General features: G+C 42.1%; 45 protein-coding genes, 1 non-coding gene and 2 pseudogenes across 70 annotated transcripts in view; 26 read left to right on the forward strand and 22 right to left on the reverse strand.

Annotated features, from left to right (window-relative positions):
• LOC135330872 (NPC intracellular cholesterol transporter 1-like) overlaps positions 1–2,076 on the forward strand; it is a 12,372-nt gene extending 10,296 nt beyond the window's left edge. Inside the window, exons 14-16 of the mRNA XM_064525817.1 lie at positions 424–581; positions 1,095–1,371; positions 1,650–2,076. Of these exons, the coding sequence (XP_064381887.1) occupies positions 424–581; positions 1,095–1,371; positions 1,650–1,972 (758 nt within the window). The 3' untranslated portion in view covers positions 1,973–2,076. The remainder of the gene's footprint in view (positions 1–423; positions 582–1,094; positions 1,372–1,649) is intronic.
• A 4,559-nt stretch (positions 2,077–6,635) lies between these two features.
• On the reverse strand, positions 6,636–18,100 carry LOC135330889 (uncharacterized). Of its 4 annotated transcripts, none has more exons than XM_064525842.1 (11): positions 17,943–18,099; positions 16,470–17,779; positions 15,676–15,707; positions 12,879–12,941; positions 12,669–12,832; positions 12,374–12,450; positions 11,031–11,227; positions 7,637–7,744; positions 7,508–7,582; positions 7,255–7,431; positions 6,636–7,048 (listed from the first exon to the last, which is right to left on the reverse strand). In XM_064525842.1, exons 2-11 carry the CDS (start codon positions 17,747–17,749, stop codon positions 6,762–6,764), a joined length of 2,460 nt encoding a protein of 819 aa, XP_064381912.1. In that variant the 5' UTR covers positions 17,750–17,779; positions 17,943–18,099; the 3' UTR covers positions 6,636–6,761. The 4 variants fall into 4 exon arrangements, 3 of the variants coding, with proteins under 3 accessions (XP_064381912.1, XP_064381913.1, XP_064381914.1); XR_010392887.1 differs by lacking the exon at positions 6,636–7,048 and adding an exon at positions 10,434–10,549 and having other exon boundaries at positions 7,357–7,431; positions 17,943–18,100; XM_064525843.1 differs by lacking the exon at positions 7,637–7,744.
• Positions 18,101–18,102: 2 nt separating this feature from the next.
• LOC135330876 (ATP-binding cassette sub-family C member 4-like) lies at positions 18,103–25,981 on the reverse strand. Of its 2 annotated transcripts, none has more exons than XM_064525823.1 (28): positions 25,808–25,981; positions 25,629–25,739; positions 25,020–25,125; positions 24,854–24,962; positions 24,545–24,657; positions 24,406–24,495; positions 24,087–24,250; positions 23,461–23,586; positions 22,954–23,203; positions 22,794–22,830; positions 22,614–22,729; positions 22,507–22,557; positions 22,256–22,447; positions 21,973–22,154; positions 21,827–21,923; positions 21,270–21,366; positions 21,084–21,178; positions 20,889–21,035; positions 20,789–20,826; positions 20,485–20,726; positions 20,352–20,431; positions 19,982–20,132; positions 19,668–19,789; positions 19,507–19,615; positions 19,333–19,433; positions 18,597–19,216; positions 18,443–18,548; positions 18,103–18,388 (listed from the first exon to the last, which is right to left on the reverse strand). In XM_064525823.1, the coding sequence occupies exons 1-28, from the start codon at positions 25,894–25,896 to the stop codon at positions 18,212–18,214; spliced, it is 3,918 nt and encodes a 1,305-aa protein (XP_064381893.1). In that variant the 5' UTR covers positions 25,897–25,981; the 3' UTR covers positions 18,103–18,211. The 2 variants fall into 2 exon arrangements, with proteins under 2 accessions (XP_064381893.1, XP_064381892.1); XM_064525822.1 differs by having other exon boundaries at positions 25,796–25,981.
• Positions 25,982–26,163: 182 nt separating this feature from the next.
• Positions 26,164–38,760, forward strand: LOC135330871 (ATP-binding cassette sub-family C member 4-like). The gene is made up of 27 exons (XM_064525815.1): positions 26,164–26,447; positions 26,560–26,670; positions 27,040–27,157; positions 27,236–27,398; positions 27,578–27,690; positions 27,738–27,827; positions 27,886–28,049; positions 28,098–28,223; positions 28,365–28,617; positions 29,017–29,086; positions 29,142–29,332; positions 29,423–29,467; positions 29,556–29,747; positions 29,881–30,062; positions 30,125–30,221; positions 30,326–30,437; positions 30,671–30,861; positions 30,928–31,059; positions 31,207–31,244; positions 31,762–32,024; positions 32,109–32,339; positions 32,487–32,608; positions 32,736–32,844; positions 33,018–33,118; positions 33,173–33,795; positions 33,859–33,964; positions 38,471–38,760. The coding sequence occupies exons 1-27, from the start codon at positions 26,269–26,271 to the stop codon at positions 38,633–38,635; spliced, it is 4,287 nt and encodes a 1,428-aa protein (XP_064381885.1). The 5' UTR covers positions 26,164–26,268; the 3' UTR covers positions 38,636–38,760.
• Positions 38,761–39,281: 521 nt separating this feature from the next.
• On the forward strand, positions 39,282–51,243 carry LOC135330869 (ATP-binding cassette sub-family C member 4-like). 2 transcript variants are annotated; one of them, XM_064525812.1, is made up of 27 exons: positions 39,282–39,614; positions 39,725–39,835; positions 41,014–41,131; positions 41,251–41,413; positions 41,645–41,757; positions 41,809–41,898; positions 41,954–42,117; positions 42,166–42,291; positions 42,469–42,721; positions 42,904–42,973; positions 43,028–43,218; positions 43,323–43,367; positions 43,448–43,639; positions 44,900–45,081; positions 45,146–45,242; positions 45,327–45,447; positions 45,584–45,765; positions 45,886–46,017; positions 46,520–46,557; positions 47,752–48,014; positions 48,114–48,344; positions 48,478–48,599; positions 48,695–48,803; positions 48,968–49,068; positions 49,129–49,748; positions 49,812–49,917; positions 50,893–51,243. In XM_064525812.1, the coding sequence occupies exons 1-27, from the start codon at positions 39,430–39,432 to the stop codon at positions 51,067–51,069; spliced, it is 4,302 nt and encodes a 1,433-aa protein (XP_064381882.1). In that variant the 5' UTR covers positions 39,282–39,429; the 3' UTR covers positions 51,070–51,243. The 2 variants fall into 2 exon arrangements, with proteins under 2 accessions (XP_064381882.1, XP_064381883.1); XM_064525813.1 differs by lacking the exons at positions 49,812–49,917; positions 50,893–51,243 and having other exon boundaries at positions 49,115–49,255.
• Positions 51,244–51,321: 78 nt separating this feature from the next.
• LOC135330867 (ATP-binding cassette sub-family C member 4-like) lies at positions 51,322–79,880 on the forward strand (annotated as a pseudogene).
• Positions 56,516–65,118, forward strand: LOC135330888 (ATP-binding cassette sub-family C member 4-like). Its single transcript, XM_064525841.1, has 14 exons — positions 56,516–56,696; positions 56,759–56,855; positions 56,911–57,031; positions 57,878–58,059; positions 59,201–59,332; positions 59,482–59,519; positions 59,632–59,894; positions 60,341–60,571; positions 60,760–60,881; positions 61,017–61,125; positions 61,234–61,334; positions 61,396–62,015; positions 62,061–62,166; positions 64,858–65,118. Exons 1-14 carry the CDS (start codon positions 56,530–56,532, stop codon positions 65,044–65,046), a joined length of 2,478 nt encoding a protein of 825 aa, XP_064381911.1. The 5' UTR covers positions 56,516–56,529; the 3' UTR covers positions 65,047–65,118.
• LOC135330936 (ATP-binding cassette sub-family C member 4-like) lies at positions 64,957–68,843 on the forward strand. 2 transcript variants are annotated; one of them, XM_064525923.1, is made up of 10 exons: positions 64,957–65,088; positions 65,562–65,790; positions 65,901–66,011; positions 67,225–67,342; positions 67,462–67,624; positions 67,874–67,986; positions 68,036–68,125; positions 68,182–68,347; positions 68,396–68,521; positions 68,703–68,843. In XM_064525923.1, the coding sequence occupies exons 2-9, from the start codon at positions 65,603–65,605 to the stop codon at positions 68,437–68,439; spliced, it is 993 nt and encodes a 330-aa protein (XP_064381993.1). In that variant the 5' UTR covers positions 64,957–65,088; positions 65,562–65,602; the 3' UTR covers positions 68,440–68,521; positions 68,703–68,843. The 2 variants fall into 2 exon arrangements, with proteins under 2 accessions (XP_064381993.1, XP_064381992.1); XM_064525922.1 differs by lacking the exon at positions 64,957–65,088 and having other exon boundaries at positions 65,460–65,790.
• A 163-nt stretch (positions 79,881–80,043) lies between the features above and the next one.
• Positions 80,044–92,663, forward strand: LOC135330868 (ATP-binding cassette sub-family C member 4-like). Its single transcript, XM_064525811.1, has 27 exons — positions 80,044–80,304; positions 80,386–80,496; positions 80,645–80,762; positions 80,964–81,126; positions 81,275–81,387; positions 81,459–81,548; positions 81,608–81,771; positions 81,821–81,946; positions 82,127–82,379; positions 82,554–82,623; positions 82,678–82,868; positions 82,945–82,989; positions 83,655–83,846; positions 83,982–84,163; positions 84,225–84,321; positions 84,378–84,498; positions 85,353–85,534; positions 86,736–86,867; positions 87,017–87,054; positions 87,152–87,414; positions 87,572–87,802; positions 88,008–88,129; positions 88,260–88,368; positions 88,477–88,577; positions 88,639–89,258; positions 89,313–89,418; positions 92,401–92,663. The coding sequence occupies exons 1-27, from the start codon at positions 80,126–80,128 to the stop codon at positions 92,587–92,589; spliced, it is 4,308 nt and encodes a 1,435-aa protein (XP_064381881.1). The 5' UTR covers positions 80,044–80,125; the 3' UTR covers positions 92,590–92,663.
• Positions 92,664–93,025: 362 nt separating this feature from the next.
• On the forward strand, positions 93,026–103,532 carry LOC135330870 (ATP-binding cassette sub-family C member 4-like). Its single transcript, XM_064525814.1, has 27 exons — positions 93,026–93,328; positions 93,448–93,558; positions 93,660–93,777; positions 93,894–94,056; positions 94,867–94,979; positions 95,024–95,113; positions 95,172–95,335; positions 95,385–95,510; positions 95,624–95,876; positions 96,039–96,108; positions 96,150–96,340; positions 96,432–96,476; positions 96,529–96,720; positions 97,142–97,323; positions 97,386–97,482; positions 97,561–97,672; positions 98,374–98,555; positions 98,657–98,788; positions 99,666–99,703; positions 99,810–100,072; positions 100,208–100,438; positions 100,790–100,911; positions 101,677–101,785; positions 101,887–101,987; positions 102,047–102,666; positions 102,715–102,820; positions 103,252–103,532. Exons 1-27 carry the CDS (start codon positions 93,150–93,152, stop codon positions 103,438–103,440), a joined length of 4,299 nt encoding a protein of 1,432 aa, XP_064381884.1. The 5' UTR covers positions 93,026–93,149; the 3' UTR covers positions 103,441–103,532.
• A 1,930-nt stretch (positions 103,533–105,462) lies between these two features.
• On the reverse strand, positions 105,463–110,236 carry LOC135330927 (uncharacterized). The gene has a single exon (XM_064525908.1). It carries the CDS (start codon positions 106,766–106,768, stop codon positions 105,611–105,613), a length of 1,158 nt encoding a protein of 385 aa, XP_064381978.1. The 5' UTR covers positions 106,769–110,236; the 3' UTR covers positions 105,463–105,610.
• Positions 110,237–110,381: 145 nt separating this feature from the next.
• On the reverse strand, positions 110,382–113,400 carry LOC135330931 (ribonuclease P protein subunit p30-like). Of its 3 annotated transcripts, none has more exons than XM_064525915.1 (12): positions 113,167–113,399; positions 113,052–113,107; positions 112,926–112,985; positions 112,757–112,828; positions 112,642–112,707; positions 112,490–112,579; positions 112,391–112,442; positions 112,268–112,332; positions 112,180–112,209; positions 112,051–112,088; positions 110,983–111,062; positions 110,382–110,854 (listed from the first exon to the last, which is right to left on the reverse strand). In XM_064525915.1, the coding sequence occupies exons 1-12, from the start codon at positions 113,264–113,266 to the stop codon at positions 110,493–110,495; spliced, it is 1,071 nt and encodes a 356-aa protein (XP_064381985.1). In that variant the 5' UTR covers positions 113,267–113,399; the 3' UTR covers positions 110,382–110,492. The 3 variants fall into 3 exon arrangements, with proteins under 3 accessions (XP_064381985.1, XP_064381986.1, XP_064381987.1); XM_064525916.1 differs by having other exon boundaries at positions 113,052–113,123; positions 113,167–113,376; XM_064525917.1 differs by lacking the exons at positions 110,382–110,854; positions 110,983–111,062 and adding an exon at positions 111,069–111,528 and having other exon boundaries at positions 113,167–113,400.
• A 77-nt stretch (positions 113,401–113,477) lies between these two features.
• Positions 113,478–119,711, reverse strand: LOC135330882 (SH3 and PX domain-containing protein 2A-like). The gene is made up of 11 exons (XM_064525833.1): positions 119,538–119,711; positions 118,936–119,016; positions 118,556–118,631; positions 118,150–118,226; positions 117,998–118,089; positions 117,599–117,765; positions 116,979–117,092; positions 116,528–116,645; positions 115,833–116,305; positions 115,734–115,768; positions 113,478–115,586 (listed from the first exon to the last, which is right to left on the reverse strand). The coding sequence occupies exons 1-11, from the start codon at positions 119,607–119,609 to the stop codon at positions 113,565–113,567; spliced, it is 3,327 nt and encodes a 1,108-aa protein (XP_064381903.1). The 5' UTR covers positions 119,610–119,711; the 3' UTR covers positions 113,478–113,564.
• Positions 119,712–119,759: 48 nt separating this feature from the next.
• On the forward strand, positions 119,760–124,614 carry LOC135330896 (myotubularin-related protein 6-like). The gene is made up of 15 exons (XM_064525852.1): positions 119,760–119,869; positions 119,993–120,109; positions 120,250–120,412; positions 120,671–120,831; positions 121,003–121,131; positions 121,365–121,499; positions 121,586–121,718; positions 121,965–122,074; positions 122,291–122,416; positions 122,630–122,679; positions 122,754–122,954; positions 123,098–123,220; positions 123,458–123,584; positions 123,736–124,209; positions 124,377–124,614. The coding sequence occupies exons 1-15, from the start codon at positions 119,831–119,833 to the stop codon at positions 124,527–124,529; spliced, it is 2,241 nt and encodes a 746-aa protein (XP_064381922.1). The 5' UTR covers positions 119,760–119,830; the 3' UTR covers positions 124,530–124,614.
• Positions 124,615–124,785: 171 nt separating this feature from the next.
• Positions 124,786–135,831, forward strand: LOC135330921 (aspartate aminotransferase, cytoplasmic-like). The gene is made up of 9 exons (XM_064525899.1): positions 124,786–125,109; positions 125,307–125,488; positions 125,674–125,782; positions 126,090–126,202; positions 126,330–126,434; positions 126,934–127,084; positions 127,376–127,541; positions 134,528–134,670; positions 135,479–135,831. Exons 1-9 carry the CDS (start codon positions 124,923–124,925, stop codon positions 135,625–135,627), a joined length of 1,305 nt encoding a protein of 434 aa, XP_064381969.1. The 5' UTR covers positions 124,786–124,922; the 3' UTR covers positions 135,628–135,831.
• On the reverse strand, positions 128,506–129,820 carry LOC135330970 (sulfotransferase 1B1-like; annotated as a pseudogene).
• On the reverse strand, positions 130,683–132,334 carry LOC135330938 (sulfotransferase 1A1-like). The gene is made up of 2 exons (XM_064525926.1): positions 131,959–132,334; positions 130,683–131,319 (listed from the first exon to the last, which is right to left on the reverse strand). The coding sequence occupies exons 1-2, from the start codon at positions 132,332–132,334 to the stop codon at positions 130,724–130,726; spliced, it is 972 nt and encodes a 323-aa protein (XP_064381996.1). The 3' UTR covers positions 130,683–130,723.
• On the reverse strand, positions 132,338–133,464 carry LOC135330948 (sulfotransferase 1C2A-like). The gene is made up of 2 exons (XM_064525943.1): positions 133,059–133,464; positions 132,338–133,006 (listed from the first exon to the last, which is right to left on the reverse strand). Exons 1-2 carry the CDS (start codon positions 133,321–133,323, stop codon positions 132,408–132,410), a joined length of 864 nt encoding a protein of 287 aa, XP_064382013.1. The 5' UTR covers positions 133,324–133,464; the 3' UTR covers positions 132,338–132,407.
• Positions 135,832–136,116: 285 nt separating the features above from the next.
• LOC135330893 (kinesin-like protein KIF3B) lies at positions 136,117–140,609 on the reverse strand. Its single transcript, XM_064525849.1, has 19 exons — positions 140,391–140,609; positions 140,178–140,257; positions 140,019–140,123; positions 139,895–139,965; positions 139,391–139,653; positions 139,174–139,253; positions 139,052–139,121; positions 138,903–138,995; positions 138,772–138,843; positions 138,454–138,602; positions 138,064–138,239; positions 137,834–137,958; positions 137,677–137,769; positions 137,518–137,619; positions 137,285–137,404; positions 137,099–137,217; positions 136,934–137,047; positions 136,594–136,836; positions 136,117–136,432 (listed from the first exon to the last, which is right to left on the reverse strand). The coding sequence occupies exons 1-19, from the start codon at positions 140,391–140,393 to the stop codon at positions 136,228–136,230; spliced, it is 2,283 nt and encodes a 760-aa protein (XP_064381919.1). The 5' UTR covers positions 140,394–140,609; the 3' UTR covers positions 136,117–136,227.
• On the forward strand, positions 140,571–150,257 carry LOC135330879 (transcription termination factor 2-like). Its single transcript, XM_064525829.1, has 18 exons — positions 140,571–140,700; positions 140,755–140,863; positions 140,944–141,015; positions 143,398–144,685; positions 144,820–145,028; positions 145,304–145,443; positions 145,845–146,097; positions 146,395–146,470; positions 146,627–146,777; positions 146,908–147,036; positions 147,407–147,581; positions 148,076–148,240; positions 148,472–148,619; positions 148,798–148,907; positions 149,085–149,174; positions 149,232–149,295; positions 149,411–149,652; positions 150,070–150,257. The coding sequence occupies exons 1-18, from the start codon at positions 140,676–140,678 to the stop codon at positions 150,140–150,142; spliced, it is 3,519 nt and encodes a 1,172-aa protein (XP_064381899.1). The 5' UTR covers positions 140,571–140,675; the 3' UTR covers positions 150,143–150,257.
• A 51-nt stretch (positions 150,258–150,308) lies between these two features.
• Positions 150,309–159,857, forward strand: LOC135330875 (attractin-like protein 1). Its single transcript, XM_064525821.1, has 18 exons — positions 150,309–150,645; positions 151,051–151,137; positions 151,896–152,009; positions 152,379–152,558; positions 152,788–152,969; positions 153,138–153,529; positions 153,695–153,854; positions 153,980–154,135; positions 154,257–154,452; positions 154,632–155,047; positions 155,179–155,415; positions 155,618–155,992; positions 157,638–157,775; positions 157,915–158,052; positions 158,177–158,344; positions 158,580–158,913; positions 159,095–159,173; positions 159,249–159,857. Exons 1-18 carry the CDS (start codon positions 150,428–150,430, stop codon positions 159,642–159,644), a joined length of 3,966 nt encoding a protein of 1,321 aa, XP_064381891.1. The 5' UTR covers positions 150,309–150,427; the 3' UTR covers positions 159,645–159,857.
• An 836-nt stretch (positions 159,858–160,693) lies between these two features.
• Positions 160,694–164,724, forward strand: LOC135330895 (uncharacterized). The gene is made up of 22 exons (XM_064525851.1): positions 160,694–160,816; positions 160,881–161,160; positions 161,218–161,292; positions 161,384–161,467; positions 161,526–161,591; positions 161,650–161,791; positions 161,851–161,954; positions 162,018–162,164; positions 162,295–162,436; positions 162,503–162,564; positions 162,610–162,713; positions 162,776–162,865; positions 162,926–163,025; positions 163,100–163,170; positions 163,219–163,294; positions 163,356–163,418; positions 163,481–163,593; positions 163,799–163,933; positions 163,996–164,056; positions 164,248–164,337; positions 164,389–164,479; positions 164,543–164,724. Exons 1-22 carry the CDS (start codon positions 160,767–160,769, stop codon positions 164,650–164,652), a joined length of 2,256 nt encoding a protein of 751 aa, XP_064381921.1. The 5' UTR covers positions 160,694–160,766; the 3' UTR covers positions 164,653–164,724.
• LOC135330899 (uncharacterized) lies at positions 164,675–169,517 on the reverse strand. The gene is made up of 6 exons (XM_064525855.1): positions 169,360–169,517; positions 166,680–168,046; positions 166,515–166,545; positions 165,946–166,245; positions 165,423–165,475; positions 164,675–165,354 (listed from the first exon to the last, which is right to left on the reverse strand). Exons 2-6 carry the CDS (start codon positions 168,000–168,002, stop codon positions 164,935–164,937), a joined length of 2,127 nt encoding a protein of 708 aa, XP_064381925.1. The 5' UTR covers positions 168,003–168,046; positions 169,360–169,517; the 3' UTR covers positions 164,675–164,934.
• Positions 169,518–170,597: 1,080 nt separating this feature from the next.
• On the reverse strand, positions 170,598–172,337 carry LOC135330943 (uncharacterized). 6 transcript variants are annotated; one of them, XM_064525936.1, is made up of 7 exons: positions 172,154–172,337; positions 171,900–171,986; positions 171,727–171,798; positions 171,583–171,666; positions 171,449–171,526; positions 171,289–171,338; positions 170,598–171,240 (listed from the first exon to the last, which is right to left on the reverse strand). In XM_064525936.1, the coding sequence occupies exons 1-7, from the start codon at positions 172,185–172,187 to the stop codon at positions 170,764–170,766; spliced, it is 882 nt and encodes a 293-aa protein (XP_064382006.1). In that variant the 5' UTR covers positions 172,188–172,337; the 3' UTR covers positions 170,598–170,763. The 6 variants fall into 6 exon arrangements, with proteins under 6 accessions (XP_064382006.1, XP_064382005.1, XP_064382007.1 ...); XM_064525935.1 differs by having other exon boundaries at positions 171,449–171,538; XM_064525937.1 differs by having other exon boundaries at positions 171,449–171,538; positions 171,896–171,986; positions 172,154–172,318.
• Positions 172,338–172,352: 15 nt separating this feature from the next.
• On the forward strand, positions 172,353–179,739 carry LOC135330892 (nucleolar complex protein 3 homolog). 2 transcript variants are annotated; one of them, XM_064525846.1, is made up of 22 exons: positions 172,353–172,658; positions 173,349–173,578; positions 173,635–173,712; positions 173,771–173,889; positions 173,946–174,064; positions 175,848–175,890; positions 175,944–176,037; positions 176,091–176,200; positions 176,267–176,386; positions 176,526–176,597; positions 176,659–176,715; positions 176,775–176,900; positions 176,959–177,039; positions 177,086–177,186; positions 177,235–177,307; positions 177,397–177,460; positions 178,014–178,085; positions 178,193–178,371; positions 178,546–178,677; positions 179,070–179,167; positions 179,226–179,337; positions 179,551–179,739. In XM_064525846.1, exons 1-22 carry the CDS (start codon positions 172,492–172,494, stop codon positions 179,656–179,658), a joined length of 2,355 nt encoding a protein of 784 aa, XP_064381916.1. In that variant the 5' UTR covers positions 172,353–172,491; the 3' UTR covers positions 179,659–179,739. The 2 variants fall into 2 exon arrangements, with proteins under 2 accessions (XP_064381916.1, XP_064381917.1); XM_064525847.1 differs by having other exon boundaries at positions 172,522–172,662.
• LOC135330933 (endoglucanase-like) lies at positions 174,128–175,586 on the forward strand. Its single transcript, XM_064525918.1, has 2 exons — positions 174,128–174,505; positions 174,558–175,586. The coding sequence occupies exons 1-2, from the start codon at positions 174,374–174,376 to the stop codon at positions 175,476–175,478; spliced, it is 1,053 nt and encodes a 350-aa protein (XP_064381988.1). The 5' UTR covers positions 174,128–174,373; the 3' UTR covers positions 175,479–175,586.
• LOC135330961 (uncharacterized) lies at positions 179,646–180,606 on the reverse strand. The gene is made up of 2 exons (XM_064525958.1): positions 180,505–180,606; positions 179,646–180,278 (listed from the first exon to the last, which is right to left on the reverse strand). Exons 1-2 carry the CDS (start codon positions 180,515–180,517, stop codon positions 179,782–179,784), a joined length of 510 nt encoding a protein of 169 aa, XP_064382028.1. The 5' UTR covers positions 180,518–180,606; the 3' UTR covers positions 179,646–179,781.
• Positions 180,556–182,610, forward strand: LOC135330934 (DENN domain-containing protein 10-like). Its single transcript, XM_064525919.1, has 9 exons — positions 180,556–180,720; positions 180,812–181,005; positions 181,148–181,180; positions 181,231–181,432; positions 181,551–181,662; positions 181,815–181,984; positions 182,049–182,087; positions 182,142–182,236; positions 182,355–182,610. The coding sequence occupies exons 1-9, from the start codon at positions 180,684–180,686 to the stop codon at positions 182,514–182,516; spliced, it is 1,044 nt and encodes a 347-aa protein (XP_064381989.1). The 5' UTR covers positions 180,556–180,683; the 3' UTR covers positions 182,517–182,610.
• On the reverse strand, positions 182,603–184,054 carry LOC135330960 (spermatogenesis-associated protein 24-like). The gene is made up of 4 exons (XM_064525957.1): positions 183,836–184,054; positions 183,075–183,205; positions 182,958–183,028; positions 182,603–182,906 (listed from the first exon to the last, which is right to left on the reverse strand). The coding sequence occupies exons 1-4, from the start codon at positions 184,016–184,018 to the stop codon at positions 182,683–182,685; spliced, it is 609 nt and encodes a 202-aa protein (XP_064382027.1). The 5' UTR covers positions 184,019–184,054; the 3' UTR covers positions 182,603–182,682.
• Positions 184,055–184,688: 634 nt separating this feature from the next.
• Positions 184,689–187,127, reverse strand: LOC135330918 (rho GTPase-activating protein 19-like). Its single transcript, XM_064525896.1, has 8 exons — positions 186,782–187,127; positions 186,315–186,712; positions 186,035–186,225; positions 185,889–185,969; positions 185,579–185,839; positions 185,371–185,463; positions 185,222–185,311; positions 184,689–184,969 (listed from the first exon to the last, which is right to left on the reverse strand). Exons 1-8 carry the CDS (start codon positions 187,063–187,065, stop codon positions 184,844–184,846), a joined length of 1,524 nt encoding a protein of 507 aa, XP_064381966.1. The 5' UTR covers positions 187,066–187,127; the 3' UTR covers positions 184,689–184,843.
• An 80-nt stretch (positions 187,128–187,207) lies between these two features.
• On the reverse strand, positions 187,208–200,735 carry LOC135330862 (cilia- and flagella-associated protein 46-like). Its single transcript, XM_064525804.1, has 51 exons — positions 200,601–200,735; positions 200,377–200,508; positions 200,251–200,315; positions 200,026–200,190; positions 199,726–199,849; positions 199,577–199,671; positions 199,110–199,518; positions 198,937–199,049; positions 198,760–198,856; positions 198,577–198,708; positions 198,252–198,526; positions 198,077–198,192; positions 197,777–198,015; positions 197,357–197,670; positions 197,017–197,254; positions 196,825–196,959; positions 196,539–196,751; positions 196,423–196,487; positions 196,224–196,355; positions 195,961–196,138; positions 195,672–195,755; positions 195,458–195,601; positions 193,399–193,506; positions 193,058–193,342; positions 192,793–192,861; positions 192,528–192,593; positions 192,286–192,437; positions 191,909–192,227; positions 191,798–191,851; positions 191,630–191,737; positions 191,383–191,576; positions 191,167–191,331; positions 191,052–191,112; positions 190,869–190,949; positions 190,671–190,811; positions 190,545–190,615; positions 190,415–190,493; positions 190,079–190,288; positions 189,930–190,019; positions 189,786–189,875; positions 189,583–189,738; positions 189,427–189,524; positions 189,294–189,376; positions 189,029–189,242; positions 188,802–188,977; positions 188,247–188,342; positions 188,068–188,197; positions 187,897–188,009; positions 187,757–187,838; positions 187,573–187,709; positions 187,208–187,523 (listed from the first exon to the last, which is right to left on the reverse strand). Exons 1-51 carry the CDS (start codon positions 200,724–200,726, stop codon positions 187,264–187,266), a joined length of 7,479 nt encoding a protein of 2,492 aa, XP_064381874.1. The 5' UTR covers positions 200,727–200,735; the 3' UTR covers positions 187,208–187,263.
• On the forward strand, positions 188,403–188,474 carry Trnap-cgg (transfer RNA proline (anticodon CGG)). Its single transcript has one exon. It is a non-coding gene; the product is annotated as a tRNA-Pro (tRNA).
• Positions 193,647–195,297, forward strand: LOC135330920 (uncharacterized). The gene is made up of 3 exons (XM_064525898.1): positions 193,647–194,068; positions 194,128–194,533; positions 194,664–195,297. Exons 1-3 carry the CDS (start codon positions 193,670–193,672, stop codon positions 195,194–195,196), a joined length of 1,338 nt encoding a protein of 445 aa, XP_064381968.1. The 5' UTR covers positions 193,647–193,669; the 3' UTR covers positions 195,197–195,297.
• A 32-nt stretch (positions 200,736–200,767) lies between the features above and the next one.
• LOC135330887 (nucleolar protein 14-like) lies at positions 200,768–204,588 on the reverse strand. Its single transcript, XM_064525840.1, has 20 exons — positions 204,406–204,588; positions 204,209–204,343; positions 204,026–204,158; positions 203,878–203,954; positions 203,744–203,809; positions 203,590–203,682; positions 203,386–203,538; positions 202,877–203,333; positions 202,783–202,825; positions 202,645–202,732; positions 202,499–202,587; positions 202,166–202,391; positions 202,007–202,069; positions 201,867–201,951; positions 201,719–201,800; positions 201,492–201,653; positions 201,286–201,441; positions 201,152–201,236; positions 201,028–201,098; positions 200,768–200,958 (listed from the first exon to the last, which is right to left on the reverse strand). Exons 1-20 carry the CDS (start codon positions 204,586–204,588, stop codon positions 200,862–200,864), a joined length of 2,544 nt encoding a protein of 847 aa, XP_064381910.1. The 3' UTR covers positions 200,768–200,861.
• A 118-nt stretch (positions 204,589–204,706) lies between these two features.
• On the forward strand, positions 204,707–214,030 carry LOC135330873 (Fanconi anemia group I protein-like). 2 transcript variants are annotated; one of them, XM_064525818.1, is made up of 33 exons: positions 204,707–204,846; positions 204,940–205,015; positions 205,498–205,622; positions 205,677–205,821; positions 205,872–206,040; positions 206,140–206,301; positions 206,537–206,654; positions 206,805–206,897; positions 206,957–207,035; positions 207,094–207,151; positions 207,268–207,451; positions 207,586–207,807; positions 208,061–208,192; positions 208,389–208,565; positions 208,630–208,800; positions 209,030–209,266; positions 209,367–209,404; positions 209,513–209,692; positions 209,766–209,865; positions 209,916–210,001; positions 210,765–210,819; positions 210,878–211,042; positions 211,118–211,234; positions 211,345–211,396; positions 211,446–211,522; positions 211,571–211,621; positions 211,677–211,745; positions 212,004–212,106; positions 212,377–212,519; positions 212,861–212,959; positions 213,017–213,076; positions 213,325–213,510; positions 213,668–214,030. In XM_064525818.1, the coding sequence occupies exons 1-33, from the start codon at positions 204,760–204,762 to the stop codon at positions 213,827–213,829; spliced, it is 3,978 nt and encodes a 1,325-aa protein (XP_064381888.1). In that variant the 5' UTR covers positions 204,707–204,759; the 3' UTR covers positions 213,830–214,030. The 2 variants fall into 2 exon arrangements, with proteins under 2 accessions (XP_064381888.1, XP_064381889.1); XM_064525819.1 differs by having other exon boundaries at positions 206,975–207,035.
• Positions 214,031–214,520: 490 nt separating this feature from the next.
• On the forward strand, positions 214,521–222,893 carry LOC135330903 (uncharacterized). 6 transcript variants are annotated; one of them, XM_064525870.1, is made up of 8 exons: positions 214,521–214,587; positions 215,309–215,388; positions 215,447–217,084; positions 217,139–217,300; positions 217,346–217,534; positions 217,594–217,726; positions 217,784–221,067; positions 221,169–222,893. In XM_064525870.1, the coding sequence occupies exons 7-8, from the start codon at positions 219,501–219,503 to the stop codon at positions 221,612–221,614; spliced, it is 2,013 nt and encodes a 670-aa protein (XP_064381940.1). In that variant the 5' UTR covers positions 214,521–214,587; positions 215,309–215,388; positions 215,447–217,084; positions 217,139–217,300; positions 217,346–217,534; positions 217,594–217,726; positions 217,784–219,500; the 3' UTR covers positions 221,615–222,893. The 6 variants fall into 6 exon arrangements, with proteins under 6 accessions (XP_064381940.1, XP_064381944.1, XP_064381939.1 ...); XM_064525874.1 differs by lacking the exon at positions 214,521–214,587 and having other exon boundaries at positions 214,594–215,388; positions 221,169–221,453; positions 221,538–222,893; XM_064525869.1 differs by lacking the exon at positions 214,521–214,587 and adding an exon at positions 214,594–215,001.
• LOC135330942 (uncharacterized) lies at positions 221,622–222,893 on the forward strand. Its single transcript, XM_064525930.1, has one exon. It carries the CDS (start codon positions 221,847–221,849, stop codon positions 222,801–222,803), a length of 957 nt encoding a protein of 318 aa, XP_064382000.1. The 5' UTR covers positions 221,622–221,846; the 3' UTR covers positions 222,804–222,893.
• Positions 222,894–222,928: 35 nt separating this feature from the next.
• Positions 222,929–225,580, forward strand: LOC135330928 (protein mono-ADP-ribosyltransferase PARP15-like). The gene is made up of 6 exons (XM_064525910.1): positions 222,929–223,071; positions 223,160–223,286; positions 223,534–223,688; positions 224,013–224,174; positions 224,566–224,895; positions 224,993–225,580. The coding sequence occupies exons 1-6, from the start codon at positions 223,002–223,004 to the stop codon at positions 225,283–225,285; spliced, it is 1,137 nt and encodes a 378-aa protein (XP_064381980.1). The 5' UTR covers positions 222,929–223,001; the 3' UTR covers positions 225,286–225,580.
• Positions 225,581–227,458: 1,878 nt separating this feature from the next.
• Positions 227,459–229,813, forward strand: LOC135330968 (ankycorbin-like). Its single transcript, XM_064525968.1, is given in 7 exon segments — positions 227,459–227,656; positions 227,785–227,938; positions 227,940–227,991; positions 228,085–228,187; positions 228,241–228,540; positions 228,542–229,183; positions 229,186–229,813. Coding segments are annotated over 7 exon segments (1,839 nt in total). The 5' UTR covers positions 227,459–227,551; the 3' UTR covers positions 229,669–229,813.
• A 6-nt stretch (positions 229,814–229,819) lies between these two features.
• Positions 229,820–232,400, reverse strand: LOC135330937 (uncharacterized). 2 transcript variants are annotated; one of them, XM_064525925.1, is made up of 2 exons: positions 231,037–232,400; positions 229,820–230,827 (listed from the first exon to the last, which is right to left on the reverse strand). In XM_064525925.1, exons 1-2 carry the CDS (start codon positions 231,125–231,127, stop codon positions 229,950–229,952), a joined length of 969 nt encoding a protein of 322 aa, XP_064381995.1. In that variant the 5' UTR covers positions 231,128–232,400; the 3' UTR covers positions 229,820–229,949. The 2 variants fall into 2 exon arrangements, with proteins under 2 accessions (XP_064381995.1, XP_064381994.1); XM_064525924.1 differs by having other exon boundaries at positions 230,886–232,400.
• An 8,396-nt stretch (positions 232,401–240,796) lies between these two features.
• LOC135330919 (nucleolar protein 14-like) lies at positions 240,797–242,802 on the reverse strand. Its single transcript, XM_064525897.1, has 8 exons — positions 242,620–242,802; positions 242,423–242,557; positions 242,239–242,371; positions 242,091–242,167; positions 241,957–242,022; positions 241,804–241,896; positions 241,600–241,752; positions 240,797–241,548 (listed from the first exon to the last, which is right to left on the reverse strand). The coding sequence occupies exons 1-8, from the start codon at positions 242,800–242,802 to the stop codon at positions 241,030–241,032; spliced, it is 1,359 nt and encodes a 452-aa protein (XP_064381967.1). The 3' UTR covers positions 240,797–241,029.
• A 118-nt stretch (positions 242,803–242,920) lies between these two features.
• On the forward strand, positions 242,921–251,820 carry LOC135330881 (Fanconi anemia group I protein-like). 3 transcript variants are annotated; one of them, XM_064525832.1, is made up of 30 exons: positions 242,921–243,060; positions 243,145–243,220; positions 243,846–244,007; positions 244,237–244,354; positions 244,505–244,597; positions 244,668–244,746; positions 244,805–244,862; positions 244,979–245,162; positions 245,291–245,512; positions 245,766–245,897; positions 246,094–246,270; positions 246,346–246,516; positions 246,763–246,999; positions 247,100–247,137; positions 247,246–247,425; positions 247,499–247,598; positions 247,649–247,734; positions 248,553–248,607; positions 248,666–248,830; positions 248,906–249,022; positions 249,134–249,185; positions 249,235–249,311; positions 249,360–249,410; positions 249,466–249,534; positions 249,786–249,888; positions 250,159–250,301; positions 250,648–250,746; positions 250,806–250,865; positions 251,108–251,293; positions 251,461–251,820. In XM_064525832.1, the coding sequence occupies exons 3-30, from the start codon at positions 243,850–243,852 to the stop codon at positions 251,620–251,622; spliced, it is 3,372 nt and encodes a 1,123-aa protein (XP_064381902.1). In that variant the 5' UTR covers positions 242,921–243,060; positions 243,145–243,220; positions 243,846–243,849; the 3' UTR covers positions 251,623–251,820. The 3 variants fall into 3 exon arrangements, with proteins under 3 accessions (XP_064381902.1, XP_064381901.1, XP_064381900.1); XM_064525831.1 differs by lacking the exons at positions 242,921–243,060; positions 243,145–243,220 and adding an exon at positions 243,668–243,746 and having other exon boundaries at positions 244,686–244,746; XM_064525830.1 differs by lacking the exons at positions 242,921–243,060; positions 243,145–243,220 and adding an exon at positions 243,669–243,746.
• Positions 251,821–252,139: 319 nt separating this feature from the next.
• LOC135330962 (uncharacterized) lies at positions 252,140–253,493 on the forward strand. Its single transcript, XM_064525959.1, has 4 exons — positions 252,140–252,282; positions 252,374–252,500; positions 252,736–252,890; positions 253,215–253,493. Exons 1-4 carry the CDS (start codon positions 252,213–252,215, stop codon positions 253,370–253,372), a joined length of 510 nt encoding a protein of 169 aa, XP_064382029.1. The 5' UTR covers positions 252,140–252,212; the 3' UTR covers positions 253,373–253,493.
• On the reverse strand, positions 253,415–257,662 carry LOC135330912 (protogenin A-like). Of its 2 annotated transcripts, none has more exons than XM_064525889.1 (11): positions 257,531–257,662; positions 257,010–257,343; positions 256,501–256,800; positions 256,006–256,323; positions 255,671–255,949; positions 255,316–255,612; positions 254,857–255,201; positions 254,628–254,747; positions 254,485–254,526; positions 254,312–254,401; positions 253,415–254,162 (listed from the first exon to the last, which is right to left on the reverse strand). In XM_064525889.1, the coding sequence occupies exons 2-7, from the start codon at positions 257,305–257,307 to the stop codon at positions 255,083–255,085; spliced, it is 1,611 nt and encodes a 536-aa protein (XP_064381959.1). In that variant the 5' UTR covers positions 257,308–257,343; positions 257,531–257,662; the 3' UTR covers positions 253,415–254,162; positions 254,312–254,401; positions 254,485–254,526; positions 254,628–254,747; positions 254,857–255,082. The 2 variants fall into 2 exon arrangements, with proteins under 2 accessions (XP_064381959.1, XP_064381958.1); XM_064525888.1 differs by having other exon boundaries at positions 257,010–257,357; positions 257,531–257,658.
• LOC135332018 (short-chain collagen C4-like) lies at positions 253,564–254,923 on the reverse strand. Its single transcript, XM_064527324.1, has 6 exons — positions 254,917–254,923; positions 254,857–254,862; positions 254,628–254,747; positions 254,312–254,401; positions 253,866–254,162; positions 253,564–253,802 (listed from the first exon to the last, which is right to left on the reverse strand). Exons 1-6 carry the CDS (start codon positions 254,921–254,923, stop codon positions 253,564–253,566), a joined length of 759 nt encoding a protein of 252 aa, XP_064383394.1.
• Positions 257,663–257,799: 137 nt separating the features above from the next.
• On the reverse strand, positions 257,800–258,740 carry LOC135330956 (uncharacterized). The gene is made up of 3 exons (XM_064525953.1): positions 258,587–258,740; positions 258,435–258,531; positions 257,800–258,366 (listed from the first exon to the last, which is right to left on the reverse strand). The coding sequence occupies exons 1-3, from the start codon at positions 258,661–258,663 to the stop codon at positions 257,881–257,883; spliced, it is 660 nt and encodes a 219-aa protein (XP_064382023.1). The 5' UTR covers positions 258,664–258,740; the 3' UTR covers positions 257,800–257,880.
• Positions 258,741–258,816: 76 nt separating this feature from the next.
• Positions 258,817–261,192, forward strand: LOC135330955 (protein D3-like). Its single transcript, XM_064525952.1, has 5 exons — positions 258,817–259,014; positions 259,625–259,719; positions 259,902–260,025; positions 260,172–260,333; positions 260,849–261,192. The coding sequence occupies exons 1-5, from the start codon at positions 258,825–258,827 to the stop codon at positions 261,034–261,036; spliced, it is 759 nt and encodes a 252-aa protein (XP_064382022.1). The 5' UTR covers positions 258,817–258,824; the 3' UTR covers positions 261,037–261,192.
• Positions 261,147–267,460, reverse strand: part of LOC135330897 (WD repeat-containing protein 91-like) — a 7,431-nt gene continuing 1,117 nt past the window's right edge. The window contains exons 4-12 of the mRNA XM_064525853.1: positions 267,368–267,460; positions 267,057–267,252; positions 266,897–266,996; positions 266,702–266,834; positions 266,408–266,599; positions 266,005–266,245; positions 265,828–265,936; positions 265,312–265,616; positions 261,147–261,476 (exon numbers count right to left, since the gene is read on the reverse strand). The exon at positions 267,368–267,460 is cut by the window's right edge and continues 124 nt beyond it. Coding sequence (XP_064381923.1) covers positions 261,300–261,476; positions 265,312–265,616; positions 265,828–265,936; positions 266,005–266,245; positions 266,408–266,599; positions 266,702–266,834; positions 266,897–266,996; positions 267,057–267,252; positions 267,368–267,460 — 1,546 coding nt within the window. The 3' untranslated portion in view covers positions 261,147–261,299. The remainder of the gene's footprint in view (positions 261,477–265,311; positions 265,617–265,827; positions 265,937–266,004; positions 266,246–266,407; positions 266,600–266,701; positions 266,835–266,896; positions 266,997–267,056; positions 267,253–267,367) is intronic.

Here is a 267,460-nt window from a genome sequence, read left to right on the forward strand (position 1 = left end):
TTACGTTCCCTTCTGTTAATTGTTGCCCTCCTGTTATTCAACCTGCTTAAAACATACACTGTATTTGGTGTGGAACTTATAGAGAAATCAAAACAGATTGCTCTGTTTAAATAGTGAGCAATAGCCCATTAATTCCCTGGGGGGGAGTGTAGGCAGGTGTTGTTGTTATTACTCTGTGTGTGTCTGTACGCTAAGGTAACAACACAGCTGCACATGACTTGGATATGAGGCACTTTAAAACTATGTGATATTATAGCTGATCAGATGGATGTAAAATATCTAGTATGACATTCGAGACCTATAGTGTGTAGACTATCCCTTTCTGCCATTGTTGTTTCTTATTGGATTTTTTAATAAGACGAACCCTGATCTTACATCCTGTATACAGTCAGCTCTTTCACGTTTATATTCCTTCCTTCTTAGGTGCTGTGTTTCTGGTGACTTTCCTGACAATGGGTTTCAATCTTTGGGCAGCCATCATCATCATGGTGTCTGTTGGGATGATCCTTATACACATGATTGGCTCTATGGCCGTGGCCGGAATTAGTGCTAACGCCATCTCCCTTGTCAACCTTGTCATGGTGAGAACTTATACTGTCTGTGTGTATGGTGTTACATCACCGTGCATGCATTTAGTAGGAAGTGAGAGCTTCCAGCGGGTGCTTATTTTGTTATTAGAGCTAGTTAGGAATTTCCCACAACTTGTATATGGTTATCAGGAGACCCGGTAACCTGTGAGATGTAACAGCAGCATTCCATGTGTCTAATGCTCCCTAGAGAATGAGTGGAAAGAAAGTGTAGTTTGTAAGTGAGACTGTGTGTGTGTGTGTGTGTGTGTGTGTGTGTGTGTGTGTGTGTGTGTGTGTGTTCTGCCTTGCCTAGCATGCCAGGAACTTAGTTGCATGGTGATGGGTGGAGTGTGGAATGTGTGGGTTGCTTGTGAAGGGACAGTCATGAAAGCAACTGTTACAAAACATCCTGTTAATCAATAGCTCTCAATGGTGCAAACTTTATTGTTGAGTTGAAAGCATACGGTGATTACAACTGTCAAGTGTAGTTTACATACTCTCTTTCCTCCCTATCTCTCCACACAGACGGTCGGTATCTCAGTCGAGTTTTGCTCTCACATGGTTCGCTGGTTCACCTCCTGCCCTCTACCCTCTCGCTATCTGAGGGCCAAATCTGCTCTGTCTCATATGGGCGCCTCCGTTGTAAGTGGAATTACCGTCACCAAGTTCCTGGGTGTCTTTGTGCTCCTTTTTGCCAAGTCACAGCTCTTTGAGATCTACTACTTCAGGATGTACATGTTCATGCTGCTCTGGGGAGCACTGACAGGACTAGTGTTCCTGCCTGTCTTGCTCAGTTTTGTTGGTGAGTCTAGAGTATGTGCTCTGTCTACTTGTACAATGAACTTTGCATGCTTATAATTATGTGTAATTTCACGATTATTAACATGAAGGTGTAGGCCTACACTAAGTACAGTGTATGTAATTTATGGTTTCTTGATTGTTTTGGTAAACTGTATAACCTGTAAGTAATGACTAGTGTGCGTGGGTAAGTATTTCGAGAAATTGATTCTAAATTCCAATACCCTTACTCTTGTGTTACTTGTTACTCACATTACTTGGTTACGTGCTCTCTATTTACAGGTCCTCCCTACTATCCTGTCAAGGACATTCCATCGCCGTATGACCATTTAATTGTGCCAACTCAGCCACCAAAAGACGACAAAGGGCTCTTTCTTCCCAAAGAGAAGCCGAGCCAACCCCCTGTGTCTCCGCCCACCCAGTACACAAGTCAGTACCCCACCCTCCCCACTGTGAATGACGTTGAAGAACGATTGAACAATGGACAGCAGCAGCAGCAGCAGGAGTACCCAGCACCAACTTACCCCGGACAAAATGAGTACCAGAAGAGGGGCCTACCCTACAATAACTCAGCTGATGAGACTACAAAACTGATTAATCACTAGACTGGACATTTGTTTTATAGAAGAGCGTATCTGTGATACATTACATCTACTATATACGTGTGTGTGTTTAAATTATTAATTGATATATAATGTTCATTACTCTGTCACAACTGCAACAATGCAACTGATTTGGGCTGCTTTTGAAAACAATAATATCCTTGTTATTCTCTTGTGTAGATCTATACATAATTCAATGCAGTGTATGAAACGGTAAGATCAACCTTCAGTCATGGCACCCAAAGTGGAAACCATTCATGTGCTGCATGTAATGTCTGTGTAAAAGGGGATGGCCAGGGAGGATGCCAAAGGAAGTGAAGGCATGAAAAAGCAGTCTACCATATTGTACAAGGTCATGGCTGAATACTGCTATATGCATGACCCTGTCTATACTGGGATACAACAGTGCAAAATTGATGTGATGACATCGACATCGTTCTGCACACTGTACAATATATATAGCTACATCGAGTATATATAATACTACGCATACTGTCCTTTGACAAAGGACAGTTATGCGTAGTATACTCGAAATATGCAAATTATACAAATTATACAAAGGCTTTGTATTGGCAATCATAATTTGTTCGCTGGTATTAAATCATCTCACGGATCCGAGTTCACCATGTGACAGCACTCGAACATTTTTATTGGTATGTAATGTGATTAGTTAATGGTGTGCCTTAGATCTACATTCCAAAAATGTATCTTGGACTCAGCCCAAAATGCCAGACGAGAAAAATTAAGTTTAGTAAAAGGGCATTTTAATTTCTTCATCACCAATGTTTTCCAAACAGTATAGTACGTGTACGTTTCGTACAGGGCCTTCTGGCAGGAACTCTGTCCAATGAACTGTGTCTGAGTGCACAGTGATACACCAAGTCACTTCCACCTAACAGGAAGTGCACTTCCAGGTCTCCAGGCTATAAGAGGTGGAGAAAACCTCAATAGCTCAAATTACTCAAAATATTTAATATTGATTTTCATGCAAGTACAAATAGCTTCACAAACAACTATGTCTGCAGATGTCCTCAGAAGACAGCAAAGCTCCATTGAATTGGATTTGACTTCTAGCCTAATGGATGACCTACAGCTAAGACACAGAGCAAAAGCTCTGGCCAGATCCAAGAGTCTACCTGTTCAAGTCTTGCAGACTAAAAGGAGAGCTAGCATTGACAGATTAAACAGAGACTTTAGGCTCAGTTTGCAGATACAGTTAACTGCAACTCTCATGAGCTCACAGTCTGAAGATGAACCCAAAATCGAGAAGAGAAGCAGTTCAATAAAATTCGATCCAGCCATTGATATGCAAGTTGCAGTAACTAATGGAGACGAAGACGAAATGAAACAACTGATTTTAGAGCATGGGATAGATATCATTGATCGAAAAGAGCCTACTGGTTTGCCTCCAGTAATGAGAGCAATATTTGAGGGAGAGCTAAGTTCTCTACAGCTTCTAATTGATTCTGGGGCTAATCTAATGGCACATGACCAGGAAAACTGGAACGTTCTGCACGTAGCAGCTGCCATGGACGATTTCGAGTCTACAGAAGTAATTATAGCATCCTTGTCACACAGAAACCTGTTACTTCTCCTGGAAGAAGAGAATGTAGGTGGACAAAAACCAGTTGACCTTGCTGAAGACGAAGATATGATAAAGTTCCTTGAAGAAACACTGGTGGCTAACTAAGTTGACAGTTTTTGTGATATGTTTTTTGCTTAGCTACTGCTACAATTCTGTTTTTAATTTTTGTTCATTAATTATTTTATATTGTGCAAACAAACTCATATTTCAGCTATTACTCAACTTCTGGTGCACTGAGATACTTGTACGAAATCCATACAAGGGATGAGCCTATAATCAGATATGTGGTGTCCTAGAAAATAACAACTTTAAGCTTAAAAAAACACAGCATGGGAGCCAAATTGCACAAATGATGCACCCCATCGATTCACCCAGTTTGCCAAGTAACATAGAAACAAGCCTTTAGCACGCCTTACGGAGAGTACTAAACAATGTTTGCACACATAAGTTGCTAGGGAACCCATGTAACTTGACCTATGCTATACAACTAGCTAATGCAGTGAACACCAATGCCAGTTTACTTAAGGCCTGTTGCACAATCGCAATTATTATAATCAAATTCCTCTGGCATATAGCTGCACACACACTGCATGTGTTGAATCTATTTATACAATTTTATTGCAGTATATACACAAATACACAGATGAATAACTGTTTTCAAGTCAAGTACACTGTGACTTCCAAAGAGGGAGCAACTGGTCAATAGATGTCTACTGTAGATGTAGTCCTTATAGTATGCACATAATAACAAGATGCTCATAGAGCATTCACCCCGTACGTTGAGCTTCATTGCACACTGCACAGCGGCAAAACGAATACAATAACTTTTTATAATGACCATAAATTATTATCATTACGGGGAATGATCGTGAATCTATAAAGCAACATAACAGTGTTTTTTATCGCCTTCCAAGATTGCCTACAAGTTTCCTATAGCCAACTACTGTCTCATTAGCACTTTAAAGCAGTCCCATGAAAGTGTCTAGTTTGCTCAAACAGCTCATTTTTGTGTCCACACAAACACACACACCAACACACACCAACACACACACTAATCACTCTACTCCTGCTGCGCGCTAAGTAATTAAATAATAGCTTTGAAATAAGTGAGTAAGTGTACAAAGAGATCTTTAGGTCTTTATACAGTCTGTGTGAACATTGTTAATGTGATCATTCAAGTAATATTGCAGTCATAGTAACTCTTAGGAGAACAGAGAACGCAACTATACGAGGATATGGTTCAAAGAATTACAGGAAGAAATGCTCTTTGAAGTGTAATCCCTCAGAATGAGGGATGTTGGGATCCACAAATTAGAATATGATATGGCTAATGCTGCCACTTAGGGGGGCAGTTAGCTTCAGGGTGGCTTCCTGAGCTGGCTACGACTGAAGGATATGGTCAATGAATTACTGTACATTTAGGTATACTAGAACCGACAAGCATAGTTACCTATACTAATTATTACCGCATAATGTATGATTACGCTTTGATGTTGGATGCAACACCTGTCATTCCACTATGCCAGATAACCTAGGTATACTATGCTCCAAAGGTGGGCAGGCTGTAACCTAATAATAATTTATGACGTATAATGGTTACCATAGAGTTGGATCAAAGATATCATGGAATGTCTGACATCACAACCGAACTTCCTGCCTATCAGTCTATAAAAAACCATACAGACACATGTGAAATAATTATACATTCAAAGCTGATAAATTCTCAGATTCTTCAAAATGTCTACAACATCTGACACACGAACCAGGAGACTCAGCCAAGAGAGGCTTAACAAGAGGAGGATTAGCTTGCAAGTCCAATCGACTAATGACGCCTTGCATCTTGCACAGAGAACTAAGAAAGGAGTGCATTTTCCTCTCGGAGTGTTAATGCAGCTAGCAGTAACTAATGGAGACCAATCAGAAATCAAGCAGCTTGTTGAAGACTTCGGATATGAGACTCTGAATGTAAAAGAGCCCAGTGGACTAACTCCAGTCATGCGAGCTATTTTTGAGGGAGAGAGCGATGCTTTAAAGATGCTGATTGATGCCGGTGCTGATATTTCGCTCTGTGACCCAGAAGACTGGAATGTACTACATGTTGCAGCTGCAATGGACGATTATGAAGCAGCTGAGCTGATACTATGCAGCTACAAAGACACAGACAGCCTGGTGAACAGAGAGAATATGTTGGGAGAGAGGCCAATTGATCTTGCAGAGTCTCTTGAGATGGCAAGGCTCCTTCTTCATGCTAACTTGACTGGCGTTCGAAGAGAGTTGGAGTGTAAAGAAGAAGAAATATCGATTTCTATGCCGCAATTGAGAACGATTGTGCAGTAATCCAGCTAGTGAGAGCCTGTATGCTATAAAAAAACACCAGCCATTGGACAGTTTCATTAAAAGCAACACACGATACAGCTCATTATACTACAGTTTGCAGCGACTAAGAATTACGCACGACTAACAGAGTTTCTATGTCAGCATCATTCAGTACAAACAGAGATCAGAGATAAGAATGGCTTACAGGCAGCAGTGTACTACAACAACATTGCTAATTCTACTCAGTCACAATGCAAACACTGAAGCAGCTACAAGCTCACTAAAAAACTCGGTGATCTAACTGAACTGATAGCATCAATACTTAGCTCAAAACTTTTTTCATCTTACTGCTGCTTTAATACAAACCTCCAACAATGTTTACGTATAAATTTGGGTGATGGTAGCACTATCCTCTGTAGAGTATGGTGTCCCTTTATATCGCTTGGGAGGTTCGACACTGCATGTGTATAAACAAAGGGGTTATATACATGTAGCAGCGTATGGCAATTGGGAAACTCGTCACCTACTGCACCCAGGTGTATATCAATGAACATCACAACAATGCATGCAGCTTACTTACAAGTGAGGCTGTCACCACTAACTTGCTTGGTAGATCTACACATGCGCATAATTATACCCAAATTCGAATTAGTCTCATAAATTAGCCGCCCTTTTTTTCCCATGAAACTAATTCGAGGCCAAGATTATTAACCTTACAGTTGCAGCTCTGAATCCTTTTTTATTGTTATGTGGGTTAGCTTAGGATAAAGTAGCGATGCAAAAAGAGCGTAAAATAAATTTGGGTCACATACATATACAAAAATAAAACAAAAACCGAATGACACTATTAGTAATGCATTAAAACATCAGTACATCACGGGGTGCACTCTATTAATCATCTGTTTTGTGATAGGAGGGGTCTTCTTGGTTGGGTGTGAAAGGAGACTGGAGGAGACTTTCATTGGTACCAACTTGAATCATTATGTTAGAAGGGTCAAAGTGCTGAAACGCTGGTTCGGCTGGTTCGGAGGGTTCGCAGACTGTGAGCAAAATGCTTGGGTCTGGGTTGTCTGTGAAAAACTTGAGTACTTTATCATGGGTGAAGTTCTCAACGTTAATGCCGTTGACAGCCACCACCACATCTTCATTTTTGAGTCCTACTTTGTCAGCTAACCCACCTGGCCGGGTGGGGAGAGGAAACATTTTTACAGTCACAAACCTAATACCTAAATATGTGATAGATCTATGCAAGAAATTTTTTCAGTACAAGCCGTACAAGTATAAAAGAACATATCCATGCGCTGGTCATCAATTTTATTAAGCCTGCATGCAAGTATACATGCATGTACGTACAAGTAAAGGCCAATCGTCTCAGTATACTTACCTGGAACAATGTGCCTAATAACAGATGGCCTTTCATTATGAAGATAAAATCCACATTTTCCTATCTCTCCTCTTTCATTCACCTCTCTGACAATCTCAAATGTATGGGCTGTTCGCTTCGAGTACTTTTTAACACTTAGCAACCTTTTTGGTTTTCTCCTATTACTGATCCAGCGGTCTATAAAACACAATAATTATAAAAAACACAATTTACAATAATATATACCAGCCACATAATAGAGTGTGTTAAGTACCTCTTGAGGTTGAGTCATGTTGGTCAGAAAGCCCGTCGGAGTGGAGTATAGCTATCTTCGAAAAGTGATTCATATCTGAAACAAAATGTACAAAACAATTACCATTAATAACATACAGTATAATTATACCATGCGTGCCATCTGTATCACTTCCATAGCCACTTGCAATTGATAGAGTCGGGTTGGACGTACACGTAAGATGTTTAGAATCCAGAGTGGATTTAAATTGTATTGTACCTGCAAGTAATTTAAAACACTGCCAAATTGTAGAAAGACATGAAAATAAGGTTGATGTAAGTATACCAGGTTGTGTATTAGTTAATGTACAGTGCAACAACCAAAGAGAGTAGATTTTTTTTTGATTTTTTTTTTCACATTTTGTGGCATATCTTCTGAAGTAAAAGTGATATGATCTATTTGAATGCAGGTACTGAAAGTTCAACTATTGGCGCTTCCATTGGACCACCACCTGTTACATCATATGACATCATCACTATAAAATGGCTGTCTGAAGATGTGTACCTCCAAAAATATGTTAGGAATAGAAGTAGCTTATTTGTTTGAGTTAAGATCTGAAATTTGTTGTGCATGTACCTGAGTATATTACTCATCTTTTGAGCTTCAACGGAAGTCTGGGCTACTAGTAAGTTCTGAGAAATACTGCATTTTGTTGTTTTTTGGTGGCAAATATGTTAGGAATACAACTTTCGATTTTATGCTAGTTAAGGTCTGATTTTTGAGAAGCATGTACTACAATAGTGTAAAATTCATTTGAACTAACTTACAGGAGCTAAACAAGTCTCTTCTTTGCTAGAGCGGCCCTTCTTGTCAAAAATGGTGATTTTGCTCCGTTTTGCTACTTTTGCTGACGTATGCAATGATATTCATTGATTTGTGACATCACAAATCATCTTATTGTTATTTGCTACATCCAAAGGTCATGCGATGTCTACCTGCAACTACACAGTTGGTGTTGGTCATTCTGTGTCACAGGGGCGTGGCAATTGAGCTTACTACGTAGCCAAATCGCCCCAAAAGTCATAAAAAGCACTGTTTTTGACAAGATGGGCCGCTCTAGCAAAGAAGAGGCTAGCCTAACTCCTGCATGTAAGTTAGTACAGATGAAAAGTACACTATTGTAGTACATGCTGCTCAAAAATCAGACCTTAACTAATATAAAATCGAAAGTTGTATTCCTAACATATTTGCCACCAAAAAACAACAAAATGCAGTATTTCTCAGAACTTTCTAGTAGCCAAGACTTCCGTTGAAGCTCAAAAGATGAGCAATATACTCAGGTACATGCACAACAAATTTCAGATCTTAACTCAAACAAATAAGCTACTTCTATTCCTAACATATTTTCGGAAGTACACATCTTCAGACAGCCATTTTATACTGATGATGTCATGTGATGTAACAGGTGGTGGTCCAATGGAAGCGCCAATAGTTGAACTTTCAGTACCTGCACTCAAATAGATCATATCACTTTTACTTATGCCACAAAATGTAAAAAATGTGTACCAAAAAAAAAAAATCTACTCTATTTGGTTGTTGCACTGTACAGTGCATGTAGAGGGGTTATGACAGTAAACCTCCCGACTACGAGGGCGTAGCCCGAGGGGGAGGTGTGGTTTACTGTCATAAACCCAGGCACTGTGCATTAACTGATATAATAATGTCTCATCTGATTGGCTGACTGGTTGCTATGCATCCAGCTATATAAGATTGCATGCATGACTACCACATAGCAACATGCACTATTCAAACTAGTGTTCAAGCTGGCGCTGTGCTAATGCCTCTCGCCATGGTTTTGCTTTCGCTGAAAAGTATTAGAGTGTTATATTAGTTTCTATAATGAATTTTATATTAAAGTTAGCTTATCTATATAAAGTCACTGAGAAGAAAAGACTTATTTATATGCATCTATTGTTGTATTATGTGGCTTACTAGGATCTCAAGAAAGAAGAAAATTGATTCTTCTAGGATCTGTAGTTCAGTGTATATAATATCTAAGAAGAAAAGACCTGTGTACATGCATATTGTTATCTAATTAGTATATTGTTATATGGTAGTGTTTTGTGGCTTACCAGGCCTTCAAGACAAAGATGATTCTGCCAGGAGGATCTGGATCTGGATCTTGGATATTATTTCTCACACATGGGGATTGAGCGGGTGTGTCCAAAGAGATCAAATGGCTACTGCTAGCTAGCTGTTTTAACAGATATTTTCTGAGTATTGTAGCTAACAAAAAGCTAGCGCTTTAGTGCAAGGCTAACTCATATGTTGAATAGAAAGTTTGTGCGGACAGATGATGCTATGAAAGATTCTGAAGAGACTGCAACAGCCTTCAATGTGAGTCAAACTAGCCATAACTCGAGAAAGAAACTTTAGTTTGCTAATCCACGAATCAAGAACGTGGCTAGAAGCCTATAGAAGCTGTTAGTTTTCGTCGCATTGCAACCGTTGAGCAGTTACTGCTGGAATACACACACACACACAGACACACACACAGACACACACTAGACTCGCCAGCCAGCCCTTGAGAAAGGGACTGGTCAAACTCCGTGTAGAGACTCGTGTAACGTTTGCCACGATATTTGTGGCAACTAACCGCATGCGGTTACCGCAAGATCAATGATAGTGACGTTTCACTAGAAAACTCTACGTATCACATGCAGTATACTGACGTCACGAAAACCGCAGCCACTTAAAATATTTTCTGATATGCTGACTGTGCAACATGAGTCTCAACACGGAGTTTGACCAGTCTACTGTTCGCCTGCAACAGTGACGGCATGCGAGTCTAGACACACACACAGTCAGCTTTACCGTATCCCTCCTGCGGCTACGCCTCGAGGCATAACAAGAAGACAACTAGGAAACTAGAGCTCGTCCATATCAGGGCTCCTGTCCACACTCGTACCTCAGAGCCTTGCGCAGCTTGGACAAAATATGAGCAGCCAGCCCCTCCCTCCAAGCGAACGGTACAGAGCCACTCCCCCTCTCTGTTATTAGTCAGCCCCTCCCTCCACGTACCTACTGCAGCAACCAGCCAGAAAAAATAACACAGCTAGCTCTAGACCAGCTTTCTTCGGCTATGCTAGGCTAGTAGGCAAGCAAAGGTAAGTTTAAAATGGCCACTCCTATATTATTATTAAACTGGCTTCTAATACAGAAACTGAACAGGCCTAGTGCAGTGCACGTGCGTGCAGTACTAGTGAGCAAGGCTCAGCCTGAGCCCTGGCCTTCTCCCAGCTGTCAGAGTGTCTCTAAAGCAGCTCCTTCTGCAAGCACACAGCAGATGAACTAGTCTACAGACTACACCCTCTGACTCATTTATGACATTTTGTTTCTCATGCATGACATTTCATTCATCGAAAACACCATTATTGTATTTTTGCTGCATACGCTTGAGGTGCCAATTTATGAGCCATATTTTCCCTTGTGCCAATTTATGACAGTTAAACCTCACTAGACTACATCGCAAAAATGTAGTAGGTGGGAAATATGGTATACTTACAGTTGTAGTGTTTGACAATCACCCTCTGTCCCGCTAGTAGGGACGCATTCATCCTGAGGTCAAGGGGATCTGGTGAATCCTCAAGGTACACTTCGAACTTCCTGTCCATATCCCCCAGAACTGATACCCAAACTTCTTTGATGCTTTTGGAGCTATCAGCAGGCAGGATCTTGTCTTCTTGGTCAGGGAATATGGCACTGTGTGTGCGCATGTGTATATACGTGTGTTCATGTGGATGAATCAATCTCTACTATATAGCTATGCTAGTCTAGAGAAAGGAGAGTGAGGTTGTGATCAGTGACAAGGCGCACACACTAGCCAGTGGCATATCTTTGGGGGCTTGAGCACTCCCCTGGTCTCCCAGACAACTATATAAAACTAATTTAGCTATCAGCACTGTTCTAGCTAACTGTTAGCTAGAACAGTGCTGTAAACTGAGCAGCTCTAATGCAAACCACATTCGCTTGTGTTACAAGTTATGACCACGCCCAATTGAGTATGCGCAATCAGCATTGGCAATGTTATTATGTAATGCAGTGACATTTCCTTATGTTGTCTAATTAATGCGGGACGTAAATTTTCGGCCGCATGCTCAACAGTACCGTTAAGCCCCCTGCTTCAACTTCTAGAAACGCCCCTACTAGCCACAAGTTAGCCTCGATCGGTCCCCCGCTGATAAAATACAGCCTGGTACCTATTACATGGGTGATAGTGCACATGCGCTTAATTATATACGTATGGCCTGTCCACGCCCATGCAATATCTACATTATATGGCTTATAGTTAAGCTTAGCTAGCTAGCTGTAGCTTATGCCCTCTATTGCGTTGTCGAGAAGGCTTGCACACTAGTTTTAAGCCAGAAGAGGCTCTCATCTACCTCTACAATGGTCGTATGGTCGGGATGTCTGAGCTTGGTTCCTGTACAGGCTATGGTAAGTCTTTGTGATTCCGATAACCCGACCATACAACCATCCTGTAGAGGTAGATGAGTCTGGCTTCACACAGTGTGCAAGCCCGACAACACAATAGAGGGCATAAGCCACAGCTTCACGGGAGACAAAATATATATTAACACGGAAAAAAACTAGTAAACAAACAAGTTTACGATATAATTTTACAAGGTTTACTAACGTAGAATGAATTCCTCGGGGAACTCAGTTTGCGCACTATGATATCACCCATGCAATTACCACGTCGTATTTTAATCGGCCTGGATTCGAGGCTAGCTACAAGTAAGCTCTATGGAGTTACTAGATTGGTCACATTGCCAATCATAATTATGCAAACTTTCCACTAAATTATAGATGGTATATTGGCAGTTATAAGAGTGAATTAAAACTCACATGAAGCTATTCTTTGTTTCGATTGCAATGACGTGCTGTCCAGTCAAAATGTCAGCTGAGAGATCCATGTTGATACGCTACAAACAATGGTAATTTATTACATGTATACATAGTCAATCGTCATAATTATTGTAATAGCTTATAATGCTGCAGGTCTAAGTTTGCTACTATAGTTATACATGTAGCTTTAAATAATAGCACATGCAGTATACACCCACTTGTTCCTCTTCCACATGCAGCCAGTCACAAACTGACCAAGAGAATGACATGTATACGTATCTTCTTACCAGCTTACACAAAAGTTTTGTTTATATCTCAGCTGAATGGTGTCGAAATCATAACCAAACTTCTTCACCCAGGGTTGAACAGCATCCCTCACTGTGCCCTTGTCTGGCACTGCCACAATTGTCGTGACCTTGTCGAGCAGGCTCAACTGAAACATTGTGGCAGATCGGTGTTCTGCAAAATGTGATAAAAAACCACAATCACAATAAATATAATCTACCATCTGTAAGACTACTTCCATAGCCACTTGATATAGTAGAGCGTTGGTCGAAGAAGGAGAGATCTGCAAAATGTGCATAAACGTATAATTATAGCCAAGAATCTAGAGTAGATTGTGATAGCAATGTACCTGCAAGTCAAAATATTTCGTAAAGAGATGATTTAGCAAATCTAACTGTAAATCAAACTTCTAGAAACTGCATATGCCTTAATACATGCTAAAATAATTGCCATCATTATTTTGTCTCATCTGCCAAACATAATGCTTGCCAAATTTCCTTGCGCACGGCAATACAGAATTACAAATAACAGTACCAAATACAATACATGTACATGTATAGGAGCACATATGAGTATAGATGGAGCGTCTAACTCATTTCCGTGTTTGTAATACATGTGCTAAGTACTCTGTACATATAAGGCTGATATCGTACCGTACAGCGGGTATATTTCGAAGGTATAAACTTTCGCAGATTGATCGTTAGAAAGGTTTTTGCAAAATTTTCGGGAATGCAGCCTTTGTTGTAACTTTGAACTTAACTTGTAACTAGGCCCTGATAAATTATGTTTTTTTCACCCATTATTCTATTCTTGAAAAATGTGCCTATATATTATTCTCATAAAATCCGATTATTCTCTCATAGAATCTAATAACAAAGTTAAGACGTATATATAAACACAACACACGTACATGCAACTGATCAAGATATAATTAATGTATCATGATTCTGTATCTCGCTGACTTGAAATATTTTGACACTCAAAATTTAAAAGAAGGGCGGCTGATTTGTGAGACACCTTTAGCCTTTTTACCATGAGAACATCCTTATGCAAAACTTAATGTAATGATCTTTACCAAAATGGACATTGATGCCCTTAGACACCTATTATGCTAAAATTATTCCGAGCATAATTTATCAGAGCCTACTTGTAACTATCCTCGATCCCAGGCCGCACTTTACTTAGGGAAGTGGGCCTGGTATCGACTGCTTGCGCATGTGCTAATATCCCCCCGGTATCTGGGGGCTTTGGATAACATCGTATATTCTCAGTAAAACTATGACATCACAACGAACGGAAGTGGATTGAAGGAAGTAGATAGAAAGTTCCATTGAAGGTTTCTAGCCCATCGGATAGCGTTCTCTGATAGCTACCCTTAGCCTGCTATGTTAACAAAAGACTCACAGCCTGCAACAGTGTGGATGATGATCGTCTGAAAGGAGTGAAAGCTGACAAGAGCCTATATGGACAGGCCACGCGCATTTAACACTAACTTTGGTGAAAGTCTACTATACTACTGCTACTGATTCTATCAGAAGAAAATAGCAGTACAACAAACCTACACAGCTCTGTCTCTAGCTAGCTAGCTATATAGCTCTGTGTATGACTTTAAGATATTTTCTCTGATGAATCCAGTATTATAGGAAATTTTACGGGAAAAAATATCCAATAATTTGGCGCATGCACAAGCAGTCGATAGCAGGCCTTCTTTCCTATGAAGGCCGGTGAAGGAGACTAACTTGTAACTAGAAAGTAATGTGTACATAGGTATTTATAGATGTTAGTGATTACCTCATGTTTTGTGTTACTTATCTCTTAGCTATAGTTCTAGAACATTCTATGTTGTTATGTAATGTGTGCACGTGTTTAGTTCTTGCGTCTTCGAAGAGAATATTAAACAAAAGATCAACAGCCTTTCTGCAGCATGCGATATTAAATTTGTGGGTATTAATGTTTGCGGTACACGTTTGATCAGTGAAACCGCGAACATTTATACCCTTGAAATATACATGCTATACGGTATTTGATCTATGAATAATTATCATTGAATAATGTTAGCAGCACTTAGCGGTTTGACATAAATTATATGGAAATGTTTGTATATATGAACAGGACGATATCATTTCCGCGTAGTAAGACGCCCCATGAATCAGCCGCCCTTCTATGGGAAAGTCCATCTGAGCACTTTAGTCTGAACTTTTTTGGCCAGGTTGGAATTCCGACCTGACCAATCAGATCAATGATCGACAAAATTAAAGGAATGACAAGAAGCGTATGTGTTCTATACATTAGGACGCATTTATAGCTAGTGCTAGTCAGTCTAACTGTGGCTACTATTAGCCAGTCAAAGAGCTATAGTAAGTTGAGTTGACTGACACTAGTGCTGTGCAACCTTTTTCTTGTTCTTTTAGCAACATTCTTGGAGCAACCCAAACAAAAATTCAGCTGTGCTAGTCAAGTGTTTGCGGTTGACCTTTTGCATGCGTTGTTAAATTCTTCTGGTTTAACACTGACGTAATGACAATTAACATTCCATTGTGCAATGACCTCTGAACTAAAGTGCTCAGACAGACTCTCATAGGAAGGGCGGCTGATTCATAGACTACATCTACTCATGTGCTCCTGATAATTAATATGTACATAACAGTGGCGGATCCAGGAAAATGAAAGGGGGTTCCAAACTACGAGCGCACAGCGCGAACTTTTTTGGGGGGTTCGCCACTTCCGGTCACACGTGACTAGGGAAAACCCCATACTCAGCCAGGGGAAGTCCCTTAATAGACTTGCGTAGAGCTAGCTAGCTAGCTAGTTGCCACAAACAGTCAACTAGCTAGCCTAGGCTAACCTGAACACCCCTTTTGCATCAAAACAACAGGTACAATCATTGAATCAAATTACAATGGCTACAAATAGCTAGCTGGTAGTTGTAGTAAAAGCCATAATAGCTAGACTGAAAGGGGGGATCCGTGGCACCCTGGGATCTCCCCCTGGATCCACCACTGCATAAAATGACTGACCTTTATTGGTAGCTTTTAGAGATTCCACTTTCCTGTGAGTAAAGAGTTACAGTATGTAATAAATATAAGGTAAATGTTGGTATAATGAGTCACCTAAGCTTAATTATAAATTTCTCTGGAGACAATCGTTGGAAAAATGTAAAATTTACGCTATAATACAATTAAGATATGGTGATTATGAAAATCAGGTTATCTTTTAAAAATTCCGAATTATGTCACTTAAATTGTAATTTAATTATAACGATGTACTAAATGCAAATTTTGGGGAACGATGGTATTATGGGTCACGAGGTGTAGAGGCTTGTACTACAAGCATGAACTACCGTAGAAAGTAATAATCAAATTAACCACTAATTGACCACAGCAATGCATTCTCAACAGCCGGTAAATGTTGGTATAATGAGTCACCTAAGCTTAATTATAAATTTCTCTGGTTGAAAAAATGTAAAATTTACGCCATGATATGGCGATTATGAAAATCAGAAAAATTTAAAGATTATGGGAAGCATTTTATCAAAGAGACCCATAATACCCCCTGACTCATAATACAGGTATCTACCTTACAGCTACAACACAGCTAGGCACTAGTTAGTCTCATGAATCAGCCGCCCTTCCATGGGAGAGTCCATGGAAGGGTGGTTGTCTGGGGGCCAGACCTTTTCTCAGATGGGGGAGGGGGAAGGCTCTACTTGATTTTTCCCCCGAGCTATTAGACATGATCTGGTCCCGAGACTAGGAAGGGCGGCTGATTCATGAGACTAGGTACTACGTTTTAAAGGGCTGAGCAACATTACTTTATATCAGAAAATGTGATAGAATCCGGGAGTGGTTGATGGCTGTCAATTACTGGTACAATCTCGATGTGAAGATCTGTAAGTGCAGACGTCTGTTTCACAGTAATGGAGTCAATAACTTCAACAACAAACTCGGGCACAAGGAAGACCATTTTTACACACCCCTCTTCGATCGAACAAAGCTGCAATAGTCTCGCATTAATTCCAAGAATAGAAGCAATTTTTCTACGTATGATCTGAACGTCTCCCAGCGTAACAGGGTTTCCTGGAGTGTATTTAAAAGCAAACAGTTTGCAATCATTCCTTTCAGAGGGATACTGAAAAAAGACAGGAGGAACTTCAAACACACTGCGTTTACAGTATTCATTCAAGGTAGCTACATACTTGGCAACTAATTTATTATCGGCAGGTGTTCCGAACTCTTTTGAAACTTCTTCTACAATATCACAATTGAAGAACGATTTGTGAGGACGTATACTTTTAAATATTTCTGTCACTGTTTCAGCCTTTTCGACTCTTTTCTGCTGCTGCGTTTGAGGTGGCACTACGAGATTCCAAACAAAGTTGTCAAGTTTTTCAATGTTCACTTCAGAAGATTCAAGAGAGTTGATTAGTGAATTTTCCAAGCGAGCATAAGACTTTAGAATCTTTTGATAATCCTGAAGAAGGTGCCATTCTAGATCTTTCTTATCTTCAGGATCGATTTTGGAGCAATTTAAAAATGGGAAAAAGGCCTTGCACTCAAGCTTCTCTGTCTCCGCAGCATGTGGACAACTACTTTGCAAGAACGATTCGAAAGAACAATTTTGACAAAAAGGACAAATGAATCCTTTTGAGGTAACGTTCGCATCTATTTTGAGAGAAGATAACTCGTCAGGGAGGGAATGAAAGGAAGCATCAGAATCACTCGAGCACTGTTCCTCAATTTGCCGTGCTTCAAGGCTAAGCTCTTCATAGACGTTCTGAAGTCGCTCCAAATAACAAGATGCCCATGTACCTTCCTTTCTGATGATCTCAACAAAGCCATGGTAAGCAAGGGGATCAGTTTTTACATGATCGGTTATGGTATTTAGAAGAAGTTGTGCTTTGTCGACTTTGGATACACTCGTATCACCAACACTATCTCTAACATACTCGGAGATGTAGCCTTCTGCAAACATTGCTGTTCCAATGCTGTTTGGTGACGATTTGATGCAATCCAAACTTGAGGATGCACATTTGACCATAGTTTTGTATTCAATAGATTGATCGCTGCTTCTAGGAGCTGACATAGAGGCCATGTTTCGGTAAATGTGAGACCCTTACTCTTGCTACAAGAAAATTAAAGAAGTATAGATCTACTCATCATAATTATGCATGATATATAATTATACAGTAGATCTAGTAGAAGTACGTACGTATGCACCACACCAACATGTTACACAGAGAATGAGAACGATTTGGCTCTCTCATATACTTCATGATCATACGTACCTGAGCAGGTAACAGCTAGGCTATATCTAATACCCGTCTGAGTCTGATCAGTAGATCTACGTCAGTGTTCTGTCCGTCTCTCCTGTCACAGTCTGTACAGTTCTAGCCTCTAGAACTGTACAGGCCGCGAAGAGAATCGAGGCCCTACTAGATCTACAACCGCACAACATCTATATAAGCATGCACACGTTCCACAAAAAAATCCCCCTTGGTAAATCTACTGTAACAAAATAGTTTGTACAAACCACAATAATCAAACATGCGTTGTACTAGAGGCTGCTGCAATAAACAATTGGTTCATCAATTTTGTCCTCCATTGCTAACTGGCATAGCTTGATAGATGTCGCTCTGCCTGTAGCTTCCACCATCTCAGAAAACAAAGAGGTTTTGTCTTGAAGTAGGTCACGAGGCCTTCCAAATTCTTTCACTTCCCCACTTTCCAGCACCTAAAAATCAGAGAGTAGTTAATAAATCTCGCACAATAATACGGGAGAAATTACCAGTATTTTGTCCGAATCTATGACTGTGTTTATCCGATGAGCAATAGTGATGACTGTGCATTCAGCAAAATTGGAATGAAGTGTGTCTTGAATAATCTCATCAGTTCTAGAATAAACAAAAACAATAGAAGTTGGAGTTAAATATTTCACTTACTTCAAGTCCACATTAGCAGTAGCCTCGTCCAGTATCAGGATCTTGTTCTTCTTCAGCAGTGCCCTGGCCAAACACACGAGCTGCTTCTGCCCCGCACTGAAGTTGCTACCTCCTTCAGACACCTCGCCAGCCAGCTGTCCCTCCAGCTGCTCAACTGCTCCCTTCAACTGTACCTGCTCCAGCACATCCCACAACTCATTGTCTGAGAACTCGTTGAAAGGGTCTAGGTTGTAGCGCATTGTCCCACTGAATAGTACAGGGTCTTGAGGAATTATGGACATCTTGTTACGAAGGTCATGTAAGCCAATGGACTGTATGTCCACACCATCGATGGTAATGACACCGGACGGCTCGGCCAGTCGATAGAGCACTGAGAGGAGGGAGGATTTTCCTGCTCCTGTCCTTCCCACAATTCCAACCTTCTCTCCTGGTTGGATCGTGAGATCAAGGTCCTTCAACACTAGGGGCAACTCAGGCGAGTACTGGAAAGACACGTTTTTCATTGAAATCTGAGCTCTTTTGGGCCATGCTGAAACAGTGTCCTTAAATGAAGGAGGTGACTCGAAGGATGCTTCGGATTTGAGTTTCGTATACCCCAATATTCGCTCGGCAGAGATCATCTACATTGTGAATGTGTGTGTACAAGAAACACAAAGTTAAGTACCAAATTAAGGAACAAGCAAGTTTAGAGGGGTGCTCCATAAGGCTGCAAATAACTTTTTGCTATTAAACTTACGATGTTCTCTACTTCAGCACTTTGCCTGATGACATATTGCAACACATTGTTTAATACGAGAGAGTACACCAAAGCCAGACCAAGTAATGTTGGATCAAATTCTGAGGAGATCAAATCACTACTGTAACAATTAACACCTCATACATAAACAAACACCCACACAACAGTACTCACCTCTAGACAGACCAACGGCAGAGAAGGCAAACAATGCGAGAAAGGCAGTCGATACAATGTCGGCTCTCAAACCCAGCCATCTGGTGAGCACATGGTATAGGTAGTAGCCCTAAAGTGATACTGTATAGCGTGAGTATGAATGAAATAGTTATACAGTGTACCTGTGTGTGACTGTTTTGGTAGGAATGAAAGCTTCTCATAGCAAGGTCTTCTTTTTTGAAAGTTTTAATAGTGAGAAGTCCTTGCAGAGTGGACGAGATATGCGAATATAGAGGACTTCGTGCTAAAGGAGGAACAATACATCCGATCATATATAGCAGCTGACGACAAAAAAAGATTCTCAGATTAGGTTTCCTTTTAATTAAACTTGTGGTTGCATGTAATGATTCTCATGCAGATTAGGCTTCTAAGTGGCTGCATGTGTACGATAACATGTGTATACATGTGTGCATGTACATTAATTGCTGTGTGTTACCAATAGCTTCCAGTCTCTTCACTTCCCTGGCCGAGCATATGTAGTAGTAACGTAGTAAAAAAAAGAAACCCAACATCAGAGCACAAGGTACTATGAGCCAGGGGATTGCAGCCACAGACGTGACCAATGTCGACAGTGACCGAAACAACCACTGCATAAGAGAGAGATGAGAGCTACTAAAGTAATTGGTATGTCTGTGTGTGTGTGTAAGTGGAGAGAGAAAGGAGGAAAGAGATGGGTCTGATAGTGTACGCATGCATGTGTCAGACACCCTAACAACCCCCAAAAACGATCCAGATATTTGACCTGCTACTGTACAAAAGTGTACACATGTTAATTGATGAGTACATACATGTTCACGTAAACTTACGAGAAGGTATTCACAGAAAATATATGGCAAAAGATCATCAAGATATCCGATATCCTTTGAAAACCGATTCAAAATTCTTCCTACGCACACGATCAATGAACATCAACAAGATTAGTAGTAATTAAGCACTTACCTATCGGGTTAGTGTCAAAAAACAGAACTGGTACTCTCATCACGGAAGCAAACATTCTATTGTGAAGCACACGAGAGGCGTTGACACAAATGGCATAGCACATGACTGCACGAAGCAGGTTGAATCCAATCAGTGAGACAATGAGAGCTCCGTAAACCCCTCTTCTCTGGTCATCGTCGAGGGAACAAGTAGTCCAATTATCATAAACTAGGACACTCCGATTTTCTGATGTGCATTGTGCCCTGCAAAAAAATGACGGCAACGTTAAATATTCAAATTTTAGTTGAGCATCATATACACTTACCAATTTGAGAGCCACCAATCGGACACTACCACACTGCCCTGAAAATTGTATGGATAGTGTGTATCTAACGTAAGAGTACTAGTATTGTGTGAGATTGTACCTCTCCTATTGCAAACAGGAGCATCATGATGAGAATAGCCAGTATGCTTCCGCCTGCTCTGAAGTAGTGGACATATGTCTTTAGTGAGAGAGAACCGTGAGAGGTTTCTTCGGGAGTCAGCAACATGGAGGTGACATCTTCCTGAGCCTGAAGGAATAAAGAGTGAATATTACGTAGCCTTTGATATACTCTAACCTCAGTAGCATGAGTAGACGTTGATTGGAGTGAGGTCATTGAAGTGGAGTTACTCAGAGAGTACAGCTCATTGGGAGGATTGCCTCTACTAGGTCCTGCCAAGAAAATACGTAATTGTATATACATGCATGTGTATAATTATAATGAAACAATGTTTGCATCAATTGTCTTTCAACGAGAGCTTACCTGCTTTGTCATCAGCTGCTAGCAGTCCTAACAGTTCCCTTGTGTCGATTCCTCTTTTGCGTAACTCTTCGTTGCTACTACACACTTCAACCACACCCTATAGTACGCATGTACATTATAGTTATGTACAAGTTGAAACCACCTAATGTATAGCGGGAACTTTTTGCGCGGTGCAAATTTTTCGAGGGCAGAGTAGTTAAAACAGCTAGGGAGAAACTCCCACGCACTGGTATTTTGTACGTTTGCACAGGCAAAGCTTGTTGGTGGGTGTGGTTTCCTGGCATTAAACCGCGAATCTTACAACCACGAACATTTCTTTCTAAAAATTTCTCGTTATACGATATAATAACATATGCAAATCAAACACATCCATCAAGAGGAACATTGAATGTGGAATGGAATACGGATTGACAGATCCACGGAATTCAAGTTATAATAGTTATAGCCAATGTCCAAATTTTAGCCTCATCTGCATGCTTTATTTTTATCATATTCCGCATTCCTCCATTTACAACATGCTTTAACCAGAAAACACTTATTACTGAGAGAAGATGTACCTCATTCAAAACTAGTATCCTGTCACTCTTAACAGCAAACTGGACTTGATGTGTTACCAGCAAGACAACACAGTTCTTCAGCAGCCCTCTAATACACCTAGAAAATAATAATAGCCGGTAATAATCTTCACCGAGACTCATCTTACTCTTTATAGAGGTGCTTAGCAACAGCTGCATCGACAGCACTGAGTGGGTCGTCAAGGAGGTAGATGTCTGCCCGGTGGTAGACTGCTCTGGCCAGACTAACTCTTGCCTTCTGTCCCCCACTCAGAGTCACACCTCTCTCACCAACCAGAGTCAGGTCGCCCTGAGCAAGCTGCTGAATATCCTATGCACAGAAAATTACGAATGGAGGTGAAAACACAATTTTTGGTAAAATGCGTTAGTTGGATGTGGTTGGTATGGCAAAATCTTGCCACATAATTCTACCTTGCTCAGAGCACAAGCCTTGACCACTGTATTGTACCACTCTGCATTATAAGGCTTTCCAAACAAGATGTTCTCACGAAGCGTTTCAGAGAAAAGCCACGGCTCTTGTGCAGCGTAGGAAATCGTTCCTCGAATATTTATACTCCTTTCTTTTGGTATGAGCTCGCCGAGCAAACATTGCAGGAGAGTGGACTGTATAATTATGAACGACAAAATACACAAATGGGTACAAAGTGTCATTGCATGTGTACCTTTCCTGCTCCTACGGGTCCAACAATAGACAGCAGGGACTGGGACTGGGACTGTAAAATCAAAACAGATAATCTGAACACCCTGTGACTGAGAACATAATAGTTACATTGTCAATATCAAAGCTAATGTTTTTCAAGACGTCCTTGGCATCGTTTGAGTCCCAAGCAGCTGTCAAATTTCGGACAGTGATGGAGGGACCAGAAGTCTTCTTTTCTTCCATACCTACTTAGGACAGACCGAGGGTAAGGACTAGCTAGCGGTTTTGCAGCAGCCAAATTGCTCTTACCGCAAATATTTGTAGCTTCTTTAAAGGAGAGAAACCTCTGTATTAAGGAAAATACATATTGAGTTGACAAAGGTCAACACATTTTTTGGACATTTTGCTCTGGATCTTCCATTACAAATATTTCGAGTCACCAACTAAGTTGTACCGTGAAATGTAATACCTTTATTCTTGTCAGTGCGACATGGGCTTCTGAAAAGCCGACGACATTCAGAATGAGATGATGTATGGTGACCAGTCTCAGGACATAGATGAGGGACAGTGTTGTGAACACCTTTTTGGGTGTGAGGTCACCTCCGGTGGCAGTGTACACACAGAACACAACAAATGCCATGAGTGAAGCAGACATCATCATGAAGGCAAGGTTGGAGGCCCTAACTATACCTCCTTTGAGAATAAGTCGAGATTCAAGTCTGTGGCAGAGAAGGGTCGGCATGCAGTTCATTTTCTTATCAATGAACCCTATAACAACTCTGAAAATCAACTATTGAGCAGCTGGAATACATGCATGCACTGACAGGCAGACACACACATGAACACATCCAATTAATAACCATATACCTCTGGCAGCTACACTCCGAGGCATAATAACTGTAATATAAAACCTCTACCTTCAATGGACAAATGCCCCAAAAGTAATATTTATAGTCAGCGAATGTTTCACGCTTGCCTTCTCAAAGTGTCCACAATTCTCTTGAAGGCGTACTCCCAAGCATACATTTTGATCACTCTGATTCCTGTGATAATCTCGTTCATAATTCGCACACGTTTGTCAGTCAGTACAGCAGACTTGAACCTGTAGTACATAATGCGCTAAGAGTCTAGTGAGAAATCAAAACTACAGCTTCAGAATGAAAGTACGTAGTATAGTAGGTGACGGTGATAAAGTAGAACATTGATTATCTAAACACCTTGGTTCCAGAGGCAGGCCGGATATAACTGAATATGCTATAATCGAATAGATAAACCACGCTTTGATCCACCCATTTAATTGATAAACAGCATGCAGTGCTGCATACGCAGAAGATAAGCAGGCCTGTCTCCATGGTACAGCTGCAATGCGCATGTGCATTTAAGAATTTTCTTAAATAGAAAATTGCCAAGCCGGATAATCAAGGTTCCGGATAATAGAGGTTCTATAATTAGTGGATCAACAATTTTACGTAGATGCTTACTGTTGGTATGTACACAATCTAACCACTAATGTTATAGCTCTGAATGTAAAGAATTCGTTAACCAGTGATACACTATTGCATAATAATTATTACTGCATAATTATATACATCATTGCTGTACCTGTATCTTGAGAAGAGTTTGGCCAGCGAAATTTGCATTGGTATTTGGAAGAGAATGAATGCCATGATGACAAATGAGCTCCATCCTAGCTCTAGGTATATCAGGTAGAGGGTGACCGCCAAATGTATTGGAGCCATCCAGATAATGTGTGGATGGAGAAAAGCCTGAGAAATACAAATACAAATGTAGGTATGCAGTGGTACAACGAGTGCTGTATTGCACTTACTATGGAACTTCCAGTTTAATTGCTTGATATTTAAAGTGCACATTTTTCGGGGACAATATTTCTACATATCCAAATTAATATACATGCACTTACATTTTCGAACCGCTGAACATCATTGGTAGTGAGGTTGATGATATGACCGATGGAGAGCCTACCAATAGTGACTTGACTGAGTGAGAACACCTGCAGCAAGAATGTGTGGAATGAAATGATGTCAGAGACGGCGACATACTTTTTGATAGATGGCAGCAGTCATTGTGGTTCTTGCCATCATTCCAATCTTGTAGGCAGCAAGATACTGGTGTGCATGGAGCAACAAAACTGCTAGAGAACACGCTACCAAACCTGAGTGGGTAGGTTACCCCTGATGTGTGTAGCAAAGGGACTGCAACAAATACATGGCATGCACTAGCTAACAAGTGTTCTGTTAACACAAATAAAATTTACACAACTATATATAATGCAGTATATATAGGCACTTCCATTTATTGAAATTAGAGGGTGACCAATTAATAATGTCTCCCTGCTGCAGAAAACGTACCAAATGCAAGTAGGTAGGCATCTCTATCCTCTTCCACAGTAGGATTCGGTACACTGAAGTAATCCGTCAAATACCCAATAATAACAGACTGACCGACAAGCAAAGCTACCTGTAGAAATATATGTGTAGTATGTACGTTATGTTCAGTCGAATTGTGCGTCATTACCTTTGAAACAGCCAGTAGTCCTTGAAACACGATAGGCCAAAAGAGGCATCGCACCAAAGCCAATACCAGACTGTTGCTTCCTTTAGACAATTCCTTCTTCCAATGACTATTAAAAAGGAAGAGACATTGAACTCTAACATAGCTGTGAGTGAGCATACTGAGGTACTGCATCAGTTATAATATTAAAGGAGTGTCTATTATAGCAAATTAATTAATGGAGATCACGTGCAATGATCACATAAGCTGAACATAAAATGTGAGTTATTCAGATACAACTGCAAATTCATGCCCTTGATAGTAGCAGGAGTTCATTAGTATCCTGATAGTAGGCGTTTGGAAATGGCCCAAAACTTCGATTGTTAGGAAGTAGCTAGAGGTACATAAAGTTCTTGTTCACTCTTTTAGTGTACCTACAAAGCTATATTATAGCTAGAACTGCCTAATAAGTATAGTGTACTCAGTCTCGCCTCAAGCATCAAAATTTAATGGAAGTGAACGCGGATGGTTTTCGAGGCGTTTAGTTTTACCAATCCATTCTTCTCTTCTATCTATGATAATAGCATGAGACTGTATACACGTAAAAATCACACCAATCACTAATAGCTATACCTGTTGAAATCTTCTAGCAGTTTCTCGGAATCTGTTTCGGGTGGGTGAGCATACAGGTCATTTTGTGTGAGAGTTCGCTTGAACCCCAGCCACAGCAGCGGATCAACCCAGCTGCAAAAGTGAGTATGCTATTGTACACATCAGGAGAACTCTCTAGCTCAACTGACAAGAAAAACAACCTAGAAAGAAAGTTAGGTTTCCCTCTTGAACCTTGATACTTTCCTCCGTCATTTGTATCATTTGCATCATGGCCAGTGCTTGGATCCATAACTTTCAATCATCTTTCAGGCTCAGACATTGTAAGACATCTCAAAATCTGGTGAGTTTGTGCATACCGTATTACTAGAATATTTTGCGGGTGAAAAACCTTTGCGAATGAGCCAAATCAGCAGAAAATTGCGATCTGTTCTGGGTCCTGTGTGTAATTGACCATCGCAAAGTTCACAAATGTTTGATGCTCGCAAAACATTCTGTTATGCCTCAAATTCTGGAGGCGGGGCTAGTCTTGTAAGTTTGGAGGCGTGGCAGTCTATGGGCTAGCTCCCACTGGAAAAAACATAGTAGAATGCTTCCGCAAGCCAAAAGTTGCTAGCTAGCCTATGTATAGCCTATATGATGTTCGGTACGTAGCTGAGTACTTATGGATAGCCGAGACCAGTCAGGGGTAGGTACTGGCAGTACGGAAGTAGAGCACGAATTGAAGGAGGAGGAGGAGGAGGAGGAAGGAGTAGAGAGCTACAAAGAAGATGTCACTCCAGCCAGAAAGAGACCTAGGGACCGTCGCTCTGGTGCTAATTTCTTATCAAGAGTGCTCTTTGTGTAAGCTACGTACGTCCAGTTTTTACAATGTAACTACTGGAGAGTTTAGTTGCTTCCGAAATAATGGCTATATTATTGTACTCCAAAACTGTGTATTTTTCTCATGGCACAGTTGGCTGGATGTGTTGTTCTGCACTGGAGTTAAACGCGACCTTCAAGAGGACGACCTCAGTTTGTGTCCCGAGGAGCTGGAATCTGAGAGACTGTACAACAAGTTTAACAAGTATGTCTGTGGCAACCATAAATTGTACAATTGTTTGTATAAAATACGAGTGTTCAAGCAACAGCCTAGACTCCCTTTTCCCTTTTCACCCAAGGAAAGGGACTGGCTCGCTATCGTGTTTAGAGTTGTCCCGTTGTTATAGTTACTTATTGCTTGTTGTGGTCAGACATCAAAACATCTGTTGTAAATACGGGTATGGGAATGGAATGTAATTAGAACATACATTATACCACAAACTACCACAATGCGTGAGACTACAATAGATTAATGCAGTAACAATAAGTGCGTAGGCGGTGGCCTTTGTGACGCCTGCATTCTTTTGTTGGCAGCTTTGAGATTTTCTACACTGCTTATGATTTTGATTTCCAGGCATTGGCAGTACGAGCTTGAGCGGCACAAGAGTGGGAAGAAGCCACGTCTGTTCATGGCCTTGTTCAAAACCTCCTGGTGGAGATTTATCATCCAGGGAATACTTGTTACCTTGGAAGTACGTAATGCATCAAAGTTAATAGCGGGACACTTACTTCATGCATTCTTACTGAGTGACATCATAACTATTCTGCAGGTGATATTGCTCAATTGCCAACCCATTGTCCTTGGATATTTGAGTGGATTCTTTTCCCAGCTGTCAACCTTGAATCTGGCTGAGCAGGTCAACAATACAGAGTGCTACAGTAACGTCCCACTGGAGATCGTCAGTACCAGGGACGCCTACCTGTTTGCTGGGGGTAGGCATAGGGATTGTGTACTGTGTACACACATTGTATTTATCGTTTCGATGGTTCAGTGCTTATTGAGAACAATTATAGCACTCTTATCACTGATACATGTAAGATATTGAAAAATTGCTATGGTACATGTGTATGCAGAGCAGCTGATACTGTACTTTAAATGTTTTTTCCATTAGGTCTTGTGATTCTTGCTCTCTTAATTCTTTTGGTGCATGCTCACTCGTTCTTGATTGGCCAGAAGATGGGAATGCTTTGGAGGGTCACAGCCACCACAGCCATTCATAAAAAGGTGAGACAAATGGTTAATTTATTGTGTGTACATATACGTTTTTGCAGCTCCTCTCTCTGAGTCAGGCGACTATCGGTAAATTATCCGCTGGTCATGTGATCAACCTTTCATCCAATGATGTGCACCGATTTGACTTGGTTCGTTAATCTAACAATTTACCTACCTATACCTCATAATTGTAGCTCACACACACAGGCTCTCCTGTTTTTCCACTACCTGTGGATAGCACCGTTTCAAGTGACTGCCTTCTGCTATCTAGTCTACATCGAATTTGGTTGGAGTACTTTTATAGGAGTCTTCTTTATGATATTAATTATTTTCACTCAATTTTTCGCTGCCAAGCTTTATGCCTATTACAGGTAAGCCATAAAAACTAAGACTCTGAATTATGCACATTACTTGTGTAGGTTTAAGGCAGCGAGGATCACAGACAAACGTGTGCGTGTCATGAATGAGGTGGTTGTGGGAATCAGAGTGATCAAGATGTACGCTTGGGAGTACGCCTTCAAGAGAGTGGTCAAGGCTTTGAGGAAGTATGTCTTTCATGTATCCCAGTGTAAGAGTTGGTGCCTATAGCTAAAGTTGAGTGGTATGATGTACCACTACAGGCCAGATCTAAAATGTCTGTGTATTAAAATGAGCACGTGTGAAATTAATCTAACTACTCTTGTCAGGAGTGAGGTGGTGCAGGTGTTCAAAGGAGGAGTCGTTCGTGCCGTTTCCAGTACCTTCATCTTTGGTGGGGCCAGATTGATCATTGTGTATCTTATAGTTCTTCCGTTCACTCTCTCTGGAAACACGCTCACTCCCAAGAGTGTCATAACAACCATCTCTTTAATATACGTCATTCGTCTGGTGTTCATCATCTCTGTAGTGCGCTGTTTCTTCGTGGTGTACGAGGCCTATGTGGCTATCGTGAGAATACAGGTGCGCAAAATCTATCTGTGAATATGGCGTATATTTGACCACCAACATGCATGTATGTGTATGCCAACATGTATTGTATGGATATGTTCACCACCAACATGTAAATACGGGTATGCATTTGACCAGTAACATGTGTATGCAGTTAACCACCAATATGTCATTTGACCTCCAACATAAATAATTATAAATTACATGTATGGGTGTACATTTGACCACCAGATTGTATGCATGCATGGGTATATGCAGTTGACCACCAATATGTATGTATGGGTATGCATTATTTTGACCACCAACATGCAAGTAAGGGTAAATATTTGACCACCAACATGTGTGTATGGGTAAACATTTGACCACCAATCTCTGGTCTCTGGTGGTGTTAACCTGATATTATACCTGTAGAATTTTCTGCTACTAGAAGAGTTGCCACCCGCTGACGAAGAGAGAGAAATGGCCACCTCACATATAAATGGTGGGTGAAGTTTTCCAGTATGTCATGTGACTAAACCCTGTATCTCACATGACAGGTCAGAGATGTGATTCCAGAGTGAAGATACTGTCTGGGGAGAGCTCTGTAGCGTACAGCCCTCACACAACCGTGCACCTGTCGGGCGGTGAGTCCAGGAAGGTGTGTATGGATGTGAGGGGACTGAGTGCCAGTTGGTCCATGGAGAGAGACAAACAAGTCCTCACAGACATATCCTTCCGAGTGGATCAGGTAACTAGTGGGTGGACGTGTCTTATATAGGGGGGCCTGATTATGTTACATGCGTGTATTGTAAATAACATGTGTATTTTTCTCCGACAGGTGACTTCTCTATTGGCCATCGTTGGGCCAGTGGGTGCTGGAAAGGTATGCAGATAATCACTGAACTACATATACAACAACTAAATTTGTTATGAGATTGCTATATTGATCGTTGTTCTCATCCCCCATACAGAGCACGTTGCTGCAGTGCTTGTTAGGGGAGCTCCAGGGAATAGAGGGAATAGCCACAGTGTGTGGAGCACTCTCCTACACCTCACAAGAGCCGTGGATTTTCTCGGGGACTCTGAGAGAGAACATTCTGTTTGGGTCTCCTCATTTCCCTGATCGCTATGACGAGATCATTAGAGCCTGCACATTGGATAAGGTCAGTAGGATATAATTATGTGTGTGTGATGTTTAACCATTGTATATAAGCTCAGTGCTGTAACAAACATATAATTTTACATGTAGTACATTTTACACTAGTAGCCTGTAGAGTAAATTTGCTCTCTCTTCAGGACTTGAAGCTGTTCATGGATGGCGACCTGACTCTGGTTGGTGAGAGAGGTGTGACTCTGAGTGGGGGACAGAAGGCAAGAGTTAGTCTGGCCAGAGCAGTCTATCGTCAGGCAGACATCTACCTCCTCGACGACCCACTCAGTGCTGTTGATACAGTTGTAGCAAAGCACCTCTTTGAGAGGTGAGCTGCTAGCAAGTCAATATACACAGGCTGATGTAAATGCTCCTGCCCTATTCTCACAGGTGTATTCGAGGGCTGTTGAAAGATAAAATTGTTATATTAGTCACTCATCAAGTTCAGTTTGCACTTGAGGCTGACAAACTACTTGGACTCAAAGAGGTTGGATATACTAACTACATGCATGTAGACTATATAATCTTGGAGTGCATAGTTGTTCTGCATGTAAATTAAATCTTTAGGCTATTGCTCTGCATGCGTTTTAGGGTCGAGTTGAGATGTATGGTACTCACGCTGAGCTGGCTGCCAGAGGAGTAGACACCAACGCTTTGCTGGGCCTGCTCCAAGAGGGGGAGGATGGAACTGGCAAAGACAAATGTAAGTGAGAGATTCACTGGTTGTGTAAACATTGGAAGCCAATATGAATAAAAAAATTATTGAGACCCTATAATGTACCTATAAAAATGTGTGTGTTAGTGTGGGAAAGAATACTTACTATTGCTTAGATCGACTAAGATGGGACAAGTTCACGGTTCTTTGAGGTATTGAATTGTTATAATGTGATTACGCTCTCTGCAGTACTGCGATAACATTGTTCCCCACTCCAATAGTACACGCTGTCCCAAACCTACTGGCCATCCCCAGTCCCAGGAGAAGACAAAAACAATCTGATAGTGATTCTCTTAATGAACTCCACAGTATCGATGAATTGGATGAGGCCTCAATATACATGGCCCCTTCTTTGATGTCCCTCCATTCTGTTGTCGACACTGTCAGTAGCAGACATGACGATACATTCCTGGTAAACACGTGCATGCATGCAAATAACCGTCCGTATACTTCAACCTCTCACTCTCCGTACATGCAGGAGCAGCAAGGTCCACCATCTGAAGAGAGGGCACACGGAACTGTCTCCATGAAGACATACTACAGTTACTTCAGAGCTGGAGGAAACTTCTTGTTTTTGTTTGTTGTTTTGGTCATTCTTTTTGCAGCTGAGGTGAGTTTCGATTCTTCTGCTAATAATAATTGTCATACTTGCATGTGCCTAATTATACTACCAGTACACTTGTGTACAAATCAATATTTTACGTGCGCATGTACCTCTCACACAATTATGATATTTGTTGCTTTGTTTACGTTGTAGGGAGGTGTGGTCTTGTCGGACTGGTGGCTAACCAACTGGTGTGTGAGGAACGGTTAATGTACATATTTTTTAGTCCCAGTTTTGAAAGTTATACTGTACATTCATTGTGCTTATCGTTGAGAGTTCTATAAATGTACATGATTATGTATTATGTACATAATTGTAGTTTGAGTTACACTTGCACACTGTGTAGTTTCCATGGTTCCCTGAATCTTATCGATTTGAGCACTGTGTCTATCTTGCGTGTATATATACACTATAGGATATGTACGGTATAGGGCCAAATTTTGAGGTGCATAAATTGACCTTGATCCTCAAAAATTATGGCTGCGAATTTTTAAGGAATTATAATTTACTTCCGGTTATTTGTACCATATTCCGCACTTTTCCTCCTTTAATTATCCCCACTATTTGGCCTCTACAACTACAAGTTTTTGTATTACTGTACTTAATTATAATTATTGTGTCCCATCTCATGTGTTCACTGTACATGTACACATTCTATTTTCTTTTACTCTGCCTTTGAGATGCTCTCATCTGTTCACACACACTCAGGGCAAACTGTGACATTAAGAAAGTCAATAGTTCACCAGATTGCACTCTGGAAACCAATACCAGCCTCTCGGAACTCTGTCAACTCACGAACGACACAAGACTATGGATATTCACTGCCCTCATTGCAATAGCCTTGTTGCTGTACATAATCAGAGCAGTCTTTATTTATACTTTCACCATCAATTCTTCACGAGTCTTACACAACAGGATGTTTGCTTCTGTTCTGAGAGCCCCCGCAAGATTCTTCGACACCAATCCAAGTGGTGAGGGAATTTGCTCTTTAGCAACCATGCATGCATGCAATCTGCATGTGTATTGCCATATTTGCTATTTTTCTTCGTATACAGGGCGAGTATTGAATCGCTTCTCAAAGGACATTGGCTTCCTAGATGATCTCTTACCACAAGTTTTATTTGAATTTATTCAAATATTCATCCGATTCTTGGGCATTCTGATAACGTCAATAGCAGCCAATCCTTGGCTTGCGATTGTGGCTGCAGCTGTCATGGTGGTGTTTGTCTTCTTCCGTTGGTATTACCTGAAGACTGCCCGTGACGTAAAGAGACTGGAAGCCATAGGTACATGATATGATCATAATTAGAGTGACCACTTAGGTAGTTTAGCGATATGCCTTTTTTAATTATACTTTTAGTTCCAACTGAGTACCCGTAAAGTGATTGTTAACCTACCTTATGCACACACACATGCACACAAATTGTACACAGCTCGAAGTCCTATCTACTCTCACGTCTCCACTACTCTGCAAGGACTGCCCATCATCAGGACCTTCCATAAACAGGACATTGCTCAGAGACTCTTATATCATCACCAAGATGTTCACAGTGAAGTGAGGAACACACTTTTTCTTATTATATGTACATACATGTATATATATATTATGTATATAGTTAATTTAGTATGACTGTACATTTTGTGCATTTTGAAGTTTGACTGTGTGTTTCCTTCCTATTTAGGGTTGGTATGCATATCTCGTGACAGCAAGGTGGTTTGGAATGCGGATCGATCTCCTCAGTGCTAGTTTCCTCGCCTTTGTAGTCTTCACCTCAATTCCCCTTGCCTCAGGTACAACAACCATGCATGTGGTCAATGTGCTCATACGAATTTTAGTGCATGTACATGCACTGATTGTTTGTGCATGCACTTGAAATGAGAATGAAAGTATAATAGCCATTATACAACTGTTGCATGAGTTAGAATAATTACACGATGTGACAACCGTTGTTGTACACATGCAGAGTTGAGTTCTGAGCTGGTGGGACTGAGTCTAGTGTATGCTGTGTCACTTGCTGGACAGTTCCAGTACTGTATTCGACAGAGCGCTGAAATGGAAAACATTGTATGTTGAAAGGATTATCTGTGGGACAATGTTTTTACATGCATTCTCATGCAGATGATATCAACAGAACGAATCCTGGGTTACAGTAGATTGGAGTCTGAAGCGTCACTGGAAACACTTCTTCCCAACGACAAACCATCTCCAGAATGGCCGGAGGAAGGAGGACGGATCCAAATGGAGAATGTGTCTTTCCAGTACTCGCCTGAGTTGCCTCTAGTGTTGAAGGACCTTGATCTCACGATTCAGCCGGGAGAGAAGGTTGGAGTTGTGGGGAGGACAGGAGCAGGAAAATCCTCCCTCCTCTCAGTGCTCTATCGACTGGCCGAGCCGTCCGGTGTCATCACCATCGATGGTGTGGACATACAATCCATTGGCTTACATGACCTTCGCAACAAGATGTCCATCATTCCTCAAGACCCTGTACTATTCAGTGGGACAATGCGTTACAACCTAGACCCTTTCAACGAGTTCTCAGACAACGAGTTGTGGGATGTGCTGGAGCAGGTACAGTTGAAGGGAGCAGTTGAGCAGCTGGAGGGACAGCTGGCTGGCGAGGTGTCTGAAGGAGGTAGCAACTTCAGTGTGGGGCAGAAGCAGCTTGTGTGTTTGGCCAGGGCACTGCTGAGGAAAAACAAGATCCTGATACTGGACGAGGCCACTGCTAATGTGGACCCACGGTAAGCGTGCATATATACGTACATGTTTACCTTACACTCAGTATGATATGATATAATGTACAGAACTGATGAGATTATCCAGCAAGCTCTTCGTAAGAAGTTCACTCAGTGCACAGTCATCACAATAGCTCACCGACTGAACACTATTATGGACTCTGACAGAATATTGGTGAGCCTATAATTGAGCAGTATAATTATATATAGAGAGTATATGAAAAATAAATATAATAAAATGACTATAACACTGTATAATAATTATAGTATCAAGGGTATACAGAGAAGAGGGCATGCAACTCACTATGTACCCTACGTACTCATCCGACTTCGTATCAGAGACCGGATTATGCTAAAAATAGAATCCAGTATACGGACGTGAACAAGTGGGCGGTGTTGTTTACGGAGTTATAATTATGGGCGTGTACATCAGATCAGAGCTGCCTTTGTTTAGCTAGCTAGCTAACAGTGCAGTATTATTTTAGAGAAGTGTCATGACCAGTCCTAGTCCATCCAGGTCCAAGACAACCCCTTTGAGCGGGAAGTTAAGTGCTGGGCGTATTGTTAAGAAGTACCAGAGACTAAGGAAGACAGGTTTATTGTACCTAGGTTTCTTCTTCTTGGAGTTGCAACTGTTGGATGGTTTGCCTTTGCCTTTGACACTGCTAGTACGAGCCATACTGCTGCTGAGAACTAGTTTTACTATGCTGCAATCGAGCTAGCTAGCTAGCTAGCTCAGATATAAAAAAGACTTTGATTTACCTTGTGCGGTCAAAGGTTACGCGTGGGCGTTTTTGTGGGCAGTTCTAAAAATAGCTCAATACGAAGTCGGATGATTCTGAGAATAGGGCGAGTTGCATGCCCTCTTCTCTGTATACGCCCTTGATAGTATGCATGTTGTTTTTTATGTCTCGAGGCATAGCCGCACGAGGGATACGGTAAAGCTGTCTGTGTGTCCTCGGTCCCAGGCCGATTTTTCTTTAATAGAACGAAGACAGCCTTGTACCGTACCCTTGCGAAAATAAGCCCATCTTGAATAAACGCCCATCCCCTCTTTTGCTTTGAAGTTCTTGCACAAGGGTATTTTCACTCGATTATAAGCCCACCCAGAATGAAGAGTTTGAGCATGCGCAGTAGCTAAATGACACATGTTGACTATTAATTTTAGTAAAGAAAGGAAGTAGCTAGTACGACTATACTCCTTGCTGGACCAAGATCAGACATATAATGTCTCTGTGTGCATGGATCTGTTTGCCCTTGAAGATGTATATGCAGGGAACAAGTAGTCCTATATGCAGAGAAAAGAAAACACAAAGTCCAAGAAAGTTATCACACAGGCCAATTTTGCAGGTTACCTTGCCTTGGTTTTCTGAAACAAAGTACCTGATAGCTGCTCTGTAGGAGTATAACCTACCATCCTTTGGGAAGTTTCTGCTACATCTGACATCGACACTAGTGACAAGCAACGAATAGAGTCAAGAGTCCACTTCTTCATGTTCATTCTCTTGTCATGCTTTAATCATACTCATGCATTAGTTTATAACATTGTTGTTGTCAATGAAATGTTCATACTATGTATTAAAACATAAAGAAATGTCATAGAGCAAAGTATAAACCTCGATTTGAGGCCGGGTGAGCGTATATTCGAATGAAAACTCGCAGTTCGCGATTAAACGCCCAGTCCCCTAATAAGCCTAGACTTCTTACAGAAAAGGGTGGGCGTATTTTTGCGAGGGTACGGTATTGATTGTATCTGAGCGTGGCAGGAATCGGAAACAAAAGCAGAGATTCTTCTCATTTTGTTTCCTGTCATATTTCCCCGTATAAGTTTAATACCATAATTTAGCTCTGCATGTGTATGCTCTCAAGTACTAAAATCTAGCCATAGATTATCTAGCTAGCTAGCTATGGCAAATTTAAGTTGTTTAGATTAACGTATACATTGTCTTGCTGAAGCAAGAAGGCCTCACTCAATGCAAAACAGGCCCAGGCTCTCAAGCTTTTTGGTTCCTAACCAGATACATGCACAGATATAACCAACACCAGGCCTATTTGCCGGCCTAGCATTATTTAGAGACAACGAGGCTTGGAACGAGGCTACCACAGAAGCAGCCCTTGTAAACTCTGGCCTCATTGCAGATCCACCCCCTTTTTAATTATTCGTTGACAGGAAATGCAATATACTGTATACAGTATAGAACCTCGCTAATCCGGACCCCTTTAGTCTGAAACCTCACAAATCCAGACAAAACGCAAACTGAAAAAGAGGAGGGGCTGTCAGTAGAATAGATATACTGCGCATGCGCACTCTAACTTGCTTTGCTAAATCAGCAATAATTTTATTAATAAGCTTCAATACCTCGCTCAATACAATAGCCACTGCAAAGAAAACGAAGAGAGCATATCAAAACATTGCAATGTGAAATGTCAAATTAAAATTGTTACCGCCCACTCAATAATTGTGACGTTTTCGTGTCATAACTTGTCATATTTGTCATTTCCTCTTCATAATAAAATAATAAAAGTACTGCAGTGTAATTAGCAAACAAGGTAGCATAGATTCAAGTTAGCATCTGTACCTTTCTTCTGCAGACCAGATTATACTTTAATCTTGGTTCCTAACTCAAAATACAATGAAAAAGAGAATACACTAAGTCTGTAATCAGTTATCAGTGTCACTGTTCGGACTTTCATCCAGTCCATCAAGTCTACCAGCTATTCTCTCCATTCATAATTACTCTACTCATCATCATATCCAATATGTGTATGTTAACTATCTCTTGATGGATCGTCAGTGTCAGTAAATCCCACCAGGAGAGAGTTTTTCAGGGGCTTTCTTCAGTTCCTGGGCACTGTCTTTGCTTTGCCTTGCTTGTCTTGGAAACTTGACATCAGCTCTATGTTACAGTAGTATACCTTGGCTGTTACTTGGGCTGATCTGTCATCCTCAGTAGGTATACAGTAGTCTAGCTGGCACAATAAACTTTAGCTAGCTCTACTTACATGCACTTATGCAAAATTAACGCTGCTTAACACTAACAGGAAACTAGGCAACCCACATTCATATGTATCCTTAGGAATTACTTGTGCTGCCTAGCACCGAACTAAAGGTAAATACCCTTCCCACAAAAATTTATGATGTAAAGTATGGGACAGTCCCTTTCCAGTCACTGCAATTCAATGTTAAAACTGTCATCACTGTTATATTTCAAACCTGAAAAACACTGTATGCAGCTCATGTAGAAACTGCATGTGAGGTATCATTGGAAAGAGTAATAGCTAGATTATACAATAGAGAGCAAACTAAAATTATTTCTAGGTAAAATTCCTTCTTTTTTAGTGTTTGAAGTACAAATTGTGTGTTTTTGTCTCACTTTTTACTGCATTTGTATACTTGTAGATTAAATGTTTGATGACAACTTTTACATATTTTTTACATTCCTTTGACAAAATGTTTTGATATGGCTCACAAGACTCACTGTATTGGAAGAGAAAGTTGAGATATATAAAAGACTATTCTAGCTAGTAGCTTCCCTTCTGGCCACAGTAATATCACAATACATGTACACAAGTGTCTTTGTTATAATGATATTCATAATCACTTATTTACTGAATCACTCCGTATCCTAGGTGATTTCCAGTGAATATAAGCCATATTTTACTTCCCCCAGGGAAGTATGGAATATGGCTCATATTTTTACTTCCTACAAGCACTATTCAACTTTTGAATCATCTTGACAATTTGTACACAGTAATATAGCAATACAGCACGCAAAAAGGTTTGTAGACTATGTTTTGTGCTATTGTCATATTGACCTGAGCTAGCTAGCAGTCTAAGCTACTTATTACATGTTCATGAGCCTGAAACACTGCAGTTCAATCCTTGCTCTGTGTTTCTAGTCAAGCTGTGGCTCAGAGGTAGAGCAGTGCAATGCAAATTGAAAACGGCAGCTGCTGAATATTGGTGGTGGGCGGGTCTGGTCAAAGTTTATAGCTTCCAGTAGAACCTAGCTGTTTGGAGAAGTAGCTAGCTCTCATACTGGACAGCTGTAACTGTTCTAACTGCATATTCTGAGGCACAAGTGGCTGTGAGAGCAAGTTTGACTGTCTCCATTGATGTTCAAATGACTGTTTTGCTGTTTTTGCAGTAAATAAATCAGTTGTTGACTGGTTGCCTAGTAATTATGGTTTATAACCAACCTCAGCCTCGGGCTACGCCCTCGGCATTGGTTGGTTATAAGCCATAATTACTAGTTAACCAGTCAATAACTATAACTTAATGCATGGCATCCATTAATCTGAACATTTTGTGTATTCAGATGGGGTCTGGTCCGGCTCTATTCGGGTTAGCGAGGTTCTACTGTACTTATTTATAATACAATTTGTATGCTTCTATAAATCCTGAAGATCATTCATCATGCAAGCCATCAGTATATACTTCAAAAATTGCAATCAACAATAATAACAACAACATTATAATTATACAAAGCAATAATTATATATGAGCGAAAGCAAAACATGGCGAGAGTCATTTGAACAGCGCAGCTGTCCAGACACTAAACATGACTGTATATATAGGGTCATATATAGGGTCATATATAGGGTGCACATGCGTGCATGCATGTATGACTCCGTTGTGCACACTTGTGTCGTTATTATCGTAATATCCCCATGCATGCAGGTGATGAGCAATGGAAGATTGGAGGAGTTTGATCAGCCCCTCTCTCTCTTGGAGAAATCAGATTCTCTCCTCTCAAAGATGGTGGCTAAAACTGGCCGTGTGGCGTCCAGGAAGCTGAGACTAATGGCTGAAGATGCTGCCAAGAGACAACACTCTATTATTTAGTTTGCCTCTTTGCGACTATTACTGTTTGATAGGCAGTATAATCATTTATTTATTCAATATCAGTGATGATGCTCGATTTTTATCATGCACGGTTAACCGATTATATAGTGAAGGGAAGGACAATTATTGATACAAGTATGATCTGATTATAAGTACTCCTTTATATAGCCTATATAGGGCTGCAGGAATAAATAGTAATAACCTGCCATGCATGTAGACTCGCTGGCCAGTCCTATCATCACTTTGAATTCTTGAGGATCCAAGAAGTGATGATGGGACTGGCCAGCGAGTCTACCGGCCTGCATGCACTTCCATGCAATGGAGGCAGGGCTATCTATATCTACTGTAGGCCCTGATAAGTTATGATTTTTTTCACCCATTATTAACTCTTAAAAAATGTGCCTATTATTCTCATAAAATAATAATCCCTCATAAAAATGTGACTATTCCCAAAAAATGTGACATACTAAAATTAAGACGTATAGACATAAACACAGCACACAACTGACACACAACATAATTAATGCGTAATTAATAATTATAATAATTACATATATCACATGGTTCTCAGTTGCTGACTTAAAACTGATGCACTTATGTACAGCCATTATTTTTTTGCTATGATGTAAATTGTAATGATCTTTACCAAAAATGAACATTGATTACTAGACTAGGGGCCACAAAATTATTCCGAGCCAGGGCCTAATCTACTGTGGGGTCATAGATCTATCATTTTGTCTATACTGAATCGAGTAGAGTAGCTTGCTAGCCGAGTACGAGACTCAGACGTGGATATGGATAGCCAGTCAGGGGTACGGGTAGGTGCCACTGACAAGAAGAGTCAGGAAGCAGAGCACAAGTTGGAGGAGGAGGAGGAGAGAGTAGAGCTAGAGAGCTACAAAGAAGATGTCACTCCAGCCAGAAAGAGACCTAGGGATCGTCGCTCTGGTGCTAATTTCTTATCGAGAGTGCTCTTTGTGTAAGGTTTTTACAATGTAGCTACTGTCAAGTTTTAGAATAATGGCCTATAGATCTATTAAAACTGAATCTCCATTCTCATTACATTGCTGTGTATTACTTCTCATTCAGTTGGCTGGATGCGTTGTTCTGCACTGGAGTTAAACGTGACCTACAAGAGGACGACCTCAGTTTGTGTCCTGAGGAGGTAGAATCTGAGAGACTGTACAAAAAGTTTAATAAGTACGTCTGTGGCAACCGTAGAAATTATCCCTACGTTTCCCTCTGTGTAAACGGGATCATTGTTAGTATAATCGCTTCCTGTTTTGATATTGCAGAGTGTGTATGTACGTACTTATCGTACCCTCGCGAAAATAAGCCCATGCATCTTGAATAAACACCCATCCCCTCTTTTGCTTCAAAGTTCTTGCACGAGGGTATTTTCACTCGATTATAAGTTCACCCAGAATGAAGAGTTTGAGCATGCGCAGTAGCTAAATGCCACATGTTAACTATTAATTTTAGTGAAGAAAGGAGGTTTTAGGTAGTATAGCTAGTAAGACTATACACTCCTTGCTGGACCATAAAACTTATCTGTATGGATCTGTTTGCCCTTGAAGATGTATATGCAGGGAACAGGGAACAACTATAGTCCTATATGCAGAGAAAGGGAAACACAAAGTCAAATCTGAGAAGAAAGTTATCACCTAGGCCAATTTTGCAGGTTACCTTGCCTTGGTTTTCTGAAACAAAGTACCTGATAGCTGCTCTGTAGGAGTATGACCTACCATCTTTTCAGGAAGTTTCTGCTACATCTGACGTCGACAAGCAACGAATAGAGTCAGAGTCCACTTCTTCATGTTCATTCTCTGCTTTAATCATACTCATGCATTAGTTTATAACATTGTTGTTGTCAATGAAATGTTCATAGAGCAAAGTGTAAACCTCGATTTGAGGCCGCGGGTGGGCGTATATTCGAATGAAAACTCACCGTTTGCGATTAAACGCCCAGTCCCCTAATAAGCCTAAACTTCTTGCAGAAAAGGGTGGCTGTATTTTCGCGAAGGTACGGTACATAAATAAAGGAAAGGGGGATTAGCAACAAAATCGACCTCGAATAACCATCCGTGTTGCCCCAGTTTTACTCGAGGCTGTCTACTCCAATGTATATAGCATCGGTTCCAAAATACGGCCTAGTATCTATTGCAAATGTGTGATAATGCGCATGTGCTCATAGGCATGGCCCATCCACGCCCGCGTGTACCATCTACATTGTATGGCCAATGTTGGGGGGCAACACGCATTGTTTCATAATTAAGCTACACACCTTGCACAAAAGTCTACCTTTTAACTTCCATTGCCAATCCCTCTCTTCTTTATCTACGTACTACATTGCTTTACATTATGATCTTGTTTTCTAGGCATTGGCAGTTCGAGCTTGAGCGGCACAATAGTGGGAAAAAGCCGCGTCTATTCATGGCCTTGATCAAAACCTCCTGGTGGAGATTCATCCTCCAGGGAATACTAATTACATTTGAAGTACGTATAACCCATTAAAATTAATTGTGGTCTCAATAGTGGGCTTTCTTTGGGTGACCATACAAATTTTATAGCGGGACAAAGCATTCTTACTGAGTGACATCATAATTTGTCTGCAGGTGATATTGCTCAATTGCCAACCCATTGTCCTTGGATATTTGAGTGGATTCTTTGCCCAGCTGGGAACCTTGAATCTGGCTGAGCAGGTCAACAATACAGAGTGCTACATTAACGTCCCACTGGAGATCGTCAGTACCAGGGACGCCTACCTGTTTGCTGGGGGTAGGCATAGGGATTGTGTACTGTGTACACACATTGTATTTAATGTTTCGATGGTTCAGTTCTTATTGAGAACATACAAGTAGATGTGAATTATTATGTAAGACTAACTGTGCACTAATCTATACACACTCTATAAGAGATTGCACATAGGAATATTGCTACAGTATATAATTATGCAGATCAATTGCTGTTACTGCATGTAATCTAAGAAATGGATATTTTTTCCATCAGGTCTTGTGTTCCTCGGTCTCTTAAGCCTTTTGGTGCATGCTCACGCATTCTTGATTGGCCAGAAAATGGGAATGCTTTGGAGGGTCACAGCCACCACAGCCATTCATAAAAAGGTGAGACAAAATTGATCATGTACTTTTATTATATTATGTACTTTTTTGCAGCTCCTCTCTCTCAGTCAAGTGACTATCGGTAAAATATCCGCTGGTCATGTGATTAACCTTTCATCCAATGATGTGCACCGATTTGACATGGTTCGTTAATGTAAGAATTACCTACCTACCTAATAATTGTGGCTCACAAACATAGGCTCTCCTGTTTTTCCACTACGTGTGGATAGCACCATTTCAAGTGACTGCCTTCTGCTATCTAATCTACGTCGAATTTGGCTGGAGTGCTTTTATAGGAGTCTTCTTCATGATATTAACCATTTTCACTCAATTTTTCGCTGCCAAGCTTTATGCCTATTACAGGTAAGCCATAAAAACTATGACTCTGAATTATGCACATTACTTGTGTAGGTTTAAGGCAGCGAGGATCACAGACAAACGTGTGCGTGTCATGAATGAGGTGGTTGTGGGAATCAGAGTGATAAAGATGTACGCTTGGGAGTACGCCTTCAAGAGAGTGGTCAAGGCTTTGAGGAAGTATGTCTTATATTAATTACCTAAATCAAAAATTTAGCCAAACCACGTTCACATATCCCAGTGTATATTGGTATGTACCACAGGCCAGATCTAAGATGTACGTCTTATGTATAAGTTATAATAATATTATGACTAGTACATGTACATGTAAAAGTAATTCTAATCTATTCTTGTCAGGAGTGAGGTGCTGCAGGTGTTCAAAGGAGGAGTGGTTCGTGCCGTTTCTGGTACCTTCATTTATGGTGGGGCCAGGTTGATTATTGTGTACCTTATAGTTCTTCCGTTCATTCTCTCTGGAAACACGCTCACTCCCAAGAGTGTCATAACAACTCTCTCTTTAATCAATGTCATTCGGCTTGTGTTCATCATCTTTGTGGTGCGCTGTTTCTTCGTGGTGTACGAGGCCTATGTGGCTATCGTGAGAATACAGGTGCGCACAAAACATGCATGTACGTATGGGTACACTTTTGACCACCGACCTTCCAAGCTAGCAGGTATTTTTGACCTATAGTAGCCCTGTTCTAATGAATAATAATGTGACTGATAAGATCTATAGTAGCCCTGTTCTAAGTATAATAATGTGACTGATAAGATCGTTATGCAATTGTACAGGATTTTCTGCTACTAGAAGAGTTGCCACCTGCTGACGAAGAGGGAGAAATGGCCACCTCACGTATGAATAGTGTGTGAAATTTTCCAGTATGTCATGTGACTAACCCTGTATCTCGCATGACAGGTCAGAGACGTGATTCCAGAGTGAAAATACTGTCTGGGGAGAGCTCTGTAGCGTACAGCCCTCACACGACCGTGCACCTGTTGGGCGGTGAGTCCAGGAAGGTGTGTGTGGATGTGAGTGGACTGAGTGCCAGTTGGTCCATGGAGAGAGACAAACAAGTCCTCACAGACATCTCCTTCCAAGTAGATCAGGTAACTAGTGGGTGGATGCGTGTCTTATAGGGGTATGTGCCATAGAGGTACACGTGTGTACGTATAATTATTGTGAACAATCTCCTCATGTGTGTTTTTCCCAGGTTAACTCTCTATTGGCCATCGTTGGACCAGTGGGTGCTGGAAAGGTACACAGATAATAAAACTAGAACAGCTAAAGTTGTGATGAGATTAATGACAGTCTATTGATTGTTGTTATCCCATATAGAGCACGTTGCTGCAGTGCTTGTTAGGGGAGCTCCAGGGAATAGAGGGAATAGCCACAGTGTGTGGAGCACTCTCCTACACCTCACAAGAGCCGTGGATTTTCTCGGGGACTCTGAGAGAGAACATTCTGTTTGGGTCTCCTCACTTCCCTGATCGCTATGACGAAGTCATTAGAGCCTGCACATTGGATAAGGTCAGTAGGATATCCGTGTGTGTGTGTGATGTTTAACCATTAATTGTAAGCTCAGTGCTGTAACAAACATGTATAATTATGCCTCGGTGCGCATGCACAAGCGAGGTATACGGTAGTGTGTGTGTGTGTGTGTGTGTGTGTGTGTGTGTGTGTGTGTGTGTGTGTGTGTGTGTGGACTGCTACAGCTGCTTAAGGATCAATGAAGTGCAAGTAAAAGTTTCTATAGGCTTCTAGTCATTTTTTGGGATTTTAATTCGTGAATTTGCAAAACATGCTTGATTCTCGAGTTATGCCGAGTTTTGTTTACTTGATTGCAGCCTTTTCAGAAGAGTGCGTAGAAAAACTTGTCCATGATATGGAGTATTGCTACTCTACTTAGTAGTTAGCTCTGCACTAGAACGCTAGCTATTGGTAGCTGCAAGAGTGAGGAGAGAGCTCGCTGCAAGGCTCTGCTGGAGTTTCTCTGTGATTCTGGATTCTGCCGCAGCAAAATTTATGCAAAAATGTTCATGTGTGTATAAAAGCTATTGCTATAATAATAGCTAGTAGCTTTATAGCCTCGATTCCAGGCCGAGTTGTTTCTAGCTAGGCCGACAATTAGGCCTGGTGTTGATTGTATCTGGGCATGTATCTGGGCGTGGTTAGGAACAAAAAACAAGAAGCAGAGAGAATTGCAAGAACAACACACCTGTCGACAAGGGCCGGCAGTGTTGGTCCTACCTACTAGTTTATAGTCCATCATAATGGGCAGTGAGTGAAAGAGAGATTTGCTATACCATGTTGAATACCATGGCAAAGACGTTTCTTCTTTCTGACAAGAGCTGGGCCTGTTCTGCAATGAGTGTGGGGCCTTCTTGTGAAGCAGACAATGTATACGTTAATCTGAACAACTTAAACTTGCAGTAGCTAGCTAGCTAGATAATCTATGGCTAGATTTTAGTTACTTCAGAGCATACACGGAGCTAAATTACGGTAATAAACTTATACGGGGAAATATGACAGGAAACAAAGTGTGAAGAATCTCTGCTTTGGTTTCCGGTTCCTGCCACGCCCAGATACAATCAATACCAGGCCGTATTTTTCAACTTCGTTCTATTAACAAAAAATCGGCCTGGGACCGAGGCTAGTAGCTTTATAGCTCTGACACCTCCACCGAGGCACCAGCACCCGCGGTGCTTTCATTATACATGTAGTACATTTGTGACGTTTTCCACTAGTAGCGTGTATAGAGTAAAGTTGTACATTACTTTCTCTCTTCAGGACTTGAAGCTGTTCATGGATGGCGACCTGACTCTGGTTGGTGAGAGAGGTGTGACTCTGAGTGGGGGACAGAAGGCAAGAGTTAGTCTGGCCAGAGCAGTCTATCGTCAGGCAGACATCTACCTCCTCGATGACCCACTCAGTGCTGTTGATACAGTCGTAGCAAAGCACCTCTTTGAGAGGTGAGCTGCTAGCAAGTCAATATAGGCACAGGCTGATGTAAATGTTCCTGCCCTATTCCCACAGGTGTATTCGAGGGCTGTTGAAAGATAAAATCGTTATTCTAGTCACTCATCAAGTGCAGTTTGCACTGGAGGCTGACAAACTACTTGGACTCAAAGAGGTTGGATATATGCAGTTAATAGATCTAATTTGGTGTGTTTGTACAGTTACAGGTTCTCTATCTCTAGGCTTTTCCGTTGTGTAGGGACGAATTGAGATGTATGGTACTCACGCTGAGCTGGCTGCCAGAGGAGTGGACACCAATGCTTTGCTGGGCCTGCTCCAAGAGGGGGAGGCGGGCAGGAATGGAACTGGTAAAGACAAATGTAAGTGGAAGCCAACAAATAGAAAGTTCCCTAATGTACCTGAAGAATAGGTGTTTGTGTGTTAGTATTGGCTAATAACTTATGTCATGATATACTATCTGCGACATGGTGATAACATTATTTTCCACCCCAATAGTACACTCTGTCCCCAACCCGCTGGACAACCCCACTCCCAGGAGAAGACGAAAACAACTTGACAGCGAATCCCTCAATGAACTCCACGATATCGATGAGGCCTCTATATACATGGCCCCTTCTTTGCTGTCTCTCCATTCTGTTGTCGACACTGTCACTAGCGGACAAGATGATATAATCCTGGTAACTATATAGTAACCGTGCATGTTTCAACGTCTCACTCACTACTTAAGGCTGTACACTTGGGGTAGCATTTTGACTATATGAATGTGAACATTTCCTTTCACTCTCGGTTACATGTAGGAGCAGCAAGGTCCACCGTCTGAAGAGAGGGCACACGGAACTGTCTCCATGAAGACTTACTACAAGTACTTTAGAGCTGGAGGAAACTTCTTGTTTTTGTCCGTAATTCTTGTCATTATATTTGCCGCTGAGGTGAGTTTAAGACTTTACAAAACATGCAGTATATTGTCATATATACCTTATTGTTACTATTATAAACGGGTACTTATTTTAGCGAATTTTAGCGAATTTGTAATTAACGCTAAATTAAGTACACGCTAATAATAAAACGCAATTTTAAAAATTATGAATCTCATTAAAAAAATATATAAAAATGTTTTTTTTTTTCTTCTTTTTAATGTACTTTTAAGAGTATGCTAAGCAAGCTAGCCCTTTTTTTTATCTGTATCTGACTCCAAACATTCCATTCAACCTTAAAACTCATACTTGTACATCTTTTGAGATATTATTGAATTTGCTACAAAGCCGCCAAAATTAGTACCCTAAAACAGAGAAAAATCTGAAAACGCTAAATTTACTACCCGTCTATAATAGTAACATTAAGGTATATATATACTTGTTCATATACATTATACTTACAGATAAATGTTGTGCCATCTCTCACATAATGTTTGTTGCTTTGTTTACATTGTAGGGAGGCGTGGTTTTGTCTGATTGGTGGCTAACCAGCTGGTGAGCGATGAACAGTTTCTGTGCATCCCAGTCTAAAGAATAGATTACCATAAATTTGTGTGTATATAATTATAGCTGTACTTAAATCCAGATTGGAATATGTTTAAGAATTGGTGCTATTGTGAAGGTTTTCAGCTAAGGTCTGGGATTTTACCGGTCACAACATAATAGATACGTGTACTTTGTTCGATGTTGCAAGCATATACACATCCTCCCAGTGCTCAAATTTTTAGTGCATTTTTAGTGCTTTTTTGGCTGCTATAGGTGAGTATCGCAAAAAAATGTAACGGCGAAGGTCCACACAGTACATAAATTGTCTAACTTTTGATTACTTACTTCCAGAGATAATTGATTTTACATACATTTTTTATGCCTTGGTGCGCATGTGCAAGCAAGGTATACGGTAGTGTGTGTGTGTGTGCACGTGTGTGTGCATGGACTGCAGCTGCTCAAGGATCAATGAAGTGCAAGTAAGAGTTTCTATAGGCTTCTATAGTCATGTTTTAATTCGTGGATTTTCAAAATAATGCTTCGTTCTCGAGTTTACCTAGTTTTGCTGTTATTGCAGCCTTTTCAGAAGAGTGCATGCGTAGCAAAACTTGTCCATGGAGTGTTGCTACTCTATATATTTAGTAGTTAGCTCTGCACTAGAACGCTAGCTATTGGTAGCTGCAAGAGTGAGAAGAGAGCTGCATGATGCAGCAGCTATTAATTTTAGCTTTTAGACTCATCTTTTTAGCGTAGATCATTTCTCACTCTTGAGTTTTTCTCCCGGGATTACAGATATGAAATTTATATGCAACAAAATTACCGTAAGAACATTATGATATCTGTGATAGTGTGTAATTACTAATAGCTAGTACATGTAGTAGCTTTTAGCTTTGACACATCCACTGAGGCATCAGTATGCACCTGCGGTGCTTTCATTGTACAATCACCCCCGTTTTCACCTAAACGATTGCCCACACTGTAACAATTTTTGAGGAAATATTTTAGATATGCTGTAGCTTATAATTATATTCATTCACCTACATACTGATAGCAGCACCATTTCCGATTAAGGTATAGTTAAGTACAACTACTAACACATTTGAGGTAATCTACTCTTAGACAGTATATATGCACTGTACGTTTCTAACTTTCGTTTTCCTTTACCTTTGAGATGCTCTCATCTGTTTGCATGCTCACACTCAGGGCAAACTGTGACATTCAGAAAGTCAATAGTTCACGAGATTGCACTCTGGAAACCAATACCAGCCTCTCGGAACTCTGTCAACTCTCGAACAACACAAGACTTTGGATATTCACTGCCCTCATCGCAATAGCCTTGTTGCTGTTCATGATCAGAGCTGTGTTGGTCTATGCTCTCACTATCAATTCCTCACGAGTCTTACACAACAGGATGTTTGCTTCTGTTCTGAGAGCCCCTGCAAGATTCTTCGACACCAATCCAAGTGGTGAGGGAATTTGCCGACAGAGCATTCCTCTTTAGCAACCACGCATGCAATCTGTATACTTTATAATGACATTGGCAGTACCTATTTTTCTTTGTGTAGGACGAGTATTGAATCGCTTCTCAAAGGACATTGGCTTCCTAGACGATCTCCTACCAATAGTTTTCTTTGAATTTATCGAAAGATTGATCAGATTTCTGGCCATTCTGATAATATCTATAGCAGCCAATCCTTGGCTTGCGATTGTGGCTGCAGCTGTCATGGTGGTGTTTGTCTTCTTCCGTTGGTATTACCTGAAGACTGCCCGAGACGTAAAAAGACTGGAAGCCATAGGTACACAATAATTATGATGTAGTGTTCTACCTCTTAATTGGTAGTTACCAGTATGTGCCTTAATGCATGCTGGCTAAGTTTCAAGTACCTTAACCTACGTGTAACCTTATGCACACACATACACTGTACACAGCTCGCAGTCCTATCTACTCTCACATCTCCACTACTCTGCAAGGGCTGCCCATCATCAGAACCTTCCAGAAACAGGACATTGCTCAGAGACACTTGTGTCATCACCAGGATGTCCACAGTGAAGTGAGGGGTGCAAATTTTTCCCTTATCTACATGTATACGTGTAGTTCCTATTGCTTAAAATTACATTTTGTTATGGCTCTCCTATAATTATATAGGGTTGGTATGCCTATCTCGTGACAGCAAGGTGGTTTGCAATGCGGATCGATCTCCTCAGTGCTGGTTTCCTCGCCTTTGTCGTCTTCACCTCAATTCCCCTTGCCTCAGGTACAACAACCGAACACATGCATGTCACACGGAATTTAGTGCATTTACTGATTCTTTGTGGTCTAGTGTACTTTAAATTATAAGTGTGACAAGCCAGTGAACAAAATTAATAGCCATAATGTCAACTGTTGAGTTAGAATAATTTCACGACGTGACAACTGTAGAGTTGAGTGCTGAGCTGGTGGGACTGAGTCTAGTGTATGCTGTGTCACTTTCTGGACAGTTACAGTACTGTATTCGACAGAGCGCTGAAATGGAGAATATTGTATGTTTAAGCATAATTATATGTATCTGCCAGAATGTGTTTTTAGTTTTTCTCGTGCAGATGATATCAACAGAACGAATTCTGGGGTACAGTAGATTGGAGTCTGAAGCCTCACTGGAAACAATTCTTCCCAACCACAAACCATCTCCAGAATGGCCTGAGGAAGGGCGAATCAAAATGGAGAATGTGTCTTTCCAGTACTCGCCTGAGTTGCCCCTAGTATTGAAGGACCTTAATCTCACGATCCAGCCAGGAGAGAAGGTTGGAGTTGTGGGGAGGACAGGAGCAGGAAAATCTTCCCTCCTCTCAGTGCTCTATCGACTGGCCGAGCCCTCCGGTGTCATCACCATCGATGGTGTGGACGTACAGTCCATTGGATTACATGACCTTCGCAATAAGATGTCCATCATTCCTCAAGACCCTGTACTATTCAGTGGGACAATGCGTTACAACCTAGACCCTTTCAATGAGTTCTCGGACAATGAGTTGTGGAATGTGCTGGAGCAGGTACAGTTGAAGGGAGCAGTTGAGCAACTGGAGGGGCAGCTGGCTGGCGAGGTGTCTGAAGGAGGTAGCAACTTCAGTGTGGGGCAGAAGCAGCTCGTGTGTTTGGCCAGGGCACTACTGAGGAAGAACAAGATCCTGATACTGGACGAGGCCACTGCTAATGTGGACCCACGGTAAGCGTGCATATATACGTACATGTTTACCTTACACTCAGTATGATATGATATAATGTACAGAACTGATGAGATTATCCAGCAAGCTCTTCGTAAGAAGTTCACTCAGTGCACAGTCATCACAATAGCTCATCGACTGAACACTATTATGGACTCGGACAGAATATTAGTGAGTCTAACCAGTAGAAGTACATGTGAATGTTGCTAAATTGATGTAAAATTTGATGTAAAAAGTTTGTCTGCATGTGCATGTTGTTTTAGTGCATGTATTTTAGACAATGCTTACTTGGCATACATGCACAATCCAATCATGACTATCTTTCTTCAGTGCAAGCCACCCTAATAGAAGTATCAGGTCCAAAAGTAATTGTAAATTCTGATTTTATTGCTGGCGCTTATAGGTAATTAGAAAATAAATAATAAGGTGGCCTGAAATTGAGACTATAATATAATTGTCTATTATAGCCTCGCGAAAGGCTACTACTATTTTATACGTTCTGTCGCTATATGCATGCACCACGCATGCACTCCAATATAAGCATAGTTTGTTCAACTTGTGCGCTTGGAAAATCGATTTTTGACGCGCTGTAATTAGAAGAAATACGGTAAAGAGACTCTGTTGCGCTTGTATTAGATAGCATGCATGCATGGTTCTAAGAGTGCACTGTGGAATTAAAAGCATGAGTAACAAGCAATGGATGGTGTAAGGCCTCTAAATTGCACAAGGCAAAGCCGAGTGCTATATTTACCGTATAGCGGTATATTTCGAGGGTGTAAAATAATGTTCGCGGTTTTTTTGCTAATTAATTTAATATCAGAGTTTTAAAAAGTTTGTGGGGGAAAATTTTACGCGCACTGCAAAATGTTTGGTTAATCACATGCATTGTGATGATGTCATGTAGTACTAATGTGATGCTGAGTATTTTATACGTATCTAGCTATAATTGTAGTGGTAAAACTTATAATTGCAGCCATTTTTTCAGCTCCACAATCAGCTATTAACGCTCTGACAGACTTAGTTTGAACAATCTGCGAAAACTTAATGCCTCGAAAATACCCCTCTATATATACGGTATACATAATTATTATAGTATGTACATCATACGATAATACACTAATAGTGCATCATACGATTATTATCCAGGTGATGAGCAATGGAAGATTGGAGGAGTTTGATCAGCCCCTCTCTCTCCTGGAAAACTCAGATTCTCTCCTCTCAAAGATGGTGGCTAAAACTGGCCCTGTGGCATCCAGGAAGCTGAGACTAATGGCTGAAGATGCTACCAGAAGGCAAAACTCTGTGTTTAGTTTGCCTTTGTGAGCCTGCTTTATATACTATTGGGTTGTTTCAACTTAACTATTGATTTTTGTGTTCATGTTTATTCAGGGTGTGAAACTATATAATAATTGATACGAGCATGCATGTTAGTATACACACTTAACTCCTATAAATCTATAAATCTATACTGTATATTTGTTTTTTCACTTTCACAAATTGCATGGTGTTGAAATCAGGGTGGTCACGTGATTGATGTTTTGGTGCAAATGTGGCTAAACCCGGTACTCCTGCAGGACTGTGTGTATCCTTGACCTTGACCTCGCGAGCAGATGCGAGACTATACATTCATGCATGCACCCTATGATCTGATGCAGAGGAGGGAGGGAGGACACAATAATTGCACCCTTTAATTTTTGTTTATATATAGGCCCAAAACGCAATTCTGGAGGTGGGGCTGGTCTAGTGGTTTATTGAACCCAATTTGGAGGCGGGGTTGTGGTAAAATTCAGCTAGCTTGCTAGGTATATTTAGCTGAGAGTTTTATGGATAGCCCAGACCAGTCAGGGGTAGGTACTTCTGATGACAAGAGCAAGGAAGCAGAGCACGAGTTGGAGGAGGAGGAGGAAAGAGTAGAGGGCTACAAAGAAGATGTCACTCCAGCCAGAAAGAGACCTCGCGACCGTCGCTCTGGTGCTAATTTTTTATCAAGAGTGCTCCTTGTGTAAGCTACGTACAGCTTTTTAATACGATATAACCTTCGCTGCTTCTGAAATTACCCTGTGTACTTCTTCCCATGGCAGTTGGCTGGATGCGTTGTTCTGCACTGGAGTTAAACGTGACCTTCAAGAGGATGACCTCAGTTTGTGTCCTGAGGAACTGGAATCTGAGAGACTGTACAAAAAGTTTATCAAGTATGTCTTTGGCAACCATATTAAAATTCCCTCTGTGTGTAGTGTATTGTTACTCACTCACCTTGTTCTAATTGCTTTCCTGTGCTGATCTTAATTCATATTGCTGAGTGTATGTAGCATCATTTACATTGTTTTCCAGGCATTGGCAGTACGAGCTTGAGCGTCAAAAGAGTGGAAAAAAGCCGCGTTTATTCGTGGCCTTGATCAAAACCTCCTGGTGGAGATTCATCCTCCAGGGAATACTTATTACTTTGGAAGTACGTAATGCACCAAAATTAATTGTAGTCTCAATAGTGAGTTTTGGGTGGCCATACTAAGGGTGCATAAAAAAGAGAGGGCATGCAACTCACACATTTTAATTCTGACATTTTACTGTTGCGTGCCCTCTCTTCTTTTATTGGGGCGAGCGAAGCGAGTCCCTACCTAGTCTTCAACGTTGCAATTTTGTCTGTATGTATGTATCCATACGTCATGGACCAGCACAATGATTTGCTTTTGGGACTCATGATCCTTGCCGACTTCCACCGTTGCAAATTTGTCTGTATGTATCCATACGTCATGGACCGGCACAATGATTTGCTTCTTTCATCGCCTAATAAGTTTCATATCGATGTTATGAATACAGACATCCATCTTGATGAAGTGTCGAACAAGGAACGGTATGATCGTGTCACAGTGAATGCCAAAGTATTGATGGTTTCACCTAAGGCCCAGATATCAGATGGGCTCTGGAAACAAGATGTTCATATCGCAGATTCCACGACATCAACTAAGCTTGAGAACAAGATTGATTCGCTTGTAAAAGGTGAAACATACAAATTTGAAAACATTATTGTCAATGAGTTCCAGCACGAAAAATATCTTCAAGTACCTTGCAACGGGTCAACAGTGACAAAAATTGAGGAACTGCCAAATGTTGTGCCCCATGATGATGTCCCAGACACTTTCCCAACTGTACCATCAGCTGAAATTGTAGGTGTTTTATCACTCGACTCGTATATCTCATGTCTCAACTGCAAAAGTAAGATCACGATCTCAACTGACACTACAGGAAAATGCAACAAATGCTCATTGATTCAAAGTCTTCGTCACTCCACAAAGCAATTGAGAGCTAAAGTTATCATAAGCACACCAGGTGGAAACTATCTTACATTGGACGTATTTGGCCAAAATGTAGCAGCAATTGCTGAAATAGATGAAGCCGAAGTCACTGCTGACAACCTAATCTCTGCACAGCCCTTCTCATGTTCTTATAATGGTACTGTCATGAACTCAGTTACGCGACCTTGATAACTACCAGTGCGAATGTAAAATGCTTCTACTACGTATACTAAATTAATAACCTTGAATTTAAATACAATATATTTCTTTTAATTCGTAAAACAAGCATGTTTTCTTACGCTCGCCCCACAATGTTCAACATTCTCCTAGTATGCCCTTGAATAGCAAGACAGTATCAGAGTACGGACTGAGTGACATCATTATTCTGCAGGTGATATTGCTCAATTGCCAACCCATTGTCCTTGGATACTTGAGTGGATTCTTTGCCCAGCTGGGAACCTTGGATCTGGCTGAGCAGGTCAACAATACAGAGTGCTACAGTAACGTCCCACTGGAGATCGTCAGTACCAGGGACGCCTACCTATTTGCTGGGGGTAGGTATAGGGATTGTGCATGTACTGTGTTCAATGCTAATTATAGTAGAAGTCTCTTGCACTAATCCATCCCTTATAATAGTAGATTGCACATAGGCCTATGGTATATACAGATCAATACTGGTAGTCTAAGTAGTTTTTTCCATCAGATCTTGTGGTTCTCGCTCTCATAATCCTTTTGGTACATGCTCACTCGTTCTTGATTGGCCAGAAGATGGGAATGCTTTGGAGGGTCACAGCCACCACAGCCATTCATAAAAAGGTGAGACAAACGAAAATTTATATTTATTGTACACACTCAGATTGATACTCAAATTGATATTTATTGTGCAGCTCCTCTCTCTAAGTCAGGCGACTATCGGTAAATTATCCGCTGGTCATGTGATCAACCTTTCATCCAATGATGTGCACCGATTTGACATGGTTCGTTAATCTAACAATTTACCTACATGTACCTCATAATTGTGGCTCACAAACACAGGCTCTCATGTTTTTCCACTACCTGTGGATAGCACCGTTTCAAGTGACTGCCTTTTGCTATCTAGTCTACATCGAATTTGGTTGGAGTGGTTTTGTAGGAATTTTCTGTATGATTCTCGTCATTTTCATCCAATTTTTTACTGCCAGACTTTTTGCTTATTACAGGTACAGTCAAGCCGCAAATACTAAGATTCTGAATTATGCAAATGTGTAGGTTTAAGGCAGCGAGGATCACAGACAAACGTGTGCGTGTCATGAATGAGGTTGTTGTGGGAATCCGAGTGATCAAGATGTACGCTTGGGAGTACGCCTTCAAGAGAGTGGTCAAGGCTTTGAGGAGGTAAGTCTTACCCATGCAAATCACGCCCAACCACCTTCACGTATCCCAGTGTAAGGGTTTATATTGTTCTGGGGCCTAGCTGAAAATCACATTGTTGAGATGACCATATCTAAGTAGAATGGGCTAGATCTAAAAATAAATGTAGGTGTTGTAATGAACACGTGTGAAAATAGTTCTTTTTCAGGAGTGAGGTGCTGCAGGTGTTCAAAGGAGGAGTGGTTCGTGCCGTTTCCAGTACCTTCATCTTTGGTGGGGCCAAGTTGATCATTGTGTATCTTATAGTTCTTCCGTTCATTCTCTCTGGAAACACGCTCACTCCCAAGAGTGTCATAACAACTCTCTCTCTAATCAATGTCATTCGTTTGGTGTTCGTCATCTTTGTGGTGCGGTGTTTCTTCGTGGTGTATGAGGCCTATGTGGCTATCGTGAGAATACAGGTGTGCACAAAACATGTACGTACATATATGGTTGACCTTTATAACCACCAATTTTCCAAGCTTTACAGGTGTTTTTTAATCTAAAAGTCCTCTCTTAAAAACTTACTTGCTTGACACTGTACAGTACATGTACATGTACATAGTTATGGAATTGTACACTTCCAACAGGATTTTCTGCTACTAGAAGAGTTGCCACCTGCTGACGAAGAGAGAGAAATGGCCACCTCACATATGAATGGTGGGTGAAACTTTCCAGTATGTCATGTGACTAACCCTGTATCTCACATGACAGGTCAGAGACATGATTCCAGAGTGAAGATACTGTCTGGAGAGAGCTCTGTAGCGTACAGCCCTCACACGACCGTGCACCTGTTGGGCGGTGAGTCTAGGAAGGTGTGTGTGGATGTGAGTGGACTGAGTGCCAGTTGGTCCATGGAGAGAGACAAACAAGTCCTCACAGACATCTCCTTCCAAGTGGATCAGGTAACTAGTGGGTAGTAATACTGTATATGAGGTACACGTGTGTACATAATTATGTGAACAATCTCGTTATGTTTGTTTTTCCGACAGGTGAACTCTCTATTGGCCATCGTTGGACCAGTGGGTGCTGGAAAGGTACGCAGATAATCACTGTCAAATATGTGCATGTTACAAGCTGCGCTGTGCTAATGCGTCTTGGCATGTTTTGTTTCGCTCAAAAGTATTAGTGTTTTATAGAAGAGGTGGTTTTGTATAATGTTACGAGCAATTGTTGACAATGAATTCATCAAAGAGGAGCTTGATGGAAACGGAAGTCTGCATGATGGCTTGATGAATGATCTGCAAGGATAGATCTACAATGTTAATATGTATTTTGCATTTCCTTTCAATGAAAAAAGCGGGTGGATCTGCAAAGAGGTCAGAATTTACAATGGCTGCTGCTTCTAGCAGTGTACCACTTTGCAGCTATTTTCTGACTCTTAATTGTAGCTTACAAACAAAGCACTTCAGTGCCAGGCTCTCACTAATAGATACATGCATGTTCTACGACTTCACTGTAAGTAATCAAATTACCCATAACTCGAGAATTAGTTTGCAAATCCACGAGTCAAAATCTAAGAGAACGTGGCTATAGAAGCCTATAGAAGCTGTTAGTTTTCGTCGCATTGGAGTGACACACACACACACACACACACACACACACACACACACACACACACAGTCAGCTTTTAATTTACCATATTTCTCGTGCGGCTCACGCCTCGAGGAATAAAGCTAAATTTGTGATTACTGTATTAATTGTTGTTTTTCTCCATGCTCTTGCCTCCCCCCTCCCCATATAGAGCACGTTGCTGCAGTGCTTGTTAGGGGAGCTCCAGGGAATAGAGGGAACAGCCACAGTGTGTGGAGCACTCTCCTACACCTCACAAGAGCCATGGATTTTCTCGGGGACTCTGAGAGAGAACATTCTGTTTGGGTCTCCTCACTTCCCTGATCGCTATGACGAGGTCATTAGAGCCTGTACGTTGGATAAGGTCAGTAGGATATCCGTGCATGTGTGTGTGATATTTCAGCCATTCTATAAGCTCAGTGCTTTTAGCATACATTATTATATAGGATTTGTGACTTTTTACTAGTAACCGGTAGAGTATACAGCTACAAAATCGTTAATCTTTATCTCTTCAGGACTTGAACTGTTCATGGATGGCGACCTGACTCTGGTTGGTGAGAGAGGTGTGACTCTGAGTGGGGGACAGAAGGCAAGAGTGAGTCTGGCCAGAGCAGTCTATCGTCAGGCAGACATCTACCTCCTCGACGACCCACTCAGTGCTGTTGATTCAGTCGTAGCAAAGCACCTCTTTGAAAGGTGAGCTGCTAGCAAGTCGATAGACACAGGCTGATGTAAATGCTCCTGCCCTATTCCCACAGGTGTATTCGAGGGCTGTTGAAAGATAAAATCGTTATATTAGTCACTCATCAAGTGCAGTTTGCACTGGAGGCTGACAAACTACTTGGACTTAAAGAGGTTGAATACATTTAATATAAAGCTAGGCTCTTCACTGATTAATTGCTCTTGTTAGGGTCGAGTTGAGATGTATGGTACTCACGCTGAGCTGGCTGCCAGAGGAGTGGACACCAATGCTTTGCTGGGCCTGCTCCAAGAGGGGGAGGAGGGCAGGGATGGAACGGGCAAAGACAAATGTAAGTGAGAGATTCATTGGTTTTTGTAGACAATTGGAAGCTCAAAAGCGTCAGTGACACCCTAATATGTACATGTTAGGTGTTTGTGTGTTTCAAAAATGAATCTTGCAATCTCCCGCTGTATTAATTAATTCCTCTAGGCATGTTTGCTCAAAAATGGAGGTCACTTCGCATTATGTATAATTATTAAATGCTTGCATTTTTAATTATCGACAGTGAACAAATTTAGTTCCATATACGTACATTATAAATAGCAACGAGTAATAGTGTTGTGGAAGAGGAGCTTTATGAAACAGCTAATGGAGATCTTCAATCTTCAAGTAGATCAATGATGATAGTGTTGTTGTATTTCCTGTCAATGAAATTAGAAAAGGGGTAGAAATGCTAAGAGGTCAGAGTGTTCCAAATGACTGGCTCCTTTTGGCAGTGTACAGCTCTTTTCTACTCTTGTATAGCTAAGAAACAGCTAACGCTTTAGTGCAAAGCTAATTCATTAAGTTTTGTGCGAACAGATGATGCTACAAAAGATTCTGAAAAAACTGGAACAGCCTTCACTATTAAAGTAAAATTAGAAGTTTCAAATCCAAGAGAACGTGGCTAGAAGCCTATAGAAGCTCTTAGTTTTCGTCGCATTGCAACCGTTGAGCTGGAATACACACACACACACGGATACACACACAGTCAACTTTACCGTATTCCTCGTGCGACTATGCCTCGAGGCATAAATAAGTACTATCAAACAATTGTTTAGGAATAAGTCCACTAAAAAGTACTAAAGACCTAGCTGTGTCATAATAATTATTCTCTGCAGCATGATGATAACATGATTGTTTTCTATCCCTATAGTACACTCTGTCCCCAACCCGCTGGACAACCCCACTCCCAGGAGAAGACGAAAACAAACTGACAGCGAATCCCTTAATGAATTCCACGATATTGATGAGGCCTCTATATACATGGCCCCTTCTTTGTTGTCCCTCCATTCTGTTGTCGACACTGTTACTAGCGGACAAGACGATATAATCCTGGTAAACAGTAACCGTGCATGATTAAACCTTGCCTCGATCCTATAGGCTCTTGGAAAAAAGGGCCTGGTAATCACTGTTTGTGCGTGGGTGGATTCAACAGTTAATAAAACTCTTTGTAATCATGCCTCAAGGCGTAGCCGCACTGTGTGTGTATTCTAGCTGGAACTGCTTAACGGTTGCAATGCGACAAAAACTAACAGCTTCTATAGGCTGCCACGATTTTGATTCGTGGATTTGCGCTTCTTTCTTGAGTTATGGCTAGTTTGACTCACAGTGACAGAATCTTTCATAGCATCATCTATTAGCACAAACTTTCTATTCAACTTATTTTATTGCGCTAACGCGCTAGCTGTTGGTTAGTTACAAGAATCAGAAAAGAGCTAGCTGCAAAGCTACATGCATGTACACGTACACTGCCAGAAGCACACCTTTTTCTGTTCTTTGTCAAAATAAGAAGATGAATTGGAGGAACAAAGAAAGAATGAAGGAAGCGAAAAGAAAAAGGAGACCCTGCCGTGCTAACTCACGTGACCCCCCCACTGATGTAGACAAATTAATTCTTTAATACTTTTTGAGCGAAGTAAAACATGGCGAGAGGCATTAGCACAGCGCAGCTTACAGCATTCATTTATCAATTAGTCTTCATGCATCCATGGAGAAGCATCTGGAAGTAGCCAGAGCTGGTCGATATCGATGTGTGTGTGTGGATAAATATGTTATAACATTATTATGGCCGAGACTATATATAGTGACTATAAAATTATAATGGCTTCTACTTCTTTTCTCTTCTGTTCTTGCTCACACTCTCTCCTGTGTTGAAAAGTCAGGTCTTGTCTTCTTTTGTACAGTGCATGGTGGGTGTTTTTCTGTGCACACAACACACGCACACACTTATTATCTGAGTTCAGTATGATTTGTGCAATGACATCATTATATATGCGATCATGTTAAACGTGAAATAAAATTACTTACTCTACCCCCAAGAATGCATATACACACCTGCAAACAGTGTATATATACCAGTCCTGGAATCGAGGCTATAATTATGTTCAACCTTGCACTCACTAAGGCTGTACACTTGTGATCACTTTTTAATTAGGAATAATTTATGAACATTTCCTCTCACTCTCCGTACATGCAGGAGCAGCAAGGTCCACCATCTGAGGAGAGGGCACACGGAACTGTCTCCATGAAGACCTACTACAAGTACTTCAGAGCTGGAGGAAACTTCTTGTTTTTGTTTGCCATTCTTGTCGTTCTATTTGCAGCTGAGGTAAGTTTTGAGTATGCAGGAATTAATCAATACATGTATGCTTTGCGCATATACATTGATCGCTGTATATGCTATCACTTGTACAGATCACTGTTGTGCAAATATACCTCTACAGAAGTATGATGTTTGTTGCTTTGTTTACGTTATAGGGAGGTGTGGTTTTGTCTGATTGGTGGCTAACCGACTGGTGAGTGGTGAACAGTTGCATATTTTAGTCCCTACTTGTACACGTAATACATTTGCTATATAACTTCCATTTTCTGCCTTTGAGATGCTCTCATCTGTTTGCACATACTCAGGGCGAACTGTGACATTCAGAAAGTCAATAGTTCACAAGATTGCACTCTGGAAACCAATACCAGCCTCTCGGAACTCTGTCAACTCTCGAACAACACAAGACTTTGGATATTCACTGCCCTCATTGCAATAGCCTTGTTGCTGTTCATAATCAGAGCTGTGTTGATCTATGGTCTCACTATCAATTCCTCACGAGTCTTACACAACAGGATGTTTGCTTCTGTTCTGAGAGCCCCTGCAAGATTCTTCGACACTAATCCAAGTGGTGAGGCCAACAGAGCATTCCTCTTTATAGTGCTGCCGCATGATCATTTTACAGTAGAACCTCCATTATCCGGACACCTTGGTTCCAGAAGCAGGCCGGATAAGTGAATATGCCGGATAATTGAATAGATAAACCACGCCGTGATCCACCCACTTTATTGATAAACAGCAGTGCCACATGGTTGTCTGCGCATGCGCATAAGATAAGCAGGTATGTCTCCATGGTAACAGCTGTACCGCGCATGCGCATTTTAGGGAACACCCATTTTCTGAAAAAAACTGCCAAGCCGGATAATCGAGGTTCCGGATAATGGAGGGCCGGATAATCGAGGTTCTACTGTAATCATAAGCAACCATGCATGCAATCTATACATGTACTTGATTCAACTTGAATTGTGTGTGTTTTTTATAATGACATTTTAGCAGTACCTACTTTTCTTTGTGTAGGACGAGTATTGAATCGCTTCTCAAAGGACATTGGCTTCCTAGACGATCTCTTACCACAAGTTTTCTTTGAATTTATCCAACTATTTGTCCGATTTTTGGGCATTCTGATAATCTCTATAGCAGCCAATCCTTGGCTTGCGATTGTGGCTGCAGCTGTCATGGTGGTGTTTGTCTTCTTCCGTTGGTATTACCTGAAAACTGCCCGAGACGTAAAAAGACTGGAAGCCATAGGTAATTATGTGTGCAATTCGCGATAGGCCTCTATTTTACTTTCTGATAAACTATATATACCTTCCCTCGCTAAGCCCCTAACGTTTTTGCGAATAATGTGTCCCTATAAAGAAGTATATGCATGCATGGTCAGTCACATGATTATACATGTAGCTTGCCTGCACACGCACACAACTGTTCATGTACAGGTCGCAGTCCTATCTACTCTCACGTCTCCACTACTCTGCAAGGGCTACCCATCATCAGGACCTTCCAGAAACAGGACATTGCTCAGAGACTCTTATATCATCACCAAGATGTCCACAGTGAAGTGAGGGATGCACTTTTTTCTATGTACATGTACATGTAGTTCCTATCGCTTAAATTTGACTCATTTTATTGCGTAGTTTAGTCTCTATATACTATAATAATACACTTTGTGTTTCCTTCCTATATATATATATAGGGTTGGTATGCATATCTCGTGACAGCAAGGTGGTTTGGAATGCGGATCGATCTCCTCAGTGCTGGTTTCCTCGCCTTTGTTGTCTTCACCTCGATTCCCCTTGCCTCAGGTACAACAACCGAATTTAACGCTGATTGTTTGTGGTCTATATAATAGTGTAGTTTCAGAAGCAAAATAATGTCAACTAAACAATGTGACAATTGTTTTTTTAACACAGGGTTGAGTGCTGAGCTGGTGGGACTGAGTCTAGTGTATGCTGTGTCACTTGCTGGACAGTTCCAGTACTGTATTCGACAGAGCGCTGAAATGGAGAACATTGTATGTTGAAAGGATTATATGTGGGAGCCTGTATTTTACATGTATAGTTTTTGTCATGCAGATGATATCAACAGAACGGATCCTGGGTTACAGTAGATTGGAGTCTGAAGCGTCACTGGAAACACTTCTTCCCAGCGACAAACCATCTCCAGAATGGCCAGAGGAAGGGCGAATCCAAATGAAGAATGTGTCTTTCCAGTACTCGCCTGAGTTGCCCCTAGTGTTGAAGGGCCTTGATCTCACAATCCAGCCAGGAGAGAAGATTGGAGTTGTGGGGAGGACAGGAGCAGGAAAATCCTCCCTCCTCTCAGTGCTCTATCGACTGGCCGAGTCGTCCGGTGTCATCACCGTCGATGGTGTGGACATACAGTCCATTGGCTTACATGACCTTCGTAACAAGATGTCCATCATTCCTCAAGACCCTGTACTATTCAGTGGGACAATGCGTTACAACCTAGACCCTTTCAACGAGTTCTCAGACAATGAGTTGTGGGATGTGCTGGAGCAGGTGCAGTTGAAGGGAGCAGTTGAGCAGCTGGAGGGACAACTGGCTGGCGAGGTGTCTGAAGGAGGTAGCAACTTCAGTGTGGGGCAGAAGCAGCTCGTGTGTTTGGCCAGGGCACTGCTGAGGAAGAACAAGATCCTGATACTGGACGAGGCCACCGCTAATGTGGACCCACGGTAAGCGTGCATATATACGTGCTGTACACTCGGTATTCTGTACAGAACTGATGAGATTATCCAGCTAGCCCTTCGTAAGAAGTTCACTGAGTGCACAGTCATCACAATAGCTCATCGACTGAACACTATCATGGACTCGGACAGAATATTGGTGAGTCTGAGCAGTATCAACGTGTATATACCGTAGTCATTGTAATTATACAACCAACTATGGAATTCAATTTTTTTCTGTTTGCATGGGCTACTACAAAAATTGCTGTGCCCACTGTGTTTGAGCTATGCATGCGCTGTAGATACCAGCACATCCGCATTGAGCTGCTGTTTCACGTTATTGTGCTGCCTCGAGGTACACTTCCTATAGTATTGTCGAAAGAAAAGTAACCGATTGATACTAAATTGCTACAAGATTTTTGTAGAATAATCTTAGCTAGTCTCGCGAGCAGCCGTCAGAAGGGAGGAAGGACGTCTGGTAAAGTGGCTGCTTTCCCATTGGCCCATTTCTGAATGTTGTCGCACCAATCAGATTGCCAGATTTTTTAAATTATGGGTATGGTTTTACGTAACCTATTGAAAGGAAGTGTGCACTATAAAGATAAGCAGCTATATAGATCTATAGAAGCCTAGAAGCTATAGATTACTCTACACAAAAAATTAAGCTGCTGTTATATTAGTGAGACTGTTGCTGCCATAAAGCTGTTATAAAAAGCTCCAGCCCAATCAAGAGCTATCTATAACAAGTTTTGTGATGGTAGATCTAGAGACGTGTTTGTCTGGGAGCAGTTCTTAATTGAGGAAACAATGCATTCTTTCTTCTTCTTGTGGAGTTTTTGTGCGCAGACTATTAAAATACTGTGCTTTTCTACTTAAACATTTATTATACCTCGTTGCGCATGCGCAAGCGAGGTATATATGCAGTAGTGTGTTTATGTGGGAAGGGTTGCATACCTTATCTGACCAGAGAATTGGATATAACCACCTCTCCTATTTATAATTATGATAATTATGAATGACTGCAGGAAATGATTACACTAGAACCTCGCTAATCCTTTAGTCCGAAACCTCGCAAATCCGGACAAAATGGCAAACTGAAAGAGAGGAGGGGCTGTCAGTAGAATAGACTATTGCGCATGCGCAATCTAACTTGCTTTGCTGAATCAGCAATAATTTTATCCTTTGCTCAATACAATGGCCACTGCAAAGAAAACGAAGAGAGAACTCACAAGACTCACTGTAGACTGGATAAAAAGTTTAGATAAAGACTATTCTATAGCTAGCAGCTTCCCTTCTGGCCACAAAATTTATGTACAAAAGTGTCTTCGTTAATGATATTCATGATTAATTAATGACATCTGTTAATCCGGAAATTTCATGTATTCGGATGGGGTCTGGTCCGGCTCTATTCGGATTAGCGAGGTTCTCAGACTACTGTATTAGAATTGGTTACATGCAACCCAGAGTATTGGCAATTTTTGCTGAGTCAGCAACATTCAGAAAACTCAGCATTACAGCCAAGACAACAGGCAACAATTGCAAGATCACTTCTCTGTTAGTTCTCGTCACTGCATTGAGCATCAACGTATAGCTACACATATTTGCTGACTCAACAATAATCGTAGCACGTGATTGTTATGGCCAATTGCTTCCTACATGTTGAGTCAGCAAATATGTGTAGCTACGTGATGCTCAATGCAGTGACTGGCCTTATACCTGAAAACTAACAAGCTAGCTACATGAAGTGATCTTGCAATTGCTACCAGTCGTCTTTTTATAAGCCATAATTATAATACTCTACAAACGCTGAGTTTTCTGACTCAGTAAAATTTCTTATTACATCTATATGTCTACGTACCTTGTGGTTGTAGTAGCTGATAGTGCAAGGGTTGGTCTATATTATGGTTTCTCTATGTGCATGGTTCCTCAGTGCATGGTTAAGCTAAAGCTTGCAAGCACAAAACAATCATTAACCTCTAATTTGGTTTCTTAGAATTAGCTCCGTGTGCGCGCATAGACTGTTTTAGCTTATTTTTTTAGCTTTTGCTTTTTTTCTGCTCAAAGAGTGCAAGTATGAGTTTCTGTTTTTGGAGGTGTCTATATATGGGATTTAGAAGCCAAAAGGCACTGATTTAGTATCCCGAGCGTATAGCGAGGATACTAGTGGATGAGGGCTTCTAAATCACATAGATACCGACAAAACTGTCTGCATGTGAGGTCCTATTGGCAGACACTTTTTTCCCGGAAATGTTTTCTTCACTTACATACCATATATAGCGGGTTATTTTCGAGGCACTAAATTGCCCAAACTAAACATTTCAGGATTTTATTTTCGAGGAAAACCCCTACAGTAGAGAGGTTTCAATACCGGATGTAAATTCGTTTTTCTGGGTCAATCCTTGAAAACCTCGAAAATTTCGTCCCTCGAAAAATAACCAGCTATTACGGTATCCGGCCGTACATTGAAAACCTAGTTTGGGGCAGCCAGTACTGGCCAGTATAATTATATATATACATTTGTATACGGAATAGTGAGTGTGGCTGCATTTTAGGTCGAGTTTTGTGCAGTAAACATCTAGCTAGCAATCTGTGCCAAACCAAATGGCCGGTATATCGAGGTGGCCGTATATATACTTCAGAGAGCTGGAATAGTGAGAGTCTACTGTATTTATTTTGTATTTTCTAAAGCTAGGGAAAGGGTTTATAATTAACCAGACAGTTTACATGCATGCGCATATATATAAACATGAATAGTATATATAGGTGCACATGCATGCATGTGCATGCATGTGCATGTGACTCTGTTGTGCTTGTCGTTATTATCCTATAATATCCCCATGCATGCATGCAGGTGATGAGCAATGGAAGATTGGAGGAGTTTGATCAGCCCCTCTCTCTCCTGGAGAACTCAGATTCTCTCCTCTCAAAGATGGTGTCTAAAACTGGCCCTGTGGCATCCAGGAAGCTGAGACTAATGGCTGAAGATGCTGCCAGGAGACAAAACTCTGTGTTTAGTTTGCCTCTTGAGACTACTGTTTGATCATGCACGGTTGTGTTCTTCATTGTGCTATAATATTTCAAGGTGTGAAGAAATAACTGATATCATATGTGACAGCTTTAGAAATTTGCGTAATTCAGTTGTACCTATATGCATGCAGTCTAGCTTCCACATGTATTATAAGAGCGTGCCATCTTTACTGACATGATGAGACCAGAGGAGTGAAATGCTACATAATACTAATATCTTAGCCTAGGCCGCACTTCTTCTGAGCGAGGATAGAGCCTAAGCTTCAAATGACGACACCCCTACATGCAGTAGATTTCACACTGAATTTAGATCAAGAGAGGAAAAGAAACTAGTAATTGTTGGGAACCACAAAAAAGATTCTATTAACGGATTCACGATCATTAGGTACCCATAATGATTTGCTAATGATTTTGTACACACTATTATACGTCCTTACCTAGAGCTTTCTATTATTATGACCTTTTACTTGTAGATCTGCTACAGATCTACTCTGGATATAATATTATACTAGCATTTGCATTGTACAGGTAGCTACCGTACGTAGCTAGCTGATCAAGTCAGTACCAATATGGATAGTCGAGACCAGTCAGGGGTAAGTGCTACTGAGAAGAAGAGCAAGGAAGCAGAACACAAGTTGGAGGAGGAGGAGGAGGAGAGAGTAGAGCTAGAGAGCTACAAAGAAGATGTCACTCCAGCCAGAAAGAGACCTAGGGATCGTCGCTCTGGTGCTAATTTCTTATCGAGAGTGCTCTTTGTGTAAGGTTTTTACAATGTAGCTACTGTCAAGTTTTAGAATAATGGCCTATAGATCTATTAAAACTGAATCTCCATTCTCATTACATTGCTGTGTATTACTTCTCATTCAGTTGGCTGGATGCGTTGTTCTGCACTGGAGTTAAACATGACCTTCAAGAGGACGACCTCAGTTTGTGTCCTGAGGAGGTGGAATCTGAGAGACTGTACAAAAAGTTTAACAAGTACGTCTGTGGCAACCGTAGAAATTGTCCCCACGTTTCCCTCTGTGTAAATGGGATCATTGTTAGTATAATCGCTTCCTGTTTTGATATTGCAGAGTGTGTATGTACGTACTTATCGTACCCTCGTGAAAATAAGCCCATGCATCTTGAATAAACACCCATCCCCTCTTTTGCTTCAAAGTTCTTGCACAAGGGTATTTTCACTCGATTATAAGCTCACCCAGAATGAAGAGTTTGAGCATGCGCAGTAGCTAAATGCCACATGTTCACTATTAATTTTAGTGAAGAAAGGAGGTTTTAGGTAGTATAGCTAGTAAGACTATACACTCCTTGCTGGACCATAAAACTTATCTGTATGGATCTGTTTGCCCTTGAAGATGTATATGCAGGGAACAAGTAGTCCTATATGCAGAGAAAGGGAAACACAAAATCAATCTGAGAAGAAAGTTATCACCCAGGCCAATTTTGCAGGTTACCTTGCCTTGGTTTTCTGAAACAAAGTACCTGATAGCTGCTCTGTAAGAGTATGACCTACCATCCTTTGGGAAGTTTCTGCTACATCTGACGTCGACAAGCAACGAATAGAGTCAGAGTCCACTTCTTCACGTTCATTCTGTGCTTTAATCATACTCATGCATTAGTTTATAACATTGTTGTTGTCAATGAAATGTTCATACTATGAAAATACAATAAATTAATGAAGAATTGTCATAGAGCAAAGTGTAAACCTCGATTTGAGGCCGCGGGTGGGCGTATATTCAAATGAAAACTCACCGTTCGCGATTAAACGCCCAGTCCCCTAATAAACCTAAACTTCTTGCAGAAAAGGGTGGGCGTATTTTCGCGAGGGTACGGTACATAAATAAAGGAAAGGGGGATTAGCAACAAAATCGACCTCGAATAACCATCCGTGTTGCCCCAGGTTTACTCGAGGCTGTCTACTCCAATGTATATAGCATCGGTTCCAAAATACGGCCTAGTATCTATTGCAAATGTGTGATAATACGCATGTGCTCATAGGCATGGCCCATCCACGCCCGCGTGTACCATCTACATTGTATGGCCAATGTTGGGGGGCAACACGCATTGTTTCATAATTAAGCCACACACCTTGCACAAAAGTCTACGTTTTGACTTACGTTGCCAATCCCTCTCTTCTTTATATATGATATGTACGTACTACATCGCTTTACATTATGATCTTGTTTTCTAGGCATTGGCAGTTTGAGCTTGAGCGGCACAATAGTGGGAAAAAGCCGCGTCTATTCATGGCCTTGATCAAAACCTCCTGGTGGAGATTTATCATTCAAGGAATACTAATTACATTTGAAGTACGTATAACCCATTAAAATTAATTGTGGTCTCAATAGTGGGCTTTCTTTGGGTGGCCATACAAATTTTATAGCGGGACAAAGCATTCTTACTGAGTGACATCATAATTTGTCTGCAGGTGATATTGCTCAATTGCCAACCCATTGTCCTTGGATATTTGAGTGGATTCTTTGCCCAGCTGGGAACCTTGAATCTGGCTGAGCAGGTCAACAATACAGAGTGCTACAGTAACGTCCCACTGGAGATCGTCAGTACCAGGGACGCCTACCTGTTTGCTGGGGGTAGGCATAGGGATTGTGTACTGTGTACACATTGTATTTAATGTTTTGATGGTTCAGTTCTTATTGAGAACATACAAGTAGACGTGAATTATTATGTAAGACTCACTGTGCACTAATCTATACACACTCTATAAGAGATTGCACATAGGAATATTGCTATACAGTATATAATTATGCAGATCAATTGCTGTTACTGCATGTAGTCTAAGAAATGGAAATGTTTATATAATTATTTGTTTTTTCCATCAGGTCTTGTGCTTCTCGCTCTCTTAAGCCTTTTGGTGCATGCTCACGCATTCTTGATTGGCCAGAAGATGGGAATGCTTTGGAGGGTCACAGCCACCACAGCCATTCATAAAAAGGTGAGACAAAATTGATCATGTACTTTTATTATTATGTACTTTTTTGCAGCTCCTCTCTCTCAGTCAAGTGACTATCGGTAAAATATCCGCTGGTCATGTGATTAACCTTTCATCCAATGATGTGCACCGATTTGACATGGTTCGTTAAATGTAAGAATTACCTACCTACCTCATAAGTGTGGCTCACAAACACAGGCTCTCCAGTTTTTCCACTACGTGTGGATAGCACCGTTTCAAGCGACTGCCTTCTGCTATCTAGTCTACGTCAAATTTGGTTGGAGTGCTTTTATAGGAGTCTTCTTCATGATATTAACCATAATTTCATTCAATTTTTTGCTGCCAAACTTTTCGCCTATTATAGGTAAGCCTAAAAAACGGTGACTCTGAATTATGCACATTATTTGTGTAGGTTTAAGGCAGCGAGGATCACAGACAAACGTGTGCATGTCATGAATGAGGTGGTTGTGGGAATCAGAGTGATCAAGATGTACGCTTGGGAGTACGCCTTCAAGAGAGTGGTCAAGGCTTTGAGGAAGTAAGTCTTATATTAATTACCTAAATCAAAAATTTAGCCAAACCACGTTCACATGCATATCCCGGTGTATATTGGTATGTACCACAGGCCAGATCTAAGATGTACGTCTTATGTATAAGTTATAATAATATTATGACTAGTACATGTACGTGTAAAAGTAATTCTAATCTATTCTTGTCAGGAATGAGGTGCTGCAGGTGTTCAAAGGAGGAGTGGTTCGTGCCGTTTCCAGTACCTTCGTTTATGGTGGGGCCAGGTTGATCATTGTGTACCTTATAGTTCTTCCGTTCATTCTCTCTGGAAACACGCTCACTCCTAAGAGTGTCATAACAACTCTCTCTTTAATCAATGTCATTCGGCTTGTGTTCATCGTCTTTGTGGTGCGCTGTTTCTTCGTGGTGTACGAGGCCTATGTGGCTATCGTGAGAATACAGGTGCGCACAAAACATGCATGTACGTATGGGTACACAATTGACCACCGATCTTCCAAGCTAGCAGGTATTTTTGACCTATAGTAGCCCTGTTCTAATGTATAATAATGTGACTGATAACATCGTTATGCAATTGTACAGGATTTTCTGCTACTAGAAGAGTTGCCACCTGCTGACGAAGAGGGAGAAATTGCCACCTCACATATGAATAGTGTGTGAAACTTTCCAGTATGTCATGTGACTAACCCTGTATCTCGCATGACAGGTCAGAGACGTGATTCCAGAGTGAAGATACTGTCTGGGGAGAGCTCTGTGGCGTACAGCCCTCACACGACCGTGCACCTGTTGGGCGGTGAGTCCAGGAAAGTGTGTGTGGATGTGAGTGGACTGAGTGCCAGTTGGTCCATGGAGAGAGACAAACAAGTCCTCACAGACATCTCCTTCCAAGTAGATCAGGTAACTAGTGGGTGGATGCGTGTCTAATAGGGGTATGTGCCATAGAGGTACACGTGTGTACGTATAATTATTGTGAACAATCTCCTCATGTGTGTTTTTCCCAGGTTAACTCTCTATTGGCCATCGTTGGACCAGTGGGTGCTGGAAAGGTGCACAGATAATAAAACTAGAACAGCTAAAGTTGTGATGAGATTAATGACGGTCTATTGATTGTTGTTATCCCATATAGAGCACGTTGCTGCAGTGCTTGTTAGGGGAGCTCCAGGGAATAGAGGGAATAGAGGGAATAGCCACAGTGTGTGGAGCACTCTCCTACACCTCACAAGAGCCATGGATTTTCTCGGGGACTCTGAGAGAGAACATTCTGTTTGGGTCTCCTCACTTCCCTAATCGCTATGGCGAAGTCATTAGAGCCTGCACATTGGATAAGGTCAGTAGGATATCCGTGTGTGTGTGTGATGTTTAATCCTTTAACCGTCGGATTCTTAATTAACAGTGAAGTAAAATGTCTGTAAATTCTCTATCGGGTTTCCAGAGCAATAAAATGCCTAGCAACCATATACCAATAGAATGCCCATACAACAAGGAATAAAATGGTGCAACATGTGTTGCCATAACAACCACGGTTATTACGCTCACCCGTTTTTATCGTTTTAAATGCTCGGCCAGCGGTGAGATAAAATCCAAAAATTTTTTTTTATGGATCAGCCTATCACATGGTATAAAGGCTTGACTAAGCTTGATTTTCACATCATATGAATGTAACAGTGCTAAGATATATCAATTTGAAGTACAATACGTACATGTATTACTATATCGGTGAACGACCTATGAAATTTACAAGCTCACATAAAGACTGTTCAGTACTGCTAATTCTATTTTAGCTATACTATATACTTACACTACTGATATTCTAGCTATACTATACTACTTGCCAGAGTCACACAGTGAGCCCTCTCCTGGTCTTTCACCGTCCTGGTCCATAGCGCTAGCGTCTAGGTCCATGTCATGCATGTCCTCAGTCCCAGACAGTTCATCAGCGTCTGGCATAAAGCTGGTAGCCTTTGGGAGGTATCCTACTATCCCCTCTCCTTCATAGGCACTGTCATCACCAGAGGAGACATCGCCATTGCTGTCCTCAAGCTGTTCAAGCACATCAGCACAAGTAAACAATCTAGCCATAGCTATATAAACTTCGTGCGGTAAGATGCTAATCAAATTTTAACATAGCAACGTGGCTTGGAAAAATTCTAGACTAAATTGCACGTGATTCTACAGCTCTTCCTCTATACAGGGATGTGCGTAGTTCGAGCTACTTCCTAAGTATCGCAGAATTAGAATTTCGCAAAAAAAGTCACTATTGCGGGCCACGATTGTGGCCCGTGACGGTAAGGGTTAATTAACCATTGTAAGCTCAGTGCTGTAACAAACATGTATAGCTCGGTGCGCATGCACAAGCGAGGTATACAGTAGTGTGTTTGTGTGTGTGTTTGTGTGTGTGTGTGTTGGAGGGGTTGAAACAAAAAAAAAAAATTGTGAGGAACTGCCTTATCTGACCAGAGAAGAGGGTACCACCTCTCCTAGTTCCATAATGCACTTGCAAATTAAATTGCTTATGAGACATGAATGGCTGCAGGAATAACTACTATAAGTATAATTATTTTGTGTTCATGCTTCTAATAATTATATAATAATATGTAATTTACTATGCGGTTTACCTTCAGTTCTTGTAATCTAGTCTTTTTACTTGAATTGTGTTTTTTTACTGGTTTTTAATACTCTCAGGGGAGGTCAGGGGGAGGGAGGTTTTGGTTATTATGTAGATGTAGTAATTGATAAAGGATTTTACTTTCTGTGTCTTTCTTTAGAGGCTAAGAAAAATGCTGCCAACGCCTTCGTTTCTTTAAATTATTAAACACACCAATGGTTGGAAGTATAGTGTCATAATTAGCTATCTATACATGTATGTCCATATCCACATTATGTTACTGGGGGTGGCCATGCTGATCTGTTAAATTCGGAATCTGTGCTTAATTTAATTAAAGTATGCATGCACAATTAAGGTAGGTTAACAACAGAAAGGCAAACACCACAAGGCATGCAGAGAACAGACAGAAACAGAAAAGCAAACAGATGCTCGGCCTGGAGAGCCGAGAATGATGGGTTAAAGAGTCTTTAACCAACTCTCCCCATTCATCTGTTGCATTCAGTCACATATTATACACAACTATACAGTGCTATATAACACTCAATAGTTATTGTACATCTATTCACATTGGGGCCATGCTGAATAATTATTGTAAAGCTGTAAATCAAGCTGACATAAATTATAAGACTTATCTTCTAACTTGGACTTGATATTGGTTGCTGTGATATTTCAAGTTGGCTTTTAAAAGAAAACTTCTGAGGGGGGCTTATATAGGTATAAAGTACAACACTGTATTGTCTGGGCCGGTTTTGTGGTACATGTAGTTGATAGTGGGGTTGGGGCAATGTGGGTTCTTCTATGTGGTTAAGCTGAAGCAAGCACAAAACAAACGTGTGTGTGTGGTGTGTGTGTGTGTGTGTGTGTGTGTGTGTGTGTGTGTGTGTGTGTGTGTGTGTGTGTGTGTGTGTGTGTGCATGTGTGTGTGTGTGCGTGCGTGCGTGCGTGCGTGCATGCGTGCGTGCGGACTGATATACAGCTGCTTAAGGATCAATGAAGTGCAAGTAAGAGTTTCTATAGGCTTCTAGTCATTTTTTGAGATTTTAATTCGTGAATTTGCAAAACAATGCTTGATTTCTCGAGTTATGCCGAGTTTTATTGCAGCCTTTTCAGGAGATTGCGTAGAAAAACTTGTCCATGATATGGAGTATTGCTACTCTACTTAGTAGTTAGCTCTGCACTAGAACGCTAGCTATTGGTAGCTGCAAGAGTGAGGAGAGAGCTGCAAGGCTCTGCTGGAGTTTCTCTGTGATTCTGGATTCTGCTGCAGCAAAATTTATGCAAAAATGTTGAGTCATGTGTGTATAAAAGCTATTGCTATAATAATAGCTAGTAGCTTTATAGCCTCGATTCCAGGTCGAGTTGTTTCTAGCTAGGGCGACAACTAGGCCTGGTGTTGATTGTATCTGGGCGTGTATCTGGGCGTGGTTAGAACAACACACCTGTCGACAAGGGCCGGCAGTGTTGGTCCTACCTACTAGTTTATAGTCCATCACAAAGGGCAGTGAGTGAAAGCAAGAGATTTGCTATACCATGTTGAAAGACGTTTCTTCCTTCTGACAAGAGCTGGGCCTGTTCTGCAATGAGAGTGGGGCCTTCTTGTGAAGCAGACAATGTATACGTTAATCTGAACAACTTAAACTTGCAGTAGCTAGCTAGCTAGATAATCTATGGCTAGATTTTAGTTACTTCAGAGCATACATGGAGCTAAATTACGGGGAAATATGACAGGAAACAAAGTGTGAAGAACTTGCTTTCGTTTCCGGTTCCTGCCACGCCCAGATACAATCAATACCAGGCCGTAGTATTCAACTTCGTTCTATTAAAAAAAATTGGCCTGGGACCGAGGCTAGTAGCTTTATAGCTGTGACTCCTCCACGGCCGAGGCACCAGCATCCGCGGTGCTTTCATTATACATGTAGTACATTTGTGACGTTTTCCACTAGTAGCGTGTATAGAGTAAAGTTGTACATTACTTTCTCTCTTCAGGACTTGAAACTGTTCATGGATGGCGACCTGACTCTGGTTGGTGAGAGAGGTGTGACTCTGAGTGGGGGACAGAAGGCAAGAGTTAGTCTGGCCAGAGCAGTCTATCGTCAGGCAGACATCTACCTCCTCGACGACCCACTCAGTGCTGTTGATACAGTCGTAGCAAAGCACCTCTTTGAGAGGTGAGCTGCTAGCAAGTCAATATAGGCACAGGCTGATGTAAATGTTCCTGCCCTATTCCCACAGGTGTATTCGAGGGCTGTTGAAGATAAAATCGTTATTCTAGTCACTCATCAAGTGCAGTTTGCACTGGAGGCTGACAAACTACTTGGACTCAAAGAGGTTGGATATATGCAGTTAATAGTTGGTGTGTTTGTACAGTTACAGGTTCTCTATCTCTAGGCTTTTCCGTTGTGTAGGGACAAATTGAGATGTATGGTACTCACGCTGAGCTGGCTGCCAGAGGAGTGGACACCAATGCTTTACTGGGCTTGCTCCAAGAGGGGGAGGCGGGCAGGAATGGAACTGGTAAAGACAAATGTAAGTGGAAGCCAATGAATAGAAAGTTCCCTAATGTACCTGAAGAATAGGTGTTTGTGTGTTAGTATTGGCTAATAACTTATGTCATGATATACTATCTGCGACATGGTGATAACATTTTTTTTCCACCCCAATAGTACACTCTGTCCCCAACCCGCTGGACAACCCCACTCCCAGGAGAAGACGAAAACAAACTGACAGCAAATCCCTCAATGAACTCCACGATATCGATGAGGCCTCTATATACATGGCCCCTTCTTTGCTGTCTCTCCATTCTGTTGTCGACACTGTCACTAGCGGACAAGACGATATAATCCTGGTAACTATTATAGTAACCGTGCATGTTTCAACGTCTCACTCACTACTTAAGGCTGTACACTTGGGGTAGCATTTTGACTATATGTATGTGAACATTTCCTCTCACTCTCGGTTCATGTAGGAGCAGCAAGGTCCACCGTCTGAAGAGAGGGCACACGGAACTGTCTCCATGAAGACCTACTACAAGTACTTTAGAGCTGGAGGAAACTTTTTGTTTTTGTCCGTAATTCTCGTCTTTATATTTGCCGCTGAGGTGAGTTTAGGACTTTAAAACATACAGTATTGTCATATATACCTTATTGTTACTATTATAAACGGGTACTAATTTTAGTGAATTTTAGCGAATTTGTAATTAATTCTAAATTAAGTACACGCTAATAATAAAACGCCTCCTCGGCGACCTAGCGTTCAATTAGAGACGGATCGCGCAATTTAAAAAATTATGAATCTCATTAAAAAAATATATAAAAATGTTTTTTTTTTCTTCTTTCTAATGTACTTTTGAGAGTATGCTAAGCAAGCTAGCCCTTTTTTATCTGTATCTGACTCCAAACTTTCCATTTAACCTTAAAACTCATACTTGTACATCTTTTGAGATATTATTGTGGTAATGAATTTGCTACAAATCCGCCAAAATTAGTACCCTAAAAACAAAGAAAAATCTGAAAACGCTAAATTTACTACCCGTCTATAATAGTTTGTTCATATACATTATACTTGTACAGATAAATGTTGTGCTCTCACATAATGTTTGTTGCTTTGTTTACATTGTAGGGAGGCGTGGTTTTGTCTGATTGGTGGCTAACCAACTGGTGAGCGATGAACAGTTTCCGATATATTCTATACTGTGCATCCCAGTCTAAAGAATAGATTACCACAAATTTGTGTGTATATAGCTGTACTTAAATCCAGATTGGAATATGTTTAAGAATTGGTGCTATTGTGTAGGTGAAGGTTTTCAGCTAAGGTCTGGGATTTTGCCGGTCATAACATCTATAGCTATATAGATACATGTACTTTGTTCGATGTTGCAAGCATATACACATCCTCCCAGTGCTCAAATTTGTAGTGCATTTTTAGTGCTTTTTTGGTTGCTATAGGTGATTATCTCAAAAAGATGTAACGGCGAAGGTCCACACAGTACATAAATTGTCTAACTTTTGATTACTTACTTACAGAGATAAGTTATAGTTATAACACAGGCACCAGGGATGTATGGAATATATTGCACTGAAGCACGAGGGCGTAAGCCCCGAGGGCTGAGTAATAACTAGTTTATATCCCGAGGGCATAGCAACATTAAAAATTAAAATTTAATTGATTTTACATACATTTTTTTATGCCTTGGTGCGCATGTGCAAGCAAGGTATACGGTAGTGTGTGTGTGTGTGTGTGTGTGTGTGTGTGTGCACGTGTGTGTGCATGGACTGCAGCTGCTCAAGGATCAATGAAGTGCAAGTAAGAGTTTCTATATATAGGCTTCTATAGTCATGTTTTAATTCGTGGATTTTCAAATAATGCTTCATTCTCGAGTTTACCTATATAGTTTTGCTGTTATTGCAGTCTTTCCAGAAGAGTGCATGCGTAGCAAAACTTGTCCATGGAGTGTTGCTACTTTATATATTTAGTAGTTAGCTCTGCACTAGAACGCTATAGCTATTGGTAGCTGCAAGAGTGAGAAGAGAGCTGCATGATGCAGCAGCTATTAATTTTAGCTTTTAGACTCATCTTTTTAGCGTATATAGATCATTTCCCATGCATGATGAAAAACTCAAGAGTGCACTCTTGAGTTTTTCCCCCGGGATTACAGATATGAAATTTATATGCAACAAAATTACCGTAAGAACATTATGATATCTGTGATATATAGTGTGTAATTACTAATAGCTAGTACATGTAGTAGCTTTTAGCTTTGACACATCCACCGAGGCATCAGTATGCACCTGCGGTGCTTTCATTGTACAATCACCCCCGTTTTCACCTAAACGATTGCCCACTGTAACAATTTTGGGGAAATAGTTTAGATGTGCTGTAGCTTATAATTATATTCATTCACCTACATACTGATAGCAGCACCATTTAGTTAAGTACATGACTACTAACACATTTGTGGTAATCTACTCTTAGACAGTATATATGCACTGTACGTTTCCAACTTCCGTTTTCCTTTACCTTGCTCTCATCTGTTTGCATGCTCACACTCAGGGCAAACTGTGACATTCAGAAAGTCAATAGTTCACGAGATTGCACTCCAGAAACCAATACCAGCCTCTCGGAACTCTGTCAACTCTCGAACAACACAAGACTTTGGATATTCACTGCCCTCATTGCAATAGCCTTGTTGCTGTCCATAATCAGAGCTGTGTTGATCTATGCTCTCACTATCAATTCCTCACGAGTCTTACACAACAGGATGTTTGCTTCTGTTCTGAGAGCCCCTGCAAGATTCTTCGACACCAATCCAAGTGGTGAGGGAATTTGCCGACAGAGCATTCCTCTTTAGCAACCACGCATGCAATCTGTATACTTTATAATGACATTGGCAGTACCTATTTTTCTTTGTGTAGGACGAGTATTGAATCGCTTCTCAAAGGACATTGGCTTCCTAGACGATCTCCTACCAATAGTTTTCTTTGAATTTATCGAAAGATTGATCAGATTTCTGGCCATTCTGATAATATCTATAGCAGCCAATCCTTGGCTTGCGATTGTGGCTGCAGCTGTCATGGTGGTGTTTGTTTTCTTCCGTTGGTATTACCTGAAGACTGCCCGAGACGTAAAAAGACTGGAAGCCATAGGTACACAATAATTATGATGTAGTGTTCTACCTCTTAATCGGTAGTTACCAGTATGTGCCTTAATGCATGCTGGCTAAGTTTCACCTATGTGTAACCTTATGCACACACACACGCATACACACACACACACACACACGCATACACTGTACACAGCTCGCAGTCCTATCTACTCTCACATCTCCACTACTCTGCAAGGGCTGCCCATCATCAGAACCTTCCAGAAACAGGACATTGCTCAGAGACACTTATGTCATCACCATGCAGGATGTCCACAGTGAAGTGAGGGGTGCAAATTTTTCCCTTATCTACATGTATACGTGTAGTTCCTATTGCTTAAAATTACATTTTGTTGTACTCTATTATGGCTCTCCTATAATTATATAGGGTTGGTATGCCTATCTCGTGACAGCAAGGTGGTTTGCAATGCGGATCGATCTCATCAGTACTGGTTTCCTCGCCTTTGTCGTCTTCACCTCAATTCCCCTTGCCTCAGGTACAACAACCGAACACATGCATGTCACACGGAATTTAGTGCATGTACTGATTGTTTGTGGTCTAGTGTACTTTAAATTATATGTGACGGGCCAGTGAAAAAATTAATAGCCATAATGTCAACTGTTGAGTTAGAATAATTTCACGACGTGACAACTGTAGAGTTGAGTGCTGAGCTGGTGGGACTGAGTCTAGTGTATGCTGTGTCACTTACTGCACAGTTACAGTACTGTATTCAACAGAGCGCTGAAATGGAGAATATTGTATGTTTAAGCATATATGTATCTGCCAGAACGTGTTTTTAGTTTTTCTCGTGCAGATGATATCAACAGAACGAATCCTGGGGTACAGTAGATTGGAGTCTGAAGCCTCACTGGAAACAATTCTTCCCAACCACAAACCATCTCCAGAATGGCCTAAGGAAGGGCGAATCAAAATGGAGAATGTGTCTTTCCAGTACTCGCCTGAGCTGCCCCTAGTATTGAAGGACCTTAATCTCACGATCCAGCCAGGAGAGAAGGTTGGAGTTGTGGGGAGGACAGGAGCAGGAAAATCTTCCCTCCTCTCAGTGCTCTATCGACTGGCCGAGCCCTCCGGTGTCATCACCATCGATGGTGTGGACGTACAGTCCATTGGATTACATGACCTTCGCAACAAGATGTCCATCATTCCTCAAGACCCTATAGTATTCAGTGGGACAATGCGTTACAACCTAGACCCTTTCAAGGAGTTCTCGGACAATGAGTTGTGGAATGTGCTGGAGCAGGTACAGTTGAAGGGAGCAGTTGAGCAGCTGGAGGGGCAGCTGGCTGGCGAGGTGTCTGAAGGAGGTAGCAACTTCAGTGTGGGGCAGAAGCAGCTCGTGTGTTTGGCCAGGGCACTACTGAGGAAGAACAAGATCCTGATACTGGACGAGGCCACTGCTAATGTGGACCCACGGTAAGCGTGCATATATATATACGTACATGTTTACCTTACACTCAGTATGATATGGTATAATGTACAGAACTGATGAGATTATCCAGCAAGCTCTTCGTAAGAAGTTCACTCAGTGCACAGTCATCACAATAGCTCATCGACTGAACACTATTATGGACTCGGACAGAATATTAGTGAGTCTAACCAGTAGAAGTACATGTGAATGTTGCTAAATTGATGTAAAATTTGATGTAAAAAGTTTGTCTGCATGTGCATGTTGTTTTAGTGCATGTATTTTAGACAAATCTTGCTTGGCATACATACACAATCCATCATGACTATCTTTCTTCAGTGCAAGCCACCCTAATAGAAGTATCAGGTCCAAAAGTAATTGTAAATTCTGATTTTATTGCTGACCGCTTATAAGTAATTAGAAAATAAATAATAAGTTGGCCTGAAATTGACTAATATAATTGTACAATTTATTTATTATAGCCTCGCGAAAGGCTATATACTACAATTTTATACGTTCTGTCGCTATATGCATGCGCCACGCATACACTCCAATATAAGCATTAAACTATAGTTTGTTCAACTGTGCGCTTGGAAAATCGATCTTTGTCGCGCTGTAATTAGAAGAAATACGGTAAAGGGGACTCTGTTGCGCTTGTATTAGTATAATTTAAATAGCATGCATGCATGGTTCTAAGAGTGCACTGTGGGATTAAAAGCATGAGTAACAAGCAATGGATGGTGTAAGGCCTCTAAATTGCACAAGGCAAAGCCGAGTGCTATATTTACCGTATAGCGGTATATTTCGAGGGTGTAAAATAATGTTCGCGGTTTTTGCTAATTAATTAAATATCATGCAGAGTTTTAAAAAGTTTGTGGGGGAAAATTTTATGTGCACCAAAATGTTTGGTTAATCACATGCATTGTGATGATGTCATGTAGTACTAATGTGATGATGCTGAGTATTTTATACGTATCTAGCTATAATTGTAAATGGTAGAACTTATATTGCAGCCATTTTTTCAGCTTCACAATCAGCTATTAACGCTCTGACAGACTTAGTTTGAACAATCTGCGAAAATTTAATGCCTCGAAAATACCCCTCTATATATACGGTATACATAATTATTATAGTATGTACATCATACGATAATACACTAATAGCGCATCATACGATTATCCAGGTGATGAGTAATGGAAGATTGGAGGAGTTTGATCAGCCCCTCTCTCTCCTGGAAAACTCAGATTCTCTCCTCTCAAAGATGGTGGCTAAAACTGGCCCTGTGGCATCCAGGAAGCTGAGACTAATGGCTGAAGATGCTACCAGAAGGCAAAACTCTGTGTTTAGTTTGCCTTTGAGAGCCTGCTATTGGGTTGTTTCAACTTAATTATTGATTTTTGTGTTCATGTTTATTCAGGGTGTGAAACTATATACATGTAGAAAATAATTGATAGGAGCATGCATGTTAGTATACACACTTAACTCCTATAAATCTATAAATCTATACTGTATATTCGTTTTTTTCACAAATTGCATGGTGCATGTTGAAATCAGGGTGGTCACGTGATTGATGTTTTGGTGCAAATGTGGCTAAACCCAGTACTCCTGCAGGACTGTGTGTATGATTATCCAAGACTTGACCTCGACCTCGCGAGCAGATGCGAGACTATACATTCATGCACCCTATGATCTGATGCAGAGGAGGGAGGGAGGACACAATAATTGCACCCTTTAATTTTTGTATATAGGCCCAAAACGCAATTCTGGAGGTGGGGCTAGTCTAGTGGTTTATTGAACCCAATTTGGAGGCGGGGTTGTGGTTAGTCTCGAATACCCGCCTCAACCTAAAAGCTCAAGCTTTTAGGTTGAGGTGGGTATTCGAGACTAGGTTGTGGTAAAATTCAGCTAGCTTGCTAAGCTAAGGTATATTTAGCTCAGAGTTTTATGGATAGCCCAGACCAGTCAGGGGTAGGTACTTCTGATGACAAGAGCAAGGAAGCAGAGCACGAGTTGGAGGAGGAGGAGGAAAGAGTAGAGAGCTACAAAGAAGATGTCACTCCAGCCAGAAAAAGACCTCGCGACCGTCGCTCTGGTGCTAATTTTTTATCGAGAGTGCTCCTTGTGTAAGCTACGTACAGCTTTTTAATACGATATAACACCTTCGCTGCTTCTGAAATTACCCTGTGTACTTCTTCCCATGGCAGTTGGTTGGATGCGTTGTTCTGCACTGGAGTTAAACGTGACCTTCAAGAGGATGACCTCAGTTTGTGTCCTGAGGAACTGGAATCTGAGAGACTGTACAAAAAGTTTATCAAGTACGTCTTTGGCAACCATATTAAAATTCCCTCTGTGTGTAGTGTATTGTTACTCACCCACCTTGTTCTAATTGCTTCCTGTGCTGATCTTAATCCATATTGCTGAGTGTATATGTAGCATCGTTTACATTATGTCATTGTTTTCCAGGCATTGGCAGTACGAGCTTGAGCGTCAAAAGAGTGGAAAAAAGCCGCGTTTATTCGTAGCCTTAATCAAAACCTCCTGGTGGAGATTCATCCTCCAGGGAATACTTGTTGCTTTGGAAGTACGTATAACCCATTGAAATTAATTGTGGTCTCAATAGTGGGCTTTCTTTGGGTGGCCATACACTAAGGGTGCATAAAAAAGAGAGGGCATGCAACTCACACATTTGAATTCTGCTGTTGCTTGCCCTCTTTTCTTTTATATACCCTTGAATAGCAAGACAGTATCAGAGTACGGACTGAGTGACATCATTATTCTGCAGGTGATATTACTCAATTGCCAACCCATTGTCCTTGGATACTTGAGTGGATTTTTTGCCCAGCTGGGAACCTTGAATCTGGCTGAGCAGGTCAACAATACAGAGTGCTACAGTAACGTCCCACTGGAGATCGTCAGTACCAGGGACGCCTACCTGTTTGCTGGGGGTAGGCATAGGGATTGTGCATGTACTGTGTTCAATGCTAATTTTATAGTAGAAGTCTCTTGCACTAATCTATCCCTTATAGTAGATTGCATATAGGCCTATGGTATATACAGATCAATACTGGTAGTCTAAGTAGTTTTTTCCATCAGGTCTTGTGGTTCTCGCTCTCATAATCCTTTTGGTGCATGCTCACTCGTTCTTGATTGGCCAGAAGATGGGAATGCTTTGGAGGGTCACAGCCACCACAGCCATTCATAAAAAGGTGAGACAAACGAAAATTGATATTTATTGTACACACTCAGATTGATACTCAAATTGATATTTATTGTGCAGCTCCTCTCTCTAAGTCAGGCGACTATCGGTAAGTTATCCGCTGGTCATGTGATCAACCTTTCATCCAATGATGTGCACCGATTTGACTTGGTTCGTTAATCTAACAATTTACCTACCTACATGTACCTCATAATGGCTCACACACACAGGCTCTCCTATTTCTCCACTACCTGTGGATAGCACCGTTTCAAGTGACTGCCTTTTGCTATCTAGTCTACATCGAATTTGGTTGGAGTGGTTTTGTAGGAGTTTTCTTTATGATTCTCGTCATTTTCATCCAATTTTTTGCTGCCAGACTTTTTGCTTATTACAGGTACAGTCAAGCCGCAAATACTAAGATTCTGAATTATGCAAATGTGTAGGTTTAAGGCAGCGAGGATCACAGACAAACGTGTGCGTGTCATGAATGAGGTTGTTGTGGGAATCCGAGTGATCAAGATGTACGCTTGGGAGTACGCCTTCAAGAGAGTGGTCAAGGCTTTGAGGAGGTAAGTCTTACCCAAATCACGCCCAACCACCTTCACGTATCCCAGTGTAAGGGTTTATATTGTTCTGGGGCCTAGCTGAAAATCACATTGTTGAGATGACCATATCTAAGTAGAATGGGCTAGATCTAAAAATAAATGTAGGTGTTGTAATGAACACGTGTGAAAATAGTTCTTTTTCAGGAGTGAGGTGCTGCAGGTGTTCAAAGGAGGAGTGGTTCGTGCCGTTTCCAGTACCTTCATCTTTGGTGGGGCCAAGTTGATCATTGTGTATCTTATAGTTCTTCCGTTCATTCTCTCTGGAAACACGCTCACTCCCAAGAGTGTCATAACAACTCTCTCTCTAATCAATGTCATTCGTTTGGTGTTCATCATCTTTGTGGTACGGTGTTTCTTCGTGGTGTACGAGGCCTATGTGGCTATCGTGAGAATACAGGTGTGCACAAAACATGTACGTACATATATGGTTGACCTTTATAACCACCAATTTTCCAAGCTTTACAGGTGTTTTTTAATCTAAAAGTCCTCTCTTAAAAACTTACTTGAAAAAATTGCTTGACACTGTACAGTACATGTACTACATAGTTATGGAATTGTACACTTCCAATAGGATTTTCTGCTACTAGAAGAGTTGCCACCTGCTGATGAAGAGAGAGAAATGGCCACCTCACATATGAATGGTGGGTGAAGTTTTCTAGTATGTCATGTGACTAAACTTGTATCTCACATGACAGGTCAGAGACGTGAGTCCAGAGTGAAGATACTGTCTGGGGAGAGCTCTGTAGCGTACAGCCCTCACACAACCGTGCACCTGTTGGGCGGTGAGTCCAGGAAGGTGTGTGTGGATGTGAGTGGACTGAGTGCCAGTTGGTCCATGGAGAGAGATAAACAAGTCCTCACAGACATCTCCTTCCAAGTGGATCAGGTAACTAGTGGTACTGCATATGAGGTACATGTGTGTACATATGTGAACAATCTCGTTATGTGTGTTTTGCCGACAGGTGAACTCTCTATTGGCCATCGTTGGACCAGTGGGTGCTGGAAAGGTACGCAGATAATCACTGTCAAATAAATGCATGTTACAAGCTGCGCTGTGCTAATGCGTCTTGGCATGTTTTATTTCGCTCAAAAGTATTAGTGTTTTATAGAAGAGGTGGTTTTGTATAATGTTACGAGCAATTGTTGACAATGACGGTCATTAATCAAAGAGGAGCTTGATGGAAACAGAAGTCTGCATGATGGCTTGATGAATGATCTTCAAGGATAGATCTACAATGTTGAAGTTTTAATATGTATTTTAATTTCCTTTTAATGAAAAAAGCGGGTGGATCTGCAAAGAGGTCAGAGTTTACAATGGCTGCTGTTTCTGGCAGTGTACACTGCCAGAAGCAGCAGCCAGGCTCTCACTAATAGATACATGCATGTTCTACGACTTCACTATAAGTAATTAAATTACCCATAACTCGAGAATTAGTTTGCAAATCCACAAGTTAAAATCCAAGAGAACGTGGCTATAGAAGCCTATAGAAGTTGTTAGTCTTCGTCGCATTGGAGTGATACACACACACACACACACACACACACACACAGTCAGCTTTTAATTTACCATATTTCTCATGCGGCTCACGCCTCGAGGAATGAAGCTAAATTTGTGATTACTGTATTAATTGTTGTTTTTCTCCATGCTCTTGCCTCCCCCCTCCCCATATAGAGCACGTTGCTGCAGTGCTTGTTAGGGGAGCTCCAGGGAATAGAGGGAATAGCCACAGTGTGTGGAGCACTCTCCTACACCTCACAAGAGCCATGGATTTTCTCGGGGACTCTGAGAGAGAACATTCTGTTTGGGTCTCCTCACTTCCCTGATCGCTATGACGAGGTCATTAGAGCCTGTACGTTGGATAAGGTCAGTAGGGTATTCGTTTCAGCCATTCTATAAGCTCAGTGCTTTTATTATATAGGATTTGTGACTTTTTACTAGTAACCGGTAGAGTATACATGCAGCTATAAAATCACTTCACGTTAATCTTCCTCTCTTTAGGACTTGAAACTGTTCATGGATGGCGACCTGACTCTGGTTGGTGAGAGAGGTGTGACTCTGAGTGGGGGACAGAAGGCAAGAGTGAGTCTGGCCAGAGCAGTCTATCGTCAGGCAGACATCTACCTCCTCGATGACCCACTCAGTGCTGTTGATACAGTCGTAGCAAAGCACCTCTTTGAAAGGTGAGCTGCTAACAATCAATAGACACAGGCTAATGTAAATGTTCCTGCCCTATTCCCACAGGTGTATTCGAGGGCTGTTGAAAGATAAAATTGTTATATTAGTCACTCATCAAGTGCAGTTTGCACTGGAGGCTGACAAACTACTTGGACTTAAAGAGGTTGATATAAAGCTAGGCTCTTCACATTATAATCTCTGATTAATTGCTCTTGTTAGGGTCGAGTTGAGATGTATGGTACTCACGCTGAGCTGGCTGCCAGAGGAGTGGACACCAACGCTTTGCTGGGCCTGCTCCAAGAGGGGGAGGAGGGCAGGGATGGAACTGGCAAAGACAAATGTAAGTGAGAGATTCATTGGTTTTTGTAGACAATTGGAAGCTCAAAAGCGTCATTGACACCCTAATGTGTACATGTTATGTTTCAAAAATAAATGTTGCAATCTCCCGCTGTATTAATTAATGCCTTTTGGCATGTTTGCTCAAAAATGGAGATCACTTCGCATTATGTATAATTATTAAATGCTTGCATTTTTAATTGTCGACAGTGAACAAATTGAATTCCATATACGTACATTATAAACAGCAACGAGTAATAGTGTTGTGGAAGAGGAGCTTAATGAAACAGCTAATGGAGATCTTCAATCTTCAAGTAGATCAATGATCATAGTGTTGTTGTATTTCCTGTCAATGAAATTAGAAAAGAGGTAGAAATGCTAAGAGGTCAGAGTGTTCCAAATGACTGGCTCCTTCTGGCAGTGTACAGCTCTTTTCTTCTCTTGTATAGCTAAGAAACAGCTAACGCTTTAGTGCAAAGCTAATTCACTAAGTTTCGTGCGAACAGATGATGCTACAAAAGATTCTGAAAAAACTGGAACAGCCTTCACTATTAAAGTAAAATTAGAAGTTTCAAATCCAGGAGAACGTGGCTAGAAGCCTATAGAAGCTGTTAGTTTTCGTCGCATTGCAACCGTTGAGCAGTTACAGCTGGAATACACACACACACACGAATACACACACAGTCAACTTTATCGTATTCCTCGTGCGACTATGCCTCGAGGCATAAATAAGGTATATAATTACTATCAAACAATTGCTTAGGAATAAGTCCACTAAAAAGTACTAAAGACCTAGCTGTGTCATAATAATTATTCTCTGCAGCATGATGATAACATGGTTGTTTTCTACCCCTATAGTACACTCTGTCCCCAACCCGCTGGACAATCCCACTCCCAGGAGAAGACGAAAACAAACTGACAGCGAATCCCTTAATGAACTCCACGATATTGATGAGGCCTCTATATACATGGCCCCTTCTTTGCTGTCCCTCCATTCTGTCGTCGACACTGTTACTAGCGGACAAGACGATATAATCCTGGTAAACAGTAACCGTGCATGATTAAACCTTGCCTCGATCCTATAGGCTCTTGGAAAAGAGGGCGGCCTGGTAATCACTGTTTTCGCGTGGGTGGATTCAACAGTTCTTTGTAATCATGCCTCAAGGCGTAGCCACACTGTGTGTGTATTCTAGCTGGAACTGCTTAACGGTTGCAACTAACAGCTTCTATAGGCTGCCACGATTTTGATTCGTGGATTTGCAAACTAAAGCTTCTTTCTCGAGTTATGGCTAGTTTGACTCACAGTGACAGAATCTTTCATAGCATCGTCTATTAGCACAAACTTTCTATTTAACTTATTTTATTGCGCTAACGCACTAGCTGTTGGTTAGTTACAAGAATCAGAAAAGAGCTAGCTGCAAAGCTGCATGCATGTACACGTACACTGTCAGAAGCATACCTTCTGACCAGATCTACCCCTTTTAATTATTCATTGCAAATTAAAACTTCTACATTGTATGTAGATCTACAGCCTCCTTCGCAAGTGCACCTTTTTCTGTTCTTTGTCAAAATTTAAAGATGATTTGGAGGAACAAAGAAAGAATGAAGGAAGCGAAAAGAAAAAGGATACCCTGCCGTGCTAACTCACGTGACCCCCACTGATGTAGACATATTAATTCTTTAATACTTTTTGAGCGAAGCAAAACATGGCGAGAGGCATTAGCACAGCGCAGCTTACAGCATTCATTTATCAATTAATCTTCATGCATCCACGGAGAAGCATTTAGAAGTAGCCAAAGCCGGTCGATATCCATAGAAAAACACCCACCATGCACTGTACAAAAGAAGACAAGACCTGACTTTTCAACACAGGAAAGAGTGTGAGCAAGAACAGAAGAGAAAAGAAGTAGAAGCCATCATAATTTTATAGTCACTATAGTCTCAGCCATAATAATGTTATAACATATTTATCCACACACACACGCACACACTTATTATCTGTGTTCAGTATGATTTATGCAATGACATCATTATATGTGCGATCATGTTAAACGTGAAATAAAAGTACTTACTCTACCCTCAAGAATGCATATACACACCTGCAAACAGTGTATATATACCAGTCCTGGAATCGAGGCTATAATTATGTTCAACCTTGCACTCACTAAGGCTGTACACTTGTGATCACTTTTTAATTAGGAATAATTTATGAACATTTCCTCTCACTCTCCGTACATGCAGGAGCAGCAAGGTCCACCATCTGAGGAGAGGGCACACGGAACTGTCTCCATGAAGACCTACTACAAGTACTTTAGAGCTGGAGGAAACTGCTTGTTTTTGTTTACCATTCTCGTCGTTCTATTTGCAGCTGAGGTGAGTTTTGAGTATGCAGGAATTAATCAGTACATGTATGCTTTGCGCATATACATTGATCGCTGTATATGCTATCACTTGTACAGATCATTGTTGTGCACATATACCTCTACAGAAGTATGATGTTTGTTGCTTTGTTTACGTTATAGGGAGGTGTGGTTTTGTCTGATTGGTGGCTAACCGACTGGTGAGTGGTGAAGAGTTGCATATTTTAGTCCCTACTTGTACACATAATATTCTATTTTCTGCCTTTGAGATGCTCTCATCTGTTTGCACATACTCAGGGCGAACTGTGACATTCAGAAAGTCAATAGTTCACAAGATTGCACTCTGGAAACCAATACCAGCCTCTCGGAACTCTGTCTACTCACGAACGACACAAGACTATGGATATTCACTGCCCTCATCGCAATAGCCTTGTTGCTGTACATGATCAGAGCTGTGTTGATCTATGGTCTCACTATCAATTCCTCACGAGTCTTACACAACAGGATGTTTGCTTCTGTTCTGAGAGCCCCTGCAAGATTCTTCGACACTAATCCAAGTGGTGAGGCCAACAGAGCATTCCTCTTTATAGTGCTGCCGCATGATCATTATAATCATAAGCAACCATGCATGCATCTATATACATGTACTTGATTCAACTTGAATTGTGTGTGTTTTTTATAATGACATTTTAGCAGTACCTATTTTTCTTTGTGTAGGACGAGTATTGAATCGCTTCTCAAAGGACATTGGTTTTCTAGACGATCTCTTACCACAAGTTTTCTTTGAATTTATTCAACTATTTGTCCGATTTTTGGGCATTCTGATAATCTCTATAGCAGCCAATCCTTGGCTTGCGATTGTGGCTGCAGCTGTCATGGTGGTGTTTGTCTTCTTCCGTTGGTATTACCTGAAGACTGCCCGAGACGTAAAAAGACTGGAAGCCATAGGTAATTATGTTTGTATGTGCACATGTATAGTAAGCAATTCGCGATAGGCCTCTATTTTACTTCCTGATAAACTATACCTTCCCTCGCTAAGCCCCTAATGTTTTTGCGAATAATGTGTCCCTATAAAGAAGCATATGCATGCATGGTCAGTCACATGATTATACATGTAGCTTGCCTGCACACGCACACAACTGTTCATGTACAGGTCGCAGTCCTATCTACTCTCACGTCTCCACTACTCTGCAAGGGCTACCCATCATCAGGACCTTCCAGAAACAGGACATTGCTCAGAGACTCTTATATCATCACCAAGATGTCCACAGTGAAGTGAGGGATGCACTTTTTTCTATGTACATGTAGTTCCTATCGCTTAAATTTGACTCATTTTATTGCGTAGTTTAGTCTCTATAATTATACTATAATAATACATGGCTTTGTGTTTCCTTCCTATATATAGGGTTGGTATGCATATATCGTGACAGCAAGGTGGTTTGGAATGCGGATCGATCTCCTCAGTGCTGGTTTCCTCGCCTTTGTTGTCTTCACCTCGATTCCCCTTGCCTCAGGTACAACAACTGAATTTAACGCTGATTGTTTGTGGTCTATATAATAGTGTAGTTTCAAAAGCAAAATAATGTCAACTAAACAATGTGACAATTGTTTTTTTAACACAGGGTTGAGTGCTGAGCTGGTGGGACTGAGTCTAGTGTATGCTGTGTCACTTGCTGGACAGTTCCAGTACTGTATTCGACAGAGCGCTGAAATGGAGAACATTGTATGTTGAAAGGATTATATGTGGGAGCCTGTATTTTACATGTATAGTTTTTGTCATGCAGATGATATCAACAGAACGGATCCTGGGTTACAGTAGATTGGAGTCTGAAGCGTCACTGGAAACACTTCTTCCCAGCGACAAACCATCTCCAGAATGGCCAGAGGAAGGGCGAATCCAAATGAAGAATGTGTCTTTCCAGTACTCGCCTGAGTTGCCCCTAGTATTGAAGGACCTTGATCTCACGATTCAACCGGGAGAGAAGGTTGGAGTTGTGGGGAGGACAGGAGCAGGAAAATCCTCCCTCCTCTCAGTGCTCTATCGACTGGCCGAGCCGTCCGGTGTTATCACCATCGATGGTGTGGACATACAGTCCATTGGCTTACATGACCTTCGTAACAAGATGTCCATCATTCCTCAAGACCCTGTACTATTCAGTGGGACAATGCGTTACAACCTAGACCCTTTCAACGAGTTCTCAGACAATGAGTTGTGGGATGTGCTGGAGCAGGTGCAGTTGAAGGGAGCAGTTGAGCAGCTGGAGGGACAGCTGGCTGGCGAGGTGTCTGAAGGAGGTAGCAACTTCAGTGTGGGGCAGAAGCAGCTCGTGTGTTTGGCCAGGGCACTACTGAGGAAGAACAAGATCCTGATACTGGACGGGGCCACTGCTAATGTGGACCCACGGTAAGTGTGCATGTATACGTACGTGCATTGCTGTACACTCGGTATTCTGTACAGAACTGATGAGATTATCCAGCTAGCCCTTCGTAAGAAGTTTACTGAGTGCACAGTCATCACAATAGCTCATCGACTGAACACTATCATGGACTCGGACAGAATATTGGTGAGTCTGAGCAGTATCAAAGTGTATATACCGTAGTCATTGTAATTATACAACCAACTATGGAATTCAATTTTTTCTGTTTGCATGGCTACTAAAAAAATTGGTGTGCCCGCTGTGTTTGAGCTATGCATGCGCTGTAGATACCAGCACATCCGCATTGAGCTGCTGTTTCACGTTATTGTGCTGCCTCGAGGTACACTTCCTATAGTATTGTCGAAAGAAAAGTAACCGATTGATACTAAATTGCTACAAGATTTTTGTAGAATAATCTTAGCTAGTCTCGCGAGCAGCCGTCAGAAGGGAGGAAGGACGTCTGGTAAAGTGGCTGCTTTCCCATTGGCCCATTTCTGAATGTTGTCGCACCAATCAGATTGCCAGATTTTAAAATTATGGGTATGGTTTTACGTAACCTATTGAAAGGAAGTGTGCACTATAAAGATAAGCAGCTATATAGATCTATAGAAGCCTAGAAGCTATAGATTACTCTACACAAAAAATTAAGCTGCTGCTATATATTAGTGAGACTGTTGCTGCCATAAAGCTGTTATAAAAAGCTCCAGCCCAATCAAGAGCTATCTATAACAAGTTTTGTGATGGTAGATCTAGAGACGTGTTTGTCTGGGAGCAGTTCTTAATTGATGAAACAATGCATTCTTTCTTCTTCTTGTAGAGTTTTTGTGCATGCAGACTATAAAATACTGTGCTTTTCTATACTTAAACATTTGTTATACCTCGTTGCGCATGCGCAAGCGAGGTATATATGCAGTAGTGTGTTTATGTGGGAAGGGTTGCATACCTTATCTGACCAGAGAATTGGATATAACCACCTCTCCTATTTATAATTATGATAATTATGAATGACTGCAGGAAATGAGTACAGTAGAACCTTGCTAATCCTTTAGTCCGAAACCTCGGAAATCCGGACAAAATGGCAAACTGAAAGAGAGGAGGGGCTGTCAGTAGAATAGACTATTGCGCATGCGCAATCTAACTTGCTTTGCTGAATCAGCAATAATTTTATGCTCAATACTTTGCTCAATACAATGGCCACTGCAAAGAAAACGAAGAGAGAACTCACAAGACTCACTGTATACTGGATAAAAAGTTGAGATAAAGACTATTCTATAGCTAGCAGCTTTCTGGCCACAGTAATATCAAAATACATGTACAAAAGTGTCTTCGTTAATGATATTCATGATCAATTACCGTTAATCCGGAAATTTCATGTATTCGGATGGGGTCTGGTCCGGCTCTATTCGGATTAGCGAGGTTCTCAGGCTACTGTATTGGCAGACTAGAATTGGTTACATGCAACCATAGATAGAGTAGAAGAGGGATTGGAAACGGAAGTGATTCACGTGATGTTTTACAATGAAGTCTACGTAGTGGCTCTGGGACCATCCGTGTATCTCCTCATAACTCCCGCAAAAGCCCGGGAAACTTATTGTGTCTAAAGCATACATCTCAGAGCTACCCCCATTACTGAATCACATGCCCCCTGATAGTAGGTATCAATTGGAAACAAAGAAAATATAATCTCGATTGTCGTGAAGTAGCTAGAGGTACACAGAGCGCTTTTTCATGCTTGTGTTCCTATAGTACCTTTGATATAGCTAATGCTTTGTAACTAAATAGTGTCCTGTGTCCCAAATGGCCTCAAGTATTAGAGAAAGTTGATGTTTAGCAGCAGAACTGCTCGTGGACTTCTTACAGAGAGCAAAACAATTCTCATGAATTATTCATGTTTAGCCCTCGTGTTAAAAAGTAAGCCTCGATTAAAACCGCGGAGATACACGGATGGTATACTTCGAGGGTACTTCCGTTTCCAATCCCTCTTCTACTCTATCTATGATGCAACCCAGAGTATTGGCAATTTTTGCTGAGTCAGCAACATACAGAAAACTCAGCATTACAGCCAAGACAACAGGCAACAATTGCAAGATCACTTCTCTGTTAGTTCTCGTCACTGCATTGAGCATCAACGTATAGCTACACATATTTGCTGGCTCAACAATAATCGTAGCACGTGATTGTTATGGCCAATTGCTTCCTACATGTTGAGTCAGCAAATATGTGTAGCTACGTGATGCTCAATGCAGTGACTGGCCTTATACCTGAAAACTAACAAGCTAGCTACATGAAGTGATCTTGCAATTGCTACCAGTCGTCTTTTTATAAGCCATAATTATAATACTCTACAAACGCTGAGTTTTCTGACTCAGTAAAATTTCTAATTACATCTATATGTCTACGTACCTTGTGGTTGTAGTAGCTGATAGTGCAAGGGTTGGTCTATATTATTGTTTCCCTATGTGCATGGTTCCTCAGTGCATGGTTAAGCTAAAGCTACCGACAAAACTATCTGTGAGGTCCTATTGGCAGACACTTTTTTTCCCGGAAATGTTTTCTTCACTTACATACCATGTAGCGGGTTATTTTCGAGGCACTAAATTGCCCAAACTAAACATTTCAGGATTTTATTTTCGAGGAAAACCCCTACAGTAGAGAGGTTTCAATACCGGATGTAAATTCGTTTTTCTGGGTCAATCCCTCGAAAATTTCGTCCCTCGAAAAATAACCAGCTATTACGGTATCCGGCCGTACATTGAAAACCTAGTTTGGGGCAGCCAGTACTGGCCAGTATATATACATTTGTATACGGAATAGTGAGTGGCTGCATTTTAGGTCGAGTTTTGTGCAGTAAACATCTAGCTAGCAATCTGTGCCAAACCAAATGGCCGGTATATCGAGGTGGCCGTATATATACTTCAGAGAGCTGGAATAGTGAGAGTCTACTGTATTTATTTTGTATTTTATAAAGCTAGGGAAAGGGTTTAACCAGACAGTTTACATGCATGCGCATATATATAAACCGGCATGAATAGTATATATAGGTGCACATGCATGCATGTGCATGCATGTGCATGTGACTCTGTTGTGCTTGTCGTTATTATCCTATAATATCCCCATGCATGCATGCAGGTGATGAGCAATGGAAGATTGGAGGAGTTTGATCAGCCCCTCTCTCTCCTGGAGAACTCAGATTCTCTCCTCTCAAAGATGGTGGCTAAAACTGGCTCTGTGGCATCCAGGAAGCTGAGACTAATGGCTGAAGATGCTGCCAGGAGACAAAACTCTGTGTTTAGTTTGCCTCTTGAGACTACTGTTTGATTCGATAGATCATGCACAGTTGTGTTCTTCATTGTGCTATAATATTTCAAGGTGTGAAGAAATAACTGATATCATATGTGACAGCTTTAGAAATTTGCGTAATTCAATTGTACCTATATACATGCAGTCTAGCTTCCACATGTATTATAAGAGCGTGCCATCTTTACTGATGAGACCAGAGGAGTGAAATGCTACATAATACTAATATTTTAGCCTAGGCCGCACTTCTTCTGAGCGAGGATAGAGCCTAAGCTTCAAATGACCACACCCCTACATGCAGTAGATTTCACACTGAATTTAGATCAAGAGAGGAAAAGAAACTAGTAATTGTTGGGAACCACAAAAAAGATTCGATTCACGATCATTACCCATATTGCCATAATGATTGCTAATGACACTATTATAATTATGTCCTTACCTAGCTTTCTTATGTGACGATTATTATGACCTTTTACTCAATATTATTGTAGATCTGCTACAGATCTACTCTGGATATATACTAGCATTTGCATTGTACAGGTAGCTACCGTACGTAGCTAGCTGATCGAGTCAGTACCAATATGGATAGTCGAGACCAGTCAGGGGTAAGTGCTACTGAGAAGAAGAGCAAGGAAGCAGAACACAAGTTGGAGGAGGAGGAGGAAGGAGTAGAGAGCTACAAAGAAGATACCATTCCAGCTAGAAAGAGACCTAGGGACCGTCGCTCTGGTGCTAATTTCTTATCGAGAGTGCTCTTTGTGTAAGAAATTAAGAGTGGTCTTTGCATATTCAGTAGTAAAGCTAGCTACGTACAGCGTTAATAGTTGAAGATTAGTTGCTTCTGAAATAAATACTCCATATAGAAATTTGTTATGACAGTTGGCTGGATGCATTGTTCTGCACTGGAGTTAAACGTGACCTACAAGAGGATGACCTCAGTTTGTGTCCCGAGGAGGTGGAATCTGAGAGACTGTACAAAAAGTTTAACAAGTACGTCTGTGGCAACCATAAAATTGTCCAATATTAGCTTCCTGTTTTGATCTTAATCATTATTGCTGAGTGTAGTATCACTTCTACGTTATGATTTCCAGGCATTGGCAGTACGAGCTTGAGCGGCACAAGAGTGGAAAAAAGCCGCGTTTATTTGTGGCCTTGATCAAAACCTCCTGGTGGAGATTTATCGTCCAGGGAATACTTGTTACTTTGGAAGTACGTAATGCACGATTTGTAGGATGTCCATACAAAGTCAATAGCGGGACAGTATCAATTTCAGGGTTACTTAAGTCTTACTGGGTAACATCATAATTTTTATAATTTTTCTTCAGGTGATGTTGCTCAATTGCCAACCCATTGTCCTTGGATATTTGAGTGACTTTTTTGCCCAGCTGGGAACCTTGGATCTGGCTGAGCAGGTCAACAATACAGAGTGCTACAGTAACGTCCCACTGGAGATCGTCAGTACCAGGGATGCCTACCTGTTTGCTGGGGGTAGGCATAGGGATTGTGTACACTGCAGTACACATTGTATTTGATGTTTCGATGGTTCAGTGCTTATTGAGAACAAGTATACATGCATATACTGTGATTTGCAGTTCACTTGGAATTTTGGGGCGAATTACATAAAACTTTTGATAGATGGTCTACTTGTTACACTTGCACTCAAGTACCGTATAGCGGGTAATGTTTGTGAGGTAAATTATTCTTTTTTTTTGTGGGCAAGTTGACCTCCACAAAATTTTTACGTAGGCATGGCTTACCGGAACATAGGAATGCAGTGCAGGCAACGAGAAATTTTACTCACGAAAACCACCGTTTCTCGAGTTGAACGAATTTTTTACCCCACAAAAATTACCCGCTATACGGTAGTTTTTTTTGCAATTTACCATTTGCCTGAGCTGAAATGTCATTTTTGCACTAATCCACTAACCTACACACACTTTTTGGAGATTTGCCTCGATTTCAGGCTGCCTTTTCAAATTGGGAAATTGCTACGGTATCCTTATAAAGATCAAAACTGTTACTCTAGTCTAAGTAATATTTATATCACACTTGGCGAGCAATAAGTGTTTTAATGTGTGCACGAGGATGATGCAATAATGCTCGAGGCTATGTAATGCATGAGCGTAGCGTTTTATTGCTGATCACAAAGCTGAAAACCCTGTTTAAGCTAGTTTTCAGATTAGAAAAAAGCTACCTAGCTTCAAGCTGCATTTTTGAGAGGGCTGTAGATCACATGATCAGCAATAAGAAATGTTTATAGTACACCTGATAATAAAAGAATGTATGTTTTTCCATCAGGTCTTGTGATCCTTGCTCTCTTAATCCTTTTGGTGCATGCTCACTCGTTCTTGATTGGCCAGAAGATGGGAATGCTTTGGAGGGTCACAGCCACCACAGCCATTCATAAAAAGGTGAGACAAACGATTGTTAATTTATCGTACATGCTTTTGTGCAGGTCCTCTCTCTGAGTCAGGTGACTATCAGTAATGTATCGGCTGGTCATGTGATCAACCTTTCATCCAATGATGTGCACCGATTCGATTTGGTTTGTTAATCTAACAATTTACCTACCTATACCTAATAATTGTGGCTCACACACACAGGCTCTCATGTTTTTCCACTACGTGTGGATAGCACCGTTTCAAGTGATTGCCTTCTGCTATCTAGTCTACATCGAATTTGGGTGGAGTGCTTTTATAGGAGTCTTCTTCATGATTCTCGTCATTTTCACTCAATTTTTTGCTGCCAAACTTTTTGCTTATTATAGGTAAGCCGCAAAATCGTGATTCTGAATCTCTATACATAATTATGTGTAGGTTTAAGGCAGCGAGGATCACGGACAAACGTGTGCGTGTCATGAATGAGGTGGTTGTGGGAATCAGAGTGATCAAGATGTACGCTTGGGAGTACGCCTTCAAGAGAGTGGTCAAGGCTTTGAGGAAGTAAGTTTCACTCAGATTTAGCTAAACCACGTTCACGTATCCCGTATTTTTCTGTGGGGTGAGTCATATGTACTGTTTGACGAGACACGTGTGAGAATAATTCATTTTTTCAGGAGTGAGGTGCTGCAGGTGTTCAAAGGAGGAGTGGTTTATGCCGTTTCCAGGTCCTTCATCTTTGGTGGGGCCAGGTTGATCATTGTGTACCTTATAGTTCTTCCGTTCACTCTCTCTGGAAATACCCTCACTCCCAAGAGTGTCATAACAATCCTGTCTTTAATCAACGTCATTCGTTTGGTGTTAATCGTCTTTGTTGTGCGCTGTTTCTTCGTCGTCTACGAGGCCTATGTGGCTATCGTGAGAATACAGGTGCGCACGAACAATGTATGAGCTAGGCAGATACGTATGCATGGATATACAGTTCACCACCGATCTTCCAAGCTAAGAGGTTGTGGCCTTTTAATCTGATAGCCTGTTTAAAAAAGTTGCTTGCACATGTATACATTACATACATTCGTTAATTTCCAACAGGATTTTCTGCTACTAGAAGAGTTGCCACCCGCTGACGAAGAGAGAAAAATGGCCACCTCACATATGAATGGTGGGTGAAGCTTTCCAGAATGTCATGTGACTAACCAACAGGTCAGAGACGTGATTCCAGAGTGAAGATACTGTCTGGGGAGAGCTCTGTAGCGTACAGCCCTCACACAACCGTGCACCTGTCGGGCGGTGAGTCCAGGAAGGTGTGTGTGGATGTGAGTGGACTGAGTGCCAGTTGGTCCATGGAGAGAGACAAACAAGTCCTCACAGACATATCCTTCCGAGTGGATCAGGTAACTATGTGTTTTATAGTGGTGCCTGATCATGTTATATGAGGTACACCGTAACACGTATATAGTTGTTATGTGTGTTTTTCTCCCCCAGGTGAACTCTCTATTGGCTGTCGTTGGACCAGTGGGTGCTGGAAAGGTAGGTAGATGATCACTGTCAAATCTCATAACGTTCTATATTGCCCATATAGAGCACGTTGCTGCAGTGCTTGTTAGGGGAGCTCCAGGGAATAGAGGGAACAGCCACAGTGTGTGGAGCACTCTCCTACACCTCACAAGAGCCATGGATTTTCTCGGGGACTCTGAGAGAGAACATTCTGTTTGGGTCTCCTCACTTCCCTGATCGCTATGACGAAGTCATTAGAGCCTGCACATTGGATAAGGTCAGTAGGTGTGTGTGTGTGTGTGTGTGTGTGCGTGTGCGTGTGCGTGTGCGTGATGTTTTGTAGCTTTAACAAACACGTACATGTATAATGACAATGCCCTTTACAACAAAAAGTAGGTGTGGTTATCCCCCTTTTTTATGCATAGCATCCAGAAAGGACTGTCAAATTGCATTGAACTGATCCTGATAGCCTGTAATGCGTGTGCAGCTCAATTACAAAGAACGCTCTATGCCAAAAATGTTCGCCTACGGTGGGGCAGGTCATACCTACCCCCTGGGAGACTCTGACCACCATTATTTTTTCATATCCCCGCTTATACTGCTTATGGGAGAAACACTGTAGTACATTTGTGACGTTTTTGCCTTACTGATTTTGTAAGCTACAAATTAAATCACTTCACATTACTTTCTCTCTTCAGGACTTGAAACTGTTCTTGGATGGCGACCTGACGCTGGTTGGTGAGAGAGGTGTGACTCTGAGTGGGGGACAGAAGGCAAGAGTGAGTCTGGCCAGAGCAGTTTATCGTCAGGCAGACATATACCTCCTCGATGACCCACTCAGTGCTGTCGATACAGTCGTAGCAAAGCACCTCTTTGAGAGGTGAGCTGTTAGCAAGTCAATATACACAGGCTGATGCAATTGCTCCTGCCCTATTCCCACAGGTGTATTCGAGGGCTGTTGAAAGATAAAATCGTTATTCTGGTCACTCATCAAGTGCAGTTTGCACTGGAGGCTGACAAACTACTTGGACTCAAAGAGGTTAAATACAATTAATTTTGGAGTGTCTGTTCTGTAACCATTACGAGTTTGCCTATTAATTCTCTATACATGTTGTAGGGTCGAGTTGAGATGTATGGTACTCACGCTGAGCTGGCTGCCAGAGGAGTGGACACCAACGCTTTGCTGGGCCTGCTCCAAGAGGGAGAGGATGGAACTGGCAAAGACAAATGTAAGTGAAAGATTCACTGGTTGTTTAGACAAACCCCACTGGAAATCCATTGAGACCCTAAGGTTTTACTTTGATTAGGTGTTAGTTTCAATTTAAAAGAGAAGGGTATAATTGGGGCGAGCACGAGTGAGCCCCATAGTAGTGTGGACTACAGAGAGGAGGTGATCAGAAATCCATCTTGGTACGTTCGTATCAACCAGCTTTTTTAACTCCAGCGAATCGTGCTGTGCAGTATGGATATAGGTATGTATAATGATAGAGAGCAGAGGCTGGCAACACGGAGACGAAGAGACAGGACACGGAGAAAGTAACCACATGACAGACACCTGATCATTTCTCAACTTTCGCTCAGGCTCGCCTCATATAGCATTCCCCTATAATTATAGCCTACTGGCAGACCACTTATGGAGCATGATATTTCCAGTATTAAGAACGTATGTCTATTACACAGAAAGACCCGCTAGGTTAGGATGCCATGCCCTCGTGTTGTACAGCCCTCGTGCATAATAACCTATATTTATCACCTCTGAGATCAAAGGAAATGCACTGTGGGAAAGTGACCTTTGTAAACTCCTGTGGTGGTGATGATTTCTGCAGCATGAAGTGGTTTCTATGCAGCAAAATGGTTTTCAAGGCAACAAAATTAATGTTCTATCAAAAATTGCTTAGATTGGCGATAAGATTGTTCTCCACCTCTACAGTACACTCTGTCCCTAACCCGCTGGACAACCCCACTCCCAGGAGAAGACGAAAACAAACTGACAGCGAATCTCTCAATGAACTCCACGATATTGATGAGGCCTCTATATATGCGGCCCCTTCTTTGCTGTCCCTCCATTCTGTTGTCGACACTGTCACTAGCGGACAAGAGGATATAGTTGTGGTAAACAGTAACCGTGCATGCTCTCACTCACTAGGCCAACTTGTGGTAGCAATTTGACTATAGGAATGTGAACATTTCCTCTCACTCTCGGTTACATACAGGAGCAGCAAGGTCCACCGTCTGAAGACAGGGCACACGGAACTGTCTCCATGAAGACATACTACAGATATTTCAAAGCTGGAGGAAATTTTTTGTTTTTGTCCATCATTCTCGTCTTTTTATTAGCAGCTGAGGTGAGTTTTGAATTTACTGTCAGGGTTTCATCTAGGGGAGGGGGGGGGAGCTTGGTCTTTTGCTACATGTAGCTTTGCTAGAGGATGATTAATTGGTCATCATCTAGTCTTACCACAAATCTATCCTTTGCTTTTGTAGTACATATGGTTTCTATAATTATGGTCCACAATTTAATTTCGAACCAGCATACCAAGTTACATGGAGTTGCATCGCTAATAGGCACCAACAGCAAACAATATAGGGGCAGAGGAGGTTGGCCACGCGTCATCAATCATGTGACATTCCTAAGGTCTCTGCTCACGTTACCATAGATACCGAATAACTGTAATAAAAAAGTTATGGACACTCTTGCTTTGCTGACTTGTAACACCGGACTAGCTGTGTCTGTTGTCTGGCTGGACCAAGATTAGCTAGACTATAGGGTAGAGTATAGTTCAGCGGTGCTGTATGCAGCTTGCATTGTACTGGTTGGCAAGAATCTAGTAAACACTGTATGCACTGATAACTCGCCAGAATAGAGGGGATCGGTGGGGATCGGGTTGGTTAATGAAAGTTTTATATCAAAAGAAGCCAGAGAGGCACATAAAGTTTGCCTTTGGTCTCTAATGACCGTGCAACATCAGCTAGAAGTTTACATTGTCAATTTTTGTGCCAGCTCAGCAAAAAAGTGGTGCACGTGATCGTGTCCAACCTCCTCTGATATAGGGGTTGTGGTGACCGGAAGTGTGTGTGGCCTCACATTTTCAAGCTTCTCCCCTAAACTTAAAATCCTAGATGAAACCCTGAAGTCTGTTAGTATTGTCATAATACTTGTTTGTACACATGTATAAATCAATGCGTGCATAATTATAGTCTCTTTCTTTCTTTACTTTGTAGGGAGGTGTAGTCTTGTCTGATTGGTGGCTAACCGGCTGGTGAGTGGTGATGAACGGTTGCATATTTTAGTCCTTATACTTACTTTAACTTCCATTTTCCTTTGCTCTGCCTTTGAGATGCTCTCATCTGTTTGCACACACTCAGGGCAAACTGTGACATTCAGAAAGTCAATAGTTCACCAGATTGCACTCTGGAAACCAATACCAGCCTCTCAGATCTCTGTCAACTCTCGAATGACACAAGACTATGGATATTCACTGCCCTCATTGCAATAACCCTGTTTCTGTACATAATCAGAGCTGTCTTGATCTATGCTCTCACAATCAATGCCTCACGAGTCTTACACAACAGGATGTTTGCTTCTGTTCTGAGAGCCCCTGCAAGATTCTTTGACACCAATCCAAGTGGTGAGGGAATTTCCCAACAGCTCGTTATTTACAAATGTACTTGATACGGGTAGCAACCATGCAATCTATAATGTGTACTTGTTCAACCTGAATTGTGTGCCTGTACTTTATAGACAAACCTTTTTCTTTGTATAGGACGAGTATTGAATCGCTTCTCAAAGGACATTGGCTTCCTAGACGATCTCTTACCACAAGTTTTTTTTGAATTTATCCAACTCTTTGTCCGATTTCTGGCTATTCTGATAACCTCTATAGCAGCCAATCCTTGGCTTGCAATTGTGGCTGCAGCTGTCATGGTGGTGTTTGTCTTTGTCCGTTGGTATTACCTGAAGACTGCCCGAGACGTAAAGAGACTGGAAGCCATAGGTATATATACACGATATGTACAGTATGTGTATATACATGTAGTAAGTATTTAGCTAGCTTAGTGATAGACGCTAAGTAGTGATAGACCGCTACTGATAAACGACCCTCCCTGCTGAGTCCCTAAACCTCTCTTCTGTAGTATGAAACGAATGTTGTGTTGTGAACGTAATTATATTGGAGGATATTTAATTACAACGTTAATGTGTAAGTGTACTTGTCAAACCATAATATACACTGGTGAATATTGTGTCCCTAAGGAAGTAAGCATGGTCATGCAGCCACACCGTTATGAATAGTTAATTAACATGACCTTACTGTACACACACACATACACACACTGCATGTACACAGCTCGCAGTCCTATCTACTCTCACGTCTCCACTACTCTGCAAGGGCTACCCATCATCAGGACCTTCCAGAAACAGGACATTGCTCAGAGACTCTTGTATCATCACCAGGATGTCCACAGTGAAGTGAGGGACGCAATTCTTACTTATACGTGTAGCTTACATGTATTACTTTATCGTATTTACCAAGATTATGCCCACGTCCAAATTTACGTCCACCTTTTTTTTTGGAAAGTTCTTCAAGAATACGCCCACCAGAAAAATATTTTGTCAGTAAGCTGTCAAGAAAAAGGTTTAGCAGTTTCTTGTGTAAGCTGGTTAGCTCTGAAGATAGCTAGATATAATTATTAGCTTCTCCAATTATCGCTCTTATTGCATGATTGCTGATGCAGTCTGTAGAGACAAGGAATAACCGCTTCTCTGATACAGACTCTTAACTTGTATACCGTATAGGGGGTAATTTTCGTGGGGTAAAATATTCGTTATTTTCGTGGGCAAGCTGACCTCCACAAAATTTTAACGTAGGGGCTTACCGGAACGTAGGAATGCAGTGCAGCCACGAGATTAAACGAAATTTTTACTCACGAAAACCACCGTTTTTCGAGTTGAACGGAATTTTTTACCCCACGAAAATTACCCGCTATACGGTACTTTTCTTTACTTAAATATTGGCGTTGGCATGCCTCAGAAAGACTTAGTGTCCTAATAAGTGGGGGCGTAATTTCGAGGCAAATACCTGGGTGGGCATAATTTCGAAACAAAACTACCGTTTTCGAAATTAAGCCCATCCTACCTATAGCTGTTGTGTATAGCACGCTATTAGGGTGGGCGTAATCTTGGTTCACATTTTATGCCTTTTAAATGTTGACGTTGTTGCTACTCTACTTCCAGGGTTGGTATGCATATCTCGTGACAACAAGGTGGTTTGGAATGCGGATCGATCTGCTCAGTGCTAGTTTCCTCGCCTTTGTCGTCTTCACTTCAATTCCCCTTGCCTCAGGTATGCAACAATCAAACCATGTATCATCCACACATGGAATTAGCATGTGGAGTTAGAATAATTACAGATGTACCTGATTTGATGACTATTTTTATACACAGGGTTGAGTCCTGAGCTGGTGGGACTGAGTCTAGTGTATGCTGTGTCACTTGCTGGACAGTTCCAGTACTGTATTCGACAGAGCGCTGAAATGGAGAACATTGTATGTTGAAAGGATTATCTGTGGGAGCGTGTATTTTACATGTAGTTTTTCTCATGCAGATGATATCAACAGAACGGATCCTAGGTTACAGTATATTAGAGTCTGAAGCGTCACTGGAAACACTTCTTCCCAGCGACAAACCTTCTCCAGAATGGCCAGAAGAAGGGCAAATCCAAATGAAGAATGTGTCTTTCCAGTACTCGCCTGAGTTGCCCTTAGTGTTGAAGGACCTTGATCTCACGATTCAGCCGGGAGAGAAGGTTGGAGTTGTGGGAAGGACAGGAGCAGGAAAATCCTCCCTCCTCTCAGTGCTCTATCGACTGGCCGAGCCGTCTGGTGTCATCACCATCGATGGTGTGGACATACAGTCCATTGGATTACATGACCTTCGCAACAAGATGTCCATCATTCCTCAAGACCCTGTACTATTCAGTGGAACAATGCGTTACAACCTAGACCCTTTCAACGAGTTCTCGGACAATGAGTTGTGGGATGTGCTGGAGCAGGTGCAGTTGAAGGGAGCATTTGAGCAGCTGGAGGGACAGCTGGCTGGCGAGGTGTCTGAAGGAGGTAGCAACTTCAGTGTGGGGCAGAAGCAGCTCGTGTGTTTGGCTAGGGCACTGCTGAGGAAGAACAAGATCCTGATACTGGACGAGGCCACTGCTAATGTGGACCCACGGTAAGCGTGCATATATTTCCTTACATGCACTCATTATGATATGCACAGAACTGATGAGATTATCCAGCAAGCCCTTCGTAAGAAGTTCACTGAGTGCACAGTCATCACAATAGCTCATAGGCTGAACACTATCATGGACTCAGACAGAATATTGGTGAGTTTGAGCAGTATCAAGTGTACAATTATCCGTAAAAAGTTTTTTGCCTGTCATTTCCTATACCAGACAATACTTGGCATATTACACATGCAGGGTTTATTTATCTAAATTCCAAAGGGGGGGGGGGCACCATCTTAAATTTAGTACCGTTGATTCAATGTCAAGATTTATTTCTGAAAGCTTAGAAAGATCCTTATAATGATGTGTTTGAATCAAAAATTTTGCCAGGGTCATAATTTGTCATTTTTCGGTATGGTGTAAAACCAGGGGTGTTTGTATAGTTGAACATTTTTCAATGGCCATAACTTTCAGGAAATATCCAAGAGTAAAGTTGATACCAATTTAAATTTCCAAGAGGTGGCAAACCCCCCATGATTTTAAGTAGGTGCAAATGAAGGTGGTGTGACTCTGTTGCATGCTGCATGCAGGTGATGAGCAATGGAAGATTGGAGGAGTTTGATCAGCCCCTCTCTCTCCTGGAGAACTCAGATTCTCTCCTCTCAAAGATGGTGGCTAAAACTGGCCCTGTGGCATCCAGGAAGCTGAGACTAATGGCTAAAGATGCTGCCAAGAGACAAAACTCTGTGTTTAGTTTGCTTCTTGAGACTACTGTTTGATTTTAGTTATCATGCATGAGTTTTCTTATTTATTTTGTTGTCATGATGCTCGATTTTTTTTAATAGGTGTGAAACTATATAATTATAGTGAAGGAACGATAAGAAATAACTGCATGGTATGAGCACCAGTATCTATAAAAAAAAATTATCATGCATATACAGTGTTAATGTTGAGCTATATATATAGCTCTGGTATAATGAAAGCACAGTGCCTCGGTGTATATAATTATATATAGGCAATGAAATGCAGTATAAATGCAGCACTTCAGGCTACATGTATTAAAGGAATACACTGCACATTATTTTACTACATTTGCATGCAGGAAATTATGAAAAGAGTTGGAGGTCAATTATTAACAAGACCCATAAAAACATTTGGAATGTACTAGGATTGGCCAGAGGAAACATCAAAAAGCGTAGAAAGAAGAAAGCAGGCAAGAGCATAACTCCAATCTGTTACAACGTCATTCACATGTATATGTATGCTATTTTGTGGTTTTCCTGCCAATCCTAGCACAGTCCATCCGATGTGGTGAATGGGAAGTACAGTCTGTACATCTCAATTCCTAACAATGGTAGACTGGAAACCACTCCCTTCACTGGGGACTGGCAAGCTGCCGTGTCGAGAGTTGTCCCGTTAGAGAACAAACAACAAAATACGTAATGCGTGGGTGATATTGCTTCAGCCTCGAGAACAGACCGCAAGTGATGTACTTATAGCTCGAGGTCGATAAGATTTTGTGCAGTAATAGTTAGCGCGTGGGCGGTGGCACATGACGTTTGCATTCTTGTGGGAGCGTGACATTCTTCACGCACTGCATGGGACAACACAGCAGCTTGCCAGTCCTCAGAGCGCAGTGAAGGGAGTGGTTTCCAGTCTAGGAAATAACCTTCCAGAACAGACAGCCACAATTGTGAAAACCTATAGCTATAGCTTGTCTCTACAGCCTTTTCAAAGCTTGTATGAGCTAGAGAAGCAGTTAGCAAAGCTCCGAGATTCATTTGCAGCAGGAATTGGCTCTCTCAATTTTATGGCGGGCTTCATTTATGCAAGTACGCCAGGGACGTACTTCTACATGGAAAATGTTAACTTTTTCGCTGGTTGAAACTTATATCATAAAACTTGTATGTGGTTGGCAATCGAAACCTCTCAACGAAGAACACCTCTCTATATATAGCAGCCAAAAGGCTGTTCTCCAATGCATGCCCGTATAATTATGATCTCACTATTACAAATGTACCTCTGCGATTAAGAATGCTATTAATAGTTTGGGATGATATCAGATAATGTTCACAAATTTGCTCACTTCAACAACCCAGCGTATTTATTGGGCTTACACTGATGCATGAAGTACAAACCAGCCATACATACATTATTGTTAGGGTCGACTGACTGCTCGCTTATCCTATAACTTTAGAATAAGTTATTATATGTTAATGCCAAGCAAGATATTGCACAAGAGGGCAGATACGTGTTCTTTTGTATATAGGACCTCTATACTTCTCAACCAAGATTAAGTGTGCCAAGGATGGACTCGAGGTTAACGTGGTACGCCTCGTGCATTACGTAACAGAGAATCCATCCAAGTGCACCAGCATTAAAATACGAAATTTTGGCTAGGTGTGTTCTAGTGCTATCACGTGATCTCTAGCCTCTTGCACAGCCTGACGTTTGTACAGTGTGACCTGCTAAACATTAACCACCTGGCTACATTTCACTTGTACTTTTATAAAGCATGGTCACCTTAGATAAGCTGATTGGCTGAAGATCATGTGACAGCACTAATTAGCTATAGGATTCTGGGAGGCTATTATTTGCCTCAAGCAGCATTGAAGTTACCACAACTATTTTTGTCCTTCTCTCATGCAAAGTAACCCCAAACATTTTTCTGGGGGAGGGAGACCCCCATCAACACCTCCGCTTCGCTATGGCCGTTGGCGCTTGGACGCAATAAATCAATCCCTTATAATAATTATAGAAACCATATTATTTTCACCTGCTTGAACAAATTCCTGAAATAACTCTTGGGTGCAATACAATTATGGGTTGTTTTGGTAGTAATGAAACATGTCAAATACATATAGCATAGGAAATACTTTAATCTGCCCATAATTATACTCATTGTGCCGGCAATAAAGTCTAACAGACAAGTGCATTGTATATAGATTGCTATGATATACTCGTGGCAGACAGTTGCTTTTCCATGTACCGAATCCAAATGTCACGATGATCCTGAATTCCAAGCTTGACTGGATGCACAAAGTGTGCAATAGTTGCCATTTTCTTAATGGCTGCAACACTTCTATCGCTCCTCCATAGATAACCATACACCAATGTGGTTCTAGCAGTTCTACCAGGAGCCACAATATTCACGGCTAAGTTAGTTGCAATTTCGCAAAATAGTTCAGTTGTGTTTATAATGTGATCAAGTACATGTGTCATGTCCGTAACAAGTGCTTGAGGGATGTAAATGATGTCAGAAATAGAATGTGCCCTGAAATGGTCCGGAAAACCAGCTTTATTCACCAGCTGCTCCTTCCATTTGGCTGGTAAACTTTTGATTACAATATTCAGGTTCTTTGCTCCATAGGTCGGAGAATCCCACCAGTACCATTTGCAACCTTTGTGGCCTGGAATCTGTATTGATGAGTAGTTGCATACTGGACTTCCAACACTCCACAGTTTTGTAGTTGGTAGCTCGGCCATTTTTGTTAGGTTGATGAACATGTCGTCAGCAATGTACAGGAAACCTTTAGCCTCTTCAGAGCCACGTTGAATGCACGATCGTATGCACTTGTGCTGATACCAACCACGATGAGAGTCACAACTGATGACGTCCACAAACTCAGGCACATAGTCAGGCCTTGACCAGTTGTCTCCATTAAATATGAGGGTGATGTTTTTGAAGAATGGAAGATAGTATGATAACAGGGTTTCAGTGACCTGTTTGCCTGGGTTAACATTATTAAGATTGAAGTTTATGCAGAGGTAAATCTTGTCTGTCCAGAGAGCTGGTTTGGGGGGCAGATCAGAGATTGAGTAGCCCTTCTTGTTGAGACTTCGTTCCACAAGAGACGAATTGAAACTTCCATTTTGGTGAATTTTGTCTGTCCAGAGAGCTGGTTTGGGGGGCAGATCAGAGATTGAGTAGCCCTTCTTGTTGAGACTTCGTTCCACAAGAGACGAATTCAATCTTCTAAAACGACTTATTGCCGTATGAACGTTCTGTTGTTGTAGTAGATCATAGATACGTATATCTAGTGTGAGTACAAGTAGTTCTAACAGAGATACAGCAAAAGCTAGTAAAACTAAGCCTTTCAGCTTCATTTATGCACTGACTGTATAGAATCTCTATATAGCACGTACATAGATCCTATATAGATCTACTATCTACTTTATACTATGACCTAGTTATGACCTTAAAAAAACGTTATAATATTATCCTAGCCTAGGATAATAATCTAGCAATCAGTCATAATTTATTATTCATGTTCACAAACATGCAACCATTCACTCAATCATAACATTGATTGATAATGATAATAATAATCAACAAAGAAAACTGTTTTTGGTGTAATTGTAATGTGCTATTAGTGACTGGAGAGTGTACAGCAATTAATCGCGTCTTGTATCACACCTAGTCCAGTAATTGCACGTCGTCATTGACAGCGTGCAATTACCTGTCAAGTAATTGCACGCTGTCAATGACAACGTATTGTTTTCGAAAAACGACCGCGGCCGAAAATGTTAAAAGAGAAGTTCATCATACACGATTAGAAATGGTTACTCATCATGCAACTAGTGTTCAAGCTGGCGCTGTGCTAATGCCTCTCGCCATGATTTGCTTTCGCTCAAAAGTATAGAAGAGGAAGTATAGAAGAGGAAAAGTGTATAAAATAATCTGTCTAAAACTGACTTCAATTGTATAATTATGGTATCATTGTTGTGTTTAGTGGCTGCTTATACTAGGACCTCAAGGATCTAGGAAGCAACAAAGAAGAAGATTTTGTTTTCAATTAATTATAAGCGGAAGTGCATAATTTTACTAATTAATTTAATTATTTCATAAAGTTAGCTTATCTATATAAAGTCACTGAGAAGAAAATACTTATTTACATGCATCTATTGTTGTATTATGTGGCTTTTAATACCAGGACCTCAAGAAAGAAGAAAATTGATTCTTCCAGCCCGGATCTGTAGTTCAGTGTATATAATATCTAAGAAGAAAAGACTTGTGTACATGCATATTGTTATCTATATTGTTATATAGTAGTGTTTTGTGGCTTACCAGGCCCTCATGATTCTGCCAGGAGGATCTGGATCTGGATCTTGGATATCACACATGGGGAATGAGCGCGCATGCGCATTACATCCACAGGAATAATTAAATTTCACAAATGCTAGCTACTGCTAGCTAGCTAGCTGTTTTAACAGGTAATTTCTGAGTCTTGTAGCTAACAAAAAGCTAGCGCTTTAGTGCAAGGCTAACTCATATGTTGAATAGAAAGTTTGTGCGGACAGAAGATTCTAAAGAGACTGCAACAGCCTTCAATGTGAGTCAAACTAGCCATAACTCGAGAAAGAAGCTTTAGTTTGCTAATCCACGAATCAAAATCCAAGAGAACGTGGCTAGAAGCCTATAGAAGCTGTTAGTTTTCGTCGCATTGCAACCGTTGAGCAGTTACAGCTGGAACAGACACACAGACACACACACACACACAGACAGACACACACACATTCAGCTTTACCGTATCCCTCGTGGCTACGCCTTGAGGCATAATAAAGGATTAATAGCACTCATACTGAACAAGCACTGGTGAAGTTTTTCTTTCGTCAACTGAGGTGCAAATGCAGGCATTTGTTTAGACTGCTAGAAGGGAGTCAGGTGCCTCTTGATAAGCGCGACTCGGATCTTGGGCATCACTATAAAAGTGTGTAGGCCACTGCGTGTTGTGCAGAGAGTCTTGCCTTGTTGCTGCTAGCTTGCCCCTAATTATGTTCTACAGCTAGTATATAGACCGTACATTTAGAGAAAATGGGCGTGGGCCTAGCTCAGTTTCATCAATTTATGGTTTCACTTGCTAGCTAGAGAGCTGACTCAAATGAAGTGTCAAAGCTGTAAGATGGCAATGGATTGTTTTGGAAAATGTTAATAAAAACTGCAGAGAACTTCACACCGCGATTAGTAACTAATTAAAACGTTGCATGTAATTCTGTATACCACGTGGGCGGCTGGCTAAATCGCTCACGTGATGAAATAGCTCTAGGTGTATTCTATATCTTATATACCACCTTCTGGAGATATCAGATTCTTCAGTACTCAATTTCCTCGGGACACAAAATTAGGTCGTCCTCTTGTATCACGATCACATTTAACTCCAGTGCAGAACAACGCATAGCAACTGCCATGAAAAGAAATACACAGTGCAATAATAAAACACATAATTTGAGGAAGTATTTAGCTAGATTTAATGACAAAACTCCACATAACTGAAGCTATCTGCATGCATTGCAGAGTTAGATGAAACAGAATGCATCAATAATATTTACTACATCAAAATAACTTCAGCCCATATAGCTAGCTCACAGGAAGAGCACTCATGACAAACCAGAGCGACGGGTCCCTAGCTTTCTGGCTGGAGCGACATCGTGACTCCATCCTATATTATTGACACTCGCAGAAAACCACCAAACTATGATAGTATTGAGAACAAAAGGCCCGGAAATTGCATTATAGATCTCATGGCATGAGATCTATAATGCAATTTCCGTATGAGTCATGCGCTTGAAGTGTATATATTTGTTTATTATTTCTATGTGAACAAGACGGGTGCACAGCTCAGTCTAGCTGTCTGGGAGGCCGAGGCTAGGCTACCTTCAATGTGATAATGGAGAAAAGAGTCTAGCCTCGATTCCAGGCCGTGAAGAGAAAGGCGTGGTATACACCTTGTATATATGCGCATGTGCGAAATAATAGCTCTTACCCATATTTTTTTATTATTTTTGTTAAGATTTACTAAATAATAGTTAGACACTAGTTGATAAGATCTACATGCATGGGAAGTACATGGGGGAAGTACATGGGAAAAGTGCCTCAGAGCAGGTATACTATATGGGACTTAGTATACCTGCAAATTTACTTAGTATACCGTATAGCGGGTAAGTTTCGTGGGGTAAAAAATTCGTTCAACTCGAGAAACGGTGGTTTTCGTGAGTAAAAATAATTTAGTCTCGTGGCTGCACGGCATTCCTACGTTCCGATAAGCCACGCCTACGTTAAAATTTCGTGGAGGTCAGCCTGCCCACGAAAATAACGAATATTTTACCCCACGAAAATTACCTGCTATACGGTATCTAGTATTCTGTTGTCAAGTAATTATATTGTAGTCAAGCGGTTTGCGCATGCACACTACTGACACTAGTAGAGTTAGACACTGTTTTGGAGGTGTCTATGGGATTTAGAAGCCCAAAGGCACTGATTTAGTATCCCGAGCGTAGCGAGGGTACTAAAGTGGCTTTGGTAAATTTTACTCACGAAAACCACCGTTTCTCGAGTTGAACGAATTTTTTATCCCACGAAACTTACCCGCTATACGGTATACTAAGTCCCATAGTATACCTGCTCTGAGGCACTTTTCCCATGTATATACTTCCCATGCATGTACATGTAGATCTTATCAACTAGTGTCTAACTTGTGTTTCATGTATAACTCTCTACTCGTTTGTACTTATCCTTCACCCACTCGTTTACTAGCCATAAAGGCTGTTGCTGCAAAAATACAGTGTAGCTCTTTGGCGAGGTAACACTACCATGCTCATTCACAGGTCTCCCACCCTATCACCTGTGCTGGATGGGCATACCTAGATTTACTAACTCTTCTACTCGTTTGTACGAACTTTACCCATATTTTATTATTATTGTTTTTGTTAAGTTACTAACTTGTGTTTCATGTATAACTCTCTACTCATTAAACCATTCAGCAGACTGTGTACATATTTATACATTCAGTGTTCAGATGTTCGTTTGCTTGCTGGCAGCTCAGTTTCAGTATCAAGATAAATTCCATGCCTCTTCCTCTTTTTGCAGCCTGCTTTCATCATCCAAGAGTTCAGATGTTCGTTTGCTTGCTGGCAGCTCAGTTTCAGTATCAATTAGGTAAATTCCATGTCTCTTCCTCTTTTTGCCGGCTTTTTGCAGCCTGCTTTCAGCATCCAAGAGTTCAGATGTTCGTTTGCTTGCTGGCAGCTCGGTTTCAGTATCAATTAGGTAAATTCCATGTCTCTTCCTATTTTTGCCGGCTTTTTGCACATCCAACAGTTGCTTGGTTTCTACGGTCCCTCTGTCGGCTTTAAGATTTTGTATCGGAACACACGTGGAAGACACCACACCTTTGGCTGTCTTCTTTCTCGTAGCTGAATTGTGAACCAAAATTTATTTTGGGTTGTATCACCGTGACATCAGCTAATTATTATAAGCATTATTATAAGCATAAGCACTCCATTCCACAGCCTAGGCTAATGTTTCCATGATTCTATTGTACCTGCATGTAGTAGGGCAGCTCTGCAACTGCTGCTGATGGTTGCCTTACACAGTGGACTGGGAACACCAAACAGATTGCATCTAACAATGCAGTCAAGTATATACAGGTTGTGGAATATTTTATGGTTGTCAGACATTTGAATTCTGGTACAGCATGCATATACAATCTACGCTAATATACTTATTGTCCACTGCATCAGAATTTATGGCAGTATAAATGTCCGAGGACGAGGCCAAGGATGGTTTATGTCAGTGTTATAATTATACCGGCCAATATATAGAATGAAAAATACTTGCTTACCCCAGATAAACTAGCTATATAACAGTTTTGAAAACAAACGACAAGCTTGAGTCAAGCCGGCTGTAGCTACTAGCTAGCCAGTGCTATTATTAAAGCTTCTAGGACTATGCCACGAATGAAGCGACCTTGCCTACCTTGCTTCTAGTTCTACATATATTATACTAACTTGTCCATGTCCAAGCAGTGAGCCCCACCCTTTTCCAGCCTTCCTGGATCCATCTGTCTGCCCTAATTGTCAACAAGTGTCTACATGTATATGTTAAGATCTAGTATAGAATCAGTGCACCCTCAAAGCAAGAGAGTTTATAATTTATATGAGGAATGCGGAGTATACAGTATAGTTAAATCACCCAGTTGCTATGATATATACAAACCAGAGGGGTAACGTACAGCGGGTAATTTTCGTACGAACTCGCCCAATTGTACTTAAATACCGGGTCATTTTTGGGGAGGGGGGGGGGGGGGGCAAAATATTCGTGGTTTAGGGTTGAACAATATTTAGTCAGTTTGTGGATCTTATTTTCGTAGTTGCTGCTTGCACTGCATGCATGAAGGTAAAGGTAGGCAAGGTCGCTTCATTCGTGGGTAAAATGGTCCAGTCAACCACACGAAAACCACAAATATTTTGCCCTCCGGAAATTACTATTCCTACAGCTCAGGATAGTGACGTTGAACGTATTACGGTATAATAATTTCCGCGATGCTCTACAATACGAAGTATAAGAAATTTCCACCATACGAAAATAACTCGCTATAATTTGAAGATACAGATTAGTAACATCAGCTGGAGCCCTCAGGTCAAATGCCTGCATAGAAGAAACGCAGCACATTGCATTGTGCAATGCCAGAGAGCATTCCTTCATACTTGCATAACATTTGTATACATATATATCTCACCTTCTCTGCTTGACTCGATACTATGATCCTCTGCAAGGGAGGGCACAACATAAATGCGGTTTAATTAAAGGTATTTGTATTTTCCCACCTTCCCTTTAGCTATCTTTATCAGCTCCATAGCATTAGCCAGTGTGTTTCTTCTTGCGGTAGAATCTGAGCAATGAAACAGATTTCTAAAATTCAACAAAAACAACACTAGATAAGCATGTACCTCGAATTGCTGGGGAGTAGCATACTTCAAAACAAAGTCCTCGCTCTATTGCCTACACCATAATTGAAAAATACTGATAACACAGCAGAGCAAACTTACCTGTCCAATTTGTGCTCGTTTAAAACTGAATGGAACTCTCTCACTCAAGTCCACTGACACAATATCAACACTGAGAGTACTGCAGGCTATCTGATAATTATTGCAATGAATGTTGTCGTATAAATCTACATGTATATAGTATATTCACTAACTTGAAATGTTTTTTCGTTGGTGGGCCTCACAGCCAGTAAATCATAGCCCTCAACAGAAGGAGAAGACTATAAGTTGAGCACACAATCACTTTACTGCCACCACCTACTCACTCACCAGAGCATGTAGTAAAGAGGCATCATCCACTATCACAGTCAGTCTCCGCAAAATCTTCAGTGGACCTCTTCTCTGTATGCAAACCTTATACTAAATTGTGTGAGCTAATGCATGTAGCTGTATAGAAGCAGGTAAGTGTGTGTGTGGTGTGGTAAGTGCTATAACTCACCTTACACACGGGTATACGGTCTACATCGAGTAAACTCTCTAACAAAATTGGGGGCTTGAGCTGTAGTTTTACAAATATTTGGGGGGGAGAGCTCAGGGGATATTTTAGAACTTAGATAAAATGTACCTGGATTTTTTTAGCAAGTGTAACTTCTTGATTGAGTGCAACTGTTTCATACCCATCTGCACAGTGAATAAGCTTTTATATACCCCCTATTAAACCCTGCAGTCTTTTTTCTCACAGTCTCCAAGCATTTGCAACATATCATTGTTGGCCTTCTTCCCTTCTTGAATGACGACATTTAAGTCACAGAAAGAGTTCTTTACGTACAGATCATCCATTTCTATAGGTCTTCTACTTGCCTCTACCTCTCCTGGATCCTTCACTCAGCTAGCTCAGAGCCTTTCACTGCACTGTGATAAGTCTAGTCCACGTGGTCATTAATTTTATTCCCATATTCTTAGGGAAAACCCCAGGCTGTATACTACTGCACTGAGCACTGCAAAGGGAAACCCCTTTGCTGTATGGTAATTTTTCATGCATCCAGATACATGTAGTAATGGGGCACATCAAGCATAAAATCAAAATCAAGAAACAAACAGTATAGTACACATAATATAGTACACATATGGCATAATTCTAGATCGCCTCCAGGTGTGAAGCTGGAGCCCAACCCTCGGAATCACCATCCCTCACTAACCACCACCCAGTATCCCGTCTCTCCTTTACTTCGTACAGTCGACCCTGTACTAACTCCATGCCATTGTCCTCGTATGCAGGCACTGTGTACGCTGACGTTGCTCGAGCAAAACCATTTGTCGCTGAGCTCTTGTGTACTCTTGTTCTCGGCTTTGGTCTGGGAGTGGTAACTGTATTATTATCAGGAGTACTGTCTGATGGAGCTTGTTCATCGGAAGGTGTCTTGGTAGGAGGTGGACGTGGTCTAGAAGGAATAGTGGGTACGTTACGAGCCTCTGGTTTGTACGGGACAGGCATCTTAGGACGAGATGGTCTAGAAGGTTTAGTATCGACTGCTGGCTTCTGTTTCTCTTCAAGGAAAGACGAGGGGGCCCACCCCTGACTGCCATCAATCTCTACAAACCACCACCCGTCATCGTTTCGTTCAATTACTTCCACCCAGTCCCCTTCACTGAGCGTCAAACAGCTATCCTTTTCTCCAGTATAGTCACCAACAACAACGTATGCCTTGGTCGCCTTCTTCACTGAGGGAGCTACAAAAGGTTTAGGGGGAGGAGGTCGTTTAACACCAGCTGGACCAGATTTTGGAGGACCTGGACGTTTAGGGGGCTCCTTTGGTCTGGAAGGCGGGGCTTTAGGTCGTTGTGGGGGTCCTGGTTTCTTTGGCTTGTCGTTATCTGTTGTTTTTGGTCGCAGACGAATTTTACTCTCGAGTTCAGACAGATGGTGTGGTCCTGTGTCAGTCGACTCTTCACTGCCACCTCTACGGACATTTGGTGGTCGACTAACAGTATTCCCCCCTCTTTGGGGGTGTTTGGCAGTCTCAGATATCCTCCTTAAAGCACCAGGATTCTTTATTGTTTCAGTACCGATCTTTTTCGGTGGACCTCGATGTACGTCATAGCTGATATTTTTTCGAATGTTTGCCGGAGAGGCTGTTGGAGGGGCTGGTTTTGCAGGGCGTGTCCCAATGGATGTAGATCGAGAATTGTCCTCAGGAGCCAATAAAGAGTTCACTGATCTTGAAGTGTGCATTGTACCACTTTTAGAAGCAAGGCCCTTAGAATTCATTGACTGTAGGCTGATAGTCTTGGATACGGAGGTGTGTCGATTGGCAGCTGTCTTGGATACGGAGGTGTGTCGATTGGCAGCTGGTGGAGATTTGTGAAGAAGTGGGTCAGAAATTTGCCCTTTCGATAAACGAGCAGTTCTTGGAGACATTGTTTTACTTACTGGTTTTTTAATTTCCATATTCCTCACTACCGGTAGAGGACTTTTTAATGGCTTGACAGGAACTGGCTTCGGTTTCCAACCATTACTAGTGGTAGCAAGATGTATAGCAGGTGGAGATTTTGTTCGTCTGACAACTGGTTTTGGCTGTGTGTCTCTATCCAATGATTCAGTACTTTGTGATCGCCGTAGTGATCTCATAGTTCTGTTGCTGCTAGTACCAAGAGCAACAGTCTTAACTCGAGTGGCAGAAGTGTTGTCAGTCTTAGACAGAGTCTTTTTCTTTGGAGCTGGCGATAAAGCGGGCCTCGTTGGTTTCTCAAAAGGTTTCAGTGATTCCTTTTTTGGTAGTGGGACAATAGGGGAGTTGCGAACTGGTAAGGGAGGTGCAGGTTCATTTGAAACAGGACTTTGTATTTTGTTGGAAGTCGTTGATTCGAGATACGAAGAGGGCACCCAACCCTCGACACCGTCCATGTCTACAAACCACCATCCAGTTGCATTCTTAGTGATGACACTCACAAGGACACCAGAAGTGAAGGAAAGTCCGTCCTGCATATTAGTTGGTTTAAAGTCTCCAATGGTAAGGTAAATCTGCTCTTTTGGTTGGTCAATACATTCGTACACTGGCTGTGGTAGGTCGTATTGAGAGGAGTCGTCTACAGGGGATGTCGTGGGGGAGGTCGTAGAGGGCTTTGGTTTCAGAACAGGGGGCGGAGGCTTTTTCTTTTTCTAGTGTGTGCATGAAAGAGAATACAGTGAATTTAATTAGCGAAGACAACAATGGTCACACTGTTGTACGTACACAAATAGAGCAAATAGAGGGCTTCCATCATAACATCAATAGTATAGCTACACTGCATAGACTTCATAGCTTACCCCTGGAAAGATTCTTGGAGTAGGAGCATAGATTGCTGCAAGGGGAGACATAGCATAATTATAACGGTGCCAGTACCAACTGGGTATGGTGGTACTCACGTTCTTTATCAATGTGGTGATGTTGCACGGAGTGCCAAGTTGGGGCGAATTTCTGCACTTCAAGTTTTGGGCTGACTGGCTTTGGACTTGTCACAGCTGCCGGCTCTGGGTTCTTTGGGCTGGTCGGGCTGGTCAAGCGTGGAGCATCAAATGGTTTACTTGTAGACTCAAAAGGTTTAGGTTTGGTCGGTAACTTAGGACTTGGGACACGTGATGCTTCTGGTGGTTTCCAACTTGCTGATTCGTCAAGTTTTGGACTTGTTGGCTCGGAATTTTTCCAAGTTGAAGATTTTGGAGTTGGGACACGTGCTGACTCAGCAGGTTTCCAACTTGCTGACTTAGCACCGTTGGAGGAGATGGCATCGTTGATAGTAGACACGACTTGAGCACCTGTTGTAACCTCCGTGTTTATCACAGCTCCGTGGTAACGCTGCAGGAAAGCAGCCGGGGCAAACCCCTCTTGTCCCTGGTACCTATAGTGAGGGATGGTGAAACAATTATTGACGTGCACTTGTATGCTTGAAATAAAGACATTGTTTCTTCATTTAACTATGTCGTATACTTATAGTCTAGGGTACATGTAGCTCCATTGTTCACCTAGTGAAACTGCCACATGCATGAGTACACAGGTATAATAATTGCAGTACAATGTACGCAAATGTGAACAATGGCTACCCTGAGCACTATCGACTCACCTGACCTTCCACCATCCGTCCAGGTTCTTCTCAAAAACCTCCAACAAGACACCTTTCTCAAAGGCAATCTCATCCTCGTTTTGGGGGGAGTAAGCAGACATAGCAATGTGTACCTCCTCTGTGCATGTGTGGGGGGGGGGTGTACGTGAGCTGGGTATGTACGAGCGGAATGGTGTGCTAGGGCTTGTACATGTAATTGTGTAGGGGGTACTGTACAAATTGAAGTAGTGCATGATATGCTTGTGTGTGATCCTACTCCATTTCGATGTAATGTGAGTATAATGATAAAGGAAAGTAGAATGAAGTATCCTCACTGTATAGAGTTACTGTATAATAGCGGCTTAAGCAAAGGTAGGTATGCACTATACATTGCATAATTAAACTACAGGCCAGAATGAAACAGATGACAGAGGTATATACTAGTCAGTTCCCCCCTCACAACACAACACACCTTGCCCTGGCTCCAACAACTGAGAGCCAACCTCATCTCCCCCGTATATCGGCTCCAGGAACGTGGCTGGCACCCATCCCTCGTTGAAGTCATCCACATTCACAAACCACCACCCTGTGTACGTCATGGCTACGTTATAACACAGCAGGATTTAACAGTATAAGGTAGGGCCACAGTTATGTACACACATGTACACTGTACAACATGCATTCATTTATGATGACACAATAACTCATGACACACACAACATACACTAGTACTGTAGCTAATTAAATCATAGTGTCTCATTCCTGCATGCAGGTACTTATCTAGAGGTCATCATCATCTCCAGCTAACCTTTTCATACTCAATTGCATTACACTAATAAGGGATGCATAGCAAAAATGGAGATATTTAAGCCAAGAGTGATGGCAAACAATTTAACAGCCCCACACACTGTAACAGATCAATTACAACCACTTCTACACCCAGCATATGTTAAATACCTGACTACAAACATCCATATATATAGCCTTTCTGTACATCATAGCTACATGCAGGAAACATCAGTCAGAGAATTTCTCTCCACTTATTAATTCCTGACATGTGCAGCTCTAAGAGAGCTAGTTGAGAGTGCCTACCGTTGGCATTCTTGTCTATGACCTCAACCGTCTGCCCAGCCTCTAGTGAGCATTCGTTCTTCTTCCGTTTCTCGTAGTCGGCCATTGCCACAAACCTCTCAAGCACAAGAGGGCCACTGATCTCCTGGATAGGCTCCTCTGCTCCTTTCTTGCTAGAGGAGGACTTCCTGTGTGTGTGTGTGTGTGTGTGTGTGTGTGTGTGTGTGTGTGTGTGTGTGTGTGTGTGTGTGTGTGTGTGTGTGTGTGTGTGTGTGTGCGTGCGTGTGTGTGTGTGTGTTTGCGTGCGTGTGTGCGTGCGTGTGTGCGTGAAGAGAAAGAAACGGGTGCAATAGTTAGAGTACAAAATGTTATGTACATGTAGATTTTGTTAAGTAGATGTACAAAGTAGATGCTACTCACTCATCAGAAGGAGCAAGGTCTTCTGGACGAACATTAAAGAAATCAATGACAAACGGATCATCAGATATCGTGGGAGGCAACCGGATCAGTGACTGTGTTTGAGAGAGAAGCAATTAAACACAATGATTTGCTCTAACTACTTCAGAACTCACCCTGCAATAATCATTCAGTTTTTCTCTTCTTTTCTCTGCAACTGCTCTAGTTTGACTGCGACCCAGTAGCTTCTTGCCTGCATGAGCAGAGACAGAACATTGAACGCAGAGGAGCCTAATTTCCCTAAATGGGATACTTGTAGCGCTGGTTGTTGGTAAACATAGTAACTAGATATGTGAAAATAAAACTAGAAGTACTTACAGATCATGAGTATCTCAGTTGAACATAATTACTATTATATTATACAGTCATCGACTCATGTACATTCAGTACTGTGTGTAGATGCATTATGATACTTTAGACCCAAATAGTGAGGACTTTTGTTTGCAGGGAAACATGCAGATCTACATGTATGCAGTCACTAGGCATGTGAACAAACATTATTATAATAATGGAGACTCTGACCTGGTAAGAAAGGGATCATCCTCATGGCTGGGTCTCTGGACCCGGCCTCTTCGGGGAACCGCTCAAGAAGCTCACACTACAGAGGGGAAGAGTGGGTGTGGATCAATAATAGATCAATGAATATCTGTTTGTTGCACGTACGTAAGTACATACAGATGAAGCATTATTATAAACTTATAATAATGTTACTTCCTTTATTTTTCCTTCATTTTTCCTTCATTTTCAGTGTACATGTACACTGAAAATGAAGGAAGTAACATTTACAATCCTCGCTGTCAAGTAAGAGTTTATAAATATACACAATTCAAGTGATTGAAATTCCTTATTATAAGTATTAATAACATCTCATGCATTGTGAGAGTAAAATAAGGATAACTAACTTGGAACTCAAAGAAGTCGCTATATCGTCTGTATATGGTGGTGGTAGTGCCTTCTGACCAGCTCACCTCCAGAATGTACACCTACACGTGATGTCATATGATATCATATGCATCGTTGAAGGTTGAATCAAAAACAAAACAATTTGGGAATGTATAATAAATTATTTATTGTATATTATTATAGTGTTGGTCTATTTTAAGCTACGTGTATGTTAGTAGGTCCACTTCTGTACTAGTAGGGATCCTCGCTGAGGGTCCACAATTTTAATATCAAACATGTACTGTTTACATGATCAAACGAGAGGAGGCTTGTTGAATAAGTATGCCTAGCACCCACCTACACAATATTGTTGGAGCCCTTGAGTATTATTAGTATACACCGCCCCACCCCCCTCGCTCGTAGAGTGCATGCATGGCTGACCGACATGTACAAGCTGAGCCGGCCCTACAAGTGTACCGACACTGGCTTCATATGTAAATCATTGACAGCACACAGGCACAGGCACAAGCACAAGCATAACCTAGTGAGAGGGCTGGTTCTACGACAATTATGTTGTGTGTGTGCTCAAGCATGTCAAGGTTTACTAGTCTACATAACTCACGTAATACTTGACCGGGGACTTCCTCTTCTCCATATTAACCACCTTCACTTCTAACACTGTGTTCTTGCCCATCACTGCACCTATCGATATATATCTCTAAGCTAGCTAGCTAGCGAGCTCTAGCTCTGTTGATCAACAAGCACATTAATGAGATCTTGGACCACTCCCCCAAATTTGGGTAAAGCTACACCGACCACTCCCCTTTGTAGAATTACTGACAGGGGGGTGGGGACGAGGTGAAGACGTGTGTTGGCTAGTTTCATAGAGCCTGGACTTGAGAAGCAGCTGTGAAAATGGACGGTGGCAGGCTGGATATGATTAAAACTCCTAAGGCATGTCATGTGTATGAAGTACAGTGTGTGTATGATGTGTGCGTATAAATTCAACACATAATACATTTCAGGTTAATTTGAACTAAGCTTGATTCCCGTGACTAGTCACTGTATCCTGTACAGGTGGAGCGTATTCTATTGAAACAGTACAATCACACCAGGGAGTACGTAACAGGTACCCTATGCCTCACTGACAGACACCTCATCTTTATCGAGCCCACAGGAGCTCAAGAAACTTGGGTAAGGGCTATCCCTCACTGTTTCCCTCACTGTTTCCCTCCTTTTTTTTCTCACTGTCCCCCACTCTCTCTTCCTTTTAATATTGCTATAGATATTATTTTACATGTTACTATGGTGTGGTGTTTCCCCCATGGCCTCAGGTGCTCCATCATCACATCAGCTCCATGGAGAAGCTCCCACTAACTACCCGGGGCTACCCCCTCATTATCAATACCAAAACGTTCCAGCACCTGCGGCTGATCATCCCACGAGAGAGTGACTGTGTGGATATCATGGACACCATTAAAGTATTCTCTCAGCCAGGTGATTTAACAGTGCACAGTATGTAGTAAAATTTCTGTAGTCACTATAATTATGTAGTAAAATAGTTAGCTTCATGTCATTGTGCAGCTTTCCACTGAGGTATCAGCCTGTGGTGCTTTATATGTGCTTGAAAGTGCGAATTATAGTGCATCTGTGTACACTACACTGTCCATTGTGCTCGGTATTGGTACCATGTAAAGCATCCCTTTGCAAGTGTTGTGTTGCTCACATCTAGCCCTCTCCCCTGCCCATGCACAGAGCACTACAGTGACCTGTATGCGTACCAATACAAACCCAAGGATGGGGAGATAGTGAAGCAGACCTCCGGCTGGGCCCTCTTTGACTGCCCCAGCGAGTACGCTCGTATGGGTGTGCCCAACCAGTACTGGAGGGCCACCAACCTCAATGACAACTATGAGGTAGTATATGTACATGTGCTCAATCATTTACTTGTTGGTTGCAGCTCACTCATAGTCTTTGTAACAAAAACCGTATCGTTTATATGAGACATTACATGTTATTGTTTGTACCTTAATTAGCCTTACAGTTTATTTTCATGCATAATGTGTAGTTACTATGATTATCTCCAGCTGTGTGAGACGTACAGTTCTAGTTTGTACTTGCCTGCCACGGTGGACAACAGTGTCATCACAGGCAGCGCCAAGTTCCGCAGTAAAGAGAGACTCCCTGTCCTCTCTTACTACTACAAACCCACACAGGTAAAGACCAAATGCTACACGCACAGAATTATTACTAGTTCTCAGGGTTGGCTCTCTTAGTTTATAGGGTACCAATTGTCTGAGTAGGCTAATATCAAATTTAAGCGCCTTTTGAGGCTTAGTCACTAAATTCGTGCCTAAATTTTTAATCACTTTTGCAAAATCCAAAAACCCATTTTTCTGTTATCTTAAAGTATAATTAGATATTGCATGCTAAACCACTACCCTTGTAGTCTGCCCTGTGTCGGTGCAGTCAGCCCCTGGTGGGACTCACCGGTCGCTCGGCAGAGGATGAGCAGCTGTTGCAAGCTATCATCAACGTCAACCCCAACTCTGACATACTCCATGTGGTCGACACAAGACCTAAGGTACAGTTGGTTGTCAATGTGCACTAACGCTACCAAAGTATTAAAAATATGTATACAGCTTGTCCTCATTTCTTAATTCCCCTCAGGTGAATGCCATGGCAAACAAGGCAGCTGGCAAAGGCTACGAGACAACTGACAACTACAGCAATATGCGGTTTGAGTTCTTCAACATTCACAACATCCACATCATGAGGGAGAGCTTACAGAAGATGTTTGAAGGTTTGTTCCCACCTCTGACCACATGGTTGTAGTGTACATTATTTTAGTTCCTACATTTCATTACATAGAAACTGAAAATCCATGACTCATGCTCTTGAATAACTAGCCTTATATTACTGGTACTACTCTACCTGTGTGCTCAATTAAATGCCACCAATGGCAGGAAATTTCCCTTGCGTCTTTTTTTTTATTTTTTATGGCTCAGACCAAATGAGTTGAGAAATGCTTCCTCCTATTCCCCTGCAGCTGTTTGTCCACCCAACCAGACGGTGTCAGGAATGCTGAGTGGGCTGGAAAGCTCTGGCTGGCTCAAGCACATCCATCTCATACTGGAGGTGGCTGTCTTCACTGCTAAGGTGAGTGGGAGACAGACAGCCACTCGATAGTACAATCTGTGTGTGTGTGTGTGTGTGTAGCAAGGAACTCTGATTATATGACTTGTATCCAATGCTATTTTTTAATTGTTAAAAAAGCACTAGATGTGTTGTTAACTATTATAATGCATGTCACATGCCATAATGTAACAGTTTCCATGGATCCCTCTATACTCCTCCCCCATGCACACCCCCCAGGTCATATCTGAGGACAAGGCCAGTGTTCTGATTCACTGCTCTGATGGCTGGGACAGGACAGCTCAGACTTGTGCTCTTACCTGTCTACTGCTCGACCCCTACTACAGAACACTGCATGGCTTCATGGTACCATCACTGTTTGTATATAGGCCTAAAGGGCTTGTAAATATCCATCGCTTCAATAGAATAACCTTGTACCTTTGTACAACACGTGATAATTATGTCAAAAAATACCTTCTAGGATCATTTACCATTCTAGTTCTCTTCTGTGTGGTGTGTGGTGTGTGGTGTTGTGGTAATGGCTCTGTGTTATCTCCTTTCTTACGTACATGTGCGTAGGTTTTGATTGAGAAGGAATGGTTGGCCTTTGGACACAAGATGAGTATAAGGTGCGTAAGTTGGACCATGAGTAAGTGTATATACGTTGTGTGCATGTACTTAGTCCGTATCTTTTCCTGTCTAGGAGTGGTCATTTGGCGGTAGAGACCCGGGAAACATCACCAATCATGACCCAGTTTCTGGACTGTGTATGGCAGGTCATGGTCCAATACCCGACAGCCTTCCAGTTTAACGAGTTCTTCCTGGTTACACTTCACGACCACCTCTACTCTTGTCAGTTTGGGACGTTCTTGGGCAACAACGAGAAGGAGAGGTTGGATATGGGGTGAGTGGGCGTGGGGTGGGAGTGTGTGACCCTGTGTGGGTGGCTATGTGAGGGTGAGAGGAGGCAGTGTATGCTCCAATTTATGCCTGACTATTGTACAAGGTGTGTGTGTGTGTGTCAACTCTGTCCTCTGCACTGTACAGGTTCAAGGAAAACACCTATTCTCTGTGGGGCCATGTGTGGGCTCATCTGGATGACTTTATCAATCCTCTATTCTCTGCCCAGGACCGCGTCATCATTCCCAACACTGACATACCTCAACTCAGGTGCATTGGCATTAATTGTAATACTATAGTGGTTCCATAACAAAAATTGAATACCTCCTACGCACAATGTACATGTACATGTAGCTTTACTTTTTTTTTACATTGCTTTTTAAACCATCATCAGGCAGGATTTCTAGGAATGGGAACACAAAATGAGTACAAAATGAATCCACCATGATAGTGGTGCTTGCAACACCAAATCCCTTACTACTAATGTTTGTGTGTTTCTTAATGTAGTTTCTGGACGGGTCTTTACTGTGGACACACGCTCAAGCACCAGGTGTGTGAGATGGCAGACGAGGTCACTGCCAGTATGCAGCAACAAAACTTCTGCATCTCAGAGCACATCAAGTTCTTGGAAAATGTAGGTTACCCATACTGTATACGTACCTGTATTGATTTTTGCTAGGTCACATTCATGTATGATACAGATGATCTGGCTATAATATAAAATTATACCGTAATACGGAAGTACCGCTACTGCAATATCTATTGTTTGCTTTGCTTGTGTACAGAAAATGTCTGAACTAAAGAAGAGACTCACCTTCTATAAAGAGAAGTTGCAAGCAACTAACCCTGACAGTAGGGACGTCACTGATACTTCTCCTGATGGAATCATTGATGAGCTTAAATCTCAACGCATAGATGATTCTGACCTAGAAACAGACTCAACAGGTGTTACGGACACTAAAAATGAAGATGGGCCTACTGATAATTCTTTAAACTCTACTGATGAAATCCCGCCAACTGAAAATCCAAAAACTGTATCAGAGGGGTCCAATGACACACCTACACAACTAGATGTTTTCCCTGAGGAGAGAGGTTCCCAGAGGGTGGCTGTTGATCCCACAGGTTGTCTCTCACCCACATCTTACTCCACTTTCAAAGGGTTTCTCAACCACACTCCCGACCTGAACCTCCCTTGGCAGTCCATGAGATCTGTGAGTCAGTGTGGATGTGGAATGGCTTTCTCCTACTCTAGAAGAAAGGTGAGTGAGTATGCAGCAAATTCTATCCTATATTAGACTGCATTTATAGCTAGTGGTTAAGTGGTTAAGCGTTGGATTAACTTTAATTGTATTGTTTTAGGATAGCACGTATTATGTGCATAATTATTGTGATGCTATATTGATTATGTTCCTCTTTCTTTTTGTAGTACCATTGTAGCTACTGTGGCGTGGTGGTGTGTGGCAGTTGCAGCAGTTATCAGGCATTGCCCGGGCAGACGTCCTCTAAACCACAACGAGTTTGCAAAGCTTGTTTCAAGCTTATGAGGAGACGATATCAAGAAGAACAGTTAGAGACGTAGAATTATAGTAATTATAGCTGTACATTATTTATCGGGTGGTTTGTGTTGAAAGTTTTGTTGAAAAGTGATGTTTTTCATTTGCAAACTAAGACATCTTTACCGCACTAGAAAACAAGTCTGTTTGTCGTTTGCAAACTAAGGGATCTTTACCGCCTTGCACCATAATAAGTATGTTTGTCGTTTGCAAACTAAGGGATCTTTACCGCCTTGCACCATAATAAGTCTGTTTGTCATTTGCAAACTAATGCATCTTTACCGCCTTGCACTAGATCTAGAAAACAAAATAAACAAACACAATACCCCATGTGCTTTTCACGCTTCTTACTCGTGCACCATTCTGCTAGCTAACTTCTCTACAACTTAAACCTCACAGGTAAAATCAATAATTGAAACATGGAGGGAGCTGTTATTGGAAATGGAGTCCATACAACCGAGGGAAAGGGAGTGAGGGTAGCTACCAATGGGTCAACTGGATCTGTATTTGAGAATGTCAAGTTGTGTCCACCTGATGCTATCTTCAATGTCAAAAATAAATACGTGGCAGACAAGTCACCCAATAAAGTCAACTTGGGTGTTGGTGGTGAGCTCACTAGTCGATCGCATGCACTTGCAGCCGAGTTTGCCTCATGTGCATGACTATCTTTTTTACGGCTTCAGCTTGCAGTATATACTAAAGCATAGATAACTCAGTCTAACTCAAAACGGTGATATGGTAGAGCCTGGTCCTATGTGCCTGCACCTATAATTGAATCCCTACCTCCCACCCCCTTCATGCAGCCTATCGTACGGAGAAGGGAGAGCCGTGGGTGCTACCCGTGGTAAGGACCATTGAGGCCCAGATGAGTGTGGACTCTGTCCTGAACCACGAGTACCTAGCCATTGATGGCCTTAGGGCATTCACTGATGCGTCGTCTAGACTCCTCTTAGGAGACTCCTCCCTGGCCATCACCCAAAACAGGGTGTGTTAGAGTTGGCATGGCTACAAACCGGCCCTTAGCAACAAAATAATAATGAAAGTCACCATACTCCTACGACGTACTTGTATGATACGTATGTACAGTGTATGTGTTCTATGCTAGGATGATTGAATCTGCACGCTTGTTGACCTAATTTCACTATAGCTCTTTTATTGTGTTGTGTACAGGCGTGTGGAGTACAGGCACTGTCTGGGACTGGTGCCATTCGACTGGGTCTAACTTTTCTGTTTCAGAACAACTCCTCAAAAACCATCTACTTATCTAACCCAACCTGGGGTAAGTGTCAGTTATGGCTACCGAATAGATGGCTGTGTTCTGGGACATGCCTGTATGAATAGGTGGCCCAATTTGGAGCTTCGTAGTGTGTGATGAAGCGAATCATGTAGCACTATAATTATGTGCATGTACGTGCAATTTTTTCAATTATATTTTGTGGGGTAGACCGTAATAATGCTGTAATTAATAAGTGAGCCATTTTTCATGTTCTTCCCAAAGTAATATGTACCAACCAGACCTGGATGTACTATGTTTTGAATTGTCCATGTTGTTGGGGTAATTGTTGACTGTTTCCCTCCTGCACCAGGCAACCATAATGGTATAGCGAGTGCTGTAGGCTACACAGATGTGAGACAGTATCGCTACTATAAGAAGGAAACCAAAGGCCTGGACTTTGAGGGCATGATCCAAGACATCAAGGTGATTCAATTTTGTGATTCGTTGAGAGAGTGTCATGTTCTGGCCTCATAATTCCCGAGAGAATGTGCTCAAAACCACATCTTTTGTCCTCTCCACCCACTCATACTCTGCTGCTATTGTTCTGCAGGAAGCCCCTGAGGGAGCTGTGTTCATCCTGCACACATGTGCACACAACCCTACGGGGGTGGATCCCAGCACTAGTCAGTGGAAGGAGATACTCACCGTCATTAAGGTAAGGCAAGGTGTCTGTCATACAGGATTTTTAAGTAGAGGGGGAAATAAAAAAAGTAACTAGAAAATGTTTGCTAAGAAAAAGGTCAACTGTTATTTCAATATCCTGTTAGTATGTAAAATTGCCAGCTATGGACCCCAACTAGTACCTGTATGCAAATTTGGGGGGGGGGTTGGAGCTAGAGGGGGGATATCTCCCTTTCCCCCTATATGACACCCTGGCCGTAAGGTGATGTATATTGGGCACTTTATGACACTTACAATGTATGAGGTGAAGTGCCTACGTTTAGTCAGCCCTCAGTGGGATGCCCAGGCTGTACATGTAGTACCATTGGCTTGAATGTTTCAGGAGCAATACTGTACCGTCACCCCAGTAGTGACCATGACTTAATAATTATCAGTGGCGTATGTTGTGTGTGTGTAACTTGTTGCAACGCATGGCCTGTTGGTATGGTGGACGTACATGTAGTGTGAAGTGTGTGCCTCCTCCCCTTCTACAGGAGAAGAACATCTTTGTGCTGTTTGACACTGCGTACCAAGGCTTTGCCTCAGGTGATCCTGACAAAGATGTGTTTGCCGTTCGTGAGGCTGTTAAGATGGGAATGGAGTTCTTTGCTGCTCAGTCCTTCTCCAAGAACTTTGGACTCTACAGTGAGTGCTAGGTTCATTATATGGATTTCTGCTACGGTGTGTGTTGGTTTAGTTTACCTCCCTGGTCGTACATAAAGCTTAATAGCACCTTAGTGGGAGAGCCTTGTGCACTGGGTTCAGCTCACATGATTAGCAATACAATAAGAGAAAAGAATTACCCTCTACTCCAATATTGAGCTTAGTCTGGTGTACATGTACATTCTTCCAATGATACGTCTAATGGTAGCCACAATATCCATTGTTTACACCCACTGGCAAGGGTATCATAATTAATGCTCCATGATTGTGCAGATGAGCGGACTGGACAGCTGTGCTGTGTGCTCAAGACGCCCGAGGTTACCACGATTGTGAAGAGTCAATTAGTTGTCATCTGTCGTCGGATGTGGTCTAACCCGCCCAACCATGGAGCTCGTATTGTGGCCACAGCTCTCAATAATCCATCACTCAAGCAGGAATGGTAAGTGCAATATTGAGGCGTAGTGGTATTGGTTGTCATTACGATGGGTTTGCTCTGAGAGTTGCCAAGTTTTTTAATGTATGTACTGGCTAGACACAAAATGTAGTGAACTCATACAATTTTTATTCGATCGAAGGTAGCCTCAATTCCAGGCTGCTAAGAAAAAGGCCTGGAATCAATAGTAAAATGTTAGTACAGCTTTGGTTATGTGGGTGTCCGCACGAAAAAGGCCTGGAATCAATAGTAAAATGTTAGTACAGCTTTGGTTATGTGGGTGTCCGCACACTCACTCTGTGCCTAAGCCCCGTGCATAGTTTGTTGATCACATTAAGTGGTCAAATGTACATTACGTGTAGAATAAAAACACTGACAAATATTATACTGATACCAGGCCGCCTTTCCTCTTCTCAGTGGTTGGTCTGGAATCGATGCTATAGTATTTTTACATTTCTGATTGTTACATGTAAGCTGATACCTTGTTCATTCACGTCGTAGAGGGTGGGGTCTATGGGCTCGGTCATTATTATGCCAAGTACTTCTTCAGAAAAGAGCATTCCACAGTTCAGAGTCCTATGAAAAGCCTAAGGCTATCTGCAGTTAGGCAATGTTTAGTCAGTACCGTAGCGGGTAATTTTCTTAGTCCAAATTTCATACGAACTACCGGTAACCCAATTAACGTATTCTAAATATTCGTAGCTCAGAATTGTAATGTAGATTCTATTCAGAATAATTTTGCGGTATTCATTTTCAGATGATACTCTGTAATTACAAAAATATGAATTTTCCACCAACAAAAATAACCCGCTATACAGTATCTATGGGATTTAGCAAAAGGGATTGTTGTAGTATCTTGAGCGCAATGCTAACTATCCATTGTTTACATGTGGGCACAATCCTATCCAATGACACCACAGTAGTGAAATACGTACAAAACTGAGATGTTTGTTTGTGATTCCTTGTCTTAGAATTCTAAGTATCCACTGGGCGGGCACCAAACAGCATGTACATGTACATGCATGCACTGTGTGTGTGTGTGAGCTCTTTTTACTAAAACTGGTACTTATAGTACCACTACATCTTCAACACTCCTAGAAACTACACAGTCATGTTTATAGCTAAGTTGAGCCAAATTCAAACTCTAGCCCAGTTCCTTCCACTGCTTTGCGATAAGCTTTATCCATTGCCTCACTTTGAGCTGGCGTAAAGTGATTCTTCCAATCTCCCACCACTCTTTTGCGTAGAAATTTTTGCTCAATCCACACTTTCATGCTCTCAATAGTAGTAGCTTGAGCTATCTTCTGTAGAGTGTCCTGATCGATGTTATAGCGTAGGAAGTCAGCGATTGTCTTGATGCTGGTTGGCAGATCCTTCTTCATATCCTCGTACTTGAGGAAGAGGACGTTGGGCTCGTCCCTGTGAGCCCACCACTCTGGAACGTGCTCCCACCAAGACGCAAACGATACTTCCCCACGTAGAAAATGGTCCACAAATTCATCCCACGACAGATCAAAATTCATGTCTTCCTTTCTGTTCACATAGTGATGATAGAGCGACACTGCAGCGTCTTTTGGGTTTCGAATGCAGGTGATGTACTTGGCCTGAGTGGTGTTTGGTGGGCCCCCCGGGTACTGTGTGGTAGTAACCGTGGGAGAAAATGACCCTGGGTCCTGGGAAGTCATCAAATTTGTTTCCAGGAAAGCCTGTACATGCACGTATAAATGTTATATGTGCTTGAAAGTATGTCTAGTTTTTGACATGTATGCTGTAAACTTACAAGAGAGTCTGATATAATTATGTAGCTCACTTACATGTACCTTTACACCGCATTCACAGATATTTATACATGTAGCTTAATTATTTACCTGGTATTGCTGCAGCTTGTGGCCAATGAAAGTCCTTGAATAATTGAGGAGAATAGTTTATGTACTTGTCATCTCCATTGTTGATCAAAAGAGTCAAGATCTTTAGTAGCCAGTGGGTGCCCGACTTTGGATAGCAAGCAAGAATTATGTCATCTGGTCTGGTAGGCATGGTTTTGGCCTTCTCGTGCGCTTCTGGTGTCACAAACCTTGGGTAGAGAGTACAATCCAAACGGACCTGGGATGTAATAAACTTTTTCTGGCTTGAAACTTGTTCACTCATGATAGCTACGTGTGTCACTGCACTGCTGTATGGATTCTTCTTAGCTTCCTGTTAAATTAGTAATTGATATAATGCTGATATTCATGGCAGTTGCATATGCTGCACATGCATGTACACAACTATAATACTAGTAGTGCTATACATACCGCCAGGAGTGCATGAATATTCATTCACTCCTGATACCAATACCGCTGATGGTGTGATAAGAAAATTAGAGTATAAATTAGAACATACATGTACATATACATATCACATACGTATCTTCATTGAAGCTATACATATCACATACGTATCTTCATTGAAGCTATACATATCACATACGTATCTTCATTGAAGCTATACAAATATACATATCAATCACATATCAATCAATGACAATGTACATATTGTTTTGTCTCTGTTGAAAGAATGGATGCATGAGCTATGGCCGACTACCTTAATTATTAACGGGCTCGAATTATTTATGGGCGTGGCTCATTGATGAGTCATTCTGGTATCCGAATATTTCAACCATTCCGGATGAGGTGAGGACACTATAGGTATTCGGTTAATCGACTGTTTTAGCGGATTTACAGTAAATACATTACGTTGATATGACATTGTGTTAAAATTAATGATGTACTATAATTATATAATGTATGAGTTTTTAAGGTGGAATGGAAGTTTCGGAGTCAGATACAGATGAAAGAGAGGGCTAGGCTAACTTAAAACACTCTCAAAAACCCACTTGCATTCAAAAACATTACCGTTAGCGGGTTATTTTTTAATGGTGGACATTTTCGTATATTTTGTATTGTAGAGCATCATACGAAAATTAAATTATTCTACCGCAATACGTTCAACGTAAACTATCCTGAGCTGTACGAATATTTAATTGGGCATTTCATACGAAAATTTTCACCAACGAAAATTACCTGCTATAGACTTAGTATTACAAATTTGCTTTCATTAAGGTTAGAATATTTCAGCTCACTTTTTGTCTTAATTATAACTTGTATACAGATCTCTTCATTATTATTATTATTAGTACGTACAAAGTTTCAATTAAACTCAAACTCTAGTCCAGTTCCTTCCACTACTTTGCAATAAACTTTATCCATTGCCTCACTTTGAGCTGGCGTGAAGTGATTCTTCCAATCTCCCACCACTCCTTTGCGTAGAAATTGCTTCTCACTCCAAGCAACACTGTTCACTTTCATGCTCTCAATAGTAGTAGCTTGAGCTATCTTCTGTAGAGTGTCCTGATCGATGTTATAGCCTAGGAAGTCAGAAATTGTCTTGATGCTGATTGGCAGGTCTTTCTTCATATCCTCGTACTTGAGGAAGAGGACGTTGGGCTCGTCCCTGTGAGCCCACCACTTTGGAATGTGCTCCCACCAAGAACCAAACGATACTTCCCCACGTAGAAAGTGATCTAAAAATTCATCCCATGATAGGTCACACTCCACATTGATACCACTTCTCTTGAGAGAGTGATGGTAGAAGGACACTGCCACATCTTTTGGGTTTCGAGCACAGTAGATGTATCTTGCCTGTGTGGTGTTTGGTGGACCTCCAGGTAGTCTGCTGTAGTATTGATGCCCAAAGAACAGTCTCGGACTGGGCAGGTCATGAATCTTGTCTAGCCCTGGATAGCCTGCATGCAATGGAAAGAATGACCATGCATGCGCATTATAAACATACCTTATATTAGCGGGTTATTATCATATGAGGTAATTTTTCGTATTCAGGGCATTAATCGAAATATTAAAAACTGCGAAATTATTCTGCACGATAGGTTCTACGTCACTATTCTGAGCTACAAGAATACGAAATAGTATTTAATGGGAGTTCACACACAAATTTGCACCAACAAAAATTACCCGCTATACGATATGTATATGTGTGATTTGCTAGGGTTACATCTAGTGGGAGGAATTTTCCTCCCAAAGTGCTCAGCTTCTCCCCAAGCATTTTGACATGCGCCCGCTCATGTAGTCTCATGAATCAGCCGCCCTTCTTTTGGGAAGACTGTCTGAGCATTCTTGTTTGCAGGTTTATTTGCCAAGACGAAATTCCTTCTTGACCAATCAGATTGTTATTTAATATGTGGAGGCGTAAGGTCACGAATTTGATTATGGTTTGACCTCAAGAGAGTGCTCAGAACAGCGGCTTAATTAATGAGACTAGTTGCACTTGTATATTTCACCCATACATATTTGTTTTGTGTACAATAGACACACCATCATACACACATGCTTACATGCATGTGTGTACAATGGATATACTTACTTACCTGGCATTCCTGCTGCTTCAAACCATTGATAGTCATTGAACAGTTGTGGAGCTCTCTGTACGTACTGGTCATCCCCATTATTAACGATGAGGAGGACAATCTTCATCAGCCAATGTGTGCCTGACTTTGGGTAGCAGGTCACAAATGTGTCGTCTGGTCTGAGTGGAAAGTTGTTGACCTTCTCTATGTGCTCAGGATCAGCTGATATGAATTTTGGGTTGAGTATTCCATCAATGTTGTGTTGGGAAGTGATGTAGCTTGGTAGGGCTCTTTTTTGGCTCATTCTTATAGACTGCTTATAGATATATACCAACTGTGTAATAACCTTATCATGCTCATAATTATTATAATACTGTATGCATGCATGGCAGCACATGCATTATAGCATCATCACATGATTTTTTTAAGTAATTATGATTACAATCTATGCCAAAAAGTGGTTAATTAGGTTAGTCAAACTCGAACTCTAGTCCAGTTCCTTCGACTGTTTTGCGATAAGCTTTATCCATTTCCTCACTTTGAGCTGGCGTGAAGTGATTCTTCCAATCTCCCACCACTCCTTTGCGTAGAAATTGTTGCTCCTTCCATAAAGAAGTGTTCACTTTCATGCTCTCAATAGTAGTAGCTTGAGCTATCTTCTGTAGAGTGTCCTGATCGATGTTATAGCCTAGGAAGTCAGCGATAGTCTTGATGCTGGTTGGCAGGTCTTTCTTCATATCCTCGTACTTGAGGAAGAGGACGTTGGACTCGTCCCTGTGAGCCCACCACTCTGGAACGTGCTCCCACCAAGAACCAAACGATACTTCCCCACTTAAAAAATGATCCACAAATTCATCCCAAGACAAATCAAACTCTATTCTATCGTCAGTTCCTTGTCTTTTTGTAAGGTGTTGATAAAATGCAACGGCCACATCCTTTGGGTTTCGTGCACAGCAGATGTATTTAGCTGGTGAAGTGTTGGGTTGCCCTCCAGCAGTGTGCCTGTAGTGTGAGTGACTGGCAAAGAGACGTGGATCTGGTAATTCATCCAGGGACACTTTATTAAGACCTGCATGATATAGTAACCTCTTTTACATGTGTATCCAGGCTCATTAGCTTACCTGGCTTTCCTGATTCTTCTATCCACATTATTTCCTCTCTGCCAGGAGTCGAGTTTACATAGTTATCCCCTCCATTGTGCATTATAAGGTTGACAATCTTCATGAGCCAGTGGGTCCCAGACTTAGGATAGCAGACAAGGAACACATCATCTGGCCTCAATTTGAATGTCTTTAACTTCTCCAGGTGGCTCGGTTCAACAAATAGAGGGTATAGGGTCCCGTTGACACGGTTGTGTGAGGAAATGAATGAGCTGCTCTTAGCCATATTTTGTATGTAGATTAGCTCTACATGTGACTGACCATGTGACTAGACTGATAAAAATCTACTGTTACAGTAATGGCATTCATTGCTTTAATTGTATAAACTTTTGACCGAGTGGTTCTGCACTGACTCCAGGAGGATAGTCAAAGCTCTTAATTGCATTCTGATCGTACTCTTTCTTTGTTACCTCTAACCACAATTAAATTTAGCAAGGGTTGAGACGATTGGAATGCAATTAAAGTCCTAGAACTTTTGACCCTAACTATTCTCCTCTGGTTGTGGACATGCATCATAATGATTTACAAAGGAAATGTGCGTGCATGGAGAGATATACGGAAACTTACAGAACAGTAGCTATCCAGCTAAGCCAAACGACTGCAAACGATTTTAGCACTCCATACTAGGTAAATGATGCTGGTCATACTAGAAGCAATGAGCCAGAAACTTAGTTGTTACTTCACTTCCCTTTTTTTTTTTACTCCTGTCTTGATGTAGCAGGTGAAGCAATCATAGTGTAACTGTTAATTTACTACGACTCGTAAACTAACAGAAGATGTAATACGTGAGAGATATTTGCGCAAGAATGCAAGAGTTAGGTAAAATACTGCTCGGCTGGATACAAAAAGTGTATTAATGATTATTGATGGCTACAGATGACGCCTGTCCAGCCTCCTCTGCTCTGGTACTGACTAGCCCCGTAAGCCCCTTTCATACAAAGAAGGGTCTGGCTACAGATGACGCCTGTCCAGCCTCCTCTGCTCTGGTACTGACTAGTCTTGTAAGCCCCTTTTATACAAAGAAGGGTCATACAAAGAAGGGTCTGGCAACAGTGCAGTTGTCCCAGTAGAATACGTACTCACTCTGCTACCCCCACTCTAGAGTGGGCGTGTAGATTAGCTGCTCAGCCTATTAGTATGCTAATTCATGACATCACGTGGGTGTGGTTTTATGATACGAGTAGGTGGATGATGACGTTATACAAATCTACAATCTGATTGGTGGCGCCAGGGGACAACTCCATATGTACACCTTTTTTGTGTGAAGGGGCGTTCGTCTTTATACCTTCCCAAATATTGGCCGTATGTGTGTGTGTATGCTGAACTCTCTGATCACAATGTAACAGGTGTACCACATTTTTTTTTCATGCGTTTGTTTATCAAACTAGGACTGGTGTATTGGTAATAACCTCTTATTTTCCCTCTGTTAGGATTGAGAACCTGACAACCATGACTAGTCGCATCCACTCAATGAGGACAGAGCTCCACTCCGCCCTGAGGGCAAACGGTACCCCTGGCAACTGGGACCACATCATTAAACAGATTGGCATGTTCACTTTCACCGGATTAACAAGTGAGTTATAATGAAAGTTTAGCCTCGATTCCAGGCCGCAAGAAGGAGAACAGCGGCCTGGTATACTTTGCATGCGCATGCGCAAAGTCATTTGTATAATTATTTGTCAGTAATCTGGCAGTTCAAGGAGGCCTTCCAGACAGCTAGAGCTAGTAAGAGTGATGGATTCTTCTTATACATTTGTAGAGCTTGAGTGAATAACTTCCTGAGTGTCGCGTTAACTCATTTTGTTACCCGAGGCCGTGCCGCATGCAGCCAGCAGGTATAGTAGTCGTCTTGTTTGTTTGTCTGTTTGTGACACATGAATCTATACTCACTTGGATTCCATATAGCGCTGCGTTTACAGCATGGATAGCCTTCACACAACAAGTTATAGTGGCAGATTTTGATGTTAAAAGCTTCGTTGTCGAATAAAAGCTAAGAAGCTTGAACTTTACACGTTGGCAGCTATTATACACCCGGCCTTTATTCGAGGTAGGCCTACGTATTTACAGCTAAAGTGATCCCGTACCAGGAACAACGGAAAAGGGTCACTCAAAAAAGTCTGAGTTGCTGTATATATACATTTTGTACTACATGCACTGCATTGTATCACTCCTCTGGTTTCTTTATAATCATGTCACCAGCCGAGGGTTTGCACTTTAGTGCTCCAGTTAAAATATTCGTGCTCAGGGGTTCAACCACGAAAACCACGAATTTTTCTCCCCGAAAATTACCTACGATACAGTGCCACGGGTTTAGACGTTTTCTACCATTGTATTTTGCTAAAGTTTTTTTAATGTGTGACCTGTTTGCTTTCTTCATGCAGATTCCCAAGTTGAGCATCTGACTAACAAGTACCACATCTACTTGCTGAAGAACGGGCGTATTAACATGTGTGGACTAAACCCCAGTAATATTGAGTATGTGGCTAAAGCTCTCAAGGACGCTGTTACTGCCTGCCCCGAGAGTTGCTGATAAACTATATAAACTGAACTTTTGCAACACTTATTAGAATAGAATAGCAGTGGTCAGGTCACTCTTATTTATTGTACCGTCGTTCCACCCTCAAACTATTTATATTGTTGTGTGCATAGGTAGTGCATTGTATTGATGTTGACTATAAGTGCTATGTATGTGTGCGGTGTGTCACTGAAACCACAACCAGATTGAACTGTGAAATTAATGTATGCATGTGTATAGGACATTGCTCCATTCGACCCGGGTCACCCAATGCAGTATACGGGGGTGCGAAAAAAGGAAGAAAAATGCATTATTTGAAAGAAAATTAGTGTACATGTACATGTGTCATGGTTATATTGGTGTGTATATATATAAACGTCTCTCAATTTGTATATATGTGTCAGCTAGGGAATTGCATGGAAATAAATATATTAATACATGTATAGTGGGTAGGAAGCCCTCCATGTGTCTCTCCCCCTCGATCCCCTAGCTATTACGCATATATAGCATAATAATAACAAAAACTCGGCCATATATAATTATTGGCAAGCATGAATAATATATAAGTGATGTGAGGGTTATTGGGAGAGCGTCCTATGAATCAGTACGTTAGTGCTATGCGAACCTAACTGGTCGACTAACTAATCCCCTAGTGGAAGGAAAGTGTTCTGTAGAATTATCTTTTGCCACTTTGGTCTGGTGATCGTTAGGAACAGCTCCTTGACTCTTCTTCTGTCTTAGTCTGGCATGGCCTTCCTTGCTCCTACGCTTACGCTGGCCTCCACTGGACTTATGGGATTGGCCAGGCTGTGAGAATTCCCTGCATGCATAGACACAGAAGCAAAATGTTCATTTTATAAATATACATTGTCAATGTGTTTTGTCACTCTAAGGAACATACAGTATATACGTACTATACACTAACTGTCATTGAGTGACATCACACATAATTTGTAATTTGTAATGTCACATGACACTCACATGGCATCAAAGACCATCTCCTCCTCCTCCTGCATTGCTGCATCAAGTGCTGCCTGCAGACTGGGAGCCACCAGAGGTCCCTCATAGTCTCGTGTGGTTCGATTGGGCATGTCCAGCTCCACCTTGAGAATGTTGTCAGCCATGAATCGAGGGTCCCCGTTCTGGACACCAAACCTGGCGTACAGGGACACGGGTCGCACACCACCCACAGCTGACACTGGGCGTCTCAGCATGTTCTCCTCACTGCATGGGGTATTTATTCAGGGTGATTGACAGTGCTTACACAGTACCATAATGAGGATAGTGGTGTCCCAATTTACATACACATATGAATGCTAACTTGATTGGCTCAAAGGATTTCAGTTTCCACTGGTCTGTATCCTCGTCAAACATAGCTCTCTTCTGTATCTTATCAACTTCATCAGTGGGCACAAAATTCTCTACTATCAACGTCCTGCACATGAAGTCATGTAAACCTAAATTAGCAGCAGTGCATTTTTTTCACCTTAATTTTAGCTGTCTTTGAAGATCCTCCAGTGAAAGTGCCAGCTCTTCCCTCTTCTGAATCTGCTCCTCCTTTTGGTCAGCCATTTCTTCTCGACAAGCCTTCAGCTTTGACTTGAGCTATAATAATTATATACAACAGTCAAATCATAACAGTAACTATAGATGTACAAAAGTACACACACACTTTGTTCAGTTTCTTTGTCTTTGAGTCTACCTCTTCCTGCAGAGAGCTGAAGGTGCCTTTTATCTCCAGAGTGCTCTCCTCCTTGAGCTCTAGCTGCTGACGAATCTCACGTTCTCGACGCTATATACAAGTGTATACGTATACAACATGTCACACTAACACAAATAATATCCTTGTCAAAATAAATGGATGGATTAAACTTGTTGATTTGACCTAGCTACATACGTACGTACTTTTTGTTCAAAAACTTCTTGTCTCTTCAGTTCCACAGCTCTCTTAGCCTCAGCTGATCTGTCCACAACGTCCTTACCAGCTAGTAGCTTGCTCTCCATTGCCTACACAGTAGAATGATACATGAAGCACCACGGGAACCGATCTGATGTAGTACGTACCTTTATCTTCTGTGCTAGCTGGTCTCTCTTCTTTTGCTCTTTCTTGAGCTGGTCCTGTTTGCGTTGGACTTCTGTCACCATCTTTTGCTTCTCCTATGCAAAAAACAAACCGTTTAATTATATAAGCAGACCTTTTAAACGGGATATGGTATTGCACCTCATTAATAAGTTCTTTGTTTTGGAGGATGGCCTGCTTCTCTGCCTCCAACTGAGACTGCTGTGCTTTGAGTGACTCGACTTTCTCCCCTTCTCCCTCCTCGCCACTCTCTTCACCACTCGCAACTGTTAGTAATAAAGGCCATATCGAGTACACGGGGGTAATACATGACTCTATAATTATACATGATTTTGCTTAAAATGCAGCACCACAACCCCAACATCACATACCCTCTCTGCCAGACTCAGTCCTCCTCCGGCCCCTGTGGCCATGCCCCTTGTCTTTCCTCTTCTCTAGGGAGGTCTTCAGACGCATTATCTCCTCCTGGTATTCCCTCAGCAGGGCATCCTTGGGATCCTCGTTGATACGAGGCTTGTTCTTTATGTTCTTGGCACGATTTGCATACCTACAAGAAAAGGGCGAGGTGGTACAGAGGGAAAAAACGGCAAGACAATGAGAGAGTGGGAGATACAGTAGTGGGGGAGAAAGAATAGAGATAGTGGGAATTAATGAGGGAGACAGCGGAGGACAAAGTTAATATACACATTCAGATAGTTTAACATGACATTGTTATGGAGCTAGAAACACATGTGACCCCAAAATAGCCATACATAACCTACCTCAGTGAGATGATAGTTTCCTCATAGTTATAGCTGGCCGGGCCGATATTGGTGACCATGACAGTCTTGGCATTACCTCCTAGTGAGTCCTGGAGCAGTCGGGTCAACTTTGAGTCCCTATATGGTACATGGGTGCTCTTACCATCAACCTGAAGGGAGACAGGTTACATGACTTGTAGTGTAGAATCTGTAACCAGTACGTTTGCATATTAAGCCACGGGCAATGCTGCTTGAAACTAGTGGGTGATTTTTTTTAAAGGCCCCACAACCCAGCATCCAGTTTCCAAGTTGAACAGTTATGCTGTAGGAGGAACTTACTAGTGCTGAGATGACATTCCCCAGAGCAGACAGGGAGAGGTTGATCTTTGTAGCCTCCTTGAATCGATCACCCTGTTAGCAAATGCAGCCATTGGTGGGTGACACAACATAGATAGAAAATGTCCACTCACTGTGGATCCAGTTTTTGACTGTCTCTCACTTCCGGCTAGGTCTACGAGGTTCAGCTTGCCCACTCTGATATGATCCTCTCCATCGGGGCCCCTCTGAAGAAGATGACAGAAAGTGAACGATGCCGAAATATAAACTCGTACTTTCTTACCGCACAGCACTCCACAGTGACGATAAAGATGGCGTGAGATCTCGACGAGTGTTGGTTCATATCCGTACGTCTGTAGTCACCGCGATAAAACAAGCACAGAGTGAGAAAATGGACAGACTCACCCGACTGATCTGTTCTGATTTCCCACACTCATCACCTGCTCAATCTCCTTAACACTCTTGGCTATGAACGAGGACAGATCCTGCACAGAGAAAAAATAATCAGTATACTAGCTAGCTGTATAATAATTATAAATCGGTCCTCTCTAATAATCTGCTGTTTGCCAGTTAGAGAGACAGTATAATTATGTCAATACCTCCTTCCCTCCCCCGTACACACCTTAACATAGACTCCTGTGTCCGGCCTCTCCTTCAGTTCTAGTTTGGTGCCTTGGTTCTTGTTGAGCAGGTCGCGAATGTCCTCCTGGTATATCTCCAGGTAGGACGCTCTAACCAGGTACTGCTCATCATGGGTGCGTCCTATGTGCGTGAAAATATGCTCGAAAGAGTTTGGAATCACCCCCCTCTCCTCCGGGTTCCCACGCACTCCTTCCATTGTGTATGTCTTGCCCGTCCCCGTTTGCCCATATGCAAATATGGTACCTGATTGAAATAATTGAAGTGAGAAGTTTCTGAGCTTGAGAAAATAATGGCTACAATTGTGCAAAAAATATGATACATAACGTATGAAGGATTGCTACACACACACACACACGAACACACACACACGCACACACACACACGCACACACACACGCACACGCACACACGCACACGCACACACACACACGCACACACACACACGCACACACACACACACACACACGTACACACACACGACTCACCATTGTAACCTCCTAAGACAGAGTCAACAGTTGATCTAAACGTTTCATCGTAAAGGTCCATCTGTTTGGAGCTGAAACAGACATTGTGTTAGTCAATGTGAGCTTGGTAATAATTATGTCTTACTTCCAGTCATATACAGCATCAAATGTAAACTCTTTTGGAGCTTGATCTCTGGCCTTCGGATTTCTCACACTCACCATCCCCCTAGACACATCCATATCCACCACTCTGCATGGAGGGGTGTGGTCAATGCATGCCGTATAATGGTAACGGTTGATCTACCTCTCATAGTTTGCAGCTGTTTCGTCCTGGGACATGGGCCGACAACGCACTACCACTTTCACACTCTCCGCCTTCTTGCTCTGTCATGGAGATATGGTAGCAGTGTCATGTTACGATAATTAATGTGTAAGATTTGTCGATAGACTATAAAATACTACTTGCTACTTGATACGAATCGAATGCTAGTCTCTTACATACTACTTGCAACCTCACCATTTTGTACTGCTACAGGATCCGTATGAGGTCCAGCAACAACTTAACTGCAGCTAGACATACTAGATGGAGAGAGATGGAGATGGAGGAGATATCGTACTCTATACTGGCAACACCACGCCTCCCTTTAGAAAAGGGGGCGTGGGTGTATGGGAGGATCCTAATAATTATGTGGGCTTGCGCATGTGGGCTAACCACCACGTGCAGAAATCTTTCAGTTTTTCAAAAACCAATAGTCTTCAACTTAACTCGATTAACTCTCTGGTCTATCTAAGATATTGATCTATGTACTGTGTACTGTGCGATCACGGTGAGTGGCAAAGCTGAGCATGACTCTTGACTCACTTCTCTCTGTACTGTGCAGGGGAACCGTGTTTGCTGAAGACTGGGCTAAAACCAGGGCCGTACCTGAACAAGTCTGTGTACATATGTGCCAGGGCTCAGAATAAATGTCCCTTTGTCGAACACTCGAAGTACGTAAGCTAAGATCTGAATTTTTACTGATGTATATAAGTATAATTATCTATCGCATATTTTGTTCTTAATTCTGCAGACAAAAGTTGAGGGAATGTCCTGTGCACAAAGTTTTGATCTCAGTACAAGTGTTGAGCAAGGATGGGAAGACGTAAGTTTCTTCATCTTGTATACTGTTGGTGGTTGACTCCATTCTCTATTCTCACTAATCTGTAATTATTATGCCTCGAGGCGTAGCCGCACAAGGGATACGGTAAAGCTGACTGTGTGTGTGTGTGTGTCTGTGTGTGTGTATTCCAGCTGTAACTGATCAACGGTTGCAATACAACAAAAACTGACAGCTTCTATAGGCTTCTAGCCACGATCTCTTGGATTTTGATTCGTGGATTAGCAAACTAAAGCTTCTTTCTCAAGTTATGGCTAGTTTGACTCACATTGAAGGCTGTTGCAGTCTCTTCAGAATCTTTTATAGCATCATCTGTTCGCACAAACTTTCTATTCAACATATAAGTTAGCCTTGCACTAAAGCGCTAGCTTTTTGTTAGCTACAAGAGTCAGAAAGAGCTGCTAAAGAAGCTAGCTATTTTAGTAGTCATTCTTAATTTCTTGTAACTTGCTGACACACCCCTTATTCCTGCGCATGCGCTCATTATCACGTGTGAGAGACTAGGCTGACCACAATAGACAAGTTTCACTGCATTTAATTTAGTTACAGTATAAGAACTGTAGAGGGCAATTGCTGACATTTTGGTCATACAAATAATGATACCATAATTATACAGATGCAAGTCAGATTATTTTATACACTTTTTCCTCTTCTATACTTCCTCTTCTTTACTTCCTCTTTTATACTTTTGAGCGAAAGGGCGAGAGGCATTAGCACAGCGCCAGCTTGAACACTAGTTTTATCAAGTTGCCTAGACTGGAAACCACGCCCCTTTCTTTAGGGAAAGAGACTGGCCAGGTGACTATCAACAACTCGTCTTTGTTGCACCCAAAATTTGCGGGAGTGATTCAGGGAAAAGGGTGTGGTCACCAGTGTTGCGGTTTAATAATTATTACACAGCTACTGACTAGCCTCCTTCTCAAGGCCTAAACAATTAGGCCTGCTACTGACTGCTTGCGCATGCGCAAAATTATTGGATAATATTCCCGTAATGTTTCCTATTAAACTGAATTGTTACCCGAATTATATCCTGAATAACATATACAGACAAAGAATACTCTTCATAAAGTCAGACACAGAGCTATATAGCTAGCTAGCTAGAGACAGAGCTGTATTGGTTACAGCAGCAATTTCTTTCTGATAGAGTCGACTTTCACGAAGGTTAGTGTCAGATGGGCGTGGCCTATCCATAATGGCTATTGTCAGCCTTCCCCTCCGTTCAGAGGATTGTTATCCACACTGTTGCAGGCTGTGAGTCCTTTGTTAACATAGTAGGCTAAGGGTGGCTATTAGAATGCTATCACACGGGCTACAATCACACTTCTATCCACTTCTTCAATCCACTTCCGTTCGTTGTGACGTCATTGTTTTACTGAGCAAAATACAATGGTATCCGAATTACCCACTTTCTGGGTAATAGGTGGCGCATGCGCAAACAGTCGATACCAGGCCCTCTCTTAGCGGCCTGGAATCGAGGCTAAGCTACTGACTAGCTCAGCCACCTACGCAAACTTAATTTCAATCACAACTTAACTGCTGCAAAACAAAGATGGTCCAAGTCTGGAGCTAGCTGTCACCTGGATGTACCGAGTTCTTGTCCTGCCTGCCTGTGGCAATGATACCGCTGTAAATGTAATCCTATCAAATATTGCTGGCAATTAATAGGGCAAAGCAAAGGGACTTACCATAACCAGTTGGCAGAGAGACAAATACATCTCTGCCACTAACAAAGTTCATGCACAAAAGATTCTGTCTGTTCTTTTTGTAGTGCCTTGTAGCTGCCAGCCAAGTTAGCTGCTTGCAGAGTAACTTTAGCAATTGCTTCTTTGGAAGTACTAGTAGACAACTTATCCAAGTAGACTTATCCAAATAGCTTCTTGTATATATCTATGGTACTAGATCTAGTACCATAGATATATACAAGAAGCTGGTACCATAGATATATACAGAGGATTTCAAGTTGGTTGGCAGAAGTTAAAAGTTAAAGTGCACTCAACATGACCATACACACTGTATGTTTTTCATACTAATGCAATTAGTGTCATGGTTGACTGCACTTCAACTTTTAACTTCTGCCCACCAACCTGAAATCTCTGTACAAAAAGCTATTTGGCTATTGGCTACTAGTAGTAGCCATATAATTTATACTGTTCAGTTATTGGCAGCCGCAGTGTATTAACTGTACAGCTAAAATTAATACTTGAACTAATATAGCTTAGTGTGCAATAATTGTGGTTTAGATCTCTCCCACGCATTCATGCACACAACATTCCGCTGGGACGAGTCGTTGATAGTCACCTGGCCAGTCTCTTTCCCTAAAGAAAGGGGCGTGGTTTCCAGTCTAATTATTGCCTTCTCTTCTTGCAGCTCCAAATTCTATTGTTCAAATCAGGAGAAGCAAAGATTTTGTGGAAGAAGTCCTATAAGTTCAGACAAAGAGACCCGAGTAACCATGGTGGGCAATCAGTCTACTCAAATGAAAGCTAGAAACTGTGCTACACCCGCTGATCCGCAATGTTCCCCTTGCCTTAATGACACTGATCACAGCTCAAGTGGGTCATTAGGTGGGGGCAGTGTTGCTAGCCAGGAGCTGAGTGCTGATCGACTCTCTTCCGGAGTGCAAGCCAGTTACAAGACAGATTTATTTGATAAAAGACAGCCCAGAAACGATCAAGATTGTGACAACTCAATCAATTCAACAGAAAAATCTGAATCTGGTAGCGAATCTGATTCTAATTCGTCAGACAATTACACCTCACGCTCTAACTCATTTCTGTCCGAGAATCATAGCAGTGGCTTAGTCGCCAATGTTAGTCAATCTACCTCCCTTCATTCTGACAGCCAACAGATCTCTCCTAAAGAAGATTATGAAATTAAAACTCGCGAGGCTGAATTAGATCAAGAGGTTTCAATGAGTGGGCCATTTGCTTGTGCAGAATCAGCTAATCCTGACGAGTCAAGAGATAGTGAAATGGACACTGAGGATCCCGTCAATATGACCCATCCTGATGTCCCTCAATCCCCAAATGCTGATTACAATAGTAAGGATCCCGTCAACCAATATGAATCACCAAACTGTTTCTCTCCAAAAGTTGACCAAGATTCTGTAGAGTCAGTGCAAGCTGTCGATGATGACGATAGTGAGGATCCTGTCAACGTGGCCCTTCAATACGAACCACCAAACTGTTCCTCCCCAAAAGCTGACCATCGTTCTGACGATAGTGAGGATCCCGTTAATACGACCCATCCTGGTGTCTCTCAATATGGACCACCAAACGGTTCCTCTCCAAATGCTGACCAAGATTCTGTCGATGATGATGACAGTGACGACAGTGATATCCTGTGCACAGGATCTGAACTATTAACTAATCATAACAAGTCGAAATCACCAGCTCTAGTTGAATCGAATACAGCCAGTGTTGGGTTCTATTTGGGTGCACCGAGTTTCAGTTCCAAACCATTGAAGGAAGATGTGGACACACTCTACAGACCCAGTACCATGACAACAAATTCGGACGAGAATAAAGAGCCCACTCATTCTGTGAAGACTGGAGCCACTCGTAGTGATCCTGTGGACCTAGTCGGAGATGACACGCAGAAATTCAAAGTCGGCCACCAGACAAAGACTGTAATGCGCCAGTACTTGGAGATTGAGGTATGCACATGACTGTGTTGCAGCTGTGTGTTGTGTACTGCCCACGTGCGTAACATGTACATGGCATGTTAATAGTACACATTTTACGATGTACATGTTTTCCATTCTGTAACTTGTTTCTTTACTACCCCCAGCACATACTACAGACGCAAGCGGCCCACTTCCCAGACGGAGGGGCACAGCTGAGGGCACAGAAAGCAATGCTCAGAAGAAGATTAGACCATTTGAATGCTGCTCCCCCCAAAGTGCTCAGCTTAGAGGAAACTAGCCAGATTCTCAAGCAGAGGAACATTGTGGCTCAGTCAAAGATGCTCACCACTGGAGCCATTGTACATCTGCACTCGTGAGTGGCTTGAAAAAACATTTGGCCCCTGTCCAATTTTTATACACTTCCACTATAAAGCTACACCTGTGCTTATACATTGTGTACGTACATGTTCATTATTTTACAGTTCTGTGCATGTAGTGTTACATGTTCATTGACGATTGACACGGCACATCTAACTTGGCACCTGAAGCTTTTCACTGGCCCACTAAGCTACCACTTGCTCTTTCTTGCTTTCTTGATACATTGTTAATATTATGTTCAGAGGATGTTCCATCCCATGCATTCTCTAGTTCCCTTGAGAACTGTCCCACTGAGGACACCCTGGCTGACGACCCTCCAGGCCTCTCTGTCCCTCTCATGATCCATCAAAGGAGGGCACTTGCCTGGATGGAGTGGCGGGAGAATCAGACACCAGCTGCTGGGATACTTGGTAAGTACATGTACATGTAGTGTTCTCATGTGTAAAGTACATACGTAACATCCTCGTCTTTTGTGTCAGCACTTTGTTGCAAAATCCCACAAAACATTCGAGGAAAGCACCGTAGAGCGGGAAATTTTCGTGGGATGCAACATTTCGCGTTTTTCGAGGGCAGAGTAGTTAACGCAAAAATTAAAACTGGGATAAACTCCCATGCACCGGTATTTCACATGCAAAGCTATTGGTGGGTGTGGTTTCCTGGCATTGAAACCCGAATATTAGAACCCACGAACATTTCTGCTGAGGGCTCTGTAGCCAAATAGCGAAAATTTCCCGCTATACGGTACTACTTAAACTCTAGGTTTGTTTGCTTACAAGTAAGACATTTACTGATTATTTTACTTCCCTCGCAGCTGATGACATGGGTCTTGGCAAGACTCTCTCTATTCTGTCTCTAGTCTGGCTAAAGAAGGGTAGCCGTGACGATATACGAGCCTGGATGAGACAACCACCTCCCAGAGCTGGATTCGTCAAGTCTCCAGCCACACTCGTGATTTGCCCTGCCTCGCTGTTACTGCAGTGGGAGGAGGAAGCTAGGAGCAAAATCAGTGGCCGTGTGTCCATCTATATCTACCATGGCAAGAAGATCACACACGACCCTTACGAGTGAGTGGGTGGTTTCGCTGGATACATGTATCTAATAATTAAGGTTCCATTCTCGAAGAAATGTATAAGCATTGGTGACTTTTCTGAAATGGGCCTGTTTTGAGAAGCAAACTTTTGAGTCCTCATTACTTGAGTTACACATGTAAGGTTAATTTTTTAGCCCTTTGATGAAGCAAACAGTCTTACAGTGTATTTTGTTGCATACTGTGCATGTACGTGTACGTGTAGATGGTATACATTCAATAGTTCATATGCTTATTCATGTGCTTGAAACTGTACTGACTGTTTTTAATACAGCCTGGTGAACTATGATCTTGTGGTGACCACCTACGCCACTGTGGGCGGAGAGGGAACCTCCTGTGCCCCAGATGAGGTGTGTGTGTGTGTGTGTGTGTGTGTGTGGGCGGAGAGGGAACCTCCTGTGCCCCAGAGTGTATAGTACATCCCCTGTATTACTTGACTCTTGCGTCAAGTGATACAGAAGACGATGTCCTATACTTTGTATTTACTTTAACCTCCCCCTCTCCAGCCCGAGTCCAAGGTGCCCAAGCGTAAGAAACGAACTGTGTCGCACACCACGCTGTTTCAGATCCACTGGAGGAGAGTGGTTCTAGACGAGGCCCACAATATCAAGAACCCAAAGTCTGCCACATCAATGGGAGCCTGCAATCTGAGTGCTGGTAAATGTTTGTACAAAATGTCACCTTTTGCTAAATTGCTGGCAGCTGTTAAAATTAATGTTGTGTACCTGCACTGGCTAAAGTTAATTACATACCCATGACATGGACTGAGTTGTACTCCTCACTACAGACTACAGGTGGGCAGTCACGGGCACACCCATTCAAAACTGCCTCAAAGACTTCTACAGTCTCATCAAGTTCATTCATCTGGCACCCTTTGACGACTACAAGATCTGGAAGGACACAGTGGAGAAGAAAAGTAAGCCATAATATCTATGTACGTGTACATGTGTACCCTCACCCCTCACCCGCCTAGTAACCACTTAGTAAGTTTTGTTGTTGTTGTTGGAACTATACTACACTTTATCTGTATCTGTACCTGTACCTGTACCTGTACCCTCTGTGTGTCAGACATACTGTACTGTAGATAACTGTAGGTGTTATAGGTACAACTGTTTAGTCTATATAATGGTTCTCTTCTGTAACATGTTTTAGTCTGTAAACTTGAACTACAGTGTAGCTTATGTTACGCATTGTAGTTAATTGTAGTTGCTCTGCAACAAGTTTTGCCTTGTTTCTTTATCACGTTACCGAGAAATTTTTCATTTCCTGTGTGTGTGCCCCTACAGAGACGGTGGGTATGCAGCGACTCAACACGATGGTGTCTAGTCTGGTTCTTCGTCGGACCAAAGCTGACCTCAACCCAGATCATCTCTGCCTCACCAAGAAGATCGTGATTCAGCACAGTATCAAACTGAGTGAAGATGAGATGGCTATTCATCGCTACATGTTCATTGAGGCCAAGTGAGTAACGCTGTACCTCACACTCACCCTAGCCATATTCGTTAATCTTGGGGCATTCTTTTGTCAGGAGTTTTTTACGAGTACTTGCGTCTAATTCTCTCCAATTACTCATACTCTACAGTCAGGGTACATGTATGTAGTACCAAGAGTAGATCTTATCTCCATTACACTAATTATCTGCATTACGTAAATATTCATTATGTAAATGTAATTATGTACATGTATCCTGATATAGCACATACATCTTTTACTATTTTCAGCAAAGGTATTGTACATATACTTATATGGCCTGTTGCAGTAGTACACAGGGCTGCATTGAGGGGGGGGGGGGGGGGGGGCGAGGGTATTTCGATTCATTAATAGGCAGTTGTACATGTACTGCTATAATTCTGACGACTTCTCGCCCCCCTACATTTTTCATTTGCCCAATTCACCCCCCCCTGATCCAAAATCCTGGATGCAGCCCTGGTACACCAGTTTATTTGACCCCACAGGAAGGTGATGATCACCTGGCTAACGGAGAAGGGAGAGGACGTACGTGAAGAAACTGACTCAGCTGAAGTTGTGGTCCTCAAGCCTCACATAGAACCAATCATTACTCATCTAATGAGAGGGGCCGCGGCTAGGAGGGGCAGCGGTGTCCTGTGGTTGCTACTCAGGTCAGTCAATAGAGCTCCAGTTGTGAGTAGTATAGTAAGAGTCTGTATGGAGCAGACAGTAGTACAATAACAAACAAAAACTTTAAAAATGTTGGTGTTTAGGTCCAGCTGCTAATTACACTGTATATACATGACTGTATGAATTAAAGAACAGATATCAGAGTTAATATTGTTGGTAAGCGCAGTGTAGTGCGTGTGCACTGTTGCTATGCAATAGTACTGGCCTTACAGACTGCGTCAGAGCTGTTGTCACATGAAGCTTCTGGTGAATGGTATGGACGGGTCTGCTCCAGAAGCTAGCAGCAAAGATGATGTTGACCTTGATCTAATGATGGACACCCTCACTCTAGACAACCCACCACCTCCTGAAATAGACCTGGTGAGTAACCACCACCATCACCACCCCCCCCCCCCCCACACACACACACACACACACACACAGCTGTCATGTTATATAAGTTCAGCATCGTTCGAATTTCTAGCGTGCATACATGCATGTAGTTTGGTCATGAATTCCGGTCTTTTGTTTGACAATACAATGTAAATATAATTTGCAGAGTGACCTTCCTGCCATATTCAAGCAAGATGAAATGAGCACCAAGGTTGCTGGTGTAGTCAACGAAATCACCAGGATCATCTCCATTGAAGACGACCCACCACAAAAATGGTGAGTCATGGAGATCGAGTCATGGAGATCGATAGGTACACAATTCTGTGGTTGCTTTGGTGGTAGTTCATACAACCTCTGTTACTGGTATAGACATTGCATTTGGGCTGTTTTATAGTATACCTTCTTTTTTTCCCACTAATGAACTGTACTATACACTTGTATCTTGCTCTACAGTGTGGTTGTGTCCCAGTGGACCAATATGCTGGACATCGTAGAGTACCAGCTGAATATTACTGGGATCTTCTGCACCAGGATCGATGGAAAGTGAGTCCTATCATATTGTCACAGAGATACAATGATGACATATGTGCTTGTTCACAGGGTGGTTCCTGGGGAGAGACTGAACAGAGTAAAGCAGCTGAACTCTACAAGAAAGAACCCATCTGTAAGGCTACCATTTTAATAATGAAGTGGTAATGTGTGTAACAATGGCAACTTTTACATTATCATTATGTACATGTACATTACTGTACTTCGATCCTCTACTCACATTCTCACAGGTGATGCTGCTCTCTTTGCAAGCCGGGGGAGTGGGTCTCAACTTGGTAGGAGCCAACCACCTCTTCCTGTTGGACATGCATTGGAACCCCGCCCTTGAGCAACAGGCAGCTGATCGTTGTCATCGGGTGGGACAGAAACGCGATGTCCATATACACAAGTTTGTGTGTGCCGGCACTGTGGAAGAGAAGATACTTCAACTTCAGGAGAAAAAACTTCTGTTGGCTAGCGATGTGATGAGTGGGTGAGTGATGTCAAGAGTTTATGATAGAAGAGAGTATCGAACGTAGGCATACTGTGTATCAGATGTATGCGGAGAGTAACGTGACTTCCTGTATCTGTCACAAGCTTGGAATTTGCACACTGACCAATCCAAGCGTGGGTGATGTAATCTATCAACCCATCCAAGTGTGGGTGATGTAATCTACTTTCTTGATAGATGACATCACCCACACTTGGATTGGTCAGTGTGCAAATTCCAAGCTTGTGACAGATACAGGAAGTCACGTTACTCTCCGCATACATCTGATGTACAGTATGCCTACGTTCGATACTCTCTCTCTATCATAAACTCTTGGTGATGTGAATGCACATTTTGTGTGTGTTGTTTTATAGCTGGTGTGTGTTTTGTTGTGAATGTCCAATGTTGATTTTTCTGCAGTGCTTCACAGAGAAATCGCTCTACTGCCAGCAAGTTGTCTCTCACGGACCTCAGAAATCTGTTTGAGCTGTAAAACTGAAACTGTAATGACAAGTGCAAAGACAATTGATTTTTATCTGTATGCAATGTATATACAATGTCTGTGTTTGTGTTGTGTTGAATTAATGTTGGATTCACGCCGCCCTTGATCATGCAAGTTTTGTATGTGGTAAAATTAGGTCATGTGGTTAAGACACTTATCCAAATACAGGAACTGTTTGTTTGGTAATGAAAATTAGAAAAGAAAGTAAATTGTGTAGCTAGCTAGCTACTGCACTGCACTGTAGAATATATATATCTCTCCTGTACCGTATACAAGATGTTACATAGAGGCTACGTGTTCAAGTCTCTCTGGCTGGCTCTACTATGTTATCTATCAGTCGCCCTGTGTCAAGATATCTCAGAAACAGACAATAATGTCACAACCACAAGTGCTCCACTTTTCTGTTTTAATGGAGAGTTGGTGGAAGGAGCCTGCGTGTGTCAGCTGGGATGGACAGGCACACTATGTGATGTCTGTAATAATGCCAGAATAAAGTAAGGATAGTAGGTGCAAGCAAAAATTTATACTCTAACTTGCTTTGCCGGGTATAATTATTGTGTATGAATCATGTACACTGACAACTGTACTGCATTGTATGTTGTGTGTAGAACTTTTATTTGTCACGTATTTTGTATATTTAAATAGTTAGTCTAGTTGACTTGTGCTGTGTGCACAGTGTGTAGCCAGCACTTGTTGACGTATAGAGTAAACAAACATGACTCATTTTCCTGATCACATGCATATCCTACCATATTAGTATTGAAGAACCTATTCTGTTCGGTTCTGTATGGGTGCCCAATAATATCCCTAACACACACACACACACACCACACACACACACACACACACACACACACACACACACACACACACACACACACACACACACACACACACAGGCTCACTGAAGACAGTGGCCTCATATTCGATGGCAGTGAGAACTACATTTCATTTACTGAGTGCCTCTTCTATGTTGAGGCAGATAGGTGAATTAAATAATTATACAAACTGTACTGTACTACCTTATGAAATGTAGAGCTCACATGATTGCTATTACGAGGATTTTAGGTTGGTTGAGTGTAACCATAGATAGAGTAGAGAGGGATTGGAAACGGAAGTACCCTCGAAGTACCATCTGTGTATCTCCGCGGTGCTTACTTTTTAACACGAGGGCTAAACATGAATAATTCATGAGAATTGTTTTGCTCTCTGTAAGAAGTCCACGAGCAGTTCTGCTGCTAAACATCAACTTTCTCTAATACTTGAGGCCATTTAGGACATAGGACACTGTTTAGTTACACAGTCTTAGCTATATCAAAGGTACTATAGGAACACAAGCATGAAAAAGCGCTCTGTGTACCTCTAGCTACTTCACGACAATCGAGATTATATTTTCTTTGTGATACCTACTATCAGGGGGCATGTGATTCAGTAATGGGGGTAGCTCTGAGATGTATGCTTTGGACACAATAAGTTTCCCGGGCTTTTGCGGGAGTTAAGAAGAGATACACGGATGGTCCTTGAGCCACTACGTAGACTTCATTGTAAAACATCACGTGAATCACTTCCGTTTCCAATCCCTCTCTACTCTATCTATGGTGTAACCAACCAATTACTATAGTGCGGTAAACATACACAGTGTGATTGAGGGTGATCACACTTAAACTTTTAACTATAGCAACCTGAAATCCTCTGTATCTCTCAGTGTTCAGTGCACTAAGGTGTTATCATTGTGTTACCGCAGCTCTGTGACGTCTATCCACTTGCGAGTGCGCTTGTTCCACACAGAGTGTCAGTGGGACGCACTCAGTGTCTTCAATGGTGACTCCATCTTCCATCCCAAGATAGCTGCCTACACGTAAGCTGCAAATAGATTTACTTCACTAAAGATGTATATGCTATACCAGGAAACATTTACCGTAATGCAGATACATTAATACCGTATTGGGAATAAATTATAGCCATAGGATTTACAGGGCCATCTTTGAAACTGCAGGTCTTATGAGTTCCAGTTTTGCATTGCTTGTAGGATATCAGTATATACTGCACAGGTGCTGTGTGTGCCTAATTGTCCAGGCCTCTAAGTTGCATTCCAAGTACTAGTGTCTGAAATTGAAATTGAAACTGACAAGAGTTTATGAACTCTTGGTAATAAGTATACAAAAATGGAATTAGTACCTGTACAGGTTCAGTTGTTCATTGTTGTTACTGGCATCCTCTCTTACAGTGGTGACATCATCATAGAAGAGCCTACTTCGGTGGCAAATGCTTCTGCTAGCATGGACCCAGTCCCAGTCCAATACCAGGATCCGAGGGAGATCACACTTTCTGGTTCCGGTTCACAGATGCTCCTCTACTTTTATTCCGACGCTGGTGCTGAGCGACCTGGGTTTGAGATAACTTACTGGTGAGCTGGATATACATCTGCCATCTTTAGCTTTTAAGTCACAACAAAATGTGGTCTTATGTGGTCTCTACCTTGCTGGTGTGGCTTCTGCTTTATATATTATAGTCCAAGTGCATCAAGTGCCATGTACTCCTAGCTACATGCATAAATTATACATCATCCAACTTTGCACCGTAGTCTTAGTCTTGCAATATGCTATTATAAACCAACTTTTCTCATTTGTTTATAGGTTAGACTATGGTTGTCCTGACAACTGCTCTGGTCAGGGGGTGTGCGGTAATGGCAACTGCTCTTGTGACCCTGGTTGGACTGGCACATTCTGTCAACTACCAGTCTGTCCCAACAACTGCTCTGGGAATGGACTCTGTGATGACTCCATGAAGGCCTGCAACTGCTCACAAGGGTTCACTGGTGAGTGTTGTACCTACTGCACGTATGTTGAGTGGTGTGGTATGTGCACCAAATCTTTGTTGTTATTCTTTATACATGTAGCTTGTGTGTGTTTCAATGTTTTCAGTCATTATAATCGGTGGTTGTATGACACTCCACTTCATTCCACTAACACTACACTACATGTAGGTGCTGACTGTTCCATTGACACCTCGACCACTCACTGGGAGAGAGTGACGACTGCCCCCCTCCCGGACACCCTCACACTCTCCACGCTTGCACGAGGCTCACACTCGGCTGTCGTGTGGGGGGGCTACATGCTCGTCTATGGGGGGTACCGTTTTCCCACGCAGGACTACTATTACAGAGCCCCAGCCAATGAGACGATGGCTAATGACACTCAAGAGGTCTCGATATTGCAATACCACTTTGCAAATAAATCATGGGAAGAAGTGAAAACGTACCCTAGTATTAGTATGGATGGGGATGCCCCTAGTAATAACAGCACTAACGGCTCGATGAGTGATGACCAACCAGGAGTACCGCAGCCACGATATGGGCACACTGCTGTGGTGTACAATGTAAGTTATACATGTGTATAGCTCATGATTCTTTTATAGGAGGCATGTTATCATTTCTTTGGATTCTGTATTAATCTTCAATCTACGAAGCTTGTACGCGTGGTAGAACTGGTGAAAGTAGAGTAGTATGTCATCCCACTAGCAATGAACCTTGCACCCTCACAGGACACCATGTACGTGTATGGTGGTGCCCTGCTACCATCAGAGGAGATAACCAATGAGCTGTGGGCTCTAGACCTGACCAACCTGACGTGGACCCTCCTCCCACCCCCTCCTGTCCCCAGCCCCACCTACTTCACCACCGAGCCGGATACAACAGTAACAAGTAAGAATGAATACACTGCTGTCAATTTGCTCAATGGCCATATGTACATGTAAATTGGGTTCAAGAGGCCTGATAAATTATCATGTAATACATGTAATAATGATCACTAATTTTCTCATGTCCAGGCACTGTAGTCACTGCGAGTGTGTCTGAAATGGAGCCCCTCCCACTTGCTGTGCGTAGCCACACCTCCCACCTGGTCGGCAACAAGATGGTGACACTGTTCGGCCTCTCCCCTGGAAGGTCCACTTACCTCTCCTATGTGCAAGAGTACAACTTAGGTGAGTGACACTCTCATAGCACACTGTAGTAAGTACAACTTGATGTTATGATTCATACCCAACTTTTCTACAATGCCAGCCTGTAGTTGCTGCAACTGTTATTGTATTCTTCCCCCTTCAGACACGGGGGTGTGGTCTCTCCCTCGTGAACGTGGGATTCGTGTGGGAGGTAGGTTGGGACACTCAAGCGTCTATGACCCCCTATCTGGACTCATCTATGTGCACGGAGGAGCTTTTCAGACCGCTAGAGTAGGACTCTATACACAGGCCCTTGCTCTAGACACTGCCACGTACTCTTGGTCTGTCTTCACCAGCACGTGAGTTTAGTGGCTAGAACTGCTCTACTGCTGATACCTAAAACAATGTTGACAGTAGTATCCTTTTTAGTGCAATGGCACCTATAAAGTTTTAAAAGATGAGCCTATATATAATTATTATATTCTGCTAAGTGTCATGGATTTCCTCCCCACCCATCACCATTAATTTCCTCATGCAGAGCCCCCCAACGCTATCTCCACTCATCTGTGCTCATCGGTCCCCTCCTTGTGACTTTTGGCGGCTGTGAGGCGGACGATGTGAATGCTGACTGCTTCACGAATGCCACACATATCTTCAACACCCTCTGTGGCACATGGGCAGAGCTATCTCTTCCCGGGTTGCCTGGAAACAGTAGTCGCTATGGACACAGCTCTGTCATGGACACTAGCGACGGATCTTTGCTTGTGTACGGTGGATTTCTGGGAACTTTTCATCACGATTTGCTGAGACTGGTGGTTGGTGATTGCAGTCAATTTGTAACGGAGGGTTCTTGTGTGAATGGGAGTGGTCTGTGTGCCTGGAGTGGAGCTGGAGAGTGTGTGAGTGTGGGGACTATCTCAGCTGGAAGTAACTTGACCTACCAGTGTCAAGTTGGTGAGTGGCTGTCTGTACTGATAGGTGTGCGCATAGTTGCCAATTAACACTAAGCTTCTCTATAACGTCATGTAGGATTACATGGAGGTTCAATCAGAGTTTCAGACTCTTGTATATTTCTTCTCGCGTAGACCCTTGTCTGAGTGTGCGTAGTTGCGGTGCCTGCAACAGATTGGGCACCTGTGCTTGGAGCTCTACCAGCAACCACTGTGCAGCCAACCCCTCGCCAACCCCAGTCCCCTCCAGTGTATGTGACAGTGAGGCAGCAGACAGCTGCAGCTACTACATGAACTGTGCTGATTGCACGAATCACGACTGCTCTTGGGGAAGTGCTGGCGGAGAGACTGGCTGTGTCACTCCAAACACAGGTTGGTATGTTATGTGAAGTGAAAGTGAATATATCGTAAGGAGTTTCTTAGCAGCGCTTTGTGCCAGTCAATTTTGCACTTTTTGCACTTTTTATTTTGTCATATAGTCATGTGTATAAGTCCAATAACCACACACACACACACACACACACACACACACACACACACACACACACACACACACACACACACACACACACAGATCTGTCATTCACTGAGATTGCGTGCCTAGCGACAACTTCTTGCTTTTCTCACACCACGTGCGGTGACTGCACCTCCCCTAACTGCCTCTGGTGTCCATCCATTGGCCAGTGTGTTCCTAGCTACCCCCTGACCTATGTGTACGCTCAATGCCTCGGTTGGGTTACTGCTCTAGGCTGCCCCCTCGATTGTGAGGGGCTCAAAAACTGCAGCGAGTGTCAGGACAGCTCGCGATGTGGGTGGTGTAACGACCCCTCGGACACTGGGAGGGGACAGTGTGTTGACGGGGGGTTCACTGGTCCACGAGCAAATGGGTCATGTGACGAAGTAGGCCTGTTTGGACTGCCGGAAACTTGGAACTTTGATCAATGCCCAGGTATGTGCAGCTCTTAGCAACTGATTTTAAACTAGTGTTCAAGCTGGCGCTGTGCTAATGCCTCTCGCCATGTTTTTGCTTTTGCTTAAAAGTATTAGAGTGTTATATTAGTATTAAAGTTAGCTTATCTATATAAAGTCACTGAGAAGAAAAGACTTATTTACATGCATCTATTGTTGTATTATGTGGCTTACCAGGATCTCAAGAAAGAAGAAAATTGATTCTTCCAGGATCTGTAGTTCAGTGTATATAATATCTAAGAAGAAAAGACCTGTGTACATGCATATTGTTATCTATATTGTTATATGGTAGTGTTTTGTGGCTTATATACCAGGCCCTCAAGACAAAGATGATTCTGCCAGGAGGATCTTGGGATATTATTTTCTCACACACGGGGAATGAGCGCGCATGCGCATTACATCCACAGGAATAATTAGGGTGTGTCCAAAGAGATCAATTTCACAAAATGGCTACTGCTAGCTAGCTGTTTTAACAGATATTTTCTGAGTATTGTAGCTAACAAAAAGCTAGCGCTTTAGTGCAAGGCTAACTCATATGTTGAATAGAAAGTTTGTGCGGACAGATGATGCTATGAAAGATTCTGAAGAGACTGCAACAGCCTTCAATGTGAGTCAAACTAGCCATAACTCGAGAAAGAAGCTTTAGTTTGCTAATCCACGAATCAAAATCCAAGAGAACGTGGCTAGAAGCCTATAGAAGCTGTTAGTTTTCATTACATTGCAACCGTTGAGCAGTTATAGCTGGAATACACACACAGACACACACAGTCAGATCCCTCGTGCGGCTACGCCTCGAGGCATAAATATACAACTCCATAGAGTGTTGCTACTTTTACACTTAGTAGTTAGCTCTGCACTAGAATGCTAGCTATTGATAGCTGCAAGAGTGAGAAGAGAGCTGCAAGGCTCTGCTAATTAATGCAGCAGGGTGTCATAAAGTAGAAGGGGGAAATAGGCATGCTTTTGAAAAGTAACCAGAAAATGTTACTAAAAAAAGGTCAACTGTTTTCAATACCCTGTTAGTATGTGGCTATGGACACTCAGTTATACAACTAGTACCTGAATGCAAATTTTAGGGGGGGGGGATTGGAGCCAGAGGGGGTATCCCCCTTTCCCCTACCCTGTATGACACCCTGTGCAGCCATTCATTTAGACTTGGACTTTTGGCATCGATCTTTTTTAACAACAGTCAAGGTCGATCATTACCCACTCTTTGAGTTTCTCAGTGATTCTGGATTTTTCCTGCATGCATGCAGCAAAATTTTAAAACTTTTTTCATGTGTGATAATAATAGCTAGTAGCTTTAGCTTTGACACCCCCACCGAGGCATCAGCACCTGCGATACTTTCATTTCTATAGGCTTCTGGTTGTTTTGTATTCGTGGATTTGCAAAATAATGCTTCGTTCTCGAGTTTTGCTTACTCGGAATGTTATTGTTGCCTTTTCAGAAGAGTGCATAGCAAAACTTGTCATCCATGGAGTGTTGCTACTCTACTTAGTAGTTAACTCTACACTAGAACGCTAGCTATTGGTAGCTGTAAAAGTGGCACAGTTTCAGTTTTCCAATAATTATACTGTAACCATTGCTATACTGTATGTTTCTAGCTAGTTCCCCTTCCCCACAGCTTGCCAGTGCAATGGACACAGTGTGTGTATGAATGAGAGTATCTGTGATGAGTGTCAGAACAACACTATCGGGGACAGCTGCAACACTTGTGAGCCTGGTTACTTTGGTGACGCCAGAAATGGTGGAAACTGCTCTGGTAAGGGAATATAATTATTTAGTATGTAATCACTTCACTGTTAGCGTAGTTGTATAGTTAATAGGTACTACATGTAAGGTAGTGGTGCAACAAGTAGTTTGTGTACACAGTGTAATCTCCACCGCATTATTTCGTGCAGATTGTGACTGCAATGGGTACAACCCTGTGTGTAACGACCGTGATGGCACCTGCACCTGTCTCTCGTTCTTTGTGGACGGTCCCCACTGCGAGATGTGCTCTCCTCAGCACCCCGGGGATCCCAGCAACTTTTGTTACAGTGAGTGTGAATTTACGTGTAAGAAGTAGCATCTACACTGAGGACTCTATGCTCAATACTGCATAGTTCATATAATTATTATAGTTTGTGAGTGGCCATATAATTTTTCCTGGCCCCCTCTCAGATACCCTGACTCCGGGCTTTATCTACACGTTCAGTGTGACTGAGGACAGACAGGTGGAAGGGTTCTATGTGGTTACACCAACTGACGATGTCGACCTTCACTTCCGAATTGAAGTCAGCTCAGATCTGACCGAGCAGCCACTGACATTACAACTGTTCCTGGGAAAGTGTAAGTCGTGGTAACAACTAGGAGGTGTTGTAACTGTGGACTCCATTTAGTGTGTGTTAGTTATTATCCTCGTGATAATGCATCTACAGTATAATTGAAGTCTGTGCATGCGTGCAATGCCCGCCATGCATTTTTTTAAGAGGCAAAAGCAATGTAAAGGGATGGGCAATTAAAATAGCATCACTTTTGTTGTATTATTTATCCCTCCCCCCTGCATGTGTCATCTTCCTTGCAGTGTCGGAGGACTTATGGATACTGGCTAACCTCACTGACCCAATACAACTCAACGATGGACAAATCTACGACAAAACCTTGGGCTCCTTTTCGAGCAACTCAAATGAAACCTTTGCTCAACTGTTTAGCTTCACCAACCCTACGCTACGAAACAGTCTCAACTACACTGAGCTATTGGAGGACAATTCTGAGAACGAGTACACCAGTAGAATGTGGGACTCAGATGTGAGCCTTGTGGTCTTCCTGTCTGGACTGAGCAACCCCACCACCCTGAGAATTACAGTGGACCAACAGGACCTCTACTATCTGCTCTACTTCTTTGCTACCTTTGCCATGTACGTTATCAATTCTAGAGCACTATGTCACTTGGTATGGTGTGATCAATCAATGTGTGTATACTGATGGACTGTTGTATGCATTCATTGGCCCTTATGAACCCTTGGTACATGTGTATGATATTAGCCTCATCTGTTAGTCTCAATACTAGACATTGCTTTTGTGTGTGTTTCTGTGCAGCTGCTTCTCAGTTCTCTTACTGCTCTTCCTTGGTGGCTGGTACATCAAGAGAAAGGTTGAATACAGAGCTTTTGTAAGGGTAAGTTAGTTCTCAATCTGTTTGGCAATGCTAATTGCACCTCTGTTTACTACATGTTTCTTTACTCCTGCACAGGCACAGTATGCTGAGCTACAGAGAAGAGTGGCCCGTCCGTTTGCCCGCATCAAGACAATCATCAGTCCCGTACCACCCCCCACAGCGGATTCTCCTCCTCCTCAACACCCCTCATATGTTGCCGTACAAACATGTCGTAGTGGGAAGGCAGCTGTCCTCTCTCTGTTCATCCGTCTCCCTGGCGACCACAAGACAGGTCGACCGTGCCCTGGCAGGAGTGGTTTGGCCATCGGAAGCACTCTGGTGGGCGTCAACTCAATGTCAAAGAAACCAAAAGACAAGTCAAAGAAGAAGAGAGAAGGAACTGAGGAGGAGCAGAGTCGAGGACGCACAAATAACACTTCTCAAAATAGAATTAGACTGAGAGACATCAGCTCATTGACTACCAGTACATAGCGCATGCAATGTTTGAACAAGCACTCGTATATAACCCAATAATTATTGTTTGTTTTTCAGTGATTGTATATCTTTATAATTATTATTAAGACTCCAAATTTGATAGTTAGTGTAAATTAAACTGCCTTCTTATATCCTGTGCATTGCCGCTTTTTAACACACTAACTTGTGAATTCATTTCAATTCTCTCCTTATGATTTGATTATTAAAGTGTTACAATGTGATGATGGTAGTTAGCACCCAATTTTGCTCTATGAATAATGTGAGAAGGCTGGTTTAGTTGAGTATTAAACCACCATGCATATGCATATTTGCACAGACAGAGTAAACTATAGCTAGAACCATGGACAACTGTACAATAATCCCTCAAGATAATAACTATTATATTAGTCATCACCCTCCACTTTGGCTGGTTTTTGTGATGTTGGCTATAGGAATTATTATTGCCATAGTAGTTATCCTTATACTGTACAGATTCAGGACATACATCTGGAAGCTTGTGAGTGGGTATTGCAGACACCGTGTTTGCAGCAAGCTATATCTTGTTCATTGTTTATTTATTAACGGGCATTTTATGAGCGGCTATACAGAGGGCCTTGAACATTTTTTATGGTCCACCATGCAACTTTATTTGTGCAAACTTTTCTCACAGCGTGCATGCTGCTGCTGCTGTGGATGCTGTGGTGTGTGCTGTGTTGTATGTGGTGGTGCCGGAGTTGGAGCCAAGAGTGAACACTCGTCTACAGTGTCCCTACTTGAATCTGGCTACCCACTGTCAAGTTCCACTCAGGTGCCACCATGCAATGTCAGATTTGTATATAACGCATGAGATTAATGCTTTTTTCTTAGACGTCTTTTATTAACTTGGGGGCGGTTGAGCAAGGCACTGGGTATGACGCGTATGGTCAAGTCATCGTGTATGAAGATCAAGTCACCATGTATGAAGATCAAGTCACCACACACACCCTTTACGTGGAAAATTATGAGGGGGGGGTGAGCTGAAATGCACTTTATCAGTCTGTAGACTTCACTGTTGATCTCTAGGATGACTGCGGTAGTGATACTGAGATCACAGCCAACAGCTCAGTAATAAAATCAACAAGAAGGGATGATGTTGAGTACATGTATCAGAAACCTCTGGCTTTTTCTGACATGTTCTGCCTCTCAAACAAGTATGTCTATTATAAATGTTCATTTACATCATAACTATGTCTGTCCTGTCTTCTTCACGTGCAGAGAGCAAGCTCTATCTCAGTTGTACATTGAAGATAAGAAACTGCTTAGCAACTTGGCGTACAGTTTCCTTAACGAGCTCTCGACAACATTCTCTCTCTTTGTGCAGCACCTCTCACAGCAACTCGTGGCAGCAGAGATCAAAGACAAGTTGTGGAAAGAAGAAGTGGAGTGTCTTGCGAAGGATGCCTTCTCAGACGCTAAGAAACGATGGTTGTCGGTCAGTTTGTCTGCAATGGGGCGAGCCAAGATGAGTATTCCTAACACTTTGCAAGTGGATTTGGTAAGTGATTACACATTATCACCATGCTTTAATGTGGACTTGTTAATTTGTGTGAAGTGTCCGGTAACAGTACAACTGCTGGAGCATATTTGCAAGACACTGGAGGATAGAGAACCAACAAATGAGAAAATGGTAAATTCCAAGTGCTAGTTGTTCACCTAACTGTATAAAAGCCAAAACTCATTTGGTCATGCTGTGTCTTATATTGATACATTTTGTACAGGTTAATGCAATGCTTGTGGAGTTTCAAAACAGCTGGACAGTGTTTGAGCAGTTTCACGCAGCGGTGAACCTAATGCAGATCAAGGTAACAATCCATAATACAGTACACTAAGTTAAACGTGTTCTAATGACTTCGATTTCAGCAACTTGAGAAAGATATGTCGTTGAGAAAGCAGATTTTGGTTGCCATCTATGACGAAAGAGCGGAGGTATTTATTGCAGTAATATTCATAAGGTTATTCCATGCACTCTCAATAATTATTTCAGCTCACTCAGCAACTACAGCAGTATCAGAAGAAACAGCTCACTCAGTTGGATAAGATCAAACATGATCTGCAAGCTGAGCTTCACCTAATGAGAATCGACATTTACAACTTGTGGGAATCAACACTGGACTCTTTCAGAATGGGTATGTAGTACAGGATCTGAATTTTAGATGTATATACGTACTTGCTGATCAAATTTCAGATATAAGAAGAGAAAGCTCTTCGCTAAGTGTGCAACTGCAGAAACAGCTAGATCAAGAAGAGAGGCAAGGGGCACAAGCTTTGGAGAATAGTATCTCTCAAAAGGTATTGTATACTCAGTAATTATGAAGACTATTTGACTATTTACAACTATAACTTTTTGTATAGAGAGATAGTTTGTTGAATGGTCAGCTGAGTTTGCCAGACTTTGTGACGGACTTCTGTGATTTAACAAGGGCATACACAAACGGACAGTGTGCTCGGAGATCATTGGAATTTCAACTAATCGGCTCACAATTCAGCACCTTGGTGGAGGTGAGAGTTTGATGACATATGCATGTATACAATTCACGCTTTGGTGAGTGCATGGAGGCAAGAGTTTGTACACGTGACAATTGTACAGTTCGTATAATTATGCTGGCATATACCATGGACACATGTACAGCATTTTGGGGCTAAAACACTCAACGGTGCACTAGAGACTGAGAAGAGGGTATACAAAGACTACCTTCAGCAAACAAACCGGGAGACCCCACATGTCACCCAGACCATCAAGGGGAACATAGTGAGACTGAAAGGGCTCATAGGTACAGTACAATACCTATATGCTGTGTATCAGACACTTAATCTTTTTTGTGCTGTACATCATACAGCTTCATTAAAACAACTTCGGGGAGAGCAACGTTCTCATCTTCAAACTATTATCGAGCAAAAGGTATAGACTCAGCAGCTACCGGAAGTTAATTCATCTTATGTACAGGTTGCCGAGAAGCACAGGACCGACTCGTTTTGTGGAGCTGACATCACTCATCACCAAGCAACACTGAAGGGAGTGATTGAGTTGCAGACAGACCTCTGTGAAGCGTACGTTATCTGATTATTTGTGCAGTTTAGATTCACATTTTCCTCTGTACTTGGTCACCTAGTGATTGTCAGCAACTGGTCGATCAGTGTCTTGCTCGATTGAAGTTGTTTGAAGCCCAACTAGAGCTAAGCAAAATCAGTCAAGAAAGAAGGTAATCATATACAAACTATCAATTCCAAAAGACTGGGGTAATGTGTTTCTCTCTCGACAGACTACAAGAACTACTAGAGGTGAGGAAGATGGAACTTAGTCATACTCTAAACCAGGAAACTGATGGAGTGCGTCCGGGTAGTGAAGATGTGGTGATTGCAGTAAGTTTTTGGTTTCTGTAGCAAAACTTGTACATGTACATTGTGTGGGCATAATTATATATAATATTACCCAGAATTTGAAGTTCCAAAAGGAAGAGAAGAATCTTCAAACATCTCATGCCTCTGCTCACACTGAACTCAAAAAGTATATTCATGACATTGTATGTATTAATGTGTAATGGTGGTAATGCAGCAAACTGGCTGAAGACACAAAGTCCACACTGCTGTCAGAGCACTTCATATTCCAAACACACATCGAAAAGTTGCGGGTAAGCCTAAACAGTATATGCATGCTTCACATGGAAACTATCATCATTTAATCCCCTACAGAGAGAGCATGAGCGACTGGTCATTCTGACTAATAAGAAAGACCTAGCCATCAATGCTTTAAAGGTACAATCACGTATTCAGAATTTTGCTTGTGTGATTAATCAAATGTTTACTTTTTCATCTAGAGCAAATTGTTGGACCAGTTGCAATTGTCAGGCAACAGTGAGCAAGTTGTCGGAAAGCATATCATCCACCAGCACCAAGTGGAGACTGAGCTGCTCACACGAACCATCAACAAGTGAGCCTGCATGCACTTCGTCCCACCATTATCTAAAGCACTCCCATAAAGATATATATACACAATGTTTACTCCAAGTATACGTATATACTACTCTGCATGTACGACTTATACCGTCGACTGTGCATGGTCATTCCTGACAGCCTATGATTCAACATGCTATATACATGTACTACTATTGTCATTATATATACACTGTATTCAGGACAAAAGACCATCAAAACCAGGTGCTCATTCAGAAGCTCCAAGCTCGCAAGTTGGAAAAGAAACAGGATAAGGAAAGAGAACTCAAACAACAGCAACCTCCTTCCAAAACATATAGACCCGGCAATGCTAAATCGTGAGATGACATTAGCTGTTGTGTATCAGATCTAATCACAATGGTTTTCCCCAACCACATAGATTTGTGTCCACAGTACTTGTGAACTTGCTGTATTCAGTTCGACACAAACGATCTATTGCGGTATAGTACACCCTATTGTACAATGTTCATGACAATTAAACATGGATATGGAATAATAGTATGTAGTAGCTACATGTACTATGCCGGCAACAATATTTTAGGGCTATAATCATTGCACATTCAAGTATTACTGTGTACACTGCTTTAAATACTAAGCTACACAGACTAATGATCACATATACACTATATAGGCCCTGGAGGCTGAGCTGGAGCAAGATGAGGCGAGGTTGAAGTCAAAAATGATAAAGAGGTTTCAAGCAAATGCTAAATCAGAGCTCCAGGTACTATTATTATAAAGCTAATTTTATTTAATCTTTCCGCACTGCATGCAGGTTCACGAGTCAGAGGTGATTATCAAACTGGCATCAGCATTGAATATGACACACAGCGAACTAGAGAAGGAGCTTCAGAAGTCTGTCATAGGTTAGTACACCTTGTGGCTCATTCGTGGAATTTGACTGTGACTCATGTTGTCTTCCCTTACAGAGCAAAGCAACGGAACTGATCACGAAACAAGCTCTTTAGTTACCAATAGTGTACTGGACTTGTTAAGAGGTTACTATGTAGATACAGGCTTTGTAACGTTAGTTAGCTGATTACAAAGCTACTTAACTTCCATAGAACACAAGGACCGGTTGCGAGACCAGTCATATAATAATAAATATATACATCACAAATAATGATAAGATAACGTCACAGGCTTTACATACTGCATGCACTGTACAAGGACTTATTCTAAATAGCTCCTATATATAGTAAGCATAAATTCCATATATTTGTAGTTTTATTGTATCAGGTTGAGCTTAATTGCTCCTGGTTATCGTTTTCTTGCTGACCTTGAGAATGCTGTTCTCGTGGTAATTCCTGTCAATGTAATTCTATAGTGACATTTCTTGTGGCTCTTGTCCTATTTGCCTTTGAAGTAATCGATAATATTCCGTCATAGATACCATTCTTCCAATATTTGGTAGAGAATGGTCAATTGTCTCACTCTCATAGGTTTTAAGCATTTCTTCAAGGCTGTCAAATTCTCTGTCGGTTATCTTGTAGATTTTCCTGTCATCGTGCTTGAAGGTTATCGTAAAGTGCTTTGTCTCATGCTTTACTCTTGTTCCTCTTAGTACTGGTTGATATACAGATAGTATATATTGCTTGTGATTGGTACTGTAGCGAGTAAGATAGCTTCGAGTTTGGAATGCTTTTAGCCTGAATTCAGCTTCTTCTCCAGAGATATCGGAATGGTAACTGTCGTGATGATCCATAATTTGATCGGTTTTTGAAATAGAGAATATTGGAGTCTGCATGATAATAATGACAAAAACATTTTATTATAAGGAATGCCTGCAAACTAGAGAGATCTGCTTACCAGTTGTTTGGGTGATTTGACATATTGCATGGGTTTGAGATACATTTCAAAGTCTGCGCAAAGAGAATAAAACCTATCACAAACAATAATAGAGATTGTTCTTGCATCAGAAATGCATTGATATAGCATGAGACCGATCGAGTGTTGGATAAAATTTACAGGCATAAGCCCGAGGGCACGTGCACAGCCCCAATGGGAAGTTGCCTGTATCATACCAACATGAGGATTCTCATGCAGTGTTTATATCGTGACGACTCCAAATTATGCCTCGAAAGGGACCGTATGATTTTTATTACACGCTTGTATCTTGACAAGTAAAATTCTTAAGGACCATGTTGCTAAATAAAAATCTAGTGCATGGAAACTTTATATAGTCTCGCAAGCCAGACGTACGCCAGTCTGGGTCGAGACTATGGTTGCACACGGCTACATCTCTTATAATATTAGTGACGACCTCCCAGTTATTACCAGGGGCACTCTCATTCAGCAATCCCTGTATACTCTAGATTCTCCATGTACATACCATCAACTGGTTCTATTGCCCTTGGCGGCGATGGTGCCCTTGGCGATAACCTTGGCGGTACCCTTGTCCTTTCCCTTGGCCTCAACAGTGCCCTTGGCCACGACGGTGGTGACGGTGGTGACGGTGGTGCCATTGGCGGCGGTGGTGGCATTGGCGGCGGTGGTGGCCTTCGCGGCGGTGGTGGCCTTCGCGGCGGTGGTGCCCTTCGCCTTGGCCACGGCGGTACCCTTGCCCTTTCCCTTGGTCTCGGAATGCCATTTTGACCATCCACAATTGGTGGGACTTCCTCCTGATGGTTATCTGCACAAAGAAATGTCATGAAAAGTGTGCTTACAGTGCTATTTACCACTACGATCAGCCATGGATAATCATACAACAATACAGGCAGCTACTCGCCTAAATCCAAGGTAGTATCTTCCCTCCCCTTTGAGAAAACTCTGATGTTATAGAAACTATGCATGCATTCTATCTCATGTATCGCAAAATACAAATCCCCTAACCCCACTAATTATAATGCTCGCCGAATAATTATACTGTATAAATCTGCCACCTTAGACTGATCGACTGACCTTTTTTGCCAGCTTTTGGAGATTCCACTTTCTGTGAATGTATGGGATCATAGGTCGGTATCCAACAGAAACATTGGGATCATAGGTCGGTATCCAACAGAAACATGCAGCTACAAAGCAGCTACGTACTAGTACGTTCTAAAGGGCTATATCTAAGCAAATTACCTTATCAGAAACTGTGATAGAATCCGAGCGTGGTGGTTGATGGCGGTCAATTACTGGCACAATTTCAATGTGAAGATCTGTAAGTGCAGACGTCTGTTTCACAGAAATGGAGTCAATAACAAACTCAGGCACAAGGAAGACCATTTTTACACATTTATCTTTGATCAAACAAAGCTGCAAAAGTATTGCATTAATTTCAAAAATAGAAGCAATTTTTCGCCGTATGATCTGAACGTCTCCCAGCGTAACAGGCTTTCCTGGGGTGTATTTAAAAGCAAACAGTTTGCAATCATTCCTTTCAGAGGGATACCGAAAAATGACAGGAGGAACTTCAAACACACTGCGTTTACAGTATTCATTCAAGGCAGCTACATACTCGGCAACTAATTTCTTATCGGCAGGTGTCCCGAACTCTTTTGAAACTTCTTCTACAATATCACAATTGAAGAATGATTTGTGAGGACGTATATTTTTAAATATTTCTGTCACTGTTTCAGCCTTTTCGACTCTTTTCTGCTGCTGTGTTTGAGGTGGCACTACGAGATTCCAAACAAAGTTGTCAAGTTTTTCAATGTTCACTTCAGAAGATTCAAGAGATTTTATTAGTGAATTTTCCAAGCGAGCATAAGAATCCTGAAGAAGGTGCCATTCTACATTTTTCTCAGGATTGATTTTGGAGCGATCTAAAAATGGGAAGGTTTTGAACTCTAGCTTCTCTGTCTCCGCAGCATGTGGACAACCACTTTGCAAGAACGATTCGAAAGAACAATTTTGACAAAAAGGACAAATGACTCCTTTTGAAGTAACATCCGCATCTATTTTGAGAGAAGATAACTCGTCAGGGAGGGAATGAAAGGAATCATCAGAATCACTAGAGCACTGTTCCTCAATTTGCCGTGCTTCAAGGCTAAGCTCTTCATAGATGTTCTGATCATCAGAATCACTAGAGCACTGTTCCTTAATTTGCCGTGCTTCAAGGCTAAGCTTTTTATAGGCGTTCTGAAGTCGCTCCAAATAACAACATGCCCATGTACCTTCATTTCTGATGATCTCAACAAAGCCATTGTAAGCAAGGGGATCAGTTTTTACACGATCGGTTATGGTATTCAGAAGCATTTGTGCTTTGTCAACTTTGGATACACTCGTATCACCAACACTATCTCTAACATACTCAGAGATGTAGCCTTCTGCAAACATTGCTGTTCCAATGCTGTTTGGAGACGATTTGATGCAATTCAAAATTGAGGATGCACATTTGACCATCGTTTTGTATTCAATAGACTGGTCACTTCTTACAAGAGCTGACTCAGAGGTCATGGCCATGTTTCGGTAGATCTGATTTTGATAACGACAGTAATTCCGAATCCCTGCAAAAAAGACATAATAATTTTTTAAAGTAGCTAATCTAGATCTATATACATATATAATTATGTCAATTCAATGTAGTTTTACAGCAGTATGACCAAGAGTATAATTATGATAAAGAAGAGAGTATCGAACGTAGGCATACTGTACATCAGATGTATGCAGAGAGTAACGTCACGCTTGGATTGGTCAGTGTGCAAATTCCAAGCTTGTAACAGATACAGGAAGTCACGTTACTTTCCGCATATGCGCATACATCTGATCAGGAGCCCATAAAGAGAAGGAGCGGCTGACTACGGGGATCACATCTCGTAAGTGGTTATGACCGCATTTCCATATATGCAGGGTCCACTAAGTGGTTGAATCCCTACACGTGTTATACGCAATGCAGGGATGCGGTTTGCAAGCACTTAGTCGCTTCCATACAAGGAAGTGCGGTTTCACCGGCAATTACGAGATGTGATCCCCGAGTGTACGTTGAAGTTAGCCGCTCCTTTTCTTTATGGGCTCCTGATCTGATACACAGTATACCTACGTTTAATACTCTCTCTCTATCATTATTATACTCTTGGTATGACTCATTGAGACACGGCATGGTATAGAGGGAGTGAATGTTGCACAGACATTGATGTGCTGAAGGCAATCCTCTACATACAGGTTACTACATTATAGGGCATTTGTTGCAGGGACATACGAGCAGGGAATATCAGAGTCAAAATGTTGTGTAAATGCGGCCACAGGAATTGTTGTTATCATGTTAATTAATGATGATTATTGCTCCAAGAATGGTAGTATAATGAAAGCACCGCGGGTGCTGATGCCTCGGTGGAGGTGCCAAAGCTTGATTTGTTGCTTGATTTGTTTCTTGATTGTTTGACTTGAGAGCGAAGTATCTATATCGAAGGTAATGCACCTATCAATGTGTTGCCCCACCCCCCCCCCGGGAGGGGTCGGGGTTATATGGGGGATTTGACCATACCTCAGGTCAAATTCCCCCAGGTGGGGGAGGATTCTGTGTTCAAATCCCCCAGTCAACAGGGGGTTTTTGAGCCCCAAGCAGTTGCACTGCATAAAAACAGGCTATAAAAGCAGTCTTTACTACGCAAAGCCAGGTCAAATCCCCCAGTATGGGGCCAAAATGTCAGGTCAAATTGAGTCAAATCCCCCCGTATGTCTCGGGGGGGGGTAGTGGGGCAACACATTGATAGGTGCATAAGCCTTTCCAAAGTCGAGGCAGACAAGTGTCAGAGAGTAAGTTTGTGCGAAAAAACTTCTTGATCTACACAAAATGATTCTATAGATTTATATTTCATACCTTGTGCAGGACAGGTTGTAATCAGAGGCTGTAACAACCCTCTTTAAGCTTTAATAGTCTACAACACCAAATTCACAGTACAGCATGCCAGAAAATACTCAACCTCACCAGTACAGTGCACACACCCAGAGGTACACACCCATCTGCATGCCCACCCAGATTTATAAGCCATAACATCCAATGGGTTTACTGTGTCCATCTAGAGGAAAACAATAGCAGCTGCATGTAGAAGATCTATAGTCTACTGAGTTGCCAGCACCAGAGCAAAATACATGATGCATGCCGGGAGACTCAGAGCGTATACGCATCCACCATGCAGCAGTGCACCAAGTCAGTGAAAACTGAGCTGGCTCACACAAACCATCAACAAGTGAGCCTGTACTTCAACCAAAGTGCATCCCATAATCAAATTCATATGCATATAGGCTAGCATGCAGGCTCTGGCCTTAGCTACCTAAAGGGCCCCTAGTCTCGCGAGCATGCATGCAGCCGTCAAAAGTGGGAAGACAACATTCCAAAACGGGCCCCATGGAAAAGCGACCACTTCTACCATAGATATATAGTGTAGAAAGATTAGAATAATTTATCTTTCTACACTATCTATGCTTCTACTAGACGTCCTTTTCCCCTTCTGACGGCTAGTCTACTCGCGAGACTAAAGATCCCCCCCTCATAAAGAAGAATGCTAAATGTTTACTTCACGATGCACTTCACATTTCTGACAGCCTCTATATATGCACTACATGCATGATCTAAATTGTATTTCAATTAATAAAAAAAATCGATTGATTGTGGTGTGTATAGCAGAGGCAATTTTGTCTTGGCAATGTAAGGACACAACAGTATCAATCTGTAAAACGATATTTGTACCAACTTCACTGAAGCCGTTATACATGTATTCAGTTTGACACAAACAATCTAGTAAATCTATACAGCCATTGTATATACATGTTCATGTACAATAAGATGATTGAACCCTAAACATGGCTAGTTGGCATGGGGTAACAATGGTATGTAGTAGATCTATACGTGTATTATACCGACTGCACATGTAATTCGGTATACTAACATGTTTGTGTACTGGTTACTAAGCTCAACATCTTTGATTTCAATGGATCCGATCACGAAACAAGCTTTCTATAGTTATACCAACAGTACCGTACTGGACTTGTTAAGAGGTTACTATTTAGATATAGGGTTTGTAACATTACAAAGTTAGTTAGCTAATTCAAAAGCTGCGTGCATGGTATAATTATTTAGTTGGACAGAACTACCTGAAATGAAAAACATAACTCCGACAACAAAAAGTATACTGGATACTACCTAACATACATTTTTGAATTAATTTTGTGAAAAACAGCATAGTAAAATGTTTGTACATTTGTATACAACACATTGATGTTCTTATAGAACCACACAATTAGATTTAGATCTAGTACTGTCAGAATTCCTGACTGCCTTTGGGCGTTTACCCACCAGTGGAACAGGATTGTTTCTCTCTTGCTCCCTCCTGTGATACTCATCTTCTGTAACATGTGTACCAATGCTCTTTAGCGATGGATCAATTCTGTTTCTTTCATAGAAATTAAGCATCTCCAGAAGGTTAGCGAATTCTTTACACCCTACACCAATTTGATACATCTTGCTGTTGCCATTCGTGAAAAGTATGGGGAAATGCTTGAACACATCCTCAAGGCCAGTTTGCTTGTGTACAGATAGGACATAGCTCTGATTCTTCTTACTGTGACGAGTGAGATAACCGTGATTTGAACAAAGTTTCAGTCTCTTTTCAGCTTCGTCTCCAGTGATCTCTTCATGGTAACTGGGATGTTCATCCATCATTTCGTTCTCGGATTTACGTACTTCTAGCTGACGAGTGACCTGCATTTCAGCAATAGATATTAAAAGAACTCACTAACAGATGCAAACCTGTTTCCTTTTGTGTCCAATTGAGTCTTTTTTAGCATCCATAAGCGGACCTATAGTTATTATCATAGATTAATTTAGCAACGCTATCAAACTAACATAATTATACCTGGGGATTTTTTAAAATAATTGGTAAAATATTTTTAACCAAGAGTAAAAGTACCTGGTGACTCGTCTTCACTATTGGGCACCTCAGATACTTCGATTTCACCGGACATGGAATCTGGTCCTGTCTCAGCCCCTTCAAAGTGCACTGTGCATGTATATCCTAAAAATGCAATTTTTTTAACGTCTTACTTTTTATTGGTGCAATCTTAGGCTCAAAATCATACTGCGTCATATCCTCAAATTCATTAGATTTAGGAAGAGCTCCATAATCAACTACAACCATGAAGGTTAGTGATACTCTGATAAACCTTGTGCAAATAATAATACCCTTACCTTCAGATGGTTCAACTGATAGATCAACATACTCACGAAATGATTCCCTCTTTTTTAGAGTACTCGAGGGAGCTAATTTAATTATGATGTGATTGTGAGATAATTATAGTTAGTAGTACTAAACACATTCACACAATACTAAAATGAACTAAGAACTGAGTTTGCATACCTACCATGATCCATGATGGCAGTGGCTGAATGCCGAGGCAATTTGCTTTTTCTTTCTCTAGAGCTCCCATCATCTGTTTGGACTCTTCGTTCTAGTGCAAAATATAATTCACAGGCTGTATTAATTTTAATGGGTGCATTACACTCATAGCTATTGTAAACTTCATGCACATACAAGCATCTGTATAGCATGCAGCGCCACGCCATAGGCCAACATATAGATCAACGTATATAGTCTACATGCCAATAATGAACTCACGATGATTTAAAGATAAATCTGGTGATGAATCCATCAGAGTCTAGTCCTGTCTTAGCACAATTTATGTCCAAATAGCAACTGTAGCAGTAGCTTGGTCAGGTCTGCCAACTAGATCTAGCATGCAGTGCAGTAATAAACAGTTGCACGATATATATGCAGCGCTAGCACAAAAGGTACGTAAAAAACCAACGGACACGGGACATCCCCTGGGAAAACCCCTAATCTGTCATCTGATCAGAGACAGAATAATTATGTTGACGATCTTTACTAGAGCCTAACATGTAGCTCTTTTTTTTAGCCATCTAGCTGGCCACGTGGCGTGCTATTTATTATTAAAAATGCCTAAGATCAAGATCAAGAGAAAACGTCCAACAAAAGATGCAGCAAAGCTCCCTCCAGCCGCTCCAGTAGCCGATGAGGATACCTCCAGCAGTGATGACTGCATGGACATGTTGGAGGAGGGATTGCTGGACGAGAGTGTGGATTTCCTTACAGCACTGAACCCGTAGGTACTCCAATCGTAGTTCTCTTCCTTTATATATATATATCTATGGTTAACTACACATAGCATCAGAAGTGAAGCATAGGTAGAGTAAACAATGGAACTTCGAACAACACGGATTTTCGAACGATTTAGCACTACGGTAAGCAAAAACAAACAGCGACATGCAGAATCTGACCCTACACAAGCCGACTTACATGTCTTAGGAACAAGCTGGGTTGAATAGCAACGTCGTAGCTCTTGCCATGATGACGTAATAATCCAGAAAACAAAGTGTGCGATAGTTGGAATTTCGGAAAGAGTAATGTATCCCCGAACCGAGGTACTTGCCGCTGTAATTAGCTAATATCGAGCTTCCCATCAGCTTTAGTATGTCCTATTTAGTATGTAGTGAACATAAGCAAGACTAAAATTACTTCACTGCTACTCAAAACAAACAATAAACTTTCGAACAGTAAGTGCTGAATCTGCACTTTTAACGTCATCATTGCAAGAGCTACGACGTTGCTATTTAACACAGCTTGTTCCTAAGGCATGTAAGTCGGCTTGTGTAGGGTCAGATTCTGCATATCGCTGTTTGTTTTTGCTTACCGTGGTTCTAAATCGTTCGAAAATCCGTGTTGTTCGAAGTTCCATTGTTTACTCTATAGTCTATGCACACAGTTACTCATTTGCGTATTATCTAATGTACAGGAAAATCCTTCTGAGTGTAAGTAAAAAAGACAAAAAGATGAAGGTTGACAGTGAGAGGCCGTCACAACGTAAACGTGCTCGAAATGTCGTCGAATCAGAGGCGGAGTTTGAGACACACCCCCGGGCATCTGATTGGACGGAAGGGGAGAATGATGTTCACTACTTCCTCCCCCTTAAAGCTGAGCATGGTCGCCTCATCCACCAGCCCCCACTGGTAACAGAGCACTCTGGTGAGCCATTGCACTGTTTTTTTTAACTACTGACTGAGGTATGAATTGTTTTGTAGTAAACGAGGAACAGTGTGATCAATCTGAGCCTGAAGTTGATGAGGCTGGCACACAAGAGCTTGTGAATGAGAGACCAGGTAATAAACTCTCTGTTAGATGAAAAAAGGGACTGACAAGTTTTTCGTTCAACCTTAGTTGACTCCACTCCTGTTACTGTGGCAGAGTTGTTTGCTCGTAGACATGAGAAGCTTGCCGAGAAGAGAGTGAAAATTGCTGAGCTGGCATCTGGACTCGTGGAGGACCCTGAAACCAATGTAAGAGTATACAATAACAGCATACAATCAATTTATTCCTCTTTTCATCCCAACAGATTTCCTACTTAAAGAGTCTCCGCGACCTTTGCACTGAGCGAGATCCTGATGTAGCCATCACCGTGCGTAAACTGGCCATTGTTTCCCTCACCACCCTCTTCAAGGACATCGCTCCAAGGTGAGTATCATATCTCAACAATCTCTACAATTTAGTATTACTAGGGACAAATTCAACTGTGTTGGTAGGGGTATTCATTGCACCGTGTGTACGCATGACCTTGATATAACTGTATTCATAACAATAATTTGCACGTGGAGGAGTTGAACAGCATTATGCTCAACTATTGTTAACTCTTGAGCATTATAATTATTATAGCTGCTTATAAGCGAACTTGTTGCTAGTCACATCATATTGGAAGAACAGCTAGTGCTACGAACCAAAAAACTACGCTTTTGGATATCTCAACTCTGACTACGTAGATAAGCTATGGCTATGAGTCGTGCCCTACTTGTGATGATGCTAGTAGCTGGGGTCACCTGCAAAGAATACAACCTCACTGGGCTGCATGTCAAAGATAACCAGTTTGTCAATCAAGCTGGGCAGGAAGTCATTCTGAGGGTAAGTCGTGTTAATTGGACATTGATTTGTTGAAATATTTTGTTTCTCTCAGGGCATGGACCATGCTGGGTCAGAGTATGCTTGCGTGCAAGGATGGGGACTATTTGATGGGCCCTATAATCAGACTCTAATTGATGGCTTCAAAGCTTGGAAAGCCAATGCCGTACGACTGCCTCTTAACGAAGACTGTTGGTTGAGTATCAACGGGATAAAGCCAGAGTATTCAGGATCCAACTATCAGGACGCCATTCACAAAATAGCCAAGTTGTTCACAGATGCCGGCATGGTAGTAATCCTAGACCTCCATTGGACAGCCCCCGGGGGCACAAAAGCTACAGGACAGCAGCCCATGCCCAACATGGACCACTCAGTCGATTTCTGGAAGTCTGTTGCCGCCTCCTTCAAAGACTACGACAAAATTATCTTCGAGCTTTTCAATGAACCGTACCCCGACGGTGGTCAGTGGGACTCGGATAATGGCTGGAAATGCTGGAGAGATGGGGGATCATGCAACGGCCTCAACTTCCAAGCAGCTGGTATGCAAACTCTGGTGAATGCAGTCCGAAGCACAGGTGCTAAGAATGTGATTCTCCTGGGAGGCCTTGCTTGGTCGAACTCGCTCAATCAGTGGCTACAATACAAGCCCACTGATTCAATGAATAACACAGGTGCCAGTTGGCATAGCTACAACTTCAACTACTGCAGCCAACAGTCATGTTGGGACAGTTCAGTGGGCAAAGTGAAAGATAAGTATCCCATAGTTACGACTGAGTTTGGTGAGAACGATTGTGCTGGAGGGTATGTCACCAGCCTCATGCAATGGATGGACTCCAAACAGCTAAGCTATCTCGCATGGACCTTCAACAACTGGGACTGCAAGAGTGGCCCTGCCCTAATCAAAGACTATGTCAATGGGGGAACCCCTACTAATTATGGACAAGCCGTTAAGAGCCATTACGCTTCTGCTGTCTGAACTGTTTGAACCCCAATAGACTTGTGTGTATATAAATGTTTCTATTTCTCATGCATGTCTAAAGAAACGTCTCCTTTTGATAATTGAGTGCATAATATTTATTATGAACTGACAGACAAACTACCGTATAGCGGGTAATTTTCGTGGGGTAAAAATCGTTCAACTCGAGAAACAGTGGTTTTCGTGAGTAAAAATTTCGTTGCCTGCACTGCATTCCTATGTTCCGGTAAGCCACGCCTACGTTAAAATTTCGTGGAGGTCAGCTTGCCCACGAAACTAACGAATATTTTACCCCACGAAAATTACCCGCTATACGGTATCATATTTTTAATGACACATTCGTTTTAAGTGATCCATTTGTCATTGCAGCTACCATATTAGAGAACTGACTGATGCTGAACAAGCTGTCAAGGTTAGTACTAGTATGTGTATGTTAGCAACCAACACTGTCTGTGTTTTTAACAGGTGAAGAAAGAAGTGAGGAAATTGAGAGGCTTTGAAGAAGGGCTGCTCACCAACTATCAAGCCTTTCTTTCTCTCTTAGACGACACTGTGAAATGTATATCAGTGTGCTTTCAACCTGAATTGTGTGTCATCTCTTCTCCCCTCCAGTGGCTCTCAAAGAGGGAGGTGAGTCACAGCAGAAAAAGAGGCGGAGGGAAAGAAACAAACCTCTCGATGAACTTGACGGGGGACTGACCCTCAGTAGAGAGGCAGTCGAGGTTTGTTTTTTACTAGTATGTTTTCTAAGCTCATCCCTCCCCACACACACACACACACACACACAGAGCGTGGGAGAGGTGTCACTGCAGAGTCTCTGTCAGTTGTTGCTCTCCCTCTCTCACTTCAACTTTAGAAACAACCTATTGGTAGCCCTTGTCCCTAGAATGGCCTCCAAGGACAAAAAGGTCAGCTGTACATGTATGTACACTGCCGTCATTGGAAACTATAACCATCCCTGTGTATACTGTAAAGCTTATTTGTGTGGCTACCATACTACGTACATTGTGTAAGGGGTCGTGCTTATTGTATGTTTTGTGTACACAGGTGTCTCAGTTGTGCTGTGAGACAATGGAGAAGTTGCTTAAAAGCGACCAAAATGGAGACATTTCTTTAGAGGTGGGGAAGTGTTGTTAGCACTGCTACTGTATCACAACACTTTGTTTTCCTCCATTTACAGGCGGTGCAGATGATCTCCAAGATGGTGAAGGCCAAGAGTTACAAAACCAAAACAGCTGTGAGCATGCACTCATCGATTTACTCCATCATAACATTATAACACTACTTGTTTTTCAGGTCTTGGACACCCTCCTGTATCTACAGTTGTCGGCAGTGGATGAACCAGTTAGTGCAGGTGGTCCTGCAATGGCCAAAAAGCCCGAAAAAAAGAAGGAGATGAAGCTATCCAAAAAGCAAAGAAAGGTGAGTGACTGTTTTTCAATTAATCGTTCATGTATGTATCATTATTTCCGACCTCCAGCACCTGAAGGAAGAGAAGATGTTGAACAGAGATCTGCAGGAGACCAATGCCATAGAGAGTAGGGACAAGAGAGCCAAGATGGTGAGTGCGGTGAGGTGTATTTGTCATGTCTATATCCTTCTTGCAGCAAACTGAAATTCTGAGGGTGGTGTTCACAATGTACTTCCGTATCCTCAAGCACTCTCGTCACTCCCCCCTACTACGTCCTGTGCTCAGAGGGTTGGCAAAGTGAGCTCTCAATATCTAGATATGCTGTGATGTGTGTTGTCTCCTCAGGTTTGCACATCTGATTAGCGTGGATTTCTTCTCTGACCTCATGAGTGTCCTCCATTCTCTGGCAGAGTCTGGGGTAAGCCAAAGCCTACATTATTACATGTACACGTATACTTGTCACTAAATGCCCATTCTGATGTAACACAAAACCTCTCATCCTTACAGGGTCTATCAAATAGAGAGTGTATGCAGTGTGTGTCCACTGCCTTTGAGATACTGTCTGGCCAAGGTGTGTGTTGCAGCAGAAAATTAGCACACAGATAATATTGTGTGCATGCTTATCGTACATCGTGTAATGATAAAATCATGCGCAAGCGAGGTATACGGTAGTGTGTTTGTGTGTCAGCTAGTCTGTGTGTCTGTTTGTGTAGACTGCTACAGCTGCTCAAGGATCAATGAAGTTCTACTCTACTTAGTAGTTAGCTCTGCACTAGAACGCTAGCTATTGGTAAGCTGCAAGAGTGATAAGAGAACTGCAAGGCTCTGCTGCATTAATTTTAGACTTTAAATTTGACATCAATCGTTTTTAACAACAATCATGGTCGATCATTACCCACTCTTTGAGTTTCCCTGTTATTCTGGATTCTGCCTGCATGCAGCAAAATTAAAATAATGTTCATCATGATAATTTATAATGTATGCATAAAAGCTATTAATAGCTGTACCTTTGAAGGTACCTCCACCGAGGCATCAGCACCTGCGGTGCTTTCATTATAATTATTTTTTGTCTGTTAAGATTTATTATCTAGTACTGTATACACTTTTGTTGTATCCATCATTAGGTTCCTCTTTGAATATTGATCCACGACAGTTCTATGTGCAGCTGTATGGAGCTCTGTTACAGTTAGACACTCGTGAGTCACCCTAAACCCTGTGTTTGTGTGTGTTTGGAATTCCATTAATAGAAACTGAATAGTCTGTTATGATTCTCCCCCAACCATCCTTATCCATTTTATAATAGGCTCCACTAATGAAGATCTTCTTTTGGCCGTGGAATGTATGGACAAGCTGATTCGCAAGAGACGGCAGATCTCACTTCAGAGGGTGTTTGCATTTGTCAAACGGCTCTCCACTATTAGTCTACAGCTGCTACCGGGAGCGTGTCTGGCTGTCATGACAACCATAAGAACATTTATACAGGTAGGTACCATTTGAAACATTTAGTTTACCCGGTGTTTGCTACACATAATTATGTCTATCCATACTTATTTTCAGCTTTGTAGTTGAATGTTTACAGTTCACATCTTAGAAGCCATCACACATGAACGATCCTAGTTACATGTCAAATGATCTCCATGTGTATTGTACATGCAGAGCTATCAGCAGACTGAGAGGCTGTTGGATGTGGAGTCGGTGGGAGGAGGGGGCGTGTTTCGACCGGACATCCCTGATCCTGAGATGTGCCACGCCTCCTCGACGCTACTTTGGGAGCTGACTCTACTCAAGGTATGGCATTCTATGTGAGCTATATAGGCTGTCCATATAATATTATGTTGCTAGTTCATGTGTGATTTTCCTGTTTTAATAGCTAACTCTTTGGTTGCTCATAATTAATTTTGAAATATGCCCAATATCTATCTAAAAGAGGCTATTAAAGGAATAATTTTTCTTAAATTACTACTGACTACCGTATAGTTCGAAATTTTCGAGGCACTTATATTTCGTGGAATGGCCTCTAAAAGCATTTCGCTGCATAATGTTCGTGGAATGACTGCTTACCGGAAGCCACACACCTTTAATCTTTGCAAGTTATAGCATGATTAAAGAACAATTTTCGTGAACTTAATATTGCGCTATTCGGTACATGTACCATTGATTTTTACACTCCGTGTGTGCAGCACCACTACAATGGGGCAGTCCGTAGCTACTCCACCCACCTTCTGGCCGGAGCACCCTCTCAGGGGAAGGGGGCCCTCAATGCAACACAGTCACGCAAGTAAGTCATAGTCTATAGAATGGATTCAGTAATTAGGTGTCTTATTTAATACACGTAGAAGTCCTGCTCAAGCCATGGGCGAGTTTCCTAGTAACCCTTCGATTTCTGCCTCTGGGTCAGAATCGCTAATGATGGGAGCCCCCCCACCACTGCCCCATCCCTGGGACAAGGTTAGTCTGTGTATGCATGTATTGTGGCTGATTACATAGAGAATGTTATCTTTGCTGTGACAACAATTTCCTCCCTTCTAATTTTATGGCATTGTACGGTATAAATATTTTATAGTGTGAGCATTGTCTGTAGACTGTCATGTTATGGTCAAGGCAAGTGATTATGCTAACCACTTGCTATACTCTTTGTAACTATACCCTAAACTCCCTCAGGTGGGTAAGGAACATTACTACACTGACAAAGGACTCTCCCCACACATGCTCGACTGTGAACTGAGGGCCATCAACTATTCTGAACAACAACAGTGTACAACTCGATAGAAGATCCATTCTTTGCTATATTGACCATCATGTAAACAAATATGGTGCGAAATATGTTTGATTGGACTAACACCAACTTAATTTGTTCTAAAATTTAATAATACTGTTCCTATAGCTAGTTGTCTAGTCATCGTCTTGGTCTTCCTTCCCGTGCCCCGGCCACTCAGTGAAGTCGGTCTCCTCCGAATGCTCGTGTGACAACATGTGTACACCTGTCTTGAGCATTGGGTTGCCTTGGTTTGTGAGGAGCACCGTGGCCGTTACAAGGATCTCCTCGCACTTGCTCTCATCACTATCCGAACTTATGGTGATTGTCTCAGCTATATTGCCTTCTTTAATGGTCTTCACATGGCACGTGATTACGTTTGAGAAACTACCATCTGCTTCAGTTTGAGTGGACGAAACATCGGACACACGGACGTAAATGTTTGGTTGAGGGTGGTGGGCAGTGATTTGTGGTCCGAAGGTGTGTGTACGGGGGATTTCGATACGGTAGGTGTGGTGGTTACGAAGCATACCCACATGGGCCTCTAGGACACCATCTTTGTTTGTGGCAACGTGGAGAGGCTCTGGTTCCAGTTGGGTGTTGCTAGCAAATCGTACAATATGGGCCGGGTGCTCTGTAGGTACACATGAATTAGCACATAAAATTAGTGGATTTCCATATTATATTAGAAGTAGGTCTACACAAAGTGCTAGCTAGCTAGCAGAAAAAAGTGACATTGTAGGAGGTCTACACATGGACTACATTTAATCAATACAAAGCGCTAGCTAGCAGCTGGTACAACTTGTCACATCACATAAGTAGCTCAGATACATGTACGTACGTACGTATAGAAGTCTTACCCTTGCTTGCCATCTTGAGTGTTCCTGTTTAATAATCTCTCCAGCCGCCAGTCTAGATCAATTCAAGTGTGGAACTACTTCCGCGACCGGATGTCAGTTCACAGAGCTATGATGAATATCCTTGTGCAGGAGAGGGGAGGGGCTGAAGGCAGAGTCTAGAGATCACAGGACCTAAAGAAATGGCTAATCCGGAGCTTCAAGCAGTGTTCCTAATAGGTACGTGACAGTCAACAAACCTAAGAATAAAGGCAGTATTGTGTGTGACCTATTGCATGTTACATTGCTTATCTTATTACCTACACTACAGAGAAGGATGTGAACAATGAGGTGTTGTGGGTGTGGTCATACCCTGGTGTGGACGGGGGTCTTCGTGACCTACTCATGAGGAAGTGTACACTGGACAAGGAGGAGGGGGTGGGACCCTACTCCTACGGCCATCACTTAGGACATTGGTACTACCTCAAGAACTTCAGTACCAACGAATCGGAGAAACTGCCTAAGGTGAAGTGACTCAAAGCTACATGTCAGTTTTCGAATATGCTACCTCTCTACTGATAGGTATTTCATAGCTGAGAAAAGTCAATGCATTTAATAACTAGTGCTTGTCATAACTATCACATCATGATCAATATTTATTCCATAGGTCACCTCCTTCTGCGCAGGTGTATTAGCCAAGGTGAGTCAAACAACATGATAGTGAGCACTGCTCGTTCAATACCCTGACAGGACTTCAACCCTGAGAAGTATGAGCATCTCTCGGGGATATTTGGACAGGCCTACCTCGACTCTGGTACCCCTGTCTCCATAGTGACTCACTTCCTGAGCGTCTACACTAAAGGCTTGACAACAGATGTACCAGAATCGTGCGAACCATTTGCTGTCAGTAACTATGATATCAGGAAGGCCTATGTGGCATGCTCCCTCAAAGGTAAGCCTCCAGCCGGTCTTATAACTATTGCACCATTGGCTATTTGTATTATCCACCACCAAATGTGTGGCATTGTATGACACTGTTTTAGGTTAGGTTTATATCGTGTTGTGTGCAGATCTGGTGAGGGAGTTTGGAGTGGAGACCATTCTTATTTACAATGCTCTGCTGCTCAAGAAGAAGGTGGCAGTCTATGCCTCCAGCACTGAGTCACTGCTAACTGTGTGCAGGTAAGTGTGTAATTGATAGTGCTATACTTCAAAGTACATGTAGTAAGCCTTCAAAATACAAGCATGCAAAGTTAACCTTTCACAATACCTTTCAAGGAGTTAATGCAATCACTTAGTTGCCCTCCCCCCCCACACATACACACACATTGCAGAACCCTCCCTCTGCTAGTGCTGCACAGGAAAAATTGGGATATAGTGTATCCTCAGTTGGAGCTGGAGGAGGCGGAGCTAGCAGACCTCTTACAGCATGGCACCTATGTGGCTGGCTTTACTGACTCCACTGTTGAGGGCCGCACCGATCTTTATGACCTTTTCGTCAACGGTAAGGATATGTGGGTTGTATGTGACTGAGAGGATGTTTGATGCTATTTTTTCTTTGTATATAGTTCCAGAAGCTTCCATCTCAGTGGCTCCTCAATCCAAAGGTGTATGTTTATAAACTGTATGCCAGGTTGCATTATTTTATTATTTTCCTTTAGACATGTTTGCCATGACCAAGTTGCACAAGGACATAGCCATGAGACTGATGGAGTGTGTGCAGGACGATAGTCTATCAGACCAGGCTGTCATCAAGGTGAGCAAAATTGGCCAATTGTGCCAGTACAATGGTCTTTTGCTATAGGGCCAAGGCCCCTCACCCCAATTCTACAACATTGTGCTAACGTTAGTATTCTTTAATTGTCTTCGTTCAGGAGCTGTCAGTAAAAACACGAGAGCTGATCAACAACCTGACCACGTTGGCACCTAAAGGGGAAAAGCTCTCTCTGGACATCCTTCACGCTAAGAAACTCACTCCCGCCACAGAGAACTTTCTCTTCAACCTAGCCACAGTGGAGGGACTTGCTGCACTCTGATAGCTATAGCTTGAGGCACTTTTAATTGTTATTGTTATTTTTTATATTGTGTGTATTATGCTATATGCTTAATTTTTTTGATTGAATTTGCAAATTCATGTTACATGGGTTACCGGGGTACATACACATACATGTACAAGTCATGCATGGTACAGGTTAACAGGTACTAATGTTTCTGCTTTCTCTTAGTTCTGAGAGTAGTCTTAGTGCTGGTTCTACTAGACCCTACATTGTCCGCCATGTATATCTCCTGTTGTAGTCTTATGTTCAATTCTTGTACTTCCATCTTGTGTGCTAGCTTCAACTGCTCCATCTTCTTATGAAATGTCTTCAACTCTGATCTTTGAGCAGATAATTCTTCGTCTTTTCTCGCACAAAGTGCCTCCAGTGCTGTAGTGGTTAAAAATTAAATCGTTCGTCTGTATAATTAAAAACTAATACCTGAGCACTTGGCAACCAATGATTCAGCCTTTGACGAGTCCGCAATTGCCTGATTTTTCAGCAGACCAAATCTGTACGATTATGTGGGTGATTGTTTCAGTGATAATAGAAGCTTACGCCTGCTCGAAAGTGTCCTTCTCTCTGTCTAGTTGCCTCTGGATCACTCTGACTTCTGTCTCGGCCAGTCCCACCTTTTCTCTCTCTTCAGCCAGCGAGGCCATCGCCTCAGCATGACTCAGTTGCTCCTCCTATTGGATCCGTGTGTGTGTGTGTGTGTGTGTGTGTGTGTGTGTGTGTGTGTGTGTGTGTGTGTGTGTGTGTGTGAGTTGAAGATAGTGTGTGTAGTTCCTGAGAAACTGTGTACCGTAAAACCTCGATTTAAGGCGACACTTTTAAATAATGACATTTTGCGAGAGTAGAGTTTTGATGTACCGTACTTATTCGATTTAAAGCGACACTTTTAAATAATTACGAAGCCAGAGGTCGTTTCTTTTGGAGGTTGAAAAATTATGTTGAAGTCCTGGTGTCGCATATTTAGAGGGTCGCATTTAATTGGAGGTTATTCTACTGTCCTCGATTATAGGCCGCTTAAATTACATTGTTTCCTGCGGCCTGGAATCAAGGCTGTGGTTTGACCTCTATTTAGGACGCGACATAAAAAAATAATTGTGAACGCTGCAGTCGCTATTTTTAGAGGTCAGAAAATTGGAAAAGATCGAGGGTGTCGCATATTTGGAGGGTCGCTTTAAATCGAATAAGTACGGTACACAAAAAATAATATGGTGCTATATGGGCGAAATGTCCAAGTGTCGCATATTTAGAGGGTCGCCTTAAATCGAGGTTTTACGGTAACTCTGTTGCAGTGTTGCATTGCTCACCTGAAGTTGCTTGTGAAGTGCCTCACACTCTACTCTGGAGCTCCTACTCTCTGAAGTCTGTCTGAAGCTACTCTCTTGCTGCTCCTCCACACTGCGGGTCAGTAATATACCCTGCAGGTGAACCAGGTCGTTACATTGATGAAGAAGTAGGCTTGAAGGAGAAGTTGCTTTCAAGCTGTCCATGTTGCTTGGTTGAGGTCCATTGAGCAAGCCACGCCTCCAAAACCACCCACGTGGAGCGTTTAGTGGGCATTATAAAGAGTTGATATTCCAAAAAGTGCAGGATGTTTTCTTCCCTTTATTTGAGAGGAGCTCAAGTAATTCGTCATTATGTTACACCTACAGTATCAAAGAATTGCCTCAGTTACCGACCATTGCTCAGATGTATCCAGAACTGTCAAATTAGCACAACAAGTCGATTGATGACCCCTCAACAACTAGGACTCTCCAATAGACAATGTACAACACTTACTCCAATCCCCTATGGACACAGAAATGTATACAGGACATTACCACAAGGCTCTAGTACCCACATGCAAGTCAGAACGGTCACAAAGTACAGCAAGTTGGGCAAACGAAAGACAGTGAAAGCAGTGGCCAAACGATTCATTCGAACTGGCTCAGGGAAGCTCAAGTATTGGCCTCCTGGGAAAGTGCACAACATGCTAGCCAAGTCAAGGAAGAGGAGACTGCAGTTGAGAAAACCACGATACGCTACCAAAACTCAGTTGAAGACTCTGAACAAAATGATTTCTGGTTGGTAGTTATAAGCAGAATACGTATACTCTTTTGTTGATGTACTTATTCATGTCTACTCGTTAAACGATAGAATTGTATAACTATGTCACATACGTTGTTCATCAGCAAAAATTTATTCATGTAATTAAGTGGTGAATACAAAATGTGTTAACATAATTATATAAGTGGATTCTAATGTTCAAAATTAAGATAGCAAATACAAACTGTATAATAAAGTGCCACAAATGACATGAAACACTAGCTGGGGGTTTAAACATCAGTCACTAATGGGGACATGGTAGATATCACTCTATATTTGTTCATAGTGCTCGTAGCCGCAGTGTTAGTAGAGCTCGAACTCACACACGGCCTTCTGTTGTCCACAAGATCAAACTCCTGCACAAAAGGTAACAAAATAGCTCATATTACGCAAAAGACAGAGCAGACTCTGGCAAGCAAGTAGACACAGGGATGTGCCCACACTGGTACTACAACCTCTTAGGCCTAGTTTTCTATCATGTATTATACATAATTCCGGGCACATCACTGTAGACAGCAGCTAGTATAACACAACAGCACTGCAGCAAACAAGGCGTACTATCAAACTTACAGCTAAGTGTTCGCAAGTGACAGTGTTGACTGACTTACTTGCAGAAGACCTTTCTTGAAGCCTGGTGTCTTCTTAACAGAATGGGATCCCACTGGTTCTGGCAAATTGATCCTTGGGGTAGCATTCTCCTAAAAAACAACATCAACAAAGTGTACAAGTGTACATAGTATTGCAAAATTTTACTTACTTTGTTCTTCTTTGGTTTTTTCGAGGTGGACTTTGACACCTTCTTGTACTTGGAGTACATGGGAGTACCTTGCACCTTACTGGCTGACTCAAACTGTATAAATCAAACAGCTACGTAATTAGAGAGCACAAACGCAACATAAATCCACTCATTTGACAAATACAAAACTACGTAACAAGGGGTTCTAAAATGGTAAACAAACACTAACCCTTTTGAGAAAGTGAGTTTTCTGTGGTCCATCCGGCATATTGCGGACTATCTCATACAGAGCATCCACTTCAGCTGATGCATTGTCCTGGCCAGTCTGATGAAACGCCTCCGAATCTTCCCTCTGACAGGCCGTAGAGTAGATGTCAATGGCCACACTTTGGTCCTCATCTATTGTGTCTAGAGAGTCGACACTTTCCGTGGTACGGGTCCTCTTCCTCTTCAGGTACCTCTCAGCCACCACTTGTACCTCAGTAGGAACCTGAGATCACTCGTATAACATCTACAGTTATACAACATCACAAACAAACCTCGAAAATTTCATCTGGTTTCTCAATCATCAGCTTTAGGAGTGAGGAAAGCTTCTCCAAAGAATCAACCGTTAGCATCTCCTAAAAATGTATATTATTCATATATAATTATGAAAACAGCCAAATAATTATCATGAGTCACTTACATGTCGGGATGCCAAGAAGAGAGTGGGGGCAAAGACCAGGCCAAGATTCTGGGCATTCATCAGATTCTCAGGTTGTTTAGCGACCATGGAGAGTAGGTCGAGAAGGTTCTGTAAAGCTGCTCTATTGGTAGATGGGAGGAGGAGCATTAACAGTTGGAGACAGCAAACCTGGGAGGACTGGGACACCAAAGCTGGAAGGGGTGAGAACATGGGAACAACATAATTATTTGTGGACCTAAAGTAATTTGAGGATATCAATTGACTAGGCATACACCTGTACCTGAGGTCTGAATGTAGGCACCTAAATGTCTCTTCATGAGTATAGGTTCCGAGAGCTCAGACAAGTATTTCTTGAGCACTGAGGCATAGTCATGGGCATTGTACCTCCTACTACTGAAAGCTTCTGAGGGTGGTTTGGCCTCCAGCTCAGTAACCAGTGTCTCCATCCTGTGTTTGTTTCCAGGCTTTCGAAACAGTCCCTCGGACATCACATAATTGTGCAGATGGTCGATGAGTTGAGATAGGGCATATTGATTGGCTTCGAGGAGGGGGCCTCCGAAGGTGAGGGTGATGCTTTCATCTGTGGCTGGTTTGTTCAGAGACGAGTACTTGGTGGCTGGGGGGAGTTGCTTGTGGGAGAGTGCACGTCTCATCATACGAAAACTGGCAGCTATGTTCCTGTAAAGAGACCAATGATAGTCAGCCGGATGGTCCTTTAAAATTAATTACACACACAAAGCTTCGTACCTTGCTACATTCATTCCACTCTCTTTTGTAGCCTCCTGATCGTCCTCATCATAGCCTAATAAGACCTCTAATTGATCATCAGGGAAGTCCAGAATCCTAGACAGAGCGCTACAGCATATCTCTTTCACAGCCTCTCGTCCCACCTCTGACTCTATCTCAAAGCTACTGCTTACAGTTGACAGAGTAGAGGCCATGGAAATAAAGGAGGTATCCACACCTGTTATACCACTTGAGAAAGAGCTCAGCGAAGCCAATGATCCAACAGAAAACCTATTACATGCCATTTTAACAGCTAATAAACTGATAATCTTCGTGGTGTGTAAATTTACACCGTCCCCTTTTTAATTCAAATTTTGGAACTGCGCATGCGCAATACAGATTCACAAAAGTAGTCTCGCACCAGCCCCACTTGAAAACATTACTGTACATTAAATGCAGTAATCAGTACATTGTAGATAACAGAACAGAAGCACAGCTCTGCTTTACAAAGATGGGGATATAAGGTTTACATGGGGTAAACCATAAAGTACATAGTTGTAGGTCGAGCTATAATCAACAGTTTGTGCATCTTCAGTGGTTTCTTGTTCAGAGCACACTTCAGCTCCACCATCTGCACTCTTCAGGCTTGTCTTGTTTTGAGGATCAATCTCATTTTGATCGCTTGTGGTAGACGAACACTCAAAAGAGCTTCTTATGCGAGACCAGTTCAATTCTCCAATTGTAATTCCCTCAGACAACAAACCTGTAAAATATTCATTTTGTGTGTGTACAGTTTGCAGATTCGATAATACCTCTCAGTGTGTTTAGGATGTTGTCCAAATTACTCTGCACAGAACTTGTCCATTGGTTGCTAAGCAAACACCTCACACCCACAAGGCTAAGCAGTATTGCTGTTTCCACTGGACACTCACATTTGAGCTCAAAACAACTGTTATGAACATCAGGTTAAATTGTGTGACGACAACATTACTTTACCTTTTGTGAAAGTCTAATTTTGACTGGTAAACCATACTCTGTGATGTGTGAACACGATCCATAATCACAGCAACGGAACAATCTATCAAATAAACAGATGTACACATTGTTGCAATACTATTAATGTTGTGTGGATATACCTCGCAAAGATAATGGGACAAGATTGGTTGGTGGCAAATGAGCTAGTAAGCTCTCAGGACCAAAGAATATGAGGCCAGATGCTTCTTTGAACAGTGCTGTCCATTTGTTGACACTATTGAAGGAAGAAAAGTAATTTTACATAACTGTAACAGCAAAGAGACTAAACTGACGTCATTAATACTTGTTCTCCAGCATTGTATCCAGACCACTTGGAAGTTAGCTTGGAGAACTGCTGAATCTGATCTACTACCTTACTACACACTTCCGATCCTTCAAATTCTTTCCTTGGATCCAGCACATCTACAAGTTTTCACGTTATAAAAATGCACAGATGCGACATAACACTTACATCTGAAATTTGCAGTGTTAGCAAGGAATGTTGTTGGCTGAGGTTGGTACTTATCCCCTTTCTTTTTGGTGTCCTTGGAACTTTCAGCTTGTGGACCTGTGGAACACATACTAATTTTAGGAGTCTGTACAACTTTATTCACCAGCAGCCTTTACAGGCTTGTTGGTCTAGTGGTATGATTCTCGCTTCGGGTGCGAGAGGTCCCGGGTTCGACTCCCGGATAAGCCCATTTTTTTTCTTTTGTTCACTGAAAAACAGTTATTTTGAGGCACTAAAATTTACTACAGAAGTTACTGATTATAGGATAGAGGTTCAAATGACCACACTCCTACAGTTTCAATACCAGAACTAAATTTAGTGCCTCGAATACTGTATAGCGGGTAATTTTCGTGGGCAAGCTGATCTCCACGAAATTTTAACGTAGGCGTGGCTTACCGGAACGTATGAATGCAGTGCAGGCACGACATTTTAATTACAAAAACCACCGTTTTCGAGTTGAACGAATTTTTTACCCCACAAAAATTACCCGCTATACGGTAACCAGCTTTGATTTACTTGGTTCATTAGCAGTAAACTTTTCCAGTCGGTGACAAAGTACTTGGAGAGAGAAATCTCTTGTTACTGATCGTATATTTTTAGCTTGGAAAATCTCCATAGCTTCAAGTGGTAACCTCAACAGGTGTGTGTCCGCCAATACAACGACACAGATATCTCTGTCAATTTTCTCCCTCCTGTGGATAAGAATACACTTAGTTTCATTTTAACTTCATACCACAACATACCTGAATGCATCAGCCATGAGTCTCATTACTTGTGAAAGGTATGCTTCTGTTGCAGCGACGACATCCTTAAGCAAATCTTCACTATCATTTAGCAGAGAATTTGATATTGTCAACTGCTGGAAACGGTTTGCTTCAAAGGCACTCATCATATCCAGGAGACTGTGCAAATCTTTGGGGCTCACATGGGCACTTGTTATTACAGGATCAAGGCATTCTGTATTGGGCAATGAATAGGCTTGGTTAACAATTAAGTGGCTTGACTTACCTACAATGGGAGGAGGTTGGCCCTTCTTAGAGGCTGGTGGTGGGGGTTGGGGTGGCACTAGATATGACGCATACAAACGACACCTACAACCAAGTGGATTCAATAATTATTATTGATAACTTGTATCACGTACCCATCTGGTGAGTGCTGGAGCACCAGGAATCTGAAATGAGACGGAAAGCGCTTGAGTAGGTCTAGGTGGTTATCAGACACCGTCAACATCTTGTAAGCCTGTATGAACAATCAATCATAGATAACAGAAAAAAAACATATCAATGTGTGTACCCACCTCAAAAGCCTGTAGTTCCTGGATATTGTGCTGAGAAGGTGATTGAGAGGAGGTAAGGTGTTGGTTCTGCTCCAGTAGTGCTCCTAGCTTCGAGCAGGATGGGTCAGCCAGTATTTGTCTCAGTAGTTTCTCCATCTCAATAGACACTGATAAGCTCTAAAGCAGAGTAAGATGACACCATTGGTAATAAACTAAACACTCACTTGGTATAAGGCCAGGTAAAGAGAGGCTGTGATAGTGTCGAAACCACCACAACAGTCCACCAACTCAAGAGCTGCCTTAATACCAAGATCCTAAAAAGAATAAGCTGTAATTATAGTCAGGCTTATAAATGATGCAACCCATACCAGTTGTTTGTTGCTGATGGACATAGACACGGCCTGTACTAGAGTGTGAGAAGCTTGCGTCAGATAAAGCAATGATGCACTTTCATCACACTACATAAGAGAAAATATTTTTTAGCGTTACGAGCAACACTACATACTGAATGACCCACCTCTGCTTTCTCGGCCTCCTTCGATCTCATAACAGAGGAAAGTGCTCCATACTTGGAGCGGCTCAGCCCTAGCTCTGGGGAATCCCCTTCTTCACTGACAGGCTTATCAGAATTTTTCACGACGCAGCACTCTGGTGTCCACTGAAGTGCTGAGTCAGGTCTTGTGTGAGTAGACAACAGGCGAAGGCAACGACCTAAGCCAACCATAACCTATGGAACAGTGGGGATATGAACATACCATCATGAATGATACGTGCAGCTTTCCAAGAGCTACATAATTTGGACAGCCTATTATTAATGAGTAATCAAGTTACGCTTTGTAGATGATGTACAAACCTTGATATTTAGAATATTGTCAGCGTTGACCATGGCATGAGCAGATGTTAGCAGAGCAAGAGCTTTTTCCAATGCCATTCTAACACATAACATGTAATATTGATCAGGCAAGGGCACAGTGGCAGCTTACTGTATTGTGTTCTGCCAATCCTCTTGCATAAGACTAAGAATTGGTTTTTCTTTGACGAAATCTTCAACCAACTGTGAGTAAAGACACCATTATTTCATGTTAGAGCACCACACTAAATCAAATAACCTTCTGCATACTGCTCTTATCCCTCATCTCGGCCTGTGCCTTCCTGCTTTGAGCTGAGTGGTGGGAGAAGGTATCCAACAGAAGGTCAGCCAATAGAGACTGGGCAGTGACCAGCTCCCTCTGAACTGGCAGGCTCATATCCTGTATGTACAGCACCAGAGTCAGTCCGGTTTTGATTTATGAATGTATATATATTACCTTAGAAGGCTGGCAAATGGTTACGGTGTGCTCACATACTGTCTGTAGTGCAGTCACAGCTTTGTCACACAATGAGATTGCCTGTAAACACAACACACTAGAATGCAGGCGTAGTAAGAGATTGTACACCGTGATTAAGTCTCAACCAAAGTGTACACCTAGCAATAAAACACAATAATGTACCTCAAGCATCAACTCCACAAATTGATTTTCACTTTCAGCTAGTCTGGAGTGGGCCAATGACCTGAAGAGAAATATTACATGTTCATATAATGATCATTTAACAAGTTGTACGAACCTAAGGAAGGAAACATGTTGCCTACTGATGCAGGCGGCCTCTCTGATGTGACCCAGGCCCATTAGAGCCTTTGTTGAATCTGTTAAAGCCTGACTAAGTGCCGCAATTGAAGGCACACTTCCGTTAACTTCTTTTACAAGTTCTCCAAGCTCACATAAAACCAGTCTGCATGGGTTTATTATACATGCTTGCATATGTTACTAGGGGTAGACTAACCTGGTGTTAATGGTCACAATGGCATGTTTCAATCTGCTGGAGTTGTTCACTTGTGAGCCCCGAAGTTTGTCCAGTTTAGACGTGGCATGTTCCATGACGGCTTTTAGTTGGTTCCTGTACTCACGGTTGGAATTGATTGCATCTGATAGCAGGAGTATCCCCTCTAACCAGTCGGGAAGATCAGCGGGGTACTTCTATAAAAAGTGACTCCTCAGTAGCAATACATGGTGATAGAGAATAAACTTACTTGTGCCTGTGTTACTAGTTTGATGGCCTTCTGTTGGTCTCTATCAGTAAGGGCTAGTCTGGCTAACAGAATATGGATAATAAAGAGCGTTCGCTGGTCCTCAAAAATCTACATGTAGAAGAGGTGTACAGTTCGAAACTTTAAAAGAAAGAGGAATTTTGTATGTACCTGACTGGACAGTATTGCTTGGTTGAGTAGATCACGAGCCAGCTGGTATGCACCCTGAAGGTATAGACAATACACCAATAGTTAGTTTTATGAAGGGCACTATTGTCCCACCTGTTGTATGAGCAGTCGTGCCATATCCACCCAAACCTCCCTCAGAACCACACTCTCCCCAACACAACGTCCTCGCACACTTATCGAGGGTTTGCTCTGAGAAGCATCTGCACTCTTACCACTCCTTAACCTGCTGGACTTGCTGGGCCTAGGCTTGCTACTGCTGTTGCGCTGCTTCGAGCCCTCCTTCTCAACAGCAGCTTTTTTGGCCTGGTACTGCTCAATCTCCATCTGAGAATTGGCCACGTCTTCAGGGTCGGGTAGCGTGAAGGGAGTAGGTGTCACAGGAAGTCCAAGCTCTGAACAGAGCCAAGATAATCTACAGTGATAGTGTACATGTATGTGTGCGTATGACCAGCACTACTATATGTATGTACCTCATATGGTATAGTTGGCATAGTGGTTTGTTTTGGTCGATGAGAGTCTCTGCGATGACCACCTGTAGTTTCAGCACCGGGAGAGCTAGTGAGTGGAGTCCATTGAAGAACAGAGCTTCCACCAGCTCACTCAGGTAGTGTAGTGTGAGCATCTGTGTGTATGGAGGGGGATTGGAGAAATGATTTGCTAACGAAAGACTTTTTTTACCCTCTTGTTGACTATTGAATTGTTGCACACTTACTGGTTTAGAAACAGTCTCCTTATTCAGGGCACTGTCTCCACTGGAAGCTTTGAACTGCTCCAGTAGCTGTATAAAGACAAGTGGGAGTGAAGTAGTTAGGCCATGATTCAACTCTCAATAAGGGTATGTCTGTTCAAGGCCAATAATGTAATTATGCCCAGTATAAAACATAGGGAATTAAAACACCTGTCAATTAGTGTTGCCTTACAGCACATGTATGTGTACGTGTAAGCATAAAATCACATGCCCAATTAATGGCATGTACCTGAGTTGGTGGAGAGTAAGTAGACCACTCTAGCATTGACGCAGGTAATCCACTGGTCCCTAAAAGTACCTGTGAGACATTAGCAATCAAAACAGGACGTGACTGTAGATTGTTACCCTTATATGCATAACTGGTACATGTAGCTTTATGGAGAAACACAAAACCAGTTTGTACACATTAATTAAGATCAAAGCCAATACTAACTTTATGACCAGATAGATACATTACACATACATGCATACACACACACACACTACAATTATACCTTCCACAATTCCATACAGAATCCTACGGTCACCACACTCAGTTGGTTATGCTCACTGCTCCCTTGTCCATGCAACAAGGCCATCATGACATGCACTCTAATCAAAACCTCCAACTGTCGAACACCTGCCACTACACCAGAGCTCTGCTTATCATCATGTGTACTCAAAAGAATCTCCGTAATTTTCTCCAATTGGTCTATTGGATCTGTGATGGGGAACTCGTGTGTGTAGAGCCATTCACAAAACTCCAGGAGGTACTCAATCTTTTGCCAACTATCACCATCCTAAGGGAAATAGTGTTACTATATGATACAGCTAGAGCTCTCAAAAAACAGAGTACCTGTAGACTGTCGATGGCATTCTGATAGGCTGTGATGGTTTGAGTGGGGTCTGATGAATTAATGGCTGCCTTGTGCCAAAGAGAAGCCACAAACTCACTTGGCTCCTCCTGCATTAAAACAATAAAATTAATTTAATTATAAACAATGAAAGTCTGCATAACAAGTATTGTTTACTACACATCGCCCACACTAAGGGGGGCAATTAGACTCAGCAGGAAATGCTCAAATACTGCCAAATACGAAAACCACACACAATGCAGGCTTAGTTAAATGTACAAAAGGGGTTTCACAGCTAATTCAAAGCAATCTCTAGTTACATTTAAACTAAAAATGGATGAGTTAAAGATACACAGGACTATTGCCTATTTGCTTTTGCTACTAGCTGCTCTATCATCCACTACACTAGGACTAGCAGTTAAGAGACAGTCAGACAGTGAATGTCTTTTCCAGTATGTGCTGCAGCCACCAAGAGACAACTTCAACATATGCAATCCGTTTCAGCCAGCTGAGAACTCTCTAACTCTGGAGTGCAGTATTCTAGTAATGGACAGCAGACCAGGAGAGCTGACAATAGATTGGATCTACACTAGTACTGGAGACCGAACTGAGACTTTGTTATCAAACACCACTGCAACAAGCCTGGGAACTTTAGTTTATTCTACAATTACGGTAGGTTACATAGCTATAATAGTCATTATTTTATACTGTCACAATACAAATGTCTGCAGATTGCTAACACTAGAGCAGGACATTATTACTGCCAACCAAACTCAACACAAGCTGGACTTCTAAAAAGCAGCTCACAGACTACGGTATTCAGCAAACCATTGTACGTCGTTATTGACAATAGCTGTGAGGGACAACAACTAAGCACTGAGCAACCAGAATGCATATTAAACGGCAATTCTTTAAGTGGTACTACAACTACTGAGCTATCAAACAGTGAAACTAGTGCTGAGCCAACGATTGATCCACCAGAAAACCACAATATACTGTATAAATCTCTAGGAGGAGTTGGCCTCCTCCTCATTGTTATAGTGGTCTGCACGGGGCTAATAGTATGCTGTCACCACAAGAGGACAAGCAGAAGCAGAGTACCCAACTCTCAGGGCAAAGGGAGCAGAGTGGTCAGGGGTATGTTAGTCACACATCATGCAGTCCATTAGCTTAGTATACGTACGTTAGGTTACATAAATTGTCATAATAAACTTTCAATCAATAACAGCTACATTGTCAATCAAACACTGTGTCCTCTCATATTCAGAATGGCATGCAGTGAGGACCACACAGACAAGTCCACAGCCTCTAAATGACGTGGTCACACGACAGTATATTCCTCCACCACACACCCTCCCACCAGTACTGGCCTCAATGGAGAGAGATTCAAGATTAACCAGCTCAGGATACGTGGATGCTAATTCAACACTCGCTGAACACAGGATACAGTACCAGAACTACAGCTCAATCATACAAACGAATAGGGATGATCAATCAGAGTGGTCACAACAAGAACAACCTAGAGCACAAAAACTAGCAAAAAGTACACTCCCCGCAAGTTATACACCACATAATATTGATCAGCAGTATGTCAATTATCGGCAACCCCATGGCAACGTACCATTGGAACCTATTTATGAGGATGGGAATAAAAATCCTACACAACAACTAAAGGAAAGGGTCAAAGCTAGTCAAGAGGAAGCCTACAGTGAAGTAGGAAACACAGAACACCTGTACCAAGGGCTCGTCCCAGAGACAATGAACTATACTAGCTTGTATCACATGGTCAACAAAAACTAAAAGTGTTTGTAAGCTGTTTGCATTGTCATTGTATGTACTATTGAGCACATTACCTCTATGTATCAACGGGGAACTTAAATAAAAGATCACCTTCATGAAAATCCTTACATGTGTACAACATTGTTAGTGTTGACCATAAATGGGTGTAGTTGTAGTGAATAGGGGACTGTGATGGGTACATCTAATGATTTGTATTTTCATTCTCAGAATGTACACACGGGTCATTTCTGTTTACCTATGAATATAAAAACACACACACACCTGAAATCTGATGAAATCACTTGTCACGCTCTTGCCCATTCTGCTCTTGAAGACCAGCTTGAAGGGTACCAAGTGTGGGTGGATTGGTTTGGGGGTGCTCCACAATGCCTCTTCCACTAGAGTCAAGCCCTCCTCCCAGCAACACTGCATCCAGTGAAAAATAGGACGATAATGTTGTACAACACACACTAAAAAAAGCCCCTTTGTGGTGTACCTTGTCAATATGAGCCTGGAATACAATGCTGTACATCCGTGTGACTAGTTCATAGTCCTTCCCCTTGCTGGCCAGGGCCTTGTCCTGTGCCAACACACAACATGCAGATTATATCACAGGAAAACAACCCGTCTACAACAATACATGAAGGATTAAGAAGCTGTAAGAGTGTCAAGAAGCAATAAAATTCCTAATTGGCAGAGTGGTGTTGGTAACCAGTGTGCGTTTGAAACAGTTGAAACCATAACGGGATAACCTTTACCGCATGCACTACTAAACATCTCCTCACCTCATTCTTGCTCCCATGTCTCCCGCCCAGTAAGGGTACACAGAGGTCGAGCAGCTCACACAGAGGTTGCTGGAGAAGATGTCTCTCCATGGGGTCAGCCGTCAAAGGTTGACAGGTCAACCAGTAATGCCGACATCCATCAAACACAAGACAATACGATGAGATCGTATGACCAACCCTAAGAAAAAATATCACCTTACAAAACGGAGAGCAATAAGCATACAATTGTCATGTGACAAAACATCTAATCACAGGATAGTCACCTGACAGACTCGTAGAATGCCCCTAGGGCTGTCCTGAGCACCGAGACATTGCCAGCAGCTGAGGTGGAGAGTGCTTGACCTTGTATGCTGTATGCCAGAGACTGCAACTCACAACCCAACCTCTGGTCAGAGCTATATTGAGTAGATGATTAGTGCTATGGTTATGGTGGGTGGTGTGGTATCTGGTTAGAGCACTTACGAGAGCTTTTCTGATGTTATCTCAGGTAGCTTTAGAGTCACTGCTTTGCAGGAACATTGATACGCCTACAGGAGAGAGGGTAGAGTTGTGGTAATGTATAGTGATTAGTTACTGACAATAGAGTGGTCCTTTTGCTTCAGGGCTAGCTCGGCCAGACGAACCCATAACTGCATCTCCACGAGCACCTCTCCCCACTCACACTCCGACACCATTCCCGATACCTCACTGAGAGTGGGACAGTTGGGAAAATCCCATATCCCATTTCCTTGAGAACAGAGCAACTTAACAGCGACCATAGCTCTACAAGGGACTGCAAAGAGGTCCACAGTCTGTGGAAAGTTTTATTACAATGAACATACGTACAGGTAAAATATGATAGTTATTCATAGGGGTTCTTCTCACCTCTTCAATGTCAAAGTTTTTGTTGGTGAATGGCTGATGGAGGAGCTGTCTACAGGCCACCCATCCACTCAGCAGTTCACCTCGAACGCTTAGTGGCACACTGCTGTTCCAAACCCCAAGACAGTACTCACAAACCTAGAAAAGTGTACAGTATAACTACATTCACTGTACTAATGTACATGCAATTCTCACCTCTAGAGCTTCTTTCAACTCAGCTACAGACTCAGGGTCCACTGGCAACTGAGCATCACCACCAGCTTTAGCTTTTCCTTTCCTAGATCCTGCTCTAGATCCTCCTTTACTGTCTGCTCTGGCTCCCTTTTTGCCAGTTCGAGGTGTCTCTTTCCCCGAGGGCGGCTTAGGACGACTCCACTTCTTGACTACACCTCCCACCAGAGCAGAGCACACTCGAATCAACAGCACACTATCACTGCAAGACAAAATACTTATTAAGCCGACATTAAAATATCAATTAAAATCAAAGTCACCAATAGACACTACAGTATATATACACGTATAATAATAAACTTACCTGTTCATTTTGACCAGTTTCATGCTGTCCAAGAGTGGTTTGAATGCTCCCACAACCTCTAACAGACGTCCACTCTTCACCCAGTGATGATGATAGTTCCACAAGTAGACTGCTGCATTGCCCACAATCACCTCCTCTCCAAGTACCACTCCTAACTCCCCTGCCCGCAGGAAACCAGCAACACTGTCACTGCTGAGTTGAGATAGCCAGCTAGTATAGGAGCCCCAGGCCTCGCTAAGGGATTGAGGTAGGTTGAGTGGTGGTGGTTTCTCTCCTAGTTGTAGACCCTCTTGTTGGAGATAGAACACGAGACACTGTACAGAACACAATACACAATCGGGAATATTAGAGGCTTAGTTTTCTGATAATTATATTGAAGGACCATTCCGGTTAGTTTGCTCATTTAAGTTTTCCTGTCACCTCGGCTAGTAGACAGTGGGTGTTGGCGAGGGTCCTCACAAGGTCACACTCTTCCCTCTTCAAAGTTTCTGGTATGCTCACAATATCAATCACACTCTGTCGAGACTTGGCCATGCCTAACACAGAATCGTGTTTGAAACTGGAGCTTCTCCGTGGGGCCATGCTGATACTGCCCCTCTGACTCTGACTAAGCCTGGGGGAGCTCAAACGCTCTGAGATCGTACACTTGGACTTGGTAACTATAGAAAATACGCAATGTACATGTATAATGCGGAGGCACAATGAAATGTATAACTTTACCTGACCCTGCCCATCTCCCATCATCATAAGTGACACAAAATCGAGCGGCTGAGATAGCCACATCCCATACACTTTGCTTGCGAGCTGCCCTCGCCAAGTCACTCCACACACGACACCTGTAGACAAACAGTACTCAATATCATGTCAAGCACCCAATACAAATCATGTAACTTGCCTTTGTCTGTCTTCCTGCTTGTCCATGCTCTTCAAGTGCTCACCCACCAACTCCTTAGCTAAACAGTAATCGGCCAATTTCTTGCCCTTCTCTTCGACAGCCACTAGAGTCCTGCTGCTTAGCTCTGAGGATGCATTGATCTGGTCAATAAGTCTGTTTACAGGGATGTTTGAAGGACTGGACAATGTCTGTAAGAATTGATTAGGGGCCAGCAGTTCTCCCGCCTTCACTAGGAGTGATCTTAGCTCCCCACCCCCTCCTGACAAGGAACTAGCCTGTAGAGGTGACACCAAAATACAGTGCCTGCTGCTATTGCAATACTAACCTGCTCAATGGTCTTGATGGCTCTCTGCAGTGGCTCTTCAGGAGTAGTGTACAGTTGCGCCCTTAATGTCACCTTGTTCTGCACAACACTAATCTGTTCTCTGTACTTTCCAAAACAGTCCAGACCAGAAGCCTACAGTGCACGAGTGATAGTGTCTGGACTGGGTAATTATGCATATCTCACTTTGCCAAGATTCTCAAGAGAGGCCTCAAGTTGTCCTTGGTCAGCGTGTATCTTCCCTAATTCAAAGTGTATACCAACCCTCACCTGATGCAGAAGACTGTAGGAAATAGGAAATTAAGTAAGTACATGGGTACAGTACACACACATTGTACGTATATACGGTAACTGTATTTATACCTGTCTATCTGCTCCAGTGCAGTGGCTGTAGCTGATAGTGGCTTGAGAAGGTGGTGTCTGAGGTTAGGCTGAAGCAGTGGCAGCGAGGTGTTCCACAGTGCCACGCACACATGCTGTAACAAGGGAGGACAAAACAAGTAAAGACAAATTCTACTCAATATATATACACCCACCTGAATGAGGTCCATATCGTTAGACCTAACAGCAGATGTGAGAATCCCCTCAAGTCTCTTTAAAGCATCTACTCTTCCCTCTATAGCTGTCTCGCTGTACCCCTCTCTGACCAACACTTGGCAGCCAAGCATCTGACGACGAATCATCAGCTGAGCACTATTCCCCACAGAGTCCTGGGGTACTGCACTCAGGCAGTCTCCTGCTAATTGGCTGAGACCACACTCCATAGCTAAAGAGCCTAGCTCCAAGAGTAGAGGAGGTCTGGTCTCAAGAGGAGGGGCTGGGATGCACGACTGACTAGCTGTTTTTCTCACACTGGAGGGTTCGTCCCCACTTGTTATAAATGTGAACACATTACGTAGTCTTTGTTCCAACTCTGGCCCAGAGATCTTCTGTGACACCATTGCACTGTAAGAGAAGTTCCATGAGCTACACAGTATGCACATGGAGTTAGTAAAGGACTTACCTTTTGACCTTGTAGAGTTGAATGAGAGCTCCATACTCAGGGAATGATCTGCTGTCCCTGTCAAACATCTTACTGTCACCAAGGTTGTAGCTAACCTGCAAGTGATGAATACATACGTACTAGTATTCGCAGTACAAGGTTATACTCACATAAAGCCTCATTAGTTCCCCTAACTTCTGGGGAGCCTTTTTCCTGGCCAGTTGGACAGCAGAAGAGCACGTCTTAGCAGCTTCATCACTCTGCCCTGCATCGAGCTGACTCAGTACAAGCCCTCTGTAATCACAGGAACACTTACTGTTATGAGCATTCTCAAAGCTACTCAAATGCAACACTCCAAATATTAGAACACTAGCTAGTTATTATACGCAGCATGTAAGATTTTGTGTGGGGATTAAAAATGACACACGCTTTACATGCATAATCACGACAATCCATACACTGATTCTCACATCATCAGCTCTAGTCTCCAAGGTGTGTCCTGGTCCTTGATTTCCTCCAAAGCTTTCAGCATAGTCGCTAGTGGTTTGGTGTATCCTCTCCTCGAGCCAGGGCGCTGGAAGGGACGGCATATCTGCCATAGCAACACAGATGCATTGTAGACCAGGAAGTAGTAGCTGCATGAGGGAAACAAGCGTTACTAGTTTGGTAGACTATTAAAACATTTTAGAACGCACCATTCTGATTTCTTGGCAGTGGCTACAGCTTTCAGGATACAACTCAATGAGTGAGATAATAGATCCTGCACCAACAGAGAAATGCAGTTCTCATATCTACCTCACATACTGTACACACGTACGTACCTCCTGTGAGGAGTCATGTGGTGCAGAGGTGAGGGCCTCACACAGGTGAGCTCTCACAGTGAACTGGTTAACAGGTGGACTCAGACTCAAGTAGAGCTGAACACAATCCAACGCAACCTCTCGACAGCCATTCTGGAAATCATACAAGTTATAAACCTCAGTATACACAATGTATGTACTACAACCTTAACCATGTGTACAGTGTGCTCTATTTGGAGTGTTACCTTTATTGCATGTTCTGCAAACACTATCAACTGTGCTGGGTTGCCTGAGCTCTGGTGCCTCTTTGAGGGGGAGAAGTACTCTTTTAGAGCAGCGTGAGATTGCTTTATTCTCTCTTCCATAGCCATTTTATTATCCACAATACATCTGTTACCATAGTTACATACCCTTCGGCGGTAAGGGGAAATCCCCTTGTATAATAAATATATTAATTTTTATAGCCGCGGTTTGCTTCAAACAATCATTGCACATTATCAAGTGTTTTATCTTCTTGACTTTCTTCTCTCCTCCTTAACTTCATGTTGGCCCATTTGCAAATCATGGAGTATCTTCTTTGTCTTGGCTGCTCGCTCATTATCTCTGCATGGGAACAAAACAACGCAATGAAAATTGCACACACATGTTTTAGTACAGTATATATATACTCACAATTGTAGTCTTTCAGATAATTTTTCCTTAGCCAAGAAAGCAACATCTCTTCTGATCTCTCTAATAGCTCCCTGCAAGGTAATACGATTGGTATACGAACACTATTATTTAAGTGCATGCATACTTTTATTTCTTTCTTGACTTTGTGCTTCAACTTCTGCCGCTCACCGACAGACTTGCTTCTGGCTTTCTTTCTGTTCACCTCATAGCTGTGCAAGCAGGGGGAATAAAGGGGAGTTACTTCTACAAAAAACTTACATTTCATCAAACTTTGGCTCGTAGAATCTGATGGACTTTGGTTTTTGTGTGAGTAGCTGCAACACATTTTTGTCCTTGCTCCCCTTACTACACACCAGCTCCAGTGTCTCAGTCAGCAGTTCCTCAATAGAAGGGGGCCAACTTCTCTTCACGGCACTACGGGGTAAGGTTATGATCACACTAATTGTTTAGACTACTGCACTCACTTTTGGAGGTTGGTGAGCAAGGGAGCAACAAGCTCTGAGAACGAGGGGAGATCAGAGTACAACGCAACGATACTTGAAATTGCTGACAGTGCAGTTTTGAGTACACAACATCCAGCATTTTTGGCTCTTGGTTGACTGGCATCAATAATCAGTGAGAGAAATCTGGATACACATGTACACCATAAAAATGTTTGACCCGAACAAAATTCAGTGTTGTAGACACTTACGTTGGAATACTCTCTCCACCTTCAACAGAGAGGAGGCTGGACATATGAGATACTTTGCCAGTCAGAGGGGGAAGACATATCCCTAAATAGAGACATTCGCTAATGATTGATATACTATACGTACAAGGTGGTTGACTAGCTAGTATACCTGTTCCGTCCACAGCAAAGTATCCCACCACACTGGTTAGGAAGTTGACCAGCTCTGGCATCAAGCGCTTTGACTGACCAATGTACTGTAGGAAAGATTCACACATAATAATTCAAGATGGCCATTAAAACTTTACTCACCTCAATAACTAGCTGACACAAAAGAAGACCTGAAACAAGGTCACTCAGATTCTTTACAGCACACTGCACAGTGAACATATTCCATCTCTTATAATGCACATAATGTATCTTGCGCAACAATGGTAATGTACACTAGAGTATAAGCATTTGATCAATCACCTTTGCTAACAGCTGACCCATTAGGATGAGAGTAGGTGTGGTGATGGGGTGCTCAAAGTCAGATGTGGGGAACACCACGGCGATTAGCTTCAAAAGAAATACTTCAGAGAGAGGGGGGTATCGTTTCCCTCCAGAAATAGTCCAAAGCTGATGACACAGCTGCAGTTTCTTTTGAAATACCTGAGCAGTGTTTAGGGGGCTCAGCTGAGAGAGCTTGAACAGAGGCCTGGTGGAGAGAGAGGCATTTTGTTATGAGTGCAATAATCAATTCAATTGCACAACTCCTGGCGTGAAGTATCTTTACTTCACGCCAGGGCATGAATTAAAACACACCTGGCCATCTTGTCTAAAGCCTCAAGACTATCTCTGGTTGGTTGTTCTCCCAGACTGGTGCAGTAGTCTACAAACGTCGGTAGGAAGTCCTGGAAGAGAAAAACCATAAGAGTACGTTACCATTAATTAGGAGAATTGGTTTATACCTGAAGTTTTTGTTTGTTTCCAGGGTCAATTGAAGGGTGGTTACAAGAGTGAATCCTTTCAACTGCAGTTAGACACTCTTCTGGGGACCTAGCAATAAATGTATGGATAAATTATATTATGTGCATATCAATTCTTACCGATTTGACACTATGGCTTGCAACTCCTCAAGACTTTTTGGCACTGCAAAGAGAGACTGAGTTGTAATGATGTCACGGCCAACTGTGTACTAACCAGAGAATGTATAGGGTAACTCTTTGGAAGCCAGCTTCTTCATTTTCTTAATTTCTGCTTTTGAGGGTCCTTTGATGATAGGTTGATTTGGCTCCTCAATATCTGACTCGTGGTCACTGACATCGGACTCCAGGTCGGAACCATACTCATCACCAGGGTCACCACCCTCACAAACGTCACCATCACCAGTAGCATCGCTAGCATCATCACCCTCGCAATCCTCATCAGAGTCACTCTCTCCACCCACGTCACTAGGATCACGCCTCTCACCCCTCCTACCAACAGCCTCATACACACTCGGACCACCCTCCTCTTGCACAATCTTCCCGTCTTTGTACCGAAGTGTAAACTGGACTTTCTTTTTGACTATCGGTTGGTCTCTGATATAGTCAGCCGACTCTGTTGTCATATCATCACCCGATGGGATCACACCCTTCATCCTACGGACACGATCAGCCTGGAAATATTTTATAATGAGACAATTTCACAAAAATATCAACTTAGCATACCTCTCGTTTTTCCAGCTTTTCTTTCTCCTCTTTTGCTATCTCTTCCTCTGTCTTCATTCTGTCAGTGGGTTGTCCTCTCTTCTCATAAGCTAACTCCCTCACTGTCTTGTCATAGTCATCAGTCTTCAGCTTCTGTCCTTTGCTCCCATCACTCTATACATACATGCAGTTGGTAAGATACCAAACAGACAGATGCGGTCTTACAGCGAATGGCAGAGTAGTCTGCAGGCTTTTCCAATCAGTGTTGATCTTATCCAGAAGTTCCTCTACATCTTGTTTCTCACTCTGCTGCTTGTACTGTTAGAGGGGAGCAGGGGGGGGGGGGGTAAAAGTATATCTTATTTAAAATACAGCTTACCTTCATTGCTTTAGACTTAGCCACCACCTCCTCCATGATCTCTTTCCTGCTCCTCAGTCTGTCCGGCTGCACGTCAGGTGAGTGCATAGAGGAGAGTATTAGACACAATCAACACCACAACAGATAATCATTACTTTAACATCGTCTTCAGTCTCACTGATTTTCTGTTTCTTCCTCAAAAATCCCCCAAAATGAGTGTCACCAATATCTTCTACAATGCAAGAAGACGCAAGAAGAGGTAATAATATAGCTGGACAAATATTGAACATTGTGTTTTTTTACCATCCTCCAGCTCATTTTCGCTAAGCTCGATGTGATCAAACTTCTCCATGCCTCCGATGGACCGGCCATAATGAGTAAGCCCCTCTTCATCATCATCATTGAGAGTAAACAAGCTGGAACGCTCGTGCTTTCTCTGAAAAAAACACACAATCAACAATGATTATATTCTCAGACGGTACCCACCTTCCTTTCGAGAGTGAACCGCTTCATCATTTTTTCCTCGGCTGTCAGGTCATCATTGTACTCTCCAAACCGACGGTCTACAAACTCGTTGGTCTTGTTCCGCTGCTGGTACTCCACTAGCAGAGTCTTCTTGCGCTGAAAGGATACATTAAATAAACTAAGCTAGTGCTTATTTGCCTCAGTCTACAAACCCATACCTTTTTGACAGCCTTGGAGCGTGCCACACCAGGTAGACCCTTGTCAGACTTGCTCTTCTGACCTAGAACATCATGCTTCTTCTTGTTGATCCGAACCTCAAAGGGATTCAACTTCTGCACCACTTTGGTTCCTTTCCTCTTGACCAACACGGTGGCTGAGGGCTTCTTCTTGAGGGAGGGCATATTACAATAGTCTACTGGGTATGAGATCAAGAAAAGTACACTCTACTTGGGCCTCTTGGGGGAGCAAATTCGACCACGTGGGTAGAGGACCAAGGAGGGCGGCTAAGTCATGAGACGACACCTTTCTTATAGAGAGGTCACAAAGAAGGCATTATTTCAAGCAGCAAAATCATGATTAAACGAGGGAGCCCTTCCAATTTATCACCTAGAAAGTTGCAAAGGCCAAAACAAAACCAAAGAGTTTGGACAGAAGATAATGTATGTACTTTTTGTTCCATCGTTTAATATAAATACGCTGTGAATACAGATTAAATACAGATTAATTTAATACGAACCATATTGCACTCGCAGGTGGGTAGCCATCTTGAGAGAGTGTTCACGAGCGGAGATCAGCATCCAGCGAAAGTAGTCAGAGAGGTTCTGGAAGGTTCGTTGCATACCCACCATAATTTATTCCCCCCTTGCTCAATTCTGTGTTATGAAATGGGCCTATTTTCTGAGCTAAATTTGTTGGGCCATAACTTGCGTGAAGAACGTCCAACTTCAAAGCTACCGTATTATAGTAGAACCTCGATTATCTGGCCTGGCAAATGGGCGTGTTCTTTGATGCGCAATTAACAGCTGTTACCATGGACACGGGCACGCTTGTAGACGCCCACGTGCAATCAAGGCGTAGTTTATCCATTCGATTATCTGGTCATTTAGTTGTTCGGCCTGCCTCTGAAAACCAAGGAGAATATTTTGCTGGTGAAAAACCTACCCTTTGATTGATTGTGATTGATTGTGTTCTGGCAAGGATCGTGTATCATTACCAGTACCAGTTTAGGTTTGCGATTTTATTTTTTTGCTAAGTAATCAATGCTAATACATAAATATGGTAAAATATTGATTGATTTCCACCCCCTTCAGAATGTAAGAAGGACGAACAAGAGCCTTGCCGCAAGGAGGTGTTTAAGAAGTGCATTGAGGCATTGAATTCAAACCATCTGCACACTGAAGTTGCCAAGGAGATTGTTGGAAAATTGTTATTTGAGGTATAAATTAGTTATAGTTATCAATAGCAATCCACTGTTATTTATTTGTATCAGGTGAACTCATTAAGTGGCCCCTCTCAAGTAGCCATAGCTGAGATTATCATCAAAGGTCTGAAGGAGGGTCACCATCCCTCACTAGAGCTGTTCCCTAAGCTAATCTCAACAATTACATCTCGGAAAGTCATCCGCTATCCGAAGCGTGAGTTGCGTATGTTATGTATTTCTAGTCGTTCCTCCCCCCCCCCCCAGCTGGAGGAGGGTATGGTGAAATGATGGGGGAGGATCACAAGAGCCATCTCATGAACAGCTTGTTTGGTTGCCGATGGGACCCTTCATGTGTTCTGCATGTGACTGACATGTGCAAGGATATTGCCATGAGTGAAGATGAACTCAAGTTCCTCATACAAAAGATACTACAGTACGCACTCTGACTGTCTGCATACACCTATACAAAAGCGCATAAAAGAAAAGTCTTTTTTAAGCGCTCTTGACCTGCATATGTCACTCACACACACAGGATAATGGAGAGCCTGCCCGTCACTGAGATTCCTCCACTTATCTACCAACTGCTCTCTCTCTCAAAGAAGGGCCACAAGATGCTGATTCTGGACGGGATCAAGTCGTTGTTTGATAATCTCGACACCATACAATCCAAACAGGAGCCAGAGACAGAGGACAGGTGACAACCTCCCACCATATCACATCCCAGTCAGAAATATAGTTGCCCATAATCATGCTCTCAACTGGAGAGTGTCTTGCATGGGATTCAGAAGAATGTTCTGTTTTAGAGACCTGCATGGGTTCATTCTGAAAGTTGTTTTACATGTACAGTAACAGGAGCATGTGATACGATACGTGTCATACGTAATACAGCAGATATTCACAGGAATGCCACTACATTATACCCACCACAGTGTGACTACTAACAACGAGAAGGAGCTGCTCACTACAGAGGGCACTGTGTTTGTCCATGTCACATACGCCATCAAACAAGACACTCAACTCAGAAAAGAATACCTCAAAATGCTCAAGGTATGTGTACATAGATCTTCAACCCCACACCTGGCATACACGAGGCTAGAGGTTCCGCAGGTTTTTATTTCTTTGCATTGCCTCCACCCCCTTCACATTGTGTGCAAAAAATTTGGTGAGCTATTCACTTACCCACCCACCCCTTCCCAGACTGCCCAAGAGCGGCTGTCCTCGGGGGAGGTCTCCCTGTTCAGTGTGACCTTAGCCCTGTCAGCCGTGTCCATCCACAAACTGGAGGAAATGGTGAGGCTGTGAGGTGTGTGAGGTGTGTGAGGTGCGTGTAATGGTACATTGTGTTGCAGGTGTTTGGGTTCTTCAAGGACATTGTGTTGAAGGCGTATAAAGATGAAGAAAGAACTAACTCTTCGAAATGGATAAAAGGTACAACATTGACAATTTAGCAACTTGTGATCTGACACGCAGTGCTCTAATTATGCAGAGGCCACAGAAGATCTGGTGGACATTGAGAGCCTCCTCATGACAACCATTAATCACAGGTAAACTGTTACTTCTTTATCGTGCATATTAAATGGTAATAATAGTATAAAATTATAATAAGTTCTGCAGGTATACACACTTTTGGTTGCCCATTATCCACTATCTTCACTGTTAGCACGTCTGGTTGGACGCGTGCCCTTCACGGGTCAGGCTGGGATCAGGTAGTGCAGGGGCTGGTGGCCGTGGGACTGCATCTGATGGAGACCTTTGGACCCAAGAGCTCCGCCCTCTCTCAGTATGGTACCCCACAGAGGAAGGTGTGTGCCCTTGGCAGCAAAATCCTCGCTGAGACATTCAAAGTGAGCCTAGAATATCGATTACTTACAGAATGTGTGGCATCAACTATGAGTGTATGACTGACAACCTGTAGCAATGGCCAATCACCTTCACACACACACACACGCACGCACGCACACACACACACACACAACAGAAGCACAGTGGTGTCCACTGCGATATTGTAAGCCAGATCGTGAACTGTGTGATGACTAACTCAGCAAGTCATGTCAGCCATTACATTGACCTCCTCTCCCAAATCACGAGGAATGCCTCTCCAATGGACTTTGTGGATTCCCTGCCTAAACTAAAAGAGTCTCTGAGTTACATCGCCATGATCTCCTCACAATCTGCTGGACAGCTGCTCACAGCCATTCTGGTGAGACCAAACCAAAGAGGCGTATGACGTGTGATAATACGTATGGTACCAGGAGTACATGCACTCCTGCATGATGGTACCCGTAGAAGTATAGTGCTAGTGTGCTCTCGTATGCCAACTCTAATGTGTGGATTCCCTGAAGGAGTCTCTAAGCTGACAGAGTTGTTTGTACTTACGTTATTTGTGCTTACCAGCTAGCAAATATTACTGTGTAAATGCCCCGTGTGACTGTCATGTGACACTGACATTACAGCCACTGGTGCAGTTCAGCTCGTCTCTTAGAGACTGTCTCCTACTGGTGCTGAGGAAAGCTTTGTTCTCCATTAATGTGGAGGCTCGGAAGACGGCAGTCGAGGGCTACCTACTACTGCTCAGGAAGTTCACTGTATGTACATTAATTGAAGAGTGGTGTATTTCTTTAATTTGTATGCAGTCGAAAAACATTATACTTGAGGAATTAGTTTGTTTCCCTTTGAAACAATGTTACGTATTGGCCATTAGATTACACGTAGATCTCTGTAGAGTAGCAATATTATAAATGCTCCTTCGTATTGTAATGCTCTATTGCCTCTCCCCTCCAGGTGTTGGACTCTGTGGGTTCGCTCGATGACAGTCAAAACTTCTCGGCCACATCACAGGTGACCGTGGAGGTTCACGGGAATGGTCACAACGGCAACGAGGCCCTATGCCTGGAGATCCTCGGCACTCTACGCAGGGCACTCACCAAACAATACAATGTCAAACTCAGTTTGTATGAGGTGGGACTAGCATTTCACATTCCACTACAAAAAATATTCTCACTGCTGCATTTGTTCCCCCCAGGGTCTCTACTCTGTGTTCTGTGCTAACCGCAAGCTGGCAGGATCTATACTGGACCTCCTTCTCACCCATTTCACACTGTTCTACGAGCATGAGACGGACATAACCCCACCCATCAAACTGAATCCCTGTGTCAAGATGAGTGGTAGTGATGTCACTGCAGCTGAGCCACTGGTGAGCAGGCTAGTACGATCTGGCATGTAAAAACTAGTTGTAATGCCTCGGGGGCATAGCCACAGGGTAAAAGCTTACCGTATGTGTGTGTGTGTGTGTGTGTGTGTGTGTGCTCCAGCTGTAACTGCAGCAACTAACATATATTACTAATAACGGTTGCAATGTGAGTACAACTAACAATTAAGCATGTTTTCTTGGATTAACTGACTCGCTTATGTCTTTGTGACAGGACCACCTGGTGTGCTGTCTGCAACTGTGCGTCTGCCACTACCTGGAGCGTGACGAAGATGACGAGGAGCCCCCTGAAATAATTGGTGAGGTTCAGCGAACTTTGTCCTCTCTGGTGACGCGGATGATTGCCTCTGAGCTGGATGACTTTGAGCTGAACAAATCCTCTGACTTCTCCACCTCCAGTGTGGGGCAGAAGAACCGACTCTTTGCACAACTCGCCATGGGCACCTATGAGGTAGGATTAGTGTGAACTATGAACCTACATAATTATATTATACTTGTCAGTACATGTATAACACTGTATTTATTTTATGTACATGTATGTGTGTTCATAGGCTTTACTTGAGTACACTTTCTCTACAGGACAATTCAGGTACGTAATGAATGACCTATGCATGTGTAACATGATAATTATGTGCACGTACATTTACTGTACAGTATGTTGCTCAGTCACGTTATGAACTCTCTCCTGTCTCTCCAGTCTAGAAAGTTCAGAGCAGGTGCTCAAGCTCTACCAGTGTTACCAGCACTTGGCAGATGCTCTCAGTGATAAGGGCTCGTCGGCAGCAGCTGGCCCCAGTAGTAACAAACGAGGGACATCAGCTGTTCCCTCGAGGCTGTCCCTACACTGTGTGGTTAGACTGCTCAGAGCCATCTTTCAGTGAGTCAGCACTCTGGGGGTACATGTACCGTATGTACAAATGTATGTCTCAATCTCATGATAATCTCTATAGCAACCAAACTCCCAATCACCAACAAGCGCTGACAGTACTGAGAGAGTCACAACCTTTTAGCAAGTACATTCTGGGAGTAGCTGTACAGAAAATACATCAGGTGAGTGAAGTTTGGGGAATCAACTTTACAGCTTAGTTTCTTCCGTACAGATTCATGATACTGGAGTGTGTGATGGATCCTCCTTAGCCAAGCATAAACCAGATCATGTCTTCAAGACTTGCTGCTCCCTGGCCAAGTGTGTTTGTTGTACTGATAGTACATTGTAACTCGTGTTCCCCATGCATGATGTACTGCTGTTAGTACCATGCATGATGTACTGCTGTTAGTACCATGCATGGTGTACTGCTGTTAGTACCATGCATGGTGTACTGCTGTTAGTACCATGCATGGTGTACTGCTGTTAGTACCATGCATGGTGTACTGCTGTTAGTACCATGCATGATGTACTGCTGTTAGTACATGCATGGTGTACTGCTGTTAGTACCATGCATGATGTACTGCTGTTAGTACCATGCATGATGTACTGCTGTTAGTACCATGCATGATGTGCTGCTGTTAGTACCATGCATGATGTGCTGCTGTTAGTACATGCATGATGTGCTGCTGTTAGTACATGCATGATGTGCTGCTGTTAGTACCATGCATGGTGTACTGCTGTTAGTACCATGCATGATGTACTGCTGTTAGTACCATGCATGATGTACTGCTGTTAGTACCATGCATGATGTACTGCTGTTAGTACCATGCATGATGTACTGCTGTTAGTACATGCATGATGTGCTGCTGTTAGTACATGCATGATGTGCTGCTGTTAGTACCATGCATGGTGTACTGCTGTTAGTACCATGCATGATGTACTGCTGTTAGTACCATGCATGATGTACTGCTGTTAGTACCATCATATGCAGCCCCTATATTATACTGTACAGACTCAGTACATTTTGTTTTGAAGCCTCATAATCTTGAAACTATAATAGACATTGTTTCACTCTAAACAGACTGATGTTCAAGCACATTGAAGTAGGTGGAGCAAGGCCTTCTAAGAAGGAAAAGGTACTGTACGCAGTATAGCTACTCGACCATGACTCGTAGAACGTGCCTATACACGCAGGGCAAGTCTGTGGCTCTATACTGTCTCGAGGGATTCTCCCAACTCCTGCACACGGCTATAGTGCGATGGGAGAGAGGGGGCGCGTTCCTGGCAGCTGTCAACCCCAGTCTGAATCAAACCACCGGGGACAACGAGAAGACCCACTATTTCATCAGGCATCTGCAGGTAAAGCTACGTGCATCTACATGACATGACATCAATATTTGATGTACTGGAACAAATTGACTTCATTCCACTCAGAGGGTGGTGGGTGGTGTGCTAGACGGCTCAACGAAGGAGTGGTCGCTGAAGGAGGCTCAGCTGATGGTCGCTAGCATAGAGCTACTGACAGGGACACTGGAGCTGGGATCACAGGAAGTGGGTGGAGCTTTATTGTGTGTGAACATTCCCCTTCCCCACAATTCCCCAAATCTCTCCCTATCTAGTTTGAGAGATACTATATTTTTATTATTATATACACTGCACAGTTGGACCAAGTATTTGAGTGGGCGTATGCACAATGCAGGGACCACAACGTTGGTGAGTCCCACACCCCCCACAGTGCTCTTGATTACCTCCCCCCTCCCAGACGACTCCCCACTGACCAAGGCTTTGATCTCTCTCCTCCTTATTGCCGCAGAGAGACACAAATCCTGCGTCAAAACAGTGAGTTTATTAGTCAGACTATGAATACATTTAATCCTTCACACTTAGATCAGAAAACTGGCTCAAGACGTGCACTACCATCTAGGAGATATTGATGAGGTAATTACTCATGTCACCTCAAAATAATCAAGATAGCTTTTCTTTACTCCCTCAGGATATCGAGTTGGAGGCCACTACTTGTTTCTCAATAGTGAACCCACGTACAGCTGCCTCCAACATCTTGGTGAGCTCACAGTCACATGCACTCATACCTCCTACCCACCTCTATTCCCCTTCCCCGTTTCCCCTTCTTCAATCCTCAATACCCCCCCCTCCACACACGTGCACACACACACACACACACACACACACACACACACACACACACACACACACACACACACACACACACACATTGTATAGCCATATAGAGAAAAATGCTGGCAGGTATACCTGAATACCCCAATACCCTGACCACACTCCCACCCCCACACACATACAGGCTCTGTTGTACAGCCACATGGAGCAAATACTGGCTAGTACGGACTGGCTGGTAGATAGGCTAAAGATGGAGATATCGTCTAGTCCAACAGAGGATGCCTTTGGTAACTAGCAAAATCAATAATTGAGGACTTACAGCACCTACAATTTGAAAATACATGTACACAGTAACTTGGGAGTTTCCGTAACTTGCGTCTAGAGCATTCGATTTTGAAAGCAAACACTTGTAGCTGCCTTCTGTATCTCTTAGATAATTCTACGATATGATATATGTGATATGAGTGTGTTTAGTTCAAAGATCTGTCTGGGCCAAACGTCAATGTTCATTTTTGAAACGGCTATAATACGTTGTGTACGTGACTGTGTGCTTGCAGGGAGGCCATGTAGTCAAGTGCCAACACAGTCTCGGGACACATTCTCGTCATTATGTGACCGTCTTACCCACCTGGTGTTTGGAGGCAGTGACCTGGTCCAGTCCTCAGTGGCAGCTGGACCCTCTTCAGAGGGACTCCTCAAGGTACATGTAGCTCTACTGCCATAACACTGTACATGTATGTGTGTGAGTAAGCACCATTAATGTACATGAGTGAGTCCCTTCTTTGCCTATACACAGAAAATTGAGGTGCACAAATTTGTATACCGTATTACTTGGTGGTGAAAAAAACCTTTGCGAATGAGCCAAATTAGCAGAAAAATTGACCCTTTGAGATTTAGCTATTGCGTTCTGGCAAAGATCGTGTGTGTATTTATTATCAATAGGTTTTGCGATTTTGTTGCAAATTGATCAACCATCGCAACGTTCGCTTATGTGTTTGATGCTTGCAAAACATTCTAGTAATACGGTATCTGTTTCTCCAGATGCTGGTTAAATTTTTCTATACTCTGAGCAACTTGGCTAAGTATGTACTGGACGTTTACCAGTTCACCTCCAATATCCCCGCCTGGTTCAAGAAACTTGTGAGCCACATCATGTGATGTCTGTTGTTGTACGCTGAGTCCCCCCCCTCCCCTCAGGTGAACCTGGTCGGCACTCAACTGTCTCAACAGGTCTATTTGTTCATCACATACATTCAGGTTCGTTCAAACTAAAGCAAAGTGTGCCCTCACTGGTACCAAGAGTTCATGAATGCTGGTACCCAGTTAGTTAGCAAATGTCATCATCATTATAATAATTCAGTAAATCTATACACCATAGTGAGCACATCATTATTTTACTGTTCTCGCTTCTTCTAATTCCTTAAGAGTTGTCATGATAATTATGTCAACCCGTTGATTCCGTTGTGATTATTTAATAGCTCTGCTCTTTATTGTGTTGCCTTCAGAAAATGCAGATGCAAAGTGGTGCCATGGTAGACGCTGGAGGAGGCAAGAAAGGCGGGAAGGGAAAGTCAAAAGTCAATGGTACAGGAAAGGCCTCAATTCGCAAGGAGAGTCGAACGTATTCTAACCTCATCTTCTCTATGGAGCAGTTTGAAAAGCATCTAATTCAACTGGACAAGAAGGCAAAGGTGAACTTCCCAAAATTAGGTTTTAATTCGCCATACAACTCAATGTTGTATGTTCCTTGTACCCATGAACAATGTGGTTTGTCATTTACAAAAAAATTAGACTGATATGTGCAAGAGTTGCTGAGTTGTGCTCACTTATTTCCCCTCCCCACTCCAGGGTAATCTGATGGAACCGTTCAAGTACAGCATGTCACGTGACTTCCGCATCGATTCTCAGGCGGTGGGTAGTATTCTGGAGGAGGATGAAGTGAGCAGTGACGAGGATGAGGAAGAAGAGGAGTGTGGTCCATCCTCTGCTAAACGACCAAAGAAAAACTGATCATTTTCAAGCTCGGACTGCTGGTTTATCAACGTATATATACATCACAACCACATTATCCCCACTCATATTCATATCTTCTTATACAGGCATACATGTAACTTCTTTCTACAATTAATGTTGTGTTTAATTGTTAAAATCCTCTTCTCGTGACCAACAGCTTTTGTTGTGTTTCCATAAGCGTCGCCAACTTTTAACTTTTAATAGCATATAAAAAGTATCACGTTTGAATCCTTTAAATTGTTACGCATTTCAGCACAATGCATCAAAGCATACGCTGAGATTCACCTGGCACAAATGCAGCGTAGCTCGGAATAACCTCTCCATGTCATGTAAATCTTCCACTTTTCATTGTTGTTCTTCTTCAGAGGCCTATGCACGCAGCTTGTCAGGGAGGAGATTGCAGTGGTACATAAGGATCAGAATGCATGGACAAACCCAATATAATAGCCAATGCTGATTTGTGGAGAAAAAATAGCCTCGATTCCAGGCCGCACTCCTTGTTGAGGCCTCGTGTGAAGGATCGCAAAGCAACGCCCATCACCGAATATGTTGAGCATACGCCCACTTGTCCACTCAGACTTGTAGATAAGGCCACTCCAAGTGACACTCTGGTTTCTGGTCCACCGCCCGCATCAATATTTTTCTGGCTAAATTTACCTCATTATTTCTATTGCGCATGCGCATAATTAATTAATCTCCACATGGTCAGCTGTCAATGTTGGATCTGTTCAGAGATCTGTTCAAGTGACTGTACTGTAAGTATCTTCTTTGTTTCATTGAAATATTATCTTAAGGACACTATTAAAGTATAGTTAAATGCCTGTTTGTTCAATAAGCCTATTAAATTAACACATTTCTATATAATTATCACTCTGGTACAATTATCACTCTGGTACAAGTTCAAGCTAGTTGTATGAGACCATAGATAAAAGAGAGAGAGGGATTGGAAACGGATCACGTGATGCTACACAATTTGCTTATGTGACGTAACACCCCCAAATAACAACCGCGTTTCGCCCTCGAAATAGCTTTGTGCTATGTGAAAAATCGTTTAACCAAAGCTAGGAAGTCTCATCAGTGACGTTTACAGTGGTAAAATGTGTTCACCCACGTGGCATACACTGTCATAAAGTTGGTATAGTGCAGCTGTAAAATTTTTGCAAGTATAGGTGAGTAACAGCAGTTTTTTCAGTAAATTTCATGTTTCTGTTCCTATAACTTATAAAGTAGTTTGTAAAATGGGCTGAAAATATATCTGGCACTAATTTACACTTGAATGAACAAGAATATTGTGTTAGCCAATTATAGTAAGAAATGTACTTGCCTGTGTCAGTTACTTTTTGTATAAAAAGTGTGTAATGTTTCCGTACCTATTATTAAAGTGCTCCAATAGTTATTACTATGATATTGGGCAATTTAAAAGCTGTGGATTTGTTGAATGAGAATGACTGTGTTTTGTTATAATCCGTTTCTTAGAAAATCAGAGAAGTAAAATGCCGCGAAAGTTGAGATTCTACCAAGCCAAAAATTGGGAAAGTGAAAAACAGAAAAAGAAAGTATGTTGCAAGTATATAAGTATAAAAACACAATGATAATGTCAATAACTTGCTACAGGAAAGCATATCCGCTGTTCCATCGACATCTAATGAAGAACAAAATGTTGAGGTTAATACTCTGGAAGATTTTCATGATCGCGTAGTGCCTACCCTTGATATGACATGGAGTAATCAAACATCACCTGAAAGGCCAATAACAGCAATCAAACTCTGTAAGATATCATCTGAAGCTTCTACTTCAAGTCAACCTCTGGTTATAACACATACATTGTTAGTAAATGTTGATTTATCTTGGGAATTGTTTGTTCACGGTCACAAAGTTGACGCAGGAAATACCAAAGTACTGTCATCAATTCCATTTACGCTAATAAGTTTTTCGAGTTTCAGACAGCTTTTGGATGTAATTCAATCAAGTACTGTGTGTACTGGTAACCCTGATCCGCATTTTGTGGGTATGATTGTGTCACGCAAAGGAAAATTATTGAGTCCTAATGGAGAAATAAAAGCTCAGTTAGACAGTGGATTCCCTGTTGCAAATGGCAAGCAAACGTACTCAAAAACTGTATGAACAATTAATTGCGAACTGTTAGTGAATGGTGAAAAATGTATTGATTGCTCTAAGTACAGATGTACTTTACGTTCGTTGCATAGCCGATATTCAAGTGCAAATCAGGATGCAAGCATGCATACTAACGATCGGTATTTAAAGACTCCTCAAAGAACAGAGAAGCTAAAAAGTCTACGAAGTCGTTGTAAATTTATGGAGATTGAAGTGAAACGGTTAAAAACTAAAATACAGGAATCATCTGATTCAAAAGGAGTTAGTGTAGATGAGCCTCTACATCAAGAGCTACGTGGTATAATGGTACAAAGAAGTGATTCAATTTTGAAAGCTTATCCTGAAGGTTCTTTTAAAAGGCTCTTCTGGGATCAACAACTGAAAGCAGCAACAGTGATGAACGCTGCACAAATGAGGTGGCATCCCACAATGATAAGGTGGTGTTTAAATCTAAAGTATCTCTCCTCAGCTGCTTATCATTCCTTGCGTTCTTCTGGCTTTATAAGACTACCATCAGAAAGAACACTTAGAGATTATTCTCATGTATTCAAAGTTAAGTGTGGTTTCCAATCCGAAGTTGATAAAATGTTGCTGGAAGAAGCTAGTAAACATGGACTATTGGAGTGGAAAAAGTTCATTGTAATTTTAATAGATGAAATGAAGTTGCGAGAGAGTTTGGTCTATGATAAGCATCATCATAATGTGATTGGTTTCGTTCATTTGAGTGATGTAGAAAATCAACTAAGCGAGAGCAACATTTCCGATAATAGCGTTGCAACACATTTGCTTTGCCTTATGGTAAGAGGTGTTTTTACTGGATTGCATTTTCCGTATGCTCATTTTGCTACAGCTGAAGTAACAGGATCATCGCTATTTTTCATGGTCTGGGAGGCAATAGAACGATTAGAGAGACTTGGTTTTAAAGTAATAGCAGTAACCGGAGATGGCGCTTCAACAAATCGAAAGCTATTTAATATACACTCTGTTAGTAAGGATGATGTTTGTCACCGAGTTAAAAATCCATATACTACTGAAGAACGATACATTCACTTCTTTTCAGACATCCCTCACCTTATTAAAACAACGCGTAATTGTTGGTCACATTCCTTTGGGCATGGATGGACAAGAAAACTGTGGGTGAGTATAAATCATGTGGTTGTTTGCTCTTTCAAATTATGAATCTGTTCACAGATCAATGGCAAACATATTAGCTGGGATCATTTGCGCTCCCTCTACAATGGCAAAGTATCAATGGGAAAGAGGTCAGAGGGACTATTTCTTCTTAAAAAACTTTCGAAAGAACATGTTGATCTAAATTCGTATTCAAGAATGAAAGTGAGCCTTGCAGCCGAGGTAAGGAAATGCCTTGTTATTAAATTAATACATCGTTATGCACAGGTATTAAGTGAATCAGTCGCTGAAGGATTGTGTATGCAAGGGTCTGTGGACACATTTGAAACGCAAAGATTCGTGCGCATGATGGATAAGTTGTTCGACTGTCTTAATGTACGTCACCCAAAAGTATACTTAAAACGGAGAAAACACAACTTGAAGCCATATGAAGATGCTGACGATGCACGCCTAAATGTAAGATTAAAATGGCAACATACCATTTATAACACACTGTACACACACTTCTATTGCAGTGGTTGGAAAAAGATTTCCTAGGATACCTCAAAGAATGGGAGGATAGTGTGGAAACAAGAACTGATGTACCGAAGGCAGAAAAACCAACAATGCTTCTGAGCAGGGCAACTAGGGAAGGATTAAGGATTACTGGTAATTACATATAGCATATACATACATGTATAGGTATGTGCATATCTATTTTTGCAGTGAAATCATTTGTGGCTGTCATTCGATACTTGTTTAGTCTACCATGTGTGTCTGGTCGATACTTACTCAGCGAATGTTTCTCTCAAGATCCATTAGAAAACTATTTTGGACAGTTGCGTAGTAGAGGAGGATTTTGTACTAACCCTACTCTACAATCTTGCTTGCAATCTTCCCAATCAATTCGAGTTCAAGGCAGTCTTTCCATGCTACCAGTAAGGGGAAATTCGTCTAAAAAGAGAAGGCTATTTAATGAAGAGGAAGTAGTTGATGACACTCCCCTTAAGAAGAGACCTAGACATAAGTAGGGTGTGTTGTATGTATTATTGTGTTTCATGTTGTTTTTAACTCTATAATTCCATGACTGTATTAATTACTATCGTAACTTCAATACATACTTGTAATTAGATAAGTAATATCCCTAAAACGAGAGAAACATAATATTGCACCAAAGTATTAATACATGTACACAGCTACAGCTAGTCAGTACTGAGATCTTTTCTGAGACTTTTTGATCTTTTGACATTCTTTTGCTTGGCTAGCTTGTACTGCTCAAGCCAAGAAGACACCATTGAAAAACCTCTCATAGTTATCCACTTTTCAATTATCTCCTCCAGCAATTGTGATTGTTCAATCTCTAAATCAATGTCAATGGATATCATAGACCACCAAAATTGTACATCATCATCGGCTACTACTTCAGCAATCAACTCCTTACTGCTCGTTTGTTGTGTTCGTAAGTGCTGTGGGAGCAATTCTTGTGTTTTTATTTCAATAGCTTTAAACAGCATAAAACTTTTGTCATCTACGTAGAACAGTCCACCTCTGTCAATGTTTGCCATCCATTCCATTGAAAAGTCGTAAAAAGAGCAGTCTTCAATACTTCCATGTCGATGACCCACCATTTTCATTTGAGAGAGACATTCAACAAAGTTAGCAGCAGTACATGAATTAACTTTTTTATACACTTCTAATAGCTTTTTTGTTGTATAGCCGGCTGCATATCTAACAGCATTACATTCGTCACATGAAAGATCTTCTCGTTTACGGGTAAGCTTACTTGAATTATCTTCACAGTGACTTAGACTCCTAGCCAAAACTTTTTCGAACAAAACTCGATTTACTGACTGCTGTTGATGTACACTGACAACTGATATTCCTAGCTGGGCACAACCATGTTTCCATACACCAGGTAGTTCCTGCTGTGATGACGTGAAGAATAATGTTTGAGCTCGCTCTTTTGCTGTGTGTTCTCTGACTCTCCCAAAGTGCTTCAGTGTTTTGTTTATCACAGCTACTAGTTCCAGACAAAATGTTTGAAGTATGGCCTTCTTTTCAGCTGACTGTGACAATTCCACAACTTGTTGTATAGATCTTTTACTTTCTACTTTAACATCAATTTCTTCTTCCGTCTTTAACACACATCCAATAGCATTCAACACAATTTCCAACTCGTCTTCTATTTTCTTGTTCGATGGCTTCTTCATAGATGGTTTGTTTGAAGGTGTCTTTGTCCTAGCCTGAGCCTCAGCCATAATCAAACGTAAGCCTCGATTAAACCGCAGCGAAACGCGGATAGTATTCGAGGAGTTTTGTCGTTTCCAATCCCTCTATCTCGTTTATCTATGATGAGACATACCCCCACCCCTGCCCCCTGTATTCTCATTCTGTTAGTATACTATTTACAGATCAGTATTGAAATATAATTTTCTCTACAGAGATGTCTGCCATGATAAATTGTTGTGTGTACAATCGGTCGGTAAACAAAACTTTACTTCCTTGGAGAATTATTTCAATCGATGAACCAGGTATAAGCGTTGAACAATACTTTGAACAAAGAGTTTTTAAAGAAATTGCAGATTCACCCCAGGAGCTTCAAATAGATTCAGCATTTCTTGGAAAAGGAAAAGATTCTTTGGATAGAATCGAACTATCACTGGTACTGGAAAGAGCTGCTGCTGTTTTTGGTCCCTTCCTGAAGTATCATGTCAGTGTACTAGAACGATCTCTGCCTGCTACTCATACAACAGATGCTTTCGCTATGATGATGCGTAGTTCCCAGTTGCTCTCTCAGCCTGGGCTACCTTCTAGTGTCCCAGAGCGCACCAACAAAGATAAGCTTTATAATGATGTTTTGAAGCTCTTTAATGATGAGGATGTTGCTTTTCCTGGCTCTGAAATCCAGTCGGGTGGACACAGATTTATGGTTGCTATTGTTGATTGCCTGTGGTATTTAGATGGTCACCATTCTGCCTTGGAGAAGCAATCTTGTACAATTCCTAGCCTATTTACTCGTTTCAATGGCTACAATACTCCTGAAGTTTCGAAACACAGAAAGAGAAGTATCTCAAGTCTTTCTGGCATCACCCTTGAGACCCTGGCATCCACGTTGTTTCACAACTTGCAAAAATCCTTTTGGTCATCTGAGCGATTGAAGTCTCTGCATATGAACACTGAATCGTTAGCCAGAAGCATTGCATCTTATTCTGACTACCTCTCCTCACAACGAAAGAAGACAAGCACGTTGCACAAATCGCCATTGCCTGTACGACATATTTCAGATTCTATGTCTGTGAAGTTTGTTAAAGCATCAACTGGACTATTTCCCTGTGATAAAAGATTAGAATGGTTGTGTTTGTGTTTGCAAGAGAAATTGGAGTACGAATTTTTGTCTCTCTGTGAATTCGTTCCTGAAACCGCAAGAGAACGTTACGACTACGTAAAAGTTCTTGAGAGAAATGGGCTTCCATATCCGATCATGTTTTTGACACACTCATCGGGAAACAATATAGGCAATTTGCACTTTGTATGGAAGCTACCAACTGCTAAGTCTATTGAATCAACTTTTGAAGAGAGTGTTACAACTATTGAGGCCATTAAGCTTATTCTTCCGCAATACCATACTCGTGCTATGCGCCGTGAAGTATTTGCCAAGTTTGGTCGGATTTCATCCAAAGTGAAACCAGCTGCTTTGCGCTTTCTCTACCGGGAATTGACTGCAGACTGTGCCGCTTCTCATGACACACCAGAAGCAATTATTGATGAGCGTGTACGTTCAATCATTTTGATGGAACCAGAAGACCCTCACACTGTTGTTGATTTACGAGAAGTGAAGTCGCAGGAAACAAAGACCAAGTACGATGTATTTTGGGATGAGGCAAAGAAATATATCAACGAAGATATCGGTGTGGCGGTTGATGACCGAAGACATGGTGACGTAACCCACATGGCTAAAGCTATATCTGTTAGAGATCTACGTGATCAAGTCACCAGCAAATGCCCACCAGGTGAGTTTTAATACAATTTTTAATGCAATTAGTAATAATTATACATGTATGCTGATATTAATTTTAACTACCCAGTTTATATTTGTATGCTCTCAATGTAGGTACGATGATCCCCTCTGAGGAATGGCTAAGGCTCCAGTTCTGGCCTAAGACAAAGGCAGCTAAAGTTGCAATGCAATACACTGGAAGGCTAAACATCCGATATATGATTCAAAAAAGGCAATTTCGAAAGACTCATGCCGATGAACACTATGCTGCTGCTCTGTATCGATACATGCGAGAGTATGCTGTCCAGCTGTTAGAATACTGCAATATGATATCGATTGACGATAAACACAGGCTGAAGGTTGGCGAACCAGGATTTCCTGTTCCTGCCGCAGAAAGAGGTAGACGTGTTATAGTTCGTTCTGGCACAACATTCGAAGTTGGAGACCATGATTTCACCAAGTTCTCTATTATCCCATCTGTAGTGCTCCTTATTCACATACCAGAGACCATTGAAGACTCGTGGCCAAGTTGCAGTTGGCTTCAAAGATGCAGCGTTTGAAAGCTCTTCACCGATACGACATGCTACTGAATTGTCTTCGATTCTAAAGAGCAAAGAAGAGTACCAGAAACCAGTTTTGTTTGTGTACAGCGATGGCGGACCAGACCATCGAATAACGTATGTATCCGTTCAGCTTTCTTTAATATGCTTATTTCTAAGTCTCGATTTGGATTTCCTTTGTGCTGTGAGAACTGCTCCATCGCACTCATGGCGAAATCCTGTGGAGAGGGTCATGTCAACTCTGAACTTAGGACTGCAATGTGTTGGGCTTATGCGAGAGAAAGGAGACGATGAATTTGAGAAGGAAGCTTCCAAATGCAATAGTCTCACTTCTTTGCGGGAAACTGCCAAGAAAGACCCAAACTTTAAGTCAGCTGCTATAGACAGCTTGTCTCATGTAAAGTCGCTTCTTGTTCAAGTGCTACGCAGACTGAAACTGAAAGACAAGACCTTTACTCCATTTTTTCCTGCTTCTGAAATTGATATTGACACTCTCTGGAATGAAGCTATACGTGTAGATTCAACCCTCAACAGAGAAGAGTCCATAACAACCAAAAAGCTACCTGGAAAGAAAGACCTGAACGCTTTTCTACAGCATTGCTGTACTCGAAGACATTACTCATTTCAAATAAAGAAATGTGGTTCCGATAGCTGTACTATTTGTCGACCTCCAAGGCTTCCTAAGCAAGTGTTCAATAGTCTCAGTGTACTACCTGACCCTGTTCCAACTGAAGACGGCCACTACAAGTCATTTGAGGAGTTACTTGGTACACCCACTGATGGTAGCTTCAGACCCTCTCTTCAAAAAGTAAAGAAGACACTGCCTTTTTCAGCCAGCATTCAACACGTTAAGAACGTTGATATGATGTTGCAATGTGAAGAATGTTCAATGTGGAGGCTGCTTTACAGTCGGTGTAAGCTAACACGTCAAGAAAAAGTCGATCTTAATGATGCTGTAGAAGACCTGGCATTTACATGCGGAGCACCAATACAAGACCTTCATCTGCCTGGTCGCCTAAATGATGTGTATACAAGACAAATACATTGTGAAGAGCCAATCGAAAAACTGTACTATACAGCCAAGTATACTCCTATTTGTATATACTGTGCCCAAAATGTGGACGATGTGCCAGCAGACCAGTACCCTCAGTGTTGTTTGTGCAAAGACAAACCAATAATCAGAAAGTAATTTTATATGTTTTCAGTGTAATTATAATTTTATTCATGAGACATTTTTGTGGTTATTGTATAATGAGATTCATAAAAATAATGTTTTTGATGAGTTGAGAATAATGAGGATAATGAGGATATCCGCCCGCCCGCTTGCAATTAGAGAAACTTCAGGACCAGAAACCAGAGTGTCACTTGGAGTGGCCTAAACAACAAAATGGACAAGTTTAGCTGGCGTACTCTAATTGTGTTTCTCTTCTCTCTGATAGAACTATGCACATCTCAAGGTACGTCTTTGGAGTCTACCTACATGTAGATCTTGATCTATAAAACTATACTATTAAATGTTATGTTGTGTTTTCTTTCTGTCACCAGCACCCTCCCTAGCTCGAGCTCTCCTGCCTAGCTACAGGGTTAACCCCTCCACCTCGCCATTCTTCCCGTACTGCTCGTTTAATGGTGACCCCACACCACAAATTTCATGGAGCTTTGAAGGACAAATGTACGTAGTCTCTTTTCAGTATAGGAAATTATGGTTTTTAGGCTTAAACCTTAACCGAGCATAAAATACCAGTTTGTAAAACATTAAACTGTACTGTTTAACTGTAACAATCCCTAGAGCCATGTTCAAAAGGATAACACCAAAATTAGTGATTATTCCTAAACAGATGTGTGTTATTTGTCGGTGAACATTCATCACCTTTGGTAAGATACTCCGTCTTTATTGTGACTATCTCCACTTCTCACAGGTTGCCCACGGACAGTTCTCAGGGAGGTCCCTATTACATCCCAGCCACGGGAGTCCTGGTGCTTAGTGGAGCCAGCTCCGGCATGTACACGTGTACAGGAATGAATCAGCTTGGGATGGACAGTCAAACCATCACCATCACTATAGTCGGACAGAGTGAGTGGGCGCCATATGTGATAATACCAATTAATGCCTTCGAGGTCGATACGCCCTTGCTAGTAATTAGTAATCAGCTTATCGGTTACGTGTATGATTTACCGGTATTTGAATATGAAGTGTGTAATTTCATACTAATGGAAGGTGCTGTACATTGCGAACCTCAGATATTTCGTTCACCTCCAATATCGGAGTTCTATAATAATGTATAACAGTATAGTTGAAAAGAAATTGCCAACATTACAGTACTATTATAATAGTGCTCTGTATAATATATAATTATAATGACCCCATCCCCCTCCACACACACACACACACACACAGTCACAACCGCCCCCTGGTATTTGATGCCATACATGTGGTTCGTGTATATATTGATTGTCTGGGCCATCTGTGTCGTTCTCATGGTTCTTCTGTTCTGCTACAAGAAGAAACCTGTAGACAGACGACTATACGTATACCCGTCTCTGCCTACGCGCGCCTCGGGTAACAACTACTATAACCCGTATAGCTAGTAATTTTCGGGGGACAAAACATGTAGTTGAGCAATAATTTAATCACTTCGTGAAATAATATTTTTTGTGGCCGGTTGCTGCCTGCACGCAGGTAAAGGTAGGCAAGGTCACTTCATTCATGGGTAAAATATTCGTTGTCTGAGCTCCAACCACGAAAACCACAAATAATTTCATTCCTCGGAAATTACCAGCTATACAGTAGTCAGTGCATGCATGATTGCTTCATAGAAAGCTAGCTAGCTCAAATACGTTTGCTGTAATTAATCTTCTAATTATGTGGGAGTTGAGTATACTCTTCATTCATACTCTCTGTATAATTTAGTGATTATGTAGCTCTTATCTTTTTTGCTTGATCCTCTCAGGTATAAAAAGTCCAGACACTTGGGACGATATGCCTTCCGATTCTCCGGTTGTCTGTGTCGACCTCAAACCAGATGGTATTGAATACAATGAAGTGTTAGTTGCTTTCAACAAGTCCATGTCCAAGGGTAATAACTACACTGACATTGTCAGGATACAGCGAATACAGAACCCAAAGTTGTATAGCTCGTATGCACAAGCAAAAGAGCAAATGAGTAAAACCAATCCACCGAACCATCAAAACGAACGTCAACTTTTCCATGGCACAGATATTTCCAGTGTAAATCGCATCAATACAAACGGTTTTAATCGAACTTTTGCTGGAAAACATGGTATGTTAAATTATAATTATGTGCATATTGTTTTTATCATTGTTAGACGTGGAAACTGTATGCAATCAATAATATTAAATTTATTTCAATTTCACAGCTAAGGTATATGGAGTGGGTACATATTTTGCCAGAGATGCTTCCTACTCAGCCAGCTCAACATACTCCCAGCCTGATAGCAAGGATCAAAAGTACATCTATTTGGCAAGAGCGCTAGTTGGTGAATACACAGTAGGCAGTAGCAGCATGGAGGTCCCCCCAGCAAAAGACCCACAAAAAAACGTAAATGTGCTCTTTGACTCACTAGTCAACAATACCTCGGACCCAACAATCTTTGTTGTTGGACCAGACGCTCACTCCTACCCCGAGTATTTGATTACTTTCAAAGGGTAGAAGAACTATGCACAACTGTATACATGACATTAATTTTTTGTGTGAAGTTATTTTAGCAGTATAGTTTTGACGGTAGTTTGATTTTTAGTATACAGGTACATATCTATATAATTATACGCAACATTATTGCTGTGACTGTTTTCCCCGACCGGCTTTGTTGTTCCGGTGTTTCAATTATTTAAACATAAAATTGGTAGTGTAGATCATGTAATTTTGTTCTCCCCATCGGTTTTTTTGTGTCCGGTATTGTTTTTCATGTGTGTTGAAAGATATAATAATATTTGTACGTGCTGAATGAGATTGTGAACTTTATTATCATTATGGTAAGCAACTGAATATCACGACCTTAATCACTGCATGTATGAAAATTATTCCCATTATACCTCTGTGGGCCATACACAGATCCCAGCCTCATGGAGGTTCGGAGGGATCGAACCACACCGAACAGATATATATATATTCCTTTGTGCAGAGACTAAACGCAGAATCCATTCCAATTCCCATGCAATCAAGTACACGTCCATGCATGTTAAATATAGAATGTACATATTGCCCCCCCCCCCCCCCACAGAAGAGGTATTGGTAACGGAAAAGCAGTTCACATAATCATTTTATATGATCTGCAGTAAACCTCAAACTATCCGCGTTGCGCCCTATATAATTATGCCTCGAGGCGTAGCCGCACGAGGGATACGGTAAAGCTGACTGTGTGTGTGTCTGTGTGTCTGTTCCAGCTGTAACTGCTCAACAGTTGCAATGCGACGAAAACTAACAGCTTCTATAGGCTTCTAGCCACGTTCTCTTGGATTTTGATTCGTGGATTAGCAAACTAAAGCTTCTTTCTCGAGTTATGGCTAGTTTGACTCACATTGAAGGCTGTTGCAGTCTCTTCAGAATCTTTCATAGCATCATCTGTCCGCACAAACTTTCTATTCAACATATGAGTTAGCCTTGCACTAAAGCGCTAGCTTTTTGTTAGCTACAAGACCCAGAAAATACCTGTTAAAACAGCTAGCTAGCATGCAGTAGCCATTTGTGAAATTGATCTCTTTGGACACACCCTTTAATTATTCCTATGGATGTAATGCGCATGCGCGCTCATTCCCCAGATCCAGATCCTCCTGGCAGAATCATATTTTTCTTGAGGGCCTGGTAAGCCACAAAACACTACTATATATAGATAACAATATGCATGTACACAAGTCTTTTCTTCTTAAATATTATAATTATACACTGCATGAACTACAGATCCAATTTTCTTCTTTCTTGAGGTCCTGGTATTAAAGCCACATAATACAACAATAGATGCATGTAATAAGTCTTTTCTTCTCAGTGACTTTATATAGATAAGCTAACTTTATGAAATAATTATGCACTTCCGCTTATAATTAATTGAAAACAAAATCTTCTTCTTTGTTGCTTCCTAGATCCTTGAGGTCCTGGTATAAGCAGCCACAAAACACAACATGATACCATAATTATACAATTGCAAGTCAGTTTTAGACAGATTATTTTATACACTTTTAACTCTTCTATACTTTCTCTTCTATACTTTTGAGCGAAAGCAAATCATGGCGAGAGGCATTAGCACAGCGCCAGCTTGAACACTAGTTATAAATGAGGCTATTTTGCTGGATAACTCGTTCAAAATAAGTTGTGTTTCCTCGAGACGTCATCTCTAATGCAATTAATTAGGTATAGATGAGGCAAAGCACTAAGTCCAATTTCTTGGACTGTACCTGTCAGAGCATATGAAATAGCGGCCACGGTGACAAGCTATTCCGGACCCCCCCCCCATCCATCATTCACCACAACAGTGTTCTTGTCACAAATAAACCTGCGTATCACGAAAACATGCATGTTTCATGCTGTTGTTGAACTGTGAAACATGTTGATGAATGTGAATCCCATGCACTCATGATGGGAGAATAATTCCTATCAGGAAGAGGTTGATGGAAATGGGCAAGATTGTGTCATGTGTGTGGATGTGTGGTGTCATAACTCATTTACCAGAATAGCTTGATCTCTGGTAAGTCTATGCATACTCGTCTATGCATACTCTATGGCTACTCTAGTCACACCTTTCTTCTATGCAAACACAATGACTAAATTATGTTATATCAGTATGATTTCTTGTAGAATAATAATTCGCGTGGGCGTCGAAAACATCTAAAATTTGCAACCTTGTGGCTAAACGCGTTACCAGACCCACCCCTTTTACAGCTAGCTAAAAATCGATAGCAGAGCCGGTAAAGCAATGTGAGAAATGGCTGCAATGAATGATGTACTACTGGCCTGTACCATAGGGGACATTGGCTGGCTAAAGAGGGGATTGGAAAGAGGCATCAATCCAAACAGCGTGACCAAAGAGGTATAAAAAAAATCCTTGAGCAGCAAACTGATAATAAATTATACTGAACTGATAATTTAGATGTATAATTATGTTGTAGCTTGTACTATAATAATTATTATGATTATGAGTGCATGTTTACCATGTAGGGCTTGAAATGCGTCCACCTGGCAGCTAAACATGGCATGTTTGACTGTGTGAAGTATCTGCTGGAGAACAACATCAACGGGGTGAATGATCAGGTCACATCTACCGGAGACACAGCTCTGCACATGCACTGTGCTAGCGAGCAACCTTGGAAAAATTACCATCAAGTTTGTACGCCTATTGTTAGACAATGGTGGAGACTTGGATAGGTAGGGCCTGTACAAGCTATATATATATAGCTTATACGGTGGTGTATACACCACAAATTGTTCGATATAATTATTCTATGCTGTTTTGTTCAGGGAAAACAAAGTTGGACAAGTGCCACTACACATAGCGGCAAGATTTGGTCACATAAAGAGCTTGAAGTTTCTACTTAATCTTGGAGTAGACATCAGCAAAACTGTAAGCACTTCAAAATAGCCATTCAATTACTTATACTTATACTTATTTATCAGGATGACAGTGGGAGCACAGCGTATAACTTTGCCTGTCTTCACGGAAAACACGAGTGTGCAAGACTCCTAAAAGCACTTCACTGGGCAAATAAAAAGGATACTGACTTGGATGTAATGTTGAAAAAAGAACAATTTCGGAAAAAACAAGACAAACAATACCTGGCCCTACACTCTAGGCTGAGAATGGAAGCTGCTGATTGTGCTTTTGAGGAGTGGTTAGAACAGAAACAGGCCACTCGATTGTCTACACCCTCTGCTTGCGAGGAGAGGAAGCAAGTTAGGAGCAGAGCCAGTCAGAATGGTTACCTGTGTGCTACATGTACTGCAACTACTAGCAAATTGCAGAGTGCATGCAGTCTCACGAAAGGTATCCTCGAAGGTGAACTCTCAGATCAAAATCAATCCTCGTCAAGAACCTCACAATGTCGACTCTGTGGGCAAGCCGAGAAAGCTATATCCTTACAGCAACTATCCACCAAAACATCTCAGATGTTCTAGCACTGGTGATAGCAAATCAAAACATGGATTAAAATCTGGTAGAAGCTCCAGAGCTACAGTACGTTCTGAAGTAATCATTGTGCAAAAGAAATCGAAATCAACACCAAACGAAAAGGCTACAAAAATACAAAACACCTCTGCCAAAGAGGCAAATACCACACCCAATAAACACTTCAAATCAAACGATTACTCACAAGCCTCAGCAGAGGATGACTGTGTAAATGAAGATGAAGACCTGTTGTTTCATGATGTTGGACTCGCTAACAACCTAGAAACCCTGGCACTACCAAACATGATCAAACACAAAACTCAAAATGAAGTTATTCAACTATTGCAGTCACTTGGGGAATCTAGCTCAAAAACTTTAAATCGTTCTCGCTCTGTTTCACTAAGAAGAAGCTCTGTACAAAGCATCACACATCAGCGAAGACTGAGCCTAGGAGCAATATACCCGAGGGGAAAATGGTGACTAGTTACAGTGATGAGGAACAATCAACTGCACCTTCGCAGATCATAGACGATAGTTTTATTGAGGAACTGATCAAGTCGCTAAGCAGCCAAGAGCCTGAGGGCAGTACAAAGAGTCCCAGAAGCAGAATCGTATGGGATGAAGAAGACTCTGATTCTTTAGAAAATGACACACCTCTCATTGAGGTATCAGCTATAGAGGAACAGCAGTCGAGAAGATCAAGTTTGACTCTCTCTTTATCAGATTTTGGTTCACAATGCCGCGGAAACTCCTCATCTTCGAATGAGCACACATTGAAAGTTGTGAACATGGAATGGGACCCAGTGTCAGGTTAAGTGCAGTCTGTTATCACTCCCTCCCCTCTAACACCCCCGCCTGCGGATATGCATCAGAGGAAGTATCTGTCTCCAAGAACTTCACCAACATTCAGGACCGTGAACCCTACCACTGGCAGCTTATAATTCTCAGTTGCTTCTTTCTCACTATATAATTTATGATGCACTTACACTAGCCATAATTATGCAAACTGCTACTTTGCAAACTGTTACTTCCGATGTTCAGTATCATCTTGTTGTTGTGTTAATAATAATAATAATATATAATAATCGATGCTTTACAGTATGACTTTACATTTACACAAGGTGAATAGATTGTTGTGCGTCAGAAATTAAACATACTGACAGGAAGTTCCTAGAAGGAACACCTGACTAAATCTACATAAAATGTATACATAATTATACAGTTATACAGAGCAACAGGGGCAGACTAGGTGATAAGTGCAAATTATTGATTGGTCAAAGCGTTCTAGAAAACTGTCCCAGAAATGTTTGTAGAGTTGATTCTTGATAGTTGACATCGAGTGAGAGAGATCTATAAAAGGGAGGGCGTTCCAGAGTCTGACCAATCTTTTGAAGTAAAAGTGTCTTGTTGTGTTTGAGCGATGATGACCTTTATGAACTAGCTTGTGATTAGACGATAGTCTTGTGTTGCTGGTAGAGAATGATATGAACTCAGTAATGTCGAAGTTGTCTACTGGTTTTTGGAGACACCTGACGGCGAATATGACATCTTGCAACTCTAGCCAGTTCATTAGTGGCAAAAGGTCCAGTTTAATGAGGCGACTTTTGTAGTCGAGACTATCAGATCTACATGTAAGATTCAGAATAAACTTTGAAGATCTTCTCTGGATTTGTTCCACTTTTGTGATGGCCTTGTGTGTCTGTGGTCTCCACAGTTGCGAACAAAATGTTAAATTAGATCTAACAAGCGTAGTATAAAGTGTTCTTTTTGTGTGGAGATCATGAGAGCATTGAGTGTTTCTTTTAATAAGGTACAAACAGCTGTAGGCCTTCGAACATAGGTTGTTGATATGTTGGTCCCAGGAAAGACTATTCTGGATGGTCACTCCCAGGTCTTTGTGAGAGTCTCTTGTTAAGATTAGCTTTGAGTCCAAATTATATAGCGAGTCATGAATGGTTTTACCAAAGTGGAGGTAGACACATTTGTCTAAATTGAGTGATAAGTTCCAGTCCTTGCACCATGTGACAAGATGGTCTAGATCAGATTGCAGGTCTGCTTGGTCTTCTGCATTGGCTATTCGCTTCACTAGTTTAGTGTCATCTGCATAGATATATATGGACGAATTAACAATTGGAGTGGTGATATCATTGACATATACCAAAAACAACAGAGGACCGAGAATGCTGCCTTGAGGTACACCTGATAGCACAGATAGTGATGAAGAGTTTGCTCCCTCTAAACAGACATAGTGGCTTCGGTTGCTCAAATAACATTCAAACCATTTCCATACATTACCTGTAATGCCTAACCTCCATAGTTTGAATAACAGTTGTTTATGGGACACTTTATCAAACGCCTTAGCAAAGTCCAAGTATATAACGTCGCAGGATTCTCCAGCATTTAGAGCTTCCACAATCTCGCTGTATGATGTTAGCAGCTGTGATAAGCAGGATCTGCCCTTTAGGAAACCAAATTGATTTGTTGAGAGCTGTGGTCTAATGAAGTCAATTATGTGGTTGTAAACAATTCTTTCTAGAATTTTAGAAAGCATACACAGTAGAGAGATCGGGCGATAGTTTTTAATGATGTGGTCATTCAATAATATAGATGTCCTTATACCAGGAGAATCTATTTGACCCTCAGTAAATGTTTTGTTATTTCAGGAAAGCGTGTCTTTTTATGGTGAACATGTTTACTCATACAAATGTACTGTATGATGATAATGCATACATGATCGTACAGCGGCCGGAGTAAATTATTACGTGCATTCTAACATACATATTTTTAATTTAGGTAATGCTCTATCAACAAAGGAAGCGGAAAGGAGCATAATTATTCCCTGATGCAAGACTAACAAACAAGTGTACGAGCACAAGTAGCGATAAGACGAAGAAGAATCCTCCTTCAACTTTAAATCAATTTTAGTTGTCCATTTAGTTGTCTATTACTAAGTCTATCTCCATGCATGGATGCCTGCCTATATACTATTCTGTGTGCATACATGCTGTGCTATATACAATATCATCACAAAAATTAAGTCAGCAGTGTACATGTAGCTAGATCTAGATTTGTCAGGTTCCAATATGATTTCTGCATCTCCACTTTCATTCATGAACATCTCTCTTGGCTCTCCCTGCGCAGAGAATCAGTTAGCACTGGAAGAACTTGGACTGGGAGCTTCAGTTATCTGATCACTCACACGTAGTTACTGTTATTATTGTATCCATGCAGTAGATTCCGTATACTATAGGGAATTCCGTCCGTGTCATCCGTTGCAATGAGTGTTTCAGGACTTTTGGTAGTGGGCGGAAGTGTTTCACATCCACGGAGTGTACAGTATCTATGGTGTACATAGATACTGTACATAGATACTGTACACTCCGTGGATGTGAAACACTTCCGCCTATGGTGTACATGTATGTCTCAAACAATTTACCTATGCGTGGCTATACTGGCAATACATTCACTGATTTCACAATCCCGTGGGCAAGTGATAGTCAATGGACTGGACTCAATGTCAACATCTACATGTAAGTAACAGCAAAGAAACCTCCAAAACTGTTTGTCAAACCAAGCAAATTCTAATGATCTGCTAGTCCTGTCGTAAAGCTGCAGGAAGTAATGACATTAGTAAACTGTACTGGTATCATATCCAATCTCGCTACAGGGTGAAGAAAGCAATTCCCATTACCATTCTCACAAGCAATGCCTAGTGAAAGCTGATGCTACCTTTAATGAAGAAAGCTCACTGTGCCATCTGAAGCGATGGTAAAATTTAATTCTTACAATGTGTCCGACAACCTGTACTGTGTGGAGGTGCCACGGCACTATAATTATATATTTGATAACTAAATACTTAGTCACCTACTAGCTTCTTAGCTGATATCAGTCATTACTTTTGTGCATCTATATAATTATTATTATTATAACAATGTCATAATTATTGTGATGAAAATTAATGCCATGGTGATGATCGTAACCATAAATATATTATTATTATTCTATTTCTTATTTCTTCATTTCCTCATTTCCTATTTCTTATTTCCTCATTTCTTATTTCTCATTTCCTCATTTCTCATTCCCTGTGTTGGATTACGTAATATTTACTACAATTTAAACCATAATTTGCTGCTGTCAAGTTGTACTTTTGGACTCTAGCATTTAGCCTCACTATTGTTAACATTTCCTCTCTTTGTTCATGTGAGCCCCACCCAGGGCCTCCATCACTGTATTTTGTGCTCCTGCAGCCATTTTGTACTCACTTTGCTCTCTATCTAAGAATTGTTGGCACAGCAATAGTGAAGTCAATTTGCATGAATGCTTGCTATAGCTTAGCTACAGTATTTCAATTGCATATAGCGGAATAGAACCTGTTTCTATTTAGATCTAGCCTGTCTAGTATCACTTAGCTAACTATTTGTCTATACCGAGAAAGGGCTTAAACACCCTGTTTTATAACAACCCAGTTGCAAGGTAGGCATCACATGAGCTTTGGATGTAGCAAATAACAACAGGATGATTTATGATGTCACAAATCAGGGAAATTCATTGCTTACCTCAGCAAAAGTAAGAAATTTGTGCAAGAAGGGGTGCTCTAGCAACGAAGAGACTCTTGCAGTTTTTCTAAAGGTAGGTACATGAAAACTACACTATTATAGTACATGCTCATCAAAAATCAGACCTTAACTAAACTCAAAAGTTCTATGCCTAAACATATTTACTACCACAAAACAACTAGGTACAGTACTTACTAGTGTCTAAGACTTCCGCTGAGGCTTAAAAGTTGAGCAACATATTGTAGTCAAAATACAGATTTTAAATACTTGTAAAAAGTGTTACAGAAGCCTTTTATAAACACACAGTTAACTTTAGAAGACTGTTAATTCTGGGATATAACATACAAATTACATGCATATAATTATACAGTGTCTAGCCTTAGCCAAGTATAATTATGCTGTGCCCAAAACAAGGTGGAGTGTAAAGTGTATATACATATGTATATGTATAGCTATAGACACCCTACCTTTCTTCTATCTGAATACCTGCAAAGTTTTGGCCCTTGGTTAAACTTTAAACAATTTGTGCGTGTTGGAGAGACACACTGACCAAGTATTTTGGCCACACATTTTGGGTTGTGAAGTCAGCCAAATTCCACATTTATATACTCTCAGCCAAGAAACTGCCACTATATGCAACAGTGTGTGCAAGTTATTGATCCTCTTTATAAACGGGTGTCATGTGATGATTGAATAATACAGCCAGCTGCATGCTATCTTTTGGGCATGTGATTTGCAATGAATATATATATTTAAGTGTGAAGTATTAGTACAACCAGTAGGTTGTACATAGGATTGACAGTGCAGTAGTGTGTGTTTTCAATTATTGCACAACTTTTGACTCGTGTTTAGACTGCTCTATTTCTGCAGGAAAAGGCCACAGCAAGAAACTGAGTTGACAGATAGCTTAGTTAGCCTTTTATCTGTCTAAATGTGTGATATTATAGTCAATGAATATTCTCATGCATTACTATTGATATTTGAAAAATTGCACTATTTTCATATTTCACCGCGTTTAGTCTGACCATAGATAGAGTAGAAGAGGGATTGGAAACGGAAGTACCCTCGAAGTACCATCCGTGTATCTCCGCGGTTTTAATCAAGGCTTACTTTTTAACACGAGGGCTAAACATGAATAATTCATGAGAATTGTTTTGCTCTCTGTAAAGAAGTCCACGAGCAGTTCTGCTGCTAAACATCAACTTTCTCTAATACTTGAGGCCATTTGGGACACAGGACACTATTTAGTTACAAAGCCTTAGCTATATCAAAGGTACTATAGGAATACAAGCATGAAAAAGCGCTCTGTGTACTCTAGCTACTTCACGACAATCAGATTACATTTTCTTTGTTTCCAATTGATACCTACTATCAGGGGGCATGTGATTCAGTATAATGGGGGTAGCTCTGAGATGTATGCTTTGGGCACAATTAAGTTTCCCGGGCTTTTGCGGGAGTTATGAGGAGATACACGGATGGTCCCAGAGCCTAGACTTCATTGTAAAACATCACGTGAATCACTTCCGTTTCCAATCCCTCTTCTACTCTATCTATGGTCTGACTGACTAAGTAAGTAAGTTATGGTTAGAACATGGGCATGAGGTATCTATGTGTTATAGTGTCCCAAAGCTCGAGGGCTTTAGCCCGAGGGATGAGGGACACTATAACCATAGATACCGAATGCACATGTTCTAACTGATTTAGATCCCAAAACCTATTGGCTACTAGAAATGCACTAGCTTAGCAACAGTCAACCTATATAAACAGCCAACCTAGCAACTGCATCATTATTCTTTTGAAAACTAATATCTGAAGTTGGCATCTCTGTGTCTCTACTAAATCTGTGGTCTCTATTCAAGTCAACCCTGTTCCTTCACCTCAGTTTGCCGGATGGACAAAATTATAGTCCTAGCTCCACCCACAAAACTTAAACATCCAGCTCCTCCCCCAGTTTTGCAGCAAACAAGCCCAGCACACTTCCCAAGAAACGAGCGGCTCGTACTACTCGAAAGGAAGACACCTAAGCTATAATTTGCAGCAAACAAGCCCAGCAAACGAGCGGCTCCTATACTACTCTTGAACAAAGCGAAAGGAACTTTAGGAAGAAGCCAAAGCTGAATCCCAGCACTTCCATACATCCAGCTCCTCCCCCATGCAGCCTTGCAGCAAAAAAGCACAGCACACTGCCCAAAAAACGAGCGTCTCCTACTACTCTCGAACAAAGTCAAAAAAAGAAACTAGAGCTTCTCTCTTTCATTCTAGTTCTGTTATTATATTACTAGACAAAGCATCTAGCTACAATAATTTTTATGTTATTACATGTATCTTCTTGTAAATCACAATACAATTTTATGTGCAATGTTGTAGTTTGTAGCCCAGAGCAATCTATAGTACCGGTACTATAGCTCATAGTTCCCTGCTAAATACACTCAAATGGGATCTAAGTAAGCGGTAAGTAAGTTAGTAAGTAACATTCCGTTGAATAGCATTTCCTCCTCGTACAGACATGTTTAGAAGATTCTAGATACAGCCTCTAGTCGACTAGAACCCGGACCATGGGCGTTTTTCTCAGAATTGCATCCGCTTCCAAGAGGCAGATGACCTCTCAGGCTCCACTTTTCTTACCTACGCAATTCCGCCATCTTTAAATGACTGCCACAGCAACGCACATGGCAACTTATGAGATGGGCGTGGCTGGTTAACCGGCTGTGACATCGATCGGTACACAAACAGTCCCTAGTCCTTTTCTCCAACTTCTCTCCATTCCAACTCAGGTATGCTACTGGCTAGATCTACCATAGGCCTCCATGCTTTTGCACTTTGAAGTATACACTCTAGTATTTAACATGCATAGATAAATGAAACACTGTAATAAGAATTGTGTTCATATAGACTATTCCAGTCTGCATGGCCTGTCTTCTCTTCTCTTCTTGAACTTCTCTTGCTTCTTGACATTCCTCTTAGGCATTTCACATTTCATTATTGAAGAGTATAAAAATACTGCTGTACTGAAAAAGAAAGGGAATCAAACTAAAAAAACATTTGCAATGTGAACGTTGCTAGGATTGCCAGGAAAAGAAAAGCGCGAAGAAACAAGAAATTCGGCGAGTGCATAACTCCAATTCGTTACAACACCATGAGAACATGTACAGCCGAGTGGCCTACTGTTGATAATGATTTTATAATCAAAATACAAGTTGGGTAAAAATGAACCGAGAATCATAGTAACTAAGAAATAAGAATTCAGAATCATCCACCCACACATCCAACATGTTTGCTCAACACTGTAAGGGAAAACATCACAAACATTATATAGCTTGCAAAACATTCTATGATAAAAATTACTGAAGGATTGGCCAGGAAAAGCACAAAACGAACAAAAAATTGAAACAGTACATGTGAATGAAGTTGTAACGGATTGGAGTTATGCACTCGCCGAATTTCTTGTTTCTTCGCTTTTTCGCGCTTTTCTTTTCCTGGCAATCTTAGCAACGTTCACATTGCAAATGTTTTTTTAGTTTGATCTTTATAGATTAGAGCAGAGTTTAAGCAAAATGATACCAAGATGATCTAGCGCTTTGAGAATAATTTCTCAGTGTGTCTCTTCAACATGCACAAATTGTTTAAAGTTTCACCAAGGGTCAAAACTTTGCAGGCATGCAGATAGAAGAAAGGTATAGCTTTGGAGTGTTCTCAGGGCCGTAGATAGCTTAGGTTTGCAGGGGTGGCAAAATAACAGCTAAAAATGTTTCCTAAAAAAAAAGGTCAACTGTTATTTCATATCCTCTGAGTATAGCAACTTCCAACTTGCTGTGGCACAACTTAGACCAACTAAAACAAGGTAGCTTGAGCTAGAAAGGTACTCCTGCTTCCAGAGGCGCAGTGGAGCTCAAAATTTTACCTAAAAAAGTGTCATCACTCGTTCTCAACAGTCAGCATGCGCACCAGATAGCCCTGCCCACATCTCAATTTCATTACATCATTCTAATCGATTAAAATTGGGCATGTGCAGATCAGTAATTTTGGCAGATCTAGAATAACAGGGGGGGCAACTGCCCCCCTGCCCCCCCCCCGCTGTCTACGGCTCTGGTTCTGTAGGTATACACTTCACACTTCGCCTTGTTTTGGGCACAGCATGCATGATTGCTTCGCAAAGGGTAGACACGTATATGTGTAGTATATCTAGCTACTGAGTAGTCTACTCCTCATAAAAATTAATTAATAGTCTTCTAAAATTAGCTGTGTCTATAAAAGGATTCTGTAACACTATTTAAGTCATACTACACTAAAAAAAATACAGAACACCATCAGCAGCTCTCTTTTATTACTAAATTTGTCATTCCATATTCCGTTCCATATTCCATTCCATTCCGCATTCCAGCTTTTACACTCACCCCTTGGCATGAAGTATACAGTGTACATGTACTCGCATGTGGTTACTATCCTACAAGCACCTGATATAGAAGTTTGATATTATGACACAGTGAAATTAATAAAAAGGGGATGATCTTCAGCTGAGAGGTCAAACTTCACAATGGCAGGGTTTCATGTAGTGGGGTGGGGGGGGGAAGCCCCCCCCCCAATAGAGGGGGAAATAGAGGAGAGAGAGAGAGAGAGAGAGAGTTATCTAGATACGGTCTTTTGCTACATGTAGCTTTGCTAGAATGGTCTTACGACAAATCTACCCATTGTTTTTGGTATATGTACATGTTGTTTCTAGTGTTTTATATATGAGTATGGTCCAACCAGCATAACAAGTTACATGGAGTTGCCTATCAATGCACATTGCCAGGATCGAGTTCATTAATTGCTATATATAGGCACCAACAACAAACAATATTGGGGGTTAGACTCGCTTGCCAGTCCATCTTGGGGATTGGGACTGGTCAACTGCTCATTACTGAGTTCTACCAATCAACAGTGCAGTCATGTGACATATTTCGCCCACGTAATTCGTTGTAGTTGGGCTGGGTCTTATGTTGTGTTAGATAAATCACGAGAAATAACCCACATTAGTTACGCAACTTTGGTCAACCGGACAAACCACAAGATGATGTCATACAACTAATTAAAATTCCACTAGATCGAACAACTCAATGATTGGCAGTTGACCAGTCCCAATCCCCAAGAGATGGACTGGCCAGCGACCAGCGAGTCTAATATAGGGGTTTGGTGATCGAAAGTGGGCATGGCCTCAACTTTTTCAAAATCATAGATGAAAACCTAAATGGCTACTTTTGGCAGTGTGCTTTGCAGCTCTTTTCACAGTCTTGTAGCTAACAAATAGCTAGCGCTTTAATTTATAGTGACAGGGGCGGTGCTGGAGGTGCTCGAGCACCCCCATCCAGCCTGAGTCTAGTACAAAATATGAAGAAATGTATCTGATTATCTGGCTGAGCACGGGCCCCCTTCTCTTCCAGATATTGTTGCTGCAGTTATCTAGCTAGTACATGTATAGGCAAGAAAAACCAGTGGCGGATCCAGGGGGAGATCCCAGGATGCCACGGATACCCCCTTTCAGTCTAGCTATTATGGCTTTAGTACAGTTACCAGCTAGCTTTTTGTAGTTATTGTACTGAAGTGCTAACTCTCGGTTGTCAACATGATCTACAGGTGTATAGCAACCAGCAGTGGGCATGCTGAGATTGGAGTTTTAGTACATGCACATTGTGGACTAGAATCACACAAAGGCAGCAAAGAAGCCTGGAGTATTAGAAATAATTTATGGCTCCTGTGGGGCTAAGGATATAAGCAAAGAAGCAACAACCATAAAATCATAATTCTAGCTTTCTACTTTAGTGACCCTGTTCCTGGTACGGGAAGTGCTGTAAATACGTAGTCCACCTCGAATAAAGGCTGCGTGTAGTTAGTTAGCCATGGCCCTTCTTAGATTTTGCTCACTTTTATTCAACAACAAAGCTTTAACATCTATTAAAACTATGAGTGTTGCAAGCGTGCGCTTGCTACTGCCTCTCGCCATGTTTTTGCTTTCGCTCAAAAGTATTAGAAGAGGTAAATAATTTGCAATGTGCTTTGATTGTTTCACAAGAAAGGGGTGTCCACAGTTAATAGTGTATACTGATCGTCTTAATGGCCTGTAGCCAAACAGTGGGAGCAAACCTTTGTCAAAGGCACAGAGTAAGAGAGAATTTAAGCACAGACAGTAAAATTATAGTATATATAAACAAGCAGAAACTGTGTATCAATATATATACTGAGAAGAAAAAACTTGTGTACATGTACATGAATCTATTGTTATCTAGTCTATATATGGTATCATTTGTTTTATGGCTTACCGGTATACCAGGACCTCAAGAAAAAGAAGTAAGTTGATTCTGCCACTGCATGGATTCTCTAACATTGGGGATGAGCGCGCATGCGCATTGCATCCACAGGAATAATTATATAAACAAGGAGATGGTTCACAATGGCTACTATATCTAGCACAACAGATCTTTTCTGACTCGATCTTGTAGCGAACAAAAAGCTAGCGCTTTAGTGCAAGGCTAACTCATGTGTTGATCGAATAGAAAGTTTGTGCGAACAGATGATGCTATGAAAGATACCTTCAATGTGAGTCAACTAGCCATAACTCGAGAAAGAAGCTTTTGTTTGCTAATCTACGAATCAAAATCCAAGAGAACGTGGCTAGAAGCTGTTAGTTTTCGTCGCATTGCAACCGTTGAGCAGTTACAGCTGGAATACACACACACACAGTCAGCTTTACCGTATCCCTCGTGCGGTACGCCTCGAGGCATAATGTGTGTGACCATGCTGTAAACGCAGTGATAAAGCATCCAGGTAAGCAGTATAAATATCACAAACAACAACCTAGAGCACTGAAGTGCTAACCCTCGGCTATAAATTAAATCAATAGTACGAATCGAAGCATAGAGAAGCTGACTAAGTTAAGTAGCAAGTAACAAATTCCATCATTCCTGGTACAGGATCACTTCAGCTGTAAGTATGCACCTCGAGAAAAGGACGCATGTAGTAGCTAGAGGCCAACGTGCAAGTTCAAGCTTCTTAGCTTTTGCTCGCGCTTTTATACGACTACGAAGCTTTAACATCGACAATAATATAACTTGTTGTGTGAAGGCTATCCATGCTGTCCAGGTAAGCAGACCCACAAATTACAAACAGATAAACAAACAAGAAAACTACTATACCTGCTGGCCGCAGCACGGCCTCGAGTAACTAGAGCACTGAAGTGCTAACCCTCGGCTGTTGATAAAAACCAGAATAGTGTTCAAGCAACAAATTACAGTAGGCCATTTCACAAGGGAATTCATTAACTTACTAATTGCATGACGTCACGGCTGGGGTACATTCCTGCGACATGTTTTAACCACTAACAATGAAGTCAATGTAAAACGTAGTTGACGCAGAGTAGTCCAACTGTGGTCTAACCTCGAGGAATGCCGCTTTCTGAAGGCGTGCACTGGTATTGCGCATGCCTACCAATCCAGGTGCATAATAATAATAATGCTATAAGACAAGCATGCAGGCTAATTCTTTAGCCTCCCTCCCATATGGCGCGCAGTGTGTTTCAATAACAATGTCTGCATGTACATAGGCGTGTCCTGGTGTGAATATACGGAGATAGCATGCACGTGCAATGATCGTCTTATGCAGTGATCATGTCTGCACATGCAACCATTAGTCTCTGCACATGCAGTGATCATGTCTGCACATGCAACCATTAATCTCTGCACATGCAACCATTAGTCTCTGCACATGCAGTGATCATGTCTGCACATGCAACCATTCACATGCAGTGATCATGTCTGCACATGCAACCTCTTTGGAAGCCAGCTTCTTCATTTTCTTAATTTCTGCTTTTGAGGGTCCTTTGATGATAGGTTGATTTAGCTCCTCAATATCTGACTCGTGGTCACTGACATCGGACTCCAGGTCGGAACCATACTCATCACCAGGGTCACCACCCTCACTAGAGTCACTAACATCACCGCCCTCACAAACGTCACCATCACCAGTAGCATCGCTAGCATCATCACCCTCGCAATCCTCATCAGAGTCACTCTCTCCACCCACGTCACTAGGATCACGCCTCTCACCCCTCCTACCAACAGCCTCATACACACTCGGACCACCCTCCTCTTGCACAATCTTCCCGTCTTTGTACCGAAGTGTAAACTGGACTTTCTTTTTGACTATCGGTTGGTCTCTAATATAGTCAGCCGACTCTGTTGTCATGTCATCACCCGATGGGATCACACCCTTCATCCTACGGACACGATCAGCCTGGAAATATTTTATAACGAGACAATTTCACAAAATATCAACTTAGCATACCTCTCGTTTTTCCAGCTTCTCTTTCTCCTCTTTTGCTATCTCTTCCTCTGTCTTCATTCTGTCAGTGGGTTGTCCTCTCTTCTCATAAGCTAACTCCCTCACTGTCTTGTCATAGTCATCAGTCTTCAGCTTCTGTCCTTTGCTCCCATCACTCTATACATACATGCAGTTGGTAAGATACCAAACAGACAGATGCGGTCTTACAGCGAATGGCAGAGTAGTCTGCAGGCTTTTCCAATCAGTGTTGATCTTATCCAGAAGTTCCTCCACATCTTGTTTCTCACTCTGCTGCTTGTACTGTTAGAGGGGAGCAGGGGGGGGGGGGTAAAAGTATATCTTATTTAAAATACAGCTTACCTTCATTGCTTTAGACTTAGCCACCACCTCCTCCATGATCTCTTTCCTGCTCCTCAGTCTGTCCGGCTGCACGTCAGGTGAGTGCATAGAGGAGAGTATTAGACACAATCAACACCACAACAGATAATCATTACTTTAACATCGTCTTCAGTCTCACTGATTTTCTGTTTCTTCCTCAAAAATCCCCCAAAATGAGTGTCACCAATATCTTCTACAATGCAAGAAGACGCAAGAAGAGGTAATAATATAGCTGGACAAATATTGAACATTGTGTTTTTTTACCATCCTCCAGCTCATTTTCGCTAAGCTCGATGTGATCAAACTTCTCCATGCCTCCGATGGACCGGCCATAATGAGTAAGCCCCTCTTCATCATCATCATTGAGAGTAAACAAGCTGGAACGCTCGTGCTTTCTCTGAAAAAAAACACACAATCAACAATGATTATATTCTCAGACGGTACCCACCTTCCTCTTGAGAGTGAACCGCTTCATCATTTTTTCCTCGGCTGTCAGGTCATCATTGTACTCTCCAAACCGACGGTCTACAAACTCGTTGGTCTTGTTCCGCTGCTGGTACTCCACTAGCAGAGTCTTCTTGCGCTGAAAGGATACATTAAATAAACTAAGCTAGTGCTTATTTGCCTCAGTCTACAAACCCATACCTTTTTGACAGCCTTGGAGCGTGCCACACCAGGTAGACCCTTGTCAGACTTGCTCTTCTGACCTAGAACATCATGCTTCTTCTTGTTGATCCGAACCTCAAAGGGATTCAACTTCTGCACCACTTTGGTTCCTTTCCTCTTGACCAACACGGTGGCTGAGGGCTTCTTCTTGAGGGAGGGCATATTACAATAGTCTACTGGGTATGAGATCAAGAAAAGTACACTCTACTTGGGCCTCTTGGGGGAGCAAATTCGACCACGTGGGTAGAGGACCAAGGAGGGCGGCTAAGTCATGAGACGACACCTTTCTTATAGAGAGGTCACAAAGAAGGCATTATTTCAAGCAGCAAAATCATGATTAAACGAGGGAGCCCTTCCAATTTATCACCTAGAAAGTTGCAAAGGCCAAAACAAAACCAAAGAGTTTGGACAGAAGATAATGTATGTACTTTTTGTTCCATCGTTTAATATAAATACGCTGTGAATACAGCGATTAATTTAATACGCACCATATTGCACTCGCAGGTGGGTAGCCATCTTGAGAGAGTGTTCACGAGCGGAGATCAGCATCCAGCGAAAGTAGTCAGAGAGGTTCTGGAAGGTTCGTTGCATACCCACCATAATTTATTCCCCCCTTGCTCAATTCTGTGTTATGAAATGGGCCTATTTTCTGAGCTAAATTTGTTGGGCCATAACTTGCGTGAAGAACGTCCAACTTCAAAGCTACCGTATTATAGTAGAACCTCGATTATCTGGCCTGGCAAATGGGCGTGTTCTTTGATGCGCAATTAACAGCTGTTACCATGGACACGGGCACGCTTGTAGACGCCCACGTGCAATCAAGGTGTAGTTTATCCATTCGATTATCTGGTCATTTAGTTGTTCGGCCTGCCTCTGAAAACCAAGGAGAATATTTTGCTGGTGAAAAACCTACCCTTTGATTGATTGTGATTGATTGTGTTCTGGCAAGGATCGTGTATCATTACCAGTACCAGTTTAGGTTTGCGATTTTATTTTTTTGCTAAGTAATCAAGGGACCCTTCATGTGTTCTGCATGTGACTGACATGTGCAAGGATATTGCCATGAGTGAAGATGAACTCAAGTTCCTCATACAAAAGATACTACAGTACGCACTCTGACTGTCTGCATACACCTATACAAAAGCGCATAAAAGAAAAGTCTTTTTTAAGCGCTCTTGACCTGCATATGTCACTCACACACACAGGATAATGGAGAGCTTGCCCGTCACTGAGATTCCTCCACTTATCTACCAACTGCTCTCTCTCTCAAAGAAGGGCCACAAGATGCTGATTCTGGACGGGATCAAGTCGTTGTTTGATAATCTCGACACCATACAATCCAAACAGGAGCCAGAGACAGAGGACAGGTGACAACCTCCCACCATATCACATCCCAGTCAGAAATATAGTTGCCCATAATCATGCTCTCAACTGGAGAGTGTCTTGCATGGGATTCAGAAGAATGTAGAGACCTGCAATGGGTTCATTCTGAAAGTTGTTTTACATGTACAGTAACAGGAGCATGTGATACGATACGTGTCATACGTAATACAGCAGATATTCACAGGAATGCCACTACATGTATACCCACCACAGTGTGACTACTAACAACGAGAAGGAGCTGCTCACTACAGAGGGCACTGTGTTTGTCCATGTCACATACGCCATCAAACAAGACACTCAACTCAGAAAAGAATACCTCAAAATGCTCAAGGTATGTGTACATAGATCTTCAACCCCACACCTGGCATACACGAGGCTAGAGGTTCCGCAGGTTTTTATTTCTTTGCATTGCCTCCACCCCCTTCACATTGTGTGCAAAAAATTTGGTGAGCTATTCACTTACCCACCCACCCCTTCCCAGACTGCCCAAGAGCGGCTGTCCTCGGGGGAGGTCTCCCTGTTCAGTGTGACCTTAGCCCTGTCAGCCGTGTCCATCCACAAACTGGAGGAAATGGTGAGGCTGTGAGGTGTGTGTGTGGTGTGTGAGGTGTGTGAGGTGCGTGTAATGGTACATTGTGTTGCAGGTGTTTGGGTTCTTCAAGGACATTGTGTTGAAGGCGTATAAAGATGAAGAAAGAACTAACTCTTCGAAATGGATAAAAGGTACAACATTGACAATTTAGCAACTTGTGATCTGACACGCAGTGCTCTAATTATGCAGAGGCCACAGAAGATCTGGTGGACATTGAGAGCCTCCTCATGACAACCATTAATCACAGGTAAACTGTTACTTCTTTATCGTACATAATAAATGGTAATAATAGTATAAAATTATAATAAGTTCTGCAGGTATACACACTTTTGGTTGCCCATTATCCACTATCTTCACTGTTAGCACGTCTGGTTGGACGCGTGCCCTTCACGGGTCAGGCTGGGATCAGGTAGTGCAGGGGCTGGTGGCCGTGGGACTGCATCTGATGGAGACCTTTGGACCCAAGAGCTCCGCCCTCTCTCAGTATGGTACCCCACAGAGGAAGGTGTGTGCCCTTGGCAGCAAAATCCTCGCTGAGACATTCAAAGTGAGCCTAGAATATCGATTACTTACAGAATGTGTGGCATCAACTATGAGTGTATGACTGACAACCTGTAGCAATGGCCAATCACCTTCACACACACACACACGCACACACACACACACACACAACAGAAGCACAGTGGTGTCCACTGCGATATTGTAAGCCAGATCGTGAACTGTGTGATGACTAACTCAGCAAGTCATGTCAGCCATTACATTGACCTCCTCTCCCAAATCACGAGGAATGCCTCTCCAATGGACTTTGTGGATTCCCTGCCTAAACTAAAAGAGTCTCTGAGTTACATCGCCATGATCTCCTCACAATCTGCTGGACAGCTGCTCACAGCCATTCTGGTGAGACCAAACCAAAGAGGCGTATGACGTGTGATAATACGTATGGTACCAAGAGTACATGCACTCCTGCATGATGGTACCCGTAGAAGTATAGTGCTAGTGTACTCTCGTATGCCAACTCTAAGCTGTGGATTCCCTGAAGGAGTCTCTAAGCTGACAGAGTTGTTTGTACTTACGTTATTTGTGCTTACCAGCTAGCAAATATTACTGTGTAAATGCCCCGTGTGACTGTCATGTGACACTGACATTACAGCCACTGGTGCAGTTCAGCTCGTCTCTGAGAGACTGTCTCCTACTGGTGCTGAGGAAAGCTCTGTTCTCCATTAATGTGGAGGCTCGGAAGACGGCAGTCGAGGGCTACCTACTACTGCTCAGGAAGTTCACTGTATGTACATTAATTGAAGAGCGGTGCATTTCTTTAATTTGTATGCAGTCGAAAAACATTATACTTGAGGAATTAGTTTGTTTCCCTTTGAAACAATGTTACGTATTGGCCATTAGATTACACGTAGATCTCTGTAGAGTAGCAATATTATAAATGCTCCTTCGTATTGTAATGCTCTATTGCCCCTTCCCTCCAGGTGTTGGACTCTGTGGGTTCGCTCGATGACAGTCAAAACTTTTCGGCCACATCACAGGTGACCGTGGAGGTGCACGGGAATGGTCACAACGGCAACGAGGCCCTATGCCTGGAGATCCTCGGCACTCTACGCAGGGCACTCACCAAACAATACAATGTCAAACTCAGTTTGTATGAGGTGTGTGTGGGGAGGGACTAGCATTTCACATTCCACTACAAAAAATATTCTCACTGCTGCATTTGTTCCCTCCAGGGTCTCTACTCTGTGTTCTGTGCTAACCGCAAGCTGGCAGGATCTATACTGGACCTCCTCCTCACCCATTTCACACGGTTCTACGAGCATGAGACGGACATAACCCCACCCATCAAACTGAATCCCTGTGTCAAGATGAGTGGTAGTGATGTCACTGCAGCTGAGCCACTGGTGAGCAGGCTAGTACGATCTGGCATGTAAAAACTAGTTGTAATGCCTCGGGGGCATAGCCACAGGGTAAAAGCTTACCGTATGTGTGTGTGTGTGTGTGTGTGTGTGTGTGTGTGTGTGCTCCAGCTGTAACTGCAGCAACTAACATATATTACTAATAACGGTTGCAATGTGAGTACAACTAACAGCTTGTCTAATTAAGCATATTTTCTTGGATTAACTGACTCGCTTATGTCTTTGTGATAGGACCACCTGGTGTGCTGTCTGCAACTGTGCGTCTGCCACTACCTGGAGCGTGACGAAGATGACGAGGAGCCCCCTGAAATAATTGGTGAGGTTCAGCGAACTTTGTCCTCTCTGGTGACGCGGATGATTGCCTCTGAGCTGGATGACTTTGAGCTGAACAAATCCTCTGACTTCTCCACCTCCAGTGTGGGGCAGAAGAACCGACTCTTTGCACAACTCGCCATGGGCACCTATGAGGTAGTATTAGTGTGAACTCTGAACCTACATAATTATATTATACTTGTCAGTACATGTATAACACTGTATTTATTTTATGTACATGTATGTGTGTTCATAGGCTTTACTTGAGTACACTTTCTCTACAGGACAATTCAGGTACGTAATGAATGACCTTTGCATGTGTAACATGATAATTATGTGCACGTACATTTACTGTACAGTATGTTGCTCAGTCACGTTATGAACTCTCTCCTGTCTCTCCAGTCTAGAAAGTTCAGAGCAGGTGCTCAAGCTCTACCAGTGTTACCAGCACTTGGCAGATGCTCTCAGTGATAAGGGCTCGACGGCAGTAGCTGGCCCCAGTAGCAACAAACGAGGGACATCAGCTGTTCCCTCGAGGCTGTCCCTACACTGTGTGGTTAGACTGCTCAGAGCCATCTTTCAGTGAGTCAGCACTCTGGGGGTACATGTACCGTATGTACAAATATATGTCTCAATCTCATGATAATCTCTATAGCAACCAAACTCCCAATCACCAACAAGCGCTGACAGTACTGAGAGAGTCACAACCTTTTAGCAAGTACATTCTGGGAGTAGCTGTACAGAAAATACATCAGGTGAGTGAAGTTTGGGGAATCAACTTTACAGCTTAGTTTCTTCCGTACAGATTCATGATACTGGAGTGTGTGATGGATCCTCCTTAGCCAAGCATAAACCAGATCATGTCTTCAAGACTTGCTGCTCCCTGGCCAAGTGTGTTTGTTGTACTGATAGTACATTGTAACTCGTGTTCCCCATGCATGATGTACTGCTGTTAGTACCATGCATGATGTGCTGCTGTTAGTACCATGCATGATGTGCTGCTGTTAGTACCATGCATGATGTGCTGCTGTTAGTACCATGCATGATGTGCTGCTGTTAGTACATGCATGATGTGCTGCTGTTAGTACCATGCATGATGTACTGCTGTTAGTACCATGCATGATGTACTGCTGTTAGTACCATGCATGATGTACTGCTGTTAGTACCATGCATGATGTACTGCTGTTAGTACCATGCATGATGTACTGCTGTTAGTACCATGCATGGTGTACTGCTGTTAGTACCATGCATGATGTACTGCTGTTAGTACCATGCATGATGTACTGCTGTTAGTACCATGCATGATGTACTGCTGTTAGTACCATGCATGATGTACTGCTGTTAGTACCATGCATGATGTACTGCTGTTAGTACCATGCATGATGTACTGCTGTTAGTACCATGCATGATGTACTGCTGTTAGTACCATGCATGGTGTACTGCTGTTAGTACCATGCATGGTGTACTGCTGTTAGTACCATGCATGATGTACTGCTGTTAGTACCATGCATGATGTACTGCTGTTAGTACCATGCATGGTGTACTGCTGTTAGTACATGCATGATGTGCTGCTGTTAGTACCATGCATGATGTACTGCTGTTAGTACCATCATATGCAGCCCCTATATTATACTGTACAGACTCAGTACATTTTGTTTTGAAGCCTCATAATCTTGAAACTATAATAGATATTGTTTCACTCTAAACAGACTGATGTTCAAGCACATTGAAGTAGGTGGAGCAAGGCCTTCTAAGAAGGAAAAGGTACTGTACGCAGTATAGCTACTCGACCATGACTCGTAGAACGTGCCTATACACGCAGGGCAAGTCTGTGGCTCTATACTGTCTCGAGGGATTCTCCCAACTCCTGCACACGGCTATAGTGCGATGGGAGAGAGGGGGCGCGTTCCTGGCAGCTGTCAACCCCAGTCTGAATCAAACCACCGGGGACAACGAGAAGACCCACTATTTCATCAGGCATCTGCAGGTAAAGCTACGTGCATCTACATGACATGACATCAATATTTGATGTACTGGAACAAATTGACTTCATTCCACTCAGAGGGTGGTGGGTGGTGTGCTAGACGGCTCAACGAAGGAGTGGTCGCTGAAGGAGGCTCAGCTGATGGTCGCTAGCATAGAGCTACTGACAGGGACACTGGAGCTGGGATCACAGGAAGTGGGTGGAGCTTTATTGTGTGTGAACATTCCCCCTTCCCCACAATTCCCCAAATCTCTCCCTATCTAGTTTGAGAGATACTATATTTTTATTATTATATACACTGCACAGTTGGACCAAGTATTTGAGTGGGCGTATGCACAATGCAGGGACCACAACGTTGGTGAGTCCCACACCCCCCACAGTGCTCTTGATTACCTCCCCCCTCCCAGACGACTCCCCACTGACCAAGGCTTTGATCTCTCTCCTCCTTATTGCCGCAGAGAGACACAAATCCTGCGTCAAAACAGTGAGTTTATTAGTCAGACTATGAATACATTTAATCCTTCACACTTAGATCAGAAAACTGGCTCAAGACGTGCACTACCATCTAGGAGATATTGATGAGGTAATTACTCATGTCACCTCAAAATAATCAAGATAGCTTTTCTTTACTCCCTCAGGATATCGAGTTGGAGGCCACTACTTGTTTCTCGATAGTGAACCCACGTACAGCTGCCTCCAACATCTTGGTGAGCTCACAGTCACATGCACCCATACCTCCTACCCACCTCTATTCCCCTTCCCCGTTTCCCCTTCTTCAATCCTCAATACCCTCCCTCCACACACGCACACACACACACACACACACACACACACACACACACACACACACACACACACACACACACACACACTGTATAGCCATATAGAGAAAAATGCTGGCAGGTATACCTGAATACCCCACTACCCTGACCACACTCCCACCCCCACACACATACAGGCTCTGTTGTACAGCCACATGGAGCAAATACTGGCTAGTACGGACTGGTTGGTAGATAGGCTAAAGATGGAGGTCTCTTCTAGTCCAACAGAGGATGCCTTTGGTAACTAGCAAAATCAATAATTGAGGACTTACAGCACCTACAATTTGAAAATACATGTACACAGTAACTTGGGAGTTTCCGTAACTTGCATCTAGAGCATTCGATTTTGAAAGCAAACACTTGTAGCTGCCTTCTGTATCTCTTAGATAATTCTACGATATGATATATGTGATATGAGTGTGTTTAGTTCAAAGATCTGTCTGGGCCAAACGTCAATGTTCATTTTTGAAACGGCTATAATACGTTGTGTACGTGACTGTGTGCTTGCAGGGAGGCCAGGTACTCAAGTGCCAACACAGTCTCGGGACACATTCTCGTCATTATGTGACCGTCTTACCCACCTGGTGTTTGGAGGCAGTGACCTGGTCCAGTCCTCAGTGGCAGCTGGACCCTCTTCAGAGGGACTCCTCAAGGTACATGTAGCTCTACTGCCATAACACTGTACATGTATGTGTGTCAGTAAGCACCATTAATGTACATGAGTGAGTCCCTTCTTTGCCTATACACAGAAAATTGAGGCACACAAATTTGTATACCGTATTATTAGAATATTTTGGTGGTGAAAAAAACCTTTGCGAATGAGCCAAATTAGCAGAAAAATTGACCCTTTGAGATTTAGCTATTGCGTTCTGGCAAAGATCGTGTGTATATTATCAATAGGTTTTGCGATTTTGTTGCGAATTGATCAACCATCGCAACGTTCGCTTATGTGTTTGATGCTTGCAAGACATTCTAGTAATACGGTATCTGTTTCTCCAGATGCTGGTTAAATTTTTCTATACTCTGAGCAACTTGGTTAAGTATGTACTGGACGTTTACCAGTTCACCTCCAATATCCCCGCCTGGTTCAAGAAACTTGTGAGCCACATCATGTGATGTCTGTTGTTGTACGCTGAGTCTCCTCCCCCTCCCCTCAGGTGAACCTGGTCGGCACTCAACTGTCTCAACAGGTCTATTTGTTCATCACATACATTCAGGTTTGTTCAGACTAAAGCAAAGTGTGCCCTCACTGGTACCAAGAGTTCATGAATGCTGGTACCCAGTTAGTTAGCAAATGTCATCATCATTATAATAATTCAGTAAATCTATACACCATAGTGAGCACATCATTACTTTACTGTTCTCACTTCTTCCTTAAGAGTTGTCATGATAATTATGTCAACCCGTTGATTCTGTTGTGATTATTTAATAGCTCTGCTCTTTATTGTGTTGCCTTCAGAAAATGCAGATGCAAAGTGGTGCCATGGTGGACGCTGGAGGAGGCAAGAAAGGCGGGAAGGGAAAGTCAAAAGTCAATGGTACAGGAAAGGCCTCAATTCGCAAGGAGAGTCGAACGTATTCTAACCTCATCTTCTCTATGGAGCAGTTTGAAAAGCATCTAATTCAACTGGACAAGAAGGCAAAGGTGAACTGCCCAAAATTAGGTTTTAATTCGCCATATAACGCAATGTTGTATGTTCCTTGTACCCATGAACAATGTCATTTGTCATTTACAAAAAAATAGACTGATAATTATGTGCAAGAGTTGCTCTTTGTTGTGAGTTGTGCTCACTTACCTTTCCCCCGTTCCAGGGTAATCTGATGGAACCATTCAAGTACAGCATGTCACGTGACTTCCGTATCGATTCTCAGGCGGTGGGTAATATTCTGGAGGAGGATGAAGTGAGTAGTGATGAGGATGAGGAAGAAGAGGAGTGTGGTCCATCCTCTGCTAAACGACCAAAGAAAAACTGATCATTTTCAAGCTCGGACTGCTGGTTTTATCAACGTATATATACATCACAACCACATTATCCCCACTCATATTCATATCTTCTTATACAGGCATACATGTAACTTCTTTCTACAATTAATGTTGTGTTCAATTGTTAAAATCTTCTTCTTGTGACCAACAGCTTTTGTTGTGTTTCCATAAGTGTCGCCAACTTTTAACTTTTAATAGCAAGTATCACGTTTGAAGCCTTTAAATTGTTACGCATTTCAGCACAATGCATCAAAGCGTACGCTGAGATTCACCTGGCACAAATCCAGCGTAGCTCAGAACCTCTCCATGCCGTGTAGATCTTCCACTTCTCATTGTTGTTCTTCAGAGGCCTATGGACGCAGCTTGTCAGGGGAGGAGATTGCAGTGGTACATAAGGATCAGAATGCATGGACAAACCCAATATAAATATAGCCAATGCTGATTTGTGAAGAAAAATAGCCTCGATTCCAGGCCGCACTCCTTGTTGAGGCCTGGTGTGAGGATTGCAAAGCAACGCCCATCACCGAATATGTTGAGCATATGCCCACTTGTCCACTCAGACTTGTAGATAAACAACAAAATGGACAAGTTTAGCTGGCGTACTCTAATTGTGTTTCTCTTCTCTCTGATAGAACTATGCACATCTCAAGGTACGTCTTTGGAGTCTACCTACATGTAGATCTTGATCTATAAAACTATAGTCTATACTAATGTTATGTTGTGTTTTCTTTCTGTCACCAGCACCCTCCCTAGCTCGAGCTCTCCTGCCTAGCTACAGGGTTAACCCCTCCACCTCGCCATTCTTCTCGTACTGCTCGTTTAATGGTGACCCCACACCACAAATTTCATGGAGCTTTGAAGGACAAATGTACGTAGTCTCTTTTCAGTATGGTTTTTAGGCAAACCTTAACCAAGCATAAAATACCAGTTTGTAAAACATTAAACTGTACTGTTTAACTGTAACAATCCCTAGAGCCATGTTCAAAAGGATAACACCAAAATTAGTGATTATTCGTAAACAGATGTGTGTTATTTGTCGGTGAACATTCACCACCTTTGGTAAGATACTCTGTCCTTGTTGTGACTATCTCCACTTCTCACAGGTTGCCCACGGACAGTTCTCAGGGAGGTCCCTATTACATTCCAGCCACGGGAGTCCTGGTGCTTAGTGGAGCCAGCTCCGGCATGTACACGTGTACAGGAATGAATCAGCTTGGGATGGACAGTCAAACCATCACCATCACTATAGTCGGACGGAGTGAGTGGCCGCCACGTGATAATAGCAATTAATGCCTTCGAGGTCGATACGCCCTTGCTAGTAATTAATAATCAGCTTATCGGTTACCTGTATGACCTACCGGTATTTGAATACGAAGTGTGTAATTTCATACTAATGGAAGGTGCTGTACATTGCGAACCTCAGATATTTCATTCACCTCCAATATCGGAGTTCTATAATAATGTATAACAGTATAGTTGAAAAGAAATTGCCAACATTACAGTACTATTATAATAGTGCTCTGTATAATATATAATTATAATGACCCCATCCCCCTCCACACACACACACACACACACACAGTCACAACCGCCCCCTGGTATTTGATGCCATACATGTGGTTCGTGTATATATTGATTGTCTGGGCCATCTGTGTCGTTCTCATGGTTCTTCTGTTCTACTACAAGAAGAAACGAGCTGAAGCTGACTTGGCCCCTGTAGACTCCTGGCTGGGCAATTAACTCACTTAATAATATTAAACGATTACTTTATTTTAACAACAATGTTTTTTACCATTAATAATTTTAAGATATGTAAAAAGTACACGACAAACCCGACATTGTATCGAACATTATTACTGAACTTTCTGAGAAGCATGAGTGTCTATTATACTCATCGTGAGCAAACAATACAGCTCAGTTCTTGGTTGCTATTATACAATGGACAAGGATCGTGAGCAAACAATACAGCTCAGTTCTTGGTTGCTATTATACGATGGACAAGGTAGTCCACTTTCACAATCGGCCTTCACAAAATAGACTTGACCTCCAGCTCCAGTAGCCACTCCATTGACATTCATCGTCTTCGCTCTCTGATCGACGCAAATAAACTCTGTACGTGATTGACTGTCCAATTGTGACATGAGAAATCCAACATACTCGGAAATCCAGCCTATAGGGCATGAGTTCATCGCTGGGATTGTTAGAATTGTAGGACGAGGTATAAAACACACACTGCAATTTAGCACTTGACTGCTTGTGGTCAATTCAACAGCTGCCACGGTCCCACTCCCTGGATCGAGGCCACCCTCTCGTGGGGTGCTATAGGAAGGGCTGTCAGGTAGACAGAGGTAGTTGCTGGCTCCACCTGTATTATTGTGTACACTGCTTCCCATTCTCCCAGTGTAAACGATTGTATTTCGATCGGTGCATACTCCGCCCCAGTGAGTGTAAACCCCTCCCACTGCACCTGCTGGTCCGGGCGACCCTTGGCCTCCCTTTTGTCCACCATCTCCCTTCATTCCAATGCCACCTGGGAGTAGGGGTGACGTGTAATGAAGTGGATATTACCTTATAAAGAATGTAGCTCATGTGTACTCAAGTACAGGTGGTGTAACCCCTCTTTAACTGCTCTAAGGTATAGTTAATCTGTTGGAAATGTCCCTATCAATAACTGCTCACCTTGTTTTCCAGGAGCTCCCGATGGACCTGGTGGACCTGCTCGTCCTACTGGGCCAGGTGGACCAGAGGGACCATGACCGAATAACCCATCTGTATAAAGAATGTAATTGTGATCACAGGCATTATTATGTAGTTACATTAAATTATTGAAGAGTGTAACCCCAGTTACTTACATCTCAATCCAACCAAAGAGGATCCTGAGTCACCTTTTGGACCTACACAAACAAAATCACTATATGCATGAATGAGTCCTCGGTGTAAGACATTCGTGCATGTACATGGTAAGTTATCACTTGTGACTATACTACTCGCTCACCTCTAAGTCCAGGACTCCCTGGTGGTCCAACAAATCCTTGCCCTCCCATCTGTCCTGGGGGGCCGGGGCGGCCGGAGTCGCCAGGAATACCAGGCTCTCCTCTTTCACCTGGTGGACCAGCTGTAGAGATGTAGAGGGTAGTGTTCACATAGTCATTAATGTATAGTCAAGCAATCATAATTTAGCTCATGTTGGCCATGCAAATCAATCAGACAGCTATTGAACTTACTCTGCGCTGAAGACCAAGATAGCACACATGAAATAAACAGCAGTGTGCACAGCATTATACACTTCATCTTTAAGCTAATACAGCAGCTACAATGCACAAGTTCATAAAACCATTGACGTACAGACTAAATGGTGGAGGCCCAAGAGGAAAGTTGTGGGCACTCAGAGTTCACATGGGCATGGCTTCACATCCTGTAGCTAAAAGTGTTTCAGTGTGGTTTCAAGCATCAGCTTTCATCACCATGAGCGATTGGAGTGTCATTTGTGTCTAAGGCTTCAATGCATGGTAGATTCACACATGCTAGGCAGGAAGAGATCCAAGCAGAATGGGTTTCATTCAATGACACTGTGGCATGTAATTACATGTACGTACATGTATGTAAGGACATGTAACAAATACAGCATGAAGGGACTCTCTTGCTTCTGTGTACACACACAAATGGATAAGCAATCCCCTTACCTAACTGTACAGTTACAGTCACAGAATCAACACTCATCCCTCCCTCTCCATCGGTTACTTGGACAGCAAAAATTCTTCGCTCATTGACTCCTCTTACTGTCAGAGTGAACGTGTTGCTCCCGCTAACAGTCTCCGAGTCATTGAGACGGAACGCACTGAGATTTCGTGGGAACTCAAACCACTGAAACGTGAATTCTGTGCTGTTAATTTGAGAGGTAGCCGTGGCTGTAAAGGTTACAGTTCCACCAGGAAGAACAGTGGCATCAGTGGGCATGATAGTTACCACAGGAGGTAGCACTGCAAATGATGTGAGGATAAATGAATTAATGGATACATTACAAGTTAAGCTACTTACAAACTGTGATTAAAGCTTCTCGTGAGATTACAGAGCCTGCTTGGTTGGACACATTCACACTAAACACTGCCATATTGTCATCTTCTATTGCTCTTAATATGGTTAGCATTCTCGAGGTTGTTCCAGCGTACCTCCCGGGGGTGTCAGAGATATCGAGCCCGTTTCTCAGCCACTGATAACTAAGGGACTCCCCCTGAGCTGTCACAAGAAATACTGAACTAGTTCCTACACGCACACTTGTTGCATTCAGAGGCTGTGTAAGTATTGTAGGGGGTGACACTAGAAGAAAAATCATCTATTAGTGTTGCATACCATACACAGATCGTAGACCTTACATATCTCCAATGTTGCGATATTAGATGTGGTATTTCCATCTTCATTACTAACTCTGACCCTAAGCCTGAAAAATTGCTCCGCACTGACTCCTACCAGGATCAAGGTAGACAGACGTGCTCCACTGATGACTGGCCCAGGAACATTCGCTCCGATTGAGTCATTGAGAGGCACCTCTTGACTGTAGAGTCTGATGAGCCGGAACCACTGGTACGATAATCTACCGCCACCTGAAGAAGTGGCCACCACTGTGAAGGTCGCATTGCCACCAGTAGGAACAACGACATCAACAGGCTGCTGTGTGATGACTGGGGGGTATACTGTAAAAGGTGATGGTAAAGGTGAAAAGTCATTCATTGCATGTGAGTACCTTCAGTACAAGGATACAGAGGGAGCTTATGGGTTGTAGTCACATTCAAACATCACTTGCATGTATACTATCAGTAATGATAAAGAAGGGGCTTAACTCAGGTGCCTATTATAATTGAATCACTTACATACTGTTACAGTGGCTGTTTCGGAGAATATTAAGGCTGCTGGATTAGACACATTGACACTAAACTCAATTTCGTTATCACCATCTGCAGCTGTAAGCAAATTTAGTACAGTCAGCGTGTTGGTGGTAGTCCCATTGTAGAGGCCTGGTGTGTCGAATATGTCAAGGTCAAATCTCTGCCACTGAAAAGTAAGAAACATCCCAGTGGCTTCGACACTTAGCTGAAATCGTTGACCTTCTAAGGCAAGCACGTCCCGTACTGTCAGGTTGGACGGTTGAGTGACTATCGTTGGAGGGTCCACTGGAGAAAACACACACAACCATACACTGATGTTCATCACACAGCATTATAATTATTATACAATAGACATGGTACATTAATTATGTATACATACAACAACCATCGTCTCCACATCTATAGTTCCCCTAGTAGGAGTATCTACTACATAGAGTCACATACACTAACCGTGTCATGTAATTTAAAGAACATGTAATACATGCATAACTCACACACTGTCAACCAGGCAGGTTCTGAAATATTGGAGAAGGACACATTGCCATCACCAATGGTTGCTAAAACCTCAACAGTATACAATCCCTCATCACTCTCGTCCACAGAGAGCACAGTCAGTCGACTGGTATTCAGACCAGTGTACTTGTTATTAAGAGGCCCATCAGTTTGACTTCCATTAATTTGACTTCCATTTATCCTCCAGACAAACATTGAGATGGTAGGCAATGGCCCCAAGGTAACGGAGAACTGGACGTTAGATCCAGGGACAACATTGAACTGGCTTATGGGTTGCATAATGAAGATTCCCTCACCCTCGGTGTCAGGAGCGCTCTGTATAGAGGTACCTGTATATGACATGATTTGACATAATCACACAATTGTCAGCAATAGGGCATTGTATGAAACCTAGCCTTTGATGGCTCAAATCTATGGTAATCGTATAATTATGCAGTCCGATATCTACTGTATGCTACACATACATTATATGATATGTACATGTAAAATTGACAGCACTCACCCAGGCCAAAAAAGATTGCTTGCACAAAGAGGACCCAACTTGCCACTAGAACGACTCTCATTCTTACACTGTTGTAGAGCACTCCAAAAATGATGCATGTTTTAACCCTTTAACTCTTTTATATGCTGTCGTAACAAAGGAGGCTGCAACCATACATGTAGGTCATGTGCATGAGAAATCTTATTTACGTGAATACCACAACAGTTGAGATCATGCAGAATGCTATAAAGGCCTGTGGAGGAGGGCCGAATACCTACACATTATGTGAATCACTTTTCAACACGTTTCATGTAAAACTTATATACAACAATTATTATGTTTATCAAAACAACAACATCAAAAGCAGTGTCCTAGGCACTAACCACAGGGAATGTCATCTCTAGGACTCCCTCTATACCAGCTGTCAGTGTCTGCCCTGGCTTGACTGGCCCCACTCCCTCGGGGGTACCCGTGATTATCACATCGCCAGGCTCGAGCGTAAATATAGCACTGATGTAGCTGATCAGATAAGGAACAGAGTATATCATGTTCTTGGTCGAACCATTCTGCTTCATTTCTCCATCGACTTTCAGCCACAGGTGGCAATCTTCTAACACAATTTTTTCTTTCTCAATAAAACTGCTGACAGGACAAAATGTATCGTAGCCCTTGGCAACGCTCCATGGATGGCCTTTCTTCTTGGCTTCTGATTGGATCTCTCTAGCGGTCATGTCCAGAGCAAGCGTGTAGCCACCAATGTGAGAGAGGGCAGAGGACTCGGGAATGTTCTTACCCCCCGTGCCAATCACCACACCGAGCTCAACTTCGTAATGCACCTCAGTGCATCGGGAGGGCACCTGTACAGTACAGCCGGGGTGTACATTACATACCCTACACCATATTACAACACTCAGGTTCTACTCACCACAATCGATCCCCCCTCCTCCAGAAAAGAAGAGCTTGGTTTCAGAAAGAGGAGGGGCTCTGTAGGTACAGGGTTGCCAAGCTCGGCAGCATGGGCCCTGCATGGAAACGTAGTAGTACATGGTACATGGTGCAAATGTGCAATTTGCATACCTGTAATTCCTTCCAACAGCAACAACCTTCCTCCCAAACTTCACAAAATCCTTCACGCTCATTGTGTTTTGCAGCATAAAAAATAGGCGAAGAGAAGGCAGTCACATGTGCTGAGTCTGGATGTAGTAATTGAAATCAATGACCATTACCATAAGCAGAAAAACAATAACAAAAGAGAAGAACTGCACTGGCTGGCTGTCTACCTAGCTTCCTGAGCTAGCTCTAGATTCCCAAGGAGATGAGAACACGCCTCAGCACTATCTTGCTCTGTCTACTATCCCTGAGTCTACTGGAGAGAGGACAAGGGAGCTTCCACTACTGGAAGAATTGGGCCCGTGGTTACGTGCGGACAGGGCTTGGTTATACTCTCCCTGAGAATGCAGACAAACATGCTGCCACCGTCAAGCTTGTTAAAGCCTTAATACAAGGTGACCACTCATGATACAATTAACCATAGTATAACTGCAGCTGCTTGTATTATAAATGCTACTAAGTAGGACAACCGTTAGTCTCGGGGGGCCGGGGGCGGGGGGAGGGAATCAAGTAGAGCTGGGATTAGGTCTGGAGACTCTTGCAACATTTCTCAGAATTTGGCTAATGATTTGGCCAATGTGATGCAAATCCTATTTTTAACCCAATGAAATGCGAGTATTGCCTCCGTGGAATTTGGATAGAGCCGATGAAATGCTACATCTACTTGTTCTTTAAACCTCCAATGTTACAAGTCTCACCGTTTCTCGGGGGGGGGGAAGAAAGGAGAAAAGGTCTGAAGACTCTAGCAGTATTTCCGTGTGCTCTTGTAATGTAAAGACTTGTGGCGTTGGAGGTTTAAAGAATGAGTAGACGTAGCTTTCAGGGCTCTATCCAAGCATTTTTTTAGGGTTAAAAATCACATGACATAGGATTCACATTTCATTGGCTCTATCCAAATTCTGGTGTAGAGCACACAGATATGCTGCAGGAGTCTCCAGACCTAATATGGCTATATATATATGAATATGCTTATCTGAAGAAATCCATTGACCTTTATCCCCCCAGAACTCAAGATGTCTGCTGTTAATGTTCAAGAAGCGTTCAAGGGAGACAAAGTGGACACAGACCTCCACATTGAGGCCCCAGCCAACAAGGCTGAAGTGAGGCTAGCCCACTGCAGTCATTTTGTTGTGTGAATGAATGTTTAATATTGAGTGTATATCTAGCATGCAAAGTGGAATAAAAGGCTATGTTCCTGTTTTGTAAGTCTGCTCGGTTGTGACTACCTACCAGTGCCATATTCTACTAACTCTAAGGTTTATCCTGTTTATTTTGTGTGCAGGTGTCGTACGACAGTGGTGCAGCTGCTGAGCTGGGTAATGTGCTCACCCCCACCCTCGTCCAGAACCAGCCCACAGTCACCTGGCCAACAGAGGAGGGCTCTCTCTACACTGTGCTCCTCACTGGTAAGCAATATCTCTGCGCACGTGCACCTGTAGTTTGCTTGATGCTCAAGTGCTGCATTGCTTCTATGAGTGCTTTCCTACAATCCTAGCATTCATGTTGCAAATGTTTTTCTCTAACGGTACACAATGCCCTCCCCCCCTCTCAGATCCTGATGCTCCCAGTCGAGAGGACCCCAAGTTTGGGGAATGGCGTCACTGGTTGGTAGTGAACATCCCCGGTAACAACATTGCCTCAGGGGAAGTACAAGCAGAGTACGTCGGGGCTGGACCACCCAAAGGCACTGGACTGCATCGTTACATAATCCTTGGTGAGCTATTGCAGAATCTTTAGTAAAACTACCACAGGGTGGAATGCTATTTATGTGGGGGAGAATTGGCGAGTAGGCCAGTGGTTTAAATTAGCACTTCTGTACAGGAAAGGCTATAGTGCCGTATAGTACTGGCCAGTACAGTATAGGAAAGCCATGGGTTCCATTCTCCTCTTTGTTTTGCATGTTAAAAATTTTTTTTCGAATGGGCCTGTTTTGGTGCGTTAGGATTGTGGATTTTCATTTTTTTGAAAAGCCTGTATCAATCAGTGAGGCCAAAGCTAAAATTACATGCTTAACGGATGCAAGCTGGTCTAAACACCCCTATATACCTTTCAGGCTTATTTGTTACCATGCACAACTCTAATAAGAGGTGGTTTGAGGAAGCCTAACAGAAGCTCACTTACTTTTCATAATTTTTTTAACCAGCCTGCCTGGTCTATGATGAAATGCAAAACATATCAAATTCTCTACACTATGGACTCCTAAATTGCTACACACATACACACATGTAGTATTCAAGCAGCCTGGACGAGTGACCTACACTGATGCCAAGCTTGGACTGAGTACCAAGGATCGTAACAACACCAAGACAACGGATCTGGTAGCCAAGTACAACCTCGGTAACCCTGTGGCTGGCAACTTCTTCAATGCTGAGTATGATGACTATGTGCCCAAGCTCTACGAGAAGCTCAGTGGATAGACTCTCTATTTTGAAACTGAAAACATTGCCATGATAATTATAATTATAGAACATGTTGTGGTATAAACTCGTTCTAAGATTTTGTACAGACAAATTCAAACCTTCATCGATCATTTTACATAATAATGTTGCTTTATATACATATACACACGTCAATATGTACACAAACCAATAGAACACGTACATACTGTCTACATTATTTTAATGAAAACACAAACACCTGTGTAAATGTATGTATGCATGTAGCTGACGCTATGCAGTCGCTATAGAGCTATAGCTACATCGTTCTTGAGCAAGTTAGTGACTTTGACAGATTTGTCCAGTGACCCAGTGAGACAGGTTCCCAGACTCCGCCTACCTTGTAGCCAGTCTACGCACGTCACAGGACCACTGTGACCAGATATGCCGAGCGTCTTCACCAGACTACCACCAGCACCAACCTTTAAAAACAGCATAATTATGTTATCGTCAATCGTATGTACGTGAGTACATATAATTATAATCTAGAGAAACGAATTGTTCTCAAGTACAGCTATTCTTACGTATGTGATATGTGAATGGAGAAACGAAATGTTCTCAAGTACAGCTATATTCATACGTGATATGTGAATGGAGCACTCGTATTATACGTACTGACACTTAATAATTGTGTAAGCATGAACTTTTAAATGAAAGCTCCAGAAGCTCAAAATTGTCAATGATTCATTGTATTATACAATACACTCATTCTTGAACACACACTGACAATATTGATGAATGTTCCAATATGCTAATCACAGTGCATGTTGTATCATAAACGTAGCCTCAGTATTCAAAGGGCCACTAAAATTAACTCTAGAGCACTGAAGTGCAAACCCTTGGCGTTAGTTTAGTGTAGTCTACAGCCTCGAGTCAAAGCCGCGTGTACATCTATAGGCTAACGTGCAGGTTAGAGCTTCTTACTTTTATTCGACAACGAAGCTTTAACAGCCATGGTACAAACACAGCGCTATCGCATCTAGGTAAGCAGACTCAGAATACACAGAACGACAGACAGACTATACTAGGGGAATGCTGAAAGCATTGTGTAGGGTGAGCCTAATTAGCAAAGTTGTAGTGAGTACCGTATAGCGGGTAATTTTTGTGGGGTAAAAATTCGTTTATCTGGAAACGGTGGTTTTTGTGAGTAAAAATTCGTTTAGTCTTGTTGCCTGCACTGCATTCATACGTTCCGGTAAGCCACGCCTACGTTAAAATTTCGTGGAGGTCAGCTTGCCCACGAAAATAACGAATTTTTACCGCACGAAAATTACCCGCTTTGCGATAGTAATGTTGAGTGTAATATCACAGTCTGTACGTATGAATGTAGTAGGTACGATCAATAGAGAATAAGTTCACTGATGGTGCAGAGTTAAAAAGTAGTACGTCTCTGTTACTTCCAGTAGTCAACAAAGTCTCTGAGGTCGTCCTGTTGACTTGCCGTTTCCTAACTGCATTTCTCTCTTCCTCTTCTTTGACTTGCCTCTCCCTAAACTGCTGACTAGACACAAAAATGGCTCCGACTCAGCACATTTGCAGCTTTAATTTTTGCTAAAGATCAGTATTTAATAAAACTTCCTCCTCTGATACAAACCCATTGTTGTCTGATCGAGCATGTCGTACTATGTGCACTCAAGTGTCAAGTGGCTCCACAATCACAGTGTGGTTAATTACATAATTATATGTACTGACGTGGATATAACTGACGTCAGTACAATATCATCTATATAATAGTTAGACACTGTTTAGGAAGTTTCTACATGATTTAGAAGTCCAAAGGGCTGGTTGTAGTATCCCGAACGCAGTGAGGGTTCTACTAGCCCTGAGGACTTCTAAATCATGTGGAAACTTCCTAAACAGTGTCTAAGCATTTTAGATCATAGCAACCATGGGTATTTAGCCAATCAGATTTGAATGTAATCTTTGCTACATGATTTTCTAAGTAAGTACATAAATAAGTACATGATTTTCGAAGTTGGATAGAACACTTTCTTTAGCCAATCAAATTGCAATATTTATGGCAAACATGATCTAAGATTACATGTATCATGCGGTAAAATGTCTGATTGTAGCCTGCCTGCCTTAGCCATACATGGTCATGTGATGTCACATTATTGAAATGCAAAAGCTAACTGCAGAAGCTAACTGCCGAAGATAATTGTAGAAGCGCAGTTAAACCGCCAAATGAACCGTAAACGCTGAATTGAGTAGGTATACCTCAGGGCCACAGTACATGCAGTGAAATATATGGGTAGCTAGTGTACAGTCTCGTATAACAGAACTGACCGGCATACCCAGCAACAACTATGCTGGCTCAACTCCAATATTGATCGTAATCGCTTTAATGTATGTGAATTCTTGTGATCACAGGAAGTGAGTATATCAACATTCAGAGTAGGTAATCACCCATGAAAACATAATTATAATACTGGTGCATGGAGGAGTGACATGAAATTGTATAAGAAGTGCAAACTGGTTACTGGATTTCAATTCTTATTGTAAAAGTAAAATCTCAAGTTCTCAAGAGCCATCTCTCAACTAGCTACCATGGGTAGTGTATCAAGCAATGTAACACCGTTGACAGTCACTCCACGCTACAAAGATGATGCAGACCATCCTTGGGTGACCAGAGAAGGTGTGATTCAAATATCAGTTTGGATGAATCCTCGCACCACCATGACATTGGAAGATGTCGCACAATTAATCGAACAGTACGCAGCCAACACAGTTTCACAGCAACTCAACCAACAAGCAGCTACCAATGTGATGGTCAAGGCTGCTAGCAAAAATATAAACTATCAGGGTCAAATCAGCAGCATGACATTTCGTGGACAAGTGATCGAGAGAGTTCAGATGGCAACTTACCCTGCCACTGAATACATGAGGGATGGGGAGAATTTCAATTTGTTCATGACTCAACTTTTTAGTGTCTGCTGTGTTTTGGTTTAGCTCATTATCATTACTATAAAAAGAATCAGTGCAGTGTCATTCAGTGTATGATTATAAAAATGATGGAGTAATAACTGATACCGTAATAACCCTCGGCTGTTGACATGTACACAATAAACGCAGCAGTACATGTATGCATGCATGGGGCATGCTGAGAACGGAGGTTTAGCATGAGACATGCACTATGGACTAGAAGTCAGTCAGCGAAGAAGGCTAGAGTCTTAGAAATATGGCTCCTGGTATGTTCTGGGGCTAGGGAAGCAAAGCAACAACCCCAATCATAATTCTAGCTTTCTACATTAGTGACCTTTTCCATTGTTCCTGGTATAGGCACAGGATCAGAGGAGGATATAGTCAGGGTCAAAAGTTTTTCTGCTTCCAGAGGACATTTTAATTGCATTCCAATCGCCTAATCTTCCTTTAGTACCTCTAACCCTTGTAAAGTTCATGATCGGAATGCATTGCAATTAAAGTCTCCAAAAGCAGAAGAACTTCTGACCCTTATCCTCCTCTGGTACAGGATCACTTCAGCTGTAAATACGTATCTCGAATAAAGGCCGCGTGTAGCTATAGAGGTCATGCAGCCAACGGTACTACCGTACCATTCAAGCTTCTCTTAACTTTTGAAAGACTTTTATTCTATAACGAGGCTTTATCTGCCACTATTAAAATCAGAGGCCGCACTCAAATAGTAGCCTTCCTACATACAGCCTATCCTCAGTGCAATAGAAAATAGAAGCCGCTCTCAAATAGTAGCCTCAGTAAACTTTGAGGCTATGTCTCTGCAGTGGCAGCCATATTGATACTGGTATCTACGGTAGCAGCTAGCTAGGCTGCTTGTAAGTGCTTTTGAAAGACTTTCTCATGGCAGAGTTTGAGTTTGTGCAGGTGAAAATAACTTTTGATGACAACTAAAGGTTGTTGAATTAGCTGGGGCTAATAAACGCCGCTCTTGAACAGTGGCCTCTCTCGAATTGTAGCCTCCTCTGCCAGCAAAATGAAACATTTAGTAGCCGTATATATACGTATGTATATGCGGTAACTTTATTGTGAAGGCTATCCATGCTGTAAAAGCAGTGCAATGGCATCCAGGTAAGCAGACTCAGAAATTACAAAACAAACAAACAAACGACTACTATAACCCGTGTCCGCCCACGCACCCCGGGTTAATTATAATTGGCACAATTCTAACTCAAGTTACATGTCAACGTAGTATGAGCACTCAAAGTTAGCTATCAAAACAGGCTCACTTTGTGAAAAATTATCAAGGCTATAATATATATTGTACAGACTTGTACGATACTTCACCTGATACACGAGAGCCTCAGTTGGTCCAGAAGTCAATACGAACTTGTCCTCACTCTCAAAAGCAAACAAGTTCCCACGTGGGATATTGGGGAAGTACTCTCCCTTCACACCTCCTGTTGGATAGCAAGCTCCCTGGTGGATATCAAACTCGGTCATCTTCTCTCCTGATCGATTCATGCTCCACTGACAAAACTTGTTGTCCTTGCCCATGCTGTACACGGAGGTCTCATCTGATGAGAACTGGACGTTGAACACCTCCCCCTCATGGGCGTTCCAACCACACAAACACTCGCTCTGGGACACATCTGCAGTAACGGAATATTGTATCAACAGAAGATAACTTTGAGAGGCCATAACCTTATGCCTAGAGTGCCCCCCCCCCCCCCCAAAAAATGTATTCCGTAGCACTTAGGAAGCTTTCATAACATAGTGAGTGTATACAACAGACCAGTTTTTGAACATTATGGATTTCGCCTATGGAGAGGGACAGTTCTTAAAACATGACATCACACTCACCGAACAGTCGTATCATTCCGTCAGCCCCTCCACTGATGAGCAGGTTGCTATTGTGGTTGAACGCCATACAGTTGATGCCCACAGGCATTGGGGAGAGGGGAAGCGTGCACTGTGTGTATGTGTGAGGGGGATGGTGGTACATGTATTTACATTGCATTACACTATAATATTGTTTACCTTTTGTTTCTGAGTCTTGAGGTCCCATATGAATACGCCCCCTGCTGGGGGTAGATTGGCCTCCCCCATACTATTTGTCCAACCCGACTTCTTCATCTCCTGACTCTGTCTCGATGAAGGGAGGCCAGGCGATGTCAGCCCCATGGTGGATAGGTTACCAGTGGTGGGCGTGCTTCCAATACTGGCAGCTGCCGAGAATGCAAACGTGTTACTGGACGCACTGCACGCTATGGAGAGGACCCTGTGTGGAGAAAGGTCACAGGTGAATGTCAGCACAGTACTAGTACTACACTGACTATGTTGCTGGGTACAGTATAACCTAAACAAGTCTTCTACAGCTAATGAATTGGGTCAAAATTTACTTAATACGTACAATACTATGATCTCATGTGTACAAGCTCACTTTGGGAACCTGTTGTCACTGTGTACTTCCCAATGGTACTTAGAGGTGGTGGAGTCGAATAGTCTCACAACGCCATCCGAGGTGCCAACAAGCACAATACTGTCCGACTGAGGGCCCCAGTCCAGAGAGAGAATGGAAGAGCGAAGGTGAACATTGGAAAACGTCTTGCTAGGGGCATTGGGGTCCCAAATTCTGAGAAGGGGGTTTGAATGGGGAGAGGAGGTCTCAGTAACACAACTTACAAATTACACGTACGTGCTCTCTGTCAGTAGATAATAAGCACACAAAACTTGCCTCATACATCCGTCTGTGTCAACAGTGGCCACTCTGGTGGCATTGGGGGAGAACTTGGCGTGGGTGATGGGGGCCGAGTGCTCTCTGTACACCTCCTGACTCACAGCAATGTACGGCACGTTACCGTCCCGGTCTGTGTGTGTGTGTGGGGGGGTTAATTGGAACAGATGGATACACATGTACGAGAGAGCCTACCCTCGTAGGTGTTAACACAACCGTCTGCTAGAGTACCAGTGGGAGATTGTGACGTTTGCGGGCTCTCTACAGCATGCTGAGTCGGCACACCTGAGACTCCCTAAATATCAATAGCAAGGATCATGAAAACTTAATTGCAACATCTCTCTATCATACGTACCCTTCCCTGGGAGACAGGTTCACTCTTCTGTTTCTGCAAAGCTTCCATCTTCTCGTGAGGCATTTCGTTGAGTGAGTTGGTCTTCTTGGCCGGCTTCTTCACAGGAGAGTTGTTACCGAAAGAGGGGGTCTTCTCTCGCCAGGGAGAGGTGGACCGTTTAGAGGCCTTGCCACTGCCATTGGATTTACCAGAGAACCTAAAACAGTGGGCAAGAAAAGAATATAGTTACAGTCAATTCTGAATCAGTTGAGCTTCACTATCAAGTTACAACACAGCATCTTAGCTCCTCCCCTTCCCCCTCCCCCTCTTACGTAGTTCTCCTAACAGACTGAGATGCTGACTGAGCCAGTTGTGAGCTCATCCTGGCCTCTAGACTCTCCACTTTCAGCTCCATTCTCTGCACA

This window comes from Halichondria panicea, chromosome 2 (genome assembly GCF_963675165.1).
Source record: "Halichondria panicea chromosome 2, odHalPani1.1, whole genome shotgun sequence".
Classification (NCBI taxonomy): Eukaryota; Metazoa; Porifera; class Demospongiae; order Suberitida; family Halichondriidae; genus Halichondria; species Halichondria panicea.

Bases quoted from the DNA above. Each gene is read 5' to 3' on its own strand.
- LOC135330921 (XM_064525899.1), top strand. From the start codon at position 124,923: ATGGAGGGAGCTGTTATTGGAAATGGAGTCCATACAACCGAGGGAAAG. The intron at 125,110-125,306 runs GTGAGCTCACTA...CCCTTCATGCAG, and splicing joins AGTCAACTTGGGTGTTGGTG to CCTATCGTACGGAGAAGGGA. The intron at 127,542-134,527 runs GTAAGTGCAATA...TCCCTCTGTTAG, and splicing joins CCATCACTCAAGCAGGAATG to GATTGAGAACCTGACAACCA.
- LOC135330876 (XM_064525822.1), bottom strand. From the start codon at position 25,896: ATGGATCCAAGCACTGGCCATGATGCAAATGATACAAATGACGGAGGA. The intron at 24,963-25,019 runs GTAATGACGCAC...ATATTTCTACAG, and splicing joins GACTACTGGCTGTTTCAAAG to GTAGCTTTGCTTGTCGGTCA. The intron at 19,217-19,332 runs GTAAGTTTAATA...TTCACAATGTAG, and splicing joins GTGCTGAAGTAGAGAACATC to ATGATCTCTGCCGAGCGAAT.
- LOC135330942 (XM_064525930.1), top strand. From the start codon at position 221,847: ATGTCAACTCTGAACTTAGGACTGCAATGTGTTGGGCTTATGCGAGAG.
- LOC135330899 (XM_064525855.1), bottom strand. From the start codon at position 168,002: ATGGCCATGACCTCTGAGTCAGCTCTTGTAAGAAGTGACCAGTCTATT. The intron at 166,546-166,679 runs GTAATTTGCTTA...ATACATTCACAG, and splicing joins CTATCACAGTTTCTGATAAG to AAAGTGGAATCTCCAAAAGC. The intron at 165,355-165,422 runs GTAAGCAGATCT...ATTATCATGCAG, and splicing joins TCAAATCACCCAAACAACTG to ACTCCAATATTCTCTATTTC.
- LOC135330931 (XM_064525915.1), bottom strand. From the start codon at position 113,266: ATGGATGATCTGTACGTAAAGAACTCTTTCTGTGACTTAAATGTCGTC. The intron at 113,108-113,166 runs GTGAGAAAAAAG...TTCACTGTGCAG, and splicing joins GTTGCAAATGCTTGGAGACT to ATGGGTATGAAACAGTTGCA. The intron at 112,089-112,179 runs GTGAGATATATA...TCTTCTATGCAG, and splicing joins TATCGAGTCAAGCAGAGAAG to GCATTTGACCTGAGGGCTCC.
- LOC135330933 (XM_064525918.1), top strand. From the start codon at position 174,374: ATGGCTATGAGTCGTGCCCTACTTGTGATGATGCTAGTAGCTGGGGTC. The intron at 174,506-174,557 runs GTAAGTCGTGTT...TGTTTCTCTCAG, and splicing joins GGCAGGAAGTCATTCTGAGG to GGCATGGACCATGCTGGGTC.
- LOC135330943 (XM_064525931.1), bottom strand. From the start codon at position 172,187: ATGGATTCATCACCAGATTTATCTTTAAATCATC. The intron at 171,799-171,899 runs GTAGGTATGCAA...TAATTAAATTAG, and splicing joins CACTGCCATCATGGATCATG to CTCCCTCGAGTACTCTAAAA. The intron at 171,241-171,288 runs GTTTGCATCTGT...GCTGAAATGCAG, and splicing joins TTGGACACAAAAGGAAACAG to GTCACTCGTCAGCTAGAAGT.
- LOC135330887 (XM_064525840.1), bottom strand. From the start codon at position 204,588: ATGCCCTCCCTCAAGAAGAAGCCCTCAGCCACCGTGTTGGTCAAGAGG. The intron at 203,539-203,589 runs GTAAGACCGCAT...ATGTATGTATAG, and splicing joins AGACTACTCTGCCATTCGCT to AGTGATGGGAGCAAAGGACA. The intron at 200,959-201,027 runs GTGAGTATATAT...GTTCCCATGCAG, and splicing joins TTATCTGAAAGACTACAATT to AGATAATGAGCGAGCAGCCA.
- LOC135330869 (XM_064525812.1), top strand. From the start codon at position 39,430: ATGGATAGCCAGTCAGGGGTACGGGTAGGTGCCACTGACAAGAAGAGT. The intron at 45,766-45,885 runs GTAACTATATAG...GGTTACATGTAG, and splicing joins GACAAGATGATATAATCCTG to GAGCAGCAAGGTCCACCGTC. The intron at 48,015-48,113 runs GTGAGGGAATTT...TTCTTTGTGTAG, and splicing joins CTTCGACACCAATCCAAGTG to GACGAGTATTGAATCGCTTC.
- LOC135330937 (XM_064525924.1), bottom strand. From the start codon at position 231,000: ATGTTATTTGAGCAACCGAAGCCACTATGTCTGTTTAGAGGGAGCAAA. The intron at 230,828-230,885 runs GTATATGTCAAT...ATATCTATGCAG, and splicing joins TCGGTCCTCTGTTGTTTTTG to ATGACACTAAACTAGTGAAG.
- LOC135330919 (XM_064525897.1), bottom strand. From the start codon at position 242,802: ATGCCCTCCCTCAAGAAGAAGCCCTCAGCCACCGTGTTGGTCAAGAGG. The intron at 242,023-242,090 runs GTAATGATTATC...CCTGACGTGCAG, and splicing joins AGACTGAAGACGATGTTAAA to CCGGACAGACTGAGGAGCAG. The intron at 241,549-241,599 runs GTATGCTAAGTT...AAATATTTCCAG, and splicing joins AGAAGCTGGAAAAACGAGAG to GCTGATCGTGTCCGTAGGAT.
- LOC135332018 (XM_064527324.1), bottom strand. The intron at 254,163-254,311 runs GTGAGCAGTTAT...CCCTACTCCCAG, and splicing joins GGGAGCTCCTGGAAAACAAG to GTGGCATTGGAATGAAGGGA. The intron at 253,803-253,865 runs GTGTGTGTTTTA...CATGCCCTATAG, and splicing joins CAGTCAAGTGCTAAATTGCA to GCTGGATTTCCGAGTATGTT.
- LOC135330938 (XM_064525926.1), bottom strand. From the start codon at position 132,334: ATGTGCTGCCATGCATGCATACAGTATTATAATAATTATGAGCATGAT. The intron at 131,320-131,958 runs GTAAGTAAGTAT...CATTGCATGCAG, and splicing joins TGAAGCAGCAGGAATGCCAG to GCTATCCAGGGCTAGACAAG.
- LOC135330903 (XM_064525870.1), top strand. From the start codon at position 219,501: ATGTCTGCCATGATAAATTGTTGTGTGTACAATCGGTCGGTAAACAAA. The intron at 221,068-221,168 runs GTGAGTTTTAAT...CTCTCAATGTAG, and splicing joins CACCAGCAAATGCCCACCAG to GTACGATGATCCCCTCTGAG.
- LOC135330888 (XM_064525841.1), top strand. From the start codon at position 56,530: ATGGATGGCGACCTGACTCTGGTTGGTGAGAGAGGTGTGACTCTGAGT. The intron at 56,697-56,758 runs GTGAGCTGCTAG...CTATTCCCACAG, and splicing joins GCAAAGCACCTCTTTGAAAG to GTGTATTCGAGGGCTGTTGA. The intron at 60,572-60,759 runs GTAATTATGTGT...GTTCATGTACAG, and splicing joins AAAAAGACTGGAAGCCATAG to GTCGCAGTCCTATCTACTCT.
- LOC135330962 (XM_064525959.1), top strand. From the start codon at position 252,213: ATGGACAAGTTTAGCTGGCGTACTCTAATTGTGTTTCTCTTCTCTCTG. The intron at 252,283-252,373 runs GTACGTCTTTGG...TTCTGTCACCAG, and splicing joins AGAACTATGCACATCTCAAG to CACCCTCCCTAGCTCGAGCT. The intron at 252,501-252,735 runs GTACGTAGTCTC...CACTTCTCACAG, and splicing joins TGGAGCTTTGAAGGACAAAT to GTTGCCCACGGACAGTTCTC.
- LOC135330920 (XM_064525898.1), top strand. From the start codon at position 193,670: ATGTACAAAAGGGGTTTCACAGCTAATTCAAAGCAATCTCTAGTTACA. The intron at 194,069-194,127 runs GTAGGTTACATA...AAATGTCTGCAG, and splicing joins TAGTTTATTCTACAATTACG to ATTGCTAACACTAGAGCAGG. The intron at 194,534-194,663 runs GTATGTTAGTCA...TCTCATATTCAG, and splicing joins AGGGAGCAGAGTGGTCAGGG to AATGGCATGCAGTGAGGACC.
- LOC135330948 (XM_064525943.1), bottom strand. From the start codon at position 133,323: ATGGCTAAGAGCAGCTCATTCATTTCCTCACACAACCGTGTCAACGGG. The intron at 133,007-133,058 runs GTAAGCTAATGA...TATATCATGCAG, and splicing joins AGAAGAATCAGGAAAGCCAG to GTCTTAATAAAGTGTCCCTG.
- LOC135330881 (XM_064525830.1), top strand. From the start codon at position 243,685: ATGTGCAAGGATATTGCCATGAGTGAAGATGAACTCAAGTTCCTCATA. The intron at 244,598-244,667 runs GTGAGGCTGTGA...ATTGTGTTGCAG, and splicing joins TCCACAAACTGGAGGAAATG to GTGTTTGGGTTCTTCAAGGA. The intron at 249,411-249,465 runs GTAATTACTCAT...TTACTCCCTCAG, and splicing joins ATCTAGGAGATATTGATGAG to GATATCGAGTTGGAGGCCAC.
- LOC135330928 (XM_064525910.1), top strand. From the start codon at position 223,002: ATGGACAAGTTTAGCTGGCGTACTCTAATTGTGTTTCTCTTCTCTCTG. The intron at 223,287-223,533 runs GTACGTAGTCTC...CACTTCTCACAG, and splicing joins TGGAGCTTTGAAGGACAAAT to GTTGCCCACGGACAGTTCTC. The intron at 223,689-224,012 runs GTGAGTGGGCGC...ACACACACACAG, and splicing joins CATCACTATAGTCGGACAGA to TCACAACCGCCCCCTGGTAT.
- LOC135330868 (XM_064525811.1), top strand. From the start codon at position 80,126: ATGGATAGCCCAGACCAGTCAGGGGTAGGTACTTCTGATGACAAGAGC. The intron at 81,772-81,820 runs GTACAGTCAAGC...GCAAATGTGTAG, and splicing joins AGACTTTTTGCTTATTACAG to GTTTAAGGCAGCGAGGATCA. The intron at 89,419-92,400 runs GTGAGTCTGAGC...GCATGCATGCAG, and splicing joins TGGACTCGGACAGAATATTG to GTGATGAGCAATGGAAGATT.
- LOC135330927 (XM_064525908.1), bottom strand. From the start codon at position 106,768: ATGAAGCTGAAAGGCTTAGTTTTACTAGCTTTTGCTGTATCTCTGTTA.
- LOC135330875 (XM_064525821.1), top strand. From the start codon at position 150,428: ATGTTACATAGAGGCTACGTGTTCAAGTCTCTCTGGCTGGCTCTACTA. The intron at 152,970-153,137 runs GTGAGTGTTGTA...CACTACATGTAG, and splicing joins CTGCTCACAAGGGTTCACTG to GTGCTGACTGTTCCATTGAC. The intron at 157,776-157,914 runs GTAAGGGAATAT...TATTTCGTGCAG, and splicing joins AAATGGTGGAAACTGCTCTG to ATTGTGACTGCAATGGGTAC.
- LOC135330892 (XM_064525846.1), top strand. From the start codon at position 172,492: ATGCCTAAGATCAAGATCAAGAGAAAACGTCCAACAAAAGATGCAGCA. The intron at 176,598-176,658 runs GTGGGGAAGTGT...CTCCATTTACAG, and splicing joins ATGGAGACATTTCTTTAGAG to GCGGTGCAGATGATCTCCAA. The intron at 177,040-177,085 runs GTGAGTGCGGTG...TCCTTCTTGCAG, and splicing joins GGGACAAGAGAGCCAAGATG to CAAACTGAAATTCTGAGGGT.
- LOC135330934 (XM_064525919.1), top strand. From the start codon at position 180,684: ATGGCTAATCCGGAGCTTCAAGCAGTGTTCCTAATAG. The intron at 181,433-181,550 runs GTAAGCCTCCAG...TGTTGTGTGCAG, and splicing joins TGTGGCATGCTCCCTCAAAG to ATCTGGTGAGGGAGTTTGGA. The intron at 181,663-181,814 runs GTAAGTGTGTAA...CACACATTGCAG, and splicing joins TCACTGCTAACTGTGTGCAG to AACCCTCCCTCTGCTAGTGC.
- LOC135330960 (XM_064525957.1), bottom strand. From the start codon at position 184,018: ATGGACAGCTTGAAAGCAACTTCTCCTTCAAGCCTACTTCTTCATCAA. The intron at 183,029-183,074 runs GTAAGCTTCTAT...ATAATCGTACAG, and splicing joins AAGGACACTTTCGAGCAGGC to ATTTGGTCTGCTGAAAAATC. The intron at 182,907-182,957 runs GTATTAGTTTTT...TAACCACTACAG, and splicing joins ATTGGTTGCCAAGTGCTCAG to CACTGGAGGCACTTTGTGCG.
- LOC135330879 (XM_064525829.1), top strand. From the start codon at position 140,676: ATGTACTGTGTACTGTGCGATCACG. The intron at 140,701-140,754 runs GTGAGTGGCAAA...TGTACTGTGCAG, and splicing joins CTGTGTACTGTGCGATCACG to GGGAACCGTGTTTGCTGAAG. The intron at 145,444-145,844 runs GTAAGTACATGT...CTTCCCTCGCAG, and splicing joins ACCAGCTGCTGGGATACTTG to CTGATGACATGGGTCTTGGC.
- LOC135330955 (XM_064525952.1), top strand. From the start codon at position 258,825: ATGAGAACACGCCTCAGCACTATCTTGCTCTGTCTACTATCCCTGAGT. The intron at 259,015-259,624 runs GTGACCACTCAT...TTATCCCCCCAG, and splicing joins TGTTAAAGCCTTAATACAAG to AACTCAAGATGTCTGCTGTT. The intron at 260,026-260,171 runs GTAAGCAATATC...CCCCCCTCTCAG, and splicing joins CTACACTGTGCTCCTCACTG to ATCCTGATGCTCCCAGTCGA.
- LOC135330893 (XM_064525849.1), bottom strand. The intron at 138,996-139,051 runs GTAAGAAAGTAC...CATCTTCTTCAG, and splicing joins TCACTGTGGAGTGCTGTGCG to AGGGGCCCCGATGGAGAGGA. The intron at 138,603-138,771 runs GTAAGTTCCTCC...GTCTCCCTTCAG, and splicing joins GGAATGTCATCTCAGCACTA to GTTGATGGTAAGAGCACCCA.
- LOC135330871 (XM_064525815.1), top strand. From the start codon at position 26,269: ATGGATAGCCGAGACCAGTCAGGGGTAGGTACTGGCAGTACGGAAGTA. The intron at 30,222-30,325 runs GTTGGATATACT...CATGCGTTTTAG, and splicing joins AACTACTTGGACTCAAAGAG to GGTCGAGTTGAGATGTATGG. The intron at 33,965-38,470 runs GTGAGCCTATAA...CCATGCATGCAG, and splicing joins TGGACTCTGACAGAATATTG to GTGATGAGCAATGGAAGATT.
- LOC135330956 (XM_064525953.1), bottom strand. From the start codon at position 258,663: ATGCTGCAAAACACAATGAGCGTGAAGGATTTTGTGAAGTTTGGGAGG. The intron at 258,532-258,586 runs GTATGCAAATTG...GTTTCCATGCAG, and splicing joins GCTGTTGGAAGGAATTACAG to GGCCCATGCTGCCGAGCTTG. The intron at 258,367-258,434 runs GTGAGTAGAACC...TGTACTGTACAG, and splicing joins AGGAGGGGGGATCGATTGTG to GTGCCCTCCCGATGCACTGA.
- LOC135330936 (XM_064525923.1), top strand. From the start codon at position 65,603: ATGGATAGTCGAGACCAGTCAGGGGTAAGTGCTACTGAGAAGAAGAGC. The intron at 67,987-68,035 runs GTGAGACAAAAT...ACTTTTTTGCAG, and splicing joins CCACAGCCATTCATAAAAAG to CTCCTCTCTCTCAGTCAAGT. The intron at 68,348-68,395 runs GTAAGCCTAAAA...TTATTTGTGTAG, and splicing joins AAACTTTTCGCCTATTATAG to GTTTAAGGCAGCGAGGATCA.
- LOC135330912 (XM_064525888.1), bottom strand. From the start codon at position 257,591: ATGAGAGTCGTTCTAGTGGCAAGTTGGGTCCTCTTTGTGCAAGCAATC. The intron at 256,801-257,009 runs GTGAGTTATGCA...TGTTTTCTCCAG, and splicing joins ACCTGCCTGGTTGACAGTGT to TGGACCCTCCAACGATAGTC. The intron at 256,324-256,500 runs GTAAGTGATTCA...CACCTTTTACAG, and splicing joins AACAGCCACTGTAACAGTAT to TATACCCCCCAGTCATCACA.
- LOC135330895 (XM_064525851.1), top strand. From the start codon at position 160,767: ATGTATCAGAAACCTCTGGCTTTTTCTGACATGTTCTGCCTCTCAAAC. The intron at 161,792-161,850 runs GTATGTAGTACA...ATCAAATTTCAG, and splicing joins ACTGGACTCTTTCAGAATGG to ATATAAGAAGAGAAAGCTCT. The intron at 163,594-163,798 runs GTGAGCCTGCAT...CACTGTATTCAG, and splicing joins CTCACACGAACCATCAACAA to GACAAAAGACCATCAAAACC.
- LOC135330918 (XM_064525896.1), bottom strand. From the start codon at position 187,065: ATGGCATGTAATAGGTTTTCTGTTGGATCATTGGCTTCGCTGAGCTCT. The intron at 186,226-186,314 runs GTACAGGTGTAT...CACCCCTTCCAG, and splicing joins TGCCTACATTCAGACCTCAG to CTTTGGTGTCCCAGTCCTCC. The intron at 185,970-186,034 runs GTAAGTGACTCA...ATACATTTTTAG, and splicing joins TCTTCTTGGCATCCCGACAT to GAGATGCTAACGGTTGATTC.
- LOC135330870 (XM_064525814.1), top strand. From the start codon at position 93,150: ATGGATAGTCGAGACCAGTCAGGGGTAAGTGCTACTGAGAAGAAGAGC. The intron at 93,778-93,893 runs GTACGTAATGCA...ATTTTTCTTCAG, and splicing joins GAATACTTGTTACTTTGGAA to GTGATGTTGCTCAATTGCCA. The intron at 101,786-101,886 runs GTATGCAACAAT...TTTTATACACAG, and splicing joins TTCAATTCCCCTTGCCTCAG to GGTTGAGTCCTGAGCTGGTG.
- LOC135330873 (XM_064525818.1), top strand. From the start codon at position 204,760: ATGATTAAACGAGGGAGCCCTTCCAATTTATCACCTAGAAAGTTGCAA. The intron at 206,302-206,536 runs GTGACAACCTCC...TACCCACCACAG, and splicing joins GAGCCAGAGACAGAGGACAG to TGTGACTACTAACAACGAGA. The intron at 208,566-208,629 runs GTGGGACTAGCA...TGTTCCCCCCAG, and splicing joins TCAAACTCAGTTTGTATGAG to GGTCTCTACTCTGTGTTCTG.
- LOC135330889 (XM_064525842.1), bottom strand. From the start codon at position 17,749: ATGGCCTCTATGTCAGCTCCTAGAAGCAGCGATCAATCTATTGAATAC. The intron at 12,942-15,675 runs GTCAGTCATTTT...CACATTTTGCAG, and splicing joins TCTAAAAGCTACCAATAAAG to ATCTCTCCTTCTTCGACCAA. The intron at 12,451-12,668 runs GTAAGCTGGTAA...CATTGTTTGTAG, and splicing joins GATATAAACAAAACTTTTGT to CGTATCAACATGGATCTCTC.
- LOC135330862 (XM_064525804.1), bottom strand. From the start codon at position 200,726: ATGGCTATGGAAGAGAGAATAAAGCAATCTCACGCTGCTCTAAAAGAG. The intron at 196,356-196,422 runs GTAAGTGCTCTA...TACTCAATATAG, and splicing joins ATAACATCAGAAAAGCTCTC to CTCTGACCAGAGGTTGGGTT. The intron at 187,710-187,756 runs GTAAAGTAATGT...TGTTCATAACAG, and splicing joins AAATTAGACTTTCACAAAAG to TTGTTTTGAGCTCAAATGTG.
- LOC135330896 (XM_064525852.1), top strand. From the start codon at position 119,831: ATGGACGGTGGCAGGCTGGATATGATTAAAACTCCTAAG. The intron at 122,075-122,290 runs GTGAGTGGGAGA...CACACCCCCCAG, and splicing joins TGGCTGTCTTCACTGCTAAG to GTCATATCTGAGGACAAGGC. The intron at 124,210-124,376 runs GTGAGTGAGTAT...TTCTTTTTGTAG, and splicing joins TCTCCTACTCTAGAAGAAAG to TACCATTGTAGCTACTGTGG.
- LOC135330882 (XM_064525833.1), bottom strand. From the start codon at position 119,609: ATGGGCAAGAACACAGTGTTAGAAGTGAAGGTGGTTAATATGGAGAAG. The intron at 118,227-118,555 runs GTCAGAGTCTCC...CTGCTCATGCAG, and splicing joins GATGATCCCTTTCTTACCAG to GCAAGAAGCTACTGGGTCGC. The intron at 117,093-117,598 runs GTAGGCACTCTC...TGACGTACACAG, and splicing joins CATAGACAAGAATGCCAACG to GGTGGTGGTTTGTGAATGTG.